At 41.3% G+C, this 288,358-nt stretch overlaps 3 protein-coding genes and 1 non-coding gene across 9 annotated transcripts; 2 read left to right on the forward strand and 2 right to left on the reverse strand.

The window, feature by feature from the left end:
• Window positions 1-7,146: 7,146 nt before the first annotated feature.
• On the reverse strand, window positions 7,147-146,171 carry CEP112 (centrosomal protein 112). 5 transcript variants are annotated; one of them, XM_052688023.1, is made up of 27 exons: window positions 146,025-146,170; window positions 144,542-144,662; window positions 144,095-144,285; window positions 143,201-143,367; window positions 138,444-138,540; window positions 137,908-137,982; window positions 132,064-132,111; window positions 131,852-131,929; window positions 120,027-120,113; window positions 118,076-118,175; window positions 116,760-116,878; window positions 115,517-115,660; window positions 112,971-113,125; window positions 112,504-112,633; window positions 111,437-111,529; window positions 110,452-110,511; window positions 108,923-109,002; window positions 96,650-96,785; window positions 93,529-93,636; window positions 82,646-82,828; window positions 60,177-60,407; window positions 47,044-47,106; window positions 43,353-43,502; window positions 21,216-21,305; window positions 10,823-10,924; window positions 8,707-8,771; window positions 7,147-7,583 (listed from the first exon to the last, which is right to left on the reverse strand). In XM_052688023.1, the coding sequence occupies exons 2-27, from the start codon at window positions 144,639-144,641 to the stop codon at window positions 7,580-7,582; spliced, it is 2,856 nt and encodes a 951-aa protein (XP_052543983.1). In that variant the 5' UTR covers window positions 144,642-144,662; window positions 146,025-146,170; the 3' UTR covers window positions 7,147-7,579. The 5 variants fall into 5 exon arrangements, with proteins under 5 accessions (XP_052543983.1, XP_052543984.1, XP_052543985.1 ...); XM_052688024.1 differs by having other exon boundaries at window positions 144,542-144,670; XM_052688025.1 differs by lacking the exon at window positions 146,025-146,170 and having other exon boundaries at window positions 144,547-144,639.
• A 3,748-nt stretch (window positions 146,172-149,919) lies between these two features.
• Window positions 149,920-156,941, reverse strand: APOH (apolipoprotein H). Its single transcript, XM_052688050.1, has 9 exons — window positions 156,807-156,941; window positions 155,438-155,552; window positions 155,116-155,292; window positions 154,690-154,786; window positions 153,244-153,320; window positions 152,462-152,650; window positions 151,703-151,882; window positions 151,030-151,227; window positions 149,920-150,299 (listed from the first exon to the last, which is right to left on the reverse strand). The coding sequence occupies exons 1-9, from the start codon at window positions 156,939-156,941 to the stop codon at window positions 150,229-150,231; spliced, it is 1,239 nt and encodes a 412-aa protein (XP_052544010.1). The 3' UTR covers window positions 149,920-150,228.
• An 11,422-nt stretch (window positions 156,942-168,363) lies between these two features.
• PRKCA (protein kinase C alpha) lies at window positions 168,364-284,058 on the forward strand. 2 transcript variants are annotated; one of them, XM_052688031.1, is made up of 18 exons: window positions 168,364-168,618; window positions 171,291-171,322; window positions 214,132-214,214; window positions 239,620-239,731; window positions 240,433-240,561; window positions 248,515-248,671; window positions 248,761-248,895; window positions 249,590-249,686; window positions 259,958-259,981; window positions 262,790-262,933; window positions 263,644-263,817; window positions 264,691-264,782; window positions 266,077-266,139; window positions 266,392-266,530; window positions 271,708-271,788; window positions 273,182-273,289; window positions 275,411-275,551; window positions 278,880-284,058. In XM_052688031.1, exons 1-18 carry the CDS (start codon window positions 168,446-168,448, stop codon window positions 279,042-279,044), a joined length of 2,049 nt encoding a protein of 682 aa, XP_052543991.1. In that variant the 5' UTR covers window positions 168,364-168,445; the 3' UTR covers window positions 279,045-284,058. The 2 variants fall into 2 exon arrangements, with proteins under 2 accessions (XP_052543991.1, XP_052543993.1); XM_052688033.1 differs by lacking the exon at window positions 259,958-259,981 and having other exon boundaries at window positions 168,365-168,618.
• Window positions 204,665-204,737, forward strand: TRNAR-CCG (transfer RNA arginine (anticodon CCG)). Its single transcript has one exon. It is a non-coding gene; the product is annotated as a tRNA-Arg (tRNA).
• Window positions 284,059-288,358: the final 4,300 nt, after the last annotated feature.

Here is a 288,358-nt window from a genome sequence, read left to right on the forward strand (position 1 = left end):
TCCGTTCCCACTCTCCATATGGGAAAGCCATGCGCTGGGGATATGCTGGCCTTGGATGTCTTTCAGAGATGCTGAGCTGAGTGTCCCATGCCGCACTCATCCCCACACGGGGCTCGATGGAACGCTTCGAACATGCGTGTAGCACTCAGCAGCACACGGAGCCTGCTTTTAGCACAGCAACATCTGGGTGTGCGCAGAGTGGGTGAGCAAAGCTCTGCGTGGGCTCTCTCCTGGGGACTAAGTGCTCAAATTCCTGAGGTGCATACATTCTAAGCTGCCTCTTGAACTAGGAACCTAATTCAGGCTAAAAGGATCAAGATCTCAGGCTGCTGTGTCACACAGGTCCCTTTGAAAACACCCTGCCTGCATGCATGATGAAAATAGGCACAGACAGAACTGAGAGACAGAGTTTAGGCGCCGACAGAAACATGAATTTGCGTCCTGACAGACAACCACGTTTTATCCCATGTACTCGGAGGTTAAACACAGCGTTCTGTCAAGCTGCACACGGAGCAGCGCACGCTTTGGCAGCGGCATCTCACGCAGCCACGGTGAGCACAGCATCGCATGGGCTGTGCAGCACAATTTGCATCGTGGGACGTGGCTGCCAGCCCAGCTTTCATCTGTGCCGTAGAGCAGCAAGGAAGCAGAATGCTGAACGCACATTAGCTGTTGCCTTGGCTAGCAGTTGCTGCGTCACTGCACTGCTGTAGCTGCTCCTTGCAAACCTTGATACCTCTCTGCCTGGGGAGGAAAATCTGCAGACACTGAGCGCTGCAGGTGTACATGGGAGCGGCGCTGGGACACAAGGGCGAGAGCCTTCCATCCCCTGCAGGATGCTCAGCTCTGATCCCAAACCCTGCCCGCGCAGCACTCGCACACAGCCTGAACCCAAAGGAGGATCCAGATCCACTCCAAGCCTCTCTCATCTTATGACAAATCCTGCCCAGATGGCAGGTCATGATACAAATAAAGCCATCCATAATTGCCTGCGGTTAATTACTGAGGACAGTTGGTTTTTTTTTTTTTTTTTTTTTTTTTTGAGAACATTACATTGTGAAGAGCTTCAATCAGAAAGCCCTCATAGCACCTGTGGCTGTTCTGGTTTGGATGCAGAGAAGAACTGCAGCCTGGCAGCCAGGGACCTTGCAGGGCCTGATGATCATAACCTCCACCCAACTCTGGAGCAGCCACTGTGCTGCTCTGCTCTATTCCCTCTGTTCTCCCATAGCCAGACTGTGCCTGAGTCTGTGTTAGCAAGAGATGCATTTTACTGAATTGTTCTCCACCAGGCTGAAAAAAACTAGAATTATCATGATTGATTCCAGCCAACCTGTCACAAAGCACTACGTATGCTGTAGCACTAACCCCAAACGCGCTCACCTTCTACCTGCACGAAGCTCCATGATGTTCCTGAGGGCTCACACCTCAGCTGTCCTCCACAGGTCAGACATCAGCACGAGCCTTTCTCCTGTGCTTCAACAGCAACAGATGCAGAGGGCAGCTTTTAGGGCATGGAAGGATTTTCCAGACAAGAACAGGGATTTTTTGGGCCCTGCTGCTGCTGTTGGGACAGGGTGTGGGGCAGCAGCTGGGCCTCGTTGCTGTAATCAGAGTTGGTCTGCAGGTGCCAGGTTATTCTTTTACTACACCCAGTTATTTATATTTCAAACCGTAGCACAACTGCCCTGTGGAGGCAGTTTATGGCACCCAGAGAGCTGGCAGGCAGAACTGTGCCAGAGGTCTGAAAAAAGGATCCCAGCACCTGCAATGGGAGCAAGCCTCAGACTGTGGGAACAGGGCTGGCAGAGGATGCTGCCAGGCGGCTGCTCTGCGTGCCCCCTGCTGCAGGAAGGGTCTGTGTGCTTGCTGTCCTCTCGTTTCAACTTCTGCTTTTACAGCAAGGAAGTCGGACATTGTCCAGATCTTTTCAACTCAAACAGAAACTTTGGGGAGATTGTAATTGCTTGATTTTGCTCTGGTTTAGATGCAGCCCCAAATGGGTGTGCTTCCTTCCAACCATACCCAGAGCAGCAGAACAGGTACAACGCTCTCGTGTCTGCCTCCAGATGAAGGACGTGGCCACCCCTGATGTGCCAAGGGAGAAGAAGCTGGGAGAGCAATGGGGAACCTGCTGGGACTGCCATCAGGACACAAAACCCGCATAGCTCCAGTCTGATCCAAACCCATGCAGCTCAGTGCTGCTGAGCCCTGGACTGCCCCAGCAGAGCAGCAGCAGCCCCATTGCTGCAGCTCTTAGGGGATGTCAGAGCATTGGTGGTCCTCCAGACTGAGCTCAGGCCTTGGCCTGGAGCCAGCCGCAGTCTCCTGGAAGTTTCTCTTGGAGTTTAAAGCGTTTGGATTAGGCCCAGTTTGCCTCGTAAAGGCAGGAAAGTTTTAAGCAGGAGGACAGCAAATAACTGTGACAAAGCTGGATGGCTCTCGCAAAGTCAGGGGAGAAAAGGGAGATCTGAAGTGCCCAGGAGCCGCTCTGACAGGCGTGAGGCATTGGTGCTCCTGCAGCCCCGCTCGGATGCAGCGTCCCCATCGCTTTATCTATGGGATGGCTGTGTGAAAAAACATCCCTGCGTTCCTTTTCCCTGTAAGTTGATCACTCCTAACACCCCGGGTCGCTCAGAAAAACAAAAGGGCCGATTTGTTCAGTTGCTCCAGGTGCTGCAATGCAATCAGCGAAGAAAGGTTGAAATCTGGGGATAACGTGGGGAGGTGTCAGGTGAACTCAGGCAGCTGAGCCAGGCTCTATTGCTGCCCTGCAGCCCTCACGGCTCCATGGTGGTGATCCCTGGCACCAGCCCTAAGATAAACAGCCCTAAAGCAGGCAGGCAGGACCTGGGGAGGATCAGTGCTTCTTTTGGAGCCAGGGCTGAATTCCCTTTGTTGATGGTTTTATCACCTCTTTACCTGGGTGGGGCTTTTCATGTCATATTTTGGCAACTTCAGTGTCCCATTAAGCCATTAGCTGCAGGTCTGCTAGTGGGTGGCAGGTTTTCTTCCTTCCTGCTTTATGGGGAATTATAGGATCTGGAGAGTGATTTTGCTCTGTCAGAGCAAATTGCCTTTGCTGACCTAATGTCTAATAAAATGGAAGATGTTTCTCCAATTATTTCCATTGCAAAGCGTTAGATTTTGTGTTATTTCCACCTATATTTGAAATATATACGGAGCGTGGATAAATTGAAAGAACCTAATTTTAGGACTTGTAGCAGTTTTTCTACCTCTCGTTGTAGTGCCCATGCTGTCCTGTGAAAGGAGAAAAAAACAAGAAAGGATCTCCTCAGCACAGGCCACCAACAGTTTCAGCCGTAATAGACAACTCCATTAGGAGCAGTAATTAACGGTAAATGGAGTCTGAGTGTTTGTCTGCTCCAGATCTGTGCCCTCAACAAGGCCTGGGTGCCCAGCAGCTGAGTCATCTGCCCAGCAGGTTCTGAAAACCCAGCAAACACGGTGTGGCTCCAGGAGACGTGTCCTTTCTGGTGCTCAGAGCACCCTAAAGAAAGTGGTGTGCTGAAGTAGCTACAGACTTCTGAGAGGTGCTTAAATTTCAGTGCTAGCCTGGAATTCATGGGAACAATGTGTTTCAGGTATCCGAATGCCTGAGGAGCTTTATGCTGTACACCAGTGTTCCCAGAGCTGTGGCAGGACAGCATGCTGAGCCCCACATTGCCCAGCTCCAGGGCCCTTGCACACAAATTGCACAAATAGGTGAAAAATCCACATGAAACGGAGAAATGAAGAAATGCAACTCCGGTTTCCTCTCTCCTTTTTACCCATGCATCTTTTTCTGCTCTGTGAGTTGAGCTCTGGATTTCACTTGGAAAAAGCAAATGGGGAAAAGCAATAGAGGAAGCCTCTCTTTGCCTGCAAATCTCTGCTTGGCTGTTCTGCTGAAGTACCCTGCAAGGTGCTGAGCTCTTTGAGCAGCACCGGCCTTGGGCTGGGTGCTTTCGCAGAGGAGTTGTTGGGGTGCAGCTGGGAAAGGAGAACGGGCTTCATGGGCTGGGGTGTCCTATGCTGCTGGAGGGACCAAGAGGAATGCTAACCAGAGCATCAGATGTAACCTTTGTGCTCTGAAAGCAACTCCAAATGCAGTTAAGTTAGTGCTTCTGAGGCTTTGCCCAGCCGAGTGCAACAAATACAAACCTCACACCTCTCCGGGACAAGCAACAAGTGACATCTCAGGCCTTCCAGCCCAGGGAGAGTAAGGGAGTGGGGAGGAACGGTTGATTAAAATCAGAGTTTTTTGTTCAGAGTTTTCATTATAGATTCAGATCTATATCGAAATTAGTCAGCCAATGACCTCATCCAGCAATGATGAACAAACAAGATGACAAGCAAGTGTCGATAAGTCTCAGAAGACGTAACATCATTCCTGAGCACAATTAAACACAGCCTTACAAACACTCAGGCCCTGGCTTTCATGAAATCCATATGGAGTCATTAGCCTTCTTAGGTCTGGTTTTCCAACACTCTTAGATGCAGGATGAGAGCCTGACTGTACAAAAATTCACTGAGATTATGTAGGCTCTGAATTTAAAGGGAAAGAGCCATTTCTGAGGAATCCCTTTCTAAAAATACTTGCTCTGGAAGAGGAGTGGTGAATCTGCAGGCAATTTCAGACCTTCTCCCCAAACCAAGCAGTCACATCTCCAGTGCTGTGTGAGCCAGCCTGCCCCTGGCCTGCACAGCACGTGCATGATGCCACGTATTCACTCTGCTCTGCTCCCATGTTGATCTGTCAATGAAGGAGAGGTCATCTAATGGCAGCAAACAGTAAGTAAATGATAAGGGGCTCAATTTGTTTATGCTATTGCAGATTTCAGATGACATCAGAGCTGCATAATTGCTACGTAAAACATTACAAAATGCAACACGCAGACTCTCGCAAAAGACAATTTTTTGCAGGATCAGACCCTTGTTCACTTTTTTCAGTGCTTTTTTCACAACAGTAATTTCAAAGGGGAGAAGTATTATTTAATTATCTTCTTTTCTTGGTTTGAATTCACCAACTGCATATCTTCCCCCGGCTTTATCAAAGAAGCCACTGGTATAAGAGCACATCTAATTTTAGGCGGACTTTGGTTGGCTGACTTAAAATTGATCATGCATTTTAGTTTCAGTAACTCACAATTTCTGCGCACTTTGATAGTGCACTTTAGAGAACAAGTCCTCTTTAATGACAAAGGCTTAAAAGAAATGACCTTTCTGAACAAAATATCAAAGCTTAGAAAAGATAGTCCCTTGGAAAAAAAGACTCAGCTAAAATGACCTTGTGTTCTGAAACTTTTTCATACAATATCTGACATCTTGCTTTTCCTTTGTACCCTCGGAATGAAACCAAGTATAATTCAGTAGTGTGCGGTGCCTCCAGTACATGTTGTGATTTGGGAAGGACTGGCAGTGCATTAAGATAATTAAAATTAAATAAAAGTCCAGTGGCATCTACATGCTGTCAAAACTGCTCATCGCTAGAACCAAAGCTGTGCATGTTTTCCAGAACATCCAATAAATCACTTTAACATACTATAGTGATCACAATTATTTTCTTCACAATAAAATCTCTTTCTGCAGAGCAAAATCACTACTCTGAAACCACAGATTGCAGAGATTTGGGCAAGTCACAGGAGTATCTGCTGTGCTGCCCTGCCAGCACAACAATTAAAGCCCTGTTGCGGCAGAAAGCAGAGGGCTGAGAGAAGGAGGGAGGCTGTATCCCTTTTCCTCCGACCGCCCCAGCAATGAGCGTATCTGTTACACGTAACGCAGGAACTGTGAGCGGCACCCAAGTGAAGTTTCACCTTGATAAGGGGAAGCCTTGATGCTGGTGGACAATGCTCTCGTGCACTTTTCTTGTGCTTTAACATAGAGTGGAACTGTCCTCTCTCATGCAGCAAAATTCAGTGTAATAATAACAAATAAACATCATCATCGTCAACCCATGCAAATGAAGCTCTGACCATATGCCAGCCAGCTCTGCCAGGACCGCTGGCAGCTCCTTGCCCTGCAGGGGAAAAGAGGCAAAGAACAAGCTCTGGAGGGCAGAACGTTCCTAGACTTCAACCTTAACTGTTACAAAGTGATCACAGAACTATTATCAACTGCAAACGAGCCCCAACCAACACTGAATTTAGTTCTTATCGGCTTTATAAGCACCTTCATAATACCCCTCATGCTGTACGTGGTTTAGGAGAGTTTCACAGAGCTCCCAGATTGACCGAGATCTACTTTTCTGGAATGGCTTTTTGATCATCAACATCCAGTTCTACCAAAAAGAAGGAAATCCAGGCCTGAATTCAGCTAGCTGCATAGGGAAGGGCATTCAGGAGAGGCTCTTCATCACCTTTAGGATCTGCCCCGCTTCCAAAAGCCCCACAGCCCCAGTTATCATGCACAGACACCAGCACAACACCAGACAAACCCACAGCACCCCATGCACAAGGGACATATCTGTGTTGGCACAAAGCAGCACCCGAGTGGTAAAAGCACAGCGCTCCCCCTGTGGAGCCAAAGCACGGCCGCCCCGCACCTCCCTGAGCAAACACATGGCATTTTACTGCCCACAATTCACCCTATGCATCCTGACAAATTCCTTCTCCTGAAACTCACCGTTGCCCCAGGCGAGGCTTGGTGGCACCTGCCGCAGCTTCCTTGCTTATCAGAGCCACGACAACCTCTTATCTATAATTAGAAGGATCACTTGCTGATTCAAGGAAGGTGAAAACCTGCCCAGACCCAAGCCAGGCTGACATGCAGTGAGGCACCGGGCAGAGCTGGGCACGCGTCCCGCTGGGAGCTCTGAGCAGGGGACGGCCTCTCCTCATGGACCTGGGGCTGGAGGGGATCAGTGCTCGTGGATGTGGGGCTGAAGGGCAGCCAGGGCCTGGTGGGATGGCTGCCTTCTGCTGCAGGCCCTGCAGATCAGCACGTGGCGGCCAATGCTGCAGCTGGACATCAGGGAGAGGAATTTCTGCCCCCTCGTAAGCACTCAGGCCATGCACATTTCTTTGTTGCAAAACAGCAGAAAATATATTTTCCCCAGTTAAAAGAGCTGTACAAAACCTATTATGCACTGTGGCTATTTAGGTGAGTGAGATGCCCAAGCAGGACAATAATGGCAAAACAAAATAGTGCAAAATAATATTTTAATCTTATGTAAACACATGGACGCAAAACGATGTCAAATTTGTTAAAAAATCTTGGACATTAATAATAGAAAATGGGATTTTCTTCATGTATAAGAGTGAAAAGAATGGCACGAGGAAGTAGTAACAAAATGTTAGTAGAGGAAACTTCCTCTTGGAAAGCAAGCAGAATCAACACAGTATATTGGAAGTGTAAGCCTGTGATGAGATGATGATAAAAAAATAATGGAAGGAAGCAAGGTACAACTGAAAAAAATTCTGGCATGAGCAATGGATATGTTTTCATGAATTTCATTGCACTTTGTGTGCTAATAAAACAGCCACTGATCTTTGCATTTTAATTTACAAGAGCCAAATCTTCAAACCTATTGAAAGCAGTCCATTTGGCGATCAAAGAAATCCAACAGCTCCAGCAGCTACCTGAAAATTAAGACACTCTCGTTAGTTATGTCTTAGTAATCTTACCACAAAATGCAACAGTCTGCAGTGGGGCCCTGTGACAGCAGCCATGACCACAGCTGCAGCCATGGGCATAGACAGACTGAAGTTGTCCTTCACTGACACTGATCAGTGTCAGCCAAAAAAGCATGAGTTCAGTGAGCACAGGTCAGGTAAAGCAAAATTCAGTTGGAACACAGAGTTGGGAAAAAAAGTCTGATCAGGAGGAAAACTTCATCTTTTCAACAAGCTGTTTTCCTAACTGTGATCAGGAAACACCGATTCGGAAAAGTTTGAGATAAGATGCATCTGCTTGCAGTGCTTCTGCTCTTACTGCAGAGAGCCTGCAGACTACCTCACAGCTTTGTATTTACCTGACAAAGTTGCCTACACTGGACAGGCTACCAAAAATTAATGACATTTTCAGCTTTCAGCTCTAGCAAACTCTTGTTAAGAAAAAAAAAATAGCATTTTCAGACAACTTCCGTGCTGCTAACATTTTTACAAACGTTTAAATATCTCACAGATTTTTACACTGTTTTTACAAGCATACACTTTTATTTGCAGAATTCCTCATGTGAGATATGAAATATCATCAAAGCCTATAAATATAAAAAGACTTTACTAGGAAGTTTCCTTTTACTCACCTATCCATGTGAATCACTTACTCTAAAGGCACGGCAAGTCTTTTTATTGCTGCAGCACTTGCCATAATTTATATTGGAGGGTGTAAACGTTTGAGAAAAGCCCAGGCTCATGAAGATCCGGTACTTTGAAGATGGGATCTGTAATATTATTCATTGCATCACTGTTTTCTATCTTAAAAGGAGGTGGCATCACCGCAGAGCTGCAGCTGTGCACTGAGACTCTGTCTCATCATGAACATGGAGGCAAAGCCCAGACTTGCAGTGCACCTGCGTGCGCTCTCATCTTGCTCTAATAGTACTGACTAAGCACTGGGAAAATTCTCAGGCCCTTGTTTACTGAAAATAAGGATCTTTTAAAACTGCAACCATATTTGAGTGTTTTAATTAAGCTGTAAAACTTCAATAATTGAGATCCACAGGTGTGAAATGGTATAAATCGATGACAGAAAGGCCCATACCTCCTGGTGGGGTAGGCGTTCAGCTCTTCCTGCTGGACGGAGGCTCTTTTCTGCAGAATATTTACCTGCAAAATACATCCCAGGTGAAAATGCTGTACAAAATTCTAATAAATAAGTTTACACTCATTTCACAAAGGTGTTTTTCGTGTCTATTCTGCCTAAATAAAATGCAGTAATGCTTTAGCTGCATATTAGAAGTAATGATAATGCTCCATAGCAGATTGTCAGGATATCCCCAGCACACCACTTGCTGCATGCTACTCACTTTAAGAATAGAGTCAAAACAGCTTTTACATTCAGCTTGTGGCAGCATATGGATTATCAAGGGGTTGGGAGCTGCAGCTGTACCCTCAGTGCAGGTACAAAACCTGAGTTCTGATCCCCACACTTCTGTTCTTGTGATACTCACCTGCTCTTGAAGGGCATGAAAATTAATGTTTATCAACACAGTGGCAGCTTTTGGAGAACTCACCAAAAGCAGATCATTATTTTCAGTGACATTTATTGAAAATGTTGCCCGAGCACACAGTATTTTCCTTCTGTTTATTTTCATCGCTGCTTGGTGCTTATACCAAGCCTGTCCTCTTCATCCCCCTCCAACAATAAATAATCCTGACAGGTGCAGAGATTCTGCTGCCCTTCTTGTCTGATGTTTTGAAACAGGAATTCCAACAATTTTCAAAGACCAGCACACCTGTGCTTCAGGAAGGAGCCCTGCTTACCGAGTGGTCTGTGGCTGCAGTGTACCAATGGCAATGCAGCCAGCAGCTCTGTGTTTCTGGTGACACCCAGTTTGCAGTGTGTGCAGTTACTTTTACTCTTCTGAAATGCACTGGTGCTCACAAAAGCCCCGCAGGTGGATATCAGATTTTACTTCTCTTTTTTTGAACTCGTTACAAGATGCAGTGTTCTTACATTCGCTGCAGTGCAACGCTTCCTACCAGACAGTGCTAATGGTCAACAACGCTTTAAAAACAGCTTTTTACTATCAAGTGGAAATTGATCTCCCCAGTTAATCCTTAACTCTTTATTTCCCATAAATATTTCAGTGAGAAAGAGCACTGCTTCCATCAGGAATCCTTTGACATATAAGCAGAGTGTCTATAACCACAGTATTAAAGTTGTGTCGTTAGCAACACATAGGAATCTGAAATTTTCCCCTGTGAACATTTCCTACTTCTGTTAAAGGCAAATTTTGCCATGGGAAACATCTCATGCTTGGAAAAAATGCAACATAAATACCCTTCTACATGTACAGAAAAGAAAAAAAGAAATAAGAAGGAAAGAAGGAAGGGAGGAAGGAAAAGTAAGATCAGTAAAGCAAATACATTTAATGACCAGGCATCTCCATAGAGGGAGTGCATAAGGAAGAGAAATGGAGAGCCTGTAGATCTATACCAGCTTGAAAAATGCTGTGTCAAGCCTGCACTTGCAGGCTGTGTCCTCAGGGCCGTCGCTCCTCCTGGAGCCCTGGGCCGCCTGCGGCGCCTCCAGCACTGCCATGGCACTTCTTCTCTTCTTCCCTTCCTGTCGCCAGGACAGATCCCAGAGCTCTGCATGGGGCCATCTGCCAACACTGACTGTTTCATTTGGGTTGCCATTATCCCACTTCTACAGTCACTCCTCTTTATTATTATTTATCCTTCCGCAGACCTTTCTGTGTCTGTGAGTTCAGGCAATGACAATAATGTCTGAAGAACTTTCTTCCAGCTCCTCATACACTCAATAGAACAGCACCAAATGACCTGTTTGGGAACTCAATACTAGAAGTATTAGTAGTTCCCTATTTACAATGACATTCTGATATTTCTATTAGCCAGGTTTGTGTCTATTTCACATAAAAAAAATTGATTTTGTATTGCTGTAGATGAGCTGGTGTTTTGCAGGATTTAAGACAAAGCATTACAGAAGTGAAGATGGCATCTGAAGATACAATACAAAAGCTCTCAAGGTGAAGAAAGTGGGGGACATGACTGAGGAGCATGGGAGCACTGCCATAACCTGGTTTTGAAACTTACTCAGTATGTTAGCCAAATTGCAGATGGCCTAATTTCTTGCCTGGACAAGACTGTTTTTACCCAGCCCCCAAAACTGAAAATAAATAATAAAAATTTACCTGAGATTTTAAAGATACAATGGTGTCTTCAAGTTCCTGCCTCAAAGATGCTGGCATTAGAGTTTTGAGTTTAGTTTCATATTCTTGTCGTATATGGGTCACCTGTACAGGAAAAGAAAAATATATAAGTAGGGCTACTCTGAAGGTTAGAAAGTAACTTTAGTTTTGCTTCTTTTGTCCATTTTGCAGTCCAAGTAAACTCAGAATTACTGTATCAATGGAAAGGTAAGAAGAAAGATCAGCAAAGACCTGTAAAGAACCAAAGATGTGTAAAAGAGGAAGAAAGGGAAAAGAAAACATGAAAAGGAAATTGTTATGGAAAGGAAACAACAGTAATACAATTGTTGGGCTATGGTCAGAAGAAGTTATAATACTACTTTCCTAACTGTTTCAACAGGGATACAGGCATATGGCTGAATGGCCTGCTAATACCAGTGTAAGTATTTCAAAACTAGCTTTCAAGTTATTATAGACAAAATCCACAAATTGTTCTTTGCCCCTTTTCACAGTTCATGGCTCAATTACTCTTCATCAACAGAGTTAAAATAGTTTCTCTAGTGGTTTTTTTAACTTGTTGCAAGTAACTGGATAAGGCCACCTGACAGGAAAACTTGGCCCGTTTCATGTAAAATAGTAACATCATCATTTGTACAATTAACTTTCTCCCCATAGTGCCAACATTATTGTGTTCAGAAGTGAACTGTCAAGAATCATAGAACCGCTCAGGTTGGAAAAGACCTTCAAGATAAAGTGCAACCTCAACCATGCTACCCTAACAGCCCACTGTTAAGTCATGTCCTTGAGCACCACATCCAGATGGTTTTTAAACACATTAGAAATTTGCAAGGAAACAACAGGCAGAAATGTTAGCTTGCTTTTCTGTGCAGATATGAGATGTCATCCAGTAGCTTCCAGCAACTCAGACACGTCGTGAGACCAGAAGTTCACGTAAAAATCATTCCTAAAGAAGAACGTCCTGGTCCATAACCTTACCCAACAGATGCTGAGTACAGCATGAAGTGCTGTTACACGAGGACAGACCAACTGGAAGGGCTGTGCTTTGCAACTCCCAGCGTACCTGGATTTGCTGAATCCTGACAAACGAGTCCTGGGAGTCTCTCCTGGCTTTGCCCACCAAGTCTCCCAGAACTGCTGCACATTTTATTACTTTGCTGAATCAGGGCCTCACATCTATACTGAAGTTCCAATAGGATTAACTGCTTAATTCAAATTAAGCAAGTACTTAGGTGTTTTTTTCTGGATTAGCAGCCGAATATGTGAATAAAGGATAAAAGGGGGCTCTATAGCAGATTAATTGAGGAAATATTTTTAAACTTTCAAATCGATTCTTTCTTATCTAATGCATTTACACAGCAACACCATTTTGTGCTGATTCTATTTTAGCAACATTTTCTTAGCTTGCATTGGAAGCACAAGTCAAAGCCTCAGCCTCCCAGCTCCGTCCCACGTGCTTGCACAGGTGGGGACAGAACCAAGGTCAAGGAATGATGTGCCAATTACCACCCTGTGCACAACTCAGCACATGCCAAACTATGCATTATGCATAGTGCAATTATCGATACAAAAGGAATAAAACAATCTGATGAAACTTCAGGAAAATTTTGCCTATGAGTCATTCTGACATGCAGAAATCTCCAAATCTCTATGCAAATAGGCAATTAGAGGCTTTCCTTGTGAACTGCAAGTGATGCCACTATGCAAATATAAAGAAATAACAGGAAAAAGATCTGTAAGACAGGAAACCTTGTCTGAACTCTGCTTGTTTATAAACCAGTGATCAAAATTTATGTTTCTTAAAGTTACTCTGATAAACTTGTGCTAGTCGTTCTGCAGAGGCTTACAAAGTTATGGATAGGTGCCTTGCCAGCATAAACATTTTCTGAGCCAACTGCTCATGTGGGGGGGGACCTCGATGCAGTCAACTCACATCACAGCTCCATGGAGAGCACTGAGGATGTGAGGAGCTGAGCCTGGGCTCCCAGCAGCTTCCTTAGGTGCAAGCATGCAGGAGTCCCTCATTGTAATTCTTCCAAGAGGAAAGTCAAGGCAATTTCATTCTAAATAGATGCAACAAAAAGCTGAATACAGCTCTGTGAGTGAAATAATAATGATCCAATTGTGCAACTTGCAACCAGGTCACTGTTTTTCATAGTTTAATCTGCAAGTGTCCTCTAAAGACGTGCTTTCACAATGCTCTTTAACATTTGCCATTGACTCTGCAAACCACCCAGGGGATTGCTCCCCTTTGATGAAGGTGTTTCTTGGAAAGTCAGGAAGGAACACGTATGGTGCTTTAAAGTACAGCTGTGTAGTCTGGGTCTCCTGAAAGACAAAATGAGAAACAAGCCCTGGTAGCAGAAGGATTGCCTGGAGTTGATCTCTTACTCTATTTCAGAGAGAAGATGAACATTTTTCTTGCAGTAAAACTCTTCTTTGGGATACAACTGCATTTTGTTTGTTTCTTAAGTCAAAATATGTTGCTTTCAACTGTGCTCACTCATAATTGCATCACAATGAGATGAAAATAAGATCCCAGCTGTTTCCTGTCACATTATGATAAAGAACATGCTGAGATTTTCGGCTGAAGTTACTATCAAGGTTTATTGACCCAAGAGATTAAAATAGTGCATGGCAAAAATCCGAATCAGTTCTTACAAGTGAAAAATGACACACAGTGGGCTAATATATGCTAATCTTAATGAGGGGAGGTTTTTATTTTTTAACATTGATTTCTGACCCAAGGAAACTGATGTTTGCAGGGATTTTGTGTGTGCATGCGTGTGCCTTAAAGGCTTTCTTGTTCCTTTATAGCTTCAAGCTGCAGCCCTAGGATCCTCGAGCACTGTGTCTCCTCTCGCATTCGTGAGAGATGTTTAAAATTGCAATTCTTCAGCCCTCAGGAGGGCCTTATCTGCTGGATGAGGACAGCTCTATTTCAGTTACTGTTGGGTTCGTTGTCATTCAGTCCTGAGAAAGCTGGAGGTTCATTTTGGTGAGCTGCTTTAATCCACGAACCCCCAGGAAGGTTTTATAGCTTTTAATATGAAGCTGCCATGCTGCTCTTTGTTTATTCAGGTTGGTGGCTAGGATATGAGGTTTTAAGGTTTTATCATCAATCATCTCTGGTGTCAGGAGAAAGAACCAAAAGCAGAAGTTGCCAGAAAGAGGTAAGCTATGGTCAGTCACAGTAAGTTAGAATCAAGATGAGGCAAATATTCACACAATTATGACCTGGTCACACTGTAGCCACTCTTCTCCTTCAAAAAGCAATATCCTATGCACAACCAGGAGAAATGCAGCAGCTTCAGGATGATCAGATGTACTTCTACCCATGTACTCACAACAGCCTGTAAAGCAGAGGCTATTCTGCTTCTCTGCTATGCTTTGCTATACAGCCACATCGCCCCGGTATCTTAGGCAGGTTGCTCAGAGCCAGCTCTCCCTTTTTCAATGCTGGGTTTGCCTCCCAGTGGCCCTGGGGCTCTAGATAGTGCAACATCCCCTTCTCAAACCATTGAAAAAACAAAAACACTGCAATCTTCTCCAGATCTCCCAATTGTAATTACTTGATTCAAACCAGAGGAGCATAAGGAAAATGCTAATGAAACAGTGAAGTACGCATTGCCAAAGTAAATGAGGGGACCAGAGATGAGTTGTTCAAGTTCCTTAAAAAGACTATCTTGTCTTGAAGGGCATGAAGTCAACATTTAGTGTATGTCAGGTAAGAATCGAAAGGCGGTTCACTTAACTCAGGTTTTGTGGGTTTTTATTATCTCAATTTCTGCCTGTTTGTAACATTTGTGAAGGACAATAATTCCACGTGCCAGGAAATACTACGATAGTGACCAAAAGGCATAATTAGGATCATGTAATTATTATCAGATTTTCTCTGCATTTCAGGGCAGTAAGATGGGATAAGTTATTTCCTGCCTCTCTCCAGTCCTTTCCCTGCGTTATTCAAACAGCGTGGCTGAAAAAGCTGTCATAATGCTGTTTAAAAGAGAAGTCTCTTTAAAAAGTTTATGCATCTGTTCAACAGTACAAATCTCTGTGAGAAGACATGAAAGATGTGTTGTAATAAATCTGAAGACAGGTTAGGGTACCAGCAAGGTAAAAATAACTCCTTCAGCCTTAGGCAAACCATTTCATCTCAGACTGACGTCTCAGCCTTCTAAATGAGGATAATAATAATACTGCGTAGGTCAGCTTCATTCAGGTGACGTGAAGATGGCTGAAGTAATTTTCTGAAAGCAGACTGAAGAGGCCAAGAGAAGGACAAATTACTACGATGCCATCCCAATTAAAAAACACACAAAAAGACAAACAACCCAGAGAATATCAAAGTAACAATTAATCGCAGCTTGGTTCTCTTCTCCCTAATTGCAGTGACTCCTCTGCTTCTCAGCACTCCCAAACCCTCAATTAATAAAGCTCTAATCCCACAGAAGTGCTGAAAGCCTACATGGGCACCTTCCTCCATCAGCTGCATGGGGAGAGCTGGCCCAGCTCTATGGCCAAGGAACCAAATCCACCAAAACCTGCAGCTTCCTGCAGGTTCAGATCTCTCATGGTTCTCTTGTAAAAAAATAATTACAACTGGAAATCTTTTCAAACACTTTTTTCTGGTGAATAATCAAATTATGTATCATTTTGTTGTTCAATAAAGAACAAGGCCTCACCATTCATCCTTTCACAAAGCAGCCAAATAAGAAAATCCGCTGCCTTTCTGTCTATGACCTCTCTTACTTCAGGCATGTGAACTGAGAAATGTCTGTCGAAATACAGTTCTTACAGGTTTAAAGAAATATTTTGCAATTTGATACAAATGTTCTCAAGTTCTTAAGGAAAGTAATGAATGCTATAAATTGCACAAACACAGCACGGCTGCGAATGGTAACTGAGCGTGATCAGCAGAGCCAGTTATTTTGCCAAGGGTACACAACACTGCTCTCCACTGAGCAAAAATAGTGTTGGAGAACCTACTCTGCTCTGAACAGCCCCCAAAAAGCATAAATTAGTGGCACAGCTGTCCACTTTATTTGTTTTTAGCTGATAAACCATTGGAGCATCCAAAATAGGTTTGCCTTGATGTGTTGCTGAGCTGCAGGGACCTCCTGTGAGCAGCTCAGTCAGCTCCTTCCAACCTGCACCCAAGAGGCCTTGCACTTTGCTGGTTTGTATTTCAATATCTTTCTTTTCTTACCCAAGATCTCCCACCTGGAAAATGCTCTGTTTGTAGTTAAGCAATACAAGTCCATATGATTCATAACTGCAGAGGAAGGGAAGTCAGGCAAAACTTTAAAAAAATCCAGTGGGCTGCATTATGGCAAGAATAGCATTCTTGGGATTACGTGAGCTGGAGAGGAATAAAAGCTTTCACTGTCAACACCATGGAACAACCAGGAATGCTGTGGCTAGAAAATTCACTCTGCTCTCTCAGCCACCCCCTCTTAAGGGCTCCTCTATTGTTTCAGTTGGGATTTGGAGGATCCTTGACCCGTCTTCCCCTCCTTCCCTATGACTCATCCAGATGCCAGCCTTGCTCCTGAGCAATGTTTGCTTCAGCCCCTGCCAGCACTGCTCCTTTGCAGTGGGGATGCTCCACTCCACGGGGCAAAGGGAGCCCAGCTGACAACGCTGACTTGCTGCATAAGAACTGAAAACTGAACCAGCCCAGGAATTAAAGCTGGGCCAAGGCTGAAGACACATGGTACTCATTTACGGCTCTGTCGAGGGCAGGGAATTTCTAATATGCTATCAAGATAATTAAGTCTGAAATAAAGCTGTAAGCATCTTTGACACCAGCATGGGAAAGTATTTATGTATCTCATACATTCCAGTATGTGTTACCTTCCACATGATCCCTTCCACCCTGGGGTGGATCAGCAAGTCAAAGGTTCAGGGTCTGCTACGCAGAGGTGCCAAGCGCTCCCCAATGACAGCAAGGGCTGACAAAGCTCAGCAGCAGGCAGGATGAAGCTCAGCATTCTCACACTGTCTGTGTGAACAAACAAATCTTTGTAGATAATAATCAGCAGCTACTTTTAGTATCGCCATTTCCCCTCTGTCAAGAACAAGAATGGAACCAGCATCTCAACTGGAAAAGAAGCTGCTAGATTTATGGTCAGAAAGAGTCCATGAACTTTGAGCACAGGTGGTAACCACAGCTCTACATCCCTGATGTACTTTTAAAGACAGGATCAGTGCTGATTCAATTGCAAAGAAAATAATAATTTAAAATGTAGATGGTGATAAATATCTGCATAAAACTAGACGTTTTCTGTCCTTTTTAGCTCCATCTAGGCACCTCACCTGAAAGAAATGAATAGGATAGCTCATTGACCATTGCTGTCACCCAGCTGGCTCCTCCATGCAGTGCCACTTCTCCTTTTGGTGTTCCCTGCATTAAACACCACGACAAAGAGCTAGAAAACTGACATTTTTAAAACCTCTCTAATTCATGCATGCTAAGGTATACTTCTAATCTTGCTTGTTAAAAATTCTCTTCCTTCTTCAGTTGTCTGTTCCCTATTTTCTGTTTCACTGCCTTTCTCCAACTGGCCACTTCATTTTGAAATTCATCCAGGCCTATGCAGTAGGTAGACATTCACGTATTTTCCAGTTGTGTCTGATGACCAAAGCTCATGTTTGATCACTGACTTCCATACAAACATCATCACTGCCTTCCCCTCTTTCCTCTGACAGGCTCACAGATGGTGAGATCCTTCTCTCCTGCAGCTTCTGCCGTATGGAGCTCCGGTAACTTTCAACTCCATTGATTTCCAGCTCCTTTCAAATCCCACCTGAAAATCTGCTTTTTTGTGCTTGAATCTCAGCTTCTTCCTCCTCCTGCTACTCTAAAATGTCATGTTTACAGTGTAATTTACTATATTCTGTTTAATTCTGCATTCCTTTCATAATAGGTTGTTAAAATGCTGAAAGAACCCACTAACTATAACAAAGTTCTGATTTATTATAACCATCTCAGTCTTAAATGTGGGGGCACTACATTTAAAGAGTGCATCAGTGGAACTGCACACACGGTAGGTATGAGCCAAGATAAAAATGGTAGAATCTGGCTCCAAGTAATGACAGCACTAATTTTATCATGCCTCAGTCAACACTGCCATGCAGCCATAGGCACATCTATCTCCATGAAAGGTGTAAGGAAGTATACATCAGTTTCCTTGGGACGGGGAAGAGGCTGCTTTGGAAGCAGACTTCTTGCAGTCTGTTCACCAATGCCAGAGGGGAGGAAGTTCCACTGCTTCCATGTTCCACTGTTCTAGAACATATATCAAGCTTTGGCAAAGCTGTGGAAGCAGCCACGGTGGAACTGTAAAGGCAGACCCAGACAATGGAAGTAGGGGAATTTCTGTGAGTTCATCTGACTGCCTTTAAAACTCTGTGATATCTTTAAAACAAACCTGAAAATAAATATGGACAAAAAGCCCTGAACAAAAAGGATATTACTCAGGTCTTCCAGCCTTCGTTGTGCTAAGAACCATTTGGGACACATACCCTGGATGCAGGCATATCTTGCTCATCGCTGTCTCACCGTTCCTTTACTCAGAGCTCCCCAAATCTGCAGACAATAGCACAATTGCCATCAAAGATAAGGTGTGGCAAATGTTAGAAGTTCCCTGTGCTACACAGCAGCTGAAATTTCAAAATGATGCATCACGGCCTTCATCTGAGAACAAACAGATTTAGTTGGCATGGAAACAGTAAGTTAGGCTGAATGTGGTAAATATCCAGCAGTCATAAAAAAATGAGCAAGTCAGAATGATAAATATTAAAACTGAACACTTGCTGAATGCTTTTGAATCATAGCTCTTTTACGATGAACACTCCTGTTCTCATTGGAATGCAAGTGAAATCCACTTAACAAACTAAGCTGTTCTGTTCTACCCCAAATACTTCAACAACACTTTTATTCAGATAACTCCTTTCTCCCTTTTTAATAATCTATTTGAGAAAAAAAAGAAAGTAAAGAGCTGGAAATCTGTATTGGCATTCTCCTTCAATTCCTCAGTAATGTTCATTAGTTGGACATCACTGATTTTGTGTCTTCAGAGAAGCTCTATCCTTTAAGGCTGTAATTGTGACTTGACTGTTTGGAGGCGCATTCCTATGGTTTGAGTACCTATCATGATGTTACCTTGATTGCTCATGAACATGAAAATCTTCGTTTCCCCCTGTATTATCTTCAATTAGAAATATCATACCCAATCCTGCTCTATATACTGAGCAGTGAATAGAATTCCAAACTGTTTCCTGTCAGAAATGTTGTCTTGTATTAGATCCACGCACAGATCAGAGACAACCAGCACTAAACAGCGCACAGTGCAGGAGTGTAATCTACACTTGATCAGTTCCCAGGTTTTCAGATTCCTGAGACAGAAGAAGCTCCAGCATTGCTTTGCAAGGAAAAGGTTGGGTTGCACCAGCATTTTTTAGGAACCTTCTCAGTCTGCTTCCACTGCCGTGGCACAATGCACCATAAACCCACATACACACAGCTTATATGAAGGGTGAGTTACACGCCATTTACAGCTAGCTTGCCATGCTCCATGAATGCAATTCTGTATGTCTTGGGAAGTCAGAAATCTAATTTTTGAAAGACATTCAGCACTGCGACATGCAGAGAGGTGATAATACACAATGCTGAGACTGCAATCAGGCAGCAGTGTTACTGACCATGTGCACCACTGCCCTGGATGGCCACGCTTAGCAGAGACAGGAGAACCTCCATGGAGAAGATAAATGATTTAGTTTAATCCAAGTGGGAATTTCTGGGGGCTTACATATAAAAGTACTGGAAACATAACGTTATTTACACCACAGTTTATGTCACGAAGCTGACTCTGTCCCTCTGGATAATTATAGCAAAGGTTAACTGTGCAATCAGCAGAAAGTTCCTGGAATGAAGAGCTGAGCCCCGCAGACCTGTCAGTCACTGCTGAGTTCTAAGGACATTGCACTGAAAGAAGGCAAACATGGAGAGCTGATACCACCCAACAAGCCGTAACGAGAAACAGCTTTTTAGTTTTAATTAAAAGCGCAACAAAATGTTTTTTCATGTCTCATTCATTTGTTTGTTGTTGTTATAGAATCAAAACACAAGATTTTTCCTTTTAATGAAAAACAGAAGCTGTTTAACCCTCTCTCCTCCTTATTTATAGACATGTAAAAGCTTGGAAAAGTAGCCTTTGTGACAGTGCCAATGCAAATTTTGATGTTTGATGCAATTCTGGTTCAGACAATGTTTTGTAAAAGCAGCAAGCGAGTTCTGAGTTCATGCCTTATATCCTTCAGCTCCCCAGTCAGCTGACAAGTTGTTAGCTGCTGTTAATGCCTGGTGAACAGGCTTACAGGTGGCCTGGGCACACCATTACAGTGGGAAATACATAAGAGAAATTGTCATCACTGTGTTCAGGCCAATGTTGTTCTGTGAGAGAGACAACCATGCACCAAATAACACATCTTCCTTCATTTCCAAGAGACTGAAGCCAAAATGCAGTGCTTGTAGGCCACTGCCTGACTGCACAAGTTCCCCCAATGCCATGAGCACTTCAGTTAGGGATGCAACTGGCCGAGCAGCTGCTAGAATGGTTTGAGTTGGAAGGGACCCCTCAAGGCCATCTGGTCCAAATCCCTGCAGTGAGCAGCATCACCCACAGGTCCATCAGTGCTCAGAGCCCATCCAGCCTGACCTGAACGTGGTGGATACTGGTTGCTGATCACCATATAAAGTTCTGAAATGCTGCAAAACTGCATTTGCACCAGAGATCTGCAAAGCCTTTTCCAATTCAGATATCCACAGCCTCTGCATTTTCCTGAATACAATCTGGTTTAAATGCAGATTGTAGGCTTTCTTGTTTCAGTACTACTCTGTAAATTACATACACTATTTTGCTTGAAGCACACTGCATCTCTGATTTCACTGGAAGTGTCTGCATTAATTTTAGCAGCATTAGTCACGTGGAACTGTTTACAGACAACATGCTAGGACGATAGATGCATGAGATCAGCAGTAAAGATTACTTTTTATCTCAGTCATTGTCCAATTATAATTCTCTCAATACAAGCATCAAACAAGGGGTTAGAATAGTCTCGGAGCCCTCTTATAGCAGTGCAGTCACTTTAAAATAAATGCATCATTTAACAGCTTGGATAGTTGAAATACCAACCTGAAATAGAGAGCAAGAGGTAAGTATTTGCCTGTAGGGTTCAGACAGTTTAATTCCCTTTTATTAACAAAAACAGAAAAGAAAGCTAGCTGAAAATTTTGCAGGAAAATAAGTGCTTTTGCTTTGAAGCAAGATCTTGTCGTTCCCCATCGCAGCTCCCCCCAGGGGCAGCCCCATACCTGCTCGTGGGTCTCCAGCTCCCTGCGCTGCAGCTTCTTCTCTGCAGCCCGTGCCTGGATGCGGGAACGCTCCGCTTCATCTTGTAGGGTCTGAAACAACACCAATGGGTGCAGAACATGTGAGAAACCCCCCAAAAAGCCCACAGGCAATGTGCTTTGACACTGGCTCATAGAAATATGGAATGGTTTAAGGACCTTAAATACCAACCAGTTCCAACCCCCTCCATGGCCTCGGGCACCTCCAGGGATGGGGCACCCACAGCTCTGAGCAGTGCCAGTGCTTCACCACCATCTATCATGCTATTTATACAACCTGTGCTTCCTGGGAACACTTCTGCAGTGCACCAACAACCTTTCCTTTAAACCTGAGTAACAACCCTCTCTGGAAATCTATGTCTGGAATTTGAGTGGAAATGCATTCCATGCTACTGCCATGGGACGCTCACTGAGACACGGGGCTCCCTTCTGCCCTGGGGTGAATTCAGCACGGGACCTACAGACACAGCATCAAAGGCAATAAATAAGAGGATATTACAATCGCCTCCCTTTACCACAACAATCCAGTCTTTATTTAGTTCAGGAATGATCACTTCTAAACCCCGCTCATAAAACGCATCGACAACTTTATTTTGTCATTATTGTTCCTCTTATATATTTATTTTTATTATGGCCGTCCCTAGGAGCCTTGATCTTTTTGTTATGTGCTTAACAAAGGAGAAGTCATGCCCCAAGGAGCTGATAGTCTGTGTTATTTCTAACAGATACACACCAAACAAACAATACCAAGTTTCAAAGATATTTTTTTTTAAGTTTCCTAGCCATTGTTGGACGTTTGAATACACACTTAACATTTACTTACACACTTACTAAAAGCTTAGTTATGTTGTCAGCTTGAATAAAGGCATTGTTAGCTGCAAGTGCTGACTTGAAGCAAAGCGCACAATGTGGATGTGAGATTGACATCGGCACAGAGGCAGCTGTGGCAGCAGAAAGGGAATACTTTGAGCTATCTTTTGTAGGGCAGAAAATCGGGGCAGAGCTGTCTGTCATCTGAAAGGCGTGGGGCAGCCGGGACCGAGCAGGAGCTGGCCCTGGGGACTGGCCATAGGGACACCGGGGTTTGGAGGAGCACCGGGAACTTGTTGCTGCAATGGAGACCAGTGTGAGCCCACGTGTCCCGCAGAACACACGGCACACTCAGAGCTGCCTCCTCAACATGGGACACCCAGGAGTAAACCAGCATCGTTAACAGGACCGGGGGTACAAAGACTGAACAGCCAAACCCTTGCTCTTTTCCACAGCACTGAAACCCTGCGCTCTCAAATCATTTACAGGATAAAATTGCTACGGAGATAAGAGGAACTACTTACGATAGATCTTGCACATTGTTTTGAAGTGATGCCAGGCATTAACTTTAAAGTCTTATAGTTATAAGGCTGTTTGTTACATGTTCTAATGCCAAAAAATGTAACCAGACCCAAGCATGAACTTAAAATCTGCCCAGGGACTTTTATGCTATCATCACTTCTGAGAAATGCCAAAATCCAGTCTTGAACATGTATCTCAACTCAACTCTTGATACTCAACAAGTCTTGCAGTACCAGTAATTTGCATTATTATAATGAAACTTAACACGTGAACTGCAGGCTCATTATTTTCTTTTTGTACCTCTAATGTCGTAACTTAAAACACAAACAAGCCGACCTTGATGTGAAACCTACAAAGATCCATGCAATGTGGAAATGCAAGACAGAACGAGCAGGGCCTCGTATCAAAGATCACCAAAGGCCCAATCAACTTGATAACAGTCTTCCCATAACACCAAAGCATCCAGACACGACCAGCAGCTCTCAGGAACGCTCACGGAGCACATCTGGCCAAGCTACAAAGTACAACCTGCTTTCTGCTGCTTCCATGTGATCAGCTCATACAACCCAACAGCTTGGCAAGGTGAGGGCTGAGGATTCCCTCCTAGCGCTGAAGAGCAAGTTTGACTCTCACATGACTTTAAAGATTGAGGGATAGCACACACATACGAGTGCACGTGCATGCTTTTGTCACAGGGAATGAATTCCCATCATCCTATCACAAAAAACCTACAAGTATTGAATACAAAATGGGATCTGAAAGTGCTCCTGTAAAAGATGACCACCACGTTGTGGCAAAGAAGCAGCGCAGTGCTGTTCCACTCCCTAATTTCCCCATTTTTACTTTCTGCAACAGACAAACATACTCTGCAGAGCACAAAATGAGCAGTTCCTTTAAATCTGTGGGTTTGTCATGCATCTTAAAGTAATTTAATTAGGGAAGTTCAGATGACACAGAGTTTTTCTTAAATCCACCTACTCTAGATAGCATTTGTCAGCATGGAGCACACATTTTGTTCCATTACAAGGGCAGACAATGTATTAAACAAGCACAATTTAGAAATAAGGGTATTTTTGTTTGTTTGTTTTTTAACCATAGCATATAAGGGTAACAAAGTATATTATTATCCATTCATCAACTGTCAAACCCAATATATTGTATGAGTTTGCAGGCTTTTCCAGTCACAACTGTCTGCCGGTATTGGGACTGCGTAAGAAAAGACTTGTGATGAACCACAAACTGCTTTACCATTTTTTGACTATCGTTGGTAAACTTCAGTGCTTTGCACACGGGCTCTGCTGCCACTCTCTTTGCAGAAAGTGGTTTTGTTTATGAAGGATGTCCTACAAGTAACGCTCATCTGGATATTTCAGCTCCCCTATCAGCACGAAGACAAAGAAAGCAAAACCAAAAGATCCGTATTTGATCAAAGCCTCATGAAAAAAAAGTAACATCAAAATCTCGTCGTTGCTGTAGATTCCTGCATGCGATGGTCTCTAAAGATAATAATTAGAACCAAGTAAGATTGCTGCCCATGATTGTAATTTTCTAGGAGGAGCCGTGATGGCTGTCAGGAATAATGTGCCCTTTTGAAGATCACACTGAAAATTCTCTCTATTGTCAAAATGCTTCATAGGCAGTGGTCAGAGCCTGAATGCTGATAGCGGTTTCTGAAGCTATCCAGCACCATCACATCTTTTCTGCGTCTGACAGAGAAGTTTTCAGCATGCAGAATGCTCTAACAAACAGCAGAGGACTTACCCCAGGTGTACCAGAGAACATCTCTGTTGGAAAACGAAACAAAGGTTTGGTTTGGTTTCAAAATGCACAGCTTCAAAGTGTCAGATTTTGCCCAAAGAAAAACAGTGCTTATGTTTAACAACTGTTGAGATGAAGAAAAAGGCACAGAAAAGAAGTAAAAATCGCTGGCCAATTTCTGAGGGTCACAGGCAGTTTTTCCCGAATGGAAAACAAAACCAAACTTATTAAGCTCAGTTTTTCCAAGGACAAAATGAATCCCCCTCTCTCAACTTCGCTACGTTGACTTACATCACTGTTACAAAGACAGTTGGGTTTTTTTTCTTCAGTTAAACTGGCTTTCAAATGCTATGTAAACATGTTTGTTGTTGAAAGTCTACACCATACCTGACCTTGGAAGTGCTTTGTGTTGGCCTGAGAACAAAGAAATGAAATGTTTTGCTTTCCAGCCCAGATATCCTACACTTTGAAAAGCACTTAAAAATGTAAATGAGATAATCAGCTCTACTGCAACAATGTGGGTGAATTACAGCTGTATAAAAGGAACATTCGTTTGATTTATTTATAAAAAAATGGAAAGGATCCTAAAATAAATCCATAATGGAAATGTTTTGATCACGCATGACTTTGAGTGACACGAGAAGGGTGGAAGAGTGACGGGTTTGAGAACATGCCACTGAAATACTGCCGTCAGACTTCAGGATCTCCAGTGGAGCTGGTGGATGGGAGCAGGGCTGTCACAGCAGTCCACGACATGCTTGGTACTGACTGATATGAAAGGAGCAGTGAACACCCAAGCTTCTTCTCCTGGAAGGCACTTGGTGGCTTGGTTATCACCAGCAAAATGGTCAGCAGACAGGGAGAAGCAGAGCTTGGCCTGCGCAGCTCCAGAGGTGCTGGGATGGTGCACTGGAGCTCAGGGACTCAGCCCAGCTCTGGGTGCCAGATTGTGGCTGCAAAGGGCTTCTTTACAAACCCTAAACTTGTAAAGCACGTGGTTTTGACAGGGAGCCACAGAGACAAAGGGTGTGATGCCAGCATTACAAAACCCTTCTCAAGGCAGGAATACATTTTTGGCAATAGTTACAAGGCTTAATCTGAATCAACTAAAAGCTGGTAAGAGAAAGATTTCTACAGATCACATGAACAAGTATGAAATGGGAATATTCAAAGGATTTAGTCTTTAATATCTGAAAACTGATTTGATTATCCTTTAATCACAGGATATCTTAGAAGCGTTGGATTCCCTGAAAGAAAACTCAGTTCTGGAAGACTTACATAAACAAAATTCACAGTGACGTGGGGTTACTCAGTATCAATCCTTACTGTGGAAGTGCTGCATTTACAAAAGCTGTGATATTCCTTTTCCTTTGGCCTAAAATCATTTCCTACATTTGGTGAGGTCTTGAGTGCCAGCAGGGCACCATTCCTGCTCCCATCACCCTGTGATCACAGCGACAGTAGATTTCTCTCTCTGCTACTGAAGGCTGAATGAAGAAGAGGTACTTGGAAGGAAAATCTCCTAAAAATTGTTAAAAACCCAACATATTTTCACTTTGAAACAAAACGTATCAGCAGTAAAACCAGAGCACACGGCCATCAGGTTGCACCACAGAACAGCAGTCTCTTCCTGACACAGCACTGTCACTTACTGGCTCTAGCAGCAGCTCTGCACATGCAGATGTGCATCTGTATCAAGAAAAGACCTCAGTATTTAGCAAACCTTCTGCTAAAGGTAGTAATAGTTAACTTTTCATCTTCAAAGAATTTTTCAAACATTACTAAATTAATATAATTAGTTAATGAAAGATGCAGTAATAAAAGCTACCATAATTACCTACGGTAGATTTAATTATCTCCTAGCTAATGCCCACAGAAGGCTTCCACTTTAACGTCCTCAAAACATGTGCCAACAATAATTCTGAATACAAGGCCCCTCTTTAAGTGCCTTCTAAATTTAAATTACATCCATTGATGTGTTTTCTCTCCCCGATCATAAGAAGAAAACCTACCTCTGGAAGTGTAAAGAAAACTCTGCGAATGGTAATAAAAAATAAAGCAGATTTTGTTTCAGAAGTATACGTGGAGGTGTTTTACAATTATGTTGGAGAAATGCTCAGTGTTGAGGATCTTTCTCCCTGCATGCAGCTGTAGGTATGGGCTGTCCGGGAAGAACGTTGTACCATGTGGCCTCCCAACTTACAGCATCAAACACAACCCTTATTTAAAGAAAGCAGGCCAAGTACCCCACTGCAATTACTGTCAGGCATTTATTTTCTAACTCACGTTCTCTATTCACATTTTTTAAAGTAATTGTTATTTCTCTTCAAAACACTTGATGGAGACCAGCAAGTATGTCTGCGCTTATTCCTGCTAAAGGTAAATACTGAAACGTATCCATGAAGATCACCAACGTTGCTCCACCAATCAGAGCAAAAAAGCGTACTTTCGAGAAGCAAAACACTGCTGTTGGAGCCAAATTGTTGGTGTATCATCAGTGCTTTTGCTGGTTCTCAGCAGAGTTTGGTGCACTGCTCCACACCTCGCCATGCTTGCTCCCCACGCTGCATTCCAGTGTGTTTGAAAATCTCTGTACTTGAGTCCTCTGAAGGTTTTGGTGGAAAGCAAGAGAAATCTGATGGGTTTAACCTAATACATATGTTTGCTGTTTGCATATGGAAAAATTCCTTTCTGGTGGGAACTTTTTCACTGTTGCTGCAACACACTATATATCCAAAAAGTCTCCTTTGATGTTGAACTATTGCTCCACTACTCATTATGCCACTGATTCAATATGAAAGGCAAAAATTCTGTGGTTTTTGTTAAAACAATAGCTTTGTTTTTGCAAACAACGTTCTCCACAACCTATATGCAGGGAGCCAACATTGCTGCAACAGAAAAATAGAATCTATTATTTTGTACTGAAAATAGCTACAGCATTTAATAACTCAAATTATTTTTCCATCCTACAGGTAACATTACAATTGCTATTATGACTGTACTGAAAATTTATGCTTTATTGCTCCCCAGGAATAGAAATTAAAACACCATAAGCAATATTCAGACTTTCTTGAGCACACTCCTTCCAGTGACCTTCTAGCCTCCTACCATACGTTCAGCTTCATTAGGGTGAAGCTGCTAATAAGTGAATGGGAGAAGTGGGTGGAGAAGGGAGAAGTGCTGCAAAGACCGATTTGTCCACATCCTACCACGCAACAGAGCTGCAGACCTGGGAGCCTTCATGCCTGCTGTATGATGTCAACCACTAAACACCATTTCACGAATAGTGAACACGAATTACAACGTGGAATGAAAATGTAACTGTTAGCTCCTACTAAAAAGTGTCCCCAAAAGAGCTGGTTGCCCATTTTCTACTAATCGTTATGAGAGATAAAAAAAAAATGTTCCTTTGTTTGGGAATCAGGTACAAGGTGCAATTTTCCAAGGCAAAGTCAGCAGCTCCCACTTGGAAGAATGTGAACTGCCATATACTGAAGAAATTTGGAAATGTGGCCCACTTTGCTGACATTTCAGAATGGGAGTGGAGATCTTGCAAAGCACAGCTGTAGGCTCTGCACATTTCGGCACGTCAAGCAGCCACTTCTAGTTTGTCTCCATTGCTTCTGTGCTTTGCCAGTAGGAGATGCCGTTGTGAAGTACAAGAAGTTCTTCCCTTGAGGTAGCGTGGGAAGAAAGAAAGGGGTTCAGGAAGGAAGAGAAAAATTTGGCTCCAGGAACAAAATTAAGCCTCTCCAGTAGCAGTGAAAAATTTTGCAAGTAGGTCACTTAACTACAAGAAGTGTCTATGCAAACATTTTTTCCCTGTGTGGTTGGGCCTAACGCTGCACTGCTTTAATTTTTCATGATCTGTTTGGAGGAGTTGACTGGCAGTGTATTTTAGACTTTGCCTGTTGAGCAGATCATTCACACAAGCTCCCGAGCAGTCCCTTAACACCCACCTAGATCTGGGAATTCTGGAGATTCCCAGAGTACTGTTAGTTCTGTCAATACATGGATTCTTTCCTCCTCTGTTCCTTTAAGACATTGGTGTGTTTTTGGCACCCCCTACACACTGACAGCACCAACAGAGCTATTTCGGGGCTTAAAATTAGGCAAGGACCAAAGCATTTTGCTGAGTTCTGACTTCACTGCATTGCACTATGAACAGAATTCATCTGAAATGCAAAGGATGTCATAGGGCACAGCAAGTCTAGCAAAGATAGCAGTTCAAGGAAAAGAGCAGGATGCACTGTAAAGTCCAGCATTGTGTTCCAAGGAGCCAGGGAAAGAACTGTTTTGGCTTTGCGTTGAGTGGCACAGGTGACAGGAGAGGGGACGGAGGAGGCTCAGAGAGCAGCAGGAAATGCTTTCATCTGCTGTTCTCTGTGAACCACACTACCCAATGAGTCACTGCCATGTGCAAGCATTGCTGTCTGTCCTCAGGTTGTTGCAGTGAAGTCACTAGGATAGTTGTCAGTTGGGGGCCTTTCCCACAGCATTTACCAGGAGCCCTCTGTTCCTTTGGTCCTTCCCCGCAACCCCTTGGATCCATGGCCATGGCATCTTTTCCCCTTTCCACTCTCCGAGGTGCAGACAGAAACACCGACAGTTCACATACACTGATGGAACAAATCTTTTAAACCCAAAGATACCATGACATCCTAAGCATACGGTTATGAAGGAAAAGTTCAAAACTCCATTTTAAACCACTTATGAGGGGATTTACCAAGATTCTGCCTAATGTTCAGCTGACGCATTGTCAAAAAACATTCATCACAAACCTTTTGAAGTTTAGCTCCCCCCATCGTTATTAAAACCGGAACTGCAAAGTTTGTTATCAGCCTCAGAGCACACAGAAAATACTTCAGGTACTTTTCATGTCAACCTTTCAGTCTGATTTGGAGACTATTAACCAAAAGGAAGCGCTCTCAATCAGGTCACTGCCTGACGAACGGCAGCGCGGAGCAGGCAGAGCTGCACCTCGCTGAGCCCCCAGCAATTCTCATCTCATTTGCTTTTTATTAAAAACTCTGCAATACAAGGCAATGGCACAGAGGCCACGAACTGAGCAAGTTTCCTGGGAAGACCTGATGTCAGCTTCTGCGTTTTCAGGCAACTCTTTGATTCTTTGATGGTGTGTCATAAGAATGTCCAAAATGTCACATTGGTGGAGATGCTCCGCTAATGAAAAATTGCTATTGTGCATACAAAAGGACAAGTAAAACATCTGGTTTTGCTGCTCGCTCCGTTCTTACCAACAGCTCCACAAAAACAAACATCAGGGGATCGAGCAGAATTTCCTGAACATCTGACTCCCAATAAAGCGTATTTATCAATCAGCAGCTGAACAGGGCAATCTCCTCCCCGCCGGGCGCTCCGTTCCCAACCCCGTTTATCACCAAACTGCCACTTTAAGTGAGTGTCCTGAAATGTTACACCTGGAGACACAACTGGGGTCCCAGCGGACCCCTGGTGTTCTACAAAGGTCTCCTTCCAAACACATTCCTTGTCCCCCATGCACAAAAACCTGCTAACGTAAACACTGGTAACGGGCTTTGCAAAACATTCTGCTATGCTCTCTTAAAAAGCAAATATGAAAGGCTCGGTTATTTCCAATCAACGGGCTAATCTGATTCCCGGCACGAACAAAAGAAAGCTATTCATGTTGTGCAATGAACTACCAGGCTGCCTGATACTGCTGGAATTCTCCCCGCTATGGAAAACTATACACATCCCCGTATATGCTCACACGCAGAAGAAAGCTAATAATGTCTTTACATCCTTCAAAGTAACCTTAATCAAAAATATTAACTCACCAAGCAAAGCGCTGCTTTGTGAACAGAGCAGGAGCCGGCCTGACGCCTGCATGCCTGCACACCCCATGCAGGCAAGGTGGGAAAGGCAGCATCTTCTCAGATTATGTCTCTACTTCAAAAACTGGAAGTTTCTGACAAGGGAGGACATACCCTCGGAACTTGGAAATTCCTTCATTCCAAGTCTTGAAAAGTTATGGATGACCTCCATCCCAATTACACTTGCAACAAGACATGACAGTGCAATTGCTCACATTTAAATGTATGAGGGAAAACTGAGCATTTCTGAAGCTGGATGTTTTTTTTTTAGTCTTGTTGAGATGAAGCTCATTTACTTAAAAAGAAAAAATGAAAAAGAACATCCTCTGCAGCTGGTCAAACAGATTACGAAACTCTAATCTCACCAGCCTGAGGAAAACAAAAACTGCTTTTCAAGTATTTATTTTACAGAGGGCTGACTTTATACTTTTAAAAGATGCATTAGTAGAACAGATCAGAACATCCCAGAATGTTTCTGATCTCGTTAATCATGTAATGTTATGACAGAGATGCGTGCTGTCGTAATACCAATGATTCTAAACATCTCGAAAATCCTTTACACTCATCTTTCTTCCAAAGAATCAGACAGGGGTTAGATCTATCCCAGTTTCTTTGCAAGTTTTTCGTCCTCCATTTTAGAGCTCTGGAATACTTGTACTAAATATTTTAGATAGAAAAACACATATGCACATAGCAAAGAACAAGGCCAGGCTCTACAACCCATTCAAATGTTTCTGCTAGCTTTCTGTTTAAAGTGTTTGACTCTGTCTCTTGCTTAAAACTCCTTTCTAGGAGCACCTACAACTCTACTTCTTTAGCTCTAAAATCATCTTTTTTGTTGAACTGGAATCACCAATAAAAAAATAAAGCATGAGGGCAGCTTAAACTCATTGGCTGTGCTTCCCTTAAAAGCAGTTCCTTGTCAGAGCTGTTTGGTCTGCAAGAAAATGTGCAGAACGCACTGTGGGCAGAGCAGACCCCTGGGCAGGAAGCTCTGCTGCAGCACTTACAGCAGGACCCTGCAATCGATGCTTTGATGCTGATAATTTCACCGCTACCAGTGACAAATTAGATGCAATTTATACACAAGTAAACTTGGAAGAGGGTGAGAAAGGGAAAAGACACGCCACAGCTATTTTTGACTTCAAGATATGCTCTTTGTTGAATGTCCAGAACTCTTATTGCAGTCATGACAAGGAAGATCTGATTTCTAGGGAGTTTTGATTTAGCTTCTTTTTCTTGTTTAAGTCTTTGATCATTATCACACCTGCAGGACACTTCACTCATCACCCAGAAAGCTCTGAACAAGGACAATATCCCAAGCCAGTCTTCTCCTGGTTTTAGAAATGCTTCTGTACAGGTAGGGAACGCTGCAGGAGCTCGGACGGCTGAGCGATGCTCCATCAGTGCAGAGCGAAAGCTGCCAAGCCTGCTTGGCAAGCCTACAAGCAAGGCAGGCTCTTTTCATTTTTCCATATTTTCTTTATGTGTAAGTAGTTCCAAATATTCTTATATAGATGACATTTTTAAAATGCAAAAGCATTAAAAATAACAGAAAACAGATAAAGTTCTGAAGCAGCACCGGTTTCTCATTTTGCTGTTACATACTAACGTCTCTCATTAGACCTGCATAGCAGAGCGAGCACAGCTTTCCAGCTACCTCAGGCACACTCAGAAAACTATTCCTTATCACACATGAGAAATAAACTGTGAGGAAAACAACGCAGGACGTGGCATGAAAGAACTAAGAATTCTGATACTGTTGAAGTTGCATCCATCTTGATGCAGCTTTGGGATCTGATAAAGAAGCAGCAATTAGCTTGTCCTCTGCAGAGGAGGAGGCATGACAGCCTTCACACATATTGAGGGAGGCTGGATTATTAGACGCAGGTGCTGGCAAATGAGTTCACAGCAGTGCCAAACCTGGCTTGGAAGCACATTTGATGTGGCTCAGGATGGAGAGGAGACCTGGTAGAGCATAGGAGAAAGGAAAAGGCACTATACACAGCATAAGCATCTGAAGGCAGACAGATGCCTTCTAAAATAAATCATTATTAAATAAATCATAGTCAAAATACGTATTTTAGATTTCTCCTCCAAGCTACCTGCAGAAGTTTGTCTTGGTCTGCAGGTATCTCCCATTTGGTAGCCCAAATTTTTCTTTATACAGTTTCATGTAGCCACTCCCATGTTTTCTGTGAGTAAACAAACTCCCTTTTCACGTTCAGCTTTCTCCCATCTGTACTCACAAGCTCTCTCCCACAGCAAGCTGGGAGTGGAGCAGCAGTGCCGGGTGCAGGACAGGTGCCCATGGGCATCCTTCTGCCCAACAAGCACATCCTCTCTGTGCCTCCTCCATTTTAGGCTCTGCTGGTGGAAAGGATGGGGAGTGAGAAGGGAATCACACAGATAACAGCAGTAAGAGGGTCGAGATGGAACACTGAAGACTACTTATGGGCACTCAGTGATGTAGAAAGTAGACAAGGCCTTCGGTTTTGATTCACAAATGACCTGAACGTGGCCGAGGATGCTTTCTTCCCTTTCTACATAGCAGGAGTTATTTCTTCCTGATGTTCTAAAGAGAGATCAAATCTGGTGTGAAACTGAGCTGTGACTGTATGGAAGAACTCAAAAAACCAGCACTGAACGTTTTATCTTCTAAGGCTGACATGCACAAGTTTTGAAACATAGATCTCATGCCATGCTGGGCCAGGAAAATGGCACATTCAGGGGATAGGCTTCCAGCACAAAACTACTCACAAGGAGATGTGATGTGGGGCTCTCTTCACCTGCCAACAGAGCTGGCAGAAAACTAAACAGGTTCTGGAGAAGAGCTGCTGCTGGAGGCAAAGGAGGAACCACTACAAGAGTTGCCCTGACCTGTGAGGAACTGGCCTTTTTGCTTTGAACTTCAGCAAATCTTAATGAATCCTTCATAATTGGCAATCTGCTATTTTCACTGAGGATATAGCTCTCTTGAGGTGCCAAATGGAGGAGACACATTAGAAATTCAAATTTGGAGTTCTCACGATTGGTTGGCCAACGTTCACGAAGGCAGTTCCAGCAGGTACCTATACACTACTATTGTTTGGTTCCATTAATGGATTAGATCATTCACAAACACTGCCAGTGCTGAACAGTTTGGTTTTCAGTTTGGTAATCATTAACACACTGACAGATGAAGTTATTGACTTTAGTGCCATGAAAACCTGAACTAAAAGTAAGCAGAAACAGCTTTAGTAACAGAAGTAGTTAAAAAGTGGTTGTGTCAGAGGACTGTGGCTTTTGTTGCGCTTGACGAATCTCTGCTTTACTCCTCTTCCAATCCTTTCTTATCTGGCAGTTGCACAGGGAACTTTTGCCAAGAAGCTCATTGAGAGTCCTACAGCTTATCCTGCAAGCAATACTCATTCCATATGCTTGAGAATAAACTTAATAGACCCCTGAAGGAGAAAACAGGTGAGTTCTTCAAGCTTTGTGAGGTGGTTTTCTCAGTGGAGGACCAAAGGTGTTTGGAAGAGGTCAAAGACACAAGTCTAGAGACGAGTTTATGAAGAAGCTTCAGCCTTGAGGTTCCCAGTCTTCATTGCAAGCTTCAGCATCAAGCCTACAGCCTCCTTCAAGCATGTTTGCAAGGGTTAACAAATAAAATACCGCACTGAATTCTATTAATCAATGAAGAGAATGAGCACAATGTAGGCAGTGCATGAAGCAGGGACAATACTGCACTCCTAGGGATCCCAGACCCCAGTGCACAATGGAGCATGTGCTCTAAGTGCAGAATCCACATGCAAAAGGCTCAAAGAAGAATGAAGAATATTTTCAATGAAACTAACTTACAGTTTTGCCTTATGTTCTCGTACACTATACAAAGACATTGAGGCAGTCTGTTTGAACTGCAAGGCAACAAGATGAACCAGGCCTAAATGAAAGTGTTTACTGTACAAATTTTGATGAGAAAGAAGGCAAAATTTGATACACAGAAATAGAATTTTATTCAGTTTTGGGGCTCTAGTGCTATTTTGGCTGCCAATTGCACAAAAAATTTCCACTGAAGGACAAGTCAAATTTCCTTTAGGACGAAGGCATCCAAAAACTTATTGAAGTTGTTATACTAGTGCCTATGCATTCTTTAAGCAGATGAACTGCTTCATTTTGAATCCATGTCAAACCACAAGAACTGGCTGATAATAACATTCAATTAAAATGATCTGCATTTTTTTTCCTTTTTCCAGAAGAAAATTGGCTGGCTGCTCGAGTGTGCATTTCTACCAGGGCACAAAAGAGTGACTGATACAAGAAGGAAATGAGATAGGATTATATCTAGGATCAGGAGGGTCAAGTTTGGTGACAGTATTTTTAGGTTTAACTTCTTCACACAAATTCGTGAGATGAAAAAGCCATTTCTGCTCAGCTGGGAACTGTGAGAAAGTCAGAGCCAAAACCTGCAAATATAGAAGCCATGCTAATTAGACAGATGTTTTTAAAACCCCCAAACTTCACTCCCAATGCATATTTGTAGCTTTTGATGTCGTCGGTGCTGCTTCACATCATGCGGGGCTGACTGAGAAGAGCAGAAGCTGCTCCCCTGCTAGGCTGTCTGGGTGAGTTTGCCATCTGATCTACTGAATACACAGATAAAAGTCCTCGCCCACTTTTTTCTTTTTCAAGCACTGTACTGTAACTTGGAAAGTTCCTTTCTTCTCGACTCCACTGATGCAAGACAGTGGCAGAAATATGGCAGCTTTGGCTGCTTTCCTTTAGTCTTCCTTTGTAATAATCCTTTACTGCTAAGGAAGCCAGGTATTTTCATTTGTAGGAAAAATATCACTTTCTAGAAGATGCACTATTTTCCAAAAATGGTGAGAGTGCTACTGACCCCTCGATTCCACTGCTGCCCTGCCCCTAAACACAGGCACTTATCCCACACAGCCTCAGATTCACCAGGTTTCTCTTGTAACTTTTAAGAAAGGCTCAACTACTGTGCAAAAAGTTGATAAGTTTAACAGGCACGTTGCTATTTTCCTGTGATCTGCCACTCTAAAGTGTTTGCAAGTCATTTTTAAAAAATATGCTGATATGTGATCTGCTAAAGTTACAGAGCTGCATGTAAAAGTGGAGAGCCAGCAGAAAATTTTCAATGGAATCTGAAGATCTCTAAAGTCAATAATAATTTTGGCAAGAAGATTTTAACGTATAAGGCTGAAATCCTCGGTGGCTCTTCTCCTGCTGATATCCCTGGAGCAGCTAGCGCCACAATTAGCACAGAAATGATAGCAAACTATATTAGAACACACAGTTTTGCAAAAAAAAAGAAAAAAAGAAAAAAAGAAAAAAAAAGTTTACACAAATACTAGAAATCGTGTTGGCATGCTTGAATAAGCTAATGCAATCTGCTGCTATTTTATCTCACTCCTGGGATCAGCCACACCAAAAGAGAGATATCTTAGGGAAATACAGGCTGATAAGTAGACTGGGTCCAGATCTCTATTTGCCAAACCCTGCAATGCATGTTACTGTGCCAGGTTTTAAAACCTTTACTACAGAGTAATAAATGTTTGTGGACTATGGAAGGTTTGCTTTGAAGATGCCATTTTCCCCAGCAATCTTTTGTTGGTTGAATATATAGTTCACACATATTGTGTTTCCACCTACATGGCTGGAGAAGCCCTGCAGTCAAGGCTGTTCCAGGAGCAGGGAAGGAGGCTGCGTTCCAGGAACTCACTGGAACTGGAACAAAGAACAGCCTTTGGAAAGTCTACACAGTCCTATGCACAGGCTGCTTTGCAGATGCCCTGTGTTTGGAGGACGTTAGACACTTGTTTGTATCTTTATCTTCTTTGTTTTTCCTCTCAGTAAAGTCCCAGGGATTTGAGCATGGGCTCTTCTCCCACGCAGCGTGCCCCATAACTTTGGACCTCTCCCCAGCTCTGCCTCTCTAAGCTCCACTCTCTCCTCCTCATAAAAGTCCCTCTGCTTTTTGGAGAGTAAAGCATCTTTGAAAAGCAATAGCACAATAAACTGCAACTGTCCAGACAGCCTCAAAAAAGCTCATTTCCAATTTCTTATACTGCAGAGAAAAACCTTGTCTGCTCACCTTCATTACCAGCATAGGCTCACGTTGTCTGTATTTAGTGCTCATCATTAAGAGTGCTTTCTCTGCATCCTTCTAATAGACAGGGACCCCACTCATGTTTTAACTCCAGTTCCGGCAGTTAAAAGCAGTGATTTTATGGGTTGTTTTGTAATCTTTTTTTTTTGGCATTATTCCAATGAATATCCAAAAATTACAGTAGTGTACCTTGCTAGAAGAAACCGATAGCTTCACTACATGAGATTTCATATTGTATCATGCATTTAAGGCATCTTTAATTCTGTAATTTGGGGACTGACAGATGAAATGTGACCTCCCTTTAGGGCTGAGAAAGAACAAAGAGCATTCAGGCAGTGAAGTTTCTTCTGCAGGGAAAGAAAAACACTGAGCACAACAATGAAAACGTAGGAAAAATCCAAACTTCTAAACCTGCCCACCAGAATTGGACTGCAGTTCAGAGACGAGGCAAGCACTGGTTCTAGGCTTTTATAAAACCTGTAAGTCTGATTTTGCTGTTGGCCATGGTAAGTTCTTCAATGTGTTGAGACATGAAAAGTGGAGAAAAATGCCAGAGTGCAAAGCTTGCTGCAGGAAAAAAAGATGACTCAATTCTTTGTCTCACAAAGCATGTCAAAGATATTATAAAGTATTTGCAGATGCTCAGCCACTCAGCTTGCCTGATTGGCTAAACATCTGAAACCCTGTAATTTTGAAGAGAAGGTACTGCGCCTCATACAATGAAACAATTTGTGGCAGCAGAAAAACAGATATGAATATGAAAAGGAGAGAGGGCTTTTTAAAATGTTGGTTGCTATTAATAGCTGATTAACCATAACACAAAATAAGCCTTTTTTTATTACCATTACCATTCACGATTGTGTTGATACAGCCTTTTTAAAGGCAGCCATGTATGGGAATCACGAGACAGAATGTAAATAACAGCCAATAAGCTTGGGGCAAAACCCTCATTTCTCTTGCAGAATAAATTTGGGTCAAACTAATGTTCACATCAACAAAGACTGGAAAGCAGGTACTTCTGAGCTTGGACCCCATGTAAAAGAGAAATCTAAAGCATAAACACCCTGCAGATTTCATTTGCCAACCTGTTTGGAAGACATGAGTTCCTCTGCTGATCCAATGGGGTACAGGAAATTAAGAGCAAGATAATGTTATTTGCATGGTAAATTTTCACGACTGCTTCACAATGCTAAGGTACAAAAATTTCTATGCTGGCACCTTGTAATTCCCCACTAATAAAGACATTGCAGAATTATGACTGTTACTACAGACTAAAGCCAGCAACAAAGAAGAAGAGACCCATGAAGAATGACTAAATGTATTTAACATCAAGATAGTCCCTTAAAACTCTTTATTTCACCACACCAAATGGTTTAGGATGCGAATGCTTTGCCACAAAGGCAATTAAGGGGGTTTGAGACCCCTCTGGAGAACTTGGTGATAAACACATCACTGAAGATCTCCAATGACTGGCAGAATTTGGCATGTCTGTGGTCACGGAACCATCCCAAATTGCAATGCATGTTCTGACCAGATGTCTTATAAGACACGAGCCAGTGTCAGTTTCAACAGTGAAACGCTCATCTCCTTTTCACAGGCATTGATATGCTAAAAAAATCATAGAAGATAAACATTACAATAAGATTTACTAAAAAATAATGCATCTTACTGGCTAAAGTTCTCCGAGCAGTTATTCAACAGCAGCCTACATTATCAAAGCTACCATCCATGTGCAAGGTGGCGAAGAGAGCAAGTCAAGACTCACTGACAGAAAGTCACTGAAATAATATTCCCTCACTTTAGCCTAAGTTTTAGGTTCTAGCTGTTAGCCTGCCGGGCTTTTTTTTCCTATTAATGCTCCCAGTGCTATCAGTTACACATGGCCAGAGCTTTCTGAGCAGCTAGTTAGTACAGTCCTGCTGTACACACAAAGAAAATGCTGAACATGTAAATCGTTCCCCCTTCATTTGCCACAGCTTGGAAACTTGTCAGAAGCTTTAACAAAAAAGTAAAGAACGGAACTGGCTGGGCTCTCAAAGGGGTCTTGACCAGACTGCAAGTGTGCTGTTAGATGTGGTCTCACACTGGGCTCCCTCACTGCCAAGAACCACTCCAACCACGCAGCACTGCAGTTCTGTTACTGCTTGGACCCTAACCCAACCCTAACCTTGTTACTGCTTGGATCCTGAAGCTCCGTGCAGAACGGATGGATGCACCCCTGAGCAGAGCTCAGGAGCTGGAGGTAATTTCCAGCTCTGCCACAAACCCAGACAGAGTGAAGGCTCTGCACTGTGCTGTCTCATTTCTAAGGCAGAAGCAAAAATGCTTCTTTTTCTGTACAGTACTCCAGGTCTATTTACATTGCACGCTCTCTGATGCATCTTCTCCCTTTGGAAGCATTAATAAGACATCTAGAACACTGACTGCTAGCTTTGCCTGGGACTTTAAAATCTAGAAACTGTAATTTTTCTTATTAAGAACATCATTAGGAAATACAAAGTAATTCCAGTGTTCCAAAAGGTACTTTGAGGACAACAGGCTAAACATTTCTGCAGGACTCCCATCACTCAGCTCATGTTCCCACAGTTCTGATATGCTTTTTCTTTTAACACCAAATATTATTTGTAATTACAAGTGGAATTTGCTAATAAACATGGCTGATATTAAAATATAACTAAAAGGAGTTTATTCACAACATTTTTAAAAACATCATTTCTCTCCTATACTGCATTTAGAGGGATTTGCAATCACCACCAGTATATTTTGACAACTACTTTTTGGAAACAAAGATATCAGGTGCCCTTGAAGAAATGTTCTGAATGCTTTAAACAACCCAAGGCTTAAAATTATTTGCTTTACTTTTAGCTGGAACCAAAGGCGAAAGGGAAGGGGGATTGCCAAGCGGGGTGCCTGATACAGGGGCAGTGACAGCAGAGTATTTCCTGATATTTGCACTCAGAAATGTCACCGTGTTGATAAAGCCTCAGCCAAGCATTTGCACAGAGGAAATTATTTTCTTGCTCCAAGATAGGGCAGCATCTAACACAGTAAAGTGATGCTGTTGAGAGTGCTCAGTGCCCACGTTAGTCTGGACAAGTTCAAACCAGAAGTTTTCTCCTTTGTGCTTCTATGGCTATAAGTCACACTTCTGATTTTTTTCCCTCGACATTTTAAAACACAACGAAGTAAAACAACTGTTTCAAACTTCTTCACATAAAGAAGAACATTATTGTATGACATTCTTTCCTAGAAATCTTTTAAGTTCTATTTATTAACAGAATTAATCTGATCGTGATTTGGCTGATACACAAAGTGTTGAAATACATCATCTTCAAAACATGTTTTGCTAATGAAATTTTGGTGTTAATTCAGGGGACATAACAGAATTCCAGAATCAGTAATAAGAGCCAAATAACAAATGTGGTTCTTTTGGCAAAAAAGCATCATTCTCTTCCCTTTCTGTTGTGGGTTTGTCGCTGCATGCTCTCCATCATCCATTTCTTTCCACAATCTGCTTTTTGATGTGGAGTCCACACTTGGCCATCTAATTCTGCATTAAAACATTCTGACTGTTTTGCAGCTCTGCAGCATTTTCAATCCCAGAATCCAAAAGAATTTCACAAAAAAAAAAAAAGAAAAAAAAAAGAGGGTAGGGTTTCACAAATCACCTCCAGGTATCTCTACAATGCAATCAGCTGCACGCTAGAGCTGAATCCAGGCAGTAACCACTGCTAACAGCACCAGAACAGTTAGGTTAACGTTCTGACCATTTGACAGTGCTGAGCTCTGGGTTGCTGTGGCTAGATTGCTATCAGAATGTAAGACAGCTAGTTTAAATTTAGCCTTAGTAAGTTTACACAGCACTTACATCACCAACAGAACTCCTGCATAGACATTCTCAAGAGCTGAGCATCAAATCCCTGCATAAAGCATCACAAACAGGTTAACAGACACTACAACTTATGAAGCTTTTCCAACCATCTGCAGGGCATTAATATAATTGTGCTCTCAACTAATCCTGCCATCTAAACCAGTGGTTCCTAATCTTTGAAGTGTAAGCACATGAGGGGAGCAGCATGGCACCGAGACCAGGTGAGCATTGCTGGCTTTGCCCCATGCCAGGCCCGCTGCAGAGTCGTGTGCTGTGCTCCAAGGAGTGCAAGCCCTGGAAAGTTCAAAGGCAAGAGATCTGCACAGCACGGAGCCGTGCTCCATCCCCTGTGCCAGCGCTGTCGTAACCCCTGCAGGCTCACATTCAGCAGCAGAAGGAGGCAGCAATAGCAGTCACCTCATAGCTCAGCGCTGTGTCAGATCACTGCCACTTGGATGCTTGCTGCTGGATGTTGCAATTTGGTGGTATCCGAAGTGGATACCTCCTGAGCCACAAGAAAGGAAGTTCACCAGCCAAGCTTTTACCCTGACTATATGACTCTGAGAGCACGAAGCTTGGCTTGCCCTAGGCCAGACAAATCACAGTGCAATACAGAATGCCAAGTACTTTAAGCATGTCTCAAACTGACCCAAATTGAGGCCATCTGAAGACTAAAAGTGTTGCTCAGATTGGGGTTTTAGGTTGTCAAAAGAAGCAAAATGTTTTTAAGTTTCTTTTATTCTTTTTTTGCTAATGCTTAAGATGCTATTAAGAAAAATCAAGACCGAGGAGATGGATAAAATCATGAAATAATAAGGACTTAGAAAACTAGAAAAGAGTCAGGAATTTGCATTAACATCAAAATCATGTACGATGGCATCCACATCTGGATATCACTTTACTGACTAAACGTGGAACTTCTCTGAGAGCCAGTTGGTTTCTGTAAAAATATATTTCTCCCTTTGAAAAGAATAATAAGTGGAAGGCCGTACAGGAAGTCACCCAATACCATATAAAGTACATCACAATCCATTCCTCAGTGCTGGCTTAAACCAATGTTATATTTAGCAATTGCCTGTTTTTCAGCGATAGCCTTTTCAATAGCTTGAATCAAGTCCTCTGTAAGGCTTATAACGTATTAAGAATTGCTTTGTCTTTAAAATGTTTCTTCAATCAACTCTCATGGTCTTCAGCTTACCCTGGGATAGATTCCTTTCCCTATCCCCAGTACATCTAGGATTCCACTTCACCAGGAACAGTTTTTTTGCCCCAGGCTAATATAAAGCAAAGTATTTCTGCATATGCTTGTCTAGAAAATATGTGTGGTTCTTAAAAATACAAAGTGATTGAATATTAAAAACATCTCTTTACTCTTGTACAAGTATATGCAGCAGTTCATCTTCCTAAGAATTTTCTGCTCAGATATCTGGCTTTCAGTTCATTTCTAATAAATCAGTGGTTTCAAAGGAAGATTTTTTTCAAGTACAACCTTAATGATACTGAACAAAAGTTCCAGATCTCCAAGTATAACATCTCCTGCAATTTCTTCCCCATGTTGACCAAATCTTAGAAAACACAGCACCAGGGCAAAAAATTCACCAGGACACTGCTCAGGAACACCGTGCACAATTCCCCTTTGGTTTGTATGTATTCCATTATATTCTGAGTCATGATGTCCAAATTAAGTCTGTAATGGCAGAAAACACATTTACATGGAGAAGGATTTCATAGAATCCATAACCATTAGTGTTCAAAAGCTGCTGTTACTAACAGCTGAATTGCTTCCAGTAAAAGTAACTCTCGTGAATCTGTAAATCCAATAGTAGCACATGCACCAGGTGAGAAGAAAAGAAGCTGCCAAGCAGTCTCAAACATGTTTTACAAAGCTATAACTTCTGGAGGTAGAATGCATGACAACTGGTGAATCTCAGTGTATTCCTGACTGGAATACAATGGAATACTGGAAGGATGCTCCACTGTCACAGTGCTTTTGGACACCCAGTTGGCCCCTGGAATGCTGGGGAACTAATAATGTATGTTCCTAAGTGGGATCATCCCAACTGTACTCCAAAATAATGGGACTTAATAGTATCCTATTTGCAGATCCCAAAGAAAATAAAACCGACCTCTGTTGATCCAACTTGGACAAAAAATTACAACCAACGTTTATATCTGTAAACTTTTGACAGAATAGACTAACGAATGATCAGAAAGAAAATTCTGCTCCTCGAGAAACACACACAAATGAAGAGAAAAACATCATTAAGTAGTTCATGGCAAAAGGAGAAAAAGCACTCTCCAAATAATGAAATAGTAATGTCAACCTAATTTCATCATGCAAACCACTCAAATTTAGAAGACAACATTAATTGTAGCCTACGTGAACACCAGACAGTTCCAACATGTAAAACTGCCACCATTTCTTTTCAGCACAACAAGTCAGAAAAACTATAGGAGATGGTTTTTCATGAGTTCCCAGATTTAACAGCATCATTCTTTGTTTGGCACTGGAAAATGCCCTTACTAAGAAAAAAAGCATTTTCTCCTTCTACACCATTTTTAATGAAGTGCTTTAGCTGTCAAGCCCAACACATTACAGCTGTTCAAAGAATCTTCCTTTGCTCTTTACTACTCTGAGAGGAAAGACATTTAAAAAGAGTCCTCTGCAGCTGATTGGAGGCAAGGTGTGTGAACAGCAAGGAACACAGTCCAGACACTCACACCAGCAGACTCTTAATGCTTCCTTAAAGAAGCTTACAATGGGCCAGAGAATGCAACTCTGATGCAAAACAAAATATGGAGAAATTCAAAGATAATAATAACAAACTTGATTCCCCTCATAGTACTAAAAACATGCTTTCCTTCACTGTGTCCTTAGTCACAAACGCCGCCATCTCCTTGTGAAAACCAAATGGAAGCTGCTGTGATGCACCATCTGAACGTGCTGAAACCTGTTACAGTACCTGAGTTAACATTAGGAGAAAAGGAGAGCTTCAAGCTTTTGACTGGATGGGTTAGACTTGCCAAACCCCAACTTCTGACCAAAGCCCAGTGAATGGAATTGGTGAGTGGCGTGTTAGCAGGAACGATTCCTGCGCTCATCTGCCCACTGCAGAACAGTGCGGTTAATTACACCAACCCAGCTAGTGGCATCAGTGACTAACATCCCAGATTACCTTGATTGCTCTGTTATTATCTGTAATCAGCTGCTGCTTCTTATCTTCAAACTGTTGTACAACTTCCTGGAGCCGCTGTTCTGCAGCGAGCTGCTGCTGGCTGTTCTCTTCTGTCAGAGAGGAAATGGTTGTCTTAAGTTCAGCTATGATCTAAAAAGAAAACAGCATGCTAAATCTCTCTTCAGTAACAGGCATGTACTTGGCATGTTTTTATGCTTGGTAAGAGCATGGCATTGGCATATTGCTGTGCAAACCAAATACTCTCAATTAACACATTGCACACTGGCAAGTAGGAAATGTCATACAAAGAAAAGGAAGATAGCGAGGCTACAAATAACAAAACCTGCTGAACACAAAGTATTTGGAAGAGTTTTCCACTATGACATTCTAAAATATTTACTCATGAGAACAAAGCACATCTGTGATCTTCAAAATATAGGAAGTTTGCAGGTTTCCACTGCCCTGAAATGAGTGTGGAAAATTTGCAGGAACTGTGTCCATTTCCTACAGTTACACCTTCCAGCTCCATGGAGCCCACGTTCACCTGTTGGGATGAAATGCTGAACTTCAGAGCAGCTGAAAGGAATGCACTCTGCTCGGCGGTGCAGCAGGACCTGATTGAACACCCAGGACCTTGCAGTACTCTGCTTATATGATTCACTCCCTATCTGTTGAAATGTAATTGTTGCACTATTTTCCTTTTTTAAATCACCGTGGAAAGTCATAACTACATCAGATCCTTCAGGCTTATTTACAGAATGTTATGCTGACAGGGAAGTCATCACTGTACATATCCAGACTCAAGGTTCAACTGCTGGAGATGAGAACAGCTCCAACACAGGCAGCCAGGGAGGGGATAGCGGGGCGCTCCGATGTGTTTGCAATGCTCCTCGTCATCACAGAGCACTGAACTACACTTGGGCCATCATTATTTTGGAAGAAAAAAGCTGCTGCAAAACAACTGCTAATGGGATGGAACTGATGTAAGAAGTAATATTCTACAAGTCATGGTTTTAGAACCACCAGGGAAAAGGAAAAGGACTTAAAAGTTCACTCTAATTTATTTCTCTATGTCTTACTGGTCCTGAAGATCCTACAGAGCAAAGCAGATCCTAAGTAAAACATACATGGATATTTCCTAGATTTGTGTATATTTTGTTTTGTCACTTAAAAAAAAAAAAAGATAAAATAACCCATTAATATAACAGAAGTGAAATTTAAAGTTTTTACTGGGCTGGCATAGGAATTCTAAAACACATGCTAGGGAATTTCAGCATGAATTGATGGAGAAAGATCTGCTTTATGCAGTACTTTTCAGAGAAAAAAATCTGTTTACTTTGCATAAACTTCAGAGGAAATTTCTTGAAATATCTCCTCTCTGTGGGTGTTAAAAGTGAATGCTCCAAGAGGCCACAGAGCATGAGATTAGACGGATGTTGTCAGCAACGTGACCACAAGAAAAGTTGCAGTTGACCCATTATTAATACTGAGCAAGAAAAAGACTATGCTCAAGAAACACAAGGGATTTGATTCAAACCCACAAAAGTAAAGAGATTCAGACATTAGGGTAAAACGTCTTCATTGTGCCAAATAGCCCTGACATATGATGTATGTGTTGTGTCTGCCCCAGAAAGCACAGAGGAATGCCAGGTCTGGTTGCTGGGTCCATCTCTCCCCAATAAAGAGAACAGTGTGTGTTAGCTACAGCAATGCCTACCTTAAAAAAAAACACATCTCCAAGTTTTTCCATTTTCAGACTATTCTACAGGCCAATAAATTTCAGTCTGACAAAATTTATTACGACATTTAGACTCGATATTTATGGCTTTGCACTGTGCTACATAGGTGTTCCCACTGTAACAATTAAAGCCATTTCTCTTGCCCCTTGTTTAAAAATTGGGAAATGCTGGGATTAGTCCATCTGTCTTTAACAAATGGATCAAGACCCATTTTTTTCAGACAGTTTTTGTTCAGACAGTTTGCCTGGCACAGAGAAGCTGACAACGGTATAAAAGTGACAAACAAAAGGTAAATTAGAATTAGCAATGAGAAGGATCTCTTCCTTAAGGTCTGACATGCATGACGTTACGTTTTGGGTTTCACAAATTTTCTGCTATTCAGACCCATAATTTCAAGTCTTATTCTTTCTAAAGCTTTACCAAAGGTAGCTGAAAAGTAGAAATAGAAAGCTTGACAAATTTTGAAGTGTTCTGCAAACTTTGGAGTTTGCAATTTCTTCTCATTGTGCCATTGATCTCCCCTCTTTAGTTTGGAGGGTTCTGAACTCTTCTTTGTCGTGCTTTTATTGATTTTAATAGAGGAGTAGACTATTATTGCCACTGCTGAAAACGCCTTTGAAAGTAACAGGAAGGCACTGTGCTGAGGTTGGGAGGAATGAGAAGAATGACACCTCCATGTAAATCCTCGTGGCAATTTTCTTATTATTAAAAGATTAACTTCTGGTTGCATCTCCATCATCTTTCACACTTCAGTACTACCTGTCAATCAAACTGAAAGCTGAAATATTTAGAAATCATCCTGTCTTAGCTTTTTAAAGCATGTATGCAAATTCAGCACACATTTTCACCTTTCATGTTCTAAAGACTACACTAAAGAATGAAAAAAGTCAAAGTAAAAACTGTTTGCTGTCAGGATACTGCATTCTTCCAAATGTTATTCTGGGCAAAATGCTGAATTAGATTCACTGAATCGTTTGAGTTGGAAAGCCATCTAGTCCAACTGCTCTGCCATGAACAGGGACACCCACAGCTCTATCAGGTGCTCAGAGCCCATCCAGCCCGACCTGAGTGTCTCCATGGATGGGCAACTCCTCTTTGGGCAGTTTGTGCCAGTGCCTCATCACCCTCAGAACAAAAATTGGGTAGCAGCAATACTAACCAGCAGAATGCCCGTCTGGAACTGCTGCCCTAACATGGACCTTGTGGACCTAACATGGAGCCAAACATGGATCTAGTGCACAGAGGGGAGGGGAATCAACTCTTTAAAAGGGTTGATAACTGCAGGACTAGGGGAAATGGTTTTAAGTTGAGGAGGGGAGATTTTGGTTGGATGTCAGGGGGAAATTCTTTACAGAGAGAGTGGTGAGGTGCTGGAACAGCTGCCCAGAGAGGCTGTGGATGCCCCGTCTCTGGAGGTGTTCAAGGCCAGGTTGGATGGGGCCCTGGGCAGCCTGGTCTCTTAAATGGGGAGGTTGGTGGCCCTGCATATGGCAGGGGGGTTGGAGATTCATGATCCTTGAGGTCCCTTCCAACCCTGGCCATTCTGTGATTCTGTGATTCTTGTGGGCAAAGCCCACCTGGTGACAGACACAGCTCTGGTATCTGCAGGGCTACCTGGTATCTGTGGGCTCCATGGGCTGTGCTGCTTCCAGGGGCTGCTGCTGGGGCTGCATTTCCCAGACAGAGGGCTCAATCCTCTGGGGGTTCTCAAAAGATGGCAAAGAAGAAAACTCCAAAAATAATAATAAAAAATCTTTTATAGTGAGTTGTATGTCTCCGTCTTTTTCCTGAGGTTAAAGTCTTAAGGATGACTCTGTATATTTGATTTGGGAAACGGTTACAGCTTCTCCTGATCATAAAGACCTACACTTAAGAGCAGAATTAATTACACTTTTCATCAGGTCTCCAAATCAAATGAGCTCATGGGAAGCTCCTGTCTTCTCGTCACCTACCTGCGAGGACTTGGCCAGCTTCTGGCTGCACTCTTTCTCCATCTGCTTCAGTCGGCCGTTGGCCTGAAACACACAGACAGAGGCACCCGATGAGCTGGGCTGAGCAGCGTGCTGCTGGCAGCCCCCCCGGGCACCGAGCCGCCGTGCCCATCACCGAGCCGGGACCCACGCCAGCCCCACGCCCTTCTGCGGCAGCCAGCAAACCGCGAGGGCTCGCCTTTGATCTGAGGCCAACTATTCATCGCTTGAAAGAGGGGAGAAATCGTACCTCTGCTGCCAATTATCAGAAAAACATAAAGAGTTCTGAGGATTAAAAAAAAAAAAAAAAAGAAAAGGGGGAGAGAGAGAAGAGAGCGCGTTCATGTGGCAAGGGGAGGAAGGAACACAGCCACTGGTTTATCGGGGTGATGCAACTGGAAAGGAAGGAGAAACGGAAGGAAAAAGCCCCAGCACAGGCTGTAGGGGGGTACAGCACCAACAGCAAGACCATGCGGGGATGTCATGGCTTCCTTTTGCCCAGTCCCACTCCCAGTCCCTGGCTTTGCTCCAGGCTGTGATCAAACTGCATGAGAGCCCAAGTGGGCTCTCTTTGGCCACAGCTCCTTCCTGCTCCTGGCTTTCTTTCCGTTGGATGGGGCCCTGGGCACCCTGGTCTAGTATAAATAGGGAGGTTGGTGGCCCTGCATGTGGCAGAGGGTTGGAGATTCGTGATCCTTGAGGTCCCTTCCAACCCGGCCATTCTGTGATTCTGTGACTCACAGCTCAATGATAAAGAACAAAGCCCACCGAAAACAAGGTACAGTGGTGTCCAGTGAGGATATGCCTCCTTACTTCTGGGGGAAAACAGCTTGTAAGAGTTTACCTCAAATACTTTATTTTCCATAATAATTAGATAACAATAATTAAAACATATTTAATTTAAATCTAATTTAAAATAAATCTAATTTTAATTTCAGGAGACAGCTCTGATTCCCATCTCTCTTCTAAGGTCCCACTGCATCACACTGACACCAGCATCACATCACTGCCCTCCCATGAGCTTCTCAGCACTCTCACGCTCTTGGCTCTACAATCTGAGGAGAGATGTCTAAGGAAAACATTTTCTTAGGGGATGGAACACTGCGATGCAGAGTTCTGAAGCAAATTTAAGCTGATTAAGTTTTCAAAAATCAACGTGACCTCATGCTCCAACCTTTGATCTGTCCCCTCCGTTTCGTGCGCCAGCCCCATGGGTTGGGGACCACAGCCACCAAAGGGCCTCAAAGCCTCTTGGTCCCACATGGGTCGGTCCAGCTGCAAGGCTAAACTTGGGTTCTGCAAGCATAAGGCCCTTTGGTCAAGCAAATGGTGATACTGATTTTAGTGGACTTTAAATGTAGAGGCTTAAAATTGCAGACTGTTTTCAAGGCACTACAGGAGAGCATGACAAGGCTCAGATCCTCTGCATCATGCAGCTCCGTGGTGCAGCTTAGTGTAAGTCTATTACAGCCAGTTAAACATAATCTGTGAGTTTACACAATGCTGCAATTTAAGGCCTTGAATCCCTTCAAATTCTGAGATTATGAAATCTCCGTATTTCATGCATTAGTCAGTATTAATAAACAGTTAATCAAAATCAATTATTAAGTATTTCAAGAACACTTTTTTGTTGCTGTAAATAGAGATAGTGGCACCACACATTGGTTTAAAACAACATACATAAGAAGTTTGGAGCATCAGATAAAGTGAGTTCCACCTTTTTTAGACCTGCTATGGAAAGCACTGCCTGGGCACGCTGAGGGCTGCATGATAAAGAGAGCAATAACACAGGAGGAGCTGTGTCAGCTCTGTGCTACACTTCTCCTTGTGCTCAGGCTCACATTAACTCCTTCCACTGCACTCTTGTCCAGGTTATGATGTGCAGTGTTGGTAAAGCATAAAGTGACCGAAAGTGTCAGTTTAGGAAAAGAAGTAAAAAAATAAATGTCTGCAATAGATTAAATTTCTGCTACTCCCAGCAAGGCAGAGCTACCAGCCAGCAAAGCACTGCACAGATCACATTGCAGCTGCTCTCTCTCAGCATGCCTGGGGTAAAAGGCTCCATCTCCCACAGAAGCAGCTTGAAAACCTCCTGAAGAAATCTCAACAAAGAACTAAAACAAACCTACAGCTTTCAGAAACAAAGCAGAGCTCCTTTGTTCATACTGCACAGACCCAGGACAACCTGAGACAGACACGACAGAGGGGATACAAAAGAGATGCTGAATTTCAGTGTTTTCTTCCTCTCTAAAGACAAAGTACATCTGACAAGTTCATCTAAACACAGCTACATTTTATTTTGCAATGGCTTCAACAAATTCCAACCTGCAAAATACCAGTAAGTTGTCTCCAAGTCAACAACAAACACTTGCATTTAATGCATCCTTATTTGAGGGGTTTGATTTCCAGAGGTACCAAAACTCCCCTGGAGATGGCAAACATGCCTTTAGACCAGCCCTAGCTGTCTAAAACTGCCCACCCAGCCCCTATGGCCACAGCTGACTGCAGCTTTTCTCCCCAAATCCATAACACCTCACAGCTCCTGCACCATCACAAACTGCACAGATGGCCCTGCGATGCTCAGCAGAAGGCAGTTTCTCCTTCTTGTATCCAATGGTCAGCTGAAAAGATCTAATTCATGGCCATGCTCACAAACACTCTTTTCCATTGTGTTCTCTTACATTTCCCTTTTCCAAACCTGCAGCTCAACCACATTTAACACACTTGCAGACCATCAGCTGTTGCTTTGCAGCCTGGGGAAGAGTAAACCTACACCCCTGGGCACATGAAGCACTGCCACACAAAAAAAGTGAAGGCCTTTTTACTTACTTTCTCTGTCAGAAAAGACTTACAGCAAAGTAAATACACATAGCTGTGGATTTATATGACAAACGAGAAGGTTAAAACTGGCACAATGTACACAAGCAGCAGTTTCCTGGGCTTCTTTTCTCCCAGGCTGCTCATCTTGTGCACTGCACAAAGCACACCCTGCCTACTTGAAGGGCATTCCCTCACTTTCAGGTTACATGCTATTTCAGAAACATAATGAATAAGAATCCAACTGGAAGGTGAACACTTGGAGGGTCAGCCAGTATTCATTAAAGTCTAACTCTTTTTATAGCAATGGGCAGCACTGCAAATATAGTTAATGGCCTTAAACTAGTTTTCCGTGTGTGAGAGGTAGCAGTTGAAATTCATGCTTGGCAAAAACTTGTCAGAAATATCAATTGTAATATCCATTTCTGTAATAAAAGGCTTTAAATTGGATAAGCCATAGAGGAATCCCACTGATTCAGAAAATTAACTTGTTTAGTTTCACACAGTTAATACACGTTTTAGCTAAAATTATCTGATTATGACAATTTAACATGCAGTTACTTTATATTACAGAGTGAGGACTTCTGCATTAAAAAGATTATGTCCTGGTTACAGTTAATTGGTTTTAAAAACCAACCATAATTCTACAAGAAGCCTTAAAGCATCCTATTGTGATTGCTGAGCAGAACTGCACCGACTTCAACCAAACATTTCACACAAGCGTTAAAAACAGCATTAGAAATACAGATGTGACATCTGAACTAATGGGTGCCATTCTGACACCATCTGATTTTCATTTCTGCCTTTCATGAAACAGAGCCACATTACTAAGAGTAAAGTAGCAAAGTTTCTACCATGATACGACCGTACTCCAAACACAGACTGCAGCATGGCTTGCACACAGACTTTCACGTGCAGTTTTTAGGGTGTAAGATGTATAGGAAGCTTTTGGATGCAGTTCCATTCAATAGAACCAGACCTTTATCTGAACACACTGCAGCCAAGCACCTGCTGAAGGCTGATGGGGAGGTGCAGGGATGCTGCTCCCATGGCACTGCAGGGTGTGCACACATGAGGACAGTGCATTCTGCTGACAGCTAGGCTGTCTGCAGTGGTTATCAACACCGTAGCTGCTCATATTTGATTATTAATTTTAGAGTGGTACAAATCTGTGCAAATCTTTCAGCTCCCAAATGGCGATTTTTGGATGGAAAGTTAACAGTAGGATTTCTATCATGCTACAGAAAGGATACAAACCCTCCCTGCTGCAACCCAAACACAGGCAGGTCTGGCACAGCGCCATCCTATTCATCTGTATGTGAATCCATCACAGTCTTGCAATGGATTCTGTAGCGTTTCAATGTGATTTCAATTTCAGCAATACAAAACAACAATCTCACAAAGCCAGCTCTTGCTAGGTACAGCCATACTCACTACCAGAGAAGCAGAGTTAAGGAATCTGGTTAGGGAACCAGCTATGGAATAAGCACTTCTCAAAATGCCTGCAACTAGCTAAATGATGGCCATACATAACCTGATCCTCCATAATTAGTGAGATAAAACTGTAAGGAAACTGGAGGAAAAAAAGAAAAATCAAAGAGTGGGGGAAAAAGAAGAAAGAAAATTTGCTCCAGGGAAGAAGCAACTGTTCTCTGATGTGCAGCAAAGAATTTAACATCAAAGAACAAATGTAAATGGGGCCCATTTACCTTAAAAAAACACACACAAAAAAAAAGCCCAACCAGCAACACACCATTCCAGATTCTGGAATATTTCTCTTTCAGTTTGACAGCATTATGCTAAAGCATCAAAAATCAAGATCGTGCAATTTGACAGATGTCGAAAGAAAATGATCTGAATAATGACAAAATGTAGCAAATGATGTGAAAACAGCATACAGTGTCTGCTTCAGCTTCAGAGATCAGCCGATCACCTTTAAAATTCATCTGACTGTACATGAAGATTTCAAAGTCTGAAACTTGTATTTTCTTTATGTGCCTCCAGTAATGACAGTGGATGGCCTCCTTTGTCCAAATCCTTTCTGTTTCTACCACTCTCTCCACCAGTCAGATAACAAATGGAAAGCTGAATCTCTGTGTAACAGAATACCAGTTGAAATACGTAATTTGAGTCCCCAAAAAGACTATTAAAAGTAGTTCAATATTCAAAATGATGTTAACAGAATTAGTCAAGTACCAAATGACTTCAAGGGTTTTCAAAATGAATGATAGAAATCCCAATCTGTCCCACAAATCCTATTAATTTTCTATTTTACGTTCCACTTTTGTAGGTCTATAAATCTTTCTCTTCTTCTTCTTCTTCTTTTTTTTTAAACATGCATCTTAAGGGAAAAAACCAACTGCGCTCTCATTCATGTGCTAAGAACTTTTCATTCCAAAAAATGAAAACGAATGAATAGAAACGGATGTGACCCTTCACAGGACTGAGAATTGCAATTCTGTGCTTAATGGGGCCCTGCTAAAAAACTGCTTGGGCACTTTGTGCCTTGGGAAAACTCTTTTTTCCAGTCCTTTCATTTGAACCACTGGTGTACTTCTAATCATTCTGAAATTAAGTAATGAAATTAAATACATCCATTTAACTCTTCCAATAATTCTTCTATGAGACTCCCACTGCTGAACTTACCTAGTCCTTATACTAGAATATAACTACTGCCTTCTCCTTATACTATACTGTACTATTCACCTAAGTGAATAGCTATTTGGATTTACTATCTAAATATCTCCCAGATCCACTAACACCAACTTGTATTCAATGCTGCAGTGAGCCTGGACCTTACCTGAAGGCTGCTCCATGATTTGGCCCAAGATACAAGCCTTGTACACAACACAAGGTTTTACAACCAGGTTAATACTTCAGTCTTGCTGTATGAAACCATCCCATACCTTAAACACACTTTATAAGAAGACAGCACTGACGCACGTGTCAGGCATTTGCAGGACAGATGGCAAATGCTATCTTAATCTGAAGAGGTACTGTGACATTTTGCCAGAGGAGCCTGGAGGCAGATGGCTGCTGTGTTACAGCATTCAAATCAGATGAACCGAGCAAACCTCGTGAAGATGTTGAGAATGAAAAACTCCCTACCCAGTGCTACGTGAGGAAGTTTTCCCTCAGCTCTGAACTTCCATACATTCCTGATCTGTTGTTTTAAAATATTTTGTGTTTTCCTCCTTGTCTAAGTAAATTTAAATGATTATTTAAGTTATATCCAGAGCACTGGTCACTTAGTACGTTACCCACTCAGGCCCAGATGGTTTTTGTACACAAACTGCTAACACCCAGTAAAATCATGATGGGATAGGCTGCTAAATGTCCTTTGATGGTTCAACTCAAAGCTAATGCTTCCTCCACAACTCATTGGGCAACAGCACCAAGATGATCCAGGAGTCGTCTTGGTTTCAAGCTTTATAGCACAAAATTTCACCAGATTTCAGAGATTTCTGAGGCTCGTGCACTTTATTGCTTGGTATCGGCCTGTGTTCCTTACCTTTTACCAGGGTGAGACTGGAAAGCTCCTGAAAGGACCACATAGAGAAAGAATGTGCCTTTTATTTTTCAGATTTGCCTTTGCTGTTCTAAATTGAAATTTGTAGCAATAACAAGCAATTTATAAAAAGATTAGGGCTACAAAAGAAGATCCCAAGTATCACTCTGGGAGAAAATCTGGTTAAATAAACAGAAGGAAAACTGGCAACAGAAGGACAGACTTGGCATTACCAAGTTACGTCATCAGATGACAGCCCAAGAGAAGTCAAGCTTCTACTGCTGGAAAGACAAACATTCAAAGTAAGGCAAAATCCTCTAACAAATCTATGATGTGGAGGAATCAGTGTTCCTTAGCAAGATTATGTGGGGTTATTTTTCGTAGTTTTAAATACAACAAAGCTTCCCAAGAAAAGCACTACAACTTCACGGAGCCAGAAAGCATTTCTGTAGCAATGACTAAGTGTACCCGAGCCCAGAAAAGTCCCAATTAAAAAGAGGATTGCTCAATCATAAGGGCAATTAAAAGCATAAATAAGACACTGTGAGGCACTTAACATGCCCAATGTTTAATTATTTATCTGTTCTTCGTCCTGCAGCTGCAGGTCAGAATTCACTCTTGTGAACTCAATACAGGAGAACTCCTGGGGATTTGTACCTTATTCATTTTCAACCAGACACCCAAATTCATTTCAAATTCACACAAGAACTGCAACAGTTTCACCTAAATCAGATTTTCTACAAGTTAAACACCCCTCCTACACTCAGATGTGATTGTGAAACTACTTTGATCTCTGTTCCCAAATTTATTGCTCTGTGTAATCCATGACAAAATATAATGTGATTTACTGTATCTCTATATGACAGCCCAGCAGCTGACAGAACTTAATAATTTAGCATAAGAAAAAAACCTTCTGGCACCAAAATATACAAATCATAATTGAGGCACTTTGGTATCGTGTTACAATGAAGCATATGCAGGCTGATCACAAGAAGTTCAAAACAATTAGAATTCTTTCTCACCCATTTAATGAAGGTGGGTGTTACTCTGTGACATGTTGTACAGCTGTAAGCAAGTCCTCCTGGAACACTTTTGTTTCTTTACAGACTCTGAAGGACTCGTAGCAGTGTTTTGATCCCTTCCCTAATTTCTAAATACTTCTTTCTCTACAAAAAGGAAAAACAAGCAAAAAGGCCACTTGTAGTTTTGCTCTACTGGAGACAGATGAAGAAAGAGCAAATAAACATCAACAATCTCTTCAAATTGTACCAAAATTTCAATACGCAACAGAAATATTTTCTGTTATTTTAGTCCTTATAGTGGAACCCTTCTTCCAAATAAAGCTATAACGAGTAAGTTTGATGTAGATGCTGACCTCAGCAGATACATTTCATGGGGTAACATTTGCTTTGGCTTGCATTGACTGCCATGTCTGGGCACCCAGACCAGATGGCATTCATTCAACAAATCTAAATAAGAGTGAATTGGCAAAGCTATTTAAAAAGGAAAAAAAAAAAAAGGCAACAAAACAATGTCTTACATTTCAATCAGCTCCTATACTAGAGAGCAGGCAACTGTAAGTTAAACTGATAAATCTGAGGAATAACAGTTAAGGCACACAAAAAAGTGTAAGCAGGAACCTACAGAACTGCTGCAGAGATGTCCAGCTCCCATAAGGTCACAGATACAAAGGGAACCATTTTGGGTAGTTAATGAAATGTATAGTTGGCAAAGAACAGCATCTACAGAGCTTGTATTAAACAATGTAAGCTAATGGAAAGCATGCAATGCTTATTCTTTATGAGCAGAAATTGCCACTTAGGGGAAACTCAATACTTCTAATGGGACATCTCTTAGAGGATCTCTGTAACTTCTTTGAAGATGTTGTAGATGTCATATTATGTTGTATATTTATGCATATTCTTTTATATATGCATATTCTTTTATATAAGAATTTTATATTCTTTTGTATATGTAACCTTCCAAAGTTTCACCTTCAAATCTCCCAGGCATTTTAGCTTCACCCAGACTCAGCAGCAGATGTAGGTGAATTATAACAGGTATAGACCAAAACACATTATAACTGTCAGGTTTTATTTAAAGTAACAGACATCTCAGAGCACAGGTAACTGCTACACCATTAAAACCTACCAGAGTGGTCTGCACAGCCCTGGCCAGGCTGCACACATTCTTGGGGTCCTATCTGTGAAATTCACAAAAGTATCCTAACAGAAGAATTGCAGCCAAGTAACTCAAGTGCTGGACTTTCCTTTTTTTTTTTAGTCAATGCACAAAAATGTAAATTACTTCTCCACAGAAAAGCAGCACTGAAAAAGAATTAGATGTTCCTGGAACCCGCATAAAGGTTTAACAGGATGAGTCAAAAAAGTCTCTATTTAACTATAGAAAAAAAGTCAGTAAAAAGCTAAATGTTGAAAATTATGTAGAGAAAAAAAAAAGTCTTTTCTCCCGCTCCAGTTTAGTCATGTACACTGCTCAGAGAGCTTTTTTATGAGATACTTGCAGCGTTCCAAGGTTGCTTCCTTTGAGCATTGTTAGCATGTCTACTGATCTGCTAGGGTCATGCTTTCTGAATGCTCACTTGCTTTGCCAAGAAAATACCACAGACGAATGTTACAAACAGTTGTGTTAGCCAAGCTTCACATCTGCACACACTTAGCAATGCAGTTTGTCTCTTTCTTTCAGTAATTTCTGGCAAACCTGACAATGTTCATAGGCTTTGTAGGGTCTGTTCCACCTGGCTGATCAGTGCTGGTGCTGCAAGTGCTGCTGATGCAACCTCTAGCACACCTGACTCCCTGCTGCTGAAATGAGTCATTACTGGAGCCTCAGTGCAGTGGTTTGTCTGTTTAATACATTTATTGAATAATTTGTTTCATTTCATCGTAATGAGGTATGACTTCAAATAGAAAAAAAATCACCACCGTATCTGAAAACGCTATAATCAACTTGATATAATGAAATTCAAGCAAATTAAATCTATAGTTAACAGCTTTAAAAGCAAATCAAAATCACTATGATTGAATGCAAGTGTTCCTCTGAAGCGGTATTTAAGATTCCTTAGCTAATATACAAGAAATAATTTGGAGAAACTGTCAAGTAATTTTTATGTTAGAGACAGATAACAGATATTATGAAAGCGCAGAAGTCCTAAGAACATGACAAGTAGCTGCAGATTCTCCAAGCTACCATCTTCAATTTGTCTGACTTTCGTCCAGCGCAGCTTACCAGACCTTAAGGACGTTACTGCTGATCATCCACATCTGATAAAGAGGTCCTGTGTGCTAACACAACAGACCTGTTACATCTTACAGGTGAGCAATACGAGGACTACCATTGGCTGTGGCACCCAACCTAGCCAGGCTGAAAGCAAAGTGCCATGCTGCCCTACAGCAGCACAGCCCTATTGCCATATCACACACACAGGCTGGTGGCAACAGCCCTGCTTACAAAATGAGGACAGATCAATGAAAGGAGTTCCTGCCTTGTTCTCTCCTTCTGGAGGAAACAACACCACAGCCCTTTGAGGGAAGGAGACATAGGAAAGACGAAAAAAGCCCATTAGACCTGTGAATATCCATATCCTCAGCTGCACTGCTTACACCACCAGGAAGGATGCAGATACAAAATGAACATGGGAGACTTCACGTGGTCAGACCCAATCGAGGAAAAGCACGAACACATCCAGTTTGATAGAACAGCATGAAACTGTGCACGTGGAAGCATTCCATACTACATTCAACCAACAACAAATAACGTAAGGGCTTCTCCAACACTTGAGTTTTGGGCAGATGCTCCCCAGGAACGTAAGTGCTGGGGTGGGAGTGTCTGTGTCCCTTCCCCAGAGGCTGGACATGAGCCCTTTCAACTTGTGAGCAAGGGCACATGCAGACCAGGGGCACAGCTTCCATGCTGATTCCCACTGAGGCAGAGCCCTCACCACCTTCTCCAGAGGTCAAAGAGCTCATGGGATGGTGATCAGCATGGAGAAACTTCAGAAGTGCCACAATTTGTCCAAACCAGGTTCAACACCATTTATAATGTCCATTTTTTTTGGTCACCTGTGGTTCACTTTTGTGCAAGGAGGTGTTTAAGTGAAAATGCTGCCTCCCACAGAGGGGGTCCCTGGAAAGTTACGGCCTGTTCCCTTTATAATTGCTTCCACAACAATGGATACATTTATTTTTCCTATAGCATGGGTTACACAGCGTCATTTGGAAAGTTGTTAAGTATTTTTTCCCACTCATCGTTCCCTACTGATGCAGAGATAGAATAACTGTCAAAGGATACTTGGTTTTGGAATCACAGGTTCAATACTACTTTTATTGGGTAAATTTCCAGCATCATATGCCATAATCACCAAAATTCTACAGTAAGCAATATCTCATCTCATCTGCTGCTTAAAATCTCAACTTCAAAGGTCCCAGCAAAGAACACTGCTTACATAAATATGGAAGAGTTGTCTACAATACCAACAGATATTTAAATGCCCAGTGTGCTTGCAACAGAAATTGGTTCTTCAAACTCTTCTCCCCACTCCCCTCCCTCCATCCCCACTGCAGCAGGGCTATGGGGAGGGCAATACCATAGGATTCCTGTGTCTCCTTGTACTCCTTTTTTCCACTCAAGTTTTAGCCAGTTCTTAACAATTTCATGAAGCAATACACACAAGAATCAGTATTACTCACAGAACAGTTCCAGAAGGAACGAACTCTTTCACATGGGAATGAACTGACCTTCAGAAATCTGGACATCCATATGACTATTTCAAAGCCTAAACAGTGAAATCCAGCTTCCTCCTGGATTTTTAAACACTCTTTAAAGACTTGGCAAAAAGAATTACATTTGGAGGACGAAACTTTCTCCCATGTTGTCCTACACTTCAGGGGAATGAGACTTGCTTGTTTTAAAAACGAGTTTCAAGATTCACACTGCAATTAAGGTGTTTTCTTTCCCTCAGATAAAATCCCTACCTAAAATTCTAAGGGTTTTAATAGGCTCAAGATTTGAAAATAAGTCAGCTGAAATTGTTACTGTTGACCTTTAAATGCTATTCTGACTTTTGGACTTTGTGGTCAATTTCTACAGCTCTGCATTTGGAAGAAGTGAAGAACATCAGAGGGAGGTACGAAGGCAATGCAAGGTATTTCTTCATGTCTATGAAAGACTTTCTGACAGACTTTTTCGCCCCTTATTCTTACTCAATGTGTTCTCTTCTGATTAGACATTAAAAAAAAAAAAAAAAAAGTGGGTTAAATTAATAGCAGTTAATAAAGCTTAAAATTAGCAATTTTATTTGGAAAAATGGGAAAAAAATCCAACAAATTCAAAAAATATATATTTCTGACAGAAATGACAATTCAAGACTATTAAAGATATTTCCCTATGAAGGATTATTTGTAACTTTAATTTGAGGATGTAAAGAAGTTAACTTTTCTTTTGCTATACTACACATGTAAAAAAAAGATCAAAGAAAGAAAAGAATTGAGATTCAAATTCCATTTTTAAGCAAAAATGACAATGTCTTCCTGAGTTAAAATTAATCCTTTAATGATGAATTTCAAAGGTTTAAATACTTTGTGTGACCTTGGCTTTAAATAATTATGCCAAGCGGAGCTTTCCTTACGTTCAGAAAAGATTCTGAATTGTTGATCACAGCCATTTTAATGGCTTCAGGCTGGCTGATTTCCAACATAATCCTCCCAATGCTGTTTAAAATTACAGACCAAGAACCTGACGCAGGTAAATGAAATGTCACTTTCACAAAGGCCATTCAGACAGTATATGCAGACTGTTAATTTGTGCCGCTGTACATCAGTGGGCCATAAAATGTATCACTCATAACATTAACGAATATAAAAGACACTTCAACAATTATCTGCTTACACATAGCCCTTAGTCTACCACCAATATTAGGTAGGCTTTTTTAGTTCAGCCTTTGAAATAAAACTAACGTGTTTCAGTTCATATCATCCCTCCTATAGTAAAACACTTCAGTTCAGAAGCTGGTAAAGTAGGGTTTGCCAGGAAGCCATCAGTGCACTGATGTGCAGTGACCCCTCTGAACAGAACAAGGATTGATGAAGCTGAAACATTAATTTCTGTTTTCAAACCTTTCACACAGCACTTGCTCATCTGATGCACACAGACAAAAGTAGTCCAGACACTGTTAGCAACTAAACCTTATTTCCTTGCAATTTTAGCTTGAACTTCCCTTATTTTCATAAAATGGCTCAAGTTGGAAGGGACCTTAAGGCCCACCCAGTCCCCTGGCATGGGCTGGTTGCCACCCACTCAGTGATGCTGGCCAGAGCCCCATCCATCCTAGCCTTGAGCACCTTCAGGGATGGAGCATTTGGAGGGAGAAAAAATGTGGTTAGACAGAGCTGCCCTTTCTGTTCTCTCTAATCCAATAAAGTTAAAGCAGCCAGCCTAGTCCTCAGCTAGGTTTCACTTTGCAATCATCTGGACTTTAAAGGTCATGGTCATCCTGCTCACAGAGCAGCCAGAAGGTGAATAACAGCCACAGTATGACTGCTGCCATTGTATCTTCAGACAGAATGCTTTCACCACAGAATCACAAAACTTCCCTTACTCGCACAGTGATTGTGGCATCCGAAGCAGCTGTACAGCACACTGCCTTGTTACCTCTCAACTCAAAACGACCCCTATATGTTTTTACACTGGTACACCTGTGGTTGTCTGACTTCTGAGGCAATCACTCCCCACTTGCTGTGCCACAAGAAGCAGCCCTAGGTGATTTCCTTACCTTGTCCAAGGCCTTCTCTGTCTCTGCAGCATGCACCTTTTTCAGGTCCTGCACCATCCTTTCAGTCTCTGCTTTCAGCTGACTGATCGCTGCCCTGTGATCTCGCGCTGCCCTCTGCCTCTCTTGCTCCCTCTGAAGGCTCAGCTCCATCAGCTGCTGCTTCTGCTGAGCTTTCACCTGAACGAGCTCTTCCGTCAGCTTGTGGATTTGGTTTTCCAGATCACAGATAACCTGAAATAGAGAACAGTTCTTTCAGAGAAGCGTTATACCCCAAGATCATAACAAAATGTTGGAGTGAGTGCCTTTTACTTAAGGGGAGAAGAGCTACACTGATGAAGACAGCAGCTACAATTTCTATAGGATGCTATGCTCTAAAGTGACGGAATGTAGCATTCAGTTTTTTAATAGCCATTCCCCTAGAACAGTAACAATAATTCTTCTTGAGAGATTATTCCCCATCCTCACTTTGTTTTAAAAAGTCTTCTTCAAACTTGCATCTCTGTAAGAGAAACTTTGTGATATTACATCACTCAGAAGATTCCTAAGAAATTTGCTTAAATATTTAGGATAACACGCTAAAGCTCACTCAGAATACAAGGAAAAATCATTCATAAATCACATGATAAACCAGGATGAATGAGTGAACTCCTGAGTTATTTACTCCATTCCATACTCAATAATTCCTGTATAAAGACACAGGAAAATTAAATAGCACAATGCAGCATTTTCTACTGCCACATGGAAAAAGCAATGGCACCGAGCTTCCAGATTTAAAAATGGGGAGCCACAAGAGTGAGCTGAATGTTATAGGTAAAGTAAGAGTAATTAACATGCAAAAGAGCATTAACGTTGGACCTAATAGATGGCAAAAGCAGATTTGGTTCTATTAAGAAAGAAGAAAGAATCTGAAGACAGGGTGATGGCAGCGAAACTAATATGATTATGGGAGTCCTTTTGGAGCAACTTCACTGCGAGTAAGATGATGTTAAGAGACATCTAATCTCCCCAAAGTGACTGGGAAAAGCTTACATTGGGGATCACAGACACAGTTCTTGTCAATTACCTTAAAATAAGTCTGGTTCTCACAGCCAGATTTCTTTCCCATAAACAAAGTCGCTGGCAGAAGCAGCTTACAGCCGAACAACTTGCGACAGAAAACAACTTTCTGTGACATGGATAACTTCAAACTGCTAAAGGAAATGAATCCCAAACTTTCCATCACTGAGATTCTGCTATTCCATGTGTCAGGTTTAATAAAGTATTATTAGACTTAAATGTGGGCAAATTAGTATTAGCAGAAAAAAAATGCACAACACAAGATGACAATTTTCAGTGGAAAATCCATGAAATATGAAACTTCAGAAAAACTGTAAGGTTTTTTTGCTGCTGTTAGGGATTTTGTCGTTATTGTTATTTTGGTTTGCTTTTCTTTCGTAATTTTGGGGGAAAAAACCCACAAAAGATTAAATTATAAAATATCACATATGTGAGACTGGGATGTACGATGCTTGTTTAGACTGGTTGTAAAACTGAATCCCACTTCTCAGTTAATTAAATTCTTCTTCTGGATGCTCAAATCTATGCTTGCAAACAACGCAAACCAAACTGTTGCATGGTCCAGACAACACAAGCATTCTGTGTAACGACTTCATCAACATAAAGGAAAACAAATTGAAAGAAGCCACTAGCTCGCAGGATAGCCCAAGAGAACAGAAATACAAGTATTTAAAGTCAACTCCATGACAGGTAGAGGTGTCACATGAATTTTTATGGCACACTGAATGTACGTACACACATGCATGCGTAACAGTCCTCTAGCTGAAGAAACTGCTACCTGAGATGGTGATTTCTATTCCTGTTTCAAAGGGATAACTTAGAATTCTAAGTAAGAATAGTGCTGAAATAGTGTCATAAAAAGGGTGAGTCAAAAGCCCACAGCAATTTGCCTGTAGGGAAAAAGTAGACTTGAAAGAAAAAAAGAAGGTTGCTCACTCACTTTGGCTTATTTAAAATGTCAATAAATGTACTGCATGTTGTTTGGAAGGAAAACATGTGCTCTTAATTTTAAAAAGTAAATTGCATAAGAAAATATAAAGCTGGCAAAAAGTTCAAATTAAAATCTGTTGCTAAAGTTTGAAACTCAGTTCAGTTACATGCCACAGAGCCAAGAAATAAACTGAATGAGTACACTCCAATTAAAAGAAGATACATTATGGAACCATAAAATGGTTTGATTTGGAAGGGATCCTTAAAGGCCATGTGGTCCAAATCCCCCGATGTGATCAGGGACACCTACAGCTCCACCAGGTGCTCAGAGCCCCATTCAGCCCGAGCTGAGTGTCTCCAGGGACAGGGCACCCATCATCAATCTGGGCAACCTGTGCCAGTGGCTCGTCATCCTTATCGTAAAGCAGCTTCTCCTGCCACCCATCAGTACCCCCACGATGTCCTTTCTGGCAGGGCTGTGCTCCTTTCTTCCTTACATACCCCAGCTTGTATGATAGGGGATTCCTTTTATTTTTTCCAGAGCTTCTATTTCAGCCCAATGAAGCATTTACTTGGATCGGTTTCTAAGGAAGAAACTGCAGCAAGGCTGAATCTTCCACACTCAGTGATGGAACACACAGACTTCACTGTCTCCCTCCCTCTCACCGGATGACACAGCAAACCACATCTAGCCCACCAGCACACATAACTTTGAAATGCCCTCAACAGCGTTTGAACTCGTGAAACCACGGAAATGTGGAGTTAAGATAAAACTCAGCCTTATTTCCAGTGGCTCAGATCTAAAGTGATGTAGGAGTTGCTTCAGCAGCTTCCCCCCAGCAGACAAAGTCACAGGAACTGTTATTGCTTCTCACTGCTGAGTGTACTCAGGCAGCTGAAATAGTGCATCCCCTTTAAAGACTCCTGCATTTTTCAAGTGGATCGCAATAACTCTTCAGGCTGAGTTTCAGATGTGTTCTGCAGTGGGCTCACTTGGCTTCAGCTGGAGATGACTGCATAAGTCTCTATTTTGCTGTGTTTAATTTTGCTTGGATGCAACTTAAAAGAAAACAAACCTGAGCAATTCCATGGACTCAGCTCACGATCAGCACAATCCTTTTAAGGATTATAACCTAAAATATTAGTCCACAAGTAACAGCCCTACTTTATAGCTAATATGCACTTTCTGCTTCTGTGAGCCAACACTTGCTCAGCATTTTCTCACCTGGAAGAGCATTAAAATTGGTGCATTTATTGAGCAGCACACTGTATGAAACCATCAGCTGTATCCACTGAAAGGGAGATTTGTTTCTTTGTGTCTTGTTATGCTGGCTCGATGTGACAGAGATGGATGAGGTATACATAACATTTGTTATTGGACAGTGGATTATTTTTGAAAGGAGATCAGTCCAGCAAGGGAAAGGAAGTCTGCCGTAAAAACAAACCTCACTTTGATGATGAAGAAGAATTAAAAGGAAAATAAGGAACAAAGCAGAAGAGAGTTATTCAGTGGTGACAATGACTCCCTTTTATAGCGCAGCATTCCAGAAGAGGTGGGAGAAGAATCCCCTTCCAGTCAGCAGAGCAACTGGTGACACATTCAGTGCAAAATGACTTAGAACAGATTATCTGTTGGAAACGGGGAATCTGAAGTACTTTAAGATTTCTTACTAATAAACAAAGCTTCGTAAAGCGCTGAGAAACAGAACAAGTTTCTCTACCATCACAAAAAAGCAGGGTATCTAACATAAAAGACTACTAAAAAGTAAACAAATAATATTCGTTTACAGCTCTAAGCTAAGAAAAAAATACAGCCATAAGAACTTCAAAGATGTGTAACGTTGGTTTGTGTTCAAAACAAAATTGGTTTAAATTAATGAGTCTTGCTATTGCAGTCTCAGCAAGAATCAGATTTACACTCAATCTCTGCTTTTTGGGAACTATTCGTACGATTTTTACCATTAGGAGATAAAGGAATTGGGCAACAAAGAGCAGTTTCTAAGGGCCAGGCACAAACCCAGTGGCTCTCTGCTCCTTTTGTCCACACAGCATCCTGAGTCACCCACTGGGCCGGCACATCTGCCCTCCTCCCAGCCAGGAGAAGTTAGCCAGCTTGCAGATAGGCTCGTGGCTCCGTTCTGACATGACAATATCTCAACTTGTCCACAGCAATTCTGAAAACAGCAATTCTTCTTGTTTAAGCTACAATCCAAATCTGAAGAAACATGAAGTCCAAATCTATAGCCTACAACTATTTTCGATCATTCACAAGCCATTAAAATGCTGTATCTCAAGTCTTTAATGTAATTTTCTAAATAAAACACCTCTGAGCATCAACATTAGCAAGCATTACTTTCACAAGTGAAGAACAAATTAAAATAGGGAAGTGATAGGAGGAACAAAGGGAAAGGCAAGGGAGTAGAACCAAAATGGCAGATTCAAAGTAATACACAAGTGATTAACATAATAATGCATGGCTAATTGTGGTTAAATTATTACTTTATAAGCGAAGAATGATTTAATGCATTCTTGCTGTATTTCTTGGTCAGGAAGTAAGATTGAATGCAGCATGAGAAAGGCAGTGGTTTGTACAGAAAACTACTTCCACAAATATCAAGGACATTATCACATGGGTAATGATGTGGGAAAGCCCAAATTAGCAGGGATAAGTAATAAACAGCTATTTAGCTTTCACAGCACAATCTATTACACTGTCAAGTTTAAATGCCTTTGGGTAAGAACACACAGACCCATAAAAGTGGTAATTAAGGAAACAGATAAATAAAATGGTGTAAAATGAAGTGAGAATGACCAACAGTTCAACAACCAACAGGTAGGCTTCACCCCCTTGGAGTGCTGATATCATTTTCCAAAAAGCAAGTCGCTCTTGAGGAAGAAAGTCACTGAAATACACTGATTGTATTGCATCTAATCCAGATCACAAGCCTACTTCTTGCTGGGAACTCTAAAATACCAGCAAAAGTAGAACTTCAATACAAACGTGCTGCACAGAATGCTACATAAGCATACATTAAAATGCATAGCCAAGTTTCCTCATCCTTGGGGGGAAAAAAGTCTGTCCATAGCATTGCTGCTGCTGCACAATTAGTTAAATAGAAGACATCTTTGTATATGAATGCATTTCAGTGAGGGAATGAAGTGATGAATGCATTCATAAATCAGACGCTCGCAGATTATAGATCAGACTGCATTATAGAAATTTTAGGTATTTCTTGTAGGAAAAATGTTATGCAAATCATAGTTGTACTCACTAAGCTGCCCAGCATACAAAGAGTAGCAGCTCTCTAAAATGAACCAGATGCATGTTCGGTGTCAAAAAAAACCCTTATGCAGAAGCAGTGCAGATGGCAACCATAACACTAATAGTAAAACGTTTGCTATTCAGCTGTGTAAAACCTCAGTCCTTGTATTACAGGGCTTATGCAAAGGTACAGCAACTCCATCTCAACACAATCCCAGCTTTTCTCACCTTTGCATATGTACCTCTGACATCTCTTTTGAAAACATCCACTAGGACTTGCCAAGTGAAGTGTTGAGCTGCTGCCTTGCATATTTATTCTATTAATTTTAACAGCATTAAGGTGCTTTTAAACTTCAAGACTCCTTTGTAAGATTCTTGCACTGTTTCAATACTGTGTATGCTCTGCACAATGCCCAGTATTTGTGAATGTGATCAAAGTACATTCCTACCAACCTTACTTGTTCTGTGCCCTGCTCAGTAGTATTTGAGGGCTGAGGGCAGGCGCAGCACTCTCATACCCATACAATGCTGCTGGAGGCAAAACAGCACTCCATTTTCAAACTATGGCTAACTTAATTTTTCCCCCAACTTCTGAGCTTGTCAGTCCTAAGAAAAGTCCAGCATCTCTTCAGACTTTTATTTCTCTTCAGACATTTTATTTCTTCGTATGGTACTTGCTCTATCTTGTTTCCTCTTGTTCTACAGATTAAGCCAACAAGCGTTGACTCATGAAGAACAATAAAGAGAAGTTACTTTCTGCTCAACTCTGTTTTCAATAAAAATTAATGAAAAAGAATCTATCCATGTCATTCCTATAAAGAAACGTGCTTAGACAACATTTCCATATGCAATTTAAACTCCAAACTCTTCACCGACTTTGCCATATATTTTGGGAGATTGAAAAGAAATATGAAGGCACTGGCATCCCAATGACAGTAGGAACAGTTGCATTGAATACATTGGCAACATTCCTATTTCCACATCTATGACTACACGTGAGAAAGGAGTAGCACATTTTCATGATCTGCTGTGATGTGGTATCAAGCAAAAATACAAATTTCAATCTTTATTTTCCAACGAAGTGCACTGAAATAGATCAGGACTTTTAAAGATGTCAGTTAGCTGCCTAAATCCCAGTAAATGTCAATGAGATTTAAGCTGCAAACTATTGGGCTAAAAAAAAAATAATAATAATAAAAGAGGGAGGAGAGAGGCAAGGAAGGAGAGAAAGAATGAAAGAAAATCAGACATCCATTTCACAGTTCCACAAAGAGCTTAAAATTAACGGAGCTTATTTTGATTTCTTCATTTACATAAGTACATTCGATTCAAATTCAGTTAACAGCACCTAGAAAGCAGAACTTCATGTAGATTATTGCCAGCACTTTCCTATTAAGATGATTTTCAGCCAAGTGGAAGAACCTCAGGCCTACGTGGGGAAGAGATGAGTGGAGCTAAACAATACAGTGCACTGGTGATAGAACAGATTCGCCAACGAGCTGAAACTGAGATAAATGCTAGTTTTCCTATTTAACAGTTGAAGATCTGGAAAAGACTTGGTCATCTTGCCTGGAAGACTGCTTTCAGATGAGTTTCTTATGACTTGATTCAAAGTATGTGACTTGGAACAGATTTGTGAGTCAAAAAACGAGAACAGAGGCAAAGATTTTTGCAGTGGACCGGGAGGAACTACCCATCACTGTGATGGGAGAAGCTGGACACAGAAATACTCTTGGATAAAACTTTCAAAAAACATTTGCATTTAAATTTCCATGTATTAAATTTAAAAGCATTAGCATTTCTTGAACATGCAATTCTGATTTAAATGCAGACATGATGCATTACCGATTTAAGGATTAATACAGACATTCATCTCCATGAAGCAGAAAAATTAAACATATAATTCCTAATTTGTCCCCAGGAGAGGTACAGACCATATTGTCTATGAGAAATGTCTTCACCCTGTCAACTGATGAAAAAATTTCACTGAAAGTTGGAAAACGAGAACAGGAAAGCAGCCACTCCTTTCTCTTTTGGCTGCATTTGTTCAAATTATCGTTCATAACAGAGACATCTTTAGAACATTCCAGAAATGTTACCCTGCACTTCCCACAGGGCCTTTTATGGTGACTGCAATGGAAAGGGCATTAGTTTGAAAACTTAACAGAACAAACATAAGGCAAGATACAGACTAAAAAACCTAAGCAATAAGCTGTTTGGACATAAGAGGATTCCCATTTCCCCCATCTGAATACCTGTAGAAATACAACATGGACGCTAGACCCTGTTCACCACCACGTCCATCCCAATGGGAATCTGAAGGACTCACAGTATGTGATCCTGCCCAAGTCCTGGCCTGACTCTTAACGAAGGGGAAATACATTTTTCCAAACTCCAACATGATCACAGTAAGTCAATTAAGGAGCCAAACACTGCTATCCTCTGGTCTAAGGATGACTTAAACGCTCTGGTCTGTGCGCACTGTTCTGTTCTGTTAAAGGATCTAATGCACCAGGAAACTTTCACATTACTGATGTCATGCTGCTATACTGGAGACGAAGATGACAATCTTTAACCAAGCTTGAAGTCCTCATTCTGAGTCTCATGAGTGAATACATGTGTGGAAAGAAATCCTGAAATCCAGTAGCCTCAGAATTTATTTTTTGAACTGTAATTTACAGGTTTAGGCTTTAAAGAGCTGATCAGCTTCTCACTTTCAAGATAAACACACAAAGACATTCCTGCAAGGCAGTAACAATAGTTGTATTTCTGCTAATTAACCAGTAGTTGTAAACTCTTATCTGTATATTAGCTGCTTACATAAATAAGACACCAAATTACACATCTGAGTGCTGATTTTGACTTTCCCCTTTTTCAAATCAGTACCACATTGGAAGAAACATCTTCAAGCTGATTATCTTTAGGGTCAATCCTTACATCAAACAGCTAAATTTCTCAGATCCACAGGAAGATGAAAGTGCTAGAGAAGCAAGTCTGCACTCCAACCCAGATGTCAGGCTAGAGCCAAGGGCAGCAGCTGCCAGCACCTCTGGTGTCCTTGGTGCACAGCACACAGCCCACACTGCTTCCAGGCTCCCACTGCACCTTCATCCTCAAGTGCAGGCTGCTCCGTTCCCAGCAGCCCTTCAGTGGCTGTTCTGAGTTCAGAGACCTTTTGGAAGCACGGTGCTACAGCTCCCAGTTCAGAAAGACAAGATCAATCACAGGATGATCTGTACAAAATAAATAAAGTCTGTGTGCATAACATTTCTTTTCTTGAAACTGAGAGTATTTTTGGCTCAGTATCTTCCTCTGGCACCTTTACATTGATCTCTATTCTTTTCATCCTTCTCTGTCCTTGACTTCAGTTGATGCCACTTCCCTTTTCTGAATGACAAACAGGCCACTGCATCCCGGGGCCAGAACGTCTTCAGACTTATTTATGCTGCTGTTTTGAATCTGCTGATCTTTTAATAAACACACAGCTTAAAGATAAAAATCTAAATTTGCACTAAATGTGAAAATTCTGTGAAACATCACAAAAACAAAATAACCTACTGAATGTAGCCATTTATTCAGGTGCATGTTTATAATTACTTAGCAACACCATCAGTCCCCACCACCCCCATAAAAACCAACACAGAACATGCTCCAAATGGCATTATGAGATCAGCAGATCAGAACCAATGCATTATCCCTAAACTGCAAATCCTGGCAGGGAGTGATGGCGGCAGGGAGCTGCTGACCAGAAGCACAGCAGTCCTTCCATACAACAACAAAGCTTGGTCTCTTAAGAGGACATAATTTGATGACTTTTGAAATCTACTGCTTTTACTTTTCTGGAAAACAGCATTGTTTTGAAGGATGCAATCTGATTGCTGAGATGTAAGAAATCATGCATGCACACCCATTTCAGCTAATATAAGCACAAAGATCAGGGAACTATTAGAGAGATTATTTCTCTGGTACCAAGAGACAGTGTTTTTGACAAATAGCACCTGATTAATTTTTTGAGAGATTTCAGATTTCTCCATATGCACGCCTAATTACTGCATTAATAAGGGCTACTGCTATAAAGGAACAGCAAAGCTGTCTCTGCTAAGCCTCCTTGAAACTCATGAACGGAAGCAAACGTTGCCTCCCATGTAAATGACTGCATTAGAAGCCATTACTGATTAATGCTACACACTCGCGCTCAACGTCTGATGCAAAAGATGCCAAGCAAATATTGTCACAAGGGTTTGCTTGCACAGTTTTAGAGACAGCAGTAAGCTAAGCATCCGACACAACACTTGGGTAGGGCAGGTAAGAATTAATTGGTATCTTCCCCCCCAAGAATTGCAGATGCTGAAACTGTTTTTCCTTTTATTGAACCAGCTCGGCCTAGACTGGCTTGTCCCGCAGTGACATGTATATTGAATACAAATCAGACAGCATAGCTTTAAATCTGTGTTGCAGCTCTCATTTCCAATTCGAGAACTGTACTATAATCATAAGCTTCTGGTGGATGAAAGGAAATCAGCTCTCTGAATATTAGCTAATGCCACATTTGCAAGTCCTGAAGAGATCTGTGCTGTTTAAAAAAAAAATAGATCATTTCTCATGAACCTATATATATGAATCGCTTTGTACTGCTCGACTGATAGAAGCGATGCCTGTGCTGGGATTAAACCCTTTTCATCATAAAACCTCATCTGGTTCGGAGTCCAAGTCCATCAAACCTTTTCCCTTTAAAGTCCCGCCTTTGATTCTACATCAATTTATTCAAACCGCAGCTGGGTGGCTGAAAACGAAAGGACAGCATCATTTAAACCAACCATGTTCCTAACTTGAAAGAAGGGCTATAATTAAAAAAATGGGCATAAAAGAATGGAAATGGGATAATATTTTTTAATGGTAGTTCAAAGGCCGACAGATGTCAGAGCCTTTGAAGATGTCAGTACACTGAGCAAGAAGTTGCCATTAAATAGTTTGCCTGAGAGGTGAAGCAGCTTTTTAATGACTGAAAAAGCCCTTGCAGACACATCCTTGTGTTTTTAATTTGTCAGAGTTACTGCAGTATTTTCTGATTAATGACATATGATTATAACTGCATAGCATACATATTTTTATACTTGGTTAAAGGAATACTTTATTCCACATTCCTTCAGTGCCAGATAAGAACAGGAAAGCTTTACTACAGAGTCTAAAACTATTCAGATTGCTCAAATATTTATGGTAATTTGAGGGGATTGGCCAGATACAGAGCTACTATGTGTTGCTACCTTTTGTTCTTTAATGGTGCTATTACCACTGCCATCACAATGTGCATGCATTAAGCAAGCATGTGACCGAGGAACGCATTATGCCCTTCTTGTGCACCAAACAATCACAGCTTTCATAATTCACTGGCAAACAATGTCATCAAATCAAAATAACATTCAGAAAAATCCCTCATTTGATCCTAAACAATACAAACAATGGCTGCCAGTGCATTGTAAGTGCAAACAGCTCTTCTGAAAACAAACAAAAAACACGTATTGCTAGGAAACACGTTCAGAAGAAAAACACCATTTACAAATGCAGATAAGGTCCCCAGTCTTCGGCTGAGAAGATGCTCTTTCAGCTCTCTATCAAAATGTGTGTTTTGCTTTTTTTTTTTTTCCTATTTTCACCATGAATGTAAACTGCAGCAGCCCCAAACCTGCAACCGTTTACCTTGCTCCCCAGAGCAGTCCCTCAGCTCACTGCTGCAGTCTCTGACAAAGCCTGCCTGTGAGCTGGGCTGGTACAGGCACAAGGAAGCATCCAACCCTGGGGATGCACAGAGAAAGCCAGGACAGCACACGTCTCATTGTATCTCTCACCTTGTGGAAGTCATTCAAAGGAAAACACAGACATTACAAGGGAATTCGGTTAATGCACTGTTTCTTTTCTCTAAGCTCTGTGTTGCTCTAAGCTGGACTCAGCTATTAATCAGATAATAAAGTAGTAGAAGTATGATGGACTCAACTAAAGCTTGATGTACAGCAACGCTGGGGGTACTGTATCTTAGCAGAGCTTTGTGAGAACCGATGGAGGCAAAGAAAGCAAAGGTAACACAATGTTCCATCAAATACATGAAACAAGATTGAGCTACCCATTGCAAAAACAAGTGCTGGGAGTTTGGAAAAAGAAGTCTATGGCTTCAGAGAGAAGCAACATAATTTGAAAATTCCATTCTCCCAAATATATTTATTGAATGAAAACAGTCCTGCTAGGAAAAAATACAACTGTGTTAGGACTTCACTATAAAGGATGTGAATAAGTGGCCAAGTTTCAGGACAAACAATTGTAAACCCAACTTCCAGCCAACCTGCACTTTCTGTTCATATTCAGTTACTATTTTAACACTATGGAAAATAAATAAATCAACTAAAGAAAAGAAGATGGCAAATTCTAAGCAGTGGTACTTCAGCTGAAATAGAACTTAAATAAAACTTCAGAGAAGAAAGGCTCTGAGCTGTGAGATTTGCTGTTGAATTTCAAATTATTTTCACAAACTAAAGGAACATTACCTGCAAAAGATGTATCAGAAGAAAAATTACAAGATTCTTCTACAGTGGGAAATATCAGACAGCCTGAAAGTAATGTTTTGCTACAGGAAAATGCATGCAGGCACGCACAGCTGAGCCATTCAGATTCTATCCATTAGAGGGCAATAATACATATACACACATATACATACATGCATACAAACACAGTCACCCACCTGACTGACTTGAGTAGGAAAACTAGCTTTGTCTCTCTAATATCACCAATGGCACGCTGATGACTTGGACCCAATTCCTTTCTCCCTCGTCAACCTTCAACATTCACATCCAACAGATTCAAAATTGCAGTTAGAAGTTGCTGTTTAATTTTGCTTTTTTTTCTACAGGCGATTCCCTACAATACTTAGACTCAGATCTCTGAGAAGATTCCAGCAATACAAATAAATACTCCTACAAATACAAATCAGCCCCTAGAGTATAGCTTGTCAACCTCTTGTTACTTCCAGGATGGCTGGAATTTATGGTAACCAGTAGGCAGCTGCATCACTCACATAACGACCATTAATTCCTAATAGCACCCAGATTGGACAGAATTGGTATGTCTTTAAATATTGCTTTGTAATGACCAATCCTTTATTATCACTACAATTACATTAGTAATGTCATTACGAATACCCAGGTAACGACTTCAGCCAAAAGATGGTCATCTCCATTAACTGCTGAATAAATATTAATTTCAGATCACGCCGGTGGTTTCACTGAAGATCCAAAGTCAAATTCATAAGGCACAGGATGGAGAGGCACAACATCGTGCTGGCCATGTGTGTTACCCCATCCCAGGCTGTAGGCATGCACCCCAGTCATCGAGGCAGGCGCCTGGAACTCGGATATCCTTAATGATGCCAAGTACAGCAGGAAGACGTGCATCTATTTTCAAATATTCCAGCATACACTGTGCACTTGTAGTGGCTGCCTTTCCAAAAATCACTTTCCTCTCTACTTCTCTTTCCTAAATTCATTTTACAGATGCCAATACACCAGAAAGCACAGACTACAAAAGAATTCAAGCTGTCAGAGACAACTTTAGAAGAATTCTATCACCCATACAAAAGGCTGTAGCTCACTCTTCCTGGAATTTTCAGATCTGTTTCAAGTAAAAGCACTGTGTCAGGGGTTTTTTGGTTTGTTTTTTCTTTTCTTTTCTCTCCTTTGTTTCTTTTCTTTTTTTAAAACTACATCATTGCAGTTTTTATCAACTCCGAAAAACAACTTTAAAAACTTAAAATGGAATATTTGCCACCAAGCCAATATTTGAGGGGCCAAGTTTGCAGTATTTCAGGATGACTTTCATGCACGTAAATACAACGAGACAAGTAATTTCAATTTGAAATATATTGTTTTCTCCATTAAACAGAAATCTACGGCATCCTTGACATCGATTTCTGTCATTTTGTCATGATAAACACCAAGGTATTAAGTACCTTCCACATCATGCACCCAGGCTGATTCCAATTAGTGCTGAATAGAAGACAAAATGTCAGTGTAATAAGCTTCAATTTGCGAAGGCTTTGAACACTTGATGATATCACCACTTTGCCAATCATTCCTTGTACTCTTGTACTTTGGCTCTATTTTTTTTTCTCCATATCACCTTCCTTGTCAAAAGAAAGTCTTTCAAATCTTCAGAAACCGAAGACGTGAACAATGTCAGTCATTGGTCTGATGGAGCTAAAAGATCCAAAATTACTCCCCAGTACATCAGAGAACGATGATCTGCACAATATTCCCTCAAAGCTAATTTGCTGCCAACATGTGGAGTAATTGGGAGAAAAAAGTCTACTTTAAAGTCATACTGAGAAAAATATTTTCTCTCATGAAATCAACACAGAGACCTTAAATCACTGTCAGAATCCGTGCCACTCTTTCCAAATAAAGAAGTGCTATTTATTAAAGTGGGATGACAGTCATGTCTTCAAAGGTGACTGGGCCAAAGAGCAGCTCTGCTGTCTTCACATTGAAAACACTCACTGTATTTTAAAACCATGCAATTTTTAACATGCTCCTTTAAAGAAGGCACACACAATTCTGTAAGTTTGAACACACGTGCCTAGTACACGTCTAGAACCCAGTGCCAAGGAGACAGGCAGAATTCTCTACCTGGAACTTCCTCAACGCAGAAATTCAAACCCAGTCCTTACCTGACCGTGGGGGAAAATCAGAACCACAAAATGGCAGCAAGAACAGGCTGGGAAACATGGAACAATGCAGAATACAGCTGGCCTTGCTCTGGGATCAAACAGAGCTATGAGCAGAGCCCTGATCAACAGAGGAGGGCAGCCATGTCCCCAAGCTGGGTTACGGAGGGGCTGATGCTCAGCAGCCGGCTTAGCAAATTCCTAACATCTGAGGCTGAAACTGAGACAGAAGTTGCTACAGACACAGCTGCAAAGTTGATTAACAGTGAAGCACTCAGCCTGGTGTCTGTGCCAGTAACACCATCTGCAGATACAAAGATAACCCGCGATGGGTTTCTTTCCCCTCACCACAAAGCTCCTGCCTATGAAACAGAGGAAAAGCAGAGGTGTCTTCTGTTTTCCCCCTGACTGAAGGAGAGCGGATCGATGGTGGGCTCCCAGGTCAGGGCAGTTTGCCACAAGCAGCTCAGCTGCAATTTGTTACTGGTTTTCCACTTGAAGGTTCCTCTGCGATACTTTAATGTGGGTGTGTGTGGAGCTGTACGGATGCTCTCGTATTTCTCAACTGACATATCTTCAGCCAAAGCGTGTCAGCTACAGGAGAGGGCAAAGCTTTCCACTGGCTTCGTGATTTCTCCTTCCCCCATCACAAACCACATAAAAGAAGAATACAAATAATCAGATGTCCAAAATGGCTATTTATTACCTCATCATGAGTCTATTGGATCCTGCAGTGGTATTGAGTAATATCATTACTTAAACCATAAAGAGGCTGCGTTCATTGCACAAAATTGGGAAAATTAGCATCCATATGGATCTTATTGTTTGAAGACCAGCAATACTACCAAAACAAGTGATGTTAACATTCCAAACTACTGATAGTCATAATTTCTCGTCTGGTGTTTCAGTCTTTTATTTGGTATTTATAATACCATTGAAATGAGGAACTGAACGGATCGTAAAATCTCCCCTATCAGATAAATCGTGTAATGGCTGGACTACCGTTCAAAATTTGAGTTGTGGTGGCAGTGAGCGAATGGAATTTGTGGATGAATTCATCTGCTGACCTAAGGAAGGGATACCAAATTGATTTGGCTAACCTTTCTCCAGAATAACGGACAAGAGAAAAAGTAAGCTGTAATAAATTAAACTGCTTGATTTACAAGACTTTGCACCTCATTTGGTAGTCACACACAGGACATCCTGCCCTCCATCCCCAGAAAACGAATGGAGCAACATCTCAAGAAATTCATTTCCAGGCACATGATGAGTAAAAAGGCCACAGAGAACAGCTGACAGCAACACAAGCAAGAGCAAATTGTGCTTGGCCAAACTGCCTGTCCTCTAAATGAAATGACAGTGGTAAGGGGAGAGCTGCCAGTGTCTTTTTATCTTGGCTTTAGTAAGGCTTTTGACTCAGACATTTACAGAATCTGCACAGTCGAACTGAAGAGACAGACAGGATGGGTGGACTGCAGCGTGAGTGGTGAGCTCCTGGACTGCTGTGAATGAGGCACAGGAGTCAAGGTAACCATTTAGAAGGAGCACTTGTCAAAAGTGCAACACAGGGCTGCTGCAGCTTAACATCCCTATCAGTGACATGGATGCTAGGACACCAAGAGACCTGAGGAACACGTTGGATGCTGCACTGGGAGAAACAGTCAGCGTGCTGCAGAGCAGGGCTGCCATCTCCTGCAGCCCAGCACTGGGTTTGTTCAGCCTGGGGAGCAGAGGGCTGAGTGGAGCTTCTGTCCTTAGCTAAGTGCATGGAGGAACCATGGCGAAGGCAGGAGCAAGCACCTCCTGAAGAGAGCACTGGGAGGACAAGCAGCTACAGATCTATGCTGTAGCAATAGAAATTTAATTGGACATAAAGGAAAGGATTCATTCATCTATCACTTTAATGTTCCTTCATATAATTTTAAACATCATTTCACACCAATGCATGCAAAGCCACGCCCAGTGTATTTGCTAAAAACTGCCATGCACAGACATCCTTTGCTCAGCCGATGGGCAAAACTACCCTCTGCTCGTTTGGGTTTTTTCTACCCTCAGAGAAATTATTCTATTTAACTCCTCTTTAGGAAGTAATCACTTTTCAGTAAACAGCACGTACTGGCATAAAACAGAATACTGCCTATGATATGAACCCTGCCCCTTCTGCAGTGACACTGCATACACCATCTTTGCAGATGCCTATATTTAAAATCAAAAGCTCTAACAATATAAAATGTTCATAACAGTGTAAGAACTACCACATATTCCATCTTACATTATACAAAGTCCGTTTTGCTGAGAGCTCCATCTCAGAATCAGATTTAGTGCTAAGTGATGAGCCAGTTTCTATGGCAACTGCTTCCTCTTTTACACGCACTGTAGACAGCATAAAATGTCAGTTCTGTCCTAAGCTAACTTAGCATATTTGATCAGCAAACAGCAATTTATGCACCATTATGTATGGCTTCATTACATATTTCAGATGCGGAACATTCTCAAGTACAAAAGAATACATGAGCAAGAAAAGTCACACCTGCACTGAACTGCTTGCTGTCTAATTCCAATCATGCTCTAAAAAGTGAAAGTCAAGCAAAAACGTAGAAGAGATCACAGATGATCACCCCTCCAGTACAAGAACACTTCAATGGTTCCATTAAGCGAGGAAGTGGCAGATGTTCATAGGCTGTTCAACAGCCTTGTGTTGAAAGACATCTCAAACAGGAGCAGCAGCTTCCAAGTGGGGATCAGGAGCTGAGCACTTGACACAAAACAACAAAGGTGGCGAGACAGACTTATCACAGCAGAGAAAGGGAAGGTACGCAGGAGGCTGAGGCCCTCCCCTCGATGGAGGTGCTTGGTGGAGGGATTCACCAGCCCGAGATGTGTGCTTCTGGCTTTTAGAGCAGAGCGTTATTTTTCCCTTTAATTTCACTGAATGTCTGCACTGCAGTCCGCATTCTTTTCACACCCCTCCACATTTGCTCAAGTAGAGCTACAACCAGTTACATTGCTTGCTAGAGCCCCATTTGGGGTAGTATTTGAGTATTTCTCCATGAAATGATGGGTTTGGCCACCTCACTGAGCTCTTGGCTGACTGGTTTGAAGCCCTGTTTGAGTGTCCCTACAGGACCCCTCATCAGATGCATGATTTTTAGGATGTACCCCTCATCAGTGGGATCCATCCCCATCCTGACTCAGCCTGCAATGAAAAACAACCAAGAGAAATCATGCAAGGGCTGTAACAAATATTTGGTACTTCTAATGTTTTACATCAACAGTCGTGTTCATTACTTTGCTTTGAGCGGTGGGAAATTAAACATGCTGCAATAAAGCTAAAAGCCTTTGTTTAAGAAAGGTTCAAAGGGAACTGCTGTCTGTCTGCAGAACTCTGACTGTCAGCCCAAAAGCTACTCTCCAAGCAAAATAAAACAAACAAATATTTAGATTGTGACTCCATGATTTAGATTGTTTGTAGAGAAAGCTTGCATAGCAAGCAGTGCATTTCTTCTCATGCCAAAGACATCTTCTATTGTGAGAAGAAAAGTCGTCAAAGAAAAAATGAGTCACAGAATTTATTTACTTAAAGTTATATACGGAAGTGACTTCAGTAGCACCATCAACATCTGAAAGTTTCACAGAGTACATTTATCTGTTCCTTCCAGACACAATCAAATGAAATGCTTCCACTGATACTGGAAGAGCATCTGGGTGGAAACCGATGCTTGGAGATATGAGAATAACTACCAAAGTAAAACCAAGCTGATCAGAGATTTAGGGTAGGTTCTCAAAGATCAAGGTTTAAGAAAGTCTTCTATTGTGAAACAAATGCTGCTGGATTATTTCTGTATTAATACAGCAATGAAAAGTTCCTCTTATAGCACAGACAGAAGTTGTGCTCACATTTGGCTTAGTTATTATGAAATAGCTATCAACAGTTGATCAAGCTCTATATCCAATAAGCACAACAGTACACGTGGAGCACATAGATATATATGCTGACTATACATATAGACATACACACTATTACATATATTTAGTCAACATACATATGGAGGAGACAGGATAAGTCTCTTCTTTCCCCTCTGCTTGATGCACTAACTATCCATAAGCACACCAACAATTTGCTTCAAGGAAAACAATGACTGTTGCCTTTTAATTTGTGTACTACTGAACCCAACAGGCTCACAGAGCTCAGAATTAATTCAGAGAAAACAGCTGCAGAAGGATCACAGCATACAAGTGCAGGAGTGAATTTTCAAAGCAGATTGCCAGAGGAAAAGTGGAAGGATGTCCTGTGCAGCAGGTCTGCAAAGGAACTGCAGGTCTGCAAGAGGGTGAACGGAAGCAGGCTGGTGGAGGCCAAGAGGAGAACTTGAAGAGCAAAATGCAATAGAGGAAGAAGGAAACAGATACTTCAGACACAAAAATGTCTTCTCAACTCTTCTCATCACCTCCAGCCCATTCCTTGTTTATATATTATATACTTACAAAAATAAATATAAAATTGGACTTCTATTTGTAGTATGTGTATTTGAACAAGTTTAGAACTGCCAGAGGTTTTCTCTCCCAGCTGGCACTGGATTATCGAGAGTCCTAAGACACCCCCAAACACCACTGACATTCTCTCAAAGCAGCCAAGTTTTTGAGATAATAAACTGTATATATTAAAATTAAACGCTGTGACATCAGTGACAGAAAGCAACAAAGCATGCCTCGGTGTTCAAGTTACTCTTGACCCAGTTATGAACGGATAAAAAAGTGGATTTGGTAATTATTGTGCAACAGGACATAGAGGAAGAATTTGGTTTCAAGGAACTTTTTTCCCATCTTGCTTCAGTGCAGAGTGCTGTATTTGAAGTGATAGAGGTACTTTTTTCCTTCTTGCCCAAAGGTCAATGGTGAGAGAATGAGCATGAAAGTGATCCAACTCCGTACAGCAGCTGGAACATGAAAATCTTTGAGCTGGTTCAGGACACGTGTCAGATGCTGGTGAGAGAATGACAGCCACAGGATAAAGGGGAAGTCCAAGGGCACAGCTGGCACAGCTGGCATCGGTTGTTAAGATTTCCTAACCTTGCTATCTTATTTCACAGTAGAAAAAACATCTTCTATTCTCTGTAGTCAAAGCCTTGCTTCCAAAAACCTCTGATTCAGTAGCAAGGTTGTTTTCATTAAAACAAAGAAAGTGCACTCTCATCCAGGGAGTTCCCCAGTTAGCAAAATAATGAATGCACGAAAATTACGGAGGGAAGTGAGGAATGAATGACCAAACTATTGCTTCAGAATATTCTTAAAGAAAATCCTGCTCACATCCCAAATCTGAATTAAACACAAGCAGTGATTTAAAACTGACTTTTTACCAAACGAAATTCCTTTGTCATTAACTATTACTTAAGCAATATTACGGCAGCTCATAGGAAACACATAGGATTTAAACTACTACAAGAACACAGCACGATATAAAAGCCTTTGTACTGCTCTGACTTTTACTGACCTACATGTCAATTGACTCCTCCCTGAGCATTACAACCCCAGGTGAAAAAAATCAAAGCAAGCCTCCTAGAAATAGATAAATGCAGGAGCTGAAGTGGAATGCAGCTGTTATCCTGAAATTCATCAGGAATACAAAAGGTGATCTGCTTAAATCACATTCCTTTCCTGAAAACATACTTAAATTGTTATTCAAAGAAACAGTAACATAATGTTATACGAAACAATACCTGGCAACGCACTGAAATCTTTGTTTTGTATATTTTGGTTTTGAGTGAAACATTAATAAAAGTATATATATCTGAATACAATGGAACAGTTTTGTCTATTGGCTCTTACAGCAGCTAAGGACCCATGTGAAAGAGATGTGGATCCTTTCAGCAGCGGTGCAGTGAATTGTTCTGCAGTACTCATTCGTATCTGATTCTAGTAATGCAGTATAAAATGCGTGCTTTAAACATTTGCTACTTTCATTGGGGAAGGTTTTAGAAAAAACAGAAGTGAATATCTTTAATAAAGGTGCTCTCAAATCGCTCCCTGAACACTGAACCCATAGGTCCTTCAAACCAAGGTACTCAGAAAGTGATTAACACTAATTACTATTTTTTTTTAAATACCCAGCAAATCCACTTTTCATTCAGCAAGGCAAAATGGCCTCTTCTCTTGTCTCAGAGCACCATTGCTGTAATACAGAGAATTCCTACGATCACTGCTGTCAAACGTGATTCAATTTTAACAATTTTTGTATCGATCTTATTTTTATGTAAAGCCCTGACTACACAGATGCATTAGATTGCTGTGATATCTTTGTTAAGAGACCATCAAATGTTTCACAATGGACATTGGTCATTAGTCTCGTTAGATGATTATGCATTTTGGTTGCTTCCTTTTTTTTTCCCTTTTTAATTAAAAATACATTCTATAATTCCATAAAAGACACCCGTACTGTCTGTTAAGCTCTCTGCAAAGACAAAAGTGAATTCTAACACAAAGACCAGATGAAGGAACAGAAACAGAAAAACGATGCGTCCTTGAAAGCAGATAGATACTTATTGGAATTTAAATAAACAGCAGCTCTTCTAGTCAAAGGCAATGACATTTTTTCCCCTGATTTACATGTCATTCTCAGGGCAGCGATGCCCAAACGACTGTACGCGGCCATTCAAACTACAAAGAAAAGGCCAAAGTTTTTTGCTATTCAGATTGTTCCGATTTTCATAATAGCTGCCATGATTCCAAGTTCTTTATGCAGCGCCTGTAGTAGCATCCTATATCCCGTTGCAAACAGAATGCACAACCAAACTTTGGGCTCCAGTCTTTAACAGAAACAACCCACAACAGAACTAAATAGAGATATACTTACAAGATGCCTCCCAGATTCTCTGAATTTGCTTAAGACAGTCCCTTTGCGTTTGTGCTCGACGTTATAGAGAACAGTTGTAACAAACGTGGTCACGTAGACAGAACTCAAACCATTTTTTAACCCAGGATATACAGCTCTGCCTTGCTACACAAATGACACGAGGCAAATAGGTAAGATACAACTCTGCAAGGGCTCTCGCAAATAGCTTTATGGTTGAGACGTATCTATCTTAGGCCAAAGAAAAAAATCCAAATAGAAACCAGCCCCTTTAGCTCTTTACGCCTTTGTTCGCTCTCACAGTAGAAGTGGGGAATCGGGGACATGGTTTAATTTTTCAGAAGCCATCTGAATAACCTCTTCCCAAGCGTTCCCACAAAATTCTTATTTTCCTTGGAAATCCGTAATGGTGGAAGCAGAGAAATAACCCCTGGCTCTGCAATGTATCCCCTGTCCTCCTCCAGCACGCGACTTCTTTTCCAACAGGCTTAAGGCAGATTTCGATAGTCTGAATCGTCCAAGGGTAACCCAAAAAATTTGTTAAAAAAATTAAATATTCGAGTTTGCTTTGCCAGGTTAATTTTCAGTAAAAGACGCAGCCTACCAGTCTACAGGAAATTAAAACGAAAATTCCTCAATGTCAGTCGTACATCTCATAGAGAAGGCAGCAGTGCGCGAAAAGCACGTCGTTAAGGATGCCTTACGAAAATGTCCAGTTTTAGTATAAAATATTCCACACGTGATAAGCGATTCTAATGCTGATTAGTAAAGACTACTTTCTGAATACTCTTCAAACTATGAAATCATCTTAAATTTTTTAATGTTGCCATTTTAGGCCTTTTTCATACAGGCTCTTTGGAAAATACACCATGCCATCCTTACCGAAAAATATATTGAAAAAATGCAGTAAGATTTTTTTTTTTTTTTAAACTGAAAACTAATAAAGATCATTTTCCATGCTGACAGTGCACATTTCATCCAGAAGTTTGAAGAGTCAAATGCTACCCCAGCTGGGGGTTATTCTGCCAAATGGCTTCCAACAGTGACCACAGAGATGGAGGATGGGAGGGGTGCATGCGTGTGTAGGAAAATAAACGTGATGGTAAGCAACCCAAAAGGCACATTGTCTGATCAAATATCTGACATACGTAGCCAAACACACAATGCAAATCTAGAATGCAAAATTGAAACAATAAGACAAGGACAAAAATGAAATAAAGCCATCTGTGAGTTACCTGCAGAGATTTAAAACAAAAAAAGCATACAAATGAAGTAGACATAATTCATATGGATTTGCCCAGGAAGGAGAAAAGGAGGGGTGAATGTGAGGGCTGAGGGGGGAGAAGAACAGATACCTTTTTTCTTAAACAAATCCATCATGAAAGAAAATGAGACAAGATTATAAATAGGCCGAGTTATAGCGCACCATGGGATTTTTAATCTGGCTACCTGTGGTTTTTGCAGTTAAAGCCCTATTCAGTAGTGGGAAGGGAGGGGGGAAGCGGAAAAAAAAAAAGAAGGAAGAAAAGAAAAACAAAATCACGTTTACGTGCCAGTTTCGCAAATGATCACACAGCGTACATCACCAACCATGCTGGAAAACAGGAAACCCCAATTATTAGCATTTTCTAATAAGTGTACGCCTTTCAAACATTATTGATCGTTACCTGCCCGTCTCGCTTCCTGCACTCCTGAGTTTTGCTCTCGTGCTCTGCCATGGCAGCGCGACTCTGCTTCTCCAGCTTCTCGATTTCCCGTTCGTGGTGTCGGACCAGGCAGTCCTTCTCTGCGTTGTGCTGCTGGAATAGGTGCGTCTTCTCCTGTTCATGCTCCAGCTTCAGCTCCACTATCTGATTGGACAGTGAGGAGTACAGTTCATCAATAGAACATCCTTGTCGTCATGACAACTCGTCTACAGCTTAATTTTCCCCTTAATTTCATCAAGTTGGCTATTTTATTTTTACGTCACTATTACCTCACCTTTTAAAAAGCCACCGTTAGCGTGACAGAATTCCTCCAGACAATTCCAACAATGGCGACAACCGAGCAAATCCAGCGCATCCTTAACCAATTTGGTGGTACAAATGTCGGAGCGTTTAAAGGAAAAAAAAAAATTGCATCGTCGCGTTCCGCAAACGGTCCCCCCATACCCTGCTGCTGCTCATCCGCGGGGCTGAGGATCCTAAATGGTTAATAGCCAGCCTGCTCGCCCCTTTGCTCAAGTACACAAACGCAACCCCCCCACCCCAGTGTTAAATCTTTCAAGGATTTCTTGATGATTTTCCAGAGCGAAAGCTCTTCCTTCAACATCCAACGTTGTGGTGTGTACAGGTTTTGTTTTGTTTTCAGAAAAAAGAAAATTATAAAAAACAAAGCTCTATTATCCCGTTGTCAGCCACGCTACCCCAACATAAACAGATGTATGTGTTCCAGAAGGGCACCTGCTGTGCCGCAAGCCCGCACCAGGGTCTCAGAAGCAGCGCTCTATTCTCAGGATCCTTTCCCAGTCCGCACCACACTGGCTGCTGTGACCTTGGCCAGCCCCAGCCTCTCCCCGCTAGACTGAATGGCAGCCCGAGACCAAGGGCCTGGTTGCCGCAGCTTTGATACTAATCCTCCCCGCCTGCGCACAATGGCACCCTACCTGGCCTGCACACTGGAGCAGCCAGGCGGCCTTTGAAGCAGGTGATGAATAGGGACGGCAGGAAGCCGCTTCCCCACTGAACTCCGGGCCACACAGCTGCTAAGAACAGTCACTTGGATTTTTCTTCAGTTTTGGTGGATTTTGAGGAGAGGGGGGAAAAAAAAAAAAAAAGAAAAAGAAAAAGAAAAGAAAAACGCCCTGATGGAGAAGATGGTGGGTTATGTGCAGCGTGAGAATCCAGCTTCAAACAGAAGCTGTCGGGAGGAGCCGGCATCGCAGCGCCCGGCACCTATCTTAAAGCTGCAGCAGGCAATTCCACGCGGGCCGCGGCCCCAGCAGAGCTCTGCCTGTGCCTTCGGGTGCCCCTGGTTGTGGCTTTTGTATAAAATTTGAAGCGAAACAAAACGCAACAACTTCTCTCCAACTGCAGATCGGAACAGCGCAACATTTGAAGGCAAAATGTCGTGGGCTCAGCACATACTCCCAAAAACAGCATGAGGGGAACAGAGGTGATGTTCCACGGTTTAACATCTCCATGTTATTCACTGACGCCCCATGGTCTGCCCATCACTGCCTCATGCTGAGCTCTGCACCTCAGGTTTTTGCCCCATGTTTGTGCACAAAACTGTTCACATTCAGCTGCTGTTGGTGCCCTCAGCACATCTAAACAAAAGTATTCTTGTCCCCTTCAAGTAATTACGAAGGCTTTATCCTGTTCCTGAAAATCAAGTCTTTCAGACATCAGATCTGATTAAAAAGAGACCATGCTAACAAAAAAGGTCTTTTTGTTGGAGCTTTTTCTTTTTACCTTGTTGACCACACTTTCAGCTGGTTGTGCCATGTAAGGTCTGGGGTGAGAAGCTGTGAGAAAATCATTTTCATCTTTACTTTTTCAGTTGAAGAAAAGAGAATATTCTGGAAGGAGGCTGGGGTGGATCCGCTTCCTCCCCCAGCTGCAGCTCTGTGCGTGCATGGTGGGTTTGCCCAATCAAACTAAGCACTTTCACTTAGAAATCACTCCACTTTCAACGCGTATATTGAAGTAGCAGAGCATCTGAATTTAAAAAGGGGAAAAGGAGCGAAAAAGAGCAGTGTTACTGCACACAGAGGGGAGCACGGGTGGTCTGATGTTGGAACAGAAATGGCGGAAAGTAAGGTGAGGGGTTACCAACAGTCATCAGCAAGTGCAGAGTGTGGAAGAAGCCCTCCCTGCTCAGAGCGTGCAATTGCCCACAGCAGTGCCTGCAAAACTGACCTTCCCTCACAAATCTTAACAATCCCCCCACACTCGTGAGCAGAAAATGTGCTTTCCTGTATAAATAACAGCAAGTGAACGAGGAAGTGTTTCACTATGATGGTGAACACTCACTGAACCTTCTTTTCCCCTAAGAACCACCAAAAAATACCCTCGCCAAGAAAAGACAGACGACCATGCTGGTTCACAGCAACAATCCGACTTCTTCATCACAGGAAGCTGCATGAAAACTATTTGAAGTCTTCATAAGTCAGTAAGTATTCTGACTCTTCTTTGAGGCAGCACACATCTTTATGCCTAACAAACCACCTTTTAAAATTGCATCATTTTGAGGTCTTTCCGCACATAAACCTAGATGCTTAGCACTCCAGATGATATTGAGATGTCTACTCATATCTAGAATATGTCTGTAAGACAGAGGTCTGCACATCTCAGCCAAAAGTAATGTGATATTCACAGTGCAATAGCCTCCATGCCAGGCAGGTGTAAGTGCACCTAACTGCAGAGGTACTCCAGAAGAAACCAATGAAGTCCTAGCATAAAACCCTGCTGCTGTTTTGGCTAGGTCAGTTTGTGCACCCAAAGAACAAAGCTCAACAATAAATAGTCTGACAATTGCAGAAGACTTTTTCAGAAACCACATACTTGTAAGACAATCGACGTCAGCAAATGCGTTTTTAAAGTCCCTAATGTAGACAAGAGCTTCTACTATACAGTTTTTGCTTCTACATCACCCACCAAGTTTAGGCTTTTCAATTTTAGAACAATTTCAACTTGTTCTCAAGAACAAGTATGCCTTTGAAAGTCTTTTTACAGTCCCCAAAGGAGTGAAAGGAAATTAGTTAGCTCACAGCCTCTTTGAAAAATGTAGCTGCTACAATAAATATTTGACACCAAAGTATGAAAATACATGTAAATTTATGTCCACAATTCCAGAAATATTATAAGTAACACCTACATAAAATATGGTTTTGCATGGAAGGATGATTTTATTAGCCTTGTTTTGGCATGACTGTATTTCTGAGGACCTGAGAAGCCACCAGTAAATTATATAAGTCATGCCAAAGAACTGAACTAAAGCTCATTCATTCAGCACACACACAACATGCCCATTTAACAGCAATTTTATCTTATAAAAATTTAAGAACATTTTCAAACATTTTACTGGGGATTTTATTTCCCATTCCTCCACTGGTAAAACAGGTGTCTTCATTATAATTATGCTGCTCAAAACCAGCTCTAACCTCTGACCAGCGCACCGCACGACATGCGATCTATCCCCAAACACCAAATGTAGTAAAAGCTAGCATTTTCTGTCTCCTAAGCCTACACATAAATGTGCGTGTTTCTTGAGGATATGGGGATTACCCATCCCTGCACATACACTGCTTCTAAAGTAATCTGATATAACAGACTTGAGGATCGAGTATTAATCATGCTGGGCTCTGGCTTAGCATAACTTCGGGTGGAAAAGAGGAATCTTTACTGCAAAGCAAGGAAGTACACTAGAACTATTTCACAGCAGATAAATTCAATGCATTTGACAAGCAAACTTTTTTTTTTTTTGAGATTTCACTATAATTCTGAAAACAAAATATGCCAAAGATAGAAGGACTGCAATGAGCAGAGGGCAGTGAAAAATACCTCAGTGCAGATCCGTATGTTACCAGTGAGGCAGCAAACACATTCTGAGCAACGTACATCACACACACATGGCAATTATACTTTACTTTCTATTTCATTGCAAGTTGCAATAATTTAATTGTCGCAACTGTGTTTCCTGTTACTTTGCAAACTAAGAACCGAGAGAAATTCAATGATGTAAATGAGTCGTTAGCAAAACTGCAGTTTTATCAACCCTTTCCACAGCAGTATGCCTGAGTGGTCTCAGTAGGTGGCAAGACCTGATCAATAAACTTTCATTTACAAAGACCTTCCTGAAGTAATATTTTTTTTAAGCATAGGCAGCAAAAGCATCACACAACCCTCTTATCTTCTCAATCAGCCCGCCATGAGAAAATTTATTCTTAAATTGACAGCATGATGGCACTGAAGTGAACAATATCCCTGTTCACAGTATCCCTGTGAACAAACCACATGTGACACTGACAAACATCAGTAGGTACCCACTTTGTCTGCCTCAAGAAAGCCAATGAGGTGTGCAAATAGAAACATTTCTTTCAAAGTAATACACCTTGAGTCATGGCAATTGCCTGCTTGTAGCAGGTTGTGCTGCAGAATTTATTGTACATTGTCTTTGTTTATCCAAGGACTTTCTTCAAATGCTGACAGCCAACTCCACAAGCACTCGCAGGCTGACTTGTATTTACTGCAGGCATCAATTTATGATCCTGACCTCATGTCCCTCCTCCCACAGCTGACTGTTGACTATCCAGGGAGCTGAGGCTCTTAACTCTGAATCACACACAAGTGAAATGCCTGAAGGAGTCAGTGTAAATACCCATCCATCTGATTAAACGGCTCTGTAAACAGCAATAGTACAGCTATAAGATTTTCACCCACTCTTTTTACTTGAAAGTCAAGTTCATATCCTTTTCCCGATTGTGAGCTTTAGCTACAGCATGAAGTGAAAAGCTGATGCTGATGACTGAAGAAACTATTCCTCAGATATTCCAAGCAAATGGCATTCATCTGCGTGTTAGGATGGTTGAAAGGATACACTTACGCATCCTGGATTAATTTGTTAAATTTATGCAGCTTGTTGCTGATGACATGAAAAATTTAGAGGCTCTACTGGCATTCTCATTTGGCCTCCATGCAAGAACAGGCTGTATTTCAATTATCTTAGGCTATAGACAAAGAGGAGAAGAACAAAGCCTTCTACAAAGATGGTGTCCTTTCAGCCAAACCAGCATACTAAAAATATTCAGGCACTCACTGTTTGAGGAATACATATTTCAAAAGCATGTCTTTGCAAATGTTTTCTTCATTCAAGTGGATAACAGGCTGGTCAAAAGGAAGCTAGAAAAAAAAAACAAAAAAGGAAGAAACCAGCCAAAGAAAAGCTGGGACATAAGTGCAGTGGCAGGAACTCTCAGCTGTGAAGAGGCACAGGGACAAAGCAAGCTGAACATTAAGCTTGTTATCTCTATTAATGTGTCACACTGCGTGCTCCCAAAGACTTAAGCACGGGACTGAAGTCAGAGTTCAAGGTGTACACATGGTCATCATATCTTGTGATATGACTGGTGATGCTGGGAGCCGTTCTGAAGACGTGACGACCCTCCAGCAGCCCACATCCATAAGTCTAATCTGCATTTCTCAGCCTGAACAGCCCCAGACCTCAGATTTGCAGCCAGTAGTTATTTTCCTAAAAGGATGGCTTCCCAAATCCCACCTATGCTTTACTCTATTCCTCATTTAAGCTGCATTTTCCCTTTCTCTCAGGAGGTCAGCCTTAACACCTCCTCCATACACAAACTCTTCTGGTTCTGTTTCACAGAAAAGACATAGAAATTCTCAGTAAGACTCTTTGAAACATTTAGCAGCTAAACTCCAGTAAATGGGAATTAGTGTTTATTATGTAAATACGCTTGAGTAAAGAAAAATTAAAAAATAAAAAAATACAGGTGAAAAATTCCTGGCCTCCAGCATTTTGAGAAAGTATTGTTACAATTTCAGCAAAAGCAAAATGCCACCTCAGCTTTAATCACCCAAACACTGGCAAAATCTTTTGGCACAAAGTTGAACAGCTAAAGATCAGGAGGGGAAGATGCAAAACCATCAATTCTCAATTAAGCTTTAGAATATTTTTAAGAAACTGAGCATGAGCCTGCACTTGTAGCCTTGGTATTAAACGGCACTGCTAGCGCTGTGGAAGACGTTGGTTTTTAAATCTACGCCTCTGTGTACAAAACAATGACCATGATGACAAAACGTCGTATTTTACCTCTGAGGAAGCTGTGCTCTTTTCTTTACGTTGCCTTCACTGGGAAGTTATATTAAAAAAACATTAAGAATATTCTTCCTCTTCACATAATATTTTCCTCTGCTCCAGCGCACTGCTCTAACAAGAACAACTTCATCTCTACCTCTAATTCTCGCCCTTGCTGCTGGCAGGTGAGACTACAGTCATGCTTTTTTCCACTGTTAACCAGCTGATTCTGCATTTCTTTAGCTCTCCTTTATATAAAAGTTACATCCAAGCTCAACCACACCTCTGTCTTGCTCTAGACTTAAAAGCCTAAACTAGTTCTCTCATCTTTACCATAATTTCAAAGAGATTTTGTAAAACACCCAGTAAAACATCTCTGAAGGTGCTCTGCCTCTACTGTTTGGCTAAACAGAGCAAGAAGCCTGCTCTAATTATTCCTTCACAAGTTTTACAGAAGTCAGCACTCAACAATAAATGCCTCAAGAAAGGATTTCCTGAGATACAAGGAGATTCTTCAGCTACCACGTAATACTTTTCCTAGCTTTCCACTTTGTCATAGAAGGATGAATAATTATTATTTTAAAATGAAATAAGCATAAAGAAAAAAAAGCCCAGAGAAAAGCTTATTTAGAAAACCAGGTTGGCGCCCACTCTCAGAGAACATCCACAGCTCAGCAAGGAGCACCATCCTCCTACAGCAATTCAGCAGCTTTTTCATTCCATGTTCTCTGCTAGGAATAAGAAACACCACGGACTTCAGCTCTCTCACTAGGCTCATATGTCAACTTCTACACAATCCCTCAGTTGTAGCACTTCAGCAACACCTAATAAATGGATGTAACTGCGATTGGAGTGATCTATTATACAATTTTTTTTTTTTTTTTAATAAGAAAAATGCAAACAAATAGCATTTAAAATAGCATCTCCAAAAGCCACTGAAAGGGTTCAATTCATGAAAATTTATTAAGCTCTGCTTGAAACAAAAGTGAGTATGTGCTTCACTGCACTGGGAAGTGTCCTCGCTCAAAGCTGTGCTCCATCACAAGTGCTCTGCTGTGCAATCACACCTTGCTCTGAGAGCTGCAGCACGTTGCACGCAGGGAAGAACCATATGCATTACTTTGCAGCAACATTTCCTGCCTAAAATCTGTTACAGCCAGATTTGGTTGCAGACTTTATTTTCAGACATTTAAACTAACAGAAAGTGATCGCAGCAGAAACTCTTCCCAGGTATTTTGAGCTAAGCTGAGAATGTCATTAGAAAGCAGAAAAGAAAAAAAGAAAAAAAGGGTGGGGGGTTTGCAAAAAACCAAACAACCTTTTTTCCTGTGCTGATGGTGCCATAAAGCCTGACTATAGATACTGCAACCATTTCAAAGGCAGGAAAGGCTGAGGCCTTCACTGTGGTGTCCACTGGCTTTGAAGTGCCGCAAGCAGCTGCTCCCAGCAGATAGGAACTGTGGTACTGTTGGAGTTATTTTTTTTCCCTTCAAAATATACTTTCAAATCTAACAGCTGCAAGTAGAACAAAGTTGAGCTAAAGTATATTTAAAGAAAAAACCCACCAGCTTCTCTCTAAGAGAGTTCTCAGTGGATACTTCAAAAGAGTGGCGCTGAATCAGATGAAGCTGGAACGCAGTACCGACATGTGACAGCTGAAACAAAATGCTGCAAGATCCCCTCATTTCTTCTTCTAAAAAAGCAAAGATTCAAAAGGAAACTGGAAAAGTTGAAAAAAATGTTAACGTCCATCATTTTGTTGGACCTTTTTCCTAACTTTTCAAACAAAAGATGAGAAGTTTCACACACACACAATAAGCTGATATTTATTTGCAGGCAGGGACATCTTGCAGCCCCATTACCAGCAGCTCAGATGCACATCTGTAATCTCTCTGAAATCAATTCTGAAGATTATACTGAAGCACAGGCAAGTATTCATACAAAGCAGATGGAGAAAACCACAGCTCTCAAGTTCTTACACTTCCAAAACGTTTCTCAGGTTGGAGGAGGTAATACCACATCATTTGGTTCTTCATTATCAACTCCACTTAATATACGGACAACAGAATTGTCCTGCAAGCTACCAGTGCTCCTTCTGCCACTCCATGCCAACCTGCCCCAAGTAAACCTGAAGCTTAATTTTCCTTCTCTGTCTGTATAAATTCTGTTCTATAATATCATTTAGACACTTGAGGCAGAACATCTAAAGCAATTACTTATTTCTCAGAGAGCTGAAGTATCCTATTTGTAGCTGGGTGCTTATTTCAGGACTGGAAGTCTGCTGGAGCCATGCTGAAATGTGCCACCAATTTTTATTTACTGCCCAATTTAAATAGTCTGAATCAGCCTATTACTCTGCAAGTAACAACTGAAGAAGCATGTAGTAAAACAAGGCAAGGAAATGTCTGCTTTACAATCTTTTTACAATCTTAGAATTTCTGAAGCATTGAGAGCTACTGGAACTACTGAAAGGAAATTTAAGAGTGGAAGAACTGAGCTCATACCATTCTGTGGTGTGCTGAAGGAGTTTTATATTGCAGAAATGACAATGCAAAAAGAGGGCAGTTTACAATGATAACCTGTTACAGTGTGCAGAAAGGGTCACATTTTTCATGCCTGCAAGCTTTCAAAGAACATTCTAAATGAAGCATGATCAGAAATGCAAAAATAATGGGGCAAATGCAGGATTCCTATGAAGATTCTTCTGAAGCTCTTGTTTAGCTGTTCAGTGTTGAAACCCTTTCCCTGTGTTTCACTGTTATTTCATGAAGGCTACATATCACCCTAACAAAGAGCTGCTGGACATCTCAAGTGAAATCAAATTGAAGCAGCAAAAAGCTCCTTTTGGAGGAAAATGTTTTCACTGATATCAACCACAATACCACCATTGTTACAGAATACAAATGTAAAATGATTCGTCAAAAAAGTTTAAACCACCACATTCACTGCTTGCTTTTTGGGTTGTTTTTTCTTTTTGATCCAGCATTTAGGAGTTCCAAATTTGAGGCACAAAGGTACAAGAAAATAAATAAAAACCAAACCGTGAAATTAAGCACTGTCACTTTCCCTAAGTGCACAAAAGAGCGAGTATTTGGCAGAAAATTCTATCTATGGCTCATTATCTCTTCTCATACATAGTGAAAAATAAACGACCGTTTGTTGATAGAAAGAAGAAATGTTGCAGCATCTTATGAACTGCAGCTTAGCGTTCAGAATTACAGATCACATTCCTAGATGTGGGAACACAATCTTTGAATAAATACTTACTTGTGGCTTTAAAAACATACCACCAATTTTGAGAATTGTAGAGAAAAAGAAACCATCATGCTGCCAGTGACGGGAACATAATATGCCACAAAAATATTCACTTTCAGGTGGACACCACCCAACCAATGCTTCCCATCATCCTTCCTTCAATGTGTCCTTTAATTGACATCGAACTTCACCTTCAATGCAAGTATTTATTGCAGTCTTTCACACAAATAAAAAAAATAAACAAATAGAGTGATTCCTTAATAAGGAGCATGTTTCTGATTTCTAGCCCTCGAGAAGTTCTACTGAATTACAAGAGAAATGAAATTCTCCCTGCTCTTCTGACAAATGGGCTCATCATCTACAGAAATCCATGAGCAAAAGTCCCAACAAAGCTGCAGGTTGGACTGCTCCTGATTCATGCAATAGAAGAGCCATGAATGTTACCATCCACACACAAAACAAGCAGATGCATCTCATTGCTACACAGGACAACTTTGCTTTCTCCTTCAGGTGACATCACAAATAGTACTGTTGACAATTATGAGTGCTAAGGAAAATACCTTGACCTGAATTAACAAACTCTTCAATTCAAGCTTAACTGGAGAGCTATGCACAACACACACTCCAGGTTCTCCCAAACGCTGGCTATGATCGGTCTCAGCATGCTCAGAATGATCCCAATTCCTCAGTTACTCAAAGAAGTGCCTTCTGAATGGAATACAGCAATCCTGCACCACTCCCATACCAGCATGGAAAATAAACTTTGTCAGGAAATGAAACTGCATTTCCCTGCTGGAAATGTAAACCTCTATCCACATAAAAACACTGATAAGAGATAGCTTTAAGCTTTTGGGCTAATTGCATCACTGCTGTACCACTGTACAGTTGTCCTAAAGTAATGAAGAAAAGGATTTCAATCTTAACAGATGTTACCAGACACCACCTTACACATCTGTGCTAGCTCCACGGCTCTCAAGCCTATGACATGCAATAATTGATCTGCCTCTATTTATCTTTTCCCTTTGCACTTCACAACACTGCTGCACTGCATTTTCTTGTTTCCACCCAGATATTTCCTGACAGGTTCCCGACCCTGAAATTACATTGCAATACAGAAAATCCCTAGCAGTGGGCCAAAAGAAACATTTATATGAACACTCACCATGTTAAAAATGATAAAAAGATCAAAACACTGTTCCTTAGCAAGAAGAAAAGCAGATAACACCTGAAATATTTTCACCTGGCCATTATGAAAATAGGTGTTGCCACCTGTAAGCTTCGGAAACAATTTGCAAGAGGCAGATGTACAAAAGATTGCAAATGGGAAACAAAAATATTTTTCATTTGGAATGCCTCTCCTCCATCCTCCTCCCCTCTGTGTACCTAGAAACTCTGTTGTTATAGGAGGAATAGCAACACAGAGTGAGAGCAGGATTTAGCCACAGGAGAAGAGCTCCACCTGCCCCTGCTCCCCTGTGCCCGAAGGAGCAAGCTGACTGACCTGCTGCTCGTATCTCTGCTTGAGCTCTTCCAGTTGCCAGGAGAATTCTTTGGATTGCTTTTCCCGGAGCACTTTTGATCTGCTTAGATCTGCTTCAACCTTTTCCATCTACATGGTAAATAAAAAGTATTTATTTATTTTTAAAGGCATAGCATTCCAGCGTTTTCACAGTTGTTTGCAAACCATCAAAGACCTGAACAGAACCTGCTGAGAATAACAATAGTGTTATTTGTATGGAGTAAAGATGAATATTCAGTGAATACAGCATTATTAGTAACTTAAAGGCACTTATGATGTCATTCTCCGATCACAAAGTGTAGGCTGTTTCTCACTTGACAGTAGTAAACATCCCATTAAAATTAACTGAATATTTTTCTGGACAAACGTAAGACTCAAATATATTTCATTTAAAAATACATTGCCTGTGGAAGTTCCAGAGAAGCAACGCGTGAGTCAGCGCACCAACTACACATTTAAAGTTTACATTAAATCAGTAAAATAACTTAAAAGAGAATTATTTGGCTGCAAGTAAAGTTCCCTGAAGATAGTCATCGCCTATGAATAATGAGTCCCAAGCATTCCAGCACACGGCATCAAGGAAGCAATTTTATAACCCAATTAACAAAGGCTTTTGTATCAAAAGCACAACTGTTAGCTGTGCATCAGGCATGTTTCCAGGGGAATATGTATACAGTGCTATGCTGCAGTGAATACTCATCAGCTATTTCAGATCCAGGTCCCAACATAAGCAGCAAATAAACCGCCTCCCTACATGCGACAGAAAGGAAAAGGAGTAGAGCTGTCAGGAGGACACTGCTGCCACACGTCCATCTGCTGCACAAAGAAGCAACGCCTGAATTCCTGAACCACAAGCCAAAATTCTGTTTGGCCTGAGGGAGCACTGTGTCTTCAATAGATGTCTTTGCCAGTTGGTCTGGACATCACTTCTAAGCCAAATAAAGAGGAGAAAAGACAGCGGTCAGAGAGAGAGAAGAGTTTTACTGGAAAATTCTGCAGCAAGAGAGGAAGGTGTAGGATGAGGAATTATTTGGGCAATGTAGGAAAAAAAACAGAACAAAATGGACCATTTTTCAGTAATCCTTGAATCTCACTACAATCTGCTATTAGGAAAAGGGGCCTCTGTGAATATTTTATGAAGATTTTTTTTACCTGCAAATTTGAGTTGCACCTCCATAGCCAGACTTCACTAAGATCAATAAACATAGAAAAATAAAAGGTCTTGATCTTTTACTAAAGGAGTACTTTTCAAGAGAATGAAAACATTCTAAAACATGAGATAGTAAAAACATATGCAGAGATCCTCTAATGCTACAGGGCTTAATGATCCTCAATCAATAGCAAAGGTTCACATTTCCTACAAGTGCAAGGGAAGCTCCTGATCATCATTTGCCAAGCCCAAGAAACACTTTTTCTTAGCTACTATCAGAAAGACTGCAGATCTGGCAGTTAAAAATGTACTACTCACCCATCGAGGGGCATCAGGTGGCTCTTAGTAATCAGAAACTCAACAAAATAGGAAGCAGATGGCAAAAAAATCACTGAGCCAAATGAATGAATCAAATATTGATTACAAGAAGCAAAAATGCCACAGCCCATTCTCCATAAGTAACTTCACCACGTCACACACAAAAAAGATTTTAGAAGCCCAGCATTCCTAGAGCAGTTAAAAGCAGTGTTGCTATAGCTACTACAGATTTTGATTTGTAAGTAATACGTTCCACCTAACCACAAAAAAACAACAGAGAATTTCCCACTATGTTATAATCTAATAGGTGATTCCAAAGAGCAGGCATGTGCAGAAGAACAGGAAGGACAAAGCTACAAAGACATCCCAGCACTGCTTCTTTCATCTTTGAACCTTGGTTCCTGTAAAACACCACTGCTCCGTTGTGAAGTATAGCTCACTGTTTCTATGAGGGGCAAAATAACTCTACAGCAGATTGCTGGAGTACAGTAAATCTTATTTTCAAAGCGTCCCAGAACACTTTCTCAGAAAAAAATTTACTGCACTTTTTAAATGACAATTGATTTTCTAAGTTATCCAAATTTACTGAACCTGTTATTTAACCCCTTTTTCATTTCTGTACCAGTAAAACAACTCTTCCCTATAAGACAGCTCTTCTCATTCATAGGAATATTAAAACAAACACTATTTCAGAGAGCTGCACTGATGCTTGGTAGTAGCAAACAATATCCTCAGAGATAGAGATTTATATACCAAATCTTTACATATACATTTTGGGCAGCTCTTCAGTAAGGGATGGGAGTGTAGCTTTGTGAGAGAGGCTTATTTTGTTTCTTTTTTGACAACAACTTCACCCAACTTTACTGTCCCATAACATTGCCATCCTCAGAAAACCAGTACACCACCACATAGCAGTGTCAACAACAAGGTTTGGCTATGGTAAGTGAAGCTGGAAAATTGAGCATATGGACAGGTAGAATCACAAGCTTGAGATGCATACAGGGATTTCAATCACATGAACTAGTTAGGAAAATACTCTGTTCTCTCCTTTTTGATCACTTATTCCTTATTTCATTCATCACGCTGCATCTTTAAAACACAAGAGACACTGGCTGAACTACTGAACTATAAGGAATTTAATGCACTAAAATGTCTATACATAAACTCTTGCTACTAAATTTCAGGGACAGAAAAATGGGTTTCACTGTTACCTGCCCATGAATGACAGCAGACACAATGGCTCTGCCCCTGTTTAGGCTCAAACTGATTACAGCACCTCATTAACAGAAGGCAGAATCGCTCCGAAAAGCGTGGGAAGAGACACACAATTAAGTGGAAAAATTACGAACATTGTTCTGTAGGGGTGTATAAACTAACACTTTATAGAGTCACTCTTGAAGAATCCCTAATCAGTATCATAACTGCAGATACCTTTATAACAATGACAATTCTGGCTTTGTTAGAAAGATGAAACAACCGCTAACATCCCTTTTTGACTTGCTAGCAAAGACACTACATTGTGAGAGATTTTGATGTAGCACTATCAAGTGAAGCATGTTTCTGGCATTATAAGATCAGAATACGCTATCCTACTGAGACAGAGTTTCAGAAAGGCTGGCATTGTGACCTTCTCACCTGCTGTTTCATTTCAGCATAGACTTTTTCTGAGTTCAGCTCCACCTGCCGCTTAAACTCCTCCAGGGCAGCATCTGCCTGCTGGGCCTGCAGCCTCTGTACCTCTGTCACCCGAGTCAGCTGCTCCTCCTTCTCCCTAGAAAGTCACAGAAAATTTTCAGAGTTCAAGTATCAAATAAAAGAACAAGTGTGCTAGTGTAAAAGAAAGGCCTTTAACCCTAGCAGTTTAAAATAGTATTCAGATTTCAATTTCCTGTCCCAGCTTCTGCCAAACTTCCCTTAGCAATACTTTGAAGAAGGGAATAGAAGTCTGCAGTTATTTTCACTTTCTCTTGTCAAATTCCACCAGCCTAAACATAGCATTCATAGCCTCTGACAATAGCTCCACCTTCAAAGTCCACACGGACGGGGATGGCTCACTACCTGGGCTATAACCTCCTTCCTTTAAATCTCACCTTAAGAAGTGCATTGTCTTGATGGTATTTAAATGAACTGCTTTATGGCATGATTGCACTGCTCCATTAGAAACAAAAAACAATTATCCCAGAGCCATCTTTGCTCAGACAAGATTCAGGATTACTCACTGCTTGACATGTATCAAAATGCAAAGCAGCACAACGCCCGACGTACCTTCTTAATATATTAGAAACCCATAAAGCTGTAATATCCATCCAGCCTTTAAAGTAATGACACGTTAAATCTTTAAGCAAAGAGAGCTCGTATTAACAGCCTATACTATTTGGCATATCAGCATTAAAACACAGACAGAAATTAGTTTGGGCTTGAGGCATCACCGCTCATCAATGGCAAAATATTCAACATTTTATGGACATATGTGCACACAGATATATACACCTTAAAAATGGACACAGCCACCATACTGACACATCACAGAAGAAAATTCTGATTCAGTCAGGAAGCATGGATAACTCTGTTATCACAGGGCAGTGGAGCTGCCTGACTGTGTCAAAACATGCAAACACAATGGTGCTATCAATGGACAGAGCTGGCTCCACCAGTGGTTTATAACAGAAGACACATTCAAATAGATCTGTGGCTGACATTTTCATTTTGCAGGTGGAGGAAGCACCTCATGATAAATTTCCCACTTTGACAGAAATTATTTCCATATAAAACAAAGAATCTGACACACAAGAGATGGAAAAGACCAGCTAATTCATCCAGCCTGTCACCTCGCCAGCACGGCACTGGCTGTTATAGCACTGAGCTTTTTACAGAGGTCAGGAAGCTGCCAATCCCAAACTTACAGCATTCACATCCTCTTCCGTGGTTTTCATACCAGCCTTTAACAATGGGACAAAGGAGGTAATCCTACATCTTTGCACAGTGCCCAATTGCAGGAGAGCCAGGGTAATTCTATTAGCAAGGCTATCAAAGAAATGCCACAAGCCCTATGTGAGCACCTTACTGTTTGCTATATTTTTCTCCATTAAGCATATTTGAAGAAAATTATTTGGTTTTGGTACCCTCCTTATGCCTAATTTATTCTGTTGTCTATAAAGAGACTGATACTTACGTTAAGAAAAAGAAAATACCTTTTTTACCTGACAGAAACTGGGCCAAGACAAAAACTCCCACATCACATTCTCATTTTGGTGATTATTGCTAAGGATGTGCGTGTTTTTTTCTGCCTAAATTCAAATGGCACAAACGTAACTTATCACAATCATAAGTGCAATCACAAAAACCTTCAGACAGATCTCAGAAGGTAAGCAAGGTCCATGCGAGCTGATGCACTGATGCTACCTGCAGAGCCCTTGGCTTCATGGCTCCCCTGAAATGCACATACTAGAACTGTGCTGCTGAGCACAGAACTTCCAAAGGTTTTAGCTGCTGGAGACTGAGGTACAGTGAGCACATCATTACCTTCTCCCATAGCAAAATCTACAGCAATTCATGAGACTGAAAATGAAGAGAACGAAGGACCTTCTGAGATTCATGTGGCTCAGCATCCTGCAAGAGCAGAGATGGGCAGCAGCTGAGCATTGCCCCAGAGGAAACAGAGGGGAATGCATCACCATCTCCCAGCAATCCTTCATTTGTTTATGAGCACAGCATAACACTTCTTCCTCCCCACAAAATACATCTAATACTTCCATCTCCACACAGAAAACAAAACCAAAGCTTATTCCAACACTGATTAACTGTCAAGAGGGACTGGAAGAACATTTTCAGCCCAGGCAGATGGAAATGCAACAGATTTAAACATAAAAGGAGAAGATGCCAGTCCTTGTGCTGCTAGCGAGCCTCCAGATGTACGCATCTCCTTCCCAAGGAGTCTATTTTTATTTTGAAATATTACAAGATCAACTTTTCAGGATTGGATTTATGCACCTTCCTTTCATTTAAGGACTTAACGCCACGAATAGATGTAACACCTCATTGTAACTAGGAACAATTCTTTGTGTTATTTTCTTTAGGATGGGGGAGCAAGCTCTACACTCTGTAAGATTTGTACAGAAGCTGAGAAAACATGCACAACAATGGACTGCAGTTCACAAATATAAGAAAAGCTGCACTTTTTTTTTTCCCCAAGCCACTGAGCAATGTGCCTAGCATGAAGCACTACAATATTCACTTTGAAGACTTTTTTTCAGTTGGTTTAGTTGTGGGGCTGAATACAATACAATTACATCACTTAAATCCCCTAAAGCTGAGCTGGCTTGAATATGAAAATAGTGTGAATTTACTCTTTGTCCCCAGTTTTAAGAGCATCAAATTCCTCTTGTTTCAGCGTATAAAAGATATGGCAACAGAATTAGCAATTTTATACAGCACAGACCATCTCAGTGAAAGTGGACTATGAAGTCCAGAATTGCAGTTTTAGAAAGCAGCACTCTGAAGCTGACTGATAAATGGCAAATATAAACATCTTGAATACCTCTTCATGCTTAATCAGAAATATTTTCCTTGCTTCGTAAAGTGCCTTCCAAGAGGTAACAACTGAACACAGTAAGACACTGCAGCGCTGCAAGCTAATGAAACACAGGGCAAGGCAGTGATTTACATGAGAGGTTAAATAAATTCAAGATGTTCCAGCAAACGTAGCATGAACCAGCAGTATTATTCGCAGGGTCCTCCAGCCAAAAGGTTCTCACCAGGCCCTATACAAAAGGGAAAGCTGACCACCAACAAACAAGGAGTGGGAGCAGCATCTCTCTCAGTCTTCAACAGATTTTAAAGTCTTAGATTGCATTAAGCACAAAAGAAGTACCCTGGAGCCACACGTGGACCAAGTTTCATATCCCATTGGCAAATCTGCACGCAAGCACCCTGGGCAGAGCTTAGAGGGCTTCTCAGTAATAGGAAAAAGTAACAAGTTGTGAAGAAAATCTCAACATTCTAGAAGTTTAGAGGGATGGCATCTCATCAGACAACCTAAAACACAGAATCCTAAGCAGCAAAAATCAACTTTTATCATAGATACAGGAAATCTACATTGGTATCTTTTATGTACAAACACACGAGTACCTGTGCTGGGTACGGACACTCCCACACTCAAACCTTACAGAAGGCATCCCACCATCCCACTGTCTGACCTTGGAGCATCTCACCCTGCTCCAGGGTGGCAGCACTTTACCAGTATATAGCCAAATGCAAGATTCATGGCACTGCTACTCAGTCACTCGTGACGACCATTAAATACACCACACAACTCACCTGGCTAGGCACGAAGACTATTTTAACCACATACATGATGTATTAAGGCCTAATGCACCACGTGCGTAGAAAGAAAAGGCTCCTGTTTTAGTTTGCTGCTACAGAAAAATGCTCTGAAATATACCATTTTATTGCTCATGCTCTACTATTTGTAACAGTGATAGTTTACTACCAGCTTCCTGTGTAAATTATATATTGGCCCTGCGCACATCCATCTTAGCTGCAGTCTGTGCATCTTACAACAGAGACAGTTATTACCAGCAAACAATGAGGAACAACAATGCTCTTACAGCAAGAGCACCCAAACATCTGGGATGTGTGCAGAACACTTCTTTCTGGTGTGGAGAGGAAGAAAGACAGTGTGAAGTCATTCAGGCGGAATGATAACTAAACCAAAGCCAGATCAAAGGAATGAAGAAGAAAGACTGAAATGTGAAGCTGAAATATTTATTGCCTTCAAAACATCATCCCTATCCTGTCCCTGGGCACTTTAATATTTCCAAGTTGTTAGAAAGCATTCTAACTTGTTTCATCATTTCAAAGAAAAAAAATATAAGGTAGAGAACAATTTTATCTTTCACTCTCTGATTTTAAGCACAAGATGAGCTTGTCCTGATGAGAAGAAGTATGAATCCACTTATAAATTGTTTACATTTTGCATAATTTGAGATGTTAACATCAAAAAGCTGGTCTGCATTCCTTCAAGTAAGCTGTAATAATTGTGTTGTAAATATCAATCATTTTAAACCATATACTCATGTTTTAAATAAATCGCAAGATAACATTAACAAAATAAACCACTACTTAGAGTCATTAATGCATTTAGAGTAAATACTCCACATGTGTAATATCACACGTCAGTGAAATAGGAGGAATAATGCATTACATTCTAAATGAGCAGCTCACGAGCTTACCAGATATTGCTCAAACACAGTAATAATTATTATAACTATTTCTCATTATGATAATGACAGGGTAGTGCTGTGCTAGGTGCTACGCAAACAGAATAAAAACAGCAACTGCACAGTGATGAATGAGATGTGGGTGAAAAGCTTGGGTAAGCTTTGTTGTGAACGTGGCTGGAAAGGAAAGTGGTGTAACTTAGCTAAGCACTGCAGAAATCATCCACGAGATTTAGATGCATCACATATGAAAGGGCCACAGAGGCTCGGTTATCCAAAACGGAGGATTAGGATATAGATTAATTGCGTGGCTTTCATGTGCTGAGACATCAGGCAAACCTCAGCCAGTGCAACATGGAGGGGAGAACAGGAGAAGTGGGTGTAGATCACTGCTCAGATAAAAGGAGACAAGTCTGTAATTAAAAGGTGGACCAGTAACTCAGCAGCTCAGATAAATAGATTTGTGAGATTACCCAAAGAAGAGGTACAGAAAAAGAAAAGATGGGGATCAGAGAACAGTGCTGTACCACAGAAGGTTGGAGTGGAATAAAATAAACCATCTCAAGGACAACCCATGGGAGAGAACATCTAAAAGAGGAGGAGAGCCAGGCAAGAAGAATCAAAGAACAGCAAGATGGTACAAGTGACAGTGCCAACAGTGGCTGGAAGTCAAAGACGATGAGGATTAAATAACAGTATTAAGACTGCCTCCAATTTTTTCCATGACAGAATTTTAAGTGAAATATCTAGCTAATTACTTCAGTTTAAAGAATGCCAAATATATTATTTCAAGGACGCCTACAAGTTGGGTCAAAAAGCCCCTGTTAACAAAAAAAATTCCCACTAATCTTGTTGCTCTTCTCCCCTTAAACAATCATGACTACACCACCAAATACCATTTCTGCATGAGAACAACTCAAAAAAAACCTAAGCCTATCAGAAGTGAGGAGATGCAAGCATCCAGCGTTCATTCAGTCATTTTGTATATGAAGGCAATTATTTTTAGAGCCGTTATGTTTTAGGATGTCTATTACAACATGGATATTACAACAACATAGTAACTCAATGCCAAGGAGTGATGAGCACTTACACAGCTCATCAGTTACTTCTTCATGCCCACCAGTGTGGTGGACGTGGTTTTACGTGTTATTTTTTCAATAGCAGCATGTTAGAAATGCTAACTTTCACTTCTTAGTGACGGTTGGCTCTGCTGTTGATGTAATTGAAGGAAAGCTGCACAAAGTAAGCAAAAAAAGTAAAAGTAGACTCAAGAGTACCAAATGTCATTGAAGTTTGCCTGGCAACAAGTAAAAAAGTAATGAAGACATTCTTTGAACCAGACTCCCTTTGGCCAACTGAAGACTCTTCATTTCAACAGTGTTTTGGGCACTGTAGCCTTGAAGTACACTGCACTGAATATAAAAGATCTGCTAATATCAAAGGGAAGCTTTTTGGAATAAGAAGAGGATGATTCTGACCTTTGTCTTAAGCATTTATATATTCACTTACTGAGATCAAACTATAGCCCTTAACTATATTAATTATTACAATATCAGTTTCAGCAGAAACTATGCATGATAGTTCATCTAATAAGGCAATACTTCTCCCTTCATACAGCTATATGTTATAGCAAAGCACTTCCTTAGTCAATATCATTAAAAGGATGTAACAGATCTATAATCATCTTAAGGGACATGAGTATATGCTGAGTATAGGCAAAAGCTACAAATCAAGCCACTTTTTTTGGTCTAACTGGAGGCTTTTTTAAATACATATTTCATTATCGCCAGTGGGTCTCCAGAGAAACTGGTGAAAGAAAATGAAAGGCTGTAAATAGTTAATAGAACACTTTAGGTTTTCTTTTAAGTGAGACTATTAAATAAAGCTACCACATTTTTTTGTCCTCTGTTCATACTTTACATTGTGCCCCCTAGAGTGAGGGTTATGTCAGCATGTTCACTGGAGCTAAAGGAATGTTTACAATATGCTGGAAACTTTGACTGGCTCTAAAAGGTTTCAGATGCTCAAACAGAGCACCAAGTGGAGAACAGCTGGCTGTTTTTCCACTGATTCTTAGAGGGGAAAAAATAAAACACACACATACACACAAAAACAACCCAAGACCACAACCCTGTCTTAAAAACAGTCTCTAAACTGTTCAGCCACTTAGCATTATGCTGCTCCTAAATCACAAGCTCTGCCTTTCTCACCATATTGCGACTGTTGTAACCAGACAACATGAAATATTTTTAATAAAAGCGAATGATGAACACAATGAACATGAGCATAAACTCTTAATAATGCTCTTTATTGCAACATTTGGAATTAAAGACAATGGCTTCTCGTATTTCTTTAATTATTTCCTGCTTTAAATAGTAATAGCTTTTCCATTCCTACAAGAATTTCTCCATACACAAACACTTTGTTTTCAAGGAAAAATTGAATTAACTGCAGGAAAATAACTACACTTAGGCAATTATCCTAAAAATATTAAGAACAAGCAGTTACTGAGAATCTGCATTCAACATAGAGCAGCAAAAAAGAAAACAGTCCTTATGGTTAAAGTTATCACTGCATTTATTTATCATCATATGGATGATTCTCATGCAGTTGTATTTTATTGTATGCAGTACTATTTGTCACATCCTCCTCTACAGGAAATCCAAGCAATATACTCCCTATAATTGCATTTTAAAGAAGGACTTGTTTAAGATAAAATGCTCAAAGGTGTGAGATTAAATCTCAAGATCCATCATAAATCACAACTGAATTAAAATAATATTTCAAATTCCAATTTTTTTTTTTTAAACACTGCCCTGCACCATAATAGTAAATACACAATTATGCAACTGCAGCCTGCAAAACTAAAAGCAATTAGATTCACTGCTACTTATTCCTTCTCCTCCTGCCACGTATCTTCAGGTTATTTATTTATTCTTGCCATTATCTGTTGTGGTTTTTGTTAGCTAACATGCATTATGTACACCATCACTTTATCTCAGATTTATGTACCTTCATGTTTCTTATGTTATCCCTGTTATAACAACTTAGATAAAAGTGATATAAAGACTAAGGGAGTTTTGCAAGAGATTGCTAAAAGATTCTTGCATAAAACTTCCGGTGCTAAAATTTGGTGTTTTTGCATATAATTGCAGTGGGAATGCTGAGTCAGGCCTGAAGCAGCGATGGACCATCTGATAGGAAGGCAGGGCCAACCCAGGGAGCTCAGGTGCACGCACTGAGGCTGGGCGAGCAGAAGGGATGGAGCCAGCCCTTCCCAGACCTTATTTAAGGGTTGGCAGTGGAGGCAAGAGGATCTCTTTGGAGATTTCTGCATACCTGAGGCCTTCCAAAGGTAAGCAGCTTCTTCCCCTTATTTCCATGCCCATGGCTGTTGCATTTGAGCAAATCCTCACTTGCTGCAGCCTGGGACCTTGCTGCTCTGCTGTCATTGCTGCACTTCCATTGTGTTACAATTATGAACAAAGAGAGTCATTTAGACCAAACAACATCTGGACTTTCTCTTCACATATAAAAGAAAGCTATGCTATGAAAAACAAGTTATTGCAAAGCCACAGCTGTAGGAAAAAGTAGGAGAGATGCAGCATAACCGTAAGATCTGTGTATATGTGTACATATACTCTTATCCCCATATGTACTTGTGAATTGCTTTACTTTCTGTACTTCACTACATTTCTACTGCCACAATCCATCCTCATACCATGCCTTTGGTTGAAAAGGCTTGGAAACATTTTGCTCTGCCATCATAAACAAATCAGAAAATATCTTAAAACTGCACTCACATAATTTAACAACCATTCTAAAAATACAAATCTGCTAATAGATAAGAGCAGCTCTGCTGGTTTCAGGAGATCTTATCTCTTTTCCTCAGAACAGTCTTAAGCACGCTCAGATGAAAAGGAGCAGAGAAGAAACTGGCAACACCTCTTTTCTCCAGTGCTTATGTAAACAAACAATTTTATTGAGTGACTTTCAATAAACCAGCTGCTAAACATTTGCTCTGTATCTTCACCACTCACAAGGCTCTGAGATTTGACTCCATAGGCAGGTTTAAAAAAAAAAATGGTAAAGATTAAGAGGAAGAATGGTATGAAGCATTTAGCTGTATGTAGTGTCAACGTATTGCTTGTCACTTCAATGTTTGGTTGCAACACCTGCAACTGCCGATGTGACCTTCCATCTAATGTGTCATAAGATCACTTTATAAAGCTCATTTCCTTCAATTGTACTTCAGAACAGATCTTGAGAAAGCTGCATTTCTGCAGCGTAGTGAAAATATTAATTCCCATACAAGAGATGCAAACTCAGAAGCATTAAATCAGATCCTGTGATTATTTTTAGTATGTGAGAATCATCGCAAGCATTATTCCAAGAAACCAGCAGCAGGAAGGTCTGCACCTCCGTGCAGGTGACAGGCACAGAGAGTTAGGAAGAAGGATAACGACCTCATCTCTCAGATACATTTATAATTTATTCTAAAGCTCCATCTTGATCTGGAGAAGCTTTATACATCCATGAAGCCATAAAGGTATGTGACCAAACAAAAGGGAATCGAGAGAAAACCTTTTCCCCTAAATAATTGCACAGATGCTTTCTACATAATATCTTGTTATTAAATAAATGCAGTTTAAATACTTTCCTTACAAAAAAAATTGGAGCACTTCTTACAGCCATTTTTGCTATCAGGCAATGCCTCTGATGTACATTAGTAAACAAAATATGAAATTTATACTTACAAGTCCCCACCAGTAATCATGAGCATTAAAACAATTCCTCTGCAAAACATTTGTCATAAACTTTATAGACATCTATTCAGTATAAAACCTCTGGCATCATTTATTTAAAGTGAATTATACTTTTTTTTCCTTTGCTTTCATTATTCATTTTGGTATGGGTAGTGTTGAAACTGCAATAGAACTCTGCTGTCATACCATGGGAAAGAATGAAACTAATAAGAATAATAAAATGCCTACCACTTCCCTTTCTTTGTGTTTGCAGCTGCGTAGCTGCTCAAGATAGAATCCTGTGGCCATTTCAGAATCAAAGTGCATACAGATCAAAGTAGCTCATGAGAAATCACTGATGCACCTACTAGGTTCAGAGCTGCAGTTCCACAAGGCATCATTTCTACTGCAGACAGTGAACTGTATTTTCACCCATCTCAAGAAAGATGAGGTTGTTTTCTAAAGTTTTACTGTCTGCTTTAGCTCATAATTACTTAATCAGTAAGTAGTCAAAGAAATACAGGAAAACAAAGCCTTTTCACATAAAGCATTTGACCTTGTGATTTCATCTAATAGCAAGAGACTTCTAAATATGCTTATTTCTGCAGCAGTTGAAAGAAATCTTCAGGAACAGCCATTTCTCTGACAAAAATCTTACTGCTTACTATATTTCTTGCACACAGACATGTTGTATACAAATGCATACAGACATACTGTTTAGAGAGAATCATAGAATGGTTTGGCCGAGAAAGGACTTTGAAGACCATCTTGTTCCAGGTCCCTGCCATGGGCAGGGTCACCTTCCACTTGATCAGGATGGCCAAAGCCTTGCCCAGTCTGACCTCCAGCACTTCCAGGGACAGGGCACATGCTGCTACTAAAGGTTTGGCTTCCAGAAGGTCAGCTTTATTTCTCCATATCAGGCCTGCAGCAAGTCTGTTCCTGACATTCTCATGTACTGACACTTGTGTGATCAGAAATGCACAGATGCCAAAGCAGTGAATCATCTGTACCACACAGCAAGCCATTTACACTTCCAAGGCCTATGTTCTGTAGCTGCCTTCGTTTGCAATAAAAGCTGATCAGACCATCAGGAATATTGCTTCTTATGCCAAAAATACTACTTCTAGCAATCCAGTCTCAATGGGAGAGAAGTGTCTGGATGTCCTTTTGGAGGAACTAAGAATGCTTTTGCTCCACAGTTGCAGTCTTAAAGAACTGGTCAAAAGACCAGGGTTACACAAGGGCTACATACTTATCAGGAAAGTATTTTTAATCTCTTGAGGCACAAATCAGCTCTGATGGTTCTTCCAACTTCTGATTCCATCCAAAGACAAGAATGAAAGCTCATTTTTACTGATACTTTACAATACTAATTCCATTACTAACTTTAAAATTAACCCCAAACCACTGCTATAACACAACAGTAGTATAGATGATGGTAAAGAGCATGAGATCTCTGAAATGGAGATGTCTTCCCACAAGGCTGATCCATCCTCAGTTTTAGGCAAAAGGATCATTCACACAAAGCAGAAGGTTGGGACTGCTCTCTGCCATTACATTCTGAGCAATGTGGGCCTTGAAACATCACCAGTAACCTGGGCTCTTTCGTATCCTTACTCTAACCCAAACATTACACCTAAGCTTAATTACAATCAAGGAATAGATAAAATAAATTAGGACCTCTTCAGCTCTCTGCTGAGCTCCTCATTACAGTGCTGTTAACTAAAAAAGTTCAAAATCTACAGGCCACTAACCTACTTTACAAATACTTGCCTGGAGGAGAGCACTACTGTGTTTACTCTGCAATAATAGCACCCAGGGGGGAAATCATTTCTCAGCAGGACTGAAGATTCATACTTACTGTATTAAACATAGTTAACATTAGTAACTGCAAGCTGACATGTAGTAGCATTAATTATCTTCCATTTGTAAGCTTCCACGGCTTACGAATAACATTATAAATGAATCATGTTAAAATATTAAAAGATCAAATTTAATTGATGAACAATGTAATTTCTCTAAAGTTAAAAAGAAAGTGCAAAGAATTTAAAGATTAAATGCTAGTTGGCTTTAGTTTCTGTAGTGATTTAAAATATTCTGTTGATGCTAAATATCTACAAGATGATAAAAAGAAAGGAATACAAACTTCATACCTGCGACTTCCCAATGCCTCTGTGAGGTTAGATAAGAAGCATCATCACATTTAACTGAGTAGTTTTCACAAAACTCGTCATTTGTTTTGGAATAATCTGTTATCCTTAGAAATTATTTCCAGAATTTTTATTTTAAACTGTATGAACATGTGGAAATAATATTTTACATAATCAGAAAGGGAAGAAGCATAACAAGAGATAATCTTGTCATACGTGCATCTGGTGTATGTAAACCACTCCTGCTCAGAGAATATCAAACTTGTTGCATCCAAATTAGTTTTGTGATGTACAAGGTTAGCAAGAGTGTTGTTCCACGTTAGGTAATGAAAAGCATCTCTGCTGTACCATTCCTCTGAATCCTGGTCAGATTTGAAAAATAACTACTTGACACAAAAACGTGTGGCATCAAAGAAGTAAAATCCACACTGGAGATGTAATTTATGGCTTTCTGAATGACAAATACCACATACTAAGCAGAGGTTGAATATAATTTCTGAGATTAAAACCAAGACTGAAGTTTTTCCTCAGACTTGAGGAACATCTCATGGCTTCTCCTAAATCATAAATACCTTAAGAATCAAACAGGAGATGGCACAGTACATGGCACAGCAGACCACTATTCATTGCATTGGGCTCTAATATACATTTTTCAAATTCATCTTCTCCTCCAAAATGGGAATAGAACTCAGACCAATTATCAGAAGGTGGTTAGATAACACTAAGCATGCACTTACTAAGTTTGACTGAAAAATCTACAGACGTTTCAACAATTATTTCAGATTCACTTACTTCAAAGTCTCCTCTAGCTTGCGAATTTTCTTCTGGGCATCCCCTCTTTCTTTATCAAGATCATTCTGGATGCCAAGAATCTACCATTTGAAAGGAAAAAAATCACATTTTGGGTAAAATAAAGCCTGATATAAAAATGTTATTTTAAATTCCAAAAACCATTTGTTTTACATATTTCTTTAGTATTGACACAGACAACTATCCATCCATCTTGTTATAAAGCAATACAGTCGCAACAAGCAGTGAATTAAACCCGACTCCTACCTCCCTAGCTCAGTAACCAGGAACAGATGTTTCCAAAGCATTTTTCAGATGAGGAAAGCTGCTTCAGCATTTAGCAACCTCCCTTAGTATGGTGCAAACCATAGGCTTTCACAATACCTTTTTCCACAGGCATATTAAGTGCAAGAACTTGCTTTACTTTTAGGATTGCTGAAGAAACATTGTCATGATGTGACTTACCAACCACGTTTTTCTTTAAAGGAAGAGGAGCATAGGAATTTCCTTCTCATCTACAATCATTTGCAATGTTACATTTTATTGCTAGTAAGACACTATTTGTTCTTATATTAAGTATGCTCGTAAGTGTAGGAAACATAATACTGAATTACAGGCTCACAGCCAATGGAAGGTGCCATGAATTTTTTCATAATAATGGTAATATGGAATTTCACTACTGTAAACAGTTCTACACAGGTGTTTACTGTCCAGAATCCTGACTACCTCGATCATGTCAAAGAGCCTCAATACTGATGGGACGTCCAGAGAGTCAAGAAGGCATTCCCAATCTTGGCTAAGTTACACACACATTTAAAAGCTGTCTCAAGAATGGCTCTCAGTAATAATCCATCACTGTTCTTACACTTAGTTGAATGTTTGGAAAACAAGTGGTAGATTATTTATAAAAAGCAGGTGTTTCCTTTGCCTGTAAAACCATTTAGCCTAACTGGTTCCTGATTCAGCAGATAAGCACATTTAATCAAACAGTGACATTTAGGGTTACTACCTATTATTTGTTTGATGTTTAAATATCCTAGCAGGCAATAGCCACTGTAGACCAATAAAGATTATTAGATAATGGGTATGTACTTAAGTGAACAGATTTCATCAGAGACTTCATGATTCCTCTACTTAAAGGCAAGCTTGGTTTTAGTGTTTTATGGGCCAATCTATAGCATTTTATGGTTTTATACCATACCCACATTTTAAGATGTCAATAGTTAAAACAGACTCAAAAATAATGAAAAAAATTATAGTAAAGAGCACTGACAGTACTGTACCCTCTAAGCTGAAGTGAATTGCCTTCAATTGCCCAGAGTTAAATGGCATGCATTCCTTTTTCAAAACACTGCTGCTGTACATGTGCTAAATATTTTGATATCTTTATTCCCATTTGAAACTCAACTATTCCTCAGACTGGCTGTTAGGTTTCATTATCTGCATATCCTCGTTCTGCACCAAATCCACTTTTGGGGAGGATTTCAGAATCTTGAAGTACATAATATGCTATATTTGCCTTCTAGTATTACCTGCTTTTCATATACAGTCTCCAAGTGAAGCTTGTCTTGTTGAAGTTTATAGTCTTGATCCTGCAAATGAAGAAGTGTACTTCTCATCAAATGAAAGAAAGCTATGATGTTATTTCATTTCAAAGCAATCCTTAAACACACCCAGAATATTCATAAGAGTTAAAAATCCTCTTTATATCATCACTAAGCAATACTGTAAGATTGACTTGTAGCCTTTGTTTTAAGTTACGGAAAAGACACTGCTATATCCAGTATTTCATTAGCTTAAAAGGGCATCCGAAAAGACTTAAGATTGCAGGCCCTACATCCTTGTCCTTAGATTCAAGATGCAAGGAGCATCTTACACTGTAACTCATGGAATCTCTCTGACATACAAAAAACCCAACAACCAACAGCAAAAGCATCCACAGCAAAACCATCTCAAAAGGCACCATTCCAGGTGATGAAGAGAAAAAGTAACTTGCTCTCCTGAGCTACTAAAATGGTTTTTTGTTTTTTGGTTTTTTTTTTTGTACTACATCTGCAGTAAAATAAAAAACAGAGGAAGAATAGATGCCAAAACTTGAAAAAGATTGATACACAGTACAGGCATGGAACTCAACCTGAAATAGAAGGATTAATCAGTGTCTGTTGGAAGATAAAAATTGAGCTGAACTGTTAGAAAGCAACAAGAAAAAAAGTTTTTCTTAATCAGCATAACTGTATTCTTTGACATGTTCATAGTGCATTGATACATGCTTATGGTGTTAAATCATGCTGAAGTGAAGGTAAAGTCACAAAGGTCCTATGAAAATTCTGCTCTTTTCCATAAAAACGTGACAAGAGATCACTCTATGGAAAAGTTTACACCCCCTTTATCTATAAGATAAAATACGTGAGGATGCATATTGTATAACAAGTATTTTGGTACAGCTATCTAAATATTCAGATTAGTGGGAAAACACAGAAGGAGCTTTCATTCCTGAGTGAGAAGTTCAGGGCTCACCCTCAGTTGCTGCTCTCTTTGATGTTCTGAAGCTTGTAACTGTTGTTTTAATAGACACACACTATGCTGTAACTCCTCAATCACATCAGATGCCTGCAAGGATTTAACAGAAGAAAGGATTTTTGTTTTGTGTTCCCATTAGCTCTGCAGATGCATCTTTTTGCCATTTTTAAGTCACTTTTCAAAGCTGCCTAGAAAAAGTAGTATAAGTTTGCAACTTCAGATACTTTATATTCGTCCCTCTGGTGAACTCATCAATGCATAGATAACCACAAGTAACAACTAAGACTAAAGCAACTAAGTTGATCAACTAAAGCAACTAAGTTGATTTTGCATCAACTCTGTACCAACAGTTAAAAGAAAGACAAATCTTGCAAATTAAATGATCAGTGCATCATCAAGGCTCCCAGAATTCCATAAAAGAAAAAAAGACTTCATTTATCTTGTTGTTCCAAAGACTATTGGATTCAGTTGAAACATTTTCTATTTACTTCATATCATCAATAGAATAAATGCCATGTACTCATATGCACACTGGTAGACATCAGCCCAATAGATGTTTTTATGTAAACAGATTGATTACATTTTGGCAGGATATATATTCCCAAAATTCTAGAATATCTTCCTGAATACATAAATATTTAAACATAACGTTCCATATTAAAGAAACCCACAAGACACTTTATTACTGGAAATAAATATTTTCCCTCAACATCCCTTTGAGGACAACTTACTGAAGAGGCCCTATAAGAGCCCTGGGTCTTTAAGTGTGTGGAGATCTTCTGGCATTCAGAATTTTTTCATAAGTACAAGGAAAACCAGCATACTAATTGCACCTTACCTGTATCAGCTATAGAAATATCACTTGTACGTACATTCCAGAATTGTCATCTTCAATCATTTCAGTCAAATTTGGGAATGAAAAATAAACCACTTTAAGTTTTATACTTATGCACATGAATAACTTATGCAACTGAACATTTCTTGGATTTATTCACATGCGTTTTATTTATACTGAGGAGACCAAAAATAAACAACATTTAAATGGAATATGCATGAAAAGGTACCTTAGCTGTAGAGAGAGCATGCTCCTGCTTCATAACATTTATATCAACATCATATTTACTTTGTAGTTGCTGAATGCTCTCCTCATATTCCTGTACAATACGGTCCTTGCCTTCCAGAAACAACTTGTGCCTGTAAGTAGTAAGCAAACAAAATATGAAAACTGCTTTCATGCTTTGGCATTTTACATGCTCAGCATCAGTTTTTACAGCGTTTTCAAGCTGGACTGTACCACGTGCTCCTTGTAAGAGAATGAAAAGCTTATAAATAATGAAAATGCAATACTTAAAGTGGTCATTTGGGCCAGCTTCAAAATGAGTTTTTTATGCATCAATTAATAGATTTTTTTTAATGACATTTTACTAATGCAAATGACCATCCACTGAGTTAATTAAATGAAAACAACTACAGTTTGCTTTTGGAGGTCCCCTATTCTACGAAGTTAAAACAGCAACTGCTACTTAATTACCTTGCCTTCATTTCCTGAAGTTCAGAGCATACTGCCTGGTAACATTGTTCTGCTTCGGTCTTTTCCTGGGATAACTTCTGACGCTGTAAATTACTGTTTTCAGCCTCAACCATCAACTGTTGCACTCGAGCCTCCAGATTTTTGACTGTCTGGTTCTGAAAGAACAGACCATTGTAAGAAACACCAGAATAAATCAGTGTATAACCCTGTTGTTATCCAATAGCCTTAAGCAACAACGTTCCTTGGTGAGCAGAGACACAAGGGTTAAAATAGCAAAGCTATCATCAATTATGATAGTAAATTCTATGCTGTATATGCATACCAAAAAACCCACCAAAGTAATAACTAAAAAGAGTAAAGACCTCTCCACTCTATGTAACAGTATGTGCAACTGATTTCTAAGGTACAAATCTTTTAAAAGAGGAGTTAAGATACAGCAACAAGTACAGATACTGAGGAAATAAGGATGACTATAATACAGATGATGCACGAACATGCAAACTTTAGCTGAGTTTTATGTAGTCAAGCATCAGGGAGGTGCTGGAGTAGGTGCTGCACTGAATTATGTAGTTTAGAGTGGCCGCAGGCAGGGGTTGATGGTTGGATGAGATGATCTTACCGGTCTTTCCAACCTTAATGATTCTATATTTGTTTAATTACAGTGAACATTCTCCAATAAACCACAAATATCTTCCCCCCTTAATACAAACAGTTCTGAAGATGAGCAGTTAGTTTCTGGTTACTTGCCCCTTCTACTCAACTACTTCCCACTCTTCCCTAAACTTATGTTGATCTGCACGGAAATGACTGAAGAATTCCACAGGAGGCTGGAGTCATAAAACAAGACACAGCTGCCCTCCAGGATGTACATATTGTTATTTCTGTATTAACAAAGGTCTGAATATGGGGAAACTGAGATGTATTTTCACTCTTTGCCGAAGTAAAATGAAAAAACCTCCAACATCTGCCCTCAGAAGTGAGTGCTCCAGCTGCCGTATAACATCTACGTGAGCCTGTAGCAATGCAAGAACCTCATACAGTCAGAGTGGTCAGCTGAAATTTGGCAAGAGACTTAAGATATTTTTTCTAAGTAGGACAGACAGTTCTTCCATCAGGACAAAGCCAGCTCAGCCTGGTGCCATGTTGGTTGGTTGGTTGTTTCTTTTCAGTCAGTCACACAGATACGCTGCCAAACATCCCAACTCCTCCCTGTGGCCTCACCCTCAGGAAGTTGATATTTATACTTGCTTAATGCACAGAATCCCACTTTATGAGCTACGTTGCTCAGCCAATTTCACTTGCTAACAGCACTGGCGTCCTTGACAATGTAAAACTCTGAAGAAATCCCTGAAATACCAAAGAAATAAAAAAAAAGAAAAGAAAAAGAACACAACCAAGAGAGAGAGAAAAAGAAACCTAATTTCCAGTGACAGGGTAGTCTTTCATCTTAAGCCCTGCCTTGAACTCTACCTCGTTTAATTATTAAATCAGAAGCTGCTCAGCAAGATCTGTCTAGTTTTGATGGTTCTTAAATTCAATCCTGCTGACAGACTGTGTCCATTTTTCTCTGTATTTACTGTTACCTATGACATGATCTGAATACTAATTTTTAAATTCAACATTCATTAATAAGGGAATAAAGTTTTTTGACATTGTCCTTTCACTCATTCAGCACTGATAAAAAGAGCAGCATGCTTTCTAGGATTCTTGGTAATATTTTGCTTTCTACTTTGCTTACACATTGAATTATTTCATCTGCCATATTCAATTCCTTGGATTTTCTCTTTCCACAACACAGACTTCCACTTAAATCAAGTGTGTCCATGTAATTCTGCAGTCAGGGAAGAACTTGTTTCTATTTGTCAAACTGATGGTCTTCACAAATGGGTTTTTGCCTATAAAAACATCACTTAGACTCACAGTGAAAGGAATGGGAATAAAAGTAATAACAGATCTTTAGGTAAGCAAAAGATAAAACTGATATCCAAAATCAAGAAACACTAGAAAAGGTATCTCAGAAGGATACATGGAATTCAATATTGATCTTGCATTTTCAAAACAAGATAGACTTGAAACCTTTCTAATCAATGCCTGTGTTCAGCAGTCTCTTTCCACGTCAGACAAAAAGTGAGGGAAAAAGTATTCAGAAGGTAACTCAACAATACGGCCTGGGGGTGATGATGCCTTCCTACAAATTGTTGTATAATTTACATAATTACAAACCTCGTATGCTGGAACAAGACCCATTTGAAAGGCTTGGCATAGGATTACACTTCCCTGCAGAGTAAAGTTGAGGCTGATGATTAAATCTCCCCCCACCATCTTATCATCATTCACCAGCAGACATTTATCTATCACACCAATATGACTGATACAATATACTTTTTAAAGCTAAACTAAGATCAAAAAGATCGAGACACATGATTAAACAGTGTTTCCAGACTGCTGTTAGACTGCTCACAGAGTTTTATAGACAGTTTAAAAAAAAAATATGCAGAAAGCTCTAAGATACACTTGCTGCTGTGACACATTTACAGAAAGCTTACAGTTGACTCTATTTGATCCATATAATCCTCCTCCATTTTGCTAAGACGAGCATTGGTGACCTCAAGCAGGTCCCTCATGTCTTCTGCATGCTTCTTCCTAATACTGAACTTCTCCTTTTCCATTTCGGCCACAGCATTGTGAAGCTGCATCACAAAAAAGAATTATCAAATAATAAATTGCATAAAAACTTGCACTTATAAATATTCTATTATCATAATATACCAACAGAACATCTGACAAGTGAAGGCTACGTTTCTGTCCTCTGTAACATAACCATATCACTCTCTCTAAAAAGGTCTACTTTTACCCCTTCATAGCATTGTTTACAGATATTTAAAAACAAAACATTTATTGTATTTCCATCATGCTTCACACTACCATCTTCTATAAGGTAAATGCTTCAATTTAGCTTCTATAGCTTCGTTAAATTGGAATTTATATTAGCACCTTAATTAGCCTTCTCAATACATGATTGCATCACTGATGGCAGCTACAATTGCTGTGTAACTACAGCAAGTGGGATAATCTCAGACTGAAAATAATGCTTCTCCAAAATGAAACACTGAAGCGTCAAGGTTTTAAGCACAAAGGACAAGATTTACCACTTTTCTTTCAGAAGACAAACATTCAAACTAATGCCCTTCTAAGTGCAACAGCTGCAAAAAAAACCAAACCAAAACAAAAAATAAAGCAGCATTGTTCATCTTCAAGGTCACTTTGCCCTTCTTGTGACCCTCCCACTTCTGAGAAGGGTAAACAAGACAAACACTGACAATAACCTGGGCAAAGGTGAAGCTCCACTGCAGCGAACTGCAGCTTTTCTTTGCCTTGCTGCTGCCTTGAGCCTAACAGTACATACAAATATCTTGAATTCATGACCTAACACAAAAGTACTGGGTTCAAAGGAATTGTGGTGACAGCAGGTAGGAGCAGGTTTACTGAGATTAAAATTCCATGCCAGGTCAACCAGAAATAAACACTTCCCTAAAACATCCCAAGGCTCACCAAGGGGGCCAGGTGGAGCAGGGATCAAATTGTAGAACGACCAGCAGGTGGGGGCAGGAGGCAGGGGGTGGGCAAAAGTTGGCAAGAAGGGCCTTGAGAGATTAGTCTAGACATAAATAAAATCAACCCAGGAAAGTATCTCTAAGAATAACATATTCTATTCTCTCTATATTTTTTTAAAGCAACAAAATGTATTCTCACAGATGTACGTTTTTATTTTGAAGCATTATTCATTACCCTTTTCTCCCACTCATTGTTCAAAGACTCAGTGCTTTTCTCGCACATCTTCTTTAACTCTACAATCTGCTTTTCCATTGCTTCTCTGATGACTTGTGACTCACGGAGTAGGGTCTGAACTGTCAAAAATAGGAAAATAAACAACCATTCAAGGGAGATCCTTGGGATTTTTCCACTGTTGGCAACAGATACAACCAGATTACAACAATTTTCAATTGACCTGGCTTTGCTCGTGTTATTCTGCTGTTAAAAATACTTAATACACATAATTTACAACTTAGCACTTAAATCCTATGTCACTAAAATACAAGTACAAGTACAAGGTGTTCTCTATTATATTTAGAAAATATTTCAGTGAGGTTTTCTAACTCCAGCAGTGAAGAAATATCAAAAAGAATCCACAGAATCTAAAGAAAACAGGCATTTTTAATCTGATTTTGTGTGCACCCAGAAAGAGGTTCTCACATGGGCTGAAAGACCAAACTACTCAAATTGCAACTGGTTGCACCAAGAACACAGAGACTGATGTTTGTGGCAAACAAAGCAGGAACACATGCTTTTCAGAAAGGACTGATGATTTTCAGTGTTTGATAAGAGTGCAGGTGACTCTGATGTAACCCACTGCAGCTGAGGACAGCTACCAGCAGCACTGGATTGCCAGCAGGACAATTCACTCTGTAGGGAGCAGGTAAATGCTCCCTGCACAGCTCCCTCTCCCTTTCTGTGCCTAGTTTACCAAACATATGTATTATTTTACATTGTGGTTCCATCCACAGCATAAATGCACTCCAAGGAATTCTAGAAAAAAGTAATATTAAGAAACTGCTGACAAGCCACAATCAGATGGGCCAAATTTCATACTTACAACGCATTCAAGACTACTACTGATGTCTGAAATCTCTTGCCACAATAGACCAAAATAAACAACACATTGTGGTTTGATTAAAATGTACTGAATGTATAAATAAATTAACCTTGAACCAGAGATTCCAAAAATTTGGAAGAAGTGGTCAAAATACTTCAGTATCAAAGAAATATTTTTTTCAGTGGCACTTACAAAAGGCTGAGTATTAAACATAAGATCACACTGTCTCTTGGAAAATTTTGGTTTGGCAGCTAGACAACTAGCAAAGGCAACCACACAAGCCTCAAGTCTAAAGGAAAAACAAGTGCAAGACCTGCAAACAAAGAGGGAAAGTATGTTTGTACCTAAAAGGGACACAAAGGCTCACGGTCACAAAGAGGATGTAGTATAAAATCACCATGCAAAATAAATAAATAAATAAATAGAAACCAACCACAGAGAAAAAAATCACCTTTCTTCTCCAGTTTTCTAATTGTCTCCTCGGCTTCATTTTGTTTGGATTTGTGGAGGGATTTCAACAACTCTATTTCATCATTCTTCCGATCCAAAATCTGCAGTGAAGATTCACAGCACTGTAACAAACTTCTGAAAGCACGAAGCCACAGCCAGTGCATGGAGTAATGTACACTGATACCTGTCAAAGGAACTGCCTTTAAGATATGCTTAGATATTGCAGGGCAAGCAATGAAATACGTAATTCTCATAGCTGAGACTGCCAAGCCATAAACAAAGGACTGGTTGAGATAAAAGCAGGCACTAGAGCAGATTAAAAAGACTTTCATGTTTTAGAGGCATCTTTTTGTGTTTTCTTTTAAATTTGGGCAAATCCAGTGTTGCAATTACAAGACAAAAATTCAGCTAGTGTTCTAGAAGAATTTGGAAGTTTCCCAGTGCGACCACTGCAAATAGAAATGATTTTTAAAATCTGTACTGGCTAATAGTACTTACAAGTATTAAAATGCCCAGCAAAAACTCAAAATTCTCATTCAAAATGCTTGAATCCCTGATGAACTTCATTAGACTCTCACAAACAATTGCTCTCAGCGCAGTCACAGACCAAGTCCACCAAGTGGAACCACTTTACATTTCTGTACATGGTGATTTTGGAAAAAGGTTTGAATGGTTGCACACTTTGAGATACCATTTTAATTGAAACTTCACGTGTAAGATAAACAATAAAGCCACAGAAATTTTATAGCAGTGCCCCAAATCTCTCAAACAGGAGCTTTCATCTTAAAACAATATTATTCCAACTGCATTAAATGGTTTGTGTCTTTAAAGATTAATACGACACTATTTAACCTTTTCTGAAACATCCAATATTATTAAGCAACTTCAAAAGATGGAATTCCAACATTAGTTAAAAAAGGATGACAACTCAAGGGATGAGAAAGCATTTCAACTATTTCTTATTCTCACAAAGCTGTTTCCTTTATTCTCTCATCTTTGCTAGCCAGTTCTGCTTGCAGACATGGAGAACAGATGAGCCAAAAACGCACCTGACCAAATATTCACATCCTTTCAGGAGGCTTTGATGTGTCACAGTGTTGTGTCAACTCACTTCCTCCCGGTCTGTGACTCAGACTTAAGAAACAAAACTGAGATATTCAGGAACATAGAGCTGAAAGTAGGGTAAGTCATGGTGCTCCTGTGCGCTTGGCTCCCATTGCACTGCTGGATCAGAGCCTCCAGAAGGCACTCAGTGACTCAGTGTGACTCCATGCATTTACAAGGTAGCGTTAAAGGTAACATTACTGTCTTTGACAGTACTTTTTTTTAAGCTTCCCCAAAGGTGGTGTCGTGCAATACAGTAAAGACAAATTTGACCTAAGCTGAGGGACGTGTATCTGGCAGCATTTTATTGCTGAGAAGAGTTAAAAGGAACGTGCAGCTTTAATGATGCAATAACATAAATGAAGACTGTTTACAGACCAGCCTACACTTTAAGCACTTCTGCTGTTATTAGTAGGAACATGTGATGAACATTCATATTACCCTACTGTTCTTTTGGGGTTTTGGCCATAAAAAATAAATTCCTTTACATATTTTTCTGCACCATTTCCCACAAGTACCTTCTATTTAAAAGAAATATTACAAGTTGATCATTTCACCAGAATATGAATCTGTTGAGGCTGCGAGGCTCCTAACATGGGTTGTCTTGTTTAATTATTAAGTAAAAACAGACTCCATCTTGTATTTTCATCTACAAGTATTTTCCACTTCCCAAGTTCACCTTATAATATTCCACATTCATATCAGTTTCTGCAAACTGTTACCTACAATCTTAAAGGAAAACTTAGAGTTGTGATTATTGTAAGTACAATTGTGAGCAATTTATGACAATTAAGTTGTCTACTATTTTGTCCTAGATATCATTCCTGGAAAGAAATAACACTCCTTACCTTTTGAACATTAGAATCATGCTTCTGCTGTAATTGAAGTCTTTCTTCATGAAATTTACCTTCCATCATTTTCATTTTCATGTCTAGCTTTAAAAATACAATAGAACCAATAAACAACTTGATTAAAATAAAGAATAAAATCAGTGACCTTTGCATAACCTTTAAATAATTCACTGGTGTCTTTCAGCAGGCAATGGGAAGTCCCTAACGAATATCTGCTATGAAAAATAATCAATATTCAGTTTTCCAGCATTTTCTTGTTTATCTGATAAAGCCATTACAGAAGGCCTCAACCTAAAATATTTATTTCAAAAATGAATTGGTAAGATGTTTTCATTGGCAATAAAAACAACTGCTATTGCCCAAAAAAGCTATCATCTTTTATCTAAATAAACACTGCAGAATGAAGCTTTTCATATTTATGTTAATGCACCAAGTATGGGAAGCGTGCCTTCACCATGTAGGCAGGTGTTACATTTACACAAAGAACATCCCCTGGCCCAGATGCACGTTTATTTTTGTTTGTTTTCTATTATTTGGAGATCTCTCATTATAAACACATTTCCTTTTTAAGATGCTTGTAACAGGACCAAGATTGCTGCTGAATTTGATTGTTCAAATCCATTTCCTGCCGCTGCTTGCATTTGTTCAAAGCTGGGTACTCACCTCGTCCCAACAATGACACTTTGTTGCTTCTCACTTACAGTCTTAAAAGTATTTTTAATTTCTTGCCTTTTTGCCTTTACAGCTTACCCCGAGACTGCAAATATGAAAGGTATTTTGTGTTCCCTGACTTCCAACAAGCCGAAAGTGGCACCTCTGGTTCAGCCCCAGGCCGTCCCACACTTCTTCCTTTTGCTGTTCCTCCCATTCAGACAACAAAGCTGCCAGAAGAGCTCCCAAACCACAGCACATCCCAGCAACCCGCCACATTACACAGGAGGGACTACAGCCTCAGCAGAAGGCACCAAAGCAGCCTCTTGCAAACATCCAAGAGCTTGCAGAGCTGAGGTCTACATACCTTGCAAGCCCCCACCTCCTCACAGCTCTTGCATTCTCACTTCTGCACAGCCCAGCCAGCAGCCCAGCTGCTCACCTCAGCTGACCAACTCCAAACGAACCAATACTTGTAAGCCATCCTGCCCCTATTTTCACTCCTTTCACTTATCCAAAGCGATCATCTCAACACAAATCTTTAACATACAAGGGCAGTAAATACACTGCAAATTATTAATTTCTATTCTGTGGTTGCTTTATTGTATGTATCTGCTCACTGCAACTTGCAGAAGTACTTTTTTTTAAATTGAAAAAAACCTACAAAACTCCAAAGCATCACTCAATCACAAAACACAAGATGCACTGCAATAAACAGTGAAGATCCCCTATCATCTGGAAGCAGAAGAACAGCAAACACTGTCGATTTCCAGACTCCACATTCACCAATGCCCAAAGCACAGCCTGCCAGTTACACCACACAAAGGTTCTTATTTATCTCTCAGCACTGAAGACTCACCCAGTCTTATGCAAATTACCAAAAAAAAACAAGTTGGATTGACAATTAATCCAAGGGAAAGGCAAAGTCTCAGCTCTCAGACAGCTCTTATCATTCAAAAAGAAGCATCAAAATAAAAACGCACGTTCTGTTCATAAAATATACGCATATGTATATATATGAAAAGAAAAAGATGCACATATCCCTCAAAATTTGACATTATAGAAGAAAAATCTTACTATCAGGTGATAGATAAGTGTTCATTAAAAAAAAAAGAGCAAGTAATCCACCTCCAAATAGACAGTTTGTGAACATTCCATAAATAATTATGAAGGACTTGCAAAAACACAAATATTGGAAACTAAACTCCAATCTACTTGAATTACATTAAAAGCTTATGAATTACTGATCTGTAGCTATTGCACCCCCATACTATTAAACACAAACACATTATATTTGAAACTTATTAAAGTGAGTCTGTCTCGGCTTATAGAAATAAATCTTGGGCATTTTGCATCAGTGGAGATCTGGTTTGTGCTTCTTATTAATCTGTATATTGAAAGATCATAAAAATGAGCCTAAGTAAAATTTGCCTTGCATGAAATACAGGCATACATTTCCAAGTGACAGTGGTTGTTCTCAGTCCTGCTGTTTTCTCCACAGGTTGACAGCAGAAATCACTGTACTTGAAATTGGCTTCCACTTAATAACTAATTTCAGGAGAATGGATCTTGCATAAAATTTCACACGTTTTGGGACTGCTTTCTGAAAAGGATTGACAGCTTCATCTCAGAGGAGCTAACTGCAATCAAACAACACAAATCGAATAAGTGTGTCCAAGATAAAGAAGATATAGAAGTCAGCTCTTCACAAAGCACTGTAGTAACAAAACTATTAAATATATACATATTATGTGTGTGTGTATATATATAAATAAACAAACTTGCTTGAAAAATCCCAAAGGAATTGGATGTTGGAAACCACCAAGCATTCCAAAGCAGAAAAGGATACCTGCAAAGCACCCACGGTTCTTAACTTCCATAAACTCACAGCGAAATTCTCCAGTTCTCTAGTCTCAGCACTCCAAACATTCTTCAGCCCTGTTTGTTTCATCCACAGCTTAGAAAATTTTGTCACTTCATTACATACTGATCAAATAAATGTTAGGGAGCCCAATTTTAAAATGTCTGGAATTCAATAACTTATGTGCACTTGAAGTTTTCAGCTTGTTTCAAGATGAAATCTGTGTTTGTAAAGAGTAGCTGGTCATAATAACACCAGACAACAAATTTGATAAGGGTTCAATACTTCCAACACACCTTCATCCGTTTTCACTGCAACGTCTGGAAATGTCAATGCAAGTATTTGCTGTAAAAATACAGATATTAGTTTTAAAACCCTACATTCGTGATTTATTCTGTGAAAACCTGTGAGAAAGCCAAGAAGCACAGCAACAACAGAGCCAACTTTCTGGCCCACCCTCTGGAAGCTGGCCTTGCCCCAGCTCTGTGCAGGCGTAAGGGAAGAAATACGGAGTAGGATGAAAACATTTTAGAAAAGGGCCTCATTAAGGCTGGGTTTGAAGCAAATGAGCTCATTTCACAATTGGGTACAACTTCTCCCCTTCGATTTTTGAGTTTTAACACTTTATCAAAGGGGCATCTTAGAAATGACAACCACGCTAACAAAACTAAGTGCATATCTGTAGCCACCAAATTCCAAATATCAAGTGCCACAGCACTTGAGAACTTTACATGCTCCTCTGCTCCTCTTCCATAAAGTGCTCTTCCCACTTGGGCATTTAACACACTGAGAAACAAACTCACCACAGTAACAAACCAACACATCCCTCAGTTTTAGGAAAACAACACAGGTAAAAGCAGCTTAGAAAAACATACGTCATCCATGTCATTAGGAGCAAACAGTTGTCCTGCCACTCATCAGTTCTAATGTTTTATCACCAGCAGCAGAGAACATTAAGCTTATGACATCTTACCACTGAAACAAATGTCCCTTCCAACCCCTGACATTCTGTGATTCTGTGAAACAAAAAAACCCACCCAGCTATTGTGTAGATATTTGGCTATATTGCAGAAGTTTGCAACTATGTATGAAATGCAGCCACTGCTATCCTGACCACCATTCCTTTGGATTTCTGTCATTGTTTACTCTCCTTACAAAGAGTATGAGGCAATTAAACCCTAAGGCCATGTAAACATCACTGATGTCAAACATCTGTGCTGTCTCTGTTATTTAAAGCCATGAAGAACAGAACTGCTTTGATGGGCCTCCTCACACTTTCTTCCTGATTTAAAGAACGAAAAAACCAACAAATAAAAATACCCTCATACACTAAAAGCAGTAAGCAGTTACCTCACAACAGATTTTCCTCATATTGCTATCTTATAATTTCACATGCAGGTTTGTTACTGTGGCAATTTTAATAGCTGTCAAACTAAAGCTGATAGAGCAACCTGCAAGTGTCAGAAATCTTTGGAAAAATAAAGGTGATGTCCCCAGTTTTCTTTGTGACAACAGGCAAATATTCATCTTGTCACTATCTAAAAAAAGTAATCTAGAAATATTCAAAGACCTGATCGTAAAGTCAGGCTCCAAGTAAAGGAACAATGCGGATTTGAGGCTGTAGTTCAGAGACAGATTTAAAACACTGCTTGCTCTTCATTTGCTTTCATTCCAGGGATCCCCCTTGGGCCAGAGGTGGCACTGTGAAGCCCTAACATCCATCAGGGGTTTTTGGATATTTGACAAAACAGTATTGTTTGCCTGCCAGATATTTTCCAAGTCTATGAATATATGGGGGACAGAGAAAGAGAGGAAAGGGGGAGAATGATGTAAACAAGAAATGAGAACTTCAAAGTGAGAGCTAACAATGCAGAACAATGACTCGTGTATCTTACAATGTCCAACAAAACTTATTTGTCTTGCTGTAATGCAGCTGCTTCAAGAAATCAGTTCACAATACAAAGCTTTGATATTACCATGGAGGAAAGAGATTTCTTTAAAAAAAAAAAAAACAACTAGAACTTTCTATAGAAACACACTCAAGTTTAATGTGGCAAGAGATACTGTACTTGAAAAATACCCAGGACTATGCATAAAGACAGTTGCACAAAAGCAATAGTGCAGCTCTGACTATAATTAACGAGGAATTTTCTCATTGCGTTCTTCCTGTATCTTGTGTTGTATCCTCAAACCTGTCTAAGAAAAAACTTTGAGGCATACTAACACTTTCATTTTTAACATTTAGAGAAGCTTAAGAGGCAAAGCACCCAGTACATGCCACTGCAGAGAAAGAAAGAAGTGGAAGAAATCAGTACTTCATAGTAAGTCATCTGAATAGAAATGTATGCGTGGCATCTAAATTTGAGCATTAGTTCTCATATTTATCAAGCACCCTCTACTCACATGCACACACCCTTCTGTAGACCAGTATTCATTACTCTTGCAAGTGTTTTTAATCAAGGAAAAGAGGCATTATATTGTGAAGAGAAAAAGGCAATCAGACATCAGATGGATGTAGAAATACACTTCATCTTTCACACATTTATGAGCTCAGCCATCATATCCCTTCTAGTGCCTACAGCAAAACAAAGTGTGCATATCACATGAGAATATCAAATAGAGCAACTCTTATCTTAAAACTGAAAAAAGACTTGATCTCCTTCTAAATGGCATTCAGTGTTGTTCATAGTGGAATGTTACACACAGTAAAAGCAGGTTTTCCATTTAGGATCCACATCAACACTGGGCTTTCTTCCTGGTGGTGTTGTGCCCATCTTCTCAGAGTCACACAGAGATCTGCTCCTCCAAAAAAATGAATGAATTTATAACTGCAGATACAAAGCCACTCCAAATTCTTGTATTAAATGCTATCCATGTTTGTATCCAAAATAATGCCTAAGGTTAAGAAAAAGTCTTGGGAAGTCTCTGCTGCAAAGACTATACAGCCTCAACAAACCAGCAAACAAGTGAAATATGCAAGCCAGAAGTTAGAATGTAAAAGGAGCCTCTATATACATGGCATTCTGCCCAGATGCAAAGGTCCCTCCACAAAAGCCTATGTTTATGATCTGGACTACATTATTTGACCTAACAAACATTTATTCTTCTCTCCACATTTCTAACCTCCTTTGTATCTGCACTCTAAAAGCACTGCAGCCACTACTTCCACTTAAACCATTTTAACAGAGCACTGTTTGAAGAGAAACTAGATATTAACTGATGTAAGAAAAATTAGTAGGACATTATTTCCATAGCCACTAAAAATGAAAAGCTTTATCCTAGGCCAGATCATATCAGCTTTACACCTTCAAGCAAGATGTCTGACTTCTTTTTAATGACACTGAGCATTTTCTGTATACAGAAAAGGAGCTGAATGGGTAATTGTTGGTATTGGTGCATAAACGTCATTAATCTCTTTCAAAAGAGAACAGTAATTTTTTTCACAGATTTTCAAGTTGAGGGTGCTGGGAGCAGGCAGGAAAGCACACTGCTTTGAGATCCAACTATGGTAGTAACTTGGAACGGTGTTTTATTCCTTCCAAGATGTGTTAGCTAATAAACAGTCATATTAGCACTACAGCACATCACACGACTTAACGGCTTTCTTTGGAGTGGTAACTGCCCCTTTTCCATGCATAATAAATACATTTGCCATTCATAGTGCAGGAAGTATCAGTAAGCATCAAAGAAGTTAAATATGTATAGGAATTGTCAAAGCTTTTCTATGGTAATAACTTATCAGATGCAATTACATAAAAGAGAGCTCAGAAATGCAATAAACTATCTTCAGTCGCCAGCACTAAACAGTGAATCCTGATGAACCTTGTGAACGTGCAGAGGTCAGCGCCAATTTAAGAGGGAGCAAGTAAAACCCAAGTGGAATCAAACAGCACATACTACTTGAAAAGTTCACCTAATTCCACCCAGTGCCGAGTCCAGTGAAATAAATTATTCTGTATACACTCAGTCAACACAACTTACACTCCTTGCATTATTCTTTATCTTTTCGTGCTCACCAGCTACTGAACTTTCTGCACTCATTTCAAGATCTAAAGAGTCATTAAAACTGCACTTCTGTTTTTATTTCACAAATGTAACGTGGCAATAAGAGCACATAGTACCTACTTTTTCGACTCAATGTATTTTCTGCCTTAAAAAGATGGGATCTATACATGTGAAAAAAAAAAAATAATCAAACTTAAAAAGAAAAAGAGACACTTTGAGGTAGAGATTAATCATGCAGCAAAAGATTAATTCCCAGCTGCTTGGCAACCATCTGGACATTCTACTGGTTAAAACACTAGTTTGAATTGCTAACCTACCTCTTTGATCTTTCTCAATGTCTCCAGCACATATGTGCAATAATTAAAGACATAGTTCACAAACTGCAGCAAATAAATACACACACACACACACGTACATATATATCTCTATGACCAGACCAATTAGTATTGGGAATTATAAATCACAAGTCAGCTTATGAAAACATGTCTCATCCTGACATACGCTGTATGTCTCACACCAGTCTAGCAATAAAATAAGGTTTGGGTTTTATTACATTACATTCTAAGGAATTATCAAAGCAGACAGGATGTGATTTCCTCATACAGAAGACAATGGACAACTTGCATATGTTCTTAGGAACAGGACATTAATCAGTCAGGAATCATGTTAACAGAAGTCAAGATTGCTGCATTTCTAAATGTGAACGAACAGATCGCTGCTCAGAATGATAACTAAGCAGTGAGAGTCAGTTTACAACTCAATTCTCAAAATAAATCAAACACTGAATTCAAAACAGACATCAGGTTTGTGGATAAAGAAAAAAAACCTGAATTGAAACTTTCAAAGTCACAATACTGACTGCTAGGAACATTTTTAAAGGGAAATGAAAGTATTTTCCTACCCAAGTTATCACAAGAAACGTTATGGAGAAGGAAAAAAAGAAAAGATGCCTGTGTCTTATCTGCCTTTTTGGATTTTCTTGCCTCTTACGGGCCGCACCTGAAAATTCAGACATTTTAACAAAAATATCCACCATAATTAAAAGTCTTAACAAATTTTACCACTTTGAAAACAGCCAGGAGTTTAAGAACAGAATGACTGAATTAACAGGGAGACAACAGAAGGGGAACAGTAAATTAATAAGCGAGAATAGAATCTAAGATCACCAGGTCCAACCATTGATTTATCACCACCATGCCCACTGAACCACATCCCTGCATGGGGAATCGTAGCATCGCCACAGTTGGAAGAGACCACTAAGATCACAGAGTTCAACCCCAAGCCACCCCCATAACGTGCCCCCACTGCCACATCTCAGTGTTGCTCAAACACCTCCAGGGGGACTCCACCAAATGCCAGGTCCCAGTGAATATCGAGGTCCAGGTCCTGAAATTTTGCATCTGAAGTCCTAGAGAAACCTGACCTCCTCCCTCCCCACGTTATCAGGAGTTTGTCTTTGTTATAGTGTAAAAGAACTGTACTGATAGACTCTATTGCCATTCTTGGAAAATATGAACAAAATATGTTTTCAATGAGGAAAAATATCAAATCCATGCTGTAGCTCAGAGCAAAGTAATGTTAATTTTACATCGGTACAAGCTTAATTTAATTACGAGTATCCCTCTTTTAGAATACTGTCTCCATATTAGTTTTATTTATTGTTTCTTTTCTGGCATGCATTAAGTGCCTCATTCACGTATTTAAGTACTTCGGCATAGAACAAAGCAATTAAGAGGAAGAAATCAAAACCAGAAGGCCCACTGATCCCTTCGTAGAACTGAAGAAAGGAGAAAGCAATGTCACCTGCTGTTGACATTACAGTCACAGTCTCACTGCTCTTGATTAATCATTTCCAAATCTGATCTGATATTTTGATTCATTCAAACACAGCACGCCCATCTCCTTTTAACTGCAGTGGCACATACTTTATTGCCACGTCATTTACTCAATTATTTCTAAAACTCCATCTCCCTTCACTGATAATACCTCCCAAATTCTACAGCTTACTTTCCTCCCTGCCTTCTCTTTCGCTACATCCAATGTTCTACATCACAGCCCTTAACAACCCTCAGTTTCAAGGTACAACCTTGCCAGATAAGTGAGAAGCACAGTAAATCTTCTGCTTTCAGCACCTTACATTCAGAACACTTTCAGCCAGATCAAGACTGCAGCATGCTGATTTTCTCTTAGCACATACATATGAATAAATCCCAGAAATTTTGTCTCAGCAGAACTATATATGTGGCTTGATGGCCTTTTCAAACAAGATTTGAGTGTTTATTCACAAATAAAGGAGAAAAACACGAATGAAGGTTAAAAGACAAAAGTTCTACATCACTATATTAAACAATTCTTGAAAAGATAGAGAACAAACACGTTCTTCCTTCCTGGCTTTCATACAATCCTCAATCAGTTAAAACACATTTCCAGGAGAAAGAAGTTTTCCCCATTCCTGGCACTCTCAGGTGCCTTTCATTATTCAGCTCATCTTTCAGCTCTTCACTCTCTCTTCTTCAGTCCTCACTCCATGTAACAAATTGGGGAAAATTATCCTGCAGATATTCCATATCCTCCTGGAAATTCAACCCTCGACCTCCCCACAAATACTCCTCCCTTCAGTTGCACAACCCAACACTGCTCCAGATGAAAACACGACCACTTCTGCCACATTGCTTTGGGATACAGAAAGCTGGGAAAGCATCTGTACTCCAAAAAGCAAACATTATCACTGGATAAAGTGATAAAGTCATCAAAAATATTGCAAACACTCAACGTTTTCAGTTGTCCCAGACAGATGATGCTTTGCAGTAGTTATTGCACAAAGCACTAACATTGTGTAAACCAAGAAATAAAGTATTAATAACAATACAGTTGGTGTATAGCACTCCGTATTCGATTTACTCCTAGTGATCTTGGTAAACTTCAGCTTAAAAGAATTTTTCTTAGGAATTTGTTCATTTTAAGACTGACCAAATTGAAAAATTAAGAAATGGAGCTTCTTTAAGTAGACGTCAAAGCTTCTTTGAAGGATATATTATTCAGGTAAGCTAGTTATATGAGAAAGGTTTAACAAATCATTAACAAATTTATTGTTTCTTTTAAATCCCAGAAGTATTTAAAAATCGAATGTTAGCAGCAGTGTTGCCTTTATTTTTCTGAAAACCACTGATAAGAACTTGAATTTCTTCTGCCTTCCTTCACTCTGCGGAGCACTGAGTAGCACCCAGGATGACCCAAGCTGAGGTTTAAAGTGAAGCTTTTTCCTGTTTATCAAGATAAGCTCCTCGTGCAATCCGTTCTGTTTTGCTGTGCTGCTGGAAACTGATATATTCGTTTTGTTACATCTTCCTTGTTTAAACCCAGGATTCTACAGCAATGGCAGCTTCCCAAATGGTTTAATCCATATCACAAATATTTGGGGAAAAAATTACTAAAAACCACTGCCTGACGATGATCACATTCTCATAAAACTGTGATGTGGCTATCATAGAAAATAGCCATGTGCTTAGCATTACAGAGTCAAAACAGGTGCAGGAATGGTTTATGAACAAAGGTCTAAAGGTTAAAAGCCAAAAACCACAGTTATCCTATTTTATGTTCTCCTGTCCTACTACAAAGAGGTTGAAAACAGCTCAAGGTTTACAAACTCTGGTATGGCACTTTTCTCTCTCCTGTTAATGCAACTATATTCTGTAAATGAAAAGGCTTTATTCTTCACTGAGCTTCACAAAGTAAGAAGAAAACGCATTTAAGTTTTCCATTTAATAGCACACACATAGTGATTATAAAAAGTATTTCACAACTTTTCCTGTTTAAACTACCCCACAGTAAAGCAACATTAGCAAGAAGTACCAGATTTTTACTGCGTGGTTTGAAGGATTTTTCCAGAGAACTAGAAAATCATTCACTGAGTATTTTGTGCAGCAACTTGGCATGCATTCCTGTTCATTTAATTTGAAAACATTATTTAAATGACAACAATGTGCTTACAAGTTATTTCTTTTTTAGTCTATTTTCACATCTTGTGAAACCTTGTCGTGCCTCATCCCGAGGCAATGGTGGTTGAATACTGTCAGTGAGAAAGAACAATGAATATCTGAACAGTGCAGAGAAAGTGAAATACGCTGTGTCAGGCTGCTTATTTAAGCATCACATTAGATTCCCAGTTACCAACACAGAGCAAACTCCCATGTACATTACATATTACATATACATTACTACATAACAACAAAAGCATCTGCAAAGCAAATATAACCTCCCCTGTGCCTTCTAAAGCACTCTTGAAATCAGCTTTAGGATAGTTCCAATTCATAGGTGCCCTTACAACACACCATGCATGCAAAGGAGGAATTACTTCAGTTTCCAGTTGACACCTCCTCCTTTCCATCTCATACCTGTCCTACATGTGTCTAAGGAATTTCGGATACCAGGTTCCCTGCATATACATGATTTGACTTCCCAAGAACATAAGACTAAAAACAGAAAGTTGAAGGATTTGAAGAGGGAAAGCAGACTGGGCTTTAGTTTTGTTTTCCTCCTAATACATGTTGAATTCGACTTCCTGAAGCCTGGTCTGCCAGAACACTCCCAATAATATGTAATGACTATAAGACTGCAGAAGAATCTATGTCCTAAATGCTTTACGTTCAAGTTCTACCTCGTGGTTGATTTTAAATGGCTGATTTTAAACTAAATTAGATTATGGCAAAAATACCAGAAAAATGCAGCTTATTTTGAGGTTTTGAACTACCAAAGAAAAAAAAGAAAAAAGGAATGGCCACAAAAGTACTGCCAAAGCTCAAAACAAAATAATAGAATATGAAAGATTCAGATAGGCATATTATATCATCATCATTATTCTTGCCAAAAAAAAAAAAAAAAAAAAACCAGCCTCAAAAGAAATAATACAAAAATGCAAATGAAGAGGACTGAAGCTAGATAAGGGAAACAGAAATAATGTAGGATTTAATAGAAATCAGGTTTACATCTGTGGATTTCTAAAGACATACACAAAGTTAACTCCATAAATCCATTGCTCTGAGAAGAGGAAAATATGGAAAATTCCTAGCTTCCCTCTTTCCAACACAAAATATTCCTTCAAAAGTCTAGTCCATGTATTCAGAAAGTCCCTTTTATTCCCTAAGCAATTGAGAAATACGTTAAGTATTTAATGAAAAGCCCTACCACTTCAGGGAAAATACATCAGATTCCCTGGTATAAAAGCTGCCCTGCGAATACTCAAATCAACAAATGCCCTAACTTGCTAATTTAGCTGTAACCCTAAAAAGACTAAATAGCACCTTACCTCCTTCTCGTGCATTCGAAGCAGTGCTGGGTCCTCCTGGAAACTGCTACCTTTTCCTAGGCCAATTTTGGATGTCTTCTATTGAATAAGAAAAAAACAGATTCTAAGTTCAAAGTAATAACTCCAACTAGGAATCATTCCTAAACAGAAAGGAAATTTACTGAGTAAGTTTGCTTGCCCTTATAAAATACCAAGGGGATATAAATACCTACCAAAGACACCGGGATTGGTTTTTCCCGTAAATATCTTGGATTTTCAAGCTGAAAAACAAAGTTAAAGAATATGTAATCATATCAGCAATGTCTTATTTCTCACAAACAGGAAAAGAAAATAAACACAGAATAAAACAGCAAGGTTAAAGAAAACCATTTGAATGTACTTCTAAAGACCTAACAAATTGGTAATAAATATTGTAAAGCTTGAGAAAGGTTTTAATGCAAATCCTGATATCTTAAATCATTTATCTTAATTTCAAAATGAGCCAATGACATTAAGGTTGGCTGGATAATAGTCTACTAAGCAGTTTTATAGGATTTGCTACATACAGTTCCTACCAAAAGAACTTTATTGGGTCAATTCCATTTAAAATCAGTGTAAAGCTAGAGAATATTCCTGATTACAGTGATTTTAATCTTGTGTTTTTGAAAAACGTGACTGTTAAAACTGTATCCACGTATGTAGGACAGAGACAAAACAAGGAAATAATTCATTAGCAGTACTGTACAATTAAAGCAGCTCTTTCAATCACTGTTTTTAATAACTGGATACAGGACACCATTCAGATCCCAGTTCCTCTATCAGAGAGCTGTATCTTTTTAATTTTCCTCAGATGATGGGACTCAACCATCACATCACAGGGACTCTAAAACTCAGGAGAAGCTTTCAAGAGTATAATCCCATAAAACGTGACAGCGAGATTTGGAATTGGAATGTGATTACAATACACATTTTATAAAATTTAGTCTATTTAACAAGAAAGATTAAATAGATCTGTGAGGTGTGGCAAATATATCAGATGTTTGCACTTTCTCCAGCACTATTAAATAAATTTTTGTTGAACTTATCGGTGGTAAGAGAGGTTTAATCCCTCTGAAATTTTGATTTGATACAGTGCTATTCATCTCCTTCCCTAAAAGGTTAGGTAGGATTTCTATATGCTGTTAAAGTTACCATATTTCACCCAGAAGTACTTGAAAATATTAGCATTTTTTACACGTGCCTTCAGTTTCATTGAACAGTACTATCCAATATTTTAATGGTGTATTTCTGATGGTAAGTAGTTTATTAATTAAGCCGTTTCCCTTGTCCAATGAGTTTACTAAAATACAGAAGTCTCACATAAAGGTTTGTTTTTTGCTTTAAAAATATGCCACAGTCATCGGCACAGCAAAAAAAATGGGTAGACCTTAATGAATAAAGGCACCCTCTCTGCACCTACTAAAAAAAACCACTTTTGCTTCTTTTAAGTTTAAAAAAGGTGCAAATATTTATGATTAATTCAAATACTTTATCCGACCACGAGGCTGCTCACTCTGGTATATCTTGCTTGTTTATAAGGGAGAAGGAAAATGTGTCTCCAATACTTTGCATGGCCCAAGTCCCTCATTTTTTGATTTTGTAACAGCAGCCATATGTGCTTTGAAGTTAAATGTTCCCACTTTGTTACTTGTTGTGGATTATATCCACTTAAACTGATCTGTAAACATTTAATGTCTCGACATCCATTCTTTTCATGCTGGCCTTCCGCAAAACTTCTTGTTCTCAAAATTATACCACATTAAAGAGGGAATATCACAATAAAGAATGCTCAAAAAAGAAAAAAAAGCTTGTATTTATGAGAAACATGCAAATTTAAAAATAATAAGCAAAAGGTCAAAGACAAACCAAAATACATATGTATGAAACTGAAGGACTGCCATGAGAAGAACAGTAAATCACATCATGCTTTTTTAAGAGTATGAACCAAATAAATGTCACCATGAAAGACATCTTTATTTGAACTAGAATTGAACTCAAATTTGTAAATACCACTTCTTCATAAAAAATGACATTTTGAATCTCTTTGTAGCAAAGACTTTTGTTTCTCCTATTCTATTGGGCAGTCAGACAAGAAACCATTTTTCAGTTTGTGAGGACTGGCACTGTCACCTTCTTGTTCTTGAGTCCCCATAAACCAGTAAATCTTGGCTTTGGGAGGGCTATACATAATCAGATTCCCATTAAGAGGGAAAAAAAATACTTCCCGTAGACTATTTCTGTTAACATCTTTTCCCCCCCATACATTGAAAAAAATTAAGGATTCAGCATAAAAACACAGAATCCAAAACTGAGTTTGACGTAAACAAGCCATAATTGTTAACTCCAACATTTCCAGTCTCTATTGCACATAGCAGCCAAAACAGTGCATTTTTAAAGCACAGAACTTAAAAGCCAGCAATTAAAGCAATGAATGACGCATTGATAGGAAAAGTAAGCCGAGCTAAGATGGTTCCTCACAAAAGCAATGACAGTGCTCCTGCTCACTCTGTGCTCTAAGTCCTGCCACAGGATATCCTCAAGCTGAGAGCAGCATACAGACCTTCTGTCAGCCTTACACCACAGCTTCTGCTCTTTTGACACAGTAAACATCATAACAAGGCTTCGTTCTACCTCTCCCCAAGTCACATTTTGTTCTTCAGAAGATGCTTATCACGGTATATTTATTTTCAATAATACATGGTGGCATCTTCTGATAGCTCAGAAACAAATCAGAAGGTATGTTGTATATATTAATGTGCAGGAAAAAAAACATTTGGATCAGCAGGCTTGTTGCACATTCCCCCTGTAAGCTTCTTCAAAGACAAAATGCAACTGTTTTCAAAACAAGGATGGAAAAACACACATGAAAGAGTTAAGAACACTTAAGATTTTGAAATGGTAAACAACTAAACTGAACCTTGCCCTAAGTTCTGACTTTAATCTAACAAACCCAGCCAGCCAGCATGTTCCCTACAGAAATAACTGCTGAGTAGCTTCAGGAAATTTGAGTAAGGACATTCTTATCTAACATCATAATTTGTAGGGAAGTTCACTTTAATGCCGCTTCTGCAGTCTTAGTGGAAGAACATTAAAGCACATGGAGGTTGTTTGTCAGCATGGAAGTAGAATTTATTTTTTGAAGTCACAACACCATTTGGAGTTCACTGTGGGAAAGTTTTCACAGCGTTGCTGCCCTCCAACACCATAACATATATGGTAGATATGTTTATAGTAAGCAGAAAGACTAAAAAACCAAACAGAAGATAATAAAATGGTTTGTACAGAAGTGGTTGAGCTGAACTAGACTGGAAAGACACAGGCAGGCATGAGCCAAGTACACAAAACATATCATGCACTGCTGCTGCAGCCATCCAAGAACTCTGTGTTTGCATCTGCTTTAACCCTGTGTTATACAGAATTCCTTAAGCAAGGAGAACGAATTTCAGGCCAATGACCACAGAATTCCTTTGACCTTGATACTCCTAAACCTTTATCCTGCCATAACGTTTCCCAGGATAGATTCTTCTGGGCAAGATCTGAGTGCCCAGGTACTAAGGACTGAAGACACCACTTCTAGAAAAGTGGAAGAGTTCACTCCTGTCCTGGATGAATTTCAATAAGGAAAAATGACACACTCCCTGATTAAAAACCCCCTCTGCTACTTATCCAGGTACCAGAAGTATCAGGAAAAGAAAAACAGGTTGCTCAGATAAGAATACACAAGTGTTTAATTCATTCTTACTCCTAGACATGACTTAAATTTTATATACAAAAATTGTGTTTATCTGCAACCTAAAGTTCAGAAGAAAAAGTTCCTAAGGCAAGTAACTGCTTTAGCCAACCAGCTTCTGTCCACGTGTTTTACAATACCACACGTTTTACAACATTTAATTACTTCTTGAACATAACTAAAGGGAATGTGGGGATGCCCTGTTCATGATGTATACTGAATTTCCAACAAAAAGCTTATTGACAGCTGTTAATAAAATATAGAAGATAATTAAGGAATTTTTCAATATATTCTAAAATATCTAAACAGTGACAAGAGTTCAGAGTAACAAAATGGCCAAAGATTACTTGAATTGCCTGAACTCCCAGCTCTGAAACTTCCCCTTCAAACAATAATACAAAAGGATTTTTTCTTTTCTACATTGCAAATGCAACTTCAAGGCATTAACACTTCATAAGGCACAGCCCACATCAGTTTAGATAAGAGCCAATAAGGGCTAAGAAAAACACATTTTTATAATGTATTTAACATTAGTTAACATTAGCATTCCATGTATGGAAAGCAAACTTATCACAATCAAAACTGGTTTTCTTTTTTTTAAAAAAAGACATTTAACCAATCATGCCTAGAATATAAAGAGCTTAAACAATAAAATGTTTGATAGAGATAATCAGAAATGCTGCAAGGCAAACAAAAAAAAATAATCCTTTATTACTCACAAGAAACAACAATACTAGAAAGCAAAGTGATGCGAGAGTCTGATTTTTTGTGTAGAAAGTGTTATGACCAATAATAACAAATACATCCAAACTACAGCCTGTCTGGCTTTGACCTCTGCTTGGTACAGAAAAGATAAGATTACTTTAGATACCCACCGGAGGCCACGATCCATAGCAGGAATACACTGTTCAACTCCAACCACTTCGAGGCCTCTCTTTTACAACCTCAAATCCTTTTTGCTGTAACCCCCACAAGTCGCACGTGATCAAAATCTCTCACTAGCAATTGGTTCAAGTCTCTTCACATTGATGGTAATTAAACAACTGATTTGTGTGTCACTGTAGCCAATCTGCTATCCAAGAGACTTTCTATATCAGTGAAGGATTGCTGTAGTTTAATAACCCTCTATTATTAACCCAAAATGAATAGAACTCGAAATTTCAATTAGAAAAACAAAACAAAAAAACAAACAGAATTAAAGGGACAAGCAAGAAAGAAGATTAAAACTAATAACAAAGTGCTTGATATCAGGGATTCCTGTCAGCCTCGACTGGAATAATTTGTAAGAGGCCACATGCAAGTACCCCCCTACAGCAGCTTTAAGAGCTCAAGGTATTGTAACAACCATATAATTCAGGTATTCATGTAACCTGAATATTCAGAATCTGCAAGTGACTGTTGGTACATTTGTTTCAGTCACCTGAAGAGCAATCTCACAAATTGAAGTTAACTACCCTTGAAAAGCTTTTGAAAATCAGCTCTCCTCACTTAAAAAACAAGGAAAGACAATCCTTGAAGGATATATTCTTCTTTAAACTGAGGACTGCTACAAATCAATCTGATATTACTCTATAAAATGGAAAGAGCTCTGAGGAGCAATAGCAATCCCCCAGACTAATCTTTTCATTATCTACACCCTCAGTTTGGAGAAAGCAGTCAGGCAGCTCCTGGATTGCCTCAAGGTCAAGACTTTCTTCTCTCTCAGAAGAAAAGAAAGCATGCAATTTACATTTAGAATGCTAAAATTCACCAAAACAGCAGGAGAAACACTGAGTAGGACACAAGAAGACTTCACATTCTCTTATCATTTATGTTTCTTCTGAAGAGAACTCAGCCATCCATGCAAAACACTGAGTGTTACAACCAACACTTCAGAATTCTGTCATATCACTCCAGGCTGACAATAGTGCAAAGAATTAGGATTATCTGGTCACCTATTAATAATACATCAACAAACTCTTCTTTATGTTAGCATAAATTCAAATATTATCAAGTTCTCTAGAAATAGTCTGCATTTCTACTGGAAAAAGATACTTAGTTTTGATCAGCAGGAAGTTTTTTCTTATGAATAATTATATTAAGGACAATCAAATTACTATTGCTTAAAAATAAGATATTTGAATGTTTTCCTTTTAGGCTAATTCATAATTAGCCTTCCCAAGCTTTACCACTTTATTTCTAAAAGACTGATCCTTGCATAAGATTTTGTTGACTAAATTCAAAGTTGCACACTACATGAATAAGGAGTTTTACATTCAAGTATATAGGTAAGTATTGCACTGCTGTTTTTGTTTTGTTTTGTTTTTACCCCAAGATTCCAACTACTGAGACGTGCATCAAGGTCACTGTCATCCACAGAAATAGTTTTCTTATGATGATGGTCCTGGAACAGAAAAAGTCAAATAAAACATCAGAAGAGTTGACAGAGACATAGTGTTAAAGAAAACATTGTTAGATTTGGCAATACCTACAAAACTCTTCCTAACTGTGCCATGGTACCCGTGACAGCTTTAGTCAAATAGCTCAGTTGCCAGCAGCATACTGTACTACAAGATGATGTTGACACAAACAATTTTCCAAGCCTGGGATTAACAATGCAGTAGACATTAAACACTAAACATAGGTCAGCCTTTAGGATGATTTGAGAACGTCCTATAAGAAGTTATCTTCCCCATGTATTTGCAGAGGGCAGGTTGCGATTTTAGTCCTTTTGTGTCACTCCTTCCTTAATATCTGCATCTGTACACATTCACACAACTGAAAAAAGCCAGCTCCACAGGGATAGATAACAGCAATTCATTGCAACTGCAGTAAGTTTTATTAGAAAAAGGCGAAGCATCTTACAGGCAGAGGTGCTGGTAGGTCATCATCATCATTCTGGAGAAGAGGACTCGTAGACTGTGATCTCAGTGTTGGCTTCCCATCGTACTTGAATCTCTCTCTATTATTACAAAAAGTAAGCAGAAAGAGAAGAATTCATTTTCAACAACTTGTGTCACACAACTGATTTTACTCCTCAACTAACATCCTTTTTAAAAGGAAAGATCATTGTCAAGACATAACGGTCAAAAATAGTATAAAACAAGGATTTTTTTTATTATTAAAGGCTCTTTAAAAAGGAGTATAAGGTCTTAAACAGTACATTAAAGTGAGAATTAACATCATGTATATCTTGTATATTAAGAAGCGCTCGTTGCATTTCTCAGTTACTGCATGAAATAATGTCTCCCAACAGATTTTAGAATAAATCACAGAATTATAGAATGGTTTGGGTTGGAAGGGACCCTTAAGATCACCTCGTGCCAGCCCTCCTGCTACAGGCAGGGACCCCTCCTTGTAGACCAGGTTGCTATTCCTAAATATATCAGACACAATAGGATGAAGACAGACAACCCAGAGAAAAAAAATGGAATGATGATGCTGGTTGGCCACCCATAGGGAAGACTGGTTCCCTATGGTTCAGGAAGTACCAAAAATGTTGTGTCAGGTCAAGGTACGTCCTTACATAACACACAAACATGAAGACAAGGGCAAGACACAGCTCAGTAGAAAAGCAGTGACTCAGAAAAACCAAGGTGGAGTCAACACATCCAAGAGATAAATCAAAGCTGTAGTAGCTGCATTTTACTTCAGTCCTGTTTCATAGACTGTAGCAGTATATACACAGGGTATGGGAAGGAAAGCTCAGCAGGACAGCGCAAGTACAGAAGGAAAATGTTCCGTCCAGGAGTGAAAAGGACAAAGATTTTTTGTGGAAAAGTTTTTTGTATGAATCAGATGAACAAAAGGTGAATTAAAAATAGGAAATACATGAACACAACTCTCACCCACAAACCTGGACAACAAACCTTTCTCAATTACAGAACAGTGAAAGAAAAGAACAGCAGCACGGGACAAAACATAACAAAAGAAAATGAGTTTATTAGATAGGTTGATACAGCAAAAGATCCAAAACAGTAGCAAGACATCTTCCAGTATATCCTCCAGTGTCAAATCCACATGCATTAAAATAATTAAAAACTCCTGTTGGTAAATCCACCTTCCTATGACTAGCTATGTAGTATTAAAATCAAGTCAGATCATTAAAATACCCTTCATTCTTTCCATCTGGCAGAAAATTACACTGTAAGTTATGCCAAAAGACACTGAGATGAATTAAGTGTTTATGAAGAAAAAGACAACTGCTGTATGTAAAATATAAACAAATTGCTTCTAGGAAGACATACACAGAGTAACTTTTCAAGAAGCACAGCACCCCAGCTTTCATCAAAGCAGCAGGAAACAGTGAAATACAACAACTGGAAGCATACCTTCCCTTCCAGCAACAATCAGTATCAACAACACACATGGATGCAACATAACTATTAAAAGCAGTACACTAGATGAGTTTAGATAAGAAAAGTCTCAGATGTTAAAAAAAACACAGAAGAGGGATAATAATACATTGACTGTTTCCAGCATTCCAATTCATTCATATCTTATCAAGACTTCATTTTACACAAAGTTATCTTCCAATGTAAGGAGACAGATCTTTAGCTACCAGCAAGTCTGGCCTTTTATCAATGGATTTTTCTGAACAACATTCAGTTACCTAACAACTAAATGAAGTTCAAGTTGTTTAAAATTAGAAAGAACAGAATTTATGCTCCTATTATTGTGATATTAGGGGCTAATAAATATCCAAGCCAACCAACAAGTTACCTCTAATACTTTTCAACAGGAAAAAGTATTAAATAAAGTCTAATTATATTCTTAGCTCTGTATTTGCTGTCAAGTAAAGAAGCCACTTTACTTGACTACAAACAAAACTAAGGACTGTCAGCAGCTTCCCTCAAATCAAACATGCACTGCTCAGTTCACTCCCTTTTCTACCCTCCTGCTATCAAGCCAGGCTCCAGCAACCACAGGATGTTATCTAAGAATTGCTTTTTCTCCTCCCACAGCAGGCAGGTGCAGAGCTATCAGCCCTGACACCAGCCCCACAACTCCTGCTTCCACCACAACCATGAACTAGCATGGAAGAAGGAAGCAATTTGCTGCTAATAAAGGAGATTTGTAAATTTGCTACTAGGAAGAAAGCAAGGGCAACTCACTGGTTATTTCTTGTACAGCATCAGCCACACGTTATCTGTGACAGTGTTTCTCAGGCATAATCTGTAGTGCTATGAACATACAATACGATTTTCCTACAGAGCCAGGAAGGTCAGATTTTTGTCCAAACAATACATTCTGAAACTTGAAAGAATACTTTTTAGTGAAGAGGCACCTTTCTAGCACCAGCTTGTTTGATCTTACATCCTAGTTTCCATGTCAGATTTGCCTACTTCTTATTTAGCCAGATAAACAGCAGCTGATCAAGAACAGCCAAAACCTTCCTACACAGCAGCACGCATCTCACAAGATAAAAAATAACTACAAACAAAACTCCTCCATTTGTCTGCTTCCTTTAGAAGAGACAAACTTGAATAAACAAACATATAAAAAAAAAATACTCATAAGCACTGACATATCTGTTCTGCCTCGAGAAAATGTTTTAGTCTATCTGTAAGAATTAAGTCACAGTTGGAATACAGCATTTCCATCATACTGTGTCACACGCCTATGGATGCAGCTCTCCTCACATCCTCGGGCAGACAGAAGTGTAACGTGACACGATCGCCATCTGCTGGCTCTCGTTAAGAGATGCAGAGTTCAGATATTCCAATGCCTTTATGTCTCGCACTGACAGCACGATCTAAGCTGCAAATGCAAAGAAAAACTTGATCTTCAAGTCATTTATAGCTAATATCTTAAAATAGACACTTGTAAATAGGTATTAAATAGATAATCTCCAAGACACACCGTAGCTGAGACAATCAGTAGCATTTCTTCCTGTGTTAGTCACATGTCTAACAGTTTTCTACTGCTATTAAAAAATTATGTAATATACAGAGGTATCAAAATTGCTAATTGCCAACACACACAATTCAAGTTTCCTTATTCTGAGAATGGAGCTGCATGGAAGTTCTATTAGCAGGGTCCACTTGAGAACTCATTGAACCAATGACCTCATCTACCACATTTACTTGCTTTTCTAGCCACAGTTCAATAGGCAACACATGCCTCCACAGAACTTACCAACCCTCAAGAATCAATATAGATAGAGCTGGAGTTCCACAAGACCAAAAAGAAAAAGCAAAATAAAACTTCAGTACCCCAACCACACATCAGGGAAACTTTGCCAGATCAAGCTAAACCTTATCTTAAGGTATAGACTGGAAAAGGAGGTCAGAGTTCCAACGTTCCTCCACTGCCAGCTCTTAAATGAGGGCTGGGAAGGGGTGGATCCTGGCTCCAGCCCTTCTGGTCACTCAGGTTCATTGCACGCACCTGAGCTCCCCCAGGTTGGCCCTGCCTTCCCACCAGGTGCTCCATCACTGCTTCAGGCCAGGACTCGGCATTTCTGCTACACACATTTAGTTAAGGTCTCAAAGAGCATGTCTAAAGCACAACATATTCCTTATTCCCATAAGGCTAGGCCTAATTGCTTTAATATTTAGACAGTTCTTCCCAGTGGCTCTTCTTATTACAAAGCCAGAAGTAATAACATGGTAACACAGCTGGTTACTGCAGTGATTTACTCCTTTTTTTCTCAACCAAACCACCTGAGTCACAGGGATGTACCACAAAGCCCCTCAGTATTAAGGTAGCACTTGGAATCATGAGACAAATCACTTTAAAGAGCAACTTTTAAGATGATTGTTACAATTGCACACCGTTAAGGGATACATAGGAGGAAAAGTTTCAAGATACTCAGTATGAAGGTGCCATGACCTGCGAGAGTGCCTGTAATCTGCATGAATCACAGCTGAGCCATTTAAAAATTCAAGACTTGGCATTGCAATAGAAGGAATTTGAAAGACAGCACAAACATCAACGTGCCTAAAAAATTAATAGCTAATGATAATGACTTACACTTTTTGTAAGTGTATACATCAAAAAGCCAACAGGAAACCAAGACTTAATAACCTGATATATTTCATCCCTTTAGCTGCTTTGTAAATCAGATGGGAGAGGAAGAGCTCTATATCCAAATAATAATACGAAATGAACATGCAGCTTAAGCTTGCTGGTACTTGCAAATCCACAGCAGATTGCAAAAATAAGATGCAGCTACAGATAACTCCAAATTCTGACTTACAGCTGCAAACAATCTGTAGTGAAACTTTGTTACCCTCAGTGCAAACATGCAGCATCTAGGCATAGAGCTGCCAAAGCCTATGTGTTTGTAGTAGACAGCATAATCAAAACATTCTAATGTTTGTAACATTTAAACATAACAGGAAGAGGAAAAAGACAGAACTATAAGACTTGGAAGAAGACATACAGGAGTATGGGAAGCAGACATAACGGAGGAATGAGACAACAGAAAAGTAGAAAATTGATCAAGTTGAAAGAAATTCATGATGTTTCTGTACATAAAGTAGAAACACTATTTCAGATGAGTCCATGAGGAAGTGTAATAGATCCATATACGCAAATTAAAACATGCAAAGCTTGCCAGATCTAACATACATTACATATGAATCAAATATTGAATAAAGCAAACATAAAAGTCTTACTCATATGTAACTGCTGTTGCTGAAGATGACTCTTCTTTAGAAGATAACGTCCACAATTCCTCATGCACGGATTCACTTTCTCCTAACTCTCCCATCACCCAGTCAGGCAGGTAGTCTGGGCTACTACTTTGAATTCTTGTTGAATTTGGTTCATCAAAATAAATTAACTGTAATTGAAATAACTGCAAAATCAACACTGGAACATACTTATACAAATACATTCCTTATGCTGTTAATATAGTTTCTTACACAAATACCTGTTGCATTAAAATTATTTTTCAGATGAAGTCAGTGAGGTGTGCAAATATTACCTCCCCACACATGGCAATTAGCACAGCCTGCACGTTTCAATGTTTTCCTGCACTTTACTTCCTTCAGCACAGGTAACTTGACTGGTCATGCACCAGTAAAGCTGATGTATGCCATGTTATATTCAGGTCTTCAGAAAACAAACTACAAGCTTAACACTGCCTACGTGTGATAATGTGCCTACCACTATCTTTTCTTTCAGAGTTTAAACAGCTGGAGTTCATGGCAAAAGCCAGGAAGGAAGACTACTGAACAATATGAGTTAAGCACATCAAATTCCATGCAAGAGAGCAATCTGCTGTTTAAGAAAAATTATACCCTTTCAAAAAATTAGGCAGGTATCATCTTTCTGTTCTTTAACACCTATTTTTATAAGCCTTAGAATCTGTATTCAGAAGAAACAAGTCTCTGATAAAGGATTTTGTTCCCTGAAAGGTATTTCAAATATCAGCTACAAGATATATAACATAAAAGTCAGCGCTGACCACACACACCACCACTCAATTCATTCAAATTGCTTTTATGCCAAATCTAGGACTTGCAGGTATTTTCAAGAATAAATTTAAGCAATAAAGTCACGCTCACCATGTATGAAGGTAATGTTTTCAGCATTCCTGGTTCTGGTTCATGTGTAAAAGGATCTTCTAGCACTCCTCGTTTCAGCATGTGGAGCAAAAGTTTTGCATATGAGTTCCGATTCTTCCTTCCCGCTATTCCTGTGCCCGCTCCTGAGGGCTCACACAGTTTTTTAACCCACAGAGCACACCTCTGGCGTTCTGAAAAGGTAGACACATGTACAACCTCTAATAGCATCAGGGAAAATCCAACATGTATCAGCAAGGCACAAAAAGTAGCAGCAGGGACTTAGAAAGCAACTAAGCTGTACAAAACCCCCACAAAACAATGCCTTATAACATCAGACATCAAGCTCCTAGTTTGGTTGGTAAAGCAAGACACATACACCTAATAATTAGCAGTAAGGTAGAATACTGTTATTAGTGTTTCTCCACACACGAGTGTTACCGTATTTACCTGACCTATGCTGCAGCTTTAGTATATGAGGCTTCACATCCACAATGCAGCGATCAAATTCGGCATCCAGCTCTTTCCATGTTTCCTCTTCTCCATTCATTTTGACAGAAAACACAGCAACCTGTATGATTGCCCACATTGAAATGGACAAGGTTAAATACCACCCTAGATCTGTCTCTAGTTGTCCTAGGCCAAAACACGGCATGCTTTGAGACGATATGACAAACAAAGGTAAATATTTCATTGAATTCATACAAAAATAAGTGGATTTTTTTTTTATTATTTGCAAACTACAGAAGTTGAATTAAATTTTCAATGAGAACATGCTTGCTTAGATTTGAAATTTGCCAACCACACAAAAAGGTGTTCAATTACACGCAATTTGTATAAAACAGCACCTACACAGGTTTGTGCAATAGCTGTGTTTATAACAGCTTTCCCCCCTATAATTAGCATGTATTATTATTATTTTAAATTAAAGAACCAGGCAAAAAGCACCAAGGAAGCTTCAAAGCATCACTCTCAAATGCTGTCAGGACATTTACAGACACAGCACTGCAGGAGGAGGGCAGCTCCATCCCAACAGCACTGCCGTGGTCAATAGAGCAGCCGTGGCCAATAACACTGCTGTGGTCAATAGCACTTCCATGGTCATAGCACTGCCATGATCAGTAGAGCTGCAGTGGACAACAGAGCTGCCATGATCAGCAGAATTGCCATGGTCAACAGCACTGCCATGGTCAATAGCACTGCCATGGTCAATAGAGCTGCCGTGGCCGATAGTACTGCTGCAGTCAATAGAGCTGCCATGATTAGCAGCACTGCCATGGTCAGCAATATTGCCATGGTCAATAGCACTGCTATCTGTGGTCAGTAGCACTGCTATCTGCAGTCAACAGCACTGCTGTGGTCAATAGAGCTGCAGTGGACAATGGAGCTGCCATGGTCAGCAGTACTGCCATGGGCAATAGCACTGCTGTGGTTAATAGAGCTGCCATGATTAGCAGCACTGCCACGGTCAGCAACACTGTCATGGTCAATAGCACTGCTATCTGTGGTCAACAGCACTACTATCTGTGGTCCATAACACTGCCATGGTCCATAGAACTGCTATCTGCGGTCCATAACACTGCCATGGTCCATAGAACTGCTATCTGCGGTCCATAGCACTGCCGCGGTCCCGCCCCGCCTCGGGCACAGCCGGCTCATGGCAGAGCGCCGCCCAAAGCACACATCGCCCGCCGAGGCCCGCTCGGACAGCCCCGCAGGTTTGAGCCCATTTCCCCGCTCCGTTTCCTCCTCGCGTTCACCAGCGCCGCACTGAAGCAGCACCCGGCTGTGGGCGCGCTGCCCCGCGGCCATCCGTAGGGATTACCGCTCCCTAACCGCGCTGAACTCGGCGGCATTTCCCATTCGCTGCCTCCAGCAGCACCCACCCCCCGCCCGGCCCTCCCGCCGCCGCGCCGCGCAGCGCCGCCCGTACCTCACAGTCCGCGCTCTGAGGGGCCTCGCGCGGGCCGGGCCGGGCCGGCGGTTCCCGCTCCCCCTCGGCGGGCAAAGACCCGCGCGGAGCCGGCCCGGCCGAGCGGCCAACGGTTCAAACCGACCCCACCCCCGCTCCCGGCGGCCTCCGCTGACAGCACGGCCCGGAGCTTCCGTTTCCGCGGGCCGCGCCGTGCGGCGGGACGGCCTGCGGGACGGAGCGGACTTGGCGGCGGTTCGGTGCGCGTCCTGAGGGCGCGAAGTGTGCCGGTGCCGCTCGGAAAGAGCTCCGACAGCGTTGGGCAGCGCGCCTGAATTTGATGTGGATGTTTCTGCTTGTGTGGCACGGGCTGTAGAAAATAAACACGCTGCGTTTAGGAGTGTAGTTTGTAAAGCTGAAGGTGGTCCTGCTGTGCTGCCGAGTTCCAGTCCGTGCGGGCAGTGATGGATGTGAAGGAAGCTGCTGCAGTGAGGTGCAGCCGTGGGCTGTGGCCATGCAGCCCCGGGCTGGCCCACACGTGGGTCTGATGGCAGTGAAGGAGCTCTTTGAGAAGCTGGTGTGTCACTACAAGTGGTGCAGGCATTGCTGTGTCCTGTGCTCTTCCCCACAACGATGCATCATACATGGCCGAATATTTTAGATGTAGAATCGTGGAGTATCATCAGTTGGAAGAGATGCATAAAGATCATAAAGTCCGATCCCTGGTTTCTCACTGGACGCCCCAAAAATCCAGCTCTGTTTGAGACTGTTGTCCAGACACCCAGAGCAGTCTGTTCCATGCCCTTTGCCCCCTGCTGAAGAACCTTTTTCTGTTATGCAGCCTGGCCTTCCCCTGCCACATCTTCACCGCTCCCTCATGTTCTATCGCTGTTATCAAAGCAAAGATCAGCACTGCCCTGTGCTCCTCTTTGTAAGGAAGCTGAAGACTGCAATGAGGCCTTCACTCATTCTTCTCCAAGCTGAACAATATGTCCATACACATTGCTGTGCACACATATTAAAAACATCAAGAGGGCCCAGGAGAAGATAAGGCAGCACCCGTGGAGAAGCAGGAGACGCCAGTTCCGTGAGGTCCCCCAGGAACCTTGCAAAGGGGATGTGCCAGGTGCCTCAGCGCTGTGCTGCAGCTTGCACCCTGAAAGCAAAGACTTGAAAGAAGTGGAAGGTAATTCTTGGGTGTGTTGCATTCTTTATTTTAATTGCAGCTAGTTGGATACCAGCTGAAATTATTTTTAGCTGTTGCTGTTTGGGCCATGTCTTCATTATGATTAACAACTGGAAATATATAGATAGATAGATTTTTCCAACACAGTAAGACTACCTAGAGACTGACTTGCTTTAGTAACTGAACTGCTGAAATTTTCGCCTCTGAATCATCACTTACAGTGCCCAGATTTGTCATGGGAATTTTGTAATCATAATGAAACTGATCTGCTCAAGTCAGTCCAACACAGAGGAGAGTTTTGTTACTGAGCAGGCTTTGGGAAGTTTGATGGGTGTAACAACACATCTCTTTCCAGGTAGGCTTTTCAAGGGCAGCATATTGGCTGGGTTACATGGTGAGGCTTGCATTTCTGTTCACCACCACAAGCCTTTTTTGTTGTTGTTTTAATCTGATATTTGAAAAGGGAATTTTTAAGCCAACTCTTCTGTATGCTGTTCATTGGTACATATCCAAGGATTGCCTTCAGAGATGAATACCTCTCTATCATGCTAATCACAAAACTCTTCTCTTTGAAAAACAAAATTTGCTCTTACATTTGCTGGTGAAAAAGAATGTGAGTCAGGATGACCAGTCAATCAGTGAAATGAACCAGTTCTCCAGGAGAAATTTATTGAGGGAATAGAACCAGTTTCTGGGTCTGCTTACCAATGCAAGCAGCCAGAGAGTTTGAAGACTACCTGGATTTATGTGACAGTTGCTTAATTTTGGTGCAAAAAGAAGGAAAAACAAAATGCTCAGGCGAAGATGGTGGTCTAGTCTTCATCCAAAGCTGCAGCTGGACACGATGCATACCCTCCAAAGGGAAACTCCAGATATATGGTTATAGAACACTTAAATATTGCAGCCAGAATACAGAACTAATTCCCAATTTGAATTGTAAAAATATGTTCATTTAAGTGAAACACGTGGTACTTTTATGTACCGCGTTCTCTTATCTCTCTAACTGTCTCAGCAGGTTGCCACAAGTAACACGAGCACAGCTTACGGCATTCTTTCAAACATCTAAAAAATAAAATGACAGGTTTCACTCACTCATACCAGCCTTTGGAACACTTCTAGTTGCAATACATTATTTTTCAGACCTTCTAAGCAAACCTTTCATGTCTGAAAAGTTGTGATTCACAAACACTTCACTACTTCAAAGACATATCAGGTCATAGATTTCCTTCCCCCCCACCCCCACTCCTATCCTTCTTCCTTTAGGAGACTAGATAATAAATTCAGCATACAAGCATTGACTCCTAAGGGTGATTCTTTCAAGTAGTCAAATACTGCTTATCCAGCTAGGAAGCAGGGCCAGCTGACGTGATGTTTGTCATCCTGCTGTAACTGGGAAAGCTTGTTAACACTGCTTAGAAAAATCTGTATGTTCCTGGAGCAACAGTTTTTGTGCAAAATACAAATCATTTCAAGGATAACTTTATTTATTCCAGCTTCACAGTGTTTAACTCTGAAAGACAAGTTAATATTAAACTGTGTTTGGTATTTCAGCTAGTGTCCTGAATATTCAGATCCCACACAATGTTCAGACTAGATTTCCAAACAGATAGGATCCTGCCAGGTGATCTGCGTATGTATTTAAGGTGGTTATTAATATTTTGGCTTTTAAGTCAGACATCCTTTAGAAGTTCCATTTAAACATATTAGCAATCAAACACAGCTCACATTGTGCCACAAAATAGATAAATTTACTCTTAACAACTGAAGAGGCAGCTTCTGCTTCTCTTATCTGCTGATAAGAAGCAAGTACTAAATGATAGTAACTGACTCAGCCAATCCTTAAAAATAGGAAAATAAGTACAAATGATTTCAGGAATACTATTAAAATATTTATGTGCAGCCTTAAAAGATTAGAAAAAAGCTGGTGGGAGTATGTTCAACGTTTTCTTAAGAGTGGCTTTAGCATCTTACAAGTCCAGTTTGATTTTGATATTGATGCTAAATGGATCTTTCAAAAAGTTCTAAGGTAGGTTGCTTGCTGTGTAGCTTACTTGTGTGTCTTATCAAAGAAGAGAGAATCACACTGCTTCACTGTAAGTTATTGTAAGCATGCAACAAATATTCCTCCATCATTTAGTAGTAAGTTGAAATTTTAAGTATTTTCTGATTAGAAATACAGATATAAGCACAACATTGCTAGAATCAATCACAGCAGTGGTCCTCCTAATGAAATGAAAATTACAGATCACTTCAAAGCTGCTTGCTGACCAGAAATCATTATTATTGCTCAACGGTGCACAGTTCTCTTTATTTAAAAAGGAACCAGCTACATTGCATAATATTTAAACAGCATTAAACATTAACTGCTGTTTTAAACAGCAGTTTCATGTGATGTTGAAGTTATGAAAACATAAATAGTGTTATTAATTTTAGCAATATTTTTGAAGTATGGAAGAATCCTTTATCGGATGCAGTTTTTTTCAGTGGCGGTTGGACATTTGGCCACTAAACACATTTTGGAAAACTCCATCTTTCTCCTTGCCTAAATTCTGGAAAATCCTAGGCTGATGGCCTTCTGTCCTTCTATAATTAAAGGTTGGCTCCTTATCACATAACAGAGGAAATGGAATCAGAACTCAGCTAATTACTCATAAGGAAGGCCTTCTATAAATCAGTTAAGAGCTAAAGGATTTGATTGATGTCTAGGTGATATTAAATCAGAACACGCTATTGGCCAAAAGTTACTTTATTCTAAAGGGGTTGCTATTGAGAAGATCATTTACAATGACATGAAAGCTGGAAATATTGAAAGAGAAGTAGTGTAGCAGGGATGCTGAAGGAGGCAGAGGAAGTTAATGGCTGAAATAATGTGTCACAGCTTGTGAAGGAGACTGGGATAACAGCAGCAGGGAAAAGAGCAGAGACTGCGTACTCAGCGCTTCCCAAGTTTGCCTGGAATTTACACTCAGAGGTCTTAAGTTGTCCTGTGTATCCATGTATCTGTCTGTGAGACATTCTGTACTGCTTTACTTCTATGACTCATTTCAGATCTTCGCATGGTTTCATGTTTGATGGGTCCGTCTTAACAAGGCTTGAAAAGAAGCCACGCTCTGTTGAAAGCAAGAAGTTGAGACTTTGGGTTAAAGTCTTACAATGTGCAGTGGCTGAAAACAATGCATCTCAAGGGTTCTGCTAGATATAAGCAGTGAATTTTTGCTTGCTGTAAACTGCTGGAAGAAATTCACTATTTTAATTTCTACTTTAAAAAGAGCTAAACGATGTCCACCTGAAGGCAGTCCAAACACAAGGTCATTTTGACCATAGGTTGTCCGTGTCCTTTCCATCACTTAGGACTGAAAAAAACTTCCAAGGAATATTGACAAAACAGGTGCAAAGCACTTCCTCTTGCTGATAAACTTTGCTATTTCACCCCTTCATTTACTCTAAACAACAGAGTGCCTGTAAACCAGTTCTTCCAGCATCAGGATAGCTGTCAGCTGCTTTTTAACTCTTGACCCAATGTCAGAAGCAGTCAGAGCAATGTGAGGGCAATTCAGCAGAGCGGCAGTGAGCAGGACAGGCTCCCAGGCTGAGGCAGGGTCCGGGCTCTAGAAGTTGACCCAAGGATTCATGAAATCCCAGAACACTTCATGTCTGGCCCTTTGGCTGGGCTAGGCCTCTAATTAACACCTCTCGGGAGTAGAAGGATTTCTTCCTAAATGCCCAAGAACTTTAGCACAACACAGATGAATCAGCTGGTCAAATGCAGCTTGAAGATGAACTGGGACACTGCTCCCTCACACAGGCAGGCAGCTGTGGTAAAATTATCTCAGCTCTTACCTTTGAAGCAGAAAGGGACAGTGAGATTGCCGTTCACACACTGAACAGGCACAGTGTAGGCACAGGATTTCTCTTTATTCTTGCAGTAGAAGGATATAGTTTCGCCATGCATGATGCCTTCCTTAAGATCATTCTGGACTCGTTTCTTCTCCCCTTCATATAACACTACAGCTTTCTTTACTGGAATTTTACATGGCTCTGTAAAACAATCCAGTTATCAGCAACACATAAGGATGGCTAGAGCTCTGTTTTGAAACATGATTAGAATAGATTCCATGAGAAATTTGCATTAGAGAATGAAAAATGCTGTGGCTCACACATATGCAATACTTCTGATATTACGATGCTAAAAAACTTTGCACATCTGTGTACAGGAGCAAAAAATTCTGGTGAAAACTCAGCCCAGTAAAATTCCTAATTATATTAAATAGGAAGAGGACAGGAAATATGAATATGTAATACATTTTAGTGTCTGATTATTGGAGCTGGTTCCAATACATCACAGTATAGAACACAATGCTGGGAGTCATCTTAGATTATCAGGGTCTTGAAATCACAGCTTCAATTTACTTGTGAAAAGACAAGAGGGTGCAACAGCGCACTGACAGTCAGTGGTGCTTTTTTAGGAAAATGAAATCAAATTGCTGGTTTCTAAGAGATTCTATATGTGTACCTTTGCAGGATGGCTTTGTGGACCAGTTCCCTGTCTTCTCGCATCGGGAGTGCTTGGGTCCCTCCAGCACATACCTGGACTGGCAGCTGAAGCTGACACTTTCATTGTAGTGGTACGTTCTACGAACAGCAAAATTTAAGAACCCATTTTCTATTCCAGTTGGAGCAGGACAAGTGACAGCTGCGGTACAACAACAAAAGAGAAACAAAGCTTTGTCACTGCTGCAGTTCTAAAAGATGCAGTGTGTACTTCAAAAATGCATGTAAAAAAATTATATTGGTTCATTTTGGCATCTTGCACTGGAGAACACAGTCAGGGGAAATATTATAGATAAATAAATAATTTAAATACATCTGTTGTGGTTGTACCCAAAATGTGGTATCGTTTCACAGTGCGATTCTCTAGCCTAAGGATGAGGTTTGCCTGCCTCTGAGATGAATGCCAGCATTTAGCAGAGTCCCTGCACTTGGGCAGCCAGGCTTCCTCCACACTGGCAGCAGTTTCGCAGCCTTGTTTGCACAACCTTCATACCTGCAGCAAATGTTTTGTCAATCCCATCTCGTGTGCAGTCTTGCAGACGCTGTCAGCCACCCCCTTGCATTCATGATTCTGACTTTCAGAATGAGTGTGCTGTATGTTTATAAATAATATGCTTTTTTTTTTCTTTTTTTTTTCCCTAGGAAATAGTTGCTCTTTTTGTATGTTGGCACACACAATTCTAGGCTTTTGTTTCAAAGGTGCTGAAAGTCAGTTACCCACCCCTGCACTCCGGGATGCTGCTCCAGGTGCCATTGGCCTGGCAGGTTGCTGTCTCATTTCCAATAAGTGCCAGAGGTGGTACACATTCAAAAACAATTGTGTCCATGAAGTAAGAAATATTTCCAGGCTTTAAGAGAGTGTAAGAAAGGACTCCAAATTCAGGAAGTGAGGGAGGTTCACAAGTCACAGCTGGAAAAACACAGCATTCTTAGAAAGAAAAGCTTAACGACCGAATTGTTACTGTTATCACAGGAGCAACTTGTTTATAGCCAAAGTAACCCCACACAGTGCCTTATGGAAGTATAGCTGCCAAAACAAAAAAAAGATCAGATTAGAAGTCTCAAGAGCTTTTCCATGTGAAATTCATGATTTTTGCTGTATTTTTTATACTATGTTATGCAGTATCTTGTTTTTTCCATAAAACATTTATGCAGGACAGGTCACAGCAAAAAAACATGCATAGCAGCTGAAAATTGTGATGCTATCCTCATTTTTATATACAGGGAAGATGAATTTTAAGGGACAAACATCTTACCTTCAGTTTTAAACAGCATCCTTGATCCTCACCTTTTACATAGAATTTTAAACTGTATTTCTCTATAAATAGAGCCCACACCTATAAAACAAAACTTACAAGCTGCTTCTTGATTGTCCCTAATCTTTTTTAGAACACTGCAATGGGAGGCTTCTGAAGAGGAGTATATATAAATCTGAGTGATGTAAAGGAACCCTTCCATAGTAGCAATAAGGATGCAGTAGTTTTGGGGTATCTGAGCACATACGTTGACACTTGGGGGGGATTCCACTCCACTTGCCATCTGACATGCATTGGCTTGTCCTTGACCCAACAAGGTTGTAACTGTAAACAGAAAGATCTGGTTGTCAGAAAGCTTAATGAGCCTTTTTGTATGGAGAAAAATCAGTTTGTTCTTTGTGAAGACTTCCATTTCCCACATGCAGATTTAGTAACAGTCCAGATCTGAAACCCTTCTCTAATTCAAGTACTTACTAACCTAAAAAGAAATTTAGATTCAAACACGAAAGTATGTTAATATCCAAGTATTACAGATTTCTAGAAAGAGTGCTTGATACAACAAGGTATTTCACTTTCAACTCTATATTCTATTTTAATATTACAATGATTCCTATACCTGATTAATACTTGGATATTTGCAAGTAGTGAGCACTGAGCAATGATGTTAATCTTAGAGTTTCTTAGGAGACGTTCCTAGCTGGTTATGGCAATTAGGATGAATCTATTGGTAAAGAACTCAGCAGTCAGTCCCTGAAGTTACTGAAATGCATTATTTTATTATAATGCCAATTTAATTTACATTATATAGTCCCTCTAGATGCTTCCCTCTCCTCCTCTGTACATATATTATTACTACCACTGATATTTAAAGAAATGCTCATTTTGTATCGATTGCATCAGTATCACATAGCTGCAGCCCAGTAAATTATCATTAGTGAAATCAAATCAATTCAAGTCCCATTGCTACATTTGATATCATAGGTGAATTAATTTATTCCTTTTCTTGTCTGTTCTGCAGAAGAGCGAGATAACTGAGGTTTTAGCACTCTTCAGTGAACTCCAGCCTATGGCTCACCTATGGTCTTCCCAGGTAAGCACTGTTTATTAATTACTTGCTTAAACAGAGTGACTGCATGCTGCCATCAAATATCTCCTTGCATTTAACTTAACTATGTTTCTTTAAATGCATCCTCATTTCTAAAACCAGGAGGCAGCCTTCAGTAAAAGTGCATTTGCTCCAGGGACTAAATTAGGATTAACCTCATGTTTTCATTTACTGAGCTTAGAAAGACATGGAAACAAATTTTTCAGCCTCCAGATCCTGACAGCATGATGACTCAGATGGAGATTATCCTTTCTGTGCTGTAGGATTTCATCTCATGATGTAATAAGAGGATTTTAAAAGCAAGGAGAAGTGGTCTGGAATGAATCTTTGCATAAAATTTCTGCTATTTTCCTGGTTTTCATGTCTGCAAGACATTGCTTTGGAGAAGCAAAGCCCCGAGATACAGTAGTCAGAGCTAAACAGAGAAGGACCCCCAGATATGCCATTTTTAGGTCTCCAAAGTGCAGGTGGATTTTAGTGTGGTATTTTCTGAGTTCCTTGGCTTGCAATGCTGTAGAACACAACAGTACAGCATGGTGCTGTGGTTTAGATTCTGTGCTAAGTAACACAGAAAAAGGGAGCACTTACCCTGGGTCACATGAAAAACTTAAAGAACTCTGGTAGTGGAAATCTCTAGAATCAATTGTGCCATGCTGCAAGCGTTCAGGGGTGGGACATCTCTTTGCTGTTAATCAAAGTTTAAAGAAGGATAGTATTATTTCACGAGGCATGAAGCACAGTGGGAACTGGTTGATTTCAAAAGGCTCTGAGTGCTTTCCATGTTTTTCCACTTCTGCGTACTACATTTCATAACCTATTTCACATTTCCATCAAAACATAGCAGTGGTAGTTTCCAAGTTGTTGTGATGAAAATATTTTTTTGCAGTTGATTGTCTGAGGAAAACAGCTATTATGCAATTAAATGATAAAAATGAACAGCAATTGATAGGCAGATATTGTCAACCAGTGTACATCATTTGTAGTACAACAGCACTGAGATGAGCCCTTACTTACGTAGGCATAAGAGTGTGTTGAGAGGCCACCTGCCAGTGGGCTGGCAGACGTACTTCCTCTGGCCGTTGTTGGGGACAAACCCCGGCCTGCAGGTGTATTCAATTTCGTCACCCACGTTATACTCATTTTTGACCACATTGATTGTGGCAAACATCACTTCTGGTGGCTTGGGACAGACTGGAAGATAGAAGAAAATTTACAAAAAGTAAAGCAGAGAGCTTGAGGTATTCAAGTTTCTGTATTACAATCTGTTCTGTTTCTCCGGGTTCCCTCAGTTACACTCCAGGGTAGCACTGGCTGTTAGGAAGTGGAAGGCACTTACCTTTCGCTGCAAGAGCAGAGTGGGTCAGAGCAGCCACACACAGGAGCAGTGCCAGGGAGTACATTGCTGCCAGCCCACCAGCTTCCCTAGTGACTCTCAGGCCAGTGGTTCCCCCCTTAAAAATAAAGGCATCCATAAAAGGATGGTTACATATTAACTCTTTGTATTTATTCCCACCCAAGTAAACAGAAGATAAAAGGGTCCTTGTGGTGCTGGAATAAAGGATGATATAACCATCACATGTTGCACTTGCACATAATGCAGGGATTCAAAGTCTCTACTGAAAATGCCTCCTCTCTTGTTGGTTCTGCAGAGCATCTCCTGCAGGGACTGATGGTTTTGAGGAAACAATATCATCTCCTCAGCATCTGCGAAGGCTGAGAATGGTTGGATCAAAGAATAAAACTGTCACAGAGAAGCTGTTGTTTCTCACTTGAGTTTGTACTCTTCCATATACAAGAGTTATAGAAGTGTTTTAAAAGCAAAATCACAGAAACGCAGAATCAAAATGATTCGTGTTGGAGTGACACTGGTGTTGTCGTAGGCCTCCAGTGACAACACCAGCTTAATGCTGGTTTATGCTGGATGATGATCTGGCCTGAAACGTCAGGCTCCATGGGCCTGTTTTGTCTGATTCACATTGCCAGTCATTATCTTTCAATTAGCAGATAACTAGTTAGCTCTTGCTTTACTACTTCTCTCATTGCCCACAGTGCCAGCTGTGCAGGCAGGAAAAGTGAAATAATGGGTCTGGATTGTGCTTAATTTGTGACAAGGAGTTCAGATTCAAATCATATTGTTGGGTGGCATAGAAACTTGTTTTGACTCTGCCATTTGGGGTCATCAAGTCAAAACTACATAGCTATCAGCTGATGCTCCGATCAGTGCATTTTTCCTAATTTAGCAGATTTTAATTGCAGGAACATCTCAAATGCAACCAAAATAACATCTGTGTAATCATTGTTCCACAGTTTGCTGTTTCTAATCTCAGTATCCTCCTTGCCTGCTGACTCACAGCCTGTGAGGGGGAGTGAGGGACATTGGGAGCTCAGACAAGAAGCTAGGTTATGTCAGATCCTTCCTGCTGTGATCTTAAATACTTTGTTTATTTTTGCTTCATACATTTTCTGCATTTGAAATGTAGACTTTAGCCACAACATTAAACAATTAGGAACATGCTGGTCTTATCAGAAATAAAAATACGTGGATGGCTTGCTCAAAATGTTTACCAAATACACAGTGCCAGAGGGCAAAGTACAACCTCTAAATCAACCAAAAAATACAGACTTGATTTTCTGTTTTTACATCTGCTTATTTCTCCTTTTGTCCCAGCCTACTTCTTCCTTTTCTTTTTCCACAAATGTTTCACCTTTCCCAACTGCTGTGCTGTGCTGAACTTCCTTGCCTTTGGGTTATGTCCTTCCTCAGATCTGCTTGCTGTTTTGCTTGCATTCTTTTCTGCGTTTAAGACAGCACAGGAATAGATGGGCGCGATTCGATCCATTTCAACGCTGACCGTGTGAGCAGTTCTCACTGTGCTCAGCAGATGGCAGAATGCACCCGAGTACATGTGCCACACACACCTGTGAACTCCAACTGAAGTTTCCTATCCTACTTTAAGAGAGAGGAAGTCGAGTAGGTAAAATTGGGCTGAATAGACCTGATCTTTGCATGTCATTTGAACATCCGTTGTGGGCAATAACTTCACTATTTCTGAAGCTGGCAATAAAACTTTGAATAATTGCATATGAAACTGAAAGAAAAATACCAAACATTTCATGCAACTGCACAACGACTGCCCGTGTTGTGATTTATTTGTAAGACATATTTCTCTGTAATAAGAGTCATTAGAATGCATGTTGTCAATAACTGTGCCTTCTTCCATAACTGCACTGGAAGGATTCACCTCAGCAGAACATGAACAAACCAGTCTCGTTCTCTCTATATTTGGTGATAATATGCAGTTGTTTATATCATCTGACTTCTCATCAAATCCATGTGTTATTTATTATTGTAGCTCCTATAAACCTGGTTATAAAGCAGAACTTTTTGTTAGTGGCCATATAAATGCAGAGCAGACTGATGTTCTCCACCACAAATAGTGTTAAGTTCTAAGGAAAGAAATGCTGGCTGCAGGCAGAGCAGTGTAAGGACACACTGAGATGATACTGGCTAGCACAATATGCACAGTATCAGTACCACAGAAGCCTGTTACCCGTTTCTGTGCTAGCATAACCTAAAAGAAGAGTATGAGGGAGGGGTGTGAATGAACTTTGCAGAAGCTGTGCTGCCTGGGCAAAAATATGAAGGGCAGCAAGGCAGAGATCAAGAGTGTGTGTTTGAAAAGATAGCAATCTAATGATGGAGCCCAGCATCACTCCCTGAGCAGAGTAGTTTCATTTCTGAATAAGAGATGGGGAGAGGGTAAGTCAGCAAAGCCATAAAAGTGGAAATGGAAACGTGAAAGAGTTTGAAACAAAAACAATTAAAAAAAAATAGAGGGATACGAAAAGAAAAAAGATGAATACTAGCCTATGTGGCAGCATTCTTCCTTGATACCAGGGGTCAACTGGAGCTGTCAAGACAAGAGGAGAATACATTGTGGTAATTGGAACACAAGATAATGAGAAGCTGGACAAAGACTTTCAGGCAGAAACAGTCTCTCCTAGAGATATTTTGCAGAAAGTTTGCAGGAACAAGACAGACTGGAGGTCAGGTCACCAAAGTAACCGTTCCCCAGCTAATGAGCCAGGCTTTAATCTGTCCACCTGCTTCTCCAACTGATGCTATAGCTTTCATGGTCTCGTAGGATTTGTCGCACCTCTGCTGCTGCCACTTGCTGGCAGTCTGTCCATCTGGGTGATGTGTTGGGTCATGTCACCACCACTCTGGAGCTTTTACAGGTGTTCTTCAAACAGAAAATGTGTGATATAGCCCAGCCAGTTTCTCAGATCACACTGAATGTATTGCTTAAGGTCACTGAGATAAAGTATTAAAGAGAGATTGAATGCAGTTCTCCTTTTTGTGCCAGCATCCTCTTACTGAGGCCCTCTCCCTCTGGCATGAAAGCCGGGTTTGGAGCTCTGCTTGGACCTACAACTTCATCCTTTCCCTACAAAGAGGGGATATTCAGATTCCAGCTGATTTCTTTCTGTGCCTTTTGTTTCACATGTCCATCACTGGCTTTGCATGGGCGTGTATCCTTTATGGGAGCAGGTGTTGAGTTACAGGTCCAATCACTGCCCTTCGTGTTGCTGTGATGGTTCTATTAATATTTGTTCAAAGTTCATTTATGCTCTGCACAAACATTTTTATCACCTCCACTCGATACATCCGATATTGGAGTGCTCCATAACACCGAAAGAGATAACAAATGGAAAGTAAGAAGGTAAAATGCATCATTTCCAGCCTTTAAGAAAAATAACTGCCTTTAGTTCTGGCCAAGCTGAGGCTATTTCCTAAATAGTGGTTCCTTTTAATATTTAATATAGAGCTGTGTAGATAATTTAGCTTTATGTATTCATGCTTAGCAAAATATTCAGCCAGCCAGAAGCCAAGATCCATCTGCACTGAATTAGTTTTCCAGTCAATGTTCCCTACCTGCTGAAAGTAAACACACGGTAATTTACATTGACCTGGAAGGATGTCTCACTGATATCAAAAGTAGACAATGTCTGTGTAACTTCTGAAAATATTGTTTTCATGTAGAAACATAATTTAGGGTTAAATGGCACTTTGATTTCACTAACTGAGGTTAGTGAAATAATTATCATTTCAGTCCCAGACCTCAGGTCACTTTAAGCACCCAGCGTTTTACAGGAGGTGTGGTATTAAAATACCCATTCCTGTATTAACTTGAGCTGCTGGAAGGCTGGCAGGAGCAGTTTCCCCAGTCTGAGCAGGTCTGTGCCATCACACAGAGATGTTCCATTTTTCACATACATTAAACTCACAGTGTACAAAAACAGAGAGTATTTTAAAGCCACTTCCTCCTCTCCGCCTTCTCATTTCCTGCAAAGAAAATCCAGAGAATCTCTCACAGTTGTACTGCAACACAAATATTGTAAAACAGTCTGTTCCTCTGATAATTTTTTCTGAATTTTCTCTAAAAAAAAATAAAATAACAATAATCCCATACTGTATTTCTTTATCGGGAATGCTGAAATATGAAGCTTTGGGGGCAAATTTTTCTTCATGAGAGTTTGACTCTGCAGTGGCCAGATAATGGGGTAATGGGGAGATTGGAGAAGGCAGGATACTGACCCAGCTCAAATCAAACCCACTATTTTCTCTCACAAAGCTTGAAAATATGTTTTCTAGATTCCCTTCATCACTGATCTTCTGCTTTCTATGAAGTCAGATTTCCGTGAGTGCTCATTATATAAATGCACTGCCTCAGGTTATCACACTGTTTACAAGCTGGGGAGAGTTCAGCCTCGGTCAGGATCTCCTGCGGGTTCTCCCAGAGAAGCGCAGTGCTGCAGGAATGCACTTTGTGCTTCCAGTACATCAGGAGCAGCATTAACGTTTCACCACTTTGCCATCCAGAGGAGCAATCCTCGCTAGCTTCCATCCCAGAATGACTCCATCGCTCTGGACTTCTGTGGGTAAATGAGAGAGCTTTTACGCTGCCTCTTCCTCCCTTGGCACACTACCACAGTACTGCCAGAAAGCCCAACTAACGCCAGATCTACTGCCTTTCTTCGATTATATCCAAATGACAGACAAAGGGATCAATAATGAAGGAGTTGTTAGGTATATTCATCATCAAAAACTTCATTGAAAAGTGCATGTGTCTCAGAGCAGCCTAGAATCAATGCAGTGTCAGAGGCTGCTGCTGCTATTGCCATCGGCAGCTTCGATCTAGAGAGATCCTCTGATCTCTATTAACTTGTGGATATTATCTGTGAAATTCTTTCTGGGCAGAATTCCAGAGTGTTCCAGATGAAAAAATTCATCCTCTTTGCTATTCTGCTCCTGTGCTGTGTATGATGTAATCAAAAGGTGAGCATTGGTCACTCTTAGGGCCAAAGCCAAAACCCTCCCAAGCCTCTTCAGTGCTTGAGAATATAACTGGAATCAAGTTATATGGAATTAACAACATGACAAGACCAGAAATTTGTGCCAAACCTTTGTTAGTCAACACAAATAACTGACTATAATATTTCCTCGTATGTTTTTAATCTGGTACTCTTACCAGATTTACTCCAAAAGGAGAATTTTCCCACTTTAATCTTAAAAAAGAAAAAATCTCAGAACAGGAAATTTCATAAAACATTGGATCCAGGTTAAGGCCATTGACTTGTACAAGCTGAATTTTAAATTTTCTTGAATATTTAAACTTAAGTGAGTGAGTTTAGGGCTTATATGATAGGAAAGATCAGTTTGCCCTGAGCTAGATGTTCCACAGGAAACTCCTGCGGCTGTTTCAGCTCCTTGATGTGGGCTGTGCCTGCTGCTCCTCACATCTCATTATCCTGCGTCTGGATCCTGTTCACAGACTGATCTCGTTCCAAGCAGCTCGGCACTTTTATTGTATGGACCATTAGACAGTATGAAGATATCAATAAACTAATTTCAGTTTGTGACAGCCTCCCATCTCCAGCAATAAATCCAGGGCAAAGCATCTCTAAGAGGAAGCAGATTTTGAAGGGGCCGGTATCGATAACTGGAATCAGATTTTCAGAAGGGCTTAAATCCTATTTGGACAACTAAATGAAGGTCATGCTTTCCAAAGTGCTCGTTTTATTCAAGTAAATTTCTGTCATACTGGGCTGTTTGGAAAATGTTGCTCCCTATTTCAGTTTTCAGAAGGACATGTTACCAACCTCCACATGCATGTATAGCTCTGAGAACATGGATTCAAGAGCTGTTCTGCCACTTTTTTGTTGTAGCTTTGCATTTCTTTGGTAGTTGCGTTTTGAAAATATTTATCAGAGGTCGATTTTCTTTCTCTACTCACTGCACATGAAGACACAAAGACATTGTCAACATTTTGGCAGCAGAATGAAACGGAATTGCAGATGTTGCATAGTGGCCAGTGCTGAGACCAGTGACATTCTCATAAACTGAAGTTCTGAAAGGAGATGTATAAATGTTTTGGGAAGAGAGCACTTCTGAGCGCTCTATGAAGTGCTTAATATTTCTCATTCAAGTTGAAAATACTCAGCACACGTACATCTTTGCTACTCCCATTGATTTGTTGCTATCTGTATTTCTGGAAATATTCTCATTTTTCCTACCTCGTGTCATCTAAGCATGCAGTCGGTAACAAAAGGGTTATTTTATTTTTGCATGGACATCAAAGTAGTCAAGTTCAGTAATATTAGCCCACTGCAAGTTGGCTCCAAACCTTTCTGAAGGGAACTGCCTGCCCAGCTCTTATATCACCAACATGATAATACAGCTGGAACAAAATCCCCTGGCACTTGGGCAAGGGATGTCCTGTCATTCTTTCTCCCTAGCAGCACTGCGGGTGTTTGGTTTTAAAATGTCGTTTTCTGGAACAAAACTATTTTTAAATGTAGTTCACACTGGAAGAACATCTGTAGCATTTTGTATCCTCACCAGCAGCAGTTCTGAGCGATTAAGGTCACCACGCCTTGTGGAACTGAATGGTAGCATGGGACTTAACGCAACCTAAAGGGACGTTCCCTTGTTATGATATGAATAAGGCTGCTAATCTTTTCAGTCCTTAATCCACAATACTGGATTAAATGACCAGAAATAGACTCTGCTGTCTTTAAGGGACAGTTCCTGTTGGGCTTTTTGTTTGTTTGTTTTGGAAAATGAAAATTCCAGTGGGGAATCAAATGAAAATTGAGCTCTAACAGAGTCCTCCCTCATGCTGTCTTCAAGACAGAGAGGTTTCCCACACTTCATTTTTCAGTCAACTGACATTTTGGTATTTTGGAATCTTTTTTCTGAAATTAATGTCAGCTTGCTCTGTGCACCAGGGTTTTCTCTTTTCAGTTCTTCTAAATTAAACAAATATTTTAAAGCTGTGTTTGCCCAGCCAGACTCCTGTCATTTCCATTATTAGTGTTTCCAGAAGTGTAAACACTTGTGCAGAGCACAGCCGGACCTGGAACAATTGGAAATCTTACCATTGGAAACAGCATTCGGCTTTCTCCGTGTCAACATGTCATAACACAATGGTGGCACACAAAGAAGGGCATATCCTGTGTATTCCAGCTGATGGGTTTTGTTTTCCTCCCACAGTTATTCTCTAGAATAAACCAACTGTGACATGTAAGTGACTGTTTCTTACACCTGTGATAAGTGATGCTCAGCTGTCAGAAATAATAAATTGAAGCACAATCTGTGATGTCTGTTTACATCCTATATTCACTTGGCGAAATAAGCTTGCTTGTACAAAATTATCATCCCTTTTCATAGAATATTTGTTTGAATTTGGTAAAAGGTACACAGCACCTTGCTGTTCACATCGAAATAATGGGAAATTTCTCTTTCAATTCGGTGTCAGTGAGATGACACCACACAGCCCATAACCAACACAAAGAAGCTGTAGCTGTTGTCCTGACATTGCATAGATGTGTCAGTCAATACCCAACACAGATGCTTTGCAGCACACCAGCAGTACAGAATAAGTTACTTGTCCTGGTTTGGGGTCAGAAAGCACATCCAGGATAACAACAGATCAGAGAGAAGCTTCAGACCAGTGTAGGCAGTGCTCTTCTACGTGTTCTTGATGGATGGATTTTACTATTCAAAGCACTGGATGTACACAAGCTACCAGAGCTCCTTTAAGCCATGAATGTAAACCCTACATATACAGTTAACATTTTGCACCAAAACAACTGGAAAGAAAGAAATGGAGATTGAGGATAACATTTCAGCATCTGGCAGCTGACAGCTTTCAGTTTGGGGAAGCTCCTGCCCTGCGGTTAGCAACACCTGACCTTCATCTCCAAAGATGTTTGCTCTCCTCCATGCGCATGGCAGCCTCCTGCATCAATGCCAATCCTCGTGCTTGGTTCTGCTGGGCAAAGATTCCAGGAGCCCATTGTCTATCACAAGAACCACCTACTTTGTTTCCTTTGAACCTGTGTGCCATGTTTCTCTAAACACAATAATAGAGGCGCTCTTGTTTGGCTGGCACAAGAGAGGGTTGTTCTTTTCAATGTGGTTTGAGTGCTTTGTTTGTATTTCCAAGTCTGAGCCTTTCTGCCTTTTTTTTCCGTGCGTACGTTTGAAGAGTGAAATTTGCCTACACGAGAGAATTGTTCTGATGCACTCAAAAGAATGTGAATTACTTTTTGGAAGCGATGTTGAAAATTTTGCAGAGAGATTGCTGGTGGGAAGGACAAACTGCAAAACAGCGGTGATAAAAAACACTCCAGCTGAGGCAGAAATTTTTATTTATACAATCTAGAAAGAGACAAAAACCCATGAAACGTCCCAAGGGACCACTGTCACATTTCAGACTGTAGCAGCATCAAGCTCTGATTCAGCCCCAGAAGTAGGAGATATTTCAGCATGTTCCTAATGCACCTGAGATGTGAGAAAGGAAAGCAATCGGTTGTCACTCAGTGTTCTGATGAGAACATTGATATGAAAAATGAAGATCTATTTTACCCTCAGTGTTCTGTATATCAGCAGCCATTTATTTCCAGTCCTATGGAGTGCGGTGGGGATAACTCACAGCTCTGTGTGACACGTGGGCTTTGCACCACTTTCAGTGAATTGCAGGTTGGGATGATGGCACTGTGTGCATGTCAGAAAGGAAAGCAGGATTTTGCTAATGCGTATCAATGAGCCGCAATTTCATCCCTTCCAAATGGCCATGTGTTACCAGGTGCCATTTTTTTGTTGTTCCAAACTCTTAGGCACTATTTTATTCTGTGAAATTCCATCTCTTGTGAGATTGTTTTCCTATGCTCAGCCTTCTTTCTGACTGCTTCAATACATACACTCAAGCTTTCACATTAGTACAAGCATGTGTGAACAAGCTGTCACATGGAATAATTTGATAATAAGCTCTGTCTACAGATCCGGTATTTCCTAACCTGCAATATCAGGAACTTCAGGGAGGAAAGGCAGAAAAGAGAATCTGGGTAAGCACAGAAAGACACAGAATTACACAGTCCCTGCATACACCGATGCAGAGAGACTCCAAGATGAAGATGGCAGTGCTGGTACAGGAAGATGCAAAGCGGGCACGGTGGGGATGGGTCAGTGGTTGGACAGTCAGTGGTTGGACGGGATGATTTCAGAGCTCGTTTCCAACCTCAGCTGTTCTGTGGTGGTAGGAACGTACTCCTGCCTTCCTGCACGGCTCCAGCAGGAGACAGAAGAAGGCTCACACATGTATTTACACTGCCACATCCTACCTTTTTTCTAAGTCTTGGAAACACGTATGGTACATTGTTGCCAAAGTGTCTGCATAAGAGTAAGAAACAATGCTGCTGCTGAACGCCTAACAGGAGCTGGAGAACCTGTAGCAGTAATGGGCATGGTGTACTGATTAACAGCTACTGATTTGAGAAAGGGAGCTTCAAAACTAAACGTTGTGGATGATTTCAAAGAGAGAAACAATTTGTTGTATGGGGAAAAAAAAGTGGGAAAAGCTGGCTTTGAATTTTGACCGAATCCTGGATATTAGTGGAAACTGGTAATGGGTTTGGACTTTGTTATGACAAACAGTTATTCCACGATAGCTGCAGGAACAAATGTCTCAGAAGCTGACTGTGAAAATTCCTTTGAAGGATGAGATTGAATGAAGGAGATTGTTTTTAGACAGCAAGTTTGCAATGAAGTCATCCTTCTGGACAGGAATCTAACTGCTTGTTCTGATGGCTCTCGAGAAGAGGAAGTGATTGTAATTTGTTTTGAAATGTAAGGAGAAATTGGGCTGTGAACTTCCGTATAGGTCTACAGCAGGAAGTGATTCCTTTTTTTGTTGCATACTTCTAAGAAGCAGGAAATAATAAAAGAGAGCAACAATTGGCTAAGGCAGTAATGAAGGTGTTCTCTTTGCTTTTCAAGCTGATCTGATGCAGAGTGCACACATCAGAACAGAACAATCCAGGCCCTTTCTCTGGGACACTCACAGACCTGGGATGGTATTGATGCAGATACAGAAAGCCCTGGAGGAGCTGAGTTTGTTAGAGCAATCATCTTCAGAGACACATCATCCAATGGGCCCTTCCAGCAGAGGAATATTCATACATGAATAAACTTCTTATGGGGTGATCCTATAAACTCATTTGGAGTTGGAAATTCTGAATCTACTCTGATTTAATAACCTCTTATATGCCTGAACACAGATGACAGTGCTGACTCCTTGGCCAGATGGCCTGACTCAGGAACAAACTGCAGTGCTACCCGAAGCAGAAGGGCAAAGCTGGGGCTGCTGATGGTGCTGTGTGCACTCAGAATGGCAGACTGCTTTCCTTCAGTAATTCACAGAGGAAGTGTGAGTTCCTGTAGCACCCACAGGACCTGCAGGCAGAGGAAATTGGATGTCCAGGCTGTTAAAAGCTGATGTTGGGATGCATATACCAAAAGCATCTGGCGAGTGGAACATGGCATCCCTTCATAGCACTGCTGTGACATTTCCTGGACGTGGTGAAAGATATTGATGTTCAAACACAGATATGTATACATACAGATTTTTGTGTATTAAAGCCTTGTGTAAGTGAGATGCATCCAAAATACTGTGGTCAGGGGAGTCTTACATTACTTACAGTAAGGGAAGGTTATAGTGCCGTAATGCTTTACCCAATCTGAGGGATGCTATGCTCTCATAATGGCTTTTTTCCCTTGCCTAATAGCCATATTCATCATACACAAAAAATTGGTTGGGTTTGACATGCAGTGAGGCAGAGGAGTGACCCCAGTGTCATCTCAGTGTCACAACTGTGGCTTTTCCCTGGGGCCTAATGAGGCGATCAGCAGGTGCTGGAAATAGGAGCCTGGGACACGTGCCAGAGTTTCAGTGAATGAATCTCAACCAGATCCATTCCCAGGGAAGAAACTGGAATGCAAAATGAATCAGCAGGTTTGTGAGATTTTAAGGAAATGCATAATTTATGAAGTCCCCTAAATCCAATGCAATGGAGGTGTGTCTGATCAGTCAGGTTCTCCAGTTTCAGTAGCTCAGTTTGTAAGACAGCACGATAGGAAAAGCAAAGAATGCATTCCATATTTCTTGATAGAATACTTAATGAGAGTACAAAATGTTTCTCAGTGCTCCTCGTGCTTCGGCATAAGTTAATTAAGACAAGAAAAATCTATTCTCTCTGAACAGAAATAAGGGCTTTGAAACATCTGTGCACAATAGGTAGAAACCAAACACAAAATCTTTCTATTTTATTGAATTTCAGATCAAATTTGAACATGGTAGCGTGGAAAATAAGAGCCTGTGAAGTAAGGGCACATGGCAGTAGTTGGACTGACTGGCACATGAGCTGATTCCTTAAGTGCAGAATAAAGGAAGCCTGGCCCTGTCCCCAGTTCTTTGGTGTGAGGCTGTGCTGTGCCAGCTCAGCCAGGCTGCACCCAGAAACCCAAGCTGGCACAGCAAGAGTAGAGAGATAACGTGTGATGATTGCATGGGTAAATGTCTGCGCTCAACTTCTCCTGTCAGCAAATGAGACTTAATTGGAATTAATTGGCCTTCTTTCATTCTTGTGAAATACTGCATAGTGTGCATGCTTACACAGACAGATGTGGAACGGTGTGGGGCAGAGGAACTTTTAGTCACAGAATCACAGAACTGTAGGGGTTGGAAGGGACCCCAGTGCAACTTCTCATGTTCCGGTTTGTGCCCATTGCCCCGTGTCCTGTTGTTGGGCACCACCAGAGCTGGCTCCAACCCTTCGGCCCTTCAGTTATTGATGGGCACTGCTCAGACCTCCCTCAGCCTTTCCTTCCCCAGGTGAATAGCCCCAGGGTTCGCAGCCTTTCCCCATCAACATGTGCTCCAGGACCCCACCATCTCTGCACCTTCTGCTGGGCTCTCTCCAGCAGTTCTGCCTGGGACTGCAGAGCCCAGAGCCCCACAAAGGGCTCCAGCTGTGCCCCCAGGGGAGCCTCCCTGCCCTGCCTGCAATGCACCCCACCGAACCTTTGGCCTTCCTGGCCACCAGGGCACACTGCTGCCTCATGACACTGCGCGCCCATTCTCCGTCTGTGAAAAATATGAGGTAATAATTTTTATTAGTTGATAATGATTAGGACTTGTTTCCTTTGGGATGCAGAATATTTTCAGACACACACGGCCATGCTTTATGCAGTGTTTTCCTGAATGCATGGAGTTACTGTAGGAAATGATGTCTGTGCCGGGTGCATACAATGTTTCCATGTCCTGAGACTGCGTGATGTGAACAGGAGCAGAGGAGTTACTTCCAGAGCGTTACACAGGCACGAAAACGGGATAGAAGTGGCTGTGCACGTGTGCACACACCAACTAGTGGAAAGGAGTTGGCAGCCCGCTTCCTGCCCGTCCCATCGCAGCGATGGGTGCTGGATGGCAACGCCAACGCAGCGGGCGCTGCCGCGGGGCCGCCGTTCCCCCGCACGTACCGCGCAGCCGGAGGGCAGCGGGCGGCGCGGCTGCGTGTGCGCTGCGGGGCGGGGAGCGGGGAGAACCGCGCGGCTCCTCTGTCGGCGGCGGAGGGGCGGGAGGCGGAAGGGCCGGGTGGCGTACGGCGGTCGTGCGCGTGTCTGCGCGTCTGTGTGTCTGCGTGTCAGCGGGGAGCGCGGCCCCGACCGCAGCAGGTGCCGCCCCCGCGGGCCGGGGGGAGCCGAGGTCGGGGGGAGCCGGAGGCGGCTCCGGGCCCGCCCCGCCCCGCCGCGGCCGGGGGCTCGCTCTGCCCCGCGGGCGGAGCGGCGACGCGGGGCCGGGATTCTCCTCCTCCCGCTTCGACGTCAGGCTCGGGAGCGGGAGGCAGCGCCCGCCGCCGCCGCAGCGTTGCCAGAGGTTCGGCGGCCGCCGGACGGGGCGGACGTCGGGGCGGCTCCCGGCGGGCAGAGCGGGGAGCCATGGCCGACGTGTTCACAGGCTCCGAGCCCGGCGCGGCCCCGGACGCGGCGCGGCGCTTTGCTCGCAAAGGGGCCCTGAGACAGAAGAACGTGCACGAGGTGAAGGAGCACAAATTCATCGCGCGCTTCTTCAAGCAGCCCACTTTCTGCAGCCACTGCACCGACTTCATCTGGTGAGAGACGGCCCCGAGCCGCCCCTTTCCCCGCCGCGGTCGCCTCCTCTCCCAGCCCCGGCTCCCTCCGGTTCCCACCTCCGCCCCCGTTCCCCCGACGCCGCCGCTCCGGGCAGGTGAGCCGCGGCCCCCGGGTGAGCGCCGCTCCCCGCCTCGTCCCGCTCCGCGGTGCCCCGCGGCCCCGTCTCCTCCTCCGGCCGCGTTTTGCGGCCCGGCTCGCGGGCGCTGAGCTCCGTGGCACACAACTTGTGCGGCCCCGCCTGGAACTTTGCGCTCGATTTATTTCCTCTGGCTGGGAAAGCGCGGTGACACCCCTGCTGCGAGGAGAGTTCTCCAAGGGAATGGCTCCTGCTAAAGGGAGGGGAGGAAAACTTCCTCCAACACCCTCATTACTCAGCCTCTTGGGGAAAACACGCACCGAACCCTCCTGCCGTGCCCTCTTCTGGGCGACAGCGCAACGCTGAGCGGCCCCGAGAGCCCTGCGGGCGGCAGCGGCCGGAGCTGAGGCTGGGAAGAAGAATAGGTAGGGGTTGGGGCCGGAGCTGGAGCTGAGGTTTCCCCGCCCGCCCGGCGGCAGCTGGATCCGCTGGGGTGTGAGGGCGGCTGTCCTTTTGAGAACTGGGCTGCGGTTCATTGCTGGGTGTGCGCCCAGATCTTCTCACCTGGGTGCTGAGCACAGTCTGCCTGGCAGAGCATCCCTCCTTTTGCATGCTGGAGAAATGCTTAACATACATTTGCAGACTGAGGAGAGGGAATAGAAACGAGGAGAGTGCAGCGGAAACAGGCAGACTTATTATCCTATTTGGAAAGAAAAAGAAGCAAATCTAATTGTCAGAAAAGTGAGAGACCTTCACAAACCACTTCAAAATGAATTCAGAGCAGACTGAACTGTGCAGGCAGGTGTGGAAGCGCAGCGCTGTGACGCTGAGTACCACAGTTAAACCAAAACTCAGTGCTGCTGTTTAAGAAGCACCCAGTGACAGGATGGGTCTGAAGGGAAAGGATATCCTGCAGCTGACAGGTGGCACGGGGAGCAGCTCTGGTCTTTTCTTGTTGCTGAGATCAGTGCATTCGGCACATGGGCATGTGACAGCTCTAGAACTTGTTTCATTTCCTTGCACGAAGACAGACAGGTTTTGAATAAGTGCCACACACCATGAAAAATGCTTCATCTCTTTCCAGAATGACACGTGGCTATTAACATCTGCTTCGAGGTATAAAGAATGGCAAAAGCGACCTTCAATGAACCGAGCAAATAGATCTTCTACTTAGATTAGACTCGTCTGGGTAACACAGCCTGAAATAACACAGCCTTCCTTACCTTCTTAGACAACATTCACCTCTCTGCTTTGCTTCTGAGCGCTGATGGATTTGGAAGACCTCTTCCTTAAAATGCGCTGAGCAGAGCATGGGGTGGTGCTGCCTTCCTGTGCTGCTGAATGTGCTCAGCTCAGCCCAGAAAGAATGGCTGTGCCCTGGGGTAGGCAGCAGAGCGGTGGCCTTTGCTGCGTGGCTGTTCAAAAAGATGAGAAAATAAAACCAAAAAGCCCATTTTGTGTCCTTAATCCTGTTCTCAGCTTTCCCACAGTCACATTTGCACACTTGTGTGCTTTCTGGTTTTGTGAAGCAATAGTAGTGACAGAATGACATTACATAGGGTCACATTCTGCCAAGCTAGCACACCATTGCGTATCTCTTCTGGGCTTCTTAGCTTGGGCCTGCATATGTCGATAGTAGAGAGAAGGCTTTTCAGTAGAAATACAGAAAAAATGCTGCAAGTATACAGAGTCCCTCCCCACCTGATGTGAATTCATCCTGGAGGCTTTGTCCCTTCTCTAAATTAAAAAAAAAAATAAAATCATTTTTTCAGATCACTTCTGCAGTGTTCCCAGTGAAACTCTGCATTAACTCAAGCTGCCTGCCTCCTGCCCAGGCTGTTTGCTCTTGGCCGTGTGGCTCTCCAGTTGAGAAGCATCCCACAAAGAGGGGAGATGCAGAGAGATGTTTATAGGTCAGATCCTCAGAACGTTTATTTTTGTGGAAAGGCGATGTTGAATGTTTAAAGGTAAACAAATAAACAAAAGCAACAGCGTGGAGATTTGCTGTAGGTTAACAGAGGTTCAGGGTGGCACTGCAGCGCGTGGCTGCGTTCGTTGGGGCCCAACTGTGTTTTGTTATGGAAATGAAGCGGGGAGCTGGGAGAGCATCAGAGTGCACCCAATGCCTTCTCATCTGCACGGAGCCCTTTATCTGCCTCCTTCCGACACTGCAGGCACCCTGGGATGGGGCTGAGGAATGGAGTCGTGTTTGTGTTCTGGGTTCTGCAGCTTGGGCTGTCTTACATCGCCGTTCAGTATAGGCGTGGTGTTAAAAGAGCTGAAATGTTATGCAGTGATCACTGATGATGATAATCGAAGATCAAAAATAGCTTGTGAAATAATAACAAAAATAAAAAAGAATTGCCAGAAGCTGAAATTAAATAGGCAGAGGCAGCGCTTGTACTCTGCCTGGGGATGGGTGGGCTGTGTGCGTTGTGTATTTTTAAGTCTGTTGCTGTCCTGATAAAATCTAAAGAAATAGAACAAGAAACTAATTTTATGTGGTTATAGATTAGCAAAGCAAAAATGAAGCATACTGAGACAGGTGATCTTTATTTTCTTTTTTTCACGCAGGGGATTTGGGAAACAAGGATTCCAGTGCCAAGGTAAGGCTCGATGCTTTCTGGCTGCTGTGTGAAGGTGGGCAAGGCGTGCCTGCGGCGGGGAGCGGTCAGCATGGAAAACCCGAGCAGCTCTGCCTCTGCACCTTTTAAAGAAAGACAATTATTTGCTTAATTAACAATTGGTATTTATGTCATTTGCATTGAACAATCAAAGTCACTGTAATGATGGGAAGAGAGTTCGCTGCGAGGAGATTTAAGAAAGAGAAATATCATCTGATTTGCTTAGAGCAGCTTCGAACTTTTCCTGAGAATAATCTGTGCAATTTAGCTTTTGCAGAGACCATTTTTCACATCAGAAGCTCTTGTCTGTGTGGGCGTTTTGGAAAATGGATTCACTTTTTAGTCATATGGCTTCCTTTCATAACCCAAAGTCCCTGCTTTTAATTGTCATACGTTGTGTGGTCTGGAGGACCTTTGGTTTCATTACGTTTTAGGATAGGTGGCATTTCTCTGTGTGAAGTAATAGTCAATAAACCCCCGCCTCACCCCCCCAGAAGAGGCACATATAATGTCACCTAAAACAAATAAATCACCAATTTAATAATTCTGCTAACCTCGAGAAACCGAAAGCTATTGCAGTGGGAGATAACAACATGCAGGAAACCCAGAGCACGAAGCAGTGTGTTCTCATGTGTTCTGTGCTATTGCCAAATTCTTATCATTAGTGACCATTTAATCATAAAGCAGCCACACCCAACTGTTTGTCCTTTCTGTGCCATGTGTTTGTTGTGCCTCTCCTTTTCCTACCTCCTTCCCTACGTTCCACCTGCAGGCGTACCTTGTGTTCTCATTAGCTGCCTGTTTCTTTCATTGCACTTAATGGTTATTTGCTAATGCCTCAGAGCGTATTTGACTTTGCTGAATGCTGCATTTACTGATTCGCTGGTGAAATGATGGATTCTGTGGTATTTTTATGAAAGTTGATGTTAGTTGATACTTCTTGAAATGAAACCTCAGAGTATCCGAACGCAAACACAAGATGCCATTTAAAGATGTTGCAAGATATTTTCCTTTCTTCAAGTAGAGACTTGCAGAGAGACGTTACTGATGCATACTGGGAAAATATTGCATGCTTTGTTCAGGCAGGGTAAGAATGCAGCCATGGTTTTACCACGGACCTTGTGCACAAGGTCTAAGCTCCAGAATGTTAATGCCAAATTCTGTGAATATCCTCCATCCCTTTGCTGCTCGTCCCACCACAGCAGTGCTGTGTAGAGCTGTGCATCCTCTGCCATAGGAAGGTGGTGTTTGCAGCTGAATCCCATTTCTGGCTAAGGAATTATTTAGATGTGCATTAGAGATTTCCATTGGTGTGCAGGAAATAATCAGAGCTGTATTTAAATGGTCTGAGGGTTCATAATTCACACAAGGCTGACGTTCTGCCCTCCTCCTGCCAGATTTAGCGTGGCATTGCACTTCCAGGACATGTTCTTCTGTGCCTGGAATTCCTTCTACCATTGCAACTGCTGCAATCTGGGGAGAGTTTTGTCTGATGAAAACTAATCCTGTGCCTTCTTGCCTCCAAATGCTCTGCATGAGCACAAGCAGGAACAAGCAATAGAGCAGGCTGATTATTATTTTTTTAATTATTATTATTGCAGTTTCTCTTTGGAGGCTGTCGCACTCCAGTGTTTCTGGAGTTCTGTGTTTGTACACGGTCAAAATGTGAATGAAATACTGCTGTTTTCAATTCCAAGCTGTGTGATAGTTTCTAGGAGGTTATTGGTGATGCACTGATAAATCCAGGCAGTATTTCAACTAATGAGTTCCTAAAGTGGAATCATGGAATATCCTGAGTTGGGAGGGACTCGGAAGGATTATTGAGCCCACAGCTGGAAGTAGTGGTTTGGTGTGGGTTTTGTTTTGCTGGCTGACATTTTTATTCACTGTATTTAGTTGTAGTAAAAATCAAAGAGCACTCACTCTCAGGATGATAATTTTGAAAAATAGAACCTCAGTTATAAGGTTAAGCAGCCAAGTTCAACTTGTGTTCTACTTTCTGAAGCTTCATTTTAAAAGTCACCAGCTGAAGCTGGAAGGACAAATGCAATGACAGAAACTGCTGGGAATGTGAAGAATTAAAGAAACAACACCCTAGTTTTTTAATCTTCTGCCTTTATAGAAAAGAAGGGCAAATGAAGGCATAATGGAAATTTCAATATGACACGAGGGAAAGCAAAGACTGTTACAGTGACAGCGCTGGGTATAGGTATAGTTCTTGGTTTGTCAGAGTTTCCATTGTAAGAAGCTGTTCTAGCTCTGTTTTAAAGAGTGCTGCTAAAGCTCCTACTACACTGAAAGCTGACACTGGGCACCTTCGAGGGTGGGGAGGTTTTGCTGTTTCCAAAGTTGTTTCATATTCGTCCTGTCTTTGATACCAAAGGGAAGAGGAAATGTCCATAGTAATTGTGCATTGAAATCAAATGGTGCTGAGAGAGAGGGCACAAATTCAGTTGTGTTTTGCCACGATAGGAAATTTGTCAGAAAGGGGATTTGGAGTCGAAAATTGTCAGTGGAAAAGTACCAAAGATGGGCCCTGAGAAATATGGATGTGGAAGTGAGTTCAGAAGAGCTGGGCTAACTTCCTCTTAGCTGTTTTTCCCTGTCTCTGGTTCTTGGAATGCATTTTGCTGTCATTGCTGGTTGTTGAAATTTGTGGTTTATGTATACAAACACAAACTGCTCTGAAACACTCTGAAACAGGAGTTCTTGCTCTGTTGATTGCATTTGTGGTGGGGAAAACATGATGGTGAGGTGTGTCGGAGAGTCACGGCTTTGTTGGGCTCTTGGAAGCTGCCAGCAGAACTGTGAGCTGCCAGTGCTGCTGAGAGCTTGCATGTAGTGCACACCTGGAGCACTGAGAGGGAATGTGAGAAAGGGAACTGACAAAAACATGTTCCTGAGTCTACCGCAGGATGGATGCTCTTCTTTCAAGAGATCAAACGTGAAATTAAGGAGGCTTTGAAGTGAAATTTTGGCTCTGTCTTCCTTTTGATATTCGTCGTTACACTCTGAGTAGAACCTAATCTGCTAAGGGGGAGTTTCATGTGTATTTTCTAATTTATGCAAATAAAAATTAGAGGAATTAGTTGAAGCAGCAGACGATATTTAACCTGTGTAACTATTGCTGCTTCCATTTTTTTTCCCCCATATTCATTCTCTCAATTTATTTTCAGGCTGTTGGATTTTGGGGACAGCCCGTGCCAGGTGAGGGGCACTTGCTTGTGTGGCTGCTGCCGGGCTGGCTAGAAATCCAGAGGGACTCCTTCCATAAGAATGTGAAGCCCTGAGTTTTCTGCTTTTCTGCTGTCCTTGCAAGTATCGTAATGCTTGGATGTTAAACCAGTGGCTCATTCATTTTTATTTAATCTTTTCTTTTTTTTTTTGGTTCTTGACCAGGGAACCCATGGGTGCCACCACCTTTTACAGTCTGTTTTCATTCAAAATGTTATATTAAAGACCTGCAGGGGGGGGGGGTGTCCAGAAACTCACTTCCAATGCTGAGATCTGAATGTTTGAACCAACAAAATCTGAAGCCTCACGACCTGGTTTGTGTGTCCTTTTTCTTAGTTCTCAGTGCTGTTGTAGTGTGGTCTGTAGCCACACAATTAATTATTTACTGAGGATAGAACAAAGTTTACTTCTTAATTTCCTATCCTGATAGTTTTGTTCCCCCGATAGTTTCTTGTTCACTACGTTCTGTTTCCTTTGTAACAACAACAAGAAGTTAATAAAGTAAACTGCATGGCCATACTGCTTCTCATCGAAAGGTTTTCTGTCTTCCTTACTTGGAAATGTTACTGCCACGGGGTGGATAAGATACCAAGTTCCCTTCTCTGCCAGAGCTGCTTCTTCAGTGTCCCTATCATTTCGGGGATAAGATGGGATATTACAGACCATAGCTTGAACAACTGTGTGTTTTGCTGTGTGCTCCTGATGTTAATTAGTCATGTGCCACAGTTTACATTAAGTAATTTTTCTATAAGGCTGAGACAGAGAAATGAATTCCATGGAAGTCGCTCCAAGTCTGTCTACGTAACTTAAAGGTCAGCATGAATTCTTCTGAGAGGGGAAACTTAATATGGATGTACTTCAAGCAGCTGGCTTTTAATATAATTCATGCATATAACTGGAAGTTATCCATTCCAAAATAGAACCCTCAGAGAGAGCAAAAACGAAATAAAAACCACAAAAGAAAGAAAGAAAAACAAACAAACAAACACCCAAAGCTTAAAACAGCAGAACTGGGAGCACAGCACAGAGCAAGTGATTCCTGCAGCCTGCTTTGTGCTCAGCGTTGGCCCTCAGCCTAACGGGGCTGTGATCTTGTGCTCCAGGTGCTAAAGGATGCTGGGCTAGTGGACTCTGCTGTGACTAACCCAGCATAAAAGCCATGAATGTGAATGGTGTGGGTGTTCTTTGCATTAATTTCATCTACAAAACCATTCCTGGTGGAGCAGCAATTGCTAACACAGATAGATACGTTATGGCTCTGCCATAGGAAAGGGATCTGTTGTCTGAACATTGCTGCTTTAGGAAAAGGACCAGTGGGCACCTTTGTCAAAAGAGGGCAGGTGCACGTGTTCACAAAGATTCCCCTTTACTACAGTCATACTGGTCACAAAAAAACACCAACCAACCCTGTACATTAAATAAAAATAGGTGTACAATACAAAATCTATTAAATATACAATTTGCTCAACATGGACCGTGACAATAGAGAAATATGCCATCGCACTCCTGTTTTTCTAGAACATCTTTTAGATGATATTGTGCTCATCCAAATTGGAGCTTAATTACATTTTATCTTGCAGCAGCAGTCCGTGTTTTTGTTGTTGCTGTTGTTTTCTGGTATTGTATTTCAAAGGCAGAAGCATCTTCACCCTTCCCACACTTCTGCCATGTTAAACTTTGAGTTGTTTACTTGAATCCCTTCGATATCCCAGCAGTGCGTTCCAGTTCAGAGAAACTGTCTGTTCCAGTGCCCTGGATGCAATTCTGTGAAGTTCCTCAGCTTCTAATTAAACATGTGGGAGTGATAGCTTGTTCGGAGCTGACAGATAAACCAGTTTGAGACCTGGGGAAGATAAAGTTTGGCATGTTCTTTATTTTCCCTTGTGTTTCATTGTAATACTACACATCAGCTGCTGATATGCAGCCACATATGGTGTTAATTTTATACAAGATTTCTGTGGATTGAAATGGCTTTTATGCCATGAGCGGAATCTAATGAAATGTTGGAAAGAAAGTTGCAGAAGGATGAAGAAAACAGATTTCCCTGTTGAGATGCACAGATAATTATTTGTTTTATGCTTGGTTTTTTGTTTTTTTGTTTTTTCTCTCTGTGGATTGTTTCTCTTTAGGGTGAAGGGTAAAAATAATGTTATTTAATAAAAACTTCAAGTTCTGCTTTTAAGTCTGCAGTAGAAAGCATAAAATCTGTGTGAATGTCTCTATTGTGTATAAGGGCAGAAATGTAGGAGTTGGAAGGAACCTCTGGAGATCCCCCAGTCCAAGCTCCCCAAAGCAGCTCCCTACAGCAGTGATGCAAGAAAGTTTCCCAATGGGTTTGGATATCTCCCAAGAAGGAGATATCCTCCAAAGCCCCTCTGGGCAGTCTGTGCTGTTGTTCTGTAAACCCCAAAGTGAAGAAGTTTTTCCTCATGTTTGTGCCCACTGCCCCTTGTCCTGTCACTGGGCACCACCAAAAAGAGCTCTGTGCCATCAGCAAACTTGCTGTGGGTGCACTCCATCCCTTCATCCATGTCACTGGTAGGGGTGTTGAGTGAGCCCAGGTAAGGGGAACTGCCTGCTGAGCATCTTTAATTCTTGTAGCTGCTGAAGATTCAAATGGTAGCTGATTTCAGCACTGCTGGTGCTCAGAGAGATCTGAAGTGCCTGGGAGTCACTTATTGCCTGCTAGTTTTTCCACTGCAGCTTCTTATGAATAGTGCCTTCCATAAGTGTGACTCATAAGTTACCCTGCAAGTCAGGCAGCCCAGCCCATGCATATGCATCTTTCTGTGGGTTTCAGTGTTACTTATTCTGATCTTTTAATTATAAATCAATTTACATGGAGCTTTTTGAGGTCCCTCGTGTAATTCTGTAACTTGGCCTGGAAGGTATCTTCTCCTGACTTCATGTAAATTCTGAAATGATGTTATTGTTTTTATTAATTACTATTTTTTTTCATGAAATGAGGTATGTTAGAAGTCTAGAATATGTAAGTACAGAACCTTACTGGAATTATTATTTTTGTGTATCCTTTTTTGGGCTTCCTTATGCCTGGGTTTCAAAACTAGCGGTGCACATGAATGTCAGGTTTGGTGTCTGTTAGCAGCAATGATTAAGCAGGAGCTCAAACTGGACCAGATTCTGACCTTCCTTATTTTATTATTAGATGTGGGAAAAGTGCACAAAGCAAGGTGTGGACCAAAGGTCGAGATTCTCATTTAGGAGAGTGTTGAAGTTTTCTTCCCAGTGTAACTCTCCAAAGCACCAATATTTCATTCCTCATTTTCACTTGAAGTTAATAGTGTTTTTAACTTCCCTGGAATGTGTTATTTTAGTTCTTCAGTAAACAAAGCATTATTCACATACTGGGGTGAGCTGGAAGAACTCTCTTCTTTCAGCTTTCTGCCTATGGCCCATTTCTGTTCTATTCATTACTCACCAGCACATCAGCCAGATTGATTGTGAGCATCTGGTGTGCTCGGGCCTTATTTTCAGAGGAAGCTCACGTAAGCACTCCTGTGCCTCTGAAAATTCAGATCTGAACTTTCAGGTGATTTAATAATGATTAAAACTGTTAGACTTTAGCAATGTATGTATGAGGTGTGCATTTCCCATTCTGCTGATCACAGGAAGGTTTCGTTGGCCTTCACGTGGACTCGTGATCCAAGTCTGCTCACTTGCTTTTTGGTGGGAAGCCTAATTTTTATAAGTTTACATTGAATAGTATGTGGAATAGTACTTTAGGTGCTGTATGCCCCTTCAGTCAAGAGAATGTCTGTGTCTGAAGATGGCATCTTGATCACTGATGACATGTTCTGGGCATCCCGATTTTCTCCTATTCCAGAACCTTATAAAATTAATAGAAGTCAACCTGACAACTCCCTAAATTTGTTCGACTGAGAGGAAACGTTACAAAAATATCATGTTACAATAAATACAGAATCAGACTAATGCAACGGGATTCAATATGAAAGCGTGTCTATCATTTCATTCCAAGTTCCTCCATCATGACAGATTAGTTGATTGAAGTTCTGCTGTGCCCTAAAATTAGTCAGATTTTGGATTGCTCTAACTTGTTTGCTAACCTACACTTTAAATGAATTAAATCTGAGAGTAATCCAAGTATGTCAGTTTTATGTCTTCCTTTCCTGTCTTTGACTTTTACACATTACATCTGTTGGATATATTTTTATAAAATGGAACTTCTCAGCTAATACAAGTGGATGCAAACGCAGCAGAAGGCACCAGTTAATTCCTGTGGAGGAATGCTTTTCAATTCTTCTGTATGTGACTGTACTCATTGAGATCAATACTGTGCTAAATATGAGAACTTTAAAAAGTTTCATTCTTTTCCAAGTATTTCAGCGGGCAGAGCAGTAGTGGTCTGTCATGCAAACTTACTTCTTTGTGTTGCTGCTGATCTGAATCTCACATCATGTAGGCTCTTTAGTGCTCGGAACTGCCTTTGTGGTACGTTGTGCTCAGGGGTGCATCTGAGAGTCTGCAGAGCAGAACATCCCTGGGAGCTCTGATTGCTGTCGCATCTGGGGGAGACAGAGCCAAGCTGGTGTGTGTGAGCTTCACTGCTGGGCCCTGTGCTAGTACAGATTTTATTAATAGTTGATAAAGTAGAAATCAGTAAGAGCTTTGTAGATTTCTTGATAAGAGACATTTCTGTAATGGGAGGAGGGAAGACAAAGCTTGGTTACCACCGCATCCCTGCCTGGTTTCTGCAGGAGCTCTTTGTATTCTTCTGTTACCTGTTTGTGCCTTAGCCTCCTCTTGGGGTCTGTACTGCTGTGCATTTCTATGCCTGCTGCAGCCACTGCTGTGGGAACTACAGAACCCAGACTCTGTAATGAACACACTGGGACATGAGAGTCCAAAGGCTTTTTGCTGCTGCTGTCATCTTAAGTGCTTTTTGAGTCCTGACAACAGCACCATAAAACGTGGGTGGGTTAACGCAGCCGACAGCGTCTGAGACTTGGTGCTGGAGGACACGTAATCAACAAATTCATTGATGCGAGGCCACGAATTTATGGACACGGCATAGATTTGGAGTATCGATTGTTTAAGTAAACATGTAACCGAAGATTGATGAAGGGCATAAAAGACTTCATCATGCATCATTAATGTACTGGGGCTTCGGTGGGCTTTATAAACAAGTTTGCTGCAAACAGCATTGATAAATACACTCAGTAAATGTCAATGAAGTCCTAAACACTATCCACGGAGCAGTAGGGGTACTAGTTGTTGAACTCCATATAGAATTTAATTTTTAATACGACTTGTTCTTTCTTGGCCTTTGTGCAGTTTATGCAAATATTGACCTTTGAGTTCTCAGCACCCGTGTTCCGTTGAGCCGTTGGAGTGCGTGCGTGTGTGCGTGGTGTCATTAAGCTTTTGTTGTAATAATTAAAAGGGCAGTGTCAGGCGTACAGATCGTTTGACATCTAATGTGGCAAAATGAAGAGGAAATTGGTGATAAAATCAGCAGGGTTTAATTTTAGAGCCATCAAATGTGAAGTGCAGAGAAGGGAAACTGGGTTGGCCAGCGGGTAGCATAACTGATGTATGTCCAGAACTTCCAATTCGTATCATTCTGCAGTCAGACTCTGTAAGAGGGCAGGATCGTGTTCCTGTTGAGCTAATAAATGTTCCCCTTAATATTTTAAAGCCTGGATCTTCTAAGCTGCTTTGTGTGAGTGGATCAGAATCTGACTCAATAGTACATCTATCTGTTACGTTTCTCTATAAGGAGCACCTATGGGGATCTGACCTTGATTTGCAGCTACCCATATAGGCTTTTGTGCTTATTTTTATTTGCAGTGCTGAGATCGTCTGAAGGACTGAAGTTTTGTATTGTGCAGAATTCTGTGTTAGTATTTAATAAAGTAAGATGCCCTTGTTTCAGCATGTTCAGTAACCTAGAGAGACACGGGGTGTGCTGATATGTGTAGATTATCCTGTAGGTTTCTGTATGTATTTTTCTGAAGTGGAAATGATTTGCTTGAGCTGGTAGTGAAATTTCAGTTTTATAGCAAGATATCTCTTAATGTTATTTGAAAACATTGTCACATAAATACTGATATTTTAATTATGCTATTATGCATGCATATGAGAGAATTACTATAAGCTGCATCTGAAGGCTTCATTGATCTGTAGGTACTTTGGAGTGTCAGGGAGTATGAGTTCTTCCATGCAGGTTATCTTGCTATGTGCACATAATAATCAGAGGAAGTAGAACAGATGATGGGAAAAGTCAGAATCATGGAATCATTCAGGTTGGAGAAGATCCCTGAGGTCCCCAACCCCAACCCATCCCACCATGCCCATTGACCACGTCCCTCAGTGCCACTTGGCCACAGTTCTGGCACAGCTCTGGGGATGGTGACCCCCCAGCTCCCTGGGCAGCTGTGTCACTGCACACTAATACCCAACCTGAACCTTCCCTGCTGTAGCTTGAGGCCATTACCCCTCATCTTAAAGAGAAAGATCTTGGCTTGAGATAGTGATCAAGGAGTACATTTTTTCCTGAATGTTACCCACATATCGGCATGAAAATGTGCTTTGAAGTTTGTGTGTTGTGTGGTTTTTTGGTTTGTTTGTTTGTTTTCCTGTTTCAGGCTATTTTAGAAATACAAGCTACTAAATTCTAGTTCTTCTTGTGTGGACAAATTATTTATCCTTTAAGGCTGGGGCTTAAGAACAGAGATGAATTTGTTTTTCTGTGGTATCTTTTTCAGCAGCTAGAAATGCCCCACTGGTGAGATGCAGGGGAACAGATGCAGTCCTTGGATCAACCAGCTTTTGTGTTAACCAGCCATCAGGAAATATCACTAAATTACTGGAGTACAAAATGCATCTGTTGGAAATATGTCTGAGGCTTTTGTGCAATAGGATGGGAAGAACATTACTGGTGTGACATGTGGCTCAGTGCAGAGGTGCTGGGTGAGGGGTGCGTGATGAGTGCTGCTCAGAGCCTCCTGCTGCCCTCTGACTCTTTGTTCTTCTGACTATTGCCCAATAGGCAGAGTCCTCCAGTGCTCTCGTGTCTTCTGTCTGTTTAGGAACAGACTGCCCAGGGAGGTGTTCCCATCCCTGGAGGTGTTCAAGGACCACAGAGATGTGGCACTGAGGGATGTGATCAGTGGACACAGGGGGCGGGCTGGGATTGGGCTTGGGGATCTGAGACGTCTTTTCCAACCTCCATGACTCTGATTCTAGGAAACCTCACAGCCCTGAAATCAATTCAAATGTCCTAGTTCTGCTCCTTCCCTGTGTGTGCCTATCCTTGGGCTTCCTTTTCCCATGGACTTGCAGATCATAACACGCTTATGGTGCACTGTGAGCCAAGGATGCCCAGTGTTGTCTTTAGACAGAAACCTTGCATTTCTGTCTTTGATCCAACATTCTCAAAATCATTAAAATGGCATTGCATTAAGTCTTGTTTATGTCTTAGACTAATATTGCCTCCATCTGTACCATGGTGATACTTAGCAGTGCTCGGGTTATAGATTATGTCAGAATAAGTGACATGAGACAAAGCCACAACATTTTCATGTATGAGCACAAAGCGTTGCGCCAAGGTGAGTTTGTTTTTCCCAGAACCATTGTCCTGAAGAGTTGAGTTCTGAAGCTGTGTTTGCCCTTGCCCTTCACTCTGCTGCTCTGCAGGAGCTGTTGGCTTCTTTTCAAGCATGCTTTTCAAGGAGGCAGTTGCCTAGAAGCAGATTCACTCCTCTTTGTCTTTAATTCAGGACGTATTTTTATAATTCACTCCCCTTACCTGGAGGATGAGTTACCTCCTTCTTCCATCTGGTTCTCTGACAGAGAAGTGTATTCTCTGCTAAACCTCTTTTGCCTCCCGTAGGATGCCACAGGAATTGAGCTCTGCTTAAATGAGAACAAGTGCATAACGTGTCCCCTTCCCAATGGCTGCTGGCACTGGAGTAATCTGCCCTAGGATCATCCATCCCACTGGCACTAATTCAGTTCTGTGATGAGTTTCTGTAAACCACAACAACCCTGCCCATGCCAGAGCCGAGCTTGTCGCCGCTCCAACATTGTCATTTTATCACTTGCCTGACAGGTGTGAATTTAAATTGTGATTTCTTCGCTATGATTTTATGTATTTAGGTTGAGAAGTCAGCGCATCGCTCCCCGTGTCCCAGTCCCTCATAGGATTTAACCAGGGATTCCGTGTGGGTCTCAGAGTTGTTGCACACTGCTGTGGATGCTGACAGGCCTGCAGGCAGGAGGCCATGTGCAAGGGCTGAGGCCAATGGGTGTGAAAGCAGCGTTGTGCACTGCATTTCTGAAGTGTAGAATCCTTCTCCCACAGCCTGGCACTGCTTTTTGGGTCATGGTTAAGGCAGCAAACCTGCATCCGTGCTCACAGAATCTTGTTCTGAAGGCTGGGTTCTATTTAGAAAGAAGAAACGTTGTAAAAGCTTGTTGCAGATGGTGTTCTTTCCTTTGAAGGCAGTGAGGGTGTGACGTGTGACCCATGTGCCTTCACAGTGAAGGACAGCAGTGGGACAGCAGTGCAGCAAATCGATGTCAGTGCCATTTTCACCCTCTTTCTGGTAGAAACTTGGTACAGCTGTGTCTTAAAAAGCCAGGAAAAGCTATTTATAGTAGCAGATAGCAACAAATTCAGCATGCTGTCCCCAGCTTTGGGATGTTTCCTTATTTGAAGCTGATGGAATGAGAGAAATGCATTAAAAGCACAGCGTATAACATGATTGTAAACTCCTTGTGTACGGAATAATCTGTTCACAGTGACATTGCTTCTGTCCTCCAGGGATATTCTTTTCACCTTTGCACCCAGGGCAGTTCCTGGGGCTGCAGCTGCTCCCCTTGCCCTGCCCGAGTGCACCAGGCAGGCAGCAGGCTTGGGGCTGCAGGCATGCAGCTGCTTTGTGCTTCCCTGAAGGTCAGCTGTGGTTTTGCACACTTTGAATTGTCCAGCTCTGGGTGAATGTGTTCCAAGCAAGGAAAACTTCCCTGGGATGCTGCTCTGTGTGGATGTGAAACAATCCAGGTTTTGTCTCACCACACTTTCACAATTCTTGTGAAGCATTTCCTCCTGCTTCTTACAGTGTTCTGTGAGGCTGCAGCTTTCTTGCAGTTTTGATGCGTTAGTATTAGCAATCAATGAAAGCTACTTCGTGCAGTTTCATTAAATCCTATTTGCATCAAGAAGAATGTGATTACTACAGGGCAGGATCCTCAGGTTCAGATGTTTTGCTTTTCCACCAGTTGTCACTTCAGCATACCCAAAATACTTGGGGTACTTTGGTTCTTAAAGCATTGAGGTTCTCCAGGGGCAGCAAACCAGATCAGTTGCTGCATGTGCTGGGTAAATCTGAAATCCTTCATAATGGAAAACACAGTTTGTTACTTCTTGCTTTTGTTCCTGTAGGAGGGGTCTCTGGGTAACAGTCAGAAATGAGCATTGCACTTGCAGCGTGCTTTGTTTCTCCTATTCAAATAAAGTGCTCTGAACATTTGGGAGCTGACACTTCAGAGCCACGCATGTGAGGAGAGCTTCTCACTTCTCCCCACAGAACACCTCTGCCAAGGGAAGCAGCTTTTGCTTTAAGTGCTGAGACTTCGAATATCTTGCTCAGGAAGATCTGGAACAAGCACTGCACCTCCCCCACACGTTACTTATTACTCCTTAGCAATAATTAACCAATGAGTGTTGACTCTGCCAGCCTCATCTTGGTACCAGATGAGCCCTCTTTGGGATGGGCACTGCATGGTGTTACAGGTCCCACCCTCTTATGAAACTGGGCCAGAAATGAAACAGAAGATTTGAGACACCTCATTTCATTGCTGTTGTCCCTTTCAGTGGCGTTGGCTGCTGGAAATCATTAACAGTTCGACTGGGCACTACATTCCCATGATGTATGGTTTTAATAATGGCACTTCATGTTCTCATGTAATTTTTATTCTTCCTTGTATTGTAAGTCACCATGTAAGCAGCTTGCTTTAAGAGTGCTGTGGCAATTAAAGATGTGTTTTCCCAATTTTAATAGTGACGATAATAAAACTGTGCACCACAGCTTGCTTTCTGCTGACCATGTGTGAAGTGTTTGCCAAAAAGGACAGCCTCAAATGATTTCAGGGAACTGAAAGACATGCAGTGATTGCGCGCTGATGCGAGTGAAGCAGATAGATTTTTATTTTATTTGTGTTACTAATTAATAACAGCATCTTGTTTGGGGAAGAAATCCTGCAGTCTGTTCCTGCTGTGATTTGTTGTTCTGTCATCTTAATCACATCAGTTTAGGTGCAAGGTAGATCAATCCATCCAATTACTGTTAATACTCAGTTTGTCTGCAAAACACACTGGAGATTTGCTACACTCTACTCCATCTATACTACATATAATATTCTCTGTTTAGATCATGTGTTCCAAAGTTGAAGCTGTTAATTCTGTTCAAGCCTAGGAAACAGCTAATTGAACTGATGTAACTGTTAAGACAATGGGTGCATTTAGGTGCTGTCATCTCTCACCTTTATTTTAAGCTTTCAGATCTCGTTTACTTGCAGGTTGTTGTGCAATTGTAGCATTTGAGACTAAAACAATATTCATTTGAAATCATCGTGTAATCAAGCTTAAGTCACATTAGAAGAGTCATAGAATCATGGGATGGTTTGGGCTGGAGAGACCCTTAGGGGCTGTCTGATCCCATTTCCCTGCATTGAAAAGGGTCATACACAGCTCCAAACTTCTGAATTTCCCCCAAATACTGTAGGAAAATTCTGAAATGGGGTATAGCAAAAACAGTGCTCACCTACACAACTGCCCTGCCAGGGGCAGAGGAAAGGGAGATCCCAGTGTGGGAGCATTCTTTGTTTTATGCTTTTTCATTTTCCCACCAGATCAGATCGTCTCTGAAGGACTTCGTTCAGGAAAATGTTATTCTTGCTAAAAATAGTGGTGGTATTCATCCCCTCAGCTGCATTTTGTTGAGTATTAGGTATCTCTCGTGGCCGTGCTGTGTGATGCTTATTTTTAGGGCCTCTATTAATATCTTCAGATGTATGATGTAAGAAGAAGAAGGTGCTGTTAAATTACAAAACTTAATTATTTTATTTGTAGTTTTCACTGTTAATTGTAAGAGGAAATCCGTAGCAGTGTTTAAGACAAGAAGTTTGAAACAGCAGAAAAAGAGTGTTGCTGCTTTTGGTATTTAAAGAAGCACAGATTTAAATACGAGGGGAAAGCATCTGTGTTGGTGACACTTCCATGATGTGTCTGTTTTGCATTATTCCATGATCTGTGCAGGAACCTGCGTGGCCAAAGTGATAGCTGACAAACTTCACGGGAGGTTTTCCAGGCAGGCGGATGTGGTGCTCCCTCATAGCAGTGTAAGGGCTCCTGTGGCTGTGGCTATTCTGAGCTGCGTGTCTCCCAACAGTGCTGCAAAACCTTATGTTTTGCAAAACCTTCAGCATGTTCTGGGCTTTCCTTTGGGTGCTGCCATCTTTCTACAAAGAATGAGACAAAAAAAGCTGCCCATTAGAAATTCCTTTAATTAATTCCTTCTAATTAGGACAAATGAAAGTTCGTGCTCTTCAGCAGCAATTTCAGATGTAAAAGGAAAATAACCTTTTCTTACACTTTTCATCCCAGCCTGCTTGTTTCCTCCTATTCCATCTGATGGCTGCTAGAGTTGGTCATCAGAAGTGAAGCTGTTTTCCACAGTATTTGAAATTAGCTGTTACAATGCTGTACATAAAAATGCAGCCTGTTATTTCAGCACTGAAATGCTCTTTATTTCTACCATGCTGTACTTTGTTTCTTTTTCACTGACTGCACTGCTAGTGGCAGCAGTATCTCAGAAGTGCTTTTATCATTCGTGACAGTGCTCTGGTGTTAATCTGAGGACAAAGAAGTATGTCATGAATACATTTAGGAGGAAAACTGCAGCTTTTGTGTCAGAAGAAAGTTGTCCTGGGAGAGCTTCCCAGGAAGGTCGGACCCAGAAACCCGGTGGTTGGAAGATGACCTTCTGGAAGGATTGTGTCCTGGTTGCCCATAGCAGCAAGGGGCTGGATTCAGTTACCCTGGAGGTCCTTCTCCGTCCTCTGTTCCCAATTAAGTAGGATTTTGCTATATTCAGCTAGAGGGGGGTTTTTTGAGCTAGTAAATGCTGATAACGTGAGATAGAAAAAAATAATTGAAACTAGAATCCTATATGAGTATGTATAGAAGTTGTAATATTAGTGAGAATGTAACAGTGTGATGAAAAGAAGAGCTGAGAATGAACAGAAAGACCCAAAAGCGTTTTACCAGATATTTTTTGTCTCCTCGCAGGCTGTCGCTGTGTCGAAATCTGTTTGGTGGAGTTTTTGTATGATGCATTTCAGTAATCTTCTTGTAATCCTATGATAAACTGCTTAGTTTGATGGAGAATGTTAGATATTATTGGGAACACAGCCCACGTGAAATCGGTTTCAATTTGTGCCGTGCTTTCAAAGGATGTACCCTCAGCAGCTGGAGGCTGTCCTTGCATTAACCTAACCAGCCTTTGGTTGGGAGAGGAGGAACGTCCTGGATTACGTTCTGAAAACCAGGCCATGAGGAACAATAGCAGGCAAGCTCCGTGCTTCTGAACGTTTGCTCTTGTTGTGTCCATTCTTTACTGAGAAGAACTTTTTCTTTGCCTTTGTAACCTCTTTCCTTCTGTGCAGACCTTTTCTGGAACAATTACACTGGTTATCATAAAGAGTCCTGGAGGCAGGTAGCAGCTGGATACAGCTGTGTCCTTTCTGACCTCTTCCAGGTCTTCTAAGTAAAATAAGTTCTGCCCGTAATTTATGGAAGCACAATTCAGGGCATAAATATGTCTCATGAACACATAAAACCACACACAGAAGGTGCTTAAATCCCATGTTTAAGGTTCTCATACATTCAGTAGGATGCAGCATGCTCCTTTCTTTTGCTTGGATACCTTCTAGCTGAGTTTATTTCAATCTTTTCATTTTCTTATGCCCAAAAGGCCCACAATGAGCTTGTTCCCTCAGTGTAAGGGAGGGAGTGCTCCCATTCCTAGATGACAGCAGGGTGGAGGGATGGGAGCAGTGCAGGGACTCTGTGCTAAGAATACAGATGGGACTTTTGCTCGAGCCTATTTATTTTTGTGGGTTTGTTCATATTTCCTCCACAGCTTGTTTCAAGGAATGTGTTTTTAAAGTGCTCTGATTTTCAGAGCGGTGCTCCATCATCCACTGGACCCCTGAGGAGCAAAGCTCTGTGCTGTGCTTACAATGCCCCATTGCTGCCTCTGTAGCTGAGGTGGCTTGATTTGACCCAAGTCGAGTCCATAAGTCCAGTGGGGGAAGTTCTATGGAACTTGATGCTCCGTGGCCCCAGCGCAGTCTTATCTGGAGGGAACAGCACGTGGGGCAGCCCGAGCCTGGTAGCAGCACTGAAAATCTATTTGAATTTCAGGCTCCGTTAGTAATACAGAAATAAAATGTTATTTGTTAACCAGAAAATAAGAAGTGATATGTTTTGAGCCGTTTGGGTTTCAAAGCTCCAAACCAGTTGCGATAGAACAGCGACGTGTTGATTGAGCTTCGTTCTGTTTGTGGCTTGGGCAGCTGCTTGGTGGATGGGCTGGGGAAAGCAATGAGACATCTTGGTGAGGGAAGCTGATGTTGCATGTTGTAAATGATGCCCAGTTTTCCATTGTACCGTTCTATATTGAGCAGTAATACAATGAGCAATGGTTCTAGTCCCAGAGCCAGCACACCTTTCTTAAGCTTTGCCAAAAAAAAAAATAGGCAGGTTAGAAAAGTATTTCTTTTTTAAAGACTGGGAAAAAGGCAAACAATGAATGATTTAAGAATACAACCGAGCTGTGTTACTGTGCTATTACCATCTTCCCTAATGGATGGATAAGGCAGTGGTATGGGTGGCTCTGCCAGCAGAATCTCAGAACGAAGCCTTCATCCGACTCTTTGTGTTCTTTGTGACTGTCAGTCACCTGCAAAGTTGCAGTGGGTGGTAATGAAAGTAGAACATGACATTTCTTTCCTTTCCCCACCAGAGGTCTGACCTTTTGCATCATTTGACTTTGAAGCTGCGGAGTATTTTGAGAGTAAACTGCTCCCCCTGCCCCCAGCTTTCTCTTTTCCGTGGAACTGTGAGACTGATGGGGCACAAGAGCAAAGGGAGGTGGCAGGGACCTCTGAAGTCTTCTCCTTTTCCCCTGCCTTGGCTCCAGCCTTGAGGTGTGGTCATTTGGCTCAGGGCCATGTGGTTTGGAACACCCCAAGGGCAGGGGTTTCTCTTCCTCCCATCCCATCCCATCCCATTGGCAGACGACCTCTGGCATGAAAGTATTTTTCCGAATATCTTGTTGGAATTTGCAGCCTGCTCAGATTTTTGGCTGTGAGATGTGTTCAGTGCCACACAGGGCCCAGTCTGATCCCTGTGCTTCCCAGTCTTTGACATGAGTTGGTGGATACCAGGGCTGCAGCTTGCATGGTGCTGCTGTGCTGTCTTGTGCAGGAAGTTCCCACTACATTGATATGTGCTGCGTGTCCTTGGTGCCATGCAAAAACACAGGGCCTGGTCTTGAGGAAATTATTTGCATGAGGAGGTGCCTGGGATCTTTATTGCTTCTGCAGCTGGGTATATAAACAAGCAATCAGCAGTAAATTACATTTGAGTTTCTCCTATTTTTTCTGTTTATTTTACCTGATTTTTTTTTTTTTTCCCCTTACAATAACATTATTATTTTATTACCTTCTGAACTTTTATTTTCTTAGCAGCTCTCCACGTGCCCTTGTACCAGGACTCAGCAACAGTTGGGGTGAATCATAGCGCTGCACTTTGCACCACTCCGGATCCCAGCTGCCTCCTGCGATCCCCTGAGCTGGGACTGTCCCTGTGGTGCTGTGACATCCTGCTCTGGGGTGCACATCCCACGTGTCCCTCCAACCCAGGGCTCTTGTTGCGTGGTTTATCTCAGGAGATGTTGGGATTTGTAGGGTTTTGGATGTTGGCTTGGTGGTTGAGTCTTACGGGTGTTGGGAAGAACGTGGCATCCCCCGGTTCCTTGTTTCTTACAGAAGCTGAGCAGTGAGGTGTAACTAGAAATACACATTTTTCATATGATAGGAAATATTTTTAGGAGGTAATGTAAGCAAACTGTTAAAAATTGTCGGAACTGCTACAAAAATAAAACTCCTGGCTTATCCTGAGAATTTCGTTACCTGAAAAATGTCGGCAACAGATTTGATAAGTCTGTCCTATTTCTGTATCGTACCTCTGCAGTGTGTTGGTTGTATTGCCTTCTACATTACCAATCAATGCCTTCCATGAAGCTGAACCTGAGCAGCACTGAGGTCCGTTGTGTTGCCCTGGAGGATGAGGGAGCTGCATCCCAGCTCTGTGAGCTGCTTTCTCAGCCGCACCCACAGTTATCAGCACAGCTCTTATCTGCAGCATTTCTAGGTGTGTTATGAAAACATTCCCTTCAGGTGTTTACTCATACACTAAATTTCAGTTCTGCCATTCCAGAGTCCTTGCACTTGACATTTTATGTTCTCTCTTACAGCGCGTGAGTTAGGGAAGACAAAGGAGCTGGATGCTTGCAAGTCAGATGAATCACGGCTCAGTATTTGGGTTCAGATACTCAGAAGAGACACTGTCATTGGTGGATCCATTATAGATACAGGCTTATGACTAAAACTGAATGCAATCATCATTTTTGCTCCCAAGAAACAGCAGAGTTTTCGCATGTGATTTGAGCAGAAGATGAACTTTGTGTTTGTTTCTTGGAAATCTACCATGATTTTGATAAAATCCCTTGTTCTGCCCTCCCTGGTGTCTTTTCTAAGAAACTTGATTGCTGCCACTCATCTCTGACTTTCATATTGCGCAGCGTCGGTTGGGATTTTTGATGTCCGAAACAACCAATGCAGATTGCATTTGCAAAATGATTTTTTGGACAGAACTGATGCGCTTTCCTTCTGTTTCTTGGGAACGTGAAGTGGAAGCAGTACTTTGTGAGATTAATAGAAATGAGTAATGATGCTGTAGTTCATGTTTTCCAAGTAGGAGATAGTTAAGATAATTTATGGTTTTGTTTTTTTTCCTGTGTCTTGATGTTATAAATCTTTGTTCTAAACTTCCCTTGAAAAAATAAAATAAAAAACCCCAAATCTTTACTTTGGGGAATGGAATTCTTCTCTCCTGTCTTCCCCAGTTCTTTAAAGTTTGCTTACAAAGAACTGTGTGTATATTGCACACATTCCCCTTAAGTACTGAGCTGACTTAAAAATCAAGGCAGCATGAAATTGCTGATGGCCATTCTCATTGCCTTATGTGATATGCAGTGCTTATGTTCAGATCTTCAGTTGAAGCACTAGGGTTATTTTCAGGCTTGCTGCTTCGCATCCCTTCATTTTGTCGTTGCTGAAGGGGAGCAGGCAGTGTGTGCTGTCCTGCGTGCAGAAGGAATGCTTCCATCTTGTGTCCAGGAGGACTTTGGGTCCGGAAATTCTGGCTTATTGATCTGCTTGCATATGAAATATTTATAGAGATGTAATTGTTATCAATTGTTATTAATTACTATTAATATTTAATTGAATTTCATAAAGATTAAATGAGTAAGGATGTATTAGCCATCTAAGATCAATCTGCCCATACTTGGTGCTGGCTGATCTCAGGCCATTCCAATCAACTGTTGAAGGATTTCTTGGTAGTGAAGAGGTGGTTTCCCCTGGTGCTCTGCAGATGGCTTCCTGCACATCTGCATGTCTCCTTCCCTTCCCCTCCATCACTTTTCCTTTTATTACATATGAGCAATTCTAGATGCAAAGCATTTTATTTGGAATCAGCATGGTGGTGTGGCTTCTTGTTTTCTGCAAGGACAATCTTTCCATCCGTTTTCACATCAGCTGCTCTGATAGCCTGCTGCTTCTTTTGGTTTCAGTTTTGAAAATTGCGGAGAAAAACGATATTGTTAAGAAGTGCAGCAAATGTTTGGATGATGTGTGTGATTCCTGGAAATGTAACTGTGGTTAGTGCTGTAATTGGGCTCGTCAGAGGGTAATATTCTTTGGCATTGAGCATTTTGGCAGAGCAAGTTGTGTGCATGTTTGTCAGCACATTTTTACAGCGTGTTGATTGTGACCAAACTCCTTCTGTAAGTCAAAGAAAAGGTTATCTAGCATGGAGCACAAATGCTTCTTGACATTAAAAATACAAATACCCTGAAACCATATTCTCCTGCTTCCTGTCATACTGAGCTCAAAGCCTTGGCAGGACTATTTCTGGACAGTCCACATTACTGATTTTCAGATATGGACATGCTTGCTGTTCACTTACAGTTCTCTTTAATGACAAACACTACTTGGAAATGGCTTAATTGGATTGCCTGCTTAATAGCATTAGGATTGTTGTGCTGGCTTAGCTGAGCTCTGCCGGTCCTTGGCTGGTTAAGAGATCAGCAAAGCTGCAAAATGGAAAGAGAACCTTCAGGTTTCAGGTGAGTCCTCTGCTCCTTGGGGCACTGCTGTTTCTAAGAGAAAAGGAAGGCTCTGCTGAAGATTTGTGTGTATGTTGTTGCTTTGTTGCTGTTGATTGTTCCAGGCTTTCAGGATGTTGCTGCACATTACTGAGATGCTCTGGTCTGGTTTCCCAGTTGCTGTGTTGTGTTGTGGTACCAAACGAAGGCACAGCTTTGTCTTTGTGGTACATCGCTGTGTAACAGAGGAGACTTCATCTGTCATGCACTTTAGTACCATTAGAGAAGAATACATGTGATGATAAAATGCCCTTTTGTTAAAGCTATACAATACATATTTAACAAAACTTCAAGAAGCAGATGGCTAATTAGGTAGTTCGGCGAAGCTAGGCTGATCATATGTTCCAGCTCTAAATAAAAAAGCAACAAAACTCAATTTGAATGTACTAAGCCAAGTTACACAAGGTTTTCTAATTAATATTAAGTAAAGCGAGTACATTGGGGACTGTGCATATGAAAGTGACACAGAGTTAACGTTCTGCTTCCTATTGAACAGCTCTGTCTGGTGTTGGTTCTGTTCTTCTTACAACACAAACTAAACGTGGTGTTGTGGTTATTTCAGGCTGCATCATTCTTCAGTGCCACATCCACAGTGAAATGAGGCAAATCCCAAACAAACACAGGAAACTTTGCTATCTTTAATAACACTGCTATTTGAAGAAATCCAAAGTAACTCATTGCACAGGATAGATTAATATTGCATGGTGTGTTTCAAGCTGTGTGCCAAGTTGTTTTGACAGTGAAATACAGAAAGAAAATGTTACAAGAAAACTTTCTGAATAAAGGCACTGAGTTATGGGGAGAGCAGGGTTTGAAATGCTGTTCTGAAAGAAAAGTGAATGTGAGACTGTTCACCATGGAAGTTTTGGGGAAGAGTTTTCCCAGCAGTGCAGGTGTTATAGTGATGGTTGTGTCATATAAGAGCTGTGTGACAAAGGAAAGAGACAAAATCCAGGCAGATAAACAAGAAAAAGAGTTTGGAAAGCAATGAAGGGCATTTTGTATGGAGCTTGGGCATGGAGGAGATGTTCAGCCCCTCTTCAGCTTGATTTCTGCAGACTTTTGTTTCCAGAACCCCATCACTGTGCCATATGTGACTCCTTGGATCAGATCCCACTGTGTCTGCTGGACAGGTGGAGCTGAGAGCACAGCCCACATGATGTCACACACTGCTGCCTGGCTCTGTACAAAGGCCACGACTCAGAAATGTATTCTCACCAGTGCAGCATACAGAAGTCACCATTCTTTTCTCCTCTTCCCCTCCTTTACCTGCGGTGTCTTTTCTTCTTAATTTCAGAATCAGTAAGCCAGATGAGTGTTGATCTGCAGTTTTATTTCTCTTAACCGTACAGAGGCTCACATTTATATGCAACAATAGGAAATGCTCAGTGCTGTCTGTGCGCTGTTCAGCCTGCTGCAGAGCTTTTGAAGGCTTTTTTAATGGGAAGAATTGGAGCTTCATCTCCTGAGCGACCTCAGAGAAAGCCCAAGTCGCTGTGTGCTCGCAGCCTGCTTCGTGTCTGCTTCTCAGCAGAAGCTGTTTCAGTCGCAAAAGAGCTGGATGCTGTTGGCAGACAAATTGATGCTGTGTTAACATCTTGTTTTTGCTGAAAGCAACCCATCGGGGCAGGGTCGGAGCCTCGTCCCTCGGTGCCAGATGACAACGTGGCCACTGCCACCCAGCGCTGGGAGAGGAGGGGGAGAAGCTCTGTGCCTCCCTTCTAATTGATTTCCTCTTCCCTTCTCCAACAAGCTGTCAGATTTGAATGTTTGCCTCAGTTTTCTTTGCCATGTGTCGGGATGGTGGGCTGGTTGCTCAGAGCTGGCAGGAAGCAGCAGACATCCTGCCAGAATGGAGAACGTGGAGATGGTCCATGTTGTGGGGAAGGGGTGGGATTCATGCAGGGGATTGCAGGAGGGCTGTCACCACTGAAGGAGCCGAACACTGAGGACATGAGTGTTTTCCCAGATGGAACTTTCCACGACATTATCCTTTATAATTTTTGAAGCACTGGTTCTGTAACTTTCTGCTTTGGTTTAAGCTTCAGCTAGGAATGACCGGAATAAATTCCCTCACTGTCTGAAGAGCTGTGTGAACTCATCTCAGGGATTTTCGCATGAAAGAACAGACTGAAGTTAGAGTCCATCCCAACCACACAGGGCTGGCTCTGCACCCACGTCTGCTTGGCCTACAGCCTTGGGATCATAGCAATATGACAGCAAAGGAAGTGCAGGAGATAAGGCTTACTGTTCCAATACTTGAAGTGTATTCTTGTGTCACTTCAGAATGGAGTTTTAAGGTATCAGCATGTCAGTTTTGAACCTCATCTTTGGTTGAAATTACAGTTAATAAGTACAGAAAAAGGTGATTTTATTAAACGTTAACGTCTTTAAGAACAAAACAAACGCATCTCAGGTCTATCTGCAGCTAAAAATGGCTTTTTGTATGAGCTGTTCCGGTATTTTGGAGAAATTCAGGTCAGAATTTTCCTAGAAACATACTTAGGTTGTTTCTTGTACGTAAGAAATTAAAGACAGGGGCCACAAGAAGTTGGAGCTGCTGCTCACCAGCACCCCTAGGTGAGTGGCTGCCATTTGTATTTGACTCCTGCAGTGTCTGTTCCTTGGCATAGGGAGCAGCATGCATGGCTTATGCATCTCACAAAAGTATGGAAATGATCTGCCAGTTGCTGCTGAGGATGGCTGTTGTATTCCTGATATTTGTCCCTCTTTTGTTTTGCAGAGCTGCGTTCTGAAAATCTCTTTGTGTCTTGATTTCCATAGAAAAGCAGTTTAGCCAGGATTTTAAAGGCAAATGGGTGGCAGAAATGGTATTGCCTGAGCTCACACCCTGATGAGTTACATGTAGAAGGGCAGCAGCAAAACAGCTTTCAGAAAAGGGCAATTTTGGACTTTTTTTTTTACAAGGAAACTTACATAAGGGTAAGTTCTCAAGTCCATTAATACTGCATTTTGCTGTTTAGTCGCTCTGCCAAAGGCTATGCCAAAAAAAGAAAGAAAGAAGGTATTTATTTTTCAAGTAAACACTTCTGGTTGAGTTCTGAGGCTCTCTTTGTGCATGCTACACTGTTTGCTTCCCTTTTCAGTTCATCTTCAAGAAGTGCTTTTCTTATTTGGTTCGACTTTCTCAGTGCAGTCACCTAGCAACTTGTGAGGGCCTTTGTTTCAAACATTAATCTCTAAATGCACAAACTAAGTAAATAAGGGTCCTCAGAATTGCTGAACTGAAGCATTGGAAGTCTCAAAGTTAGCTGCTGCAACTCCATGCTGAGCCATTAAAGTTGTCCTTTAGTTCTTTAACATGCATTTTCAATAAGGCAAAAAATACGAGTAGACATTTTTAAAGTCATTTTTCAAGTTGTTGCTCAATTAAATGTATTTTGGGAAGTGTGTAGGTACTATAATGTTACATTTCACCATGTGTCCACGTATGTTGTGATTTAAGATATTCTGATACCAACGTACATGTCCAAACATTCTAAGTCCAAAGTAAGGAAAAGCTTCCAGCAAGAACTCAAATATTTGTACCGCCAATTGCATTTTCAGAAACACTTGCATTAATTTGATTCATATCTCAGCTATGATGTTCATTCTCAGAAATACCCAATCAGGCACTTCTGCAGCTTTCAGAAATACATTTGCCTTTTTCTTGTCCCATTCTACAGCAGCACAGTGCTGTTATCCAGCAGATAACTGAGAACGTGTATGAAAAGTTGGTGTCAGATGGCCTAGGACAAAACATGGAGGAAAGGAAAGGCGGGACGTGGCTTATCAAAAGATTGAGGAAAAGATGTGGTAATTACTGCAGCATTAGAGCACCTATCTTGGAACTGCCACGTCCTGCCTCTACCAATACTGCATTTTAGAAATCAGACATAATCACTGGGTCCCTATGGTCATTAACTGCGTTGGAAAACACAGCAGATGTCTCTGTCCTGTCCTTTTTCCCCTTCCCCAGATGGCATTTACTAAAGCTTGTTGCTTTCTAAGGTTGCCAAGAAGCACTACCTGCAATCCTGACTGCACCTCCTGCTGCGCAGCTGGGATGATGCTTCCAGTGGCACCATTTCAAAAGAGAGAAGGGATTTTGAAATGCGTATTGAAGCTGAGCAGAAGCACAGCAATTCCGTGCTGCTGACCTGGATTTGGCAGGCTAAGAGGGGCAGCAATTCCCAACCAGCAGGGCAGGATGCAAGGTGCTGACTGTGCCAGTGGTAGAGCCCAGTTCCTGAACATTGGTGGGAAACACTCAGATCTGTGCTGTGCTGTGGGGTGGTGAGGACTGGTGAAGGATTTCTATGGCCATGCAGAGGCCACAAAAACAGTTACATATTTGTTTGCATGTCTCAGTGCTTTAGAAAAGCCAGACACTCTCCAGAATATGTGATGCAGCTGAAGCTGTTTATTTCCATAGTCCTGCAAGAAGCATAAAACTGTCAAAGTTTGCCGGAGGGCCACTTAGGGAGGGTCTCAGTCCAGGAATATGAGTGCTCCTGGTATTTAGAGCACTTGAATATTACTTCTGTACAGAATTACAACATGTGCAACAGAAAAAGAGTGTTTTTTAGTTCATTATGAGTTTGAAACTCATAATTCCTCCTTCTGGTGTGAGGTGCCTCCAGTGTAGAAGCTTTTATTTGTCTGGCATGGCTGTACCTGTCACAGCAGCTTCCCATTTCATGCTGCAGCCATGATGGAAGTGGCACACCACTGGAAGCTGTCTGCTCTGCTCAGCATAAATGTCCACTGCTTCACAGCCATTGTTTCAAAATGGTTTTTTAAGCATTTGTAAATTAAAGCTCCACACATTGACTTCTGCACTGCAGTGAGTGAGCGCTAAGCTGTGGGTTTTTTTCCTACTGCAGTGCTATTAAACACATTGGAGCAATGACAGTGGTTTCATCCCCCTACCTAACACAAATCACTGCTGTTTTAGAAACAGTTTGCTTCTCCTATAAGATAATGGTGAGGCCATAAACAAGACAAAACGTGATGTCCCTCAGTAAAACCTCTAATAGCTGTCTGTGTTCTGTGTGAATCACAGAAGTGTTACTGAAGGGGGAGGAATCTCGGCAGTGGTTGCAGCCATTCTGATCTCTTTACAGAGTCTTTGCATGCAGGATTTCCCCATTCCTTTCACTTCGATGCTATTTCATTCCTTTTTCTAACATGGTAATTCCATCTCTGAATAAAAACTTGAAGTTTCTGTGGATCACAGAATTCAATGCATAGGATTCCTACTTAAGGATTCAATTATCCTATGGTCAAAGCATGGAAAAAGTTAATCAAAATTTTCTTTTAATGCTGAAGGATTTGTCATCCAACCACAAAACCAGAACTATTCCTTAAAATAGGAAGGTTTTGAAAGGAAAAATAGTGAAATTGAATCCTTCAGTTCCTGCTTCAAACATTTCAGATCTGTGATGTAACTTTTTTGGATGTCTCCCATGATGAGGTCTGCACTGGCACAGACACCAATGCACCTCAGTTCTTCAGAAAGCTTCAGGAAAGCCTTTCAGAGACAGATTTTGCTTGTGTTTTCCTGGAACCATTCAAGGCTGAATTCTCGTAGCAGAAAATTTAGTTCAAAGTTGATCTCCATTGTTGTAAGATTGATTTTAGGAAGCTGTGTGCCACTCGGCAGATAGGCAACTGGCAAAAAATAGTGCAGACATTCTCCTGGATATGGCCTCTCCTGTGAGTAATCCTGGTGTGGGTTCCCCAATGGGAAAGAAGCTGAGATCAAAGAAGGATTGGCTGCCCCAGAGCTGAGTACGTTCTTGAGAAGATGGTGAGGGAAAAGTACAGGCACGAAGAGCCAGAGAAGGGCGGTCATTGTGCTCTTTCAGGAAAGCACTTACACAAGTCTGAAAGATTATTATTCATAATGGGAGTCTGGTGGAAAATACACAGCTATATTTTCTGTAGTGAAATTCTTTTTTGGGTTGTCAAAGGCCGTGAATGAAACTTTCATACCCTCAATGAGCACGTTGTCCTTGCGGGCAGCCTTGTGCGGAGCAGAGTCAAAATAGTAGCTGAGAGGATGGAAAAATGTGTTAAGTACATGGAGTAAAGCAATAAAAAATCTGTTCTACAAAGCAGGGCTTATTTCAACTTTTCATAATAATACGGAGTTGGGATCTTTTGCTCGCATTTTCTTTGTGTTTTGGAATGGGCTCGTAGAGTCCTGAAGTGCCTTCGCTGCATCAGAGATCTGAAGGATATTCTGGCAGCACAGGTTGGAAACCTGGCAGACTTATAAATAGCAGCTTTAATTACATCTTCTATTGGGCATTACATAGAGAAGGGATTGGAATAAAGAGGTTAACATGACAAACTGATGATCTCTCCCGTGTGAAAGCCTGTTATTCCAACTGTGGTGATTCCCCAGAGATAAAGCTATCAGAAAGGACACGTGACACGCAGTGCATGCAGTGCCTCTTTATAGCATTCTTAATATGAGCATTAAGAGTTTAAATGATTAAAACAAAATTTCGTTAACAGGAAGTAATCAGTGAAATGCATCCTCGCTTAAATCTGCTAATACTTCTTGTCGTCTGGTGCTCAGTGCTGCAGCAGTGTACATTTGATGCAGCACACAGCCCAAAAGCTTCTTAGGCTCTTTTAATCTTAAAATCACAAAATACTGCATCTACCCAAAGTATTGCTTCATCTGAGGATCAGGCTCCTTCCTACAAATGGAGACCTACCATGTAAACATAGATTTTTCACCTCGAGATTCAAATTCTTGACTAGCTAAAGTAACAATTGTGTTGCTTATCCTTGTGGTTAGCTGCATTTCAGCACTTGGCAAGCCATGCAGAGAGAAAATACATTAATAATCCCCTTAAGAACCATATTAGCAGGAGTTACCCTGCTGTCTCTGGCTCCATTTTATCTCCATGTTATTATTTCTTGTCCAGGCGCAATGTGAGAGCACCATTGGTTTTGTCACAGATGAATAACAGTTGTGAAGTTGGACACACCTGAAAATTTTCCAGCGACCCTTTCCACAAAAAATAAAAGCTGTCAAAACAATTAAAAAAAACCAGCAACCACATAGATGTTATATGCTGATTAAAACAGCTACACATGTGCATAGTGCTATAGAGTGTATCCCAAGCTACATACTGTAAAAGCCCACTGAGATCCATTGAGAGCAGCCCGTAACTTGGCCAGCAGCACAGAGCCCGAAACGTCTGATATCCTAATAACAAACATTTATGTGAACAGAAGTTTCCTGTGGATCACATTAAACCTGTGATAAACATTCCGCACAACTCAGAGTACAGCTGATTTTCTATGAAATACGGTTATTTCCATTTCAGTTGGAAAATATAACAAGAAAGATTGCAGCCAGGAAAGATTAGAGCATATTTTCCCCATCAGATAGAAAAGAGGCAATTAAGACATCTTCTAGGTCAATGAATGAGTCTAGACACACTAATAGCTGCTAGGGAATTTGCATCTATTCTTTCAGCTTGCATAATATGTCCAGAAATTGGTCCAAAAGGGGAAAGAATGAACAGAATATGATGAAAGTCATTGTGCTCTACTTAAAGGAGACTTGGGTCTGGCAGCCCATGCACGTGTGCTGCTTGGTCCTAACTGAGCTTTTTATTACATTTGCTGTATGTTCAGTGAGATGTAAGTTGACGTGATCAAACGTCTGGCCACTCACTGTGTGGGAGGGCAACGTTAGGCACGAGAATAAAGGTGTAACAGTTTTTAACCTGAATTCCTTAGGAAAGGAATCTTCACTGAGTGTCTTACTAATGGAATCCAGAAAGCGTGAGGCAGTGCATTAGGTTGTGCTCCCAATAGGAAGGAATTCTCAGGGTTTGCTGCAGTGTGCTCAGGCAGCCCTGCACAGTGGCTGGCTCTAAGCACAGTGCATACACGGATTATGCTATTAACTTAAACCTTATTTTACGTTAGCCAACGTATAGGATGAGCTTAATCCATTCACATTTAAATGCCAACACTGTAAATTTTAAACTGAGAATCCTTTTATAGCCTGTGGAGAGAAACGGGCTCTCCTCAAATGTGATTACGCTCATCCTAAAGCATTCTGCTAATAGGGGAGCATCCACATGATACAGGCATTTGCAACAGGGTGTGAAGAGCATTTCAATGAAAGAAATCCTGCCTCCCTCCATTGGCCATAAGGCCATGAGCTCAAACAGATCCAAACTCTATAGGCACATGGGTGAGATAAATCCAATGGTGTTCATTTATAAATCTGTAATAATCAGGAAACTGTGCAATTCCCTCTCCCAGTGCAGCTTTATAAATCATGATGCTTCAGTCACGAAGCAGGGTAATTTCTTTATTATTTATTTACAAGGAAAAATCTGCTGTAAACCAGGAGAAAAGCCAAGGGATGTATTGCTCAGCATAAGCAAGGGAAGACCTGTTTATATTTTCACAGTAGTGTCCATCATCTTAAAAAGGAGAGCTCTGCTGATGGGATTTGGAGGAAGCCAGGTGTACTATCTTAAATTTAAGCCCTATGGAAAGGAAGCCCTTGTGTGAACATAAATGTTTTTCTCTCCTAAAGCCAAACAGACTTTGTTGTAAATTCCTCTCCAACAGAATGATGAATACGTAGAGCATTACTGGAAATGGAACTTCAGTGGACAGTGTGTCTGAAAGGGGATTTGTGATTACTGCTTTTGTCACACGTAGATTTAAAAGAGCATTTAACAAAGCTCCACTTGCAAGATCCTGAAATGAAGAGGCCAGCATATATCTTGGGATGATTTGTATGGCACAAAAGCTCTTTTTGGAGCTGTAGCTCTGCCCTTTCTCACTCCCAGCGCTGCTGGGAATTCTGGTGCCATACTCCTTGCCTTGCCATGGCATTGCCTTGGTGTGCTAAGCGTGGGGCATGGGAGTTGGGACAGCAGTTTTCTGCAGCCTGCAGGATGACTTGAGGCTGCTGCAGATGTTCAGCCTCTGAAGGAGCTTCGTGGTTTTGTCTTGACAGCAGAAGTGGAATTATGAAAGAACTGAGGAGAGCTGAATAACGGATTCAACCACAATTTCTTAGTAATATAATAGTTGTTATTAGATTAAAGTATTAAGGAATAAAAAAAAGCTCAGAGACTTACATATTCCTTTAATAGGTTATTTTGAGCTTCCATTGAAGCAGATACACTTTTAGCAGATTGGCTTAAATGCCAATTGGGTAATAGAGCAAGAAGAAAAGCCATAATCTTTCTTCAGAGCAGAGAGTCATTTACAGCTGAAATAAGCCTAATTACCACAATTGAACTTGTGGAACCCCTTGCCTTTGTTAATAGACTTACTGTGCTAATAGCTCCGAATGGACATAAAAGCCAAACTAAGAAAAACTTTGTGTACTTCTGAGACATTAATGTGATCTTTCCCCACACAAACAAAGAAATACCACTTTACACTTATGTAGCAGAGGCTTAAAGGGGAAAGTTTTGATTATTTTATGGTTTTTAAAAAGCTTAAAGCGATGGAAATGGTATCGTTACAAAAATCTCTTTTCCAGAATACAGCAGTTCTGTAGGTTTTATGGTGAAGTTGGAGAACCAGCGCTGAATCCCGAAGGCATTGAGACTCACAGTTATTGCTGTCAGCATTACGGAGTGAGCTGCTGCTTAGCAGAAGGGTGACCAAGAACAAGGAGGAGAAAATGTTCAAAACCAACCAACACCCCTCTCTGCAGTTGTGCTGTAAAGCAGAGAGACCATAGAATTGAAAAGCAGTGACCTGGGGAGACTGGGGCTGCGTCCAAGGCTGGCTCAGGACATTTTGTCAGCACCACACGTTTTAAACAAATAGCACTTTTTCTGTTCCTTTTTTTGTTGCTCATTGTCGGTTTGTTCCAATTTCTGTGTCACTTTGATAAATCTGTTTATAATGAGCTTTATGCAGTCAGCGAACTTCAGAGCAAACACGCTGATGGGTTGTTCAGCTGCAGGTGTTCTCACCAATCACATTCAGTGCAACTCAGTCTCTTCTTTTTCCCCTAGAATGTAACAATTAATATTGCAAAGCAACATCTTTGGCTTTAGAGGCGTACAATGTTGAAATAACGGAGAGCAGGTGAAGGGGGAAGGAATTCCAAAGGAACTGCAGTGGGAAGGCTCCATGTGCCGTGTTGTGACTTGCTCGCATGCTCACTCCTCTCTCCTGTCCTTTTGCCAGGCACGGTTTAGTCTCGTTTTCACACTCTGAGCTGACATTATGAATGGCATATTTGTGTGTTAATCATAACTGCTTTAAAGCACAGCTGCTGCCACTCTGAAAATTCATGTTGCAGTCAGGTATCGTTGCAAGCTTGATTTCTTATACAGCAGCGTGTTGATGTATGGTGCTTTATGGTATGTGGGATTCAGTTTCAAACTGGAGCTGGAAATTTATTATACTGCTTCAACGTAATTCACACAGAACATACCGTGTGTGTGCCAGCTGGAAACTACTTGGAATTTGTTATTTTCCATCCACTTCTGCAACAGTGTCACATTGTTTACAAGGAGAGCATGCAGTCTTACATAAGACACTTGCTTCCATGCACTTTTTCTGCATTATTTTACTCAATTTGTGAAGGATTTAAGCACCCTGAAGCGTGGGGTGTTAAAAGGCATAAAATAATTGAAAATAAAAACTATTTTTGGCTGCGGTAATGGCCTGTGCACAATCAGAAATATTAAACAGCATTTAAGAAGTGTGGGTGAGATGTGATGAATGAGCTGCATTATATAAAAGTGCCTTATTCAGGCTATTGAGTATAAGTACTAATATGGGAAGGGATGCAAGGGAGAATGTGGCTTTTTATTACCAGCTTGCTACAAACTTGTTGTAGGATAATCTTTGTTACTGAGACCTACAGACAAACATTGTTAAACACAGGCTTTGATCTGCTGGGATTTATGGGCAGCACTGGGTATCTGGATTATGTTTTGGGAAGTAAGAGATACAGAAACATTGCAGCACTGAGGAAATGATGCAAATGAGCTGACTTTCCGCAGACTTTCTGGATTGTTTAACAAACCTCGAGGTTCTGTTATGTGCACTCAGTTTTCCATCAGCATTGTATGGACTTGGTGGCATGGCAAAGAAATCCTGTCCCCTTGAAGTGCTTCCATCATATCCATGTCTTTCCTCATTATGGCTTCACGGTAACGACTCAGCAGTACCATCTGTGTGTGATCTTTGCCCATTGAGTGCATCTGCTTGCATTCGTGGCTGTTCATGGCATGCATGGATGTGTGCAGTGCCATCCCCACTGCTGAGCCTTCAGAACACAGTCAGACATTCGGAATGAGTTGCAATCTGAGTTTGCAATCTTTTGGTTTTGGGGGCTCAGGTGATGACTTACTGAGTTCTAGCGTTGCTACTTGAAAATTCCTGGCCTGCTGTAAGCAATATTCTTAGATAAATGTCTGCTGGCATATCACTGACATTTATGCCTAGCTTGTTACTTACACTAATATATTGCTTTTAGTAAATAAATGGGATAGAAAATAGTATTTACCTTGCCATATCATGAGAAAACTATTCATTCTGTCTGACATAAACTGAGAGATGCTGTTTATATTGCTGCTCCAGTGAGCCAAGAAAAGCTGCACAAATATGTTGTGACCATACAGTGGAAAATGCCTGCGTATTGTTTCCTGTGTATCTGTAGTCAAGCTTCAATATGACAGAATAACAAGAATATCCATGATGCTTTCTAAGAACTCAGGCTTAATTTGGGAGCTCGTTTATGAGACAAAGATCAAGTTCTAGGAGTGTTTTCTGTGCTTGAGAAATGTTTTGATAACTTTGTCAGCCATCAAGACAAACTGCAGAGAGCATCTCGGTTCATTGACTTCATCGCGCGATGTGAATTGAGTTCTGACATTCCCATAGGTCATTACCATGTGGCTGCTTTATCTGGTATGAACCTGGCATAAATCTAGGCTGCCACGGAGGTCCTGTATTCTGTTTTTGTGAATGTTCGCGTTCTGTGCATTGAGCAAGCTGAGGGAACTGCTCCAGCTAAAATCCATCCTTGCCAAAAAAAAATTGGCCGCGTAGATGTTAATACATAGCAGCAAGCAGACAGGACCACTGGTTTTGACAGTAATGTGCCATATGTCAAATTAAAGTAGTCATGTAAGCACGGCTGAAGGAATGGTTGCCGTGCCAGCCCCATCCCCTGACGCAGTGCTTCCCTCAGAGAGCAGACGTAGGAGCTAGCAGAGCACTGGGAGCCTGCAGCACAAACTGGGAAGGGCTCAGTTGAGGTAGCAGACTGGTAGCTGCCTTAATTTTCCTGAATTTGTGCACAGGTTTTAAAAATTACAGTGACTGCATGCTGGGGAGTCCTGCTGATTGCTGCCATACTTTCCCTGCTGCAGAGCTCCCATCTTCACCTGTTTCTTAGCGTTGAAAATTTTCTTTGTAATTCCTATTGCAAATGTAAATCGTTCATTTGTAATTAAATGACTTGATGAGTCATCAGGTCGTTTAATCACAGATAACGGGTGACCCAGTGGCCTAATGGATAAGGCATCAGCCTCCGGAGCTGGGGATTGTGGGTTCAAGTCCCATCTGGGTCGTGCCGCCGATGTTTTGTGTTCAAGAAATGTTTAGATCTAGTGAGGGATGTGGTTTCATGGGGAAAAAACTGATGGCAGTGGATGGTTGGACTGGATAATGGTAGAGATCTTTTCTAGTTTTGGAGATTCTATGATTCTATGAGCTGTTTCCACGACTCTGTGCTTCCTGTGTGTGCTGCGCATTCATGAGCCCATGGGTATTTACCACAAATATTACTTCTACTATTTGGAAGGAATTATTGTAGCTCATGTCCTTCACTCAGCCACGCTGTTTTGGTAACTACCAGACCTAAGAAATTGATGTAAGTCCATAACTTACCCTTCAAAAACACTGCAGAAAGTTTTCCACCTATCAGCAAAGGGCAAATTTCTGAAATTCTGTAGTTGGTTTCTATATGAGTTTTTCATCTTATGTGGTTTAAATTCCTTTAACAACGGATTTCTGACTCCTGTTGGTTTAATGCAGAGTTTCTTGTTGATTGCTTCCCGAGAGGATGCTGTTACATGGGGATGAAACTGTGTTTTCAGTGACTGATGAGAGTTGGAAAGTGTTATTGAAGTTTCTAGCAGATGACCCTTTAATAAGATGTATTTAATTGGATGAGACTTGCAACAAATATTGGCCATCTGTTGAATAACATCAGAAAAGTAAAGAGAAACAGCAATAGGAAAAAATCTTAAACAAATGAGCAAATGAGCTTCAATTTCTTGATATAAACCCACACAAAACAGGATGTTGGTTAAATTTTAAACCCCAGCCTGAATCCTTTCAGAGAAGTGTCCAAAATGATGGTTTTATAGGTATCCCTCATGCCCAGGAGAAGATGAGCTTCCCCTTTTTTCTTCGTAACCTTTGAAAATTTCAGCCCTCTCTTTTGAACCTTTTCATGTTTAAAATGCTCTTTGCTGCTCCAGTCTCACTTCAGGCTGAGAGGCAGGGAATGGTTCTTGCCATGAAAGTCTGCTTTTATGGGGTGAAGCTTCAGGTCTGTAGCTGTGCAGATGCTGTGGCTGCCTTCCCTAGCTGACTGTGTTGGCAGCATTAACACATCTTTAATATCTTCCCTCCTCTTGGATCACTGGACCATTATTTGACCATTATTTTTATATGTCATGAATTAATGGGACAGTAATGTTTACATATCAATACTCATTTTGCATGAAGGCAAATGAAGTTATCAAATTAGAGCTAATGTAGAATAAATTATCAGATCTGAATCTTAATAATAATTACAACCCAGCACAAAATGGGAATGCCTACATATCTTCTAACTAAAGATATTGAAATTGGCATTGCAGATCCAGTAATACAATGAATACTGCCAATTTCATTACATCCAAATGATTTGTTTTGGTGTCAGCAAATGAGTAAATACTGCTTTTCAATTTTATTTTTGTGTGTGTGTGCCTTCCACACACAAAATTAATATCATTCATTATTAATGCAGTCATTTTAGCACAGAATATACTATAGAACAAGCCACAAATTTGATTAATTGTGCAAATAGGAATGAGCTAATTGTTGGAGTTAACTTGCTGTCTAAATGCACTTTAAACTCTCGCAGAGAGAATCATTAACATTAAGCACTATAAGGTGGATTTTTTGTGGCATAAGTTTCGTAATGATGTTTTTGATTTAAACCTCCCCAAGCTAAAATAACTGGAAAGAGCAAATGAAATCAGACTGACGAGAGGGAAGCATGGGCTGCTGTTCCTGTCGTGATTTTATTCATACATGACTTTATGACTTTATGAAAGTTTCAAGCATAAATATGAAGTGGGAGACATAAATAGGACATGAGAGCTGTAATAACATTCGTGTGATGGGATGGGATCTTCCATCCTTTAAAACGAAGCACTCTGCTTTTAAGAAAAAAACTAAACGTGCAAGTCAGGAATATTTTGCTTTTTTACTTCTGAATCCCCACTGCCCTGTTCTGGAATCACAATTGTGTGGAAGTTAATGTCAAAGCATGCTATCATCTTTTTAACAGCTTTTACACGTGTCAGTAAACGTAGAATTGGGTGGCTGTCTGTCCTGTCAGTAACTGGGAATTCATCCTCCCGTTGGGATTGCATGCAGGCAGGTGCTGCAGGGAGCTGGTTTCCTGGAGCTCAGCGGTGGCGAGATGATTCTGTTCTTATTGCAAACAGCTTGTTTGGTGTCGGCCTGACCCCACTTACATCCTGGGAAAAAAATAAAGTAAATCTTTTGGCAGTGGTCGAATTAGTGTGTGGATTGTGTTTACTGCCAAGTGAGGTTTATTAATTTTGTTAGTAAGTTAAAAGGTTTCTCAAATAGAACTAAATACAAATATTTTAATTCAAAATACACTAGAACACATTGCTTTCATCTCTTGGCATTTGGATCTGGCATTTTGCTTCTGTTGTTGTCCATTGCAAATCATGCTAAAGGAAGGAACTGTTTTGGTTTACAACTACCCATAGCTTGATATCATTGAATTATTAATAAGGTGTTGAGAAAAGCAAGCTATAAAGCCAGTACTAAAATATTTCCAAACGTTTGTACGATTTTGACGGTAAAACCCACCAGCTGTGCTGGGACATTTTCTGTAGCCGTTCAGATTTCCATGCTTCCAGCTGTGAGGCAGATCAGATGTTACCAAGAAGCGCCTGCAGCCTGCAGTGCAGCACCACGGGGATGGGGTGCAGGTTGGGCCGGGGGCAGGATAGGGGCAGAGGGTGGGATGGGGACAGGCTGGGGGCAGGCTGGATGAGCTGGAAGCGTGGTGGCAAAGCCTCCAGAAGAGGAAGGCCCTGGTGGCTGCTCACTGCCTCGTTGAGGAGCACAGTTGGAATGTGAGCAGCTCTGGCAGAAGCCGTTTTGGGGTTTTCCATAAACCCCTTTAGTTTCTGTTGGCTCCCTGTAAGGAGCCCTCTGGGATTCTGGCTGTTTTACCAAATAACATCCAACAGCTGCATGCTGGAGATTGGTTTCATGCTGTCCTGAAACATGTACAGCCTGTGCTGCTCCACATTACCCGCTCTCTCAGCCCGTTTCTTTTTACATCTGTTAACACAACAAGCTGAAGACAGCTGTTTTATTCCAGACATCCCATTTCTGAGGTTAGGCACGTCGATGAAGTAGTGCAGATTCTTAAGGATGAACATTCACAGGAAATATCTGTGGGCTTTATGTTGCATTGCTGAATTGCAGGAGCTGCACCCTGCCCTGCTGCAGTGCCTCTGCTGCTGGCACACAACGTGTTAAAGGCAGGTTTTTGAACTACAGTGGTTTTGAACTACAGAAGTGATAGAAGAAGCCTGGCATAGCGGGTCATCTTTTTTGCCATTGTGAGTTCTTGAGATAGTTATTTTGGTTCTGGCTTTGATAGGTGGCTTCTGGATTATTATTCATTTATAAAATGGGGCGCCTCGAAGGAGTAGGATTAATAGCTTTGTGAAATTTTAGCAAGAACTTTCCACAGGAATGGTGATTTAAAAAGTTCAAAAAAAAAAGAACAGAATTAACAATGAATTGAAGCAGTTTTCTGTGACATACTTGGAAAATTAATATCTTCTACTTTTGTTTTGCAAGCATGGCAGCATAAAAATAATATAATGTACCTTGTTTTCCTTGTAACTGAAGGTAGAAATGTCAAATCTAGAAGGTGTGGTATGTGAGGTATTTTGCTATATCCCAACTGTTTTAAAAATGCTGCCCATGCAGCTGCTGGAATATATTCATCTCTTTCTCCCCCGGCACTACCGGGTCTGCTGAATTCATTGCTGGAGATGAAAATACATATGCAGCTTCAGCCAGGCATGCAGCCAGTATTTGCACACTGCTGTAGATCTTGCAAAGCCAGCTTACCGGCAGCATCCATCTGTTTTGTTCTTAGTGTAAAGGAGTTAATGACCTGAGTAGTTAAAACTGTCCAGGTGATCTGCATAATCCTTTCCCACAAATAAGATATTGTTGCAACTATTACTTTCTCTTTTTTTTTTTTTTTTTTTCTACTTTGTAGCAGAGATTTTATTTCTGTCCTCCCTCCTGTTCATTTAGCCTAATTGAACTTGATCAAATTGACAAAGAAAAAACTATGGAGCAAAGTCAGACATTTGAATGACCTTGGGTTGGACTGGATGACCTCCAGAGGTCTCCTCCAGCCCCTACAACGCAGTGTACAATTCAGTGTAGCTGAGGATATGCATCCAGTTACTGCCTGGCAGACTCTGGGAGTTCAGAGTGAGGAATCAGCCCTAAATTTCTCTGTATTGTCTTCTTGTAGCTCATATGCTTTGACTTCAAGGTAAGTTTCTGCTGCTGCTTGGAGCAGGTAGATTGAGGACTGCAGAAACTGAAATGAAGATAAAGGTAAACCGTTAGACAAGCAAGGTATAGCTCTCCATAGGTGAGCTCTTTAAGGTGCTGTGTGACCTCATGCTGTTATAAAAGAGCTTTGAGAAGCTTAAGAAGAGGATAAGGAGTCGAGGGAGAGGGCTGTTTTCCTTGTGAGCCATGTTATCCCAGAGCAGACTGTATTGCACTGGACTGGGGGCAATTTTAGGGAGAAGGGAATTATAAGTGACAAGGGGAGAGTTTGCATGTATCAGGTTTAAGCCCTAGCTCAGGTTCTCTCTTGAGGTAGCCTTCTTCTGTACGTGGGGTGAAACACTGGCAGGAAAAGTAGCTGATGTGTTACAAATTGCACGTGTTGAAAAAGTTAGGGCGATGCAGTGTGTAAAATGCCCTGTGGATTCATGTCCATTACATTCAGAGGCTGCACTTCTTCTGACTTGTGTCTTCGATATATAATAGAACCCTCATTTGTATTAAATACAGTGAAAATGGTGGATTTTTTGTAGAAGTCATAACCATAGCATCATATTCAGAGCAGGAGGAAGAGAAAATCCTATTAAATTGTTACACTTTATGCTCGAGATATACTCCCTATTCCTGAGTTTACTCTATACCTAGTAAATTTATTTAAACAGTAGTGCTTATTTAAAAAAAGAAAAAAGTAATTAATACTGAAATGGCTTGTCTGTTTTAATACACTACTCTATTTCTGTTTAATGTAATTACTGTATTTAATCTTAGAAGGAGCTAATGCATGCCATGTGACAAATTTGTTCATTGCTCGGTGTCATGCAGAAAGCAAAAGAAGAAGTCAAGCAGTAATATGGGTCCCTTGGGGAAATTCTGTGGCTTCACTGAAAATGCAAAGCATGTAAAATAGCAACATAAAAATTATGAAGTGCTCCATATGACTACCGAGGCCCTTAAAGTTCCCTATTACACTCTGAGACAAATGCAGAGAGTGATTTCATGCTTATTTTAGTTTTATTGTAACTCCTTGGTCTAATTTGGAATCAATTCTTGCTCTGTTAGACAATAAAAGTAAAAGCCAAGAACAAATATTGTTGCACAGAGTAATTTCCCTGTTGCTGCTGATCAGACCTCTTCTTCCATTACCTCTGAGAGAATCGATACTCTACCCTAGAAACAAATTATGTAGGCAAGCACACGTATAGCTGTTGATGTCAGGCAAATAATTGTCGTTGCAGTGGAGACAAAGCTTTAAGGTTTGTTTCGAAAGTTAGTAGAGGATTTTTATGCTACTTCAGATTTGAAAAAATATAATTTGAGCTGGGAAAATAATCGCAACTGTGGCAGAAATAAGTCAGAGGTTGACAAAGCTCACTGGTTTCTCTGTAAGATCAGTTGGACGTATGTAGAACTGCTTGCTGTCATCGAGTTTTTTAAATAAACTTGCATAGAAAGGGTTTTGGTTTTTTTTTACTTGTGCTCTCCACGCAGCTTCATTTATTTTACTGAAATAAATCTGGGCCATAGCAGAGAGGACCACTTCTACTGGGAAATCTCATCTAGCCCATCAGGGGGTTGTTCTCTCAAAAACGGGAGTAGAACTGTGGTTTTAAATACCTGTTGGATCTTTCTAATTCCAAGCATGTAACATGCATGACTTCTGCCTCAATACATTTACCCCCAGTTCTTGGGAATGCTCGTGTCTGTACAGCTCTCCAGATGCACGGCTAAATGCCGCGTGGGTGACGGGGGCCCAGCGAGAGCTTTTCTCCTTTATAGACCATCTAATAGAGAAGATTGCTTCTGTTATTTATTATTGTAATATTTCATTTCTATCTCACCAGTCTGTGTCATATATAAAAGCTACGAGTAACAGCGTTTTTTAGCAGATAACTCCCATCATGTATTATACTGATAACCTTCACACGTCAGATAATTTAGAAAACAGCTTGAAATTTATGGCACTGCTTGTAACTAAAAGTGACTGATGGCAATATATATATTTAATAACGACACGATTTTCTCAGCACTATGAACTAACAGAAAAGTGTTGGGTGGAACGATTTGCCCTCGGTTATACATCATAAATCCCCAAACTGCACAGTGCATCGTCTGCTTGTGTTTGGAGAAGGTGCAGAGTGCTCCTTGCTGTGTAACCGTCAGCCTGGAGATGCTGCTTGCTTTCCAGCAACTACATGTAATGTGTGCCAGCTCCTTCCTGCTTATACTCTTGTTAAAATGTAAAGCAACAAATTTCCTGGCAGCCTCTGCAAAGCGGTGTAATAGAGCTATCATTAGGAGAAGGTGATGAACATAATGGGAGTTCTTAGCAGTGGCAGTAAGCGAAGCAAAGCTATTAACATCTTTCCATAACAAGTAACGACTGAAAGGTTACTTCTCAGCTTTATTACTAAAAATGTTGTGGTATTTTAAGCAGGTAATATTTTGTTTTCACTTGCCTGTGATTTTCCTTATTATGAACTCTCGAGTTACGTATTGCTTATTGAAATTAAAACTTTGACATTACTAAAATGTGCCCTATTGGCTGAATTGGAAAAATGAAAATTTAGATGTGGGATTGTATGTATGATTCCTGCTAACAAGGGATCTTAGCCCAGTGTTGTTCATTTGCCATTGAATTTATCATTCACCAAGACTTGCTTATCTCTTTTTTTATGTCAAAGTACGTGGTTTTCATTTGAATATTCTCAAAACATGGGACAGTCATACTTTTGAGCTGCTTACTAAATAACTGAGCTCTGTGGAGAAGGGTAACACACAGCATGTACAAATAGGAAATCCAGGAGAAGGAATGGAGGCTTTTGGTGGTGAGGTGTGAGCGCCGAGCCATTAGCAGAGGGTTGAATAGGGAGGGTTAGAAAGTTCTTCTATATGAAGCTTTAATTAGTGATTGTGTTTGGAGTGTAGTTTGAAGCCCAGTAGGTCGAATGTTGTGTGGCTTGCCTGTGTTGACAGCTGAGTTGGAGTTTTCATTGTGATGTGATTGGCAGAGTTTTTGTGGAAGCCAGAGGCTGCCGTTCAGAGCCATAGGATGGGATGGCAGCAGTGAGTGACAGTGTTTCTCCTACATGTCCTAACACTTATTACATATCAGTATTAAAAGCAATGACAACACTGCCTGTGTTTCTGAGTAAAGGCAGAGCTGGGCTCGCCAGCCTAAGACCTCAGCTGGTAAGAAAACGTCAGTAGTGCAGCTCAGTTCCAGAGGTATTTTTCCATTCCTTTGCAAAGATGATCTTGTATTTTTTCCAAATAGATGATCACTGCTCACAGAAGAAATTATTTAACATTTTTATTTTCTGAAGGATGTAACAGGATTAGTTTTCTTCATGCGATTTGTTCCTGCAAACACAAATCAAGCTATTGTCTTCAAGAGTGCAAAGTTTGGAACCAAAAGTATAATTTGGAAGTGAAACATTTTTCAGCTGCAAGTAATATTAATAGTAATTGCCACTTAGTGGTCTTTCATTTGGTGGAAACAAACTATCAAAATGATAATTGTAGGATTCATTGGGATATAGATTGATTAACAAAGTAGACAAGCAAGTGGGCAGTGAGCATTGAGCCAGAACTGTGGCTCTTATGAAGTCGGCTTAGATGAAACCAGGGGAGCAAAGCCCATTTTGCAGCATTTGTCCAAAGAATAAACATATGCCATGTCAGAAATAGAACAGTTGGAGACGATTGCTGCATGGGCCACTGCTGAGAAATAGCTGAAGAAAAATGCGAGGGTGATTAGACTTCTTTGGAGCCAGCCAATGGCCTGAAGGTTGCACAGGAGGCTGGGATGGCACTGTGGTGGCACAAGGGGTTGTACACTGCAGTGACACCAAATGCACCTGATAGCATCTTTCCCACTTCTCTTCATTGGGTGAAAGAACTCCATGCACGTTATGAAGGGGAAGGAAAAGTGAGATTCCACATGAAATCAGCTGTCTTGAAAAACTGTGAGACTGTAGCTTGGTTTCCAGTGAAATTGGAAATGCGCTGCTTGCAATTCTAAGTCTAAGAAATCCATTTGATATTTTTAAAACTCTCCTTTACGATGTTGTACATTATTTACTGGAAACAGTCTGAAGTGCTCAGGTAACACAGTGTATTATCTGCAAAGAAATTGTGTATTACTTCGGACTTTTCATTATAACCTTCTGACTCATTGCAAAACCACCTGATAGTGCAGTGTTTGCATCAGGATGTTCCAAATCTCAACTCTAGATTTTTCAGTTCTGCTGAAATGTGGACTGATGATGATGTACCAGAACCAAGATTAAAACAAAAAGAGAACCTCTGTGAGGGTGAAAAGCTACAGTGCCTGTTAGTGAAACAAAGCTCGCTCAAGCAAATTGTTCATATGTGCTTTTGGGGATGTGTGTGACCTCTGCTGTGTGACAGCCTATAGGCTCTGTCACATTATATAATTAGATTAGAATAAGCTTTCCTTATATGAAGAAAGTTCTTTCAGATCATTCATAAATTTCTAAATGGGAATTATTCTGTAAGCAGAAGCTAATTTTCTTTTCCCGTTATCTCCTGCCACTCTGTGATATGAGAACACTTTGTTCTCCATGAGAGTCTTCACTTAGAGCTTTGGTTTCTCTCAGACATAATTAACTAGCAAAGACACTGGGTTTTCTTAGACATCTTCATCAAAGCATGCAGGAAAACAGATCCCATGCCCAGGGCTGGCTTTCCTTCCAGTTTAACATACCTCATTTATGGCTGCTGTTCTTGCCTGAACACAGAGTGAGTTCCAGCTACAATATGGTTGGGTTCAGGAAAAGCGACTTCACAGTGTCGTTCATTCCTCACTAAACTTTCACACTGTGGGATGTCTTAATCATTGAAAAATTGTCTTTTGATTTTTAAATGTTTTTATTTCCTCAGTAATTGCATAGTTTACTTGATATCTGCCTTTCTTGTGTGTCTGTGTCTAGCATTAGGCTCTACTTTCTTTGAATGACTTACAGGTGAGATGTTTCCCTCCAAGTGTTATCTTATTTCCTGCATAACTACGTTTGTATCAACAAGAGGAAATTAAACTCATGCCTCTGTAACTGTTGTTTTCCATTTTCTTACCAGTTTGCTGTTTTGTGGTTCATAAGAGATGCCATGAGTTCGTTACCTTCTCTTGTCCTGGAGCTGACAAGGGACCTGACACTGATGTAAGTACATTGCCATTTGATACGCTGTTCTTCTAAGTATTCTTATGTTGTGGCATTCAACTGTGAGAAGATATTACAAACAACATCAATAGGTTCTAAAGGTTGATGTTTATAGTCCTCATTCTGAAGTGAATATTGAAGATTTATGGACTTTAGAGAGCTGGTTTTTTTAAAAAGAAAGTTAACAATGGATGAATGTATGACCAAGATCAATATTCCTCAGAATGTGACAACAGAATGTGAGGTGTTTACCCAAGCATGAAGCATGAAGTCAGCATTTTATTTTTGTTTGCTTTGTTTTGTATGCATTTAATACTAACAACGCCCATGAAAGGCTGAGGGTTTTTCTGAGCTTGTTTGTGTACCCAACATATCTCAAGGTATAACTTCAGAGTTGACTCTGCTCCTCCTCCTCTGTACACACAAGGATCTGCAGCTCTAAGTACGTGCCATGGATGAGACAGATGATGATCCAACTTAATCTTGAGCCAGCAGGCTTATCTGAAATAGGTTATCTGAAACTTATATTATTATATTCATGCTTGAGCTGGTCAGGACACCCGTCAGGATACACCCTTTCCGTCTTCCCTGTCAATACATGCATCTACAAGCAGCATTTTTGGTCAACAATCAAACTTTCAACACATCTGCCTATATGGTGAGACGTATCTACAAGAATTTTGTGTCACCCCAGTGAAACAATAAACTGTTTGTTCACATAAAAATAACATTTATTTGGGATTTCTAAATTCCACTTTACAGTGAAGTAATTTAACATCTGCTTATGGGAACAATGCATTCCAAGTGTTCTTTGTCTAAATGGCTCTGTTTTGTCTCTTGTAACGTATTCATGCTCTAGATTGTAGGCTATTATCTCCTCTGATGAAACACACCAGAAGACTTTTCTTACTAAGTTTTAATGAGCTCATCATGAATGGTTTTAATATGCTAGACATGAGATCAGTGAATAATGAGCAGAAGCTGCAAGGGGTTTTGGAAAGTTTTCTTATTTTTTAGCTGAAGTTCAGGGCTTAAGTACAGTAGCTGAAGTTTCAGTCTGAAACTGAAAAGTATTTTAAAGACAGTTTGTTTGTTAAACATTTCACATAATGCAAATTTAGGCAGATAAGACATGCTTATCATTGTGGCAGCAGGCTGAGGTTGCTGGCAGAAACACTGCTGCCCTCAGCACCCACTTCTTCTCTTTGTAACCTTCCCGTGCCCTCTTTCCACTCTCTGAGATCCTGAGCCGCTCATCAATTTGCTGGTGTAACCCAGAGATATTGCCTCCTTCAAAAGCAGATGCGTGCACTAACTTCACAGCAGCATGACGCATTGGAGCAATGGGTCAGGCTGGCAGTTAAGCTTGGACAATTTCTGTGGACCATTTTTTATCTGTTGCTCAGCTCTCAGCATTTATTATATTCAGTTTATAAAGTTAGAGGAATAGCTTCAGTCCTGAACCCTTCATACGTGGTAGATGAGCGAGAAGCAGTGAAGCACTCCATGTTTGCACTACAGACTGTTTCTTTCATGTAAGATGCTGCTTGTTTTACTGTTCTACCCTTAATGACAGGTCCACAAGCACATCCTAAACTTTGGAATATGATGTCACAAAATAGATATGCTAAATTGAAGTGTTGAAAACAAATGGTGAAATGTTGAAGTGATTACCACAGGATCTTTGTTTAGGAGTTCCAAATGCATATATATTTTTAAGACATCATGTATTTCTTCATAGCTTCTATTATTACTACTTTGGCAATAGTGGAAGAAGCTCAACAATGCTCTAAATATCACTGCTAAAAATATCTTCCTATATTTTGCTCAGGTGAGGAAATTTCCACTTTTTTGCAGTAAGACATTGCTTTGGAAATGTGCGGGGTTTTTTTCTTTGTCAAGTGATAGACATTTATTATGAGTTTTTGTGTCACAAAACTCTGTGTGATGTTCCTAGTAAGAGCAGCAAGGAGCCAGCAGGTCAGGATCAAAGGACAGTGTGGGCTGCTAACGAACTGCTTGGAATATGCTCTGCACTTCCGAGGGAGAATTATTCTGCTTCCAGTAACAGTTATAAACTGTCTTGCACGGCACTGCTCACATAAATCAAGCAATTCTCACAAACGCTTCACTGGAATAATTATCAGTACCATTTATTTCACTTGATAAAGAGAACCTGAAGTCTGGCAGCCACAGAGACACCTCTCAACCAGGGGCTGCAGAATGTCAATGTATGGAACATTTCCCACTGTGATACAAGAGTGCTTTTTGCAGCCAAAGGAGGCAGTGCTTGCAGGTGTGTTTCCACACATCCCACTGGGGTCTGGGTATCTAGGACACGATGTAAGCATTTATTTATAGGTTTGTCTCGAGGCAAGGTAGTATGGCACTTACACTGCATGCCTCGGGGGATGGTGAGGGCTTCTGAGCATCGAAGTTCATTAGTCACTTAGGGAGACTCCAAAGAGGGGAAACCCTTAGTTTTCCTAGTCATCTTTCTGGCTTCCATGGGAGGGTTTTTGTGATTAAAGGACGAGACCTGAGCAGATCTTGAAAATAATGGGTTTTTTTGAATGAGGGAATTAGAACACTTCCATAATAAATCACGTGCCAAGCCATTTCCGATTGCAGAGGAACTGTGAGCAGTTCTGTGGCTGCTGCAGTGCCCTGCGAGGAGAGGAAGCTCCTCACTCTCAGTCATTTCCCTAAACAGATTGAACAGCTGCAGCAAAACTTAGTTTAATATCAGGCAATTCAGAAAACAAAAAGCGTTTTCACACCTTCGCCGACCTTTTCTTATTTCCTAGCCCTTCTTAAGCTCCATGTAGCTGCATGTTTTGTAGTAAACTTTGACTGTGTGGCTGTATAGAAGTCCTGTGACCTGCATCACGCTAAAATAGTGGTGTGCAAATATTGTCTCCATGTGTAACATTATTATTTGCTGCAGTACTCCACTGCTGTAACAGAGAAAATAAGTTATTATTATTTATCTATTATTTTTTATTATTTTTTATTATCACTTTTGAATGCCTTAGCAAAGAGGTATGCAGGAGATAGGGAAGCCTAAAATCACCCTCTTTTTCTGCTTTATTCAGGTTGAAACATCGGGTTGCAGGATCTGGTTTTGTGCCAAAAAGAAATATTAGTGATGAATAAAGTGGTCACCTTGATGGCTGCTGCTGGAATGATGGTGTCTGGGGAACAAAACTGCATTTCAGTTGAAACAACAAGAATTCAGGCAATCCAAAATCGTTGTGTTTCTGTAGTACACTGACTGTTTAAAATATTATTTAAATAGATTCAGCCCCACTCCCTGGAGGTGTTCAAGAGCAGGTTGGATGGAGCCCTGGGCAGCCTGGTCTAGTACCAGATCTGGAGGTTGGTGGCCCTGGATCCTTGGGATTCCTTCCAACACAAGCCATTCTATGATTCTGTGATTCTATGATTAACTTTTTAAACGAGCCTTTAAAACAACGTGGATTGCACAGGAACTCAGACATCACAGTCTCTGCATGGGCACTGCTCTGCTTTCAGACTTGGAAGGTTTATAACCTAAATAAATAAATAAATAGAAATTGAAAAGTAAAAAAAAAAGGGGTGGGAGGCAAACAACTGTGTGGTCAAGGGAGATTGAATCTGACCTTCCTACTCAGAATTGCAGTGAATTCTTAATATTTAAGCACTCAGAATAGAATGAATTGATAAGATTTTGATTACACAAAATGAAACAGCAAAGCCATCCCATTTCATTTGCCAGGGTGTCTGACCTTGTGTCTGCTGAAGGTGACATATATGGGAAAGATGGTAGAGTGGATAAGCCTCTTGATATTGAAATGATTTGTGAGATTTATTGTATTAAGCACATTTGGGGAAAAAAAAAAAAAAAAAAAGCATTCTAAATTTGCACTGAGGTTGCATGGGATGCTGCAGTAGCTGAATATTTTCCATAGTGGCTTGGACAATTCAATGAAATGAGAAAAATAATTATTGAGAAGGGAAAGAAGCAGTGAGAGCTGATGGTGAAGGTGCCAGCAGGAGAACAGGAGCCAGGCTCCTGCTGGGGCACGGTGTGGGCGCTGGCCAGCAGTGCGCACCAGCACGGAGGTGACGAGTGCTGAGGAAGGATAAGTTGCAAGGGATTGTTCTGATTTTTGGTGAGATGCATTGTATAGAACTGTGCAGCTGTACTGGAGGGGGATTTAGAAAGGAATGGAAATGCTAATGGTCTTTGACTGCTTTCCATGACTGTTAAGTTCTAAGCAGGGATCATATGGGCTGGAGTTTGGCACTGGGCTTGGAACAGTGCTCCTGGCATCTCCTGGTTGGCTTTGCTGGCTTTATATATGCCTTTATATCTGCAGGAAGCATGCATATATATTCATGCTAGCAGGCAGGTTTCAGAATATTTCCAGAGTTGGGTTTGGGGTTTCTTTGGAAATATTTTCAGATTTCAGAGTGAAAGAAGATGGTTGCTTTACCGGTCTTTACTGGGAATTCAAAACAGAACAAAATAGAATGACAACAAAAAAGCAGCTGGAAGCTCAGCATTAAGACTTACCCAAGAACCCAGTTCAAAAGGGATTTTAATCAGAAAGCTCTGCAGCCCTTCTCCCAGGGATAATGAAAAGTGCTTTGCCTTTAACCATTCAGTTGTTGGACATCGTGAGGGACACAAGCAGCAAACACACATCACTGGTTAATATTATAGACAACAAGATTTTTGTTCTCACTGATCTGAGTTTTGGGTGATAGGCAATCCTATACCAGAAATATTTTCTTGGTAATTAAAATAAAAATCTGCTCACTTTAGCACAGAAGATACACAAAGGCAGGCGAGTCTGGCAAACAGCAAAGTTTCCTGCCTGCCAGAATAGCAAAAATATACTCCTAAAGGCAAGCTCTTGTTAATGATGAAACTCTGAAGCAGGTCTGATGCAATAATTTTTTAAATCTTTCATTGTACACTCAAAAAAAAGAAAATATAGAAACTCCTTTAAAATCATTTAAAATACCAACTTAGTATGGTTTTGCTTTGTTGTTGTTATTAGAATTACTAATCAGAATAACTTTGTTTACAGCAGATACGGTAGATATTCTTTTTATAAAGCAATTACAGTGCAAGCATAACTTTTGTCAAAATGGTATTCTGTATTTATTCCTACTCCCTTTTCCTACAAAGCCAGTCCGAGGGACAAAAAAATCAACATTACACTCAATGCAGCAAGTAGTTTAAAATGTTTTGGGCCAAAATGAATACTCCTATTACAAGACCAAATGCTTGGTTTCTTGTGAGTGCTCTGAATTCTGAATCTCTGCAGAGTGTGGAAGTACTTCATAGAGAAATAAGTGTGCCATGAGGGTATTACTTATGGTTTTGACCTGAAAGACATAGAAATTAACTATAGAGAAGACTTGGCTATCAAAAATGTAATTTTTAATCATTGAATGATGATTTTGACATGCAGGTATTTGAATACACTGACTGAAATTTTAGTTCAAGCAGGACCAGCCCTGAGGTAAGACTTTGAATAGCTGAGAGAGAAATTCAAAAGAGAAACATCTGAAGAAAAACACTGTGTGCATTGTGTGAATATCCTGCATGTGCTCAGCCTGCACTGGGGCTGCACCACGGGTGGGTTCACAACCCTTGCCTACTTACAAACCCTTCCTTCTGCTCTGCCAAGGTAGCCCTTGGGTTGACTTTCTCAAAAGAGAAAAGAGCTCTTGAAAAGAACAGCGCAAATCTTTTGCTTCCTTTTCGTGGAGGGTGACCTCCCTCCCGTGCCAGCTGAGCCCCATTCACTGGGGCTTCCATCCCAACCCATCCGTTCTCAGAGCTCATGCCTGAGGCCCTGCACAGGTGCAGTCAGTATAACACAGATGATCCTCAGAAGAGTTAATAACCCAGGAGAGTACTGCTGAGAGATGGGAAATTCGTATAAATGACGGACCTAAAAATATCAGCAATTTTCATAAGAAGTAAGCATCTGAGAACAATTATTAGGCAGTGATATTATAGAAGGAGAACTCTCAGCAAAGTTATTCCCAGTAGTAAAAAAAAACTCGTTGATAGGGCTGCAGTTTTAACGGCAGTAAGAACAACTGATGAAGCAATCTGCTGGGCACTGATGTACAATCAGAACTTCTAATTCCCAATGCTGAAGCTGACATTATTCCAACAGCCCGTATTGTTACAGTTGTCGGGTTAAATTTAATATAGTTATTTCTTTGTCATCTTACAGCCACCATTTCCAAAAGTTTGTTGTGTCAATCTTTAAGCTGTGCATAAATAGAACGATGTGATATTGGGATGCAGAGGGGGAAGAAAGCTTAGGACTTACTGATCGTTTTTTCTCACATGAGAAGGCATGTAAAATGTAACCCAGGCATCTCTATTGGGTTCCACCTCCACAATCATGTGTTAGAAAGAAGTCTGATTATGGCATCCTGAATTTATCAGCTGGAGGGATGGCACACGGGCACAGAGCACGGAGATTTTGCAGAATGCAAAACACTTTTAGCAATGTCTGTTTGTGAGGTGGCAGTTCTTGCACCAAAATTAGATGAAATCTTAATTTGGACTAAAACGAGTGGGCTACTTTTGTAAAGCTCTGTAGGTCCCATATGCCACAAATAATTCTGGGATGTGTCACCAGGGAGCATACCTATCTTTGTAAATTGTTGGTAGCTGTTTCCTTGGGCTGCTGGCAGAAATGTGCTTCTAATTACTGAGTTAACTGACAGGGGCTTTGTTTCTGAGTATAAATCAAACCCTGGGTTGGGGGAACAAGAAGCACTTGTAGGAGAAAGCAGGTTATTTCATCCTTGAGTTCTGCCCGTGGAGCAGAGGGAAGAGAAGAGGGGAAGGACGAAAGGAGCTGGGGCCTGCCTAGCAGGAGAGGATCCTGCTGGCTGAGCTCTGTGTGTTGGTCTGGCCCTGGCAGAGCCTTTTGGGGGCTTCACATAAACACATTCCATTTGGTTATTGGGCTTTTGTCATCTGGTTTGCTTCCTCTTCATTTCAGCTGTCCATTACCAAGGTAACATCCAAGCAGTTCACAGATTTTCGTTAGGTTTTGGAAGAGATCAGAGTGCAGTGAAACAGGCGGTGATAGCGGGGAACACGTATTCCATGGAATTGCTGTTGGGAAATACTTTCTCATGTTTATAATTGGTCAGATTTCCGTAACCCAGTGAGAGTTGATGCCAGCAGGGTTTAGGCCGACAGCGCGTTACCTGCACTGAAGGACGTCATCCTTCCCCTTCCACTGAAGCTGTTCTCCCAGTCACAGTCCCTTCCATAATTTGATTTCAGCTATTCCCTTGCAGATAAACATTGGTGTGACCCATGTGATTAATGAAACTTAATCCTTAGAGCACAGGCTGAGCTCACAAAGTAAAGGCAAAAGCGTGCAATACGTTCTGCTAATGAGAACTTAATAGGTACAAGGGTCAGAGACTGAGTTTTTCTTTCCTCTTTTTGTCCCCATGAGGAGGGTACTTGCTGAACTGAGGCATGAAAGAAATTTCTCTGTGTTGGGAAAACCGTTGTAATCTGTAACAAAGCTACTTTCAGGTCTGTTTCTATGGAAACTGTAGCATCAGACCAGCAAAGAATGGATCAGAAAGTAGATAAAAGCCTCTATAAAAATAGTTATAAAAAGCGTATGCAAAGCTTTGGCTACTTTTGTTTCTGCTTCTCAAGAAAAAAAAGCAATAACCCCACAAAACCTGGAATTTATTGAAATCTGGTTATTGTGGTCAGTACCGGAGGATGAACAGAATGATGGCAATCTGAACCCCACAGTCCTAGCACACAACTGGAAGAAGACTTGGCTGTTTGTCTTATTAATAGCTGTATTAAATCCTTCCTTAGTTCAAATCCAATTTTATTTTTCAAGGTCTGTATCAGCACCTACGGATTGACCTACTTAGGATCAATGAGTCATGTTCTATTGTTTGGTCTGGAAGCCCAAAATCCCATTCCTCACCACGTGTTAATGGCGTTGCTTTTCAAAAACATTAAAAAAGGTTTTCACTTTACTTAATTAAAATAAGAATTTTAATAAGCAGAGACTGTAGGTAGTAGTCTTCAGAGTTTGTTCATGTTACCATGTTGACTTTGTTCTCAGTCTTGAGCTTAATGAAGTCAGTAGTAAAGTACAATTTTCAGTACCTCTTCATGACAAAAAAGCACTTCTACACATATGAATGCTAATTAATATAAAAGAGGAAACAAGAATTAACCAAGAAAAGGTGGAAACATTGAATATGGAAGGTTTGAAGTTGGGGAAGTATTGAGGGTAAACAGCAGCGAGTCAGCAGCTCTGGTTTGGTTTGGGCAAACGGAAAGTGATAATGGGCTGCGTGTCTCTGGCTGCCACTGCTGACAAGTTGGGAGCCCCGAGGGCTCTGCCCTCTAAAAGGAATCACTTTAATGGAAGAAACAGTAGAAATTCAAACAGTCCTGTAACTGTTAGGAGATATGTACAATCCCTCAGTTTTAACATCTGTCACTTGTGTCTTCGTGCGCCAAGAGCATGATTGGACCATTCACGAAGACAAAAAGAGCTGTGCAATCAACAGACTTTGTTCAATATTCCCACACAGAGGGGATTTGCAATAAATAATATGAAAGACTTCAGTCAAACGCAAATGGCGTTATATTTAATGCGCCCAATTTAGAAACATGCTGCTCAGAGGTAAAATTAAGCAAAACAGAAATACACACTTTTTTTTTTTTTTTAATTTGCTGGAAGGACGTTATGCAATAGAAAGGGTAGAAAATGTTCTACCATTCCATACTAATCCTTTGCTCTGCTGTGAGAAGGTACAGCTGTTTACTGATCTTACCAGCTCAAATCAAATCAGAGTGTTTCCCAGTGCTTTGTGTTTTGCTGTAATGAAGCCTTTAGGTCAAACGAGGAGAATGGTGCTGCACCAGGACTTAGACCTGAACGGGCACCGGATCTACGAGTTACTCTGTACACCTAAATGCAGTCACTGTAATGACATAATAGCCCAAAAGTAGCTGCTGTAATCAAAGTTTATTTTCTAAAATGAATGAGAGACAAGTGCTTTTTTTCCCTTGTTAGCGTTGAACAGCACTTTGTTTTGATCTCTCTGCTCCTGCCAGAGTGCAGCCCATTCCCTCAGGTTCATTACCGCGTGTGTTGCCAATACTGTTGGGATCTCTCCAAGACTTTGGGTCATTTGTCATTGCAATAAAAGACCAACGCATCTTAATCGATACAGGCTTCCAAAAATTAAACATTTCCTTCAGCAGAGGTTCAAAATGACCACATTTAAAAGTAAAGTACTGCTTTAATACATGGATTATTGGTCTTCTCAGAATATCACAGATGAAGAAACCTCTGACGGTATTTTCTGAACGAAAACCTCTTGGCAAAATCTTCCCTATTCTAAAGAGGACGTGAAATTCCTCATGCACACAGATGGGGTGTATGCACACAGATGCTGTTCCCTGTGATATTTGCATTCACCATTGGAATCAGCAGGAGCTGCATCAAGACACTCTGAGCCTTTGAAAATTAGGCTGATAAATCATGACACCAAATCCAGGAGTGTGTGTTACACACTGCTTAAAATATCCACTAAGGTGCATGCTGTTTGCACTGGCTTTTGCTTATGCAATTGCATGTCAATTTGTGCATAAACATGAGGTACCTAATGATAAATGATAAATATGCTCTCTGTACGTTTAAAAAGCATTACAGTTGTGCTGATATGTGGATGCAAAAAGCTCAGCACTGCAAGTAGGTTAGGCAAACTTCATAGATGAGAATTTCAAAAAAGGAGAGGAGGAGACAGTCTTAAAACTGGGGTTCTCTGATGTCCAAATCCTTCTGCAAAATCATGCCAGTTCAGCCAGCTAAAAAAAAATAATATATAAATAAATCTGCTAATGTTATTCAGACTTCAAAGATAACAACTTAAAAGTGAAGTCTGTCAATAAAGGGAGAAAACTAATAGGTTAGAATTAAAAAGAAAAATAAAGGAAAAATCGGATTAGGTCTTTGCTAATGATGTTCCATAATTAGATATCCTTAATGGATGGGTTGAATAATATATTTGACTGTAACTTTAGTTTGTGGTAGACTACTATGCCTGATTGCATTATGTCTGCAAAGAAAGAAGCAGCATTGCTTTTGCAGTAACTTCGTTCTTCTCAAAGTGCTCTCATTTCTAAACTGATGAGAGGTCTCTCCATCTCCTTGTGCAGTGCTCCCTTGTTCCCTGCTTTCTCGTGACGCCGATCCTTTGATGGAAAAGGATCCTGCTCCCATCTTCTCATCTGTGCAGCATCTTCTTTGGCCTCACATATTTTCAAGTTTTCTCTGCTGTCTAATGACTTATCCCTGACTGGCATCCCGTATGTTGTGATGTTCTTTATCTGCAGCCTAATTAAAGTAAAATATACACTGTCTGTGTCTGATTCAATTAAAAGGAATTGGACAGACTGGCCTCAGTGCTCTTCAAAGCGTTTCACTGGGCTGTCCTGTCCCTGCAGGATGACTTGTCATCTCTTGAGACAGAATCTTCTTGAAGAAAGATGGAACAAAATGCCAGGCTGCATAACTAAAATTAGATCAAGATGTGTGTCTTTCTGCTCTAAGTTATTTAGTTCACTTTCTGTAATACCTTCTGCAGCCAAACTTGATTCCCTCTCTTTCCATGAAGAAAGTGACTTTTCATTCTACTGTTCACTTGATGTTGATGAGTGGTATTTTTCTTAAGTTCAGTGTAGTGCCCTTTTGCTGTCTGTGGTTAATTGATCATGCTTAAAAGACAGTAATTTATCCTTTTTTTACTCTCTCAAGCCCTTACTCTCCTCTTGTGTTATACACCTGACCAAGAGGTCGTCTTTAATAGAAACCCACTGTTTCCCCTTACAGATGGTGTTCTGTGTCTTGCTGGAAGTTGTCTCTGCAGAAGGTGGTGCCATTGGGTCCCCATTAACCAGCTGCCAGTAGTTTGGAGCAGTCAGCCACCCTTCTTACGCTAAAACCATTTCACCCTGCTCATTTTTCGTGTTTTAATGGCCAACAAAGTTTGTTGCAGCCTTCCTTTGAAGCGTGGTACAGGTGCACATAGTGAGAACGGATTTGTTGAGGTTCTGTTGATAGTTAATGCAGGAGAGCAAGGTGAAAAAACAACAAACAAGCAAATGGGAAAAGGCAGTGACACGCACAGCCGTATTCTCATTCTGCAGTCTCATTTATAGTCAACAGCTACCCAGCAGACTTAAAACGTGATTGGTCTTGAAGCAAAAAAGTGCTTTAACAGCATGGTTGAAGGCAGAGCTCCTTGTGAACTTCACTTCCTTGCATTGCCTGGTTTTCCTATGGGATATTTCCCTGTGCTGGCTGTGGTTGAGCCTGCTGCATCCAGAAAATGCTCTGCGGTTGCATCCAGAGAGGCTGTGACTACACAGAAGTATTCCCCAATTTTCTTTAGAGGGTATTTAATCATCTTTAAAAACAAATTGAATTATTCTGTGGAAAAGCAAATCTTTTTATTTGCTTATGATATCATAGAATGACAGAGAGAACAAATGGGAATTTTTGCTGGCAGTTTGGGTGACTCAGTGAGGGCTGATGGAGAATCTGTTAAGTGCTTCAAATTGAAGTTTGAGATTTAGCTACAAAATTCATCATCCCACCATAAAGAGGAAAATTTAGTTGCATTGTCAGTGCATAAAATGAAAATTTACTAAAGCTAGATGAGGAAATTCAATCTGAATTCTTTAAGAACCTGGAAACTATCAGCCAGCCAGTAATGAGGCAGCAAATGGAGCAGCCGACCCTTCGTATTAGCACAGCTTTTGGTGAGCTCTCTGCAAGCTTCTTACTGCTGCCTTTGTGTTTTCCAATTTCAGACTGATTTTATCAGAAAGCAGTGTATGGCATGTCAGGACGTGTTGTCCATCCTGCACCTCAGTCCTTGTGGCTTAATTCCCTGCTCTACCAATTAATTCATCCCACCACTTCTCTCCTGGCTATTTCCCCACCTCTTTATAAGGACAGAGATTTTCCTTCTCGAGGAGGGAGAAGTGAAGACAGGGAGAAAAATTTTCTAATCAAGAATAAATGGAATCTCTTCCTTAATAAGGGCTCCATTTGGGTTATTACAGTGAGATATTTCAGGCGTTCATTTTAAGGCCATCTGAGAAGATTGTAGCTTTGAAAGATACTGAATATTTAAAACGAGTGTTCTAAGATGTTCTGAATTCTCGAGGGGCAGATTAATAACTTCAAGCTAAAATATTTCAAAATAAGAAAGTTATATCCCAGCGAGTTTTTTGCCTGCTTAAAATAACCCAGCTGTGAAACTGGAAGTATGTGGTACCAAGTGTTCTTTGTTCAGGGTTTAAAAATAATTCAAAACCCCAGAGATCTGGAAGCAGATGTCTTTGCTTCAGAAGGCCCCAACAATGGGAGTATCTCACTCTCAGCATGCTGATTTCCTATTCACACGGACCCCATTTATGCACAGCAAAGTTTCTTTTTCCAGGGCTTCACAGAAATAGGAGCTGCTTTGGTTTAGTTTTGGTCGCACAGTGTGTGCTTGGGTTGATTGCTGTTCCGTCTGATTCCAAGATGGACCACAGGGAGCTCAGCCTGAATGCCAGCAGGGTGTCCCCAGGCTTCCAACCACAGGCTGGCTCCTGCCTGGCCCCATCTCACGTGCTGGGCTCAGCACATGCGTTACGCTGGGAAGCAGCAATGAGCAGTGAGCATCTCCCATGGGCTCTCTCATTTGATCTTTGTTCCTGGCCGGATTTCTTCTCTAACGATCCTGCTGCCTTCAGTGGCTCCATACAGATGCTCCCCTCTTTGAACTGAAGTCACATTTTTAATAGGTTGCCATTTTAACCCACAGTTCTCAGGATAAATTACCACTTTGTTGGATTGTCTGCTTGTTCTGTATTGTTTATTTCATAACGCTGTGGGCAGGACAACCAACCCAGTAGTATGTGAACATAATTATATGTTTTAGCAATAAAAGCTATAGGTAAAGATTTAACACAAAATGCTTCTTTGACAATACAGTAATTAATATTTCTTGTGTTTTTCTTCTGTAGCTTTTCATTGTTCATTTTTCAGCCTGCAGTTTGCACCTCTATCAATGCATATATATTCTTCTCCACAGCAGAGCTCTTTTAAACACAGAATCTCAGTAAAGAAACATTCCATGTTCTTATTTCAGACATTATTTCACTCTGTGTGTTCAGCACTTCTTTGCTAAACAGAGAGAGCTTTGATTAAAAAGTACCCACTGATTCACAGACGTTGATTAGACAGACATGAAGATGTTATCCTGTTGTTTTTTATGCAGTTACTTGGTGCAGTGTCAGGACAAGCTGAAAATAAACTCTTATTAAATTCTGTTAAATTAATGATATGTAATTTGCTTTCAGGGAAAGACTTGAGTGACTCCCAGAGAAAAGAAAAAGGAGGTTTAGTTCAGCAGACAGCAGTCATCCCTGTGAGCTGCTGGCTCAGCTTTGTGCAGCAGAACTGCTCTGCATGGGGAAACAGGGATGTGGGGATGCAGGGATGCAGGGGAGTGAGGCTGCTCCCTCCTGCAGCCTCTGAGACAGCTGTGCCAGGGCTCACAGCTGAGCAGCACATCACTGTCAGGCCAGGAGCTGTAGTTTCAGGTGTGCTTTAATCCAGAGGGACCTGGGATGTGCCGTTTTTACCTGCTGCTTGTTTGGGGGAAAGGCTCTTTTAGAGAATCAGCACTACTTGTTCTAAGAGATGTAGTTAGATTTGTCTCACTGGGAATACAGAATTTTGATGGAGTTTCATGCATTTGGTTCTGTGCTTTTGGGAAATTAGTTTCACAGGAAGTGGGCTATTCATTTGCACTGTAAAATCAAAGCTTTGAATATGTTGCAAGTCCAACAAGTCCATGGACTGCTACCTACTTGCCATGCTGTTTCCATTGCAGGCCATCAGAGATGCCATGTAGGGTCCTGACATTCTAAAAGGAAAAAAACCCCAAACAACTCACAACACAATATTGCCTATTTTATTGAGATACCATAACATATCTGCAATGATGATGAGTGTGGGGTTTGAAACCCACTGCACTTTGGCAATGTGCAGAGAAATGGTGAGTGTTCAAGTGCAGAAGGAGCTCAAACTGCCTCAAAGTCCCACCTCAGTGCTGTGGGCATTGCTGGAGGAGCAGCTGCTGAAGCAAAAGAACAGGATGAAGGATGAAGGATGGGATACAACTTTAAACCCACCTAGATGGTGGCCTCTAGTCACCATCCATTGATCACGAGCCCAGATGGATGGCAAAAGAAGCAGAGCTGGAATGTCACAATGCCCTGTGTACTTGGTAAAAACAAGTGCACAGCTGCTGGACTTCATATATGAATTAATCTTTCTCCACTGTGCATGCTGCCTGCATTGAAGGTTTGAGAACTTCTGGTCTTGTGGTGGTTCATTGAATGAGACTTCAGTTATCTGCTCTTTGTTAGATAAAATGTAGTGTAATATAAAAAGGAAGAACGAGAGATGAGAGAATCCTGCAACGATGCCTGAAGCAGCTCTGTGAGATGGGCAGCTCTGTGGCCTCAGCTCTGATCCATCCGACCTGATCAAACCTGCTGAGATTCCATTCCCTTCCTCTCCTCTGTGGTGACAGAAGGGCTGCCAGCCCAAGGGCTGCACATCTCTGTGCAATACATCCGTGCTTTCCACCTGCATTTGGTTTTGCTAATGTTTCAGATAAAAAGGAAAGGGGGAGACCTTTTGCATTCTTTTGAGGGGGTTTGGGGTTTTAGAACAAGATTGCTTGAAAAATCTTCAGAAGAATGGATAAGCAGCATCTCCTGTGTTAGGGAGCCTGCCATGGCATGGTGGAAGGCAGCTCCACGTGGCCTTTGTGAGTGTCCAGATGTCTGTAAGACTTTTTCTGTGCCTGGCATCAGCTGCTAACTGCGCTGTGCTGAGCCCAGTTGCACTCTCCATAGGACAATGTATTTTGGAACATGGGCTGTTTGGCAAGCTCAGCTTTTACTCTGTTTGGAAAGGACTTTTAGATTCAAGAGAGACATTACCATGAAAGTAAAACGTCTCTCAGTGCTTCAATAGAAGCTTTCCAAGCGGATAATGCAGCACTGAGTGCCTGCCCTGTGCACAGGGGAAGGGAGGCTGCTGCAACTGCTTCTGTGTTATAAAGAAAAGCGTTGGGTGAATGCAGCACGGAGCTTCTTCTCTGTGTACTTAAACTTTGATTAAGCCATGGTAAAGCCTGTTGTCGATGCCTTGCTGCTGCAGAGTCGCCTCATTTGTTGTGCCTGACATGAAATATGTTAAAAATGAAAAATAATGAAGCAAGACCTTGCTCTGTCATGCTTAAAGGAGCTGTGGGAGTAGGATGGAATGGGACTTGATAAATTAATGATGCTAAGTGCTGAAGGAAAATGGAAAAGTGATAAATGTAAGTAGAGAGGTGCCAATCTGCAGGGCTGTGATTGACGAGCCAGGCACATAGGTAATGGCAGAAACGGTGGGCAAGGATATAAAGGAATGCGTTGAATTTAAAGCAGTTGGGTGAGTTTGGGACCAACAATTAACTGTGCTCAGCGGAACAGTGAATTAATTCTATAGAAAAGCATGTGTTTAACAAAATACATTTGTTTAAATCACTTTTATAAATATGTTTATTTTAGGGAAGATGTGATCTTATAAATATTTAACATTATTCCAGTTTTTCATCTTCCAACCATGTGTTTTGTTTTACTGCAAGCTGAACCTTCTCCCATCTGACACTTGTGGTGAAACTTCATTTTTGTTTGAAACTGAAGTGGTATTATTTGTGTTTTTCAATTCACATTTTCTTAAATAATGCATTGTCATAGATTTCTATGCCAAGTTCAATCAGCCGTGATCAATTCTGGTGCTTTTTTTGTGCTTTCTCTGCTCCTGTTTTGCCTTAGTCATAGAAACCCAAGGGCACGTTAGTTAATTTTAAGCTGAAGCCCGTTGCAGCATTGCATGCTGACTGGGGAGAGAGCAGTGACTGGGGGCCTGGATATCAATAAGGCAATTGGCTTAGGAGCAGAAGAGCCTCCCCAGTTGAAAGGCGAGCTTCATTTTGTATTTCTTGCAGCTCAGAATGATGTTAGATCAGGCTGCACCTCCGTGCCTTGCCTGCACACACACAGTAGTGGAATTGCTGGCTGCTGGGCAGGGATGATGACGTGCATCATGCAGGTCATGGCTGGTAATCCTGGTGCCAGATAAATCAGAACTTCCTTCTTATGAATGTCAGCTCCCCTGCAACTTGTCTGTCTTAGCCTTAACTTCTTAACAACAGCATTCTGTCACAAATTGTTGGATGACTTCTTTCAATCAGCAGATCTCTGAAGCGCAGCCTTGCAGTTCTCCACAACTGTTTGCAGAGAATGGCCAAACAGCTCATGCTCAGTATGGAGCTGGACTCGACTGTTGTTCCTGGGGCCAAACAGCTGTAAGGCCACAATTTGTGTTTGACTGAAGTGAGGTTTATGCTTCTTTGTCACGACCCATTGTATTACACATTCTTTATTTGCTCATCTCCACCGTGAGTTTGTGGAGATGCCCTGGGTCTAATCAGGACTACAGGAGCTGCTTCATGCTTAGCCCCATGCCTTCTCAGGTCCTGTCCCCTCCCTTTCATGCAGATTTCTTGCATGACTGAGTTGTCTTGCATCTCTGTGGCCAGAGGACATTTTGCATCCTTATTATAGTTTTGTCATGCAGAGATTGCACTCATTAGGCAATGCAGGAGAACACTGTGTCTACTTGATACAGTACATCTTTATTTCTTTAACGAGATAAAGCATTTAGTATGAATCTGAAATTCTTCAATTTTTATTTTTATTTTTTCAAAATCAAACTGCCATTGAGGAGCAGTGCATAAAACATACTTCTCTACGTATGAAATTCTCATTATGAACTGCACTGGCAGCATTTATGTTACAGCTTCAACCAACTTCATGCTAATTGCATTATATTGGAATCTAGTAACTATTATGGACATTACAGTGGTTTTATCTGAAACCATTTGTGTCCTTTGAACGTTCATCTGGAGGCAGTGCATGAATGCCTCCTCCTGTTTGTTCCATGGGATGGTGAGGAGGGGTTCTGTGGGCTGCCCAGTTTCTAAATGTATATCTGCTTTGCACTGACTGCTTTTCTGGGTTCCACAATGGAGGCGCTCTGCTGCAGAAGGGTTTTTCCCACATCTTTTGTATTTTGTTTTATCTTCAATCTAAAAAGCAAAACAAAACAAGGAAAACACTTTGAATTTCCTTAAGGTTCTTCCCGACAGGCTGCAAATGTGTGCCTTCTTCAGGCTGGGCGCTCCAGAAGGCTGCATGCACATTTTAAAATGTTCCTTTTTCATGTGCTCCTGCAGGCTCGACCAGTGCTAGCCCCATTTGTTTTCTAACACACTTTGTTTTCTTTCGTTGTTCCTCATGTCAATCTTCTACGTGTTTATCATGTTACATTTTTATTTTTAGCAGGATTAATATTGTGCAATTCCATTTGTACTTGGGATTAATTTTAATAATTGTTTTCCATGCAGCCTTACAAAGGCTTAGCTAGCAGCACCACAAAAAGCCTCTGCTGATCCGCATGCTGGGATTACAGAGGAAAGACAGTTTCTTTCCTGACTCTTTTCAAACATTCCATTACTTGCAGTTTAGGGAAAATGCAATTATTCTGCTCTCCTACATGCCAGGCGATTTCCATAGAGGTGCTTTACGCAACCCCTGACCGACCGTGGCACTGTAGGACCTTCCAGGAAGGTGATTTAACATCCTGCTAAATCTTTTCTCCCCTCAGCGATGGCATCAGTGCACAGAGCTCAGTGCTGTCTCCACGTGCAGAGGGCACTGCCCAAGTGCTCCTTGCAGGGCTTCCTGCTGCACGTGGCCTGAGTGCTGCGAAACAGGAGAGCCAGCATGGAAAAGCTTTCCCTCGCTTAAGAGAAAGTTATTTATTCGTTTCTCTTTCTTCATTCTTTGTCTGATGTTCCTGAATCTGCATTTTCTGTATAAAACTGACCCCATAGCACTCAAGGCAATGAGCTTCACAAGCAGTGTACGGCAGCGTTTAGGATGTGGTTAATTTGCACTGGCTGGGGGATCGAATGCCAAACAGAAGTAAGGGGAGAAGTGTGCAGAAGGGTTTGGCTTATAGGAATGTGAGGAACACAAGGGGCAGAGCTGCTGGGATGTGCCACACATCTGTGGAAGTTCTTCCTTGGTTTGTGCCTTATGCTGCCCATTAATGGGAGGTTACAGTGCATCTGGTGACATCCCCACTCACTGCAGTGCTTCCCGGAGCTGTGCAGCCTTCAACCCTAGGCCTCACAAGGGAATGTTCTTTCTCACAAATGATTTCTGAGGAACAAGAAGCAGCAGGCCGAGCTCGCCTTCCTTCTTTGGGAGCGCTCAGCTACTTTGGGAGCAATGGCGTGAGATCTGGGGAGCTCCTCTGGCATCAGCAGCCTTGAGAAAAATGCCTTCATTAGAGAAGGAGCAGGAGGAGTGCTGCTTTCTCAAAGTGGTGTCTGTGGAACGCTCTCAGAATGGGCAAACTCAAAAGATGCGATGTAGAAGTGTTCCTCAAAGGTTCGGGGAGGTCTTTGTGCATCTCCATCATTTCCTTCTGCTTTGAACAGCGCTGAGTTAATTGCCAGATATTAAATATTTATAGATGATATCACGGAGCGTTGCTGCACGCTGCAGGCTCTCCCCTGATGCCACTGGGCTGCCAACAGCTCACTGCTCTGCTGCTCACAGCCCTGCTTCCTTACTGGGCTTGGTTAGCAAACCACACAAAGGCCAAACACAGCCCTGGGGACTGCAGGTTTGTGTCAGCTCCTGGTGTTCGTCCAGCTGGGCTTCGTCCATGGTCACAATGAAACATTTTCCTCCCCAAGTACTAACCCTGAGTTTGAGTTCTAAATCACAAGTAATGCTGCTGGATAGCTGGGAATCAAGAGACTGCGCTAAAAGGTTGCCCTTCTTTTCAGGTTTATTGTGCACTGATAACTTTTTTTTACAGTTTTAGTATTGCTTCCTGAATTTTTACATCCACAGATATATGGTAACTTCTGCAGTGCTGTGTATAAATGCTGTGTTGGCACTGCAAGGGCAGGACTGGGGACAAAAGCTGTATCATAGCATTTGTACAGCCAGCCTTCGTAGGTTTTTTGCTTTAGCTGGGACTACTGACTTTTTCAAAAGAGAACATTCTGACTTTGCTATAGAAAACATACTGCATGCTCTATAAATACCAACGAGTCTAATGTCTCTATATTCCTTGGTCTACTAAATTTAATGTGCTTGAATTGCTTTTTTGAAGAAGGGTTATTTAGACATATGGAAAAACATCTGTTCAAGGCATAAATAAATAGTGTTTCAGTGGTTATACAATTCAAAAGACCATTCAAGGACTGCATGCCTCAGTCCCTACTGGGATGGGGTGAGGTATGAAAGCGGCATTTCCACATCCAGGTGCAGGTTTGGGACCAGCATGTGTCTGCATCAAACCCCTCCATTGTTAATGGCATTTGTGTCTCTGGAGAACACTGAAGATGACACATTGCTCCTTGGATTTCGCTTTCCATACTCAGGAAATACTCTCCTCCAGCACAGAAGTTAGTGGCTTCACATTTAGATCTTGACCATAAGTTGATATATATGTGTAGTAAACCTTCTTGCCATGCAGCAGTGCATCCAGCAATGGAAATGCCTTGGGAGCACTGAAGCACGTGGGTGCTGCTGAGAGCAGGGGGGAAGCCAACGTCCTCTATAGGTAGGTGGGTTTGGTGAGGGTGGGCAGGGGGCAGTGGGCTCTGCGAGCACCATTCACAGTTTATAGGGGAAAACAGAATTCTGCACTAGGAGGAAGCGTGGGACATGCAAACCAGTCATGAGTCGGTGCCATATGTATCAGAACAGCTCAAGGGCTTAGCAGCTGAATAAGGACTTTTAAGCCACTTTTTGGAATCTTAACAGAGCAAAAAAGATGTGGACATCTGTGATGGCTTCTGAAAAAATGTGCTTGGAGTCACTCCACTCTCTCCTGCCTTAATTCTGATTATTTCTTGGATAAATGTGTTTTGCTTGCCTGCATGAATAGCGTGCAAGCTACAGCAGATGTTGAGCTGTTTGACCTGATGCCTCTGCTCTTGGGGTCACTGCTTTTACAGAGAAACCAACGGATTTCAAGTTGGGTTGGTTTTCAGCCTTTATCTCATTTCATTTTCTGTTTAAATTAGTGAAAGAAGGATAATGTGAGCTCCAGCCGAGGGTTTTGGGGAAAAAATGTAAATCGTATCATCTCTGGGATGAGCAAGTTGGCAGATACTGAAATTTTTAAAACCTGATGAGAAGATATTGTACATAAATGCATTAATGTAGTTGGCATGCAACCTGATGTCCCACAGTCAAATGACATCAACATCCCTGCTTTGTGCTAAGTCCTTTATCACATTAATGAGGCACTCCACCTAACTGCATCTCAGTACCATTGGAAAGCACAGAAACTGCATTGTTAATTCTAATATTAAACAATTCAGCAAAGGAATTTGTTTAAATTACTTCCCCCATCTGATCAACGTGAAACTCTACATTGTGAGAAGTGATCGAAGTGTGAAGGTGTACCTGGTGTTTAAAAGGGTATATGTCCAATATCAAATGCATGAGTAAAATGAATAAATACTAAATGACTTTTGATGCATATACAGCTGTGCCGCTGTCTTCCCAGTACTTCTTTTGAATCCACATCACCAGCATCTCTAGTCCATCCTAAAACATTTCCATGCCAGAAGAATAGGAACAAAAGGCAGCCATCAAAATCAGTTGATTTGATAACCAGTTGTATCTTTTAATTAAAAGTAATAATTTAGTGTGAATTCCAAGAGAGCACTGAAAAATCTGCCTTTCAGTCATATTTGAACAGTGGGGAAGCTTTCTTCTATAAAAGTATGGAGGTAGAAATGGTTGGTTAGTAACTGTCAGCATTGACTAAATACAGTTTTCCTCCTTAGCCCACCTTCTGGAATCTTTTCGTATTAATAAGAAGTAAAAGTGGTCTTCAGTAACAGTCTGAAAAATGGAATCTGAAAACGTTCTCAAATGAAACACAAGTTTGCCCAAGGATGGTGTGGGATGAGCGTGGGATTTGTTTCTACTCAGAGGAAACACATCACCTTCTCAGATATGTTTTATTAACTTGGTAATGGCTTGGGGAACTTGGAGCTCTTTTAAGTGAAACAGGAGTGGTGCAGATCGGGGTGGGCTCAGCCCATTGGAGCCGTGTTGCTTCCTTGGGGAATGAGGAAGGATGCAGGATTTGGTGTTCCTGCTCCAGCAGGAGATGTCTGAGCTCACTGTGCGTAGAGCAGCCCGTGTTTCCAGTGCGTATCCTTAATACACCTCCCCTTCTGTCCTTAGTAGAGCCTCCATTTATGCCAATGGCATTCAGGATTTTATCTTTTTTAGCCTGTGTGACTTTGATTCAAATTCCTTCTGAAAAATCCATGTCACCCAGAAGATGCTCAAGTATGACAGTAGGGATGTAGCAGCACAGAGCCACAGAATCAGCATCAGAGTTGGTCTTGAACACATAGTTCTAGTGACATAGTGAAACTTTGGAGTCTTCTACTATGAAAGGACATCAGTAAGTCATAATACAACGCTGCTTTGTCTATAAAATGCCCACGGCCGCAGCCTCACGTGAGGCTTTTTGTATGTCTTATACTGAAAAGCAAAGCAGTGATTTAATGCCTACAGAATTACAGTGAGTTCAGTGTGCTATCAGTGGGAATAAATTGCTGATCAAAAGGGAGATTTTAAAAGGAATTTGTCGGTATCGTGCTCATAAGCTGTTTTGCAACGTGCCGAAGCACAGTTTGACATTTGCAGCTGGTTAGCTGCGTGCTTTCAATTATTTCCCACTCCCATCTTTGATCCCGAAAAAGGACGGAGTGGTTTCTGGCCAAGAAGTGGTGGCACTGCTGCAGTAGGGCACACAGTAAGACACAGCTGTGCAATTCTGCTTCCTTCTGCTGGACCTGGAGCAGCAGCTGTGAATCAGGGCAGGGCTGGAAGGGTTCTTCTGCACACATATTGGGGCATGGACCAGTTTCTGAGTTCCTGCTCGAATTTTGGGGTTCCTTTCTCAAGGCATCCCTCTGTGTGCACCACATTGCCATGGGTGCCTGCCTCTCCAGAAGCGTGTCTTAGCTTTGAGGCCAGTCCTTTCCAATTTAATTATAACACACTGCGTCCTGCTCTCCTTACAGAAACTTGGAATTGTCCTAAGAAAAGCAAAACATTCACTTTTCAGTTTTAATACAGCCTGTCATTCATCGCTGCTGAACAAATGCAGTGGCAATGCTTTTCCAATTGCCACTTTCTTAATTTTGATGGGTTTTGGAAACAGAAGTGGGTTTTCCCTTTGGAGTTTCACAATTAATCTACTCCAGGTTTAGTGCAAAGTTCAATTCTCTTGCAAATAGCAGCCATTATTTGGCAGTTCATCTGTCATATCCTGGCTTGGCTCCCCATGTTTACTATGAAATATGACTGCCAGCAACACTTTGGGAATTATTTAAAGTTTACATTGATTAAAAGGAGATATTTGAAAAAAAAAATCTGCAGGATCTTACCTCTGGCTCAGTGGTTTACCTCTGCTGAGCAGCTCTGACAGAAAGCAGTGTTATTTCCTCAGTTATGCACTAAATGCATATTTAATATTTGAAAATGTTGCACTGCATTAACAATTAAGAAGTGATAATTGCAAGTAATTAAGTGGTGGTGGCAAAATAATTATTATTACTAATATGGATTACAGTGAAAGTGTAAACTGTGGACATGAGAAGCCCATGTTGATACAGGGAACGACGTGAGAGCTTTATCACCTGGCCTCTCAGCTTTCTCTGTTCATTTTCAGACTTGCTCGCAGAAGAATAATTTGATGTTTGGTATTCTTAAATTTACCAAAATTAAAGCATGGGCTTGGAACAGAAAATAGGATGAAATACTGATGAAGAAACTTCTCTCTTATTTGTTAGCCTTTAGAATGTTCTGAATGTTTTATCATTTCCTTCTATTAAAGAGACTTAAATAGCTGGTTTCCTCCATGCAGGGATTCCGTTTCAGTAGTAATTTCAGTTCTATTTTTCTTTGACCTCTGACTTTCTGTGCTGTGACCAGAAGAAGCAATTTTGTGTATAGAGGATAATAAGATATCATAGTCACAACATACTGGCTCTTAAAAACACATTATATATACATATCTTTTCCCTCTGTCAGTACATTATACTCATAAATGCCACTTATCTCATATATTAAACAGAACTATAAAGATCTCCTTATTCAGCACCATTAGGAGCTGTGATTTGTGTCCTTCTTAGCAACAGACGTGCTAACAAAAATGATGTTTAAGGATATATGTTTGAAAGGCAACAAATTTCCAACAAGTCTTGTTTGTAAATACAAAATCAAGGCACAATTTAGCTTGAAAAGGTGCTTCGAATTGTTTGACAGGCACATGCATGGTGGAAGTCAGGTCCTCAGATAACCATTCACTAAGGCAACGTTCCATGACCCCACACCCATTGGCTGTATCACTAATGAATAATGGAAGAGACGTTCTGCGGAGCGTTTTGAATGCCACTCCATGCAGGTTGCCTGTGTTTACAACATAAATGTAGTTGTTAGCAGTTTGCATTTGGTATCTCAGGCTGTGGAATAAGCAGAGCTATTGAAATCCAGTGTCAATTTGAATTCTTGATGGTAGGGCTGTACAGATTACCTGGATAACAGCCATATTCTGTGTGTGCAGTGACAACTACTGCTTGTAGATTCATCCTAGAGCTTAGAATCAGTGCAGAAAAGAACACGGAAGTGCTTACCAAAGCAAGCAAACAAAAAACCTTCACAAAGTATCACAGTACTACATTATGAAGGCAAGATTTTGTCTTTTCATTGTTGTGTGTTCAGTATGTTCAATAAAATTACCGTTGGGAGTTCCCAAATTTCTCGAGAAAGCGCTCATAGCAGAAGAGCCTTATGTTTCTGAGGAAGGAGTTGGCAACTTTTCCATTTTGTATAATGTGTACTTTCCTTTGATTCATCCTGAAAGCTTTTCTTGGCAAGTTGCTAGCTTACTTTGGTTTTGATGACAATTTAATAATTCTTTTCTACTGTGGAGCTGTATTAATACCAATATAAACTGTAAGCAGAAGAAAACTCTCTGAGCCCTCATTTTGCAGTTGTATTTGTTGGGATGTTTTAATGCACGAAGGACCTGGTACTGCATCACTTCCATTCCCTGCCAATGCATGAGGCTGTGGAAGTCCAAAGGAAAAAAGAATGCTTGCAAAGATTGGTTTCAAACTTGGTTGTATTTTTTTTTCAATGAAGAAGAGCTGCAGCTCTTCCCAGGTCTGATGAAGATTGTGCTGCAACAGCTTTGACTGAAATGCAGACCTAAATTGTGCTTCCCAAATTTGTGTCAAACCATACAGGTGGGGCTGGAGGCAGTCCTGAAGTCCTGATCCAAATGCACTTCTCAGTTCTCTGAAGGGGACCTCTTCCATTGAAGGGACAGCAAATGGATTTTATATATATAATAATATAATAATAAATTGACTTGTCTTCAGTGTTTGTTTTTAAGGGATTTGGGTGCATTCCATTTCACCAGCCAGAAATTAAAAACCGTTTCCAAGCTGCCGGTGGCCTTAAAATGTCCTCACTATAAATTTCTCTGCTGGAAAATCAGACAGGAATAGCAGTCTCTGTAAAATATTTACTATGTGCCAAGTTAGAATTTGTTCTCTTTCATCTGCAATAATGTAAGTGATAAATTTGCAGCATTTCAAGATGATCCCATCTTAAACATCCTGGTTTTACAGTCATTTTACTGCATTTCAGATTAGCCCCTTAACAAACTGCTGCTTCTCTTCTGCCGTATTTTGTGTCGTCATTGAAGAGCAGTGATGATAGATTGTAAATAAACAGATGACAGATGACAGTCCAGCCACAGGAGGAATGCCGTCATTGTGTTTTATGTTTATGTGCAGTCAGTAAATGGCAGTTTTAGTGTAGATGAATCATAGGAACAAGCCTCAGCTCGCTAAACTGACATATTCTTTCTGACAAAACCAAAGCAAAAGAAATATAAGAGCTGAGCACTAAAACTGTGGCCAATATATCAACAGTCTTGTAAGGGTTATGAATAAGATATGGTATATATTTTTTGGCAGAGTTGGAGGATTTTCAGTGTTTGAAGTGCTACATTAAAGATGCTCCAATCTTATTTCCTATGACTCGTGTATCTTTCTGTCTATCCCATAGGACCCCAGGAGCAAGCACAAATTTAAGATCCACACCTATGGGAGCCCAACCTTCTGTGACCACTGTGGGTCCCTCCTTTATGGGCTCATACACCAAGGGATGAAATGTGACAGTAAGTTCAGTTTTGCTTTGTTACCAAACCGTACTTTTGAAAGCATGTGGAAACACCTCATAACAACTTTTTCTTTTCAATGGAAAATACCATTTCAAATGTCAGCTATTTATAGGACTGTTGTATTTCAAGTGGATATTTCAGTTGAATAATAATAATCTCATGAAAACCTCTTCTGTTGCTGCAAAAGTGCTGCATGGACTTTGATACGAGAGGAGTGCATTTGCTGTTGCTTTTGAGGAAACCTGTTTCAGGAGTGGGTGGATGAACACGCAGTTGAAAACTGGCATTTCAGTTCATGTGGCAGCCAAGATCCAGTATTTCCCTTGTGTTTCATTTGTCTTGGAAGTCTGCTGCACCAAATTCTAATGACTTCATGGCTGCTGCTGGCAGAAGTGCTCTGTTTTCTCAGGCATATTCCCAGAAGGTCTTTATTCTGGTTTTGCTTTTTTTCTTGCACTTCATTAATATATTTAAGTGTCTGAAGTGGATTATTTTCTTCAGTGTTTCATTCACTGTCCACAAAACGTATTGCAGGATGAAAACTAGCCATGTTGGTCAGTCAGAAAGCATTTGGCTGTAATCTGCAAATGCTGCCAGCAATTACACATAGTAATCTTAACTTTCATTCTGCTCAGTGTTTGCTGTAGAATCATATTATTAGTTTCTCACAGCTATCTGAAACGCTTCTGTATCCACAGCGTGTGATATGAATGTGCATAAGCAATGTGTGATAAACGTCCCGAGCCTCTGTGGCATGGATCACACTGAGAAAAGGGGAAGGATTTATCTGAAGGCTGAAGTCACTGGTGACAAACTGGAAGTAACAGGTAAACGACTCGTTTTGAAATGTGGCAGGATTTTTAAGGGTGTTGTATTCACTGTGAGCTGATGTGCTTTGGTCAACATCTTTTGGGCACGTTGGCAGAGTGTTTCCTTTTGGAAGCATGAGGGTTTCATTCACTGCGTCCTTGAATCCAGAAGCATTTTGAATCAAGAAATGCTCTATTAGCTGAAGAATCCGCACGCTTAAAAAAATAAAGTGAAAATGTAAAGATGGAAAAACTGCTTTAAAAAAAACCAGGAATGTTCATTAGAAAATGACTGTCATGTCTGTTTTCCTTGTAGGGGATAGCTGACCATTTAGGAAGCTAGCCATCATCTTCAGAACATGAGAAATGCTCTTAACTTCATCAGTTAAGGAGGGATTTCCTGTATTCCAGAGTATTTAGTAAACAAAGAAACTTGGACTCAATCCCAAATATTACTCCCAATGTATTATAAAGCAGTAATAATAAAAAGATCATATTCTATGAGGTTAAGGTTAATAAGATAGGGAGAAGGGAGAGAAAGGAAGGAAGGAGAGGGCAGCAGTTCCTTTCCTTGGAAGTGCTTCTCCCAGGGCTTATCAGTAAGCTTTGGTTCCTCTCACCCACACAGCCTGTCTCATTCCCAGTTGAAGCTGCAGAAAAACATACGGAAAATGTATTTTGCAAGTTGAGGGACCATTTTGTCCCCCTACATAGATGTGCTGCTTACCTCAAGCAAAACTTCCTTGCTGCATTATCAGGGAGCAGAGTTTATCACTCAGGATCCGCTTCAGAAGTTGTATTTACAGCCTATGTTTTGTTTGCTCTGTGCTTGCTTTCTGTTTAACTGAGGTCAGCTGATAATTGGCTCTAATATCTCAAGTGCAAAGCTGGTAGTGAACTTTACTGTTAGTTTTTCCTTTCTGTTGGACACTAATACTGTTCTTTATCCATTGGGCTGCAAAGTCTTTATTCAGAGGGAGAGCACAGATGGGAATTAGATTATGTAAATTGAAATTGATGTAAGGGAATTAGTTCAAACCAAGTCTGTTTAATATAAATTCAAGATGAAAGTAGAAGTTCTTTTGACTCAGAATTCTCTTTCAGGAATTAAAGGCGCACTGAAGTTATCAAAAACAAAATAAGGGATGAGCTATCGTGTCATGGCAGGTGACCAACACTGCTTCTTCAGCAGTGTGTCCTAACACACTGTCATGCTTATTACACGCACACAAATGCATCTTGGAAATTGGTTTTGTGAGCAGCTGAATTCACAAAGTCCACACACTGAAGCAGGAACTGAGAACACTGTTGTTGTCACGGCCTGTTTGGTGTTGAAAATTCAAGGCCAAAATTATGGCAGAACAAAGTAGAAGGTTTCCCAAAGCACCTGCTTTTCTGTCTTTACTTCTTGATGTGGTTGTTGGCAATCTGTGGATGTTGAGCATTGTTCCATTGTGTCAGCATTGCTGATTTCTTGCGCTCAGAGCCCAACCTTTGGTTAGGCCTGAAGTGGTCAGGCAGTCGGACTGATGATATCTGCAGGTCCCTTCCAATTGAATGGCTCTCTTCTCTACACCAGAGAGATGTTCTTTCTAGCTCCACACTTCTTATTTGGGGAATGAATCACAAAAGGTACCATATTCCTTGTAGTCAGCATAAAGGAAATCAGGCCATCACGTTTGATTTTCACAGCTCACAGAAGCATTGAACTTCCCTTCTGTCACTGTTCATGCTTTTGTTATCTCTGCATCTGAATAACTCCAGATTCTTCTGTCAAACCTTGTAAAAAGCATTGAAAAGGAGAGGCATGATCAAATTTAGTTAGAAAGGATTAGAATAGATCCCAAGTAGTACTTAACTGTAGTTAACATTTCAGATAGCTTCCTGTTGTGTAGGAGAGGTGAACTTGTCCAAGATGCTGTCCTTAGGAGAAAGGTGCTTCCACTTTTTGGTGTGAGTGCACTTGGCAAATGCTTTTATTTGTGTGCTTGTAGATAAAATACTTCCATCCAAAATTTAAGAAGGTTTCTGGACAAGAAGAAGAATTTTTACGACAACCTTGTTATAATAAGCTCATTAAGGTGCTGTTCTGTTCTTATGACTGGGGCTGTGTTCTCTGTGTTATGTTCATATGCTTGAAGCTATGTTCTCTACGTTACATTCCTAGGCATTTCCAAGGTTTCCAAAAATTTCCGTAAGTATAAATGGATTTCCCTGAAAGTACGCCTTTCTTTCTTTTTTTTTTTTTAATTTATATATGATACCATACAAATGTACTTATGTATGCTGTGGCCAGACAAGCTGAAGCTTATGTGCATATTTAACAGCAAGACAAATTAATGGTTCTCAGTTGGTTCATGAACACTGCTAACCCCAAATTTCTGACTCAATGTGTCTCCTACTACAGCGTCTTTACTGGCAAAAAAGTCTGCAGATCCCAGAGCTGCCTTTAGATTCAGGAAGGGGCTGGATCAAAAGTCCAGGATGTACAGGAACTGCTCTTGGGTTTGAGCCTTTGCTGGATTCTTCTTCAAAAGAATGTCTCTGTAGGTGTTGAACTCCTTCAGCTGAATTCCTTAATCTCTCTGCTCTGCATCCTGTTTTGCCTGTTAATTGGTTCCTGCTGAGCTCGTGTTCCTGTAGCCAGCCTTGACTGCCTGCAGAACAGTCATGCTGTTGGCTGCAGACGTGGCACTCCGGTGGGCATCTTGCAGTTCCTTCTGTGGGCGGCTCCGCTTCCTTGCTGGGAGGAAGGAGGGTGCCATGCACTGAACGGCGATGGAGAGCTCTGTGCCTTGGGGGAAGTCACTGCTTGGTGCATAGCAAGTGGTGTTTGCTTCTGTGTAACAGCTCAGAAGGTGTTGCAGTGGCTTTTCTTTCCAAAAAGGGCCACAGTACATGCATGTTTACTGAGTGTTTTCACAATAAAATGGGGTAAATAACGTTGGGGTTTTTTTACCCATTGAGTATTAGGAAAGAGACCAGCTGGAGCTGCCCAGTAGTTCAGCCAGATTATCTAAAATATCAGGACACTCGGGCAAGTTTTGAATTCAATTGATCCTGGAAATGATTCAGTCCCATACATAAATATGTTTAATGCTAGCGTGCTTCCATGTGAACTTCCAGTGCACTTCAGATCTTTGGTGTAGGAGCCTAAAGGTGGACAGGCAGTCCTTTCTGCATGAGTGCTACAGACTAGGAGTGGGAGTTTTGTATTGATGTCCTCTGACAAAATCTCACCACCTCCCCAGTGCCATTTTCAGTGCTCATTTACGTGGCAGTTCTTAAATATCAGCAATTTTATACCTACTACCTTGAGAGTTGGCTTTGGATATTAATACGTTATTGCAATCGCTGTAAATCAGCTGGTTGTAAGAACTCTCTTAATTGCTTTTTTTTTGACATTGCTGAATTTGTGACCCTTCCATAGAATGGACTGTTGGGATTTTGCTTTTAGGCATAGCGAAGCTGTTTCTGCTGCTCTTAATCTCTGTCATTTTGCATTGAAATTTCCCCTTCCTGGTGTGTGCTACAAGTTTTGTCACCCTTACACTTACTTGCCAACCCCTCATGTAACCCGGGTTCCTTCTGAGCAGTTTTGCAGGTGGCTGAATCACCGTTTTGATCTTTATTTTATTTCTGAATTATTTTTATAGCGAGCAAACAATAACCTCTGTGAGAAAATAACCCCATCTGGCGCAGAGACATATAAAAAGCCACCACACTTTGGGATCCCAGGAGCTGGGTCTGACAGCAGCTGCCCTCCCAGCAGCAGTGAGCTGCAGGTGCTGCTGAGGGCAGGGTGCCACGATGCTGCCAGCCATGGCACCCCACCGTTATCAGTGTTACTAAAATATGTGTATATACACACAGCCCAGAGCTCTCAGGTTCCTAAGTGTAATTTTCAGAGCTGAAAGAATACAGAAAATGTGGTTTTATTCTTCTGTGATGCTTCTGTGATTTAAAAGAGGAAACCTGGCCGTTCTTTCTAGAGGCTGGGAGCGCAGAGCGGGCTCCAGCTATCACCTCCCCAGGAGTTCTGCACTCCCTGCTGTACGTATTTCAAATTATTTATGAATGCCTGATGCTGAGCTACTCCATGGCACTGCATATTAATGTCCATCATGCTGCTTGCCATGGAGACCTGGCTGAGCAGCCTCTGCCCAAAGAGGAGAACTGGAGAGCTGCTGCAAATCACTGGAAGTCCACCAGTTGTTTCCTTGAAAGACTCCTCCACACACACTCTCCTAATTTCACCTGTGTTTGCCTAGGTTATTAACAGTGTCTTTCTTTGTTAGCATTAATTTTGTAACATTCTGCAGCTGATTTTAAAAGGAGGACACGTGAGTGTTCAGGAGAGTTATCAGCTGTTATGTGAAGTCCCTATAAAGTGATCCTAAATAACTGCTTGTGTGTGGGAGGCATTTTTAATAACTCAAATAAGAATGGCGTGTTTTACCTCACCAATACCTTCTGTGTTCTCTGGTATTCCCTGAGCCTGCAGGGTTGCTGTGCTGCTTGCACACAGGGCAGTGCCTTTCATAAATGCCAACCCCTGTAGCAAATGAGTATTTGCCATTTCAGTCATTAAATTTTCTTTACTGTGAAAAAACAGTAAATGCACAGTATGGAAAAGAAACATTTGTTGTTCATAGATAGCCATCTGCATGCATATATAAAAAAAACACCCTAAAATGCTATGTATTTGCATAAGAATTTGAACACATCAGTATTAGAAATTTAATAATCAACCCCTTTTCAGACAATTTGATATAGCAGTAGTCAGTGTTTGTGTTAAGGCTTGTGTTTTATTATGTAGTTATACTGCCCAGTACTCGGTATTCTTTTATGAAGGTAATTTTTATAGAGGTAATCTGATTTTAAACATAAAGTACAGATGCCCCTGTGAGGTTTCCAGCTGGAAATGAAAGCAGAGAACTTACTGCAGGTCTTATTAAGTAGCATTAGAGTTGATGGTACCCTTTTATTAGTAGGGGAGACTGTCTTAATAAAAGACAGAGGAATGAAGCATGATGGAACGCCAGTTCATTTTTCATCTTGTTCTCAGAAGGAAATTAATTCCTTATCCATTTCTTGTGTGTAAGTCACCTGTGAAACGCAGGCATCCCTGCAGCCTACATTCATTATTGTGGCATCTATGGGAGTCAGGAAACTGGGAGTAAAGAGCAGGCAGGGGTCTCAAGAGAGGTACATAGGAAAATCAGCAGGGGTATGGTTATGCAAAAGAGAAATCTCATATTGAGAAGGCCTTTCAGTGGCCAAGCACTGTGTGGAAATGGTCTGAACAGCAGGATGTGAGGAGATTCAGTTGCACACCTGTAATTGTAATTCTTTAGAGTTTTAATGCTGGAAGTCAGAAATCTGAGCTAGCAGTGTTCTCCCTCTTCTTTTGCTTCATTGGAGAGCTTCCCAGGCAGGACTGTTGGAGACTCAAGACCTCTTTCAAAAGCATCTATTTGCATTCACTGGGAGATTTCTACTCCTCTAAGAAGCCTGTAGGGAGCGAGAGATTGGCAAGCAACAGTTGCTGTGATTAGTAAATCATTTTATCATCAACATTTGAAAATTCAAGGAAAAGGTAGTTGTGACTCATTAAAAGGAACTGAGTGAACTTGTGCTGCAAATAGCTCTGCTTTGTTTTAGGGACAGAAGCATTTCTTTGCTCATTCCTGTGGCTAAATCTATTTGCTGACGCCACAAGAAGTTATAAATCCATAACTGTGTATTGTTTGTGATGTTTGACCCATACATTCCATGAAAAAAGTTCACGTGTTGTCATCCAAACTCTGAAATGCTGCCTGAATTTCTCTCGTCACACAGAGTGACTGTTTTCTGCCATCCCACTCTGTCTTCTTTAGATATTTATTTAAAGTATGAGTACCTAAGAACCAGCTCTGTGTTTGCTTATGTCTTTATACTACTGGAAACTTGAATACCCCAATTTTAGGCACAGCTTCTGGAGGCATCACTGTGATAACAGAGACACATCATCGAATGGAAGAGTCATCAAACAGCCCATATTTTCTGCTGACTAGGCACTTATGATCTCTTCTTCATTAACGATAAGGAGGAAGGTGGTCCCTTTTCCTTGTGGCATGGTGACAACACAGGCACACTTGCTTTGTTGGAAACTTGAGCATATGCTTCTCTTCACTCCCTGTTTGTCTGTGTGTGTTCTCAGTCTCAGTTGAAGAATCTAATCTGGACAGGCCATTAGGGATTTAACTCATATCAGCTACCTTGCTCAGTGCAGAGATCATCATCATGCTCAGAAAACTGGCAGCTGGTATTCTGTGTTTCTTCCAAGTTCCTCTTGGTGCTGAGTTTAATTAACCAATAATTGTAAAGCAACAAGAGTTTGCTTGTTTTCCTTGGAGATACAGCAGAATTTTCTGCTGTAATTCAGCCTCGGTTCAGTTATTTTCTTGGAGTTATTTTTCATTTAATTTTGTTTCAGCCACACATGAGAGAGCATCTGTGATAGTAAGGGGGCTCTGCTTCCTGCCATCCCTCTTGTGGACTTGTCTTGGTAAGAGTAGGATGCTCTCAAAGGGTTGGACCAACCATCATGACATTAATTCCTTATAAATTATATTTAGCAAATATCATCGTGCCATTTCCTCAAGAAAAAGTACTACCAGTTGGAAATAGATGTCTGAGGGTGCTAATTACACAAAAATACAAATGGCCCAAATAAGGAGCGAGATCATGACTACTTTAGCAGCCTGTATTTAGTGCATGTTGCATCTCTCTTTCCAAGTGCATCTTTGAGCTGCACTTCTTTTTGAGCTTAAAGGCCTTTTTCCTTATTCTGTGTCTCCTACAGAAGAGGAGCAGCCTCACACATGCAGTCAGTGGTTTTTCCCGTGCTCAGCAGCACAGACAGACACCGATCCTTGTCAGCCCGACTGGTTTGGGTGGGACGGCGTTTCACAACGCCTGAAATCCAGCCTGTTTGTGAACTTCTGCAGAAGCTGATGGCAGAATGCCATTGACACATAATAAAACCTTACACGCCGTGCATATAAATGTGGTGTGAGCGTCATGCTGGTCTTCTGCAAGATGGAGGGAAGTGCTGCCTTGCTCATGCATTGTGATACTCCATTCATCTGCAGTGACTTCTGAGCTGCCCTGTGAAGCCCCACAGCTGTGGCAGCAACCTCAGCCAGAGCCCCAAATGCTGCTGAGCCATTGATAAAGGCCCACCATTGCCTCTGCTCTTGTTCTGCACAGAGATGTGGCCATGTGGGGAATATCCCACAGGCAGGTTGCTGGCCAACCTTGTCTCTGGGCATCAGTAGCATCATGAGGGCTATGAACTCACTTTGTGCTCTCTTCTGCCATTGTGAAAATGGATAAATATGAAAATTGTATATGAAAATACCATTTTTGTGAAGGCAAAGTTAAACTCGTCTTCCCCTGCTTTTACTTTGGGTGCCATCTCATGACAACTCTCACAGTGATTCCAGCTGACAGCTAACGAGCAGTGAATCCAAGGGAAGTTTAGTACCAATAACATGTTGTATAAAGCAGCCCTTCTTGGAAATCTGTTCTGATCCAACTATCAGCCTTATAGCATTCGTCTGATAGTTGTGGAACCTAAGATTGATGAGTAAATAAAGCACACAGAAATGCTCCCTGCTTAGAAATGTATAGAGATGAGCTCGGATGTTTAATCATTCTATTCCAGGAAAGAGCTGCCCAGGAGCTGCTTCATTCCATTTAGGCTGGCTCTCATCTCCTGTCACTTCTCTCTACCAGCCTTACAAATGCCATCAAGTGCAACCTTACTTTACTATTTTCTTCCATGCCAAGTCTGACCACATGAGTTTTTCATCTTATTTGTGTTACCTTTCAACGTACTTCTTTCGATTTGGTTTGACTTGTTACTATATTGTTAACAGTGATTTTTAACCCCATGCAAATCAGCCATTTGTTTTATATTGACAGTGCGAGAAGCAAAAAACCTCATTCCCATGGATCCAAATGGGCTTTCAGATCCTTATGTTAAACTGAAACTTATCCCAGATCCCAAGAATGAAAGTAAACAAAAAACAAAAACTTTCCGTTCTACCCTGAATCCACACTGGAATGAGTCATTCACATTGTAAGTTTAACCCCTTTTAATGTAATTTCTTATGTGTTGAATCATCTGTTTGAGTTTTGCATTCAGAATGCTATTTCTCTCCTTTTCAGTAAATTAAAACCTACAGATAAAGACCGACGGCTCTCTGTAGAAGTCTGGGACTGGGATCGAACAACCAGGAATGATTTCATGGGCTCTCTTTCATTTGGGGTGTCAGAGCTCATGAAAATGCCAGCCAGTGGATGGTAAGAGTTTCTGAAAAGAGTTTTAAAATAGTATTTTTCTGCAGCCTGATTACTTTATCTCTTATTCACTGGAAATACAACTAAAAGTGGGAAACATGGGCTATAGATAGCAAAGGAGGATAATTAAAGGAAGCTTTCCTTTTGTTATGTTCATGAAGCTTCTGCTGGAACCAGGAGTTGCTGCAAACTCATGGCCTTGTGATACACATTTTATTTTTATCTCAAATATGATATACTCATTATGAAGCATATCAGCTATGTATAGCAAGTTAAAGTACATCTGAATAGGTTTTATATAATGCCATCTTATTACGTGCGAAACCACGGATAGAACTCAAGACCAGACCTCAACCAGAACTCAATCACCAGACCTTCTCAGAGAGTATGACTTGTTGGAGGGGATGATTTAGGGCTATAAAAGCATTGGAGTCTTTTCAGGGTTGATTTCTTACACCATGTCACAAGATGATTGGGATGAAGTCCTTGTCTTCATTTGACACTTGGTTTGCCATTAAAGATACAATTTTATTTGAAATATATTCTGTTTCTGTATCTCCTTTAGAACTCAGAATGTTGTTCTTTACATACAAGTGGCATTGATACAAACCAGACACAAACAGACATAACTCAGATTTTATATCTGAAAGGAGCAGAAGTACAAAAACCCCCTTTTTTTTTCTCAAATGTTCCACAGGTACAAGCTGCTGAATCAAGAAGAAGGCGAATATTATAATGTTCCAATTCCAGATGCTGATGAAGATGGAAATGCAGAGCTGCGGCAGAAGTTCGAGGTGAGGATTAAAGCTACCTCTGTATTGCATTTATTTTTTAACCTTACAAAAACAAAAACAAAAAAAACAAGGCCCAAACTGTTAACAGTTTTAATGTTATTAGTATCATAGAATCTAGCTTCTGTTGCTTGTGTCAGCAGTATGACCTTTGGGTTTCCTGAAGGTTGCACTGAGGGGATTATTTCAGCAGTATTTCAGCATCGATCTGGCTGTTCTGCTCCTCTGTTATGGTTGTCCTCCTGCCCTTTGCCACGCACAGTGGAGTGGTTGGTTGGCCACAAGCATGGCCTCACTGTGCCATGCAAAGGAGTTGTTTCCTAAGTAACAGACATAACCTGGCTCTTCTGACATCTGCTGTAATATCACTGCAAAATATTTGCTGTCCATTCAACCCAAGGAGAAGAAGGGCATGTTTTGAGGATGGAAGTGTTTTGCTGATGGTTGTACTTGATTCAGCTGGTCTGATCTGCTGAATATGCCATTATGAATTTAAATATTCCAGTAATTAAATTTAAAATTCCGGTTAATAGCGATTTCTTTTGTTTCTAGTCAGACATTTCCAACCTTAGCCTAGCAGTTTATCCAGAAATAATTCGTGTACCTTTTGTGCTTAAACAAACGCTTAAGCCTGTTGCTTTCAACCTGAAATGGCCATTTTTTATGTTCACCATCAGGCAGAATTCTACATTGTTGTTATAAAGATGGGTTAACCCAAGAGAGTGAGGAAAAACGGCACTTGTTCAGCTTTCAAGAAAATCAAAGAAAAGGTGCTTCAATTTCTTCTGAACACATTTGGATCAGCTAACATACTTTTGTCTGCAGCATGAACTATGATTTTTGCTTTACATTTGAGAAGTACTTTAACCTCCATTTCATTTTCCTGTCATTACAGTTGTGATCTGACCGGTGTGATTTTATTTTTAGGTCATTTTCTATTCAAAATCATATTTACCTCTGACCCTCCTTAGAAAGAATAACTTCAAAAGTAATTTGTTTCACCACTTCTATGGCTCTGTGCATTATACAGAGCCTGGAACAGGGTGGACATGGATTTTAGTGGTAGAGGTATAAAATTACCTATTTTTTTCTTGGGACAAGAACAGCACAAAGACGAGTCACTAAAAATTTCTGTTGTAAAATGTCAGTTATTATTTGTGTTGTGTTTGCTTATTGTATTTACAGTCTTTTATTTTTTCACTTAAGTCTTCTATGCACACATTGGTTGCAGCATGAATAGTCAGGGTTGATCTACGTTCTGCAGAGAACTGGTGTAGAAACCCTGAGAGATTGCAACGTGCAAAACTGCCAGCCTGGCTCCCAGAAACAGCAGCTTCACATGGGGTCAGCTCTGTCTCAGAAATAATTAGTCTGTCTCAAAGTCTAATTAGTCCAGTTCCAGCACTGTGCATTTGAGGCTTTCTCTGTTCTGAAGGCAGCAAGGTTGAGGACATTTTAGTGGTCTGCATTAATCAGGGAAAGGGAATGGGTTTGCAGCAAACACGGTGTCTTTCTCCATGCTAGAGCTGCATAATAAGCAGGTTTTAACCCTAATGCTGCTGTTTGTGAATATCTGTAGCTCACCAAAATTGTAGTTATAGCTGGGCCAAGGCTGCATAACGTGGTATTGCATAGTGAAAGGATTTTAGTTTCACTGCTTTCTCAAAGTCTGTTGCTGTGAGCAGCACCCCCCCTAGTAATGCTCTTAGTTGGTTTCAGGGGGAATTACTGTCATAGCTTTTAAAAAGTAACAGCCCCGATGTCTGAATGGTGGTATTTAACTTACTAGCTATTCTGATACGGTGCATAAGTGGTGCTGGCTCTTCTACGTTATTTTTCTTATCATTAAGAAATTATCTTGGCTTACATCGTCACTTTATTTTAAGTACCCTATGCTAAGGAACAAGTAGATGGCACTGAGAAGTTCTGTTTGTGATCTCGTGGCATTTCCTCTGAAATCAGTTCTGAACCTTTGCAGGAAAGCTCTTGGCAGCCATATTGCTGGGTGTTGGCAGGAAGATGAAAAATACCCATAGATCAAGAGAGGTCACACAGAGCTATCTTCATATTTACCAGTTCGGAGAGAAGAGTCATTTCAGAATGCTTGCTAATCCAAGTCCCCATCTGCAGTGCTTGGTCCATTATTCAGCATGAGGCAGTGTGATTGATAGCCAAGTGACATTGATGTAGTTTTGAGTACAAAATCACAACAGTTTCTGTGGAAGTACCTCATTCTTAATACAAAATATTTCAAATGAGTAATGGAGAACCTTAAGATTGGGCTGTTGACACATTCCCATCCCACCCTTCTGAACCCACTTTAGCAGCCCAGAGTTCCTGCTGTAGGCACACATTGGTCTGCTTCCTCCCTGACCTCCTGACATGGAGTCGTTTATTCTGTGCAAATCTACCATGAAATAGCTATACAAGATTAACAATAATACCAATAAGAATAGTAAGAAAAATGCTCAAAGCATTCCATTCACCTGCTTTTGTAATTGAAAGGTAAAGAAAAGGAGTTTCTGTGTGGCCCATCCTACCAGGTCTAAAGCAGCTGATAAATAGCCCTTAGCTCTTGGTTCTGCTGAACAAATGAGACCAAGTTCAGAAAAGGAGAATTGAGGAAGACAATGATTTCATTAATGGAATCATACAGTGACCTCATGTTTTTAGTTATTACTGCAAGGATTTTCTTTCTGTATGCTATCTAGATATTGTCCAGATGAAGCAGTACAGTATACTGAGGTTGAGGTATGCTATGCATAGGTGCAGTTTTTTCTGTTTTTCAAATAACAGACTTATTTTTGGATCTCACCTATCACTAAAAGTTATGAATCAACTCCTCGTTCCCTTTGCACTGTGATCCAGTTTAGTGATCTACAGATGATACATCATTATTAATACTTAGAGACAAAAATATTCTGCTGTAGGAAGGGGAGGCAGGGTGAAATCTGTCACTGCTTTTCATTGGGCTTTAGACTTTGGGTGTGGATTTTCTCCCCAGAATGGCACAATTGGTGGCCATCTCCAGGCTGAACTGGGTTCTCAGCAGGCACATTGAGGATAATTGTGGCTGCTCCATAATTGTTCGGGCTGAGGTTGCCACGGCAACTCGCGATGGTCCCAGGTGGCTGCATGAACCCAAACGAGCAGGGCTTTTCACTGCAGTATCTACTAGTTGTTGTGTACTTCTTTCCTGTTACTGTGTATTGCTGTCCAAACGAAAGCACCCAGTGACACGTTGTTGTCATTCTAACACCCAGTTGCAATTCGAGCAGCAATACGTTTTTTATTGGAGGAAAAGAAAGGAGCAAATTCTAAACTTGAATTGTAGGAAGTTATTTTTGTTTTCTCCAGCCCCGTTTCCTGTAATTTGCTGCTTAATTTAGCACTTCTAGATGCTTCAGCATAACCTTAGAAGAATAATAGAAAAATACTGGCTTAATGTGCTGGTTAATTATTCTGTCTGTCCTCTTCTTTAAGCAGCACCATCACGGAAAATGTTATTAAAAATAAAGCAGCTGCTGCAGTTCGTATCAATATTCATTTTTTAATTAAAAAAGGACCGGGTAGCTATTATCCTCACACATGGATATGTCTCCCAAGTGTAGGGTGTATTAAGTGATGTGAGCAGTCAGCTCTGGTGATTGGTGGCATTCAGGCAGCTTGTTGCAACGGGGAGCTCAGTTCTCCCAGAGCCCTCGTTTAGAGCAGCTCTGGGGAGGGTACATAAGGGCCCTATTTTTGCATATTCATAAGATGATGGATGTTTTCCTTTGCTCTCACCATTCCCACCAGTGTAGCTGTGTGAGGGGTTGCCGTAGAACAAGGCATTCCCACTCCTTGGGCTACCAACCTGTTGGTGTGAGGAAAAGCAGGGAATGCTTTTGCCTCACGGTGGGCCAATGCCATAAAGCCTTGTGTGCCACAAGGGTCAGCAGGGTACTGAGGGACAGTGCTCATGCTGCTTTTATGCTTTAGAATCACAGAATCGTTTAAGGTTGGAAAAGACCTCTGAGATCCCCAAGCTCAACCCCAGCTCATCCCCGCTGTGCCCACCAACCACGTCCATCAGTGCCACATCCCTGTGGTTCTGGAACACCTCCAGGGATGGTGACTCCTCAATAATCTGGGCAATGTGTGCCAGTGCATCGCTGTTCTCTCAGAGGAGAAATACTCAGTCTGCCTTCTCTGGGATTGACCCGAGCGCTGGATGGGTCACCCAGGAGCACTGTCCCATTGCTGTTTTGCTGCCATGGGGCTGGGCAACCTGTGCCTTCAGTGCTGGTCTCAGATTGTCATTACAGGCACTGCTGTGTGCTGGGGTTGGTGAGGAGCACTGCCCACAGGCTACAGCTGTGCTGTTCTTCTGCAGACTGAGGAGGTTGAGATGCAATGAGAGAGGAAACAGTTCAGACAAGCGTAGATGTTGTACCTGAAAGCTGGAAACGTACCATCAGTGATGACATTTGGGTGACATCTCAGCACTTCTAAACATAACTGTTATTAAGATGCTTAAGGAAATGTCTCTTTGAACGTCTTACCATTTTAATTAGAGGAACAGTGCAACCATTGGGCTTGGCTGTGAATACCCAGCCATCCTCCAGTGCTGCCAGAGCTGCGTGCTGGCCTCCTGCAGTGTGCAGGGCAGCCTTTTGTTTGCCCAGCCTTCTCTGGTAATTTCTGGGGGAGTGTAAGTGTACAGGCTTGAACTGATGACCACACAGCCCATCTTATCTGTGCCAAGATAACAGCCGAGGTTAAACACCGTTTGACAACATGACTGCAGATTTTGAAGTGCAATTAAAGCCTTCTGATTGTTTTCGATGTTGTCTGGAGTCCAGTGCTAAAGACTCATGTATTTGTTGTTCCCTTCCTGAGCACCATCAGTAAATCAGTTCAGCTTGTTTCACTGCAAGCTCTGTGTTTCTTAGATCTCTCGCACTCCCTTTCGGTTTCTTTTTTTCAGGCAGCTTCTGGCTGCTCTGCTATTAAGGAGGAGACAATCACTTTCTGCATTACTCTGGCATTTTTCTGATGTTCACCACAGCCTGATGTCAAAAGGGCATTTTCTTCCTCTCCTTTATTCAGGAGCAGGGACTGGCTCAGTATGTGTTCAGAGCTGTGGGCTGTGCATGATCCTCAGACCCAGTGAGTTTCCCAATTAAATGTGATGTTTTCATTTATTTATTAAAAAAAAAAAAAAAAAAAAAAAAACCAAACAAAAAAACAACCATGTAAGGGAACTTGAAGTTTTGCTAATTGGTGAGCTAATTTCTGGTCTGTGCACATTTCCCTGTAAAGTCTGATAAGGGGATATTTCTCCCCAGCCTTTGGGGATGCCTGTGCTTTTGCCTCACAGCTGTTGTACTGCAGTCACTTCATGCTTTTGTTTTCTGCAGTAAATAAGAAGTTGGTCTCTGCCCTACCCACACACAGCTTGCACACATCTCCTATTGAGGCAATAGCTGTAACTTCAGGCAGTTCAGCAAAGGGAAAAGAGAAATAATATTGCTGCTGACTCTCCAAACTGCAAAAGAAAAGATTGAATTTACTTTTCAGGAAACAGACACTAAGTGCACTGAAATCGTGGCCAGCCAACATTTCACTGGCACATCAATCCACGCTCTTCATGGCTATAAAAAGAGGAGCTGCTTTTTTTTTTTTTTTTTTGTCTGTGGCACCCATTCCTATTTTAAAATTGTGCACATTTAATCATTAGAGAGTAGTTTGCAGCAGTATAGAAATGCTGTGAGATGACTCCATCTGTTCTGTACTGTCACTTGGCATGGGGAATTCCCATATGCAGTTAACTGGAGGTTTCCCATCCACTCACCATCTCTGAAAGGAGAGAATGCAACAGTTCTGAACCAGGTGACATCCATCAGTCCCAGTTCCTGGGAGGTGCTGGTTTCTCTGCGAGGGGTTTCTTGGTGTATGTGTTGTGATTGAAGATGAAGCAAGTTCATAGCAAGCCACACTGGTTATGGGGATCCGTATATTTTAGATGCTCAAAACAAGGCAGAAAATTCAAAGCTTTTTTGTGCTGTCACCTGCCTGCATTGTGTGTGTGCTGCCAGCAGCCTTGACTTCACACATCCCCATATACATTTGCCTTGGTGCCTTTCAGTGGTTTGAGGCCATTGGGAATGCCTCATACGTGGAACACATGGATGTGCCTGGCTGAGCTGGAGCAAATGGTGCTGTGGTTTCTCTACTGCAGTTTCTGTGCAGACAGGTGTGCCCATCTAACTTCTCACTGCTGCGTCCTGATCGTGTCCATCTGCTACGAATGCTGATATTGCTCTCCTTCACCAGCCCTGTGCTAACACAGCAGTTTTCTCCCTTTCCTGTCTCTTGCAGGACTGCCATGTACATGTCCGCTGCTTCAAGGTAGCTCTTCAGTGTTCTGCATCTTTCTCTTCACAAAACACTCTCTACGAATGTCCCGAGCTGATTAAATTCAATTTCATTCTCACCGTGTTATAAGGATGCACTTATTTCCCAGTTTAAGCTTTAGTTTCCCAATTTAAGCTTTCTAAATTAAAAAAAAATAAATAAATGTGAAGACTACATCTTCCATAAACTGCCACAAAGCACCCCCAGGTCGGCTGGATGTATGCACACCAGGGGCTCTGTGGAGCTCAGTGCTCTCGCTGCTAAACCAATGGCACCTTCTCGTGGAAGATGGGAAATGGTGCATCTTTAATTTGAAATACACTTGTGGAATTCTAACTTCCATGGATCAAATAGTTCTCATGTTCACTGGATGTTTAAAAACATGGATGTGTGGGATATGTAGCATGCATATATTGTGATCTAATGTATTACATCTGTTTCATCTATTACATCTGTTTGTATACTGTATCCCATGTTATCCATGGGATATAATCCACATGCACAAAGGATCCAATACCCAAATATTAACCCACACATTCACTTCCTCTCTTTCTTCCTTCACTAACCTCCATCTCACAAAACAAAATGTGCCAGCATTGACCGTGTGCATCTGAACTTTTAACTTGCATGTGATCTCTGATGAATTTTCTTGCTTTATTACTGACCCAAATCACACTTCAGTCTCATACATTGATCAGATTACAATTTAAATTACAAAGTGAAGCTCCTGCTTCACAAATCTAAGATTGCTGAAGCTGTTGTCACTTGGTAGTACCTCAACACCTGAGGTTGATCTGAGGTGCTTTGGATGTTAGAGCACAGGGTATTAAATGCTCAGTTTAAAAATCAGATTTTGAATCTTGTTTTTATTATTAAAGCACAATTTTACCAGAAAAACAAAGCATAAGGTCACTTGCCTATACCAGGTATTTCCTAGTGCAGTGATGATGCCATCTGTCAGGCAGTGGGTCGTTGTTTCCTTACCCTCCATCCTTTAGCTGGTGTCTCTGAGTACTCCTCCTCAGTCCTTTACACCTCCTCTTCTTCAGAAAGAAAATCACATTTTGGTTTCATTGATGGAAATTGTTTAATGCGGGGAAGCCTCAAGGTTCTGTTTAAATGTATTTTAAACAATAATCAAAGCAGTTTGTAGGTAGTGTTTAAATATATACTTTTTTTGCAATAGGGTATTTAGCTGTAATTGCAGGTAGAACCCACGGATGCACAGGGATGGCAGAACAGGTGGTGGATGGTCAATTCTCAGTGACAGTGTGTTGCAAAGCCCATTGAAGATGTTCTGATGGAGCAAAAGCAGCTTCTTGTGTTTTCACATCATGCAGAAAGTGCCTTCATTTCACGTGTGTGAATGCTGACACTGAGCAGCACTTTGCTTTTTGTCCATACTGAAGTGGGTTTTATGCTTAAAGCAAATTCTACACCCTATGTGGGTTTTTATTATTATGGTTGAAAATTGGCAGTACTTTGCAAAATTAAAAAATCAGTGGGAATGTGTATCAAAAGAGCCTTTCTTTTTTGGACACTTAGGGATTCGCTATGCCAGTATTAACTAGAAACCCAGCGATATAATTATTTTTATTGCCACTATCACAGCAATCAGTGATAGGGTACATGGCTCTAAGCCCCCCAGATCAGCAGCACTTTTGAGATGCTATGTGGCACACTGAGGTCTTGTGTTGTCCTTTAGGATTCTCCTATTGCCAATAAGACATCAGCAGAACACACTGCAGAGCACAGAGCTGCTCCGAGTCAGGAGCCACGAGGGGTCAGTGCAGAACATGGGATGGCAGCTCTGCTGGGAGGCAGGCAGTCAGTGCTCCTATTGCACATATCATGTCTGTAAGTGCTAACCTGGCAGTGTTACCCCGTTTTAGCAATCACCCAGAATTCTTCGTGGGATTGCATTACTGCTCTGTGACGAGCAGAGCAGTGCTGCATCTGGATGGGCTCCAGCGGTGGTTCCTGTGCTTCTGGTCAGGCTCTCATCAGAAAGGCATTTTTAATCCTTTTTCCATATGGCACAAGCATTTTTTTCAGGCAGTTCGTTTAAATAAAAGTACTGTTAATAACCAAGAGGGTAAATAAAACACAAATGTAAGAGGAAGAAGAGGTGAGGGGAAAAGCAAACCAAAGATGTGGAGCAGTCCATATTTAGTGCTCAAGAGTTATCACCCTCTCCATTTATATATTCATGACCATTCTGTTTGCCTTTGTGCTTTCTTACTAACAATGGGAATATCATGATTTTTCTTTCTTTTCTTTATTCATTAACTATTTTAGCATTTTCCTTCATTTTCTTCATCCCTCGCTGGTGGGAGCTGCTGGGCTGCTGCATCACCCAGGCCTGGGCTGGAACTTCTCCTCTCTGTGTTGTTTCCATGGCTACAAAGCTCTCTGCTAATGAATTATAAGCTTGCATTACATTATGGAATTAAGCTTAAAACACAGTCTGGTGAAGTATTAGAAATGAACTCTCCTCATTTTGAGTTATCAGCATCCTGACAATTAAGTCGTATACACGAGGAAATGGATAGTCCTTCACAACATCTACAATTACATGGAATTGGAAATGCAATAATGTAAGAAACAATCTGCCACAGTGATTGAAAATGTGTCGCTGAGGAGGAGGTTTTTTCCCTGCAGATTGTTATTCAAAATTTACTGCATGTGTTTTCTTCATTAAAGGCTTGCTAATGGCTCTGCCTGTTAGGTGTTCGGACTGGGAAGTCCAGCAGGGCTCTGTCCTTCCGTGGGTCACTGGGGAACTACTTCAGCTTCCCTTTTCCACACCTGCAGTGTGAGTTCTGCCTCTCCCTGCCTGCTTCTCACCACACTGTGCCACTTTGGGAGGGGATGTGGTTACCTGCAGTTCTGTGATGCCATTGAGTTACCTGCAGAATTAGGAAGGGAAAAGCTGGGGGCAAGGCTGATATGGGACACAGAGACATTTGAGGAGTTTTTGGGTCTGGTGGAACCTTGCTGCATTTTGAGGCAGAGATCTCATTAGTTTAACAACGGGATTTAATTCTGGCAAGAGGATACAACCAGTATTAAGAGTTGGGACCCCAGATGCAGCCTGGCAGCATTGCTGACCGTCACAGCTGCAGGATTTTTGCAGGGGACTGAAGGCAGTGCTGCTCCCTGCTGCTGGATCTCCCACTTCCCATTCTCAGCAGTGCGTGGGAGCTCCATTTCTTTTCCCAGTAGGTGTCAGTGGAACCAGTGAACAGCAGAGGGAACGTGGGGAGAAGATGCATGCCCAGGATGCATTCATACCTCCCCATGTGCAATAGTCAGCACTGTTGTTAAAATTCAGTCTTGTTATTATTTTTCATTTACCACTTTCTCCTCTTGAATTTACCCCCAGTCCGTCTTCCCATTGCACATCCAGGGACTGCTGGAAGCAGGTTGCCATGGCAACAAGGAAACACATCCTCAGTGGCCTGCATGCCACCAGGCCTTGTGTTGCTTCCAGGTCATGCCAAGGGAAATGATGCAGGGTTTTCCCTTCTAAAATGGTGCATGAGGGGTGACCTGGAGGGTTGGAACCAGGACTGCAAACTCAGCTGTGGCTGAAAGGAAGGGGTGGTGATGTATTGCTGCCCCCAAAACCACTTCTTTGCTTCACACTCATTAGATTACAGAAGAACATGTTCGTATGACAAACCCATGAACAGTTTTTACACTTAGGATTTAGAAAGCCAAAAACAGCAAGCATTTTTTAACTGTGAAAGTGAGATGTTCTCTGAAATACATCTAAGAGATTCTCCAAAGTATCACACTGTAACTTCAACAACACTTCATAAAGAACTGCATTTGGGCTAAATGCATAAAGTGTGTCTCACCTGTGGTTTCAGGGTAAAAGAACGGGCCGAGATAAGGTGCGTCCGAGCCGGAGGAAGTAAGATGATGTGCATGTCTCGTTTTCTTTTAAGATTAACCCTTCTGCTACCAGTGCAGACTAATTCATCTTTACCGTACTGTTTTCTGGGTTTGTTTGCTGCAAGCTGGCCTTGTTTTGCAATGTTGTACTTTTTACACAGACAAAACCAGTTTATAGCGTACTGAGAGGGGGTTGTGGACAAATTTAAGCAAGCACCCACTATTGTAAAATCCCCTAATGTATGTAGTCCATATGGTGGCTTGAATGGTGATGTTTGTAATGCTCTAAAAATGAGGAAGTCCCAAAACAACGTGGAGCATTTAAATAACTTTATTAGAATGGCTCCATATGAAATATATTTTCCTCTAAGAAAGCAACCAGAAGGCTGTGATTCTGGTTAGCTCTTCTCCTTTCAGATGTACCTCTTCCATCTGTTTTCCATACCATTCCCTTTATTCTAGCCATATGCAACCACAAGAAAACCTGTTTCAGTTCAAGACACTGACTTTAGGTAAACATCTGAGAATATACATGTGTTGGGCTGTTCCAGCAGAGCCGGAAGAGGAAACAGTGCATCTGTCCAAGATCCAGAAAGATCTGGACATCATTTCACAGCGTCAGCTGTAGGAAACAAGATCAGCGGTCTCACCTGGGTGCCATGGTCTGTGTGTGTCTCGGGTCTCAACGCCCTGCTCTCAGCTGTGTGTCCAGAGCTCCCTGCCACTAATCGCTCTCCTTATGCACACTTTACCTATGCAAAAAGGCCATCGGTCTCTTTATTCCTCTGTGGTCAGTGTTGTTGAAACAGCATTCGGTGGAGCTCTAGAAAATACTTCTATCCAATATCTATCCTTCTTTCAGTGCTTGAATTGGCCTTGACAGAGCATAAGTCTCAAACAGATTTTCTTCCCTTCTAATTAGTAGTAAAGCTATTCATCATGAGCAATCCTGGATGCAGAGGTAGTGGTGAAAGAAATGGTGTGTGGTTTGACATCTCGCTTATGCAAGTTACAACACACTGTGCTCCTCACCGTCACTCTATTCTAAGAACAGTTTTGGTTTGTAGTTCCCTATCTGAAATACATAAACTGTTTCTTACATGTAGAAACAACACCCCCACACGTTAAGGTATACACAAATTTGGGGGTTTGGTGAGTCTTGTACAAGTCTTAAGGCCCAGTTAGTGGCCGTACTCCATGGTACCACTGGATTCCACCAGCAGCAGGAGCTGCCATTGGGCAGTGCTTTGTAGGATTGGAAACGTAGGCTGGTGCCCAAGACTTGCCCTTGCTAAAGGCTTTTTCAGCCCCTGGTCCTGTTTGGCATCTCCAGGGGCTGCTTTCTTACAAGTAAGCCATCACAGTGGTGGAATGAATTCCGTATTTTCACAAACAAACTACAAACAAAACACACACAAAAAAATACCAAAAATGCCAAAATTCGTATCCATGTGGCAGATGCAAGATTTTCTGCAGTTATAAACCTGATTATGGCCTCATAAGCACAGTGTGGTTGGTTTACAGGAGGGCCCCTTGTCATGCTCATGGCAGCAGGGGCTGGTGGCCAAATCAAGGCATCCCTTCCCGTTTCAGACATCTAAACATGTCTGGGGAGGGGAATGTTGGTTCCAGTTTCCAGTTGAGCTGCCAAGGTCATACGCCAGGCCAAGCCTTTAAGGCCTTTAAGCCCAAGACTTACTGTGTGACTCTGAATGCACTTTGATTACCAGAATTTGGGTTTTTTATCTGTAAAAGCAATAATATGCAAGTACTGTCCTTTTGTGGTATAGTAACAGAAGTAATTATTCTTAGATGTTGAGCATATGCCAATGGCATAAAATAAATTAACCACATTAGAGATTATTTACTATGCCAACTCACTAGCTACTTGGGGGAAAGCATTTACATTCCAAAGTTATCTATTATTAAACCTTCTTGGCTTTGCTTCTGCTGGTGTGTGGGATAAGTTTGAGAACAAGAGGGATATTCTGTTGTAGCCTATATTATCTTGTGGTGAATCTTGCTTTTTTCTCTTTTGTTAACTTTGAGATTTGAAATGAAACTTACTTCAGCAATTATGTGGTGTCTCATGTGAAAATACTGAGACCATTGCAACCTTCTACAAACCAGACTGTCTAGCCAAGACAGAACCTTTGTATGTAATATTTCCCTTCCTCCCTTTTCCAGATCAACGCTTGATTGAAAATCAAAGTTGATTGTAATGCTAGTTTGAAAGTGGCCATGTTCATCTGCATTAATCCTCATATGTTGTTTTTTTGATGCAGGTTATTTTTCTTGATGCATGTTAAATATTTATTAACTCTTGCTATGCAGAGTGTCTTTGAGAACTACATTTCAAAAGAGAATGTGTTGAAAAGACTGTTTTTATCTAGAGTACTCTATATAGATGATAGCATGGTATTTTTGAAGAACGTTTTTTGTATTTTGAAACAAAAGCACCAGAGAAGCCTGCTTTTGGCATGAATATATGTGACTTCTTTTCTTTGGCTTTCAATTTTGCTTTGGTTTTGCTTCAATAACCAGATAAGTTTATCTGCTTTTATCTGGTTATACATGAACACATATTTCCACTTTAATTCTCTCAGTAATGTGAAAAGTATTGTTGGAATGAATCTTTGAACTCGTGTCTGCACAGATTTTGTTATGCAGCCTTTCTCCCAAGAATGCCATCTCCAATGTGGTCATCTCCAACCTAGTGCTCACCCAGTGACCCACTCTGCTGAGGAAATGGGCTGCTCTTCTCACTTCCCCGTTTTTGTGTATATATGTGTGTGTATGTCCTTTAGAAAGCCAAACTTGGGCCAGCTGGTAACAAAGTCATTACTCCGTCGGAAGACAGGAGTTCAACTGTGCCATCCAACAATCTGGACAGGGTGAAGCTGACAGATTTCAACTTCCTTATGGTTCTTGGAAAAGGAAGCTTTGGAAAGGTAAGAATTGTTAATAACAGTTCACTCCATTTTTTTATTCTTGAGGAACAGTAAATAAATCATTCTCCTTCTAAGAGGCAAAATCCGGAGTCAAAAAGAAGTGCACTTCAGAAGGAGCAGAGTGGGGCAGTTCCTTAAGGACTGGCAGGCTTCAGTCATGATTGGGCATTTTTTTTCCAAAAACAGATTGAGAACAGCCTCACACTTTTGGGCAGGGTGTAAGAAAATAACTGTAAAATCCTCACTTCTAAGCAGTTTCGAGGAGATCAGGTCTACCTTTCTGACTTTGCTCCCTAGGTAACTGCCACTTCTGGAAGTCACCAGCTTTGGTAGGGCTGAATACCTGGGAAGAATCACAGATAGTATTTATATTTGAAATGTGTTAGTGGAAAGAAAGGACTGCTATTTTTCTGGCTAGTTTAACACCCTTCTGTATGGTGATGTGCCCTTTACTGAAGTCCCCTGGGACTGAGCATCTTCTCAGCCCTGTCTGCAATTCACATTGGGGTTTTGGCTCAGGTTTTGTCTGAAATGACTGATACAGCTCATTGCAGTGGGTGAGTAATTATGTTATTTTTGGTGCTTTGATCAAGTTGGTCTGTACCAATGAAAGGGCAAGCTGGATTGCCACTATACAGCTCACTGAGCATGTGAGTCACCTTCTCCATTGGCAGGTAGGAAGATTTTCACTCCTGTTTCTTTTTGTGCAGGTGATGTTGGCGGACAGGAAGAATACAGAGGAGCTCTATGCAATCAAAATACTGAAAAAAGATGTGGTGATTCAGGATGATGATGTTGAGTGTACAATGGTTGAAAAACGAGTGCTAGCACTGCAGGATAAACCACCATTCCTAACACAGCTTCATTCTTGTTTCCAAACAGTTGTACGTGAGCTCTCTTCCTTGTAGCAGTGATGTTTTTCGTAATTATGTCAGATCAATAACCTGTGTTATCATCCAACATATATATCATAGCTTCTGCACACAGGAAACAGTGAATGATAAGATATCCCATGCGGTTACCCAAACTCATCCAACCTGAGTGCATGCTTGTAGAGTGTGATCAACATGTTCTTACCAAAGGCACTTGGAAGAGGTCAATTTTAGTCCTCTGAAAAATGGTGGACAGACCAATATTGCTTAAGTCTCACTTAAGGTCACTAAGTGGGAAAATACTACATAAGTACTCAGATTTGTTGTGGTCATGTTTCACTTAAGATACCTGGATACGAGCTTTAAAATTTTTTACTTTGCAAGAAAATCATCCTCCAAAATACTTTATTGCAGTCTTTCTCTAGCTGAAGTAAAGTGAGAAAGGAATTTAGTATCACTGGTGAAGATTCAAGATAGTTTTGTAAACCCTGTGACTTCTTTTCTTGCCTATTTTTAATCATCAGTAGTATATATATACCTAAATCTATTAGGAGGGATCAGAAATAGGCTGAAGACAAAGATTTTTAACTGTCTTTAATGCTTTTTTTGCCATTTATTTTTAGCAGACAAAACTATGTGTGAGTAATTATGGGAACAGTGTAAGCAACGAATACATAAATGTGAGTCACCATTGGCAAAACTAGGCAGCTCCCATCAGTCATTGACTCTTGCAGGTTTTACAAAACATCCCACTTCCATTTCCTAATGTATCAATTTTACCAGAATGTACAACCAGTCCTAATAACCTTGAAAGCTTTATTCCTGATCAGTGCTTATCTGTTATTGTCTGACGTGTTCATGTGCATGTTTAATACTTTATCCTAGGACCGCCTGTATTTTGTTATGGAGTATGTGAATGGTGGGGATCTCATGTACCACATTCAGCAAGTAGGGAAATTTAAGGAGCCACAAGCAGTGTGAGTGTCCATGTTTGTATATTTAAATCACATAATGACCTTATTTTTATACTGTAACAGAGTTAAATTTCTCTATCAGCCTATGCTTTAAGTCTGAATTAGTATTGTAGGGAAAGATACATTGCATTGTAGTTTACACAAGATATTTCAGTGTGCAGCTTATGAGAAGTTCTACGATGCTACATTTTATAGAAATTTTATCTGTGAGAAGTCAGGAAATGATGAGAAGTTGTTTATGTACATAGTCCCTTTCGGGTCATTGTACATCTGGTGTATCAGTGAGTAACTGATAATGATATGTAGCATATTTAAATGTGAGCAGGCAGAACATCAGTGCCATTTTAGTCATGTTTATAACATCTCATCATCATTTATTAGTGTTTCATGAATCATTTACCAATGAAACTTTCAAATCAAGCGTAACCAATTCGGTTTAAGAAACCCACGGAAATAATTTCTTATTTTGATTTAAGTAATCAGGGCTTGCTTAAAGGAAAGGCCTTCTAGATATAAATTTTGAGATATAAAACAAAATGTCAGCAACTCCCTAAAGAAGAGCACGATGGTGTCAGAACATCCTTGGCTCCCAGCTCATGTACCATGTCCACCACCTGTTGGAAACGATACTGCTTTATGACAACTTGTGCCTGTGGAGCATATTGCAGCACACATGTCTGCAAACAGCTCTGGTTTCAGAGCTAACCTTTCATTTTCTTTAAGCTTTAAGCCTAAAAAATAGTCCTTATCTTCTTCCCTATAATTTATGCAGATCCGCAGCAACTGGCATCAAACATCCATCAATATTATATATTCTTTTACTACATTCAACAATTATATTTCATATTGCAGTCATTTTAATTACGTAATTAATCCATTAAGAGCCTGTATAAAGGAATGCTATTTCTGCAAATGATTTAATGCCATATGAATTGCAGTGTAAATTGAGCTGCATCCTGAACTCGGCATTGGTGTGTGATTAGAGATAATGACCTACGTCTGATTGGTGCAGCAGGAGTGCTGTGCTCCAGCTGCACCTTCTTCTCTCTGGTCTAGAAACAAATTTTCAATTAAAAAACAAAAAGCTGCCCTATTTTGTCATCAAATTTTTGACATCAAAGTTAAATTTATCTGTTAAAGTCGATTGGAAGGAAGGTGCCTGTTATGTCTTCTACCTATAATGGATGTTTTTATACTTTACTGTCATCACTTTTTACTGTGATGCATGTGCAAAATATTTTGTTGGAGGCAAATCACGAGGTAATAAGAAATCCTTGGGCTTTTTCTCTTCACACAGGTTCTATGCAGCTGAGATCTCAGTTGGGTTATTCTTTCTCCATAATAGAGGGATTGTTTATAGGTGAGTACAATGTGTTGTAAGTAATTTCTGTGCTATTTTCAAACCCCAAAATGGTCAATTTCTTTGACTTATCAGTGAATTTTTAAGGAATTTTTAGAAATAATCACAGAAGTGTCATTCTGGTGTTGTTGCACTGCAGACCAATCCCTCAGCTTTATGTCAGCTTTTCTGCACCCTACCCAACTCATCTGAAACCTTGAATATGTAAAGGAAAATGATCCTAAACGTTAACATTGAATTACTTCTTTATAGAGATCTGAAATTGGATAATGTGATGTTGGATTCAGAAGGACACATTAAAATTGCTGACTTTGGAATGTGCAAAGAACATATGTTCGATGGAGTAACAACCAGGACCTTCTGTGGCACCCCAGACTACATTGCACCAGAGGTAAATATTCACCATTTCAAGAGTCTGACATCCTCTCCATTGGCAGTTGTCAGTACAGGCATTTCACAGCACCACGTGTTGATGGCTGTAGCTCTGGATGCTCTATGGATGGTACTGTTTGTATTTCTGCAGGTATGTTGAATACCTCTATGAGTTAACACGAGGATATCTCTAAGACTTTGCTATTTTAAAATGTAGTTGATGGAAAACCTAACTTGGTACAGAATCAGTATTTCAAATGTTGTTCATACTAGCAAGACTAAATGAGCAGACTCACCCCCTTGTGATTATTTAATTTGTAGACTGCAAGTGTTACTATACTTCCTTGCGCTTTGGTGTAAAGTCAGAAAAAGTTTGTGGGCGTAGCCGATGAGGTCAGCAAACATTTTGCTGTGAGCAAACATAGTTCCTTTAATGTTTTTATAGGTTCACACAGCTGTCAAAATACAGGTAGTGAAAAGATTGTTCAGCATTTTTAGGAGGTCACAAATCTCATTGATTTTCAGGAAGAGACTCGTGAAATCTTGAAGTTTTTCCTTGACCTCCCTACAAAGCTGCTTTGGTCGGCTCCAGGCCATGACTTACCAAAGCCCCGAGGCAGTGCGTTTGATCTCAGGAAAGTTCTGCTCATTGAAAACCTCAACTAAGCTGTAAGATCAGGGCTTGAATGGAGCTGACATAATAAATCCATCATTTGGCTGGGGTTTTCTGTGACTTACCAATACCTCTGTTGCATTCAAGCCATTGAAGTACTGAAAATCACATTCAAAGACAAACCTAACTGCAGTGTGTCTAAAGTGGGAATGGGATGCTTAGAAACACAGTCACGTTTTGAAGCACTGTGATAAAGAAATAGGACCTTACCATTAAGATTTTTAGTCTGGATCAGATTTATATTTCAGTACCTTAGGTACAAAACATGAAAAACAAGCACATGTGGTAGTTTGGAAATGATTCAACTATATGAATATTAAAATCTGGTGTTTGTGCTTGCTGAGCTTTCAAGAGTCTTGATTTGTTTGGCTGCAAGTTCAGTGCAAGATGCAGGATCCAAGATATGCTGAGTGTTAAGCAAGAGGCAGTGCTGGCTGGAACATTGCTGGCTGTAATTGAGTGTTTGTTGGAGCGGAGGAGATTTGTACACGGACAAGCAAATAGTGTTAAAGGTGAATTTTGCCATCTCTGTGAAAGTAGAATGAAAAATAGTTTATTTTTCCAGTTGCTAATTCACAGAATCACAGAATGGCCAGGGTTGGAAGGGACCTATGGATCATGAATCTCCAACCTCCCCATTCATGCTCTTCAGAATGAAATATTGTGTATTATAAAAGCTTGTTTTTTTCACAAATTGCTGTTGCTTGCAATAGGATAACAGAACAGCCAGAGCAGTATTTCATTTTCTTCTGTCAAAACATAAATGAAGCCAATATAACACATTAAAAAGTGTCCTCTGTGAGACAATAGGCTTGTGTCATTTGATACCAAAGAACATGCTATCAGTGCCAAAGTGCTCACTACAAGTCAATGTAGGTTTATTAGGTTTATTTTAATTTGCTGGGAAATCTCCTGTACAGCAATAACCCTTTTACCAAAACTTGAAGGAAATTAGTCTTCCTATTATCTTACAAACAGATCTTATATTTTTGTTAGTTGTATGATTTTCATTAGTTTCTGAAGACATTATGTTGCTAAGTAGGTCTGTGATAAACTTCAGAGTAAGGTTCACGTTTTGTCTGCAGGAGCATTTTAGCACATACCCATGGGCTAAAACCTATGATAGGTCATAATGAGCATAATGTGCATGTTGCTGTTCCCTGTTGCATGGAGATAGATGAGCTAAATCTACATAAACCATCTGAAGTGAGTGTGTGGCAATCAAAAATAGAGAATTGGCTCCTTTGGTCAACGCTGGGGAAGAATACCATGGCTGGGGTGCAGAGATCTGCAGGGGCAACAGAGGGACAATGCTGGTATTGCATTCAGAAAAGTGGACCTGCAAGCTTTGGTGCACCATAGAATAATGCTTTCCTTTTGTGTGTTTGGGGAAGTTAGCATTTATGACTCGATACACTGATATCCACTGATATTAATATTCCTTTTTTCAATCATATGCAAATTAAGAAGAGAGAAGAGGTTAGAGTTGTTGAATCCCACATCTGTTGGACATTCAGTGGTTCTCTAGCACAGAGTATTTATTGACATGCTGAACTTAAGCATATAAATATGTATGGTCAGGGCAGTATAACAGCCTTGAAATCGATTAATACTTTATATTCCCTTGGTGAGTCAAGAGAGACTGAAGGAGATGGATGTCAAGAGATTAGTGGGAAGGGATTCTGGCAGCACCACTGCTGCCTGCAGCACAGGGCTGATCCACCACGAGCATCCCTGCAGCACCTACAGCACTGGTTTGGAATTTCAGAAGAATTCAGATTAAAAAAAAATCCTCTCTTATTCTCTTCCATTTAATAACCTCAAACCTTAAGTTCTAACCACACATTTTCGAGGATTAAGGGAGGGCAATAGGAATGACATAGGTTTGGAAAGTTTTTTGTGCTAGTTATATTTATTTCTTTTAATAACTGTGGTTTAACTTTTCCAGTAGACATAAGATATGTTCACAGAAGATTCTCTCTCTTGCCTCTGGGATATAATCGTTTCATCCCATTTGGCTACCAGCTGCAAGCTGCAGTGATCTAAACATTCCTACAGATTGCTGGTATTAATCTCCACGTCCTGCTCTTCACTGTGCCTTCCTTGGAGGCAAAATAAAAGAAGAAAGAAAGGAAAAAAGCAGTCAACATTCCTCTGCCAGTTTGGGTTGATGAGAGAAATTCTTCCTGAGTTCTCAAATCCTCTGCCTGAAAAGGCAGGGCTTTCACACACAATGGTAGGTAGGAAAAATGGGAGATCTGAAATGCCAAAAGGCAATCATTTAAATCAGTGATGGAAAAGAAGGGGAAGGATCCTATCGATCTTCTGCTCCTTCCAGGCCTGTCGAAAGCAGAGATTGTAGCAGAAGGGTGTGGGTCTTCACTTATAGTCCCTTGATAGCTCTCACTGCTCTCTGTCTGCTCTGCACACTGCACTATTTAGTGGTATGCCCCTCTTTGTTTATATACCCGTATTTATCCTGAAAGATCCCCAAATTCATGCATGCAGATAGGATTCTGTTGGCAGCAGGCAGCGCTGGCTCTGGGTGCAGCTGGAAGGTAATGCCTGGTGATTGCTGGGTGAGGAGGAGGGAGCTGCAGAAAACACATGTAGAACTCCTGATTTGTACCGATGCATGTTGGACTGTATATTGAAAACTCATCTGCTTCCTCCCACGTGTAATCCCTTCCTCAAAATGAGCATTCTTTCCTCTTCTTTACATTTTCCAATTAATGCTTGGAGTAACTGCCAGTGTTGTGTGTGGGTATAACTGTTGGTTTCCATGCATGACACACAGGTTGGCAATGAACGTGGCAGATTGCTTTCCCATGTTTCACTTGCATCACATCCTTACCAGCATTCGGCAGGTGATTCAAATGAGTATATTTAATTAGGATCAAAGGAAAACACCTTACAGTGTTATGCACATCGACAGACATTGCCAGTAAAATGTTACTGGTCCTACCTTGCAGTAGATGCAATGAAAAAGCTGTTCTATTGCATTTGCAGTGGAACTTCATAGAATCACAGAATGGCCTAGGTTGAAAAGGACCACAATGTTCATCTAGTTTCAACACCCCTGCTATGTGCAGGGTCGCCAACTGCCAGACCAGGCTGCCCAGAGCCACATCCAGCCTGGCTTTGAATGCCTGCAGGGAATTTTTCTGAAGTGGTGCATTTCCAGTCCCAGTTGAACTCAGTGTCTGTGTCTCTTACTCAGCAGCCCACTCTCATCACGCAACCAGTTCTGCATGAGAGATGGATGCCAGCTCAGCAGGGCCACTGCTCCGCTCGTCATGAGCTTCTGTTGACGCCAACATGTAGCATCAAATAAATATTTCAGCCAATGACATAGGACAGGAATTTCAGTGCTCTCATGACGCTGACCATATGTTAGGTTAACTGTAGGAGGTTTTATTCATGTCAGTTCTGTCTCTCCTGATGATTCTGTTTGATATTCTCTTACAAAGGCAAATTTAATTGGGGCAGATTGCATTTGCTGATGAGAATGCTATTTAGAGAACAACCCAATCTTGACTTGCTTCTTGCTGGTTAAACAGACAACACCATTAGTTATGTGCTTTGTTATGTCTTTCATTTTATGTCATTAGCTGTTTAAAAATAATGCCTCTTGTCAGTACTCCCATCAAACTCTTTGATGTTACAAGAAGCAGATCGTGACTAGCTGGACAGAGTGATGACCAGGATGAAAGCTTGGCTGTCTAGAGGGATTTCTCCTCTCAGGGCTATGGATCTATCTTTTTCTCATTTGCAAATTTAGATAAGATGTTCCTATCAAAACCTCTTACGGAATGTTTTGCCCTTTCAATCTAATGACTTTCTGAAAAACTGTCCTTTATTTTTTCACAACACACCTTGCTGTTCCATAAGACGAGAGGTTGTGGGAAAAAGGTTGAGGATGAAATGTTTTAAGATTTTCTGTGTGTAAAGACACAAAACACTTGGTGTTTCGATTAGGCTGAGCAGCAGAGGCTCCTGCCCTTTTGGTGTGACTGGTACCTGGTTTCATACTACAAGCATTTTAGTCATGCAACTTGGAATAACGTAACTGAGCTTTTCAAGGTTTCGCTCTTGAACTTTGTTTTTTATTTGGAGTGTAAAAAAGAAATCATAAACATTGAAAAAAAGGCTTAGTTATTGATAATCTGTAATTTAGTGAGTCTCGTGATCTGAAGCCTTGACTCAAAGAAATGGATAAATTTTTTGCCTTGTCTCTTACATTGTGCTACTCTACTCACATTGTTTATCAAATGCACATCTCAGGATTTCCTAGAGCTGACTTCCCCAAGGTACCAGAATGTCCACACACACAGGTGGGTTTAGCTAGCATTTGCAAAGCTGGCCAACTCCCATTGAAACCAGTTACTATCTGGAGCGAGGATTCAGTATTGGCTTTCTGGGACTTTGCAAAGACCTCTGTTTGTCTCTGTGGCACTATTTATCTAACATCACAGGACTAGAAGTTAGTTAACATAGGACTTTGTTTTTACGTGATTTTACAGATCATTGCTTACCAGCCCTATGGGAAGTCTGTGGATTGGTGGGCATATGGAGTGCTGCTCTACGAGATGTTAGCTGGCCAGGTAAGGGTTACCTCTTGGTGGCTCCAATGCTGCTCACTTTCAAAACTTGCTGAAGGGCCAGACCCTTAAGGGACAAGTGTGGGGCCTTTCATACTACTATTATCTCCATGTACTCTTGACTGTTTCCGACTCACTGAGAAAGTAGTCTTTAAGCCCTTTGTATTTCACTCCCATAATAAAGCACTGCCTTTGAATATGGTTTCTTTGTACTGTAATGATGTTATAAATAGCCATGTTCAAAACTGAATGGGAGAGAGACACTTGAGTAGGAAAATGCACGTCAAATGGAAGAAACACCACTTAGTAGTTTGAAACCACGGGGAGATTTTGTCTATGCTGTGCATTGCAGTTAAGTCACAAGAATACAGTTTTTGTATTCTGTGTCCTAGGGGTAAAGTATGGGTCTCGCTGCTCTAAATAAGCTTAGTTACAGACCCCTTATTCTGCACAGTTAATGAGAGGCTGCTCTCTGAGTCACTGAAGTAGAAAAGCAATGCTGTTCTACAGTAAATTGCATATAACTACCAACTTAAAGAGCTCTATTGGTCTTGAGTTGGATAAGATTTGTGCAAGCAGCTTTCAATGAGTGTTAGCTAGAGGTATGAATTTCTTAAACTTAAAACATACATTTTTAACAAATGGGTTGAATAGTTTCTTTACTAAATCCCTCTTGACATTTTAAAAGTTTTTAAAGGGTTGCAGTGGCAGTTGTTAACATTTACAGTGTACAGTGCTAACATTAGGCAGCTGAGTGCTTTTGAGAAAATGAGATTTACTGCTAGCTGAGTCTTTACAGTGTCTGTACCCCAGGGACTCAGCCAGGGGCACTTCCCTCTTCACCTGTATTTGAAACTAAAATGCAACCCTATATTGTGATGCAGTCCCACCTTCACAGAAGCAGAGTCTACAGCCACATCTTATAAAAACAAACTGGGATTTATCTAGAATGAAGTGAGGGGTAGATATGCCTTAATAGAAGGTAACTGAAAGTTACAGTTTCCAAACTTTACCCTTTGAAGTACTTTTGGGTGTCCAGTATACAGTAGTTTTAAAAGCTAATGAAAGATTATCACAAAGATGGAATCACTGAAGGTACTCCAGCAAACCTTTCATTAACTTTCTGCCATGCTGGGAGCAGAAATGAATTTTTGTCATCAATTTCTGACTGAGACTGCTAAACACTAAGCTTCTGGGTCAGCAGGTCCCCAGATTGCAAGTGGCTAGATGCTTGTTGTGTATTCCTGAGCAGGAACCTTTGCTTCCACTGATGCCTTTGGACATCTGTGATTGTCTGGAGGCAGCATGGATGCATCTTTCACCTGAACCACTATGGCTGCAGTATTGCTATACCACCTCATAAAAAGTGGAGAATTAACAGCATTTATTTTAACAGCCTCCATTTGATGGAGAAGACGAAGATGAACTTTTCCAGTCCATAATGGAACATAATGTTTCCTATCCAAAATCACTGTCCAAAGAAGCTGTCTCCATCTGCAAGGGGGTAAGATAGACGTTTCTTTATTACTAAGCTTCTTATTGGCAATCCTTGTGAATAACTTTGTCTGGCTTTGATATGGTGCTTAGTATTTTAAGTGTAATTTCTGTCAGGCTGTGTTAAGTGATATTGTCATAAAGTGCTTGTCGCTCGGTGTCACTGACAGCTCCTCCTGCTGTGTCTGCTTATTTTATAGTAAGAACAAATATCAGAGGCAGTAGCTGCCAAATCCAAAGGAGGATCCAAGCAGGAGGATGGTGTGAAACATCTCCACCTGCCTTGCCTCAGCCCTTGGCTGTGCCAGCCCATGTTGGCAAGGTGGGGAGGTTTCCCAGTTTAGATGGATACTGCTGTGGTCCTCAGCCCTAATCACAGCAGCAGAACAGAGGAGTTAATGAGGATCATTTTTCAACGTGAATAAAGATGAGCCTATGTGAAATTCTGTAGCATAAATGCATGGGAACTGTGGGGAAATCTTGACCCAGTTGCAAACTGCATGAGCAAAAGTTTATCTTAGATTGAGAGTTAATCTAATTTTTTTTCATGGAAAATAATAAATTTGATTTGAAGGGATTAGCTCAGAAAAATAGAGTTTGGTTGACTTTCTCTTGACTCCATGCAATTCCCCAGAGTACCATCATTCCACAGCTTTTCCAAACCATCCTCTATAAAGCCTTACTTTGATGTCTTACCTCACTTTGCATCATGTCAGTTGATTTGGTAATGCCTTCTTTCCTTTCCTTTGCAAGCAAGTAAGAAGTATTGCCCATAGCTTGGATATTAATCCTGTAAGGAAAAATCATCAAGAAAAAGAAAAGCTGTTTAGAACAATGAAGTAAAAGGAAGGACCACTCTAATTTTAGAACATACCCAGTATAGACATGCTGCTTGTGGCTAACAAAAACTAAATGTTATATTTCTGTAAAGATTTATGCCTTGTTGTGAAAATTGTACGTTCACACAACACAGTGTGAACCTGCTCTAGTTACCTTGTTCTCAGCTCTCCTGCTTGCTGTCCATTGCACTGGCTGCTTATGCAAAGGGAGTTCAGAAAACTAAAATGACCACACAGCCAGGCACGGTGGTGCTGCCCACTGTGACCTGAAAGGGAATTGTCTGCTTGACAGCTTTTAATGGATTCTGAGTGTGTTGGGTTTGGTGGTCATAGTAACTTTGGGACAGAATTATGACTGCTAGATTCTCATTTTTCTTATTTCTCCCACTGTTCAAGCAAGGGGGTTCAAAAAGCTTTAAAGAAGAGGCAAAGTTGCTCTTAAGCATGAAGAATGATGTGATCCATCCCAGCCCCAAGCTTTGCTGGCTTCCTGAAATTTGCTTTACATCTCTGTTATTTTAGGTTCTGAATTGGAATATGATCAAGTGAACATTTGGAGGAAAAGTAAAGTGGTACAGCTGAGGTTTTAAAAAGATGCGTTGTGGTATTGCTGCTAGCAGTGTATCAATCACATCTAATTGTAGAAGAGCTTTTAAAAGTCCCTGCAATACTGGAACTGAGAGCTGAAGGCTGCATTGCTCGATGCCTAATTGACAAACAAGATTTTTTATGAGCTTGTTAATTACAAAGCACATCAGTGTTTCCAAGCATGCAGTGCTGGTGTTGTTTTTTTTTCCTCAAGTCTTGATCTCTACAACTGGGTGCAGTGTTGACGAAGATGTCGTTAAGGATGCACGGGAGGAAGCGCGGATGAGATGCTGTCAGCTGGGTGCCAAGGAGCTGCAGGCTCCGTAGCGAGGCATCTTCAGCAGGCCCAGAGCAATGAAGGGGGGGCTGTGCTTCCTACAGCTCCAGCAAACTGGGATTTATTGAGTTTAATTGATTGCTGAGGTAGGGTGGATGCTGTTCTGGAGATTTATAAGGCTGAACCAAAAGACCAAAGATGGAACTGGGGAGCGAGCGGTGCGGTGAGGCCCACGCAGCTCTGCGTTCGGCCGCAGGCTGCCGTCTCCTGTGACCAAACAGAAGCTATTCTCAAAAAATTAATTTTAACTTTTCACAGCAATTTTATTAGCAACTTCCATCTTTGAGAACATTGCAGTCTGGGGAAAGTCTGCCTCGCGTCCAGTTGCAGTGCTCAGTGTAATCATTTGGTGTTTTCTTGTTGGCAGCTAATGACTAAACATCCCGCAAAGCGCCTTGGCTGCGGCCTCGAAGGTGAAAGAGACATCAGGGAACACGCTTTCTTCAGGAGAATTGACTGGGAGAAACTGGAAAACAGAGAGATCCAGCCACCTTTCAAGCCCAAAGTGGTGAGTGGGGTGATGGCCGCGTTCACCCAGCACCTGTCTGCACTCCTGGGCTGGGATCTGTGCTGGCCAACGGATGCAATTCCTTCAGGAGCAGCTGTAAATTGTTACATCTTACTGTTGAATCTTTGCTCTCTAACACTGTTTTCACTTCTGCTGAGATGCACAGAGCATGGCAGGTATAGGATTTTTGCCCTGTGCTCTGTTTGTCATTGCAGACGTGCTAGTGGGTCACCACTAACTAGGGAACAGAGGCAGGGTACATTCCTCTCTTACTGCATACAAAGGCCTTTTTCCTCTCACCAGAAGATGAGTTGTATGCCAAGATGTGTTCTATGCTAGGGGAAATCAGCCTTTCCATAGGATGTGGATTTTGCATGGAAGGAAAGGTATAAATAAGCAAAAAAGCCATGCACAGCACTGCTGACACTGTCAGACCATTCCCAGAACTGTCTGTCAGAGGGGGAGCTTCACTTCTTCACAAACATTTTATGTAAGGTTTTCATTATGTCCTTCTTGAGTCAAAATTGAAGCTGACCATAAAGCAAATCTACCTCCACAACTGTAAGCTTTATTGGCTTGGGAACTGAGTGCTCGTCAGCAGGAAGATGCTAAATCCTGAAATACAGTCCGGTTCCATCAGAGCACACTTCGTGGTGGATCCTGGATCCTGTTCAGAGCAGCTGTTATCTTTCCCTGTGGTTATCATGACCTGTTTTGTTTATACAGGCAGCTATTGAAAGATACCAAGGAGATTTGGGCAAGCATTCACATGGAAAACATCATCTTCCCAGACAAAAATCATTCAAAATCCAAGTCTAATATTTACATATCCTATGTATAACTCATTTATTGTGATTGCTGATTCTATTTGATTCTATTGGAATCTATTGATTCCAAAACACGCAAACCTTAATTTGTTTTAAGATGTGTTCGTATTTGTTGGCTTTGTTTTGTTTTCAGATAACCTTCCCTAGGAAGCACTTTGCTGCAGGAGCAATCCTGCTGCTTTTGCAGACAGGCACAGTTCTCACTCCAACACGGAGCTGCAGATTTTGGGTCAGCAGTTGGTTGGTTTAAATAACATGTTCCTTTCTAGACTGACAATTCATAACCCTTAGGTGTAGGGTCATTGCTTGGCAGGAAAAACATTTTCTCATGCTTGTAAGAATTCTGGTGATCTCTTATTCTCAGTCAAGGTTTCAAGACACAGCTCGTTTAAATTCCGTTTATTGGAGAAAAAGGGAAAATAGAGCATAATTATGTAGAAGCATCAGACTTCTCCATAAAACATCTATTTAAAAAAAAAGGAAAAAAAAAAAGTCTTTCCTGTGAAAACATCCCTGCTCTGAATTGGCTGCACTGTCTTAAAAAAAAAAAAAAAAAAGCAGTTTTCCCCTTGTAAAAGTTCAGCTCTTGTCCACTCTCTGGACCAAAAGGCCAGGATATTCAGTAGAAAAGCAATCTGCCATTAGCCTTCACTCTTCCAAGGTTGAACAAGTGCCCGTTGTCAGCACGCTGGTCCAGTATCTCAGCATGTATTTCTCATCTGAGATATAAAACAACTTGTGCCTGGGGCAGCAGAAGTTCTCTGTAGCTCAGACTGGCTGGCATATCCAAGTCTGTGTGCCAGGTGTGTTGTAAGCAATTAGGAAACTAACTGAGCTGTTTTCAAGATAGGTTATGAGCCACATGTCTCACCCTTGAATTCCCTTAAGGCTCCCCTCCAGTTTGTTCCTCCTATAAATGTGCACCTATATTCATGTTGAGTTAGTTCAGAAAAATCAATGTTTTATATTGGCATATTGTACAAGTGATCTTCTGTCCTTTCAAAGTTACCTTCTAAGTCAGAAGATAATGGTTTAATGCAGTGTTATCCTCCAAATCCCAATGTAGATATATTCAGTAACAAAAATAAATGATAGTGCAGCTCTGCTTCAGGGTAGGGAGGAAAGGGTCAGGGACAACAGGAAGAAGTATTCACTTGTGTATCACGCATCCACTCTTTGAGGAGCTCTTATAGTAGCTGGATTTGAAATAAACAGATTTATGAGTTGCCTTTGGTCCTCCGTGCAGAATTGCTGTCTGTTTATCCCCAGATGAGCAGTCTTTCTTGCACTCAAACTCATTTTATTCTGCTTCCAACTTCTCCCTTTTTCACTGCTAATTTTACTCTCCTGCCTTTCAATTGTTTCCACACCACTCCAAATTCCCCCTTTCAGCAAACTTGATTTCTTTTGTTTTCTGTTCTGAATGAAGAGCACTCAGTGTGGAGCTGTATGTAACCACGCTTCTCAGTTAGGCTTCACAAGTCTCTTCTCTTGGACAAAAAAGGAAAGAAACCTGTGATAGCACATTTTGCAACGTGGGCCTGTTCCCAGGGTGCACTCCCTGCCCCACTTCCATTTCTAGGCAGGCAGCAGTTTGCTGCTAGTTTGGTCTGTTACCTCCTGCAGATGCTTGGAAAGAAGAATATCTTCCATTTCATTTCATGGAGCTGATTGTCATTACTGCTTCTGGGGGTCAAACTAGGGGGAAGTTTGGAAGGCAAGGATCAAATACTTGCTGTTCCTGTACATTTCTGCAGTGTGCATCCAGCGCTGAGACATACAGAATCACATGGACTGCCTTGTGATGGGGAGACTGGTGAGGGCGGTTGGGTCCTCGTTTCTACCTTTTAATCCACTGTGCACTGTTATTCAGGTGCTGCTAAGCAGTTCAGTTCCTTTTCTGTGCTTACTGCTGTCTGAAGAGAGCCAGGTTTGTCTCCATGTCTCTGCTCCACACTTTTGAGGGCTCTCTGGTTGTGCTTGCAGTTCCCACATTGTTCCCTGTGAGGCTGCCCAGGATTTCAGTACTTTGCAGGGCCTCGTTTCATTTCTGCTTCACTGAGTGGGACTGAAGTGTGATTTGGAATAAATACCTTCTGGAACCAAGCATGTTCCTGATCTAATAATAGACAGCTGCATTATAACGTGGTATAACTCTGTAGTAATGATTATACACAAACACACTCACATGCATGCAAATGGATCTGTATGTGTATGCAGATCTGTTCATAATTTCCCAAATGCTACATCTGTATTTCCTTTAGTAAAACCTGTCTCTATATTTAAGCCCCTTTAACTTGCCATCTCATGGTGCTTTTCACCACAACTCATCAATTAAAAGCTCCTCTATTTGCTTGGGATTGTTTTGGTTCAAATATCTGAAAAGAAAATGTTATCTTAATTGCTTGCAAGACTTGCATTCGTCCTGAGAAATCTGCAGACCTGCTGATGTATTGCTGATCTTTTCAGTCCTTTTTCTCTCTTTTTTTGTTCTCTTGCAGTGTGGCAAAGGTGCTGAAAACTTCGATAAATTCTTCACACGAGGACAGCCGGTGTTAACCCCGCCGGACCAGCTGGTCATTGCTAACATAGATCAATCCGATTTTGAAGGGTTCTCCTATGTCAACCCCCAGTTTGTACATCCCCTCCTAGAAAATGTAGCATGAAACAGCAGAACGGGAACAAATCCCGCAGTAGGAAACGGTTCTTAACCCTAAAATTTTTAGGTTTTTGCCTTGGTTCCATTTGGGCCTGAAAATTATAGGGTTAAAAAGTGTGAGATGGGGGGGAAAGGCCACTTAGTGAGGATTTTGGCTTTGCAACCGAAACGTCTTAATGGGAGATAAATTAGCGTACGGTGCCCGTTTCTCCTACTAGAAGTCTCCACTGAAGTTCCCTGTTTTTGGTACATTCTATAGTTTTGTAGCTCCCTGCTGTCTTTTTGCTCCGTTTTTCACTCCGCCGCTGTTACAAATAATCCAAGACCCGACCTGAGAAGCACCTCCAGTTCTCAGTCCTTGCAGGGGACCAGTGCTCCCCGCTCCTATGGGCGCCATGGGGAGAGCAGAGCATGGGACTGGAGAGCGCCGGGGAGGAGAGGCATTGCAGAACGTGGTGGAAAGCAGTTGTTACCAAAACCTGGCAAATAAATACGAGTTGGGAGTGTGTGGGGGGGAATGAAATCCAATTAGAGCCCAAAGCTTTGTGAACCGATCCTGTAAGCAACTCCGAATTTAAACGGTCTCCAGCAGTGGCCAGATCTCTAGATCTTTGCTAAGTAGCATGTGATAAACTCGAGGGTGAAGTTTTGTCTTTAATAATAATAATAGTAATAATTTTAATAATATTTTTGTGAATTTTAATCTCCGTGAGATTATTCTGTGATCCAGGGTGCCATTGTTTGTTCAGTTGATTTCATTTACACCACTCCTCAAGCTCACTGTTGACTGGTTCTACTAACAATGTTTTACTATGAAGTTTGTTAGCCTGGAATGTAAAACAGAACTGTAATCCCTTACATCTTATTTACGTGCGTGTGTTTGTAGTCTGCAGTATAGGGCAGTAAGTTGAAGGAATATTGTGTATGCTAAATTAACAAAAATGCAGTCCCAGCTGACTTCCTGATTTGTCCAGAGCAACTCGTGACAATTAATTGAGAATTAGTCCTACAGTAATCAATTTTAACTCAGAAAACTTGGGGCTGTACAATAATCAAGCTTGAAAGAAGCACTTAAAGCTTGTTTTATGGATAGAATGGAATTTAATACATTTTGCATATGCTTCATGCAATGAATTTTGCATGTTTAGTAATAACTCTTAATAATAAGGGTTAATAATAAGCAGTTCTATATTGACATAATCATATCAAGCATACAGAGTATTATAAAAGTTTTATAAAACAAATTGTGCTTTATTTGTGGAAGTTCCTGTTCTGAACAACATCATTTAGGTTTAGCTAAATGTTTTCTCGCTGTTGTTTTGGGTTGTTTTTTTCTAGTTTTTGGATATTGCTAATGACTTAGGGTATCATCTGTTTTTTTAAATGTAGATCTACTTTTAAACAATAACTCTACCTGCAGGTTTTATACAAGTTTCAATTAGGCTTTCATTTCATGTCTGCTGATTACTTACAGGGAAGGAAATAGATTTTATTTGCAATGATGAACACTGTAATTAATGCAATCTTCTCCTCTCCTATCTCACTTAGATACAAATTTTGATATTTCCTCTTAACCACTTACCAGAAGATCTTAATTCAAATATCAGTAAATATTTTTGTGCTTACTTTGGTTTTGTTACAGCATGTAAAATAGTAGGCGGTGCGTTTTCCTTTTTTTCCCTTCTGCCTTGTCAATGGTAGCAGCCATAGGCACTCTTTGTCTGTCAGATGTGCATGACGATGCCAGAAGCATGATGTCTCTGTTGCTGCATGCAGACTGAATACAGTTTTTCCAGCATGTGAACATACTCAAGAAGTCAGATATTTGCCATGAAAGACTTACATTTATACTAGAATATGTAATCGGAGGGTGGCGGTGGGAGGGGGGCAGGAATCTACTTTCTAATCATCTTTTATTACAATAAAACATCGAGCCTGTGCCAAAGATTCTGCCAGAAAGATCCAGTCCTGCAGACTGGATGGCGATGATGTGCAGGAGTGACCCCGTGGCACCTGGGACAATTTGTGAGCAAAGCACGGTCAGATGTGAACAGAAGCGTCTGCGCGGCGCTCCTGCACCACGTATGCCTTCCGAAGCCGTCCTTTGGCGTCTGGGATTTGCAGCACTCCAGTTGTGTGAGCAGCCCTGCTCCCTTCGTGGTCACAGCCCTTGGTTGGAGCATCCCCACGGAGGGCTCAGCCCATGGTGGATGGACCCAGCGCATCCCCCAACGAACAGCTCCCCAGATTGTTGCCTAAATAAAAGACCTCAACCATTTTAACATATTTTAGGAGTACAATTTTTCAACTATCCCGTGGCAAACATGTCATCAGCCAAGTCTGGGCATTCATTTTTCTCTTTGTGTATTATATACCTGAAGATTATGGTATGTTGTTCGCCATAAAGCATGTGGACTAACGCAGCATTCACGACTATTTCTGTCTTTCTGATTATTAGTAGCCTGCCATAGTTTGGGGATATCTCGGTGTCATGCTGTAGAAGGTAATAGATTGTGGAGGTCAGATGTTGAGGAAATAAGGGAGCTCTCAGTGTTTAAATCTGCTAGGAGCAGGCAGCAAGTGGTGTAGGAATGTGAAAGGGAGGCTTCTGAAAAGGAGACTAGTTGTCCTCTAAAGGTCCCTTCCAACTCAAATGATTGTATGGTTCTAAGAAAAGGAAAATACGAGGAGATAGAGCAAAGCATGGGTTTGTGGAGCAAGGAAAACAGCACGTGGTGCAGCTCCCCAACCTAGAAAGAGGCAGGAGAGAAAACCAAGAGATGTTCCTGAATCTGTTGTTTCTCCTGAGGAGCTGTGCTGGGATGTCCATCTGGAAGTGGTTGCTGCTGGCAGAGCAATGACGTGGTGCTCTCACTGGCAGTAAGGAGCTGATCCAGCCTCTGAGCAGAGCTGCTCGCTTTGTGGCTGTTCCTCATAAAACATTAAATGTCCAGCAAGTACTTTCCCATGTTTTTTAATGCAGGTGTTATTTATAAAATGTTTCTCACAAGATGTGGCTTCCTAGACAGAGAGCATTTGTCAGCCAAGGCATTAGGACTGCTTTTCTTTCCCTCATACTCAATAGCAAAGGCATTCCACTCTCCCTCCTAATGGAGCGAGGCCATCCCCATGAAGGATGTGACGGAAACATTTAATGTGACTTTGAGTTCTTGGTGACTTTGAGTCCTTGTCATCATGAGCATTATTGTGCATTTAGGTTCCATCTGTTTGCAGCTACAGGGTGTGAGTGCTGTGTGCTAGGCAGGCACTGAGCTGCAGTGTAGTACTAGAGCAGCTGAGATACAGCTCCATACACTTACATGTAGTAGTTGAGTGGAAGAGTTGAATAAGAGTTGAATCCAAAGTAGTTGAGTGGAAGAGTTGAATAAGAATTGACTCCATAAACATGACTTCATATCAACCAGTGGCCATGCCAGCAGCAATTGGTGATCAGTAGCCTTACAACAAGGAACCATCGTGCACTACAGCCCTTCTGCTCCCAGAGAATCACAACAGAGAGGCTGAGCCCCCGGGCTGCTGCTGTCCCTGCCTCAGTTTCTCTCTGTCAAATGAGGGTAATAATACTGCCCTGCACGGGTGTGAGGACTTCTCAGTTCATGTTTCTAATGCCCTTGTAACCTGGGAAGAGTTGTATAAGTATTACTATAATTTTTACAATTGTATCAGCATATTCGACTCGCGTGGTATCACTGTTTATTCATGGGGTGTTTCTACTTTTTTGTATGACTTAAGAAATTCTACTGAAACCATTCGAAGGAGAACACAAACAGATGTGATACGTTTCTTCCAGATTGCGGAGTGCAGCCTTTGCTGAGGGGTGAGGGAGGAGGTGACACTGCTTGGGTCAGTGCGGCTCTCTCCTCTCCAAACACTGAGATTCTATGTGATAATTCCATGTCAGTTGAGGTCTTAGCAGAACTGACAGTTGTAGGATATGATTCCCTATGGGTAAATACCATTAGCACAGCACTTTTCTAATAACATTTATACTGACTCCTGCTGGAGGAGTGATATTTGCTACGCGGCTGCTCCATCTGAGACAGTTTTATTCCAGTGAGATTTTAGTGTATTCCTGTGCACATCTCACGCTTTTCTGTTGCTTCCGCGTGACGCCGCAGTCCAAATTTAAAAGCCAGAAGTGTTGGTGGCAGGAATGTCTTAACAGAGAGGGAAATGAGGTCTCTGTGATTTATAAACCTTTTCCCATCAATTATTGGAAGTGGTACAGCTGTATTCCTCCCAGTCACAGGGAAGCAAAGCTGTTGATGGCAGTGATGCAGGTGCTTTGATCTTTCCAAGGTCCGGAGTGCAGCTGTCTTGGAGCAAGGCAGTAAGGGAAGAACACAGCGCCCAGCACCCAACCGGTGCTCCACAGCTTCACTGGATCCCGTCCTGCTCCCAGCCCCAGCAGCGCTCCCCACGGCTCCCACCCTGCCCAGCACAGCCCCAGCCCTCACACAGAAGCCAACAGAGCCCTTCACCAGTTCTCTTATGAGCTATTAACATGAATGTAAGAAAAATAATTTCAACGACCTGAAGCGTGCCATCTCTTTTGAACACACTTGGGGCGACCCCAACTCCTGTTTGATTTTGTACAACGATGCAAAACACACCTGAAACGTTTGAAATGATTGCATGTTGTTTCAACACTATCCTTTATTTAAACAAGGAGCCGTGCTACCTTGAGTCATTCATATTTATGGATGTTATTTTAATACCCGACGCTTGTATTTATAAAGAGGAGAACATTATTCATTTTCTCATGGTTTATTTTTCTGCAAGATGCTACCGGGAAACTGAGAGATGCCAAATCAGAAAAACCACATTGGAAGTGTAGTGGGCAAAACCGGTCTATAAATTACAGCATCTTTTTTTTTTCCTTTTTTTTTCTTTTTTTCTTATTCCTCAAGATCTTCAGTCTTTGTTGGCATGAAACACTTTTGTTAAATATGAATTGTAGTTTCAAAGCAAGTGTGTGCAAATAAAAATACTGATCATTATGTTGCAAGAGTTTGCTCTGCTTTGGTGGGAATTCATTTCCAAATGTGCTGTGCAGATGCTCTGGTGTGGATGCTCCATGCTCCATCAGCCATGGGCCTCGCCGGCATCCAGAGCAGAATCCTACTGGACTGAAACCCTCACGCACAGAATGCCAACCTAGGCCCTTGTTAAATTCCTGTTAATAAATTGAGAGAACAAGAGGCTAAACTGAGGGAAAAGGGGTGTGTGTACAGACAGCCTGCAGATCTGGTGCAAGTGCTGCTGTTATGACAGAGGGAGTTAGGGGTGGAGTAGCAGCTCCTGGAGTGGGTTTCCTGCACCTCAGCCTGGTGCTCCCCCTGTTGGGGCAGATGTCATTTTATTTTCAAGATTCGGAAGCCGTGTACAAACGCTGCAACAAGACGGACACATTCTTTCTCGGCTGGCTCTCAGACATATTGCATCTTGTGCTAACTCAGTAATTGAGTGAGTTTAATTTGCAGAAAAATCTGGCTGACTTTGCCCAAAGGAATGCATGAAATCTATTCATTTTATTTTATTTTATTTTATTGGTGGAAACAGCACTTCCAGGCTGCCCCCCACTGCTCAGTTCCATCTGATGCGCACGGCTTCTCTGCAGCCCGTGCCAACCTCCCCTCCCAGTCTTGGCGCTCCCTGCAGCACACAGCCCAGAGCTGGGGGCACCACGGGCTTTGCCCACATCCATCCCATCCCCTCGGCCATTCCAATGGGGCTCTGGGTGCTTGGCTTCACCAGCCCAGAGGATTTTTGCAGTGCTGGTACGTGTGTGGGAAATAGAACCACCTCTCCGCAAACTGCTAGAGTAGCTAAAGTGATGGTTGCATTAATTACTGCAGGGTGATTAGAATCCCACCTGGCTCTTCAGAGGCATCATTGCTGCTGTGCTGGAAAAATCCATAGTCAGCCCTGTGGAGATGAACCGAGGAGGGGCTCAGGAGGGATGTGGCCAGATGCTTTCCCCAATGGCACCAGGTGTCTGTCACCTTCCCACAGGGCGACAGGGGTCCGACCAGGGACAGAGAGAGGTGATCTGCACCTTCAGAGCTGGCCACGTAGCTTTCTTAAGGGCATTTTTCCCAAAGGAGAGGATGAAACAAGGCAGATATGATGGGAAATGAATCAGTGCTGCCTCCTTCCAGGGGTTTGCTGCATTCACTGCCCTGGAGATGGCATCATCCCCTGACTGCCAGAGGGAGATCAGGTCAGGTGTGAGGAGGGAGATTCTTCCTTCAGTGGGCAGTGAGGCCATGGCACTGCATAGAGCTGTGGGTGCCCATCCCTGGAGGTGCCCGAGGCCATGGAGGGGGCCAGGGCAGCCTGAGCTGGGGGGACAGCCAGCCCATATTGGGGGGTGGATCCAGGTGAACTGTGAGGCCCCTCCCAACCCCAGCACTCTGTGGTTCTATGATGAAAGCTGCCAGTGGTGAAAGTGAGAGCAGAAGGGAGGAAAGAGCTCAGGACAGAGATGAGAGCTTGGCTCAGCTCCTGGTCCTTCTGGGATACCTCGTTCAATGCTCTTGCGCCTGCTTGACCCTAACATCATTAAAAGATCAGTAACAAATCCCAGCATGATACAAATCACACGGAACACTGTTACCCTTCATACAAATGCTCTGAGGTTTTAATGAGTGCCCTCTAAACCACTTCCCACACCACAACCTCTGCAGGGCCCTTCACATCCCCTCCCAGGGCCGTGTGGGGCTGTAGGATACACAGCCTCAGCTCTCATCAGCTCGAATGAGGCCCATAGGATTACAGAGGGCGTTTTATTTTAAACAAAGAGTGTAACTTCCATTGGCACGTGCGCCTCTGTTGCCCCATAAGTCAGGGCCCCTTGGGAGGCTGCCGCCCAAAGGCTCTGCTTTTTCTTTTTAATCTATATCTATTTTTAAGCTTTCTCACAGTGTGTGGGTGCGGAGCTGAAAATAGAGCCTCACCTCTCCATGTGCTTCTCCCCCTGCAGCTCCAACATTGTGGGCTGAGCTCAGGGCTGCGCCGGAGCTGATGTCTTCAATTTGATGCAGTGTGAGCAGCATGCAGGAACCCCCCACCCAACAGAGACCAGGCAGCTGCCAGCATCCTTTGGTGCTGTGCATTTTCCCAAATCTCACAGCAGAGCGTCTCAGCAGCCTCCATTTTGAGTATTTCCTAGCTGCTGTGGGCTCTCTGGGGAGCTGGGGTCACTGCATCTACCAGTCCTCTTTCCTCAGGCACAAGCTGGAATTTGGGGCTGGTATGGCTTTTTCCTTCCTGTGCCCAAAATGCTGCTGACAACCCCTGGTTGGTGGCTGCTGCCCATCACCACACCAGATGTCACAGTGTGCGCAGGGCAGCTCGTGGGGCTCCTTCTTATCCTCCTGCAGAGCAGAGCTGAGTAATTCAGCAAATAGCAGGGAGCAGAGAGAAGCCAGAGGGTCCCCATCATTCTGTGTCCCTTCATTCTGTGTCAGGCAGGATGTTGGGACCGTTTGCTGGGCAATGTTCTGTGTTCTTTGTTGTTATCTCTGCAAGAAAGGAAACGACTCTCAGAAAGGTTCCCTGAGGACATCATGCAGCAGTTCAGCACTGAGAGCCAAAAGGAGATGGGAGCTGTCTAGGACCAATACTACCAAGCCAGAAGAAGTGATCACACAGTACAGCTTTGCACCCACCCAGGGCTTTCTCTTCTGGTGTGAGGACAGGTGCAGCAACAGCCCTCATTTCCTTCTGCAGAAAGTGTCCTCATTCAGTGCATAAATGAAAGGATCAGAGCCAGCTGTGTGCAGGGTTTTGGTTGCACCACTGCATGCTGTGCCAGATCCCACCTGCCTCCTCTCACTTACAGGGCTGCACAGCGAACTCTGAGCTCTCTTGGATGGGAGCATAGGGGCAAGGAGAGAATCAAATGAAAGCAGGGAACAAAGAGGACAAAGATCTTTGTTTCAGGGATGCTGAAATGCAAGGTGCCTGGGCCTGCTGCTGCAGAAGGGGTTTTCTCCTGGTCCTCATTGCTTTTTGCAGCCAGTGGGGACAGCTGATTGGGAAAGTGCTGCTGAGCAGGTAGGAGCTCTGCTGTGCTCTTTGGGTGCCTCTCACACCTGGTCCTGGTTCACATGATCAGATGAGCAGCAGTGGAAAATCCTTCTGAGTGCTTTAGCCTAAGTACATCTGCATGGAAGCAGAAGGGGATGGGGAAAAAAAAGAGACTGAGGCCCAAAATGTGTATTTCTAATTGATTATATGCATGGCTGCTGGGGGCCTCTTACACTGTACTGGTTAATTATGTCACTGGCTGCTCGCACTGCAGCCTTTTTCCTGTTGTATTCAAACAACCCTGCCCAGTGTCCAAGCAGATCACACAGCAGTTCCATTCTGGAGAAAATGGGTTTGGATTTGTTGTTTGAAAGGTGTTGGCTCTGTTCTGTTTTGCCACATTCTGGCTGGAAAAATCAAAACTTAGACACCTGCATCAGCTTTTATTACTGCTGTAAATCAAAGCAGAGCTCAACAAGCCAGAGCGTGCGGCTCCATTGATTTCAGATGAGCTATCCAGCCACCACCTCCTCTGCACCTCATATCTCACTTTATTTTGAATTATTCCATTCGGGCTGTTGGTGCTTTGCTGGCTGGGGTCATGGTGGATGGATGGAGACGTGCCACGCTGTAGCCCAGCGCTGAGGAGTGGGAAAAGTACAGCTGGGACAATGCATGTGCAGAAAGTGTGACCCGGTATTTCTTAGAGACTGAATCTATTAGATTTGTAATTAACAAATGACTTTTGTTATTTTCCTGCTGGCAGCAGGTACCTTCCTTGCAGCCATCCCAGGTAGCCGTGCCCCGTGTCACCGCTGTCATGGCCAGGACCAGCCAGGGGACAAATGCCCTCAGAGCCCTGCACAGTGGCAGCTCTGTGCCACGTTGCTCTGTGGAGCACTGGAGGTGACAGCAAAGAGCTTCCCTCACCCAGCAGGAGCCACCTGCACAGCACAAGCTTTGTGCCCTTCCTGCTGTGTCTGAGGTGGTGTCCCACTGCTGGGCACCCTGACAGAGCCATGGCCTCATTCCTGGCTCTGGACTCATTTCTGTGTGTTTTGGCTGAATCACTCAGCCTGGCTGTGCTTTCCAGGGTCTGCAGCATGCGCCCCTTTGTCCCTTTCTCCTTTAGCCCTGGCTTTCTCTACCTTCGTCTTAGTACTGCCAAGCTGGCTTTCTCCAATGTGCTGGCTTTGTGCCCTCCAATCCTCCCTGTCGGCTGTGTGTCCTCAGACCTGTGCTTGTTTGACTCCGGTGGCTGCAGAC

Source organism: Tympanuchus pallidicinctus, unplaced genomic scaffold (assembly GCF_026119805.1).
Source record: "Tympanuchus pallidicinctus isolate F22 unplaced genomic scaffold, pur_lepc_1.0 scaffold23, whole genome shotgun sequence".
Taxonomy (NCBI): domain Eukaryota; kingdom Metazoa; phylum Chordata; class Aves; order Galliformes; family Phasianidae; genus Tympanuchus; species Tympanuchus pallidicinctus.

Excerpts from the sequence above, each read along its gene's own strand:
- APOH (XM_052688050.1), bottom strand. The coding sequence starts at position 156,941 with ATGGATCGAATCGCGCCCATCTATTCCTGTGCTGTCTTAAACGCAGAA. Across the intron at positions 155,553-156,806 it reads CAGCACAGCAGTTGGGAAAG|GGGGGAACCACTGGCCTGAG; the intron begins GTGAAACATTTG and ends TTTATTTTTAAG. Across the intron at positions 151,228-151,702 it reads CACAAAGCCATCCTGCAAAG|AGCCATGTAAAATTCCAGTA; the intron begins GTACACATATAG and ends ATTGTTTTACAG.
- CEP112 (XM_052688023.1), bottom strand. The coding sequence starts at position 144,641 with ATGAATGGAGAAGAGGAAACATGGAAAGAGCTGGATGCCGAATTTGAT. Across the intron at positions 144,286-144,541 it reads AAAGCTGCAGCATAGGTCAG|AACGCCAGAGGTGTGCTCTG; the intron begins GTAAATACGGTA and ends CTACCTTTTCAG. Across the intron at positions 21,306-43,352 it reads ATAATAACAGAGCAATCAAG|ACCCTACAAGATGAAGCGGA; the intron begins GTAATCTGGGAT and ends GTGTTGTTTCAG.
- PRKCA (XM_052688031.1), top strand. The coding sequence starts at position 168,446 with ATGGCCGACGTGTTCACAGGCTCCGAGCCCGGCGCGGCCCCGGACGCG. Across the intron at positions 248,672-248,760 it reads TGGAATGAGTCATTCACATT|TAAATTAAAACCTACAGATA; the intron begins GTAAGTTTAACC and ends TCTCCTTTTCAG. Across the intron at positions 262,934-263,643 it reads GAAAAGGAAGCTTTGGAAAG|GTGATGTTGGCGGACAGGAA; the intron begins GTAAGAATTGTT and ends CTTTTTGTGCAG.